This window comes from Pomacea canaliculata, linkage group LG4 (assembly GCF_003073045.1).
Source record: "Pomacea canaliculata isolate SZHN2017 linkage group LG4, ASM307304v1, whole genome shotgun sequence".
Lineage (NCBI taxonomy): Eukaryota > Metazoa > Mollusca > Gastropoda > Architaenioglossa > Ampullariidae > Pomacea > Pomacea canaliculata.
Window position 1 is genome coordinate 27,185,877 of NC_037593.1, and position 220,028 is coordinate 27,405,904.

The 220,028-nt window shown below is 39.8% G+C and overlaps 22 protein-coding genes across 39 annotated transcripts in view; 12 read left to right on the forward strand and 10 right to left on the reverse strand.

The window, feature by feature from the left end:
• The window catches only part of LOC112562495 (rab5 GDP/GTP exchange factor-like), a 5,070-nt gene extending 268 nt beyond the window's left edge, over positions 1–4,802 (forward strand). Inside the window, exons 2-3 of the mRNA XM_025235775.1 lie at positions 615–829; positions 1,364–4,802. Coding sequence (XP_025091560.1) covers positions 615–829; positions 1,364–1,807 — 659 coding nt within the window. The 3' untranslated portion in view covers positions 1,808–4,802. The remainder of the gene's footprint in view (positions 1–614; positions 830–1,363) is intronic.
• A 266-nt stretch (positions 4,803–5,068) lies between these two features.
• Positions 5,069–9,960, reverse strand: LOC112561178. Its single transcript, XM_025233491.1, has 4 exons — positions 9,787–9,960; positions 9,082–9,139; positions 8,803–8,908; positions 5,069–6,649 (listed from the first exon to the last, which is right to left on the reverse strand). The coding sequence occupies exons 1-4, from the start codon at positions 9,837–9,839 to the stop codon at positions 6,378–6,380; spliced, it is 489 nt and encodes a 162-aa protein (XP_025089276.1). The 5' UTR covers positions 9,840–9,960; the 3' UTR covers positions 5,069–6,377.
• Positions 9,961–10,142: 182 nt separating this feature from the next.
• On the forward strand, positions 10,143–13,409 carry LOC112561176. Of its 2 annotated transcripts, XR_003098656.1 has the most exons (5): positions 10,143–10,528; positions 10,658–10,709; positions 11,145–11,288; positions 12,217–12,564; positions 13,240–13,409. XR_003098656.1 is itself a non-coding variant. In XM_025233488.1 (4 exons), the coding sequence occupies exons 1-4, from the start codon at positions 10,425–10,427 to the stop codon at positions 12,463–12,465; spliced, it is 549 nt and encodes a 182-aa protein (XP_025089273.1). In that variant the 5' UTR covers positions 10,143–10,424; the 3' UTR covers positions 12,466–13,409. The 2 variants fall into 2 exon arrangements, 1 of the variants encoding a protein (XP_025089273.1); XM_025233488.1 differs by having other exon boundaries at positions 12,217–13,409.
• A 561-nt stretch (positions 13,410–13,970) lies between these two features.
• Positions 13,971–17,517, reverse strand: LOC112561163 (ATP-sensitive inward rectifier potassium channel 11-like). Its single transcript, XM_025233463.1, has 7 exons — positions 17,325–17,517; positions 16,538–16,718; positions 15,912–16,274; positions 15,663–15,803; positions 15,275–15,388; positions 14,881–15,054; positions 13,971–14,481 (listed from the first exon to the last, which is right to left on the reverse strand). Exons 2-7 carry the CDS (start codon positions 16,709–16,711, stop codon positions 14,137–14,139), a joined length of 1,311 nt encoding a protein of 436 aa, XP_025089248.1. The 5' UTR covers positions 16,712–16,718; positions 17,325–17,517; the 3' UTR covers positions 13,971–14,136.
• A 605-nt stretch (positions 17,518–18,122) lies between these two features.
• LOC112561168 (G protein-activated inward rectifier potassium channel 2-like) lies at positions 18,123–22,788 on the forward strand. Of its 2 annotated transcripts, XM_025233474.1 has the most exons (6): positions 18,123–18,933; positions 19,733–19,904; positions 20,298–20,642; positions 21,098–21,284; positions 21,512–21,797; positions 22,067–22,788. In XM_025233474.1, exons 2-6 carry the CDS (start codon positions 19,743–19,745, stop codon positions 22,107–22,109), a joined length of 1,023 nt encoding a protein of 340 aa, XP_025089259.1. In that variant the 5' UTR covers positions 18,123–18,933; positions 19,733–19,742; the 3' UTR covers positions 22,110–22,788. The 2 variants fall into 2 exon arrangements, with proteins under 2 accessions (XP_025089259.1, XP_025089260.1); XM_025233475.1 differs by lacking the exon at positions 22,067–22,788 and having other exon boundaries at positions 21,051–21,284; positions 21,512–21,745.
• Positions 22,789–26,860: 4,072 nt separating this feature from the next.
• On the reverse strand, positions 26,861–30,861 carry LOC112561162 (G protein-activated inward rectifier potassium channel 4-like). Its single transcript, XM_025233462.1, has 9 exons — positions 30,262–30,861; positions 29,931–30,135; positions 29,581–29,751; positions 29,083–29,285; positions 28,688–28,888; positions 28,184–28,315; positions 27,551–27,715; positions 27,245–27,425; positions 26,861–27,072 (listed from the first exon to the last, which is right to left on the reverse strand). Exons 2-9 carry the CDS (start codon positions 30,127–30,129, stop codon positions 27,005–27,007), a joined length of 1,320 nt encoding a protein of 439 aa, XP_025089247.1. The 5' UTR covers positions 30,130–30,135; positions 30,262–30,861; the 3' UTR covers positions 26,861–27,004.
• Positions 30,862–31,002: 141 nt separating this feature from the next.
• Positions 31,003–44,980, reverse strand: LOC112561148 (E3 ubiquitin-protein ligase Bre1-like). The gene is given in 20 exon segments (XM_025233441.1): positions 31,003–33,011; positions 33,343–33,444; positions 33,857–34,034; positions 34,525–34,697; positions 35,181–35,309; positions 36,153–36,211; positions 36,214–36,334; positions 36,525–36,609; positions 36,974–37,299; positions 37,477–37,598; positions 37,790–37,925; positions 38,354–38,527; positions 40,327–40,452; positions 40,721–40,945; positions 41,879–42,181; positions 42,802–42,992; positions 43,203–43,272; positions 43,652–43,819; positions 44,149–44,341; positions 44,945–44,980. Coding segments are annotated over 19 exon segments (2,976 nt in total). The 5' UTR covers positions 44,260–44,341; positions 44,945–44,980; the 3' UTR covers positions 31,003–32,834.
• Positions 44,981–45,149: 169 nt separating this feature from the next.
• Positions 45,150–57,187, forward strand: LOC112561183 (ankyrin repeat domain-containing protein 27-like). Its single transcript, XM_025233496.1, is given in 20 exon segments — positions 45,150–45,249; positions 45,516–45,621; positions 45,994–46,030; positions 46,473–46,552; positions 46,737–46,755; positions 46,758–46,791; positions 47,362–47,418; positions 47,670–47,734; positions 48,180–48,219; positions 48,810–48,926; positions 49,246–49,322; positions 49,715–49,877; positions 50,152–50,223; positions 50,751–50,820; positions 51,255–51,295; positions 52,591–52,712; positions 53,867–53,945; positions 54,143–54,413; positions 54,587–54,653; positions 54,744–57,187. Coding segments are annotated over 20 exon segments (1,632 nt in total). The 5' UTR covers positions 45,150–45,195; the 3' UTR covers positions 54,805–57,187.
• Positions 57,188–58,882: 1,695 nt separating this feature from the next.
• Positions 58,883–62,762, forward strand: LOC112561180 (macrophage migration inhibitory factor homolog). Its single transcript, XM_025233493.1, has 3 exons — positions 58,883–59,078; positions 60,468–60,640; positions 61,652–62,762. Exons 1-3 carry the CDS (start codon positions 58,971–58,973, stop codon positions 61,713–61,715), a joined length of 345 nt encoding a protein of 114 aa, XP_025089278.1. The 5' UTR covers positions 58,883–58,970; the 3' UTR covers positions 61,716–62,762.
• A 157-nt stretch (positions 62,763–62,919) lies between these two features.
• On the reverse strand, positions 62,920–71,264 carry LOC112561159 (integumentary mucin C.1-like). Of its 3 annotated transcripts, XM_025233458.1 has the most exons (8): positions 67,695–67,948; positions 67,032–67,171; positions 66,720–66,798; positions 66,024–66,218; positions 65,317–65,777; positions 64,232–64,343; positions 63,529–63,769; positions 62,920–63,192 (listed from the first exon to the last, which is right to left on the reverse strand). In XM_025233458.1, exons 1-7 carry the CDS (start codon positions 67,811–67,813, stop codon positions 63,592–63,594), a joined length of 1,284 nt encoding a protein of 427 aa, XP_025089243.1. In that variant the 5' UTR covers positions 67,814–67,948; the 3' UTR covers positions 62,920–63,192; positions 63,529–63,591. The 3 variants fall into 3 exon arrangements, with proteins under 3 accessions (XP_025089243.1, XP_025089244.1, XP_025089242.1); XM_025233459.1 differs by lacking the exon at positions 62,920–63,192 and having other exon boundaries at positions 63,633–63,929; XM_025233457.1 differs by lacking the exons at positions 62,920–63,192; positions 63,529–63,769; positions 64,232–64,343; ... (1 more) ...; positions 66,024–66,218; positions 66,720–66,798 and adding exons at positions 69,059–69,192; positions 69,650–69,725; positions 69,977–70,089; positions 70,284–70,422; positions 70,763–71,264 and having other exon boundaries at positions 67,035–67,171; positions 67,695–68,842.
• Positions 71,265–72,525: 1,261 nt separating this feature from the next.
• On the reverse strand, positions 72,526–82,507 carry LOC112561154 (putative GPI-anchored protein pfl2). Its single transcript, XM_025233451.1, has 13 exons — positions 82,151–82,507; positions 80,900–81,038; positions 80,237–80,349; positions 79,212–79,308; positions 78,735–78,868; positions 78,295–78,493; positions 77,610–77,749; positions 77,306–77,384; positions 76,827–77,024; positions 76,181–76,611; positions 75,768–75,921; positions 74,946–75,190; positions 72,526–74,150 (listed from the first exon to the last, which is right to left on the reverse strand). The coding sequence occupies exons 1-13, from the start codon at positions 82,185–82,187 to the stop codon at positions 74,068–74,070; spliced, it is 2,049 nt and encodes a 682-aa protein (XP_025089236.1). The 5' UTR covers positions 82,188–82,507; the 3' UTR covers positions 72,526–74,067.
• A 1,901-nt stretch (positions 82,508–84,408) lies between these two features.
• Positions 84,409–112,225, forward strand: LOC112561166 (E3 ubiquitin-protein ligase RGLG4-like). 6 transcript variants are annotated; one of them, XM_025233472.1, is made up of 3 exons: positions 84,410–84,552; positions 92,310–92,415; positions 108,222–112,225. In XM_025233472.1, the coding sequence occupies exon 3, from the start codon at positions 108,249–108,251 to the stop codon at positions 109,290–109,292; it is 1,044 nt and encodes a 347-aa protein (XP_025089257.1). In that variant the 5' UTR covers positions 84,410–84,552; positions 92,310–92,415; positions 108,222–108,248; the 3' UTR covers positions 109,293–112,225. The 6 variants fall into 6 exon arrangements, with proteins under 6 accessions (XP_025089253.1, XP_025089257.1, XP_025089254.1 ...); XM_025233468.1 differs by lacking the exon at positions 92,310–92,415 and having other exon boundaries at positions 84,409–84,552; XM_025233469.1 differs by lacking the exons at positions 84,410–84,552; positions 92,310–92,415 and adding an exon at positions 89,920–90,284.
• A 1,294-nt stretch (positions 112,226–113,519) lies between these two features.
• LOC112562496 (tricarboxylate transport protein, mitochondrial-like) lies at positions 113,520–131,981 on the reverse strand. Its single transcript, XM_025235776.1, has 9 exons — positions 131,964–131,981; positions 131,628–131,835; positions 125,642–125,852; positions 124,826–124,911; positions 119,792–119,929; positions 119,241–119,461; positions 118,848–118,921; positions 118,294–118,401; positions 113,520–116,282 (listed from the first exon to the last, which is right to left on the reverse strand). The coding sequence occupies exons 1-9, from the start codon at positions 131,979–131,981 to the stop codon at positions 116,267–116,269; spliced, it is 1,080 nt and encodes a 359-aa protein (XP_025091561.1). The 3' UTR covers positions 113,520–116,266.
• On the forward strand, positions 131,835–137,139 carry LOC112561164 (tektin-1-like). Of its 2 annotated transcripts, none has more exons than XM_025233466.1 (8): positions 131,835–132,075; positions 132,400–132,591; positions 133,451–133,616; positions 134,280–134,408; positions 135,158–135,301; positions 135,745–135,967; positions 136,127–136,294; positions 136,450–137,139. In XM_025233466.1, exons 2-8 carry the CDS (start codon positions 132,402–132,404, stop codon positions 136,636–136,638), a joined length of 1,209 nt encoding a protein of 402 aa, XP_025089251.1. In that variant the 5' UTR covers positions 131,835–132,075; positions 132,400–132,401; the 3' UTR covers positions 136,639–137,139. The 2 variants fall into 2 exon arrangements, with proteins under 2 accessions (XP_025089251.1, XP_025089250.1); XM_025233465.1 differs by having other exon boundaries at positions 131,835–132,055.
• Positions 137,140–137,593: 454 nt separating this feature from the next.
• On the reverse strand, positions 137,594–142,295 carry LOC112561171 (sulfotransferase 1C2-like). The gene is made up of 5 exons (XM_025233484.1): positions 141,370–142,295; positions 140,504–141,045; positions 139,503–139,826; positions 138,738–139,025; positions 137,594–138,010 (listed from the first exon to the last, which is right to left on the reverse strand). The coding sequence occupies exons 2-5, from the start codon at positions 140,670–140,672 to the stop codon at positions 137,895–137,897; spliced, it is 897 nt and encodes a 298-aa protein (XP_025089269.1). The 5' UTR covers positions 140,673–141,045; positions 141,370–142,295; the 3' UTR covers positions 137,594–137,894.
• Positions 142,296–146,520: 4,225 nt separating this feature from the next.
• On the forward strand, positions 146,521–152,423 carry LOC112561160. Of its 2 annotated transcripts, XM_025233461.1 has the most exons (6): positions 146,521–146,832; positions 147,069–147,159; positions 147,997–148,407; positions 149,435–149,650; positions 150,037–150,285; positions 151,567–152,423. In XM_025233461.1, exons 2-6 carry the CDS (start codon positions 147,088–147,090, stop codon positions 151,915–151,917), a joined length of 1,299 nt encoding a protein of 432 aa, XP_025089246.1. In that variant the 5' UTR covers positions 146,521–146,832; positions 147,069–147,087; the 3' UTR covers positions 151,918–152,423. The 2 variants fall into 2 exon arrangements, with proteins under 2 accessions (XP_025089246.1, XP_025089245.1); XM_025233460.1 differs by having other exon boundaries at positions 146,526–146,832; positions 150,037–151,708.
• A 7,493-nt stretch (positions 152,424–159,916) lies between these two features.
• On the forward strand, positions 159,917–165,007 carry LOC112561179 (cofilin-like). The gene is made up of 3 exons (XM_025233492.1): positions 159,917–160,342; positions 161,057–161,195; positions 162,238–165,007. Exons 1-3 carry the CDS (start codon positions 160,047–160,049, stop codon positions 162,250–162,252), a joined length of 450 nt encoding a protein of 149 aa, XP_025089277.1. The 5' UTR covers positions 159,917–160,046; the 3' UTR covers positions 162,253–165,007.
• A 935-nt stretch (positions 165,008–165,942) lies between these two features.
• On the reverse strand, positions 165,943–182,971 carry LOC112561155 (NADPH--cytochrome P450 reductase-like). Its single transcript, XM_025233453.1, has 15 exons — positions 182,820–182,971; positions 174,941–175,120; positions 174,633–174,690; positions 174,356–174,484; positions 173,734–173,883; positions 173,255–173,379; positions 172,743–172,832; positions 172,362–172,460; positions 171,824–171,940; positions 171,326–171,444; positions 170,828–171,009; positions 169,969–170,118; positions 169,376–169,640; positions 168,522–168,750; positions 165,943–168,122 (listed from the first exon to the last, which is right to left on the reverse strand). The coding sequence occupies exons 2-15, from the start codon at positions 175,087–175,089 to the stop codon at positions 167,978–167,980; spliced, it is 2,007 nt and encodes a 668-aa protein (XP_025089238.1). The 5' UTR covers positions 175,090–175,120; positions 182,820–182,971; the 3' UTR covers positions 165,943–167,977.
• Positions 182,972–183,720: 749 nt separating this feature from the next.
• On the forward strand, positions 183,721–190,675 carry LOC112561170 (RPA-interacting protein B-like). 4 transcript variants are annotated; one of them, XM_025233482.1, is made up of 8 exons: positions 183,726–184,184; positions 184,885–185,055; positions 185,973–186,057; positions 187,181–187,301; positions 187,482–187,545; positions 188,177–188,308; positions 188,819–188,877; positions 190,083–190,167. In XM_025233482.1, the coding sequence occupies exons 1-7, from the start codon at positions 184,086–184,088 to the stop codon at positions 188,846–188,848; spliced, it is 702 nt and encodes a 233-aa protein (XP_025089267.1). In that variant the 5' UTR covers positions 183,726–184,085; the 3' UTR covers positions 188,849–188,877; positions 190,083–190,167. The 4 variants fall into 4 exon arrangements, with proteins under 4 accessions (XP_025089265.1, XP_025089268.1, XP_025089267.1 ...); XM_025233480.1 differs by lacking the exon at positions 188,819–188,877 and having other exon boundaries at positions 183,721–184,184; positions 188,177–188,303; positions 190,083–190,675; XM_025233483.1 differs by having other exon boundaries at positions 183,724–184,184; positions 188,177–188,303; positions 188,819–190,225.
• A 2,298-nt stretch (positions 190,676–192,973) lies between these two features.
• LOC112561156 (solute carrier family 15 member 4-like) lies at positions 192,974–203,503 on the forward strand. The gene is made up of 8 exons (XM_025233454.1): positions 192,974–193,869; positions 194,279–194,459; positions 194,931–195,060; positions 196,369–196,543; positions 197,585–197,701; positions 198,292–198,544; positions 198,964–199,059; positions 199,987–203,503. The coding sequence occupies exons 1-8, from the start codon at positions 193,240–193,242 to the stop codon at positions 200,397–200,399; spliced, it is 1,995 nt and encodes a 664-aa protein (XP_025089239.1). The 5' UTR covers positions 192,974–193,239; the 3' UTR covers positions 200,400–203,503.
• Positions 203,504–205,392: 1,889 nt separating this feature from the next.
• Positions 205,393–212,571, forward strand: LOC112561165 (glycoprotein-N-acetylgalactosamine 3-beta-galactosyltransferase 1-like). The gene is made up of 7 exons (XM_025233467.1): positions 205,393–206,495; positions 208,876–208,938; positions 210,431–210,657; positions 210,932–211,087; positions 211,303–211,392; positions 211,536–211,727; positions 212,073–212,571. Exons 1-7 carry the CDS (start codon positions 206,291–206,293, stop codon positions 212,298–212,300), a joined length of 1,161 nt encoding a protein of 386 aa, XP_025089252.1. The 5' UTR covers positions 205,393–206,290; the 3' UTR covers positions 212,301–212,571.
• Positions 212,572–212,765: 194 nt separating this feature from the next.
• Positions 212,766–219,577, reverse strand: LOC112561150. 4 transcript variants are annotated; one of them, XM_025233444.1, is made up of 6 exons: positions 218,866–219,577; positions 217,708–217,902; positions 217,354–217,533; positions 216,903–217,102; positions 214,394–216,058; positions 212,768–213,578 (listed from the first exon to the last, which is right to left on the reverse strand). In XM_025233444.1, the coding sequence occupies exons 3-6, from the start codon at positions 217,514–217,516 to the stop codon at positions 213,261–213,263; spliced, it is 2,346 nt and encodes a 781-aa protein (XP_025089229.1). In that variant the 5' UTR covers positions 217,517–217,533; positions 217,708–217,902; positions 218,866–219,577; the 3' UTR covers positions 212,768–213,260. The 4 variants fall into 4 exon arrangements, with proteins under 4 accessions (XP_025089232.1, XP_025089229.1, XP_025089231.1 ...); XM_025233446.1 differs by having other exon boundaries at positions 217,708–217,950; XM_025233447.1 differs by lacking the exon at positions 217,708–217,902 and having other exon boundaries at positions 212,766–213,578.
• Positions 219,578–220,028: the final 451 nt, after the last annotated feature.

The window sequence follows — 220,028 nt, forward strand, 5'->3', positions numbered from 1 at the left end:
CATGACTTTCTGACACATTCAAAGGAACTTAGCCTATATGCAAGCTTAGTCTGCCATATTGCAAAAGTGCACTTAATGGCCACAAATGTTATGTCTCTAAAATCTGTCAGGAAGACATTCTCAAAAAGTTGAGCTACACCTTCCCTAAATCCCACCTTTCATTCAGGACGATACAAAGTCTCTTCAGGAAACATTGCCATGCCGCACCAAAGATCAAATGTCATTATGTAAAGGCTATGTTATTGATAATGCCATATAAGTACAAGGCTCGTAGACCAGCCTAGAGGAGGACCCTAGTTCTATACCACATATAAAAGAATTTAATCCAGATAACCAGCTGACAGCAAGAATTCTACACTATTTACTTTCGCTTGTTGCTGTCTGTGGATTTTTGTTTGTTATGCTGAACTCCATTGCTAAGCTTAGCAAGTACTGTGTATAGCGTTTCTAAATGCTTGTAATATACATGACAAGCCGACATACTGAATACTATGTCGAGTCCACTGGACATCACCCCTTGTCACCGATCTTTTTTAACTACACATAAAATTGTCACTTGTTTCCTCCATAAATAATTGGGGTGAATGGGTCTTCCATTACTATGCTTTATTGAGTAACTTACTGGTTTATTTGTTTTTTGTTTCAGTGTTGTGCTGTGGCTTTCATTGAGAACATCAGTGCAGAATCTCTTAGTTTGTCTGTAGCGGAATATGAACGATACATGTCAGGAGAGGCCACTCCGCCAGGTAGTGGAGGAGAACGTATTTGTGAAGGGCTGCGTTTGATGCAGCATAATCTCAAGATGCTGTCTCAGCTGAAGCAGCGACAGGTGAGGGAACATGACATGAACATTAAGCGCACTGATGTAAAGTGATTGCCATGCTGGTAGAGACAAGGAACACTGCAGGAATAACAATAACTTAGTTTGGTTTTTTTTTTTTGTTTTTTTTTTTTTTTTTGGGAGCTGTCCATTCATTTTCTGCATATTTAAAGCGAAGAAATGATTAATTATACTTTTTCAACCATGCTTAAAGCCTATCCAAAACTATTTTCTGTTGAGTGTGCTTAACGCATTATAGTAACTCCCCAAAACTGAGTTTAAAAAAGCTCTTTTGGACTGATAGGTTAAGAAGAATGAATGCAGTGTTGGGGTAGCCAAAATGTGATGCATAGAGTATTGCTGGTATGCACAAACATATTCTGCCTTTATGCTGCAAGCTGAAAGTAGCTGTACATTTTCTGCAAGTTTATTGCAAAACAACAACAAACAATAGAAGGTTTTTTTTTAAATCTTCCTTTCATATAGCAAAGATATTTCAACATATAGCACATTTGCATTAATTTGCAAACAAATGTATTACAGGAGCGAGTTATGGCTGAAGCGCTTCAGCTACAACAAGACATGCTTGACTTCAGAAACAGCTTTAATCAAGAAATTGCCCGTATCCTTGAGCAAGCACCTCTGAAAATCAGACCTCGTAAAGTCAAGGTTGATCTCGATGCTATGGAAACAGATGCCACTGCTGCAAATCTTCCTTCCCCTCTGCAGCCGCAGCCTGCACAGGCAAACGTTGTGGAAGCAACACTAGCATCAGTGGCTTCTCATTCCTCAGAGCTGCTGAGTGCAGGCTGTGAGAATGTTGAGAACTTAGCAGCAGAACCACCACCAGCAGACGCACAACTAGCAAGCTTTCCTTTGCCACAAACCCCTCAACATGTAGATGTTGTTGCATTAGACAGTGGCACAAGCAAAAGAGAACAGCAACCACAGTGGAACTGGCATTTGTCCCATCTGCAGGCACCATAGTACCCAGCAGAGTTGGGAAGGAAAACTTGCAAACAGAAAGACTGGAAGGAGAAATAGAAGTCATGGAACAGGTCCAACTACCTCCACCAGAGAGAAGGGAGCCCTGATAAAAAAAAAAAAATTTCTAAGAACAGCTTGGCTACTGTTATAGTTTGTATAAAAATGAGGAGATGGCTGTGGGTGGAGTCTTCATGCTTGATGCTTGTAGATGCAATCTTCATGCTGATGCTGAAAGGCTGTTTTGTGATGAAACACTCAGCCACTCGTGAATGTCTTTCAGACTGGTCAGGCTTTAAAGCTAACCTGTCAAAGCCAGCATCTACAATTTTACATCGTTATGAACATCCTGTCTCAATAGAAGCGTGGGTCTTAGAGTATAATTAACTCTTCCTATACAGTTTGAACCCACAAATGTGAACATCTTCATAGCTACACCACAGTTGTGTCGATATATCCATATTGAATGAGAGTAAACTGCAAGGCTGTACACAGATCTGCTAGCTGACTCTGTCAACAGCATTGTATTTTGCTTGATCTTTAAGGAAACCAAGATAGAGTTGGCACTGAAGTATGAGGCAAGGAGGCCTGACAGATTACAGTTTACATTTCTTGTTGGAGATAAACTTGCATAAGTGGTGTGGAGTTTAATGTGAACAGAAGACTCAGCATTTGTTTTATTTGACTGTGGAATAAATGGAAGTGAATACCTGAAAAGTATAATAGAAGTATTTAAAGAATGACTTGACTTAGTTCATGATTGTAGAATTGGCTTAGAGTTGATCTTGGTATTTAGCATTTTGTAAAGACTGGTTTTGGGCACAGATTTTTCAAGATGTCTTTATTTCTGTTTCATTATAGAACATGTTCACATGCAATAAAGTGACATTTAGATTTATATGGAGACAGAAATAGTCAAATATAAAAAAAATTCAGTAACTGATACAGTTAATAAATTGATCTTTGCAAGAACTTATTCTGTTTAGGGTGGTGAGAGAAAGAAAGATTGAAAAAGGGAGATGTGTACATGCTTATGGAGGAGCTAATATGTATGATTGTATGCCTGCATGATGTTGTATAAGATCTGTTTTGGTTGCTTCTTGCTAAATATAGATGTGTTCTTCTGATGGTACTTATTTCTGCATAACAGACTTTCCTGCTTCCAAGCAAAAGAACAAAGTTTGAAAATTATGCTCATAAATTTATTGAATTTTAGGCTGTTGAAAAAAAGATGGCTGTTACCAATTTGTTGGGACTGTACTAACATTTGTGAAAACAAGAGAAACGTAAAAGTAAAGATTTAAATAAAACTTGTGGGCTGTTAATTACTGAGCCTGGTATTTGTGGAATTCACAAAGAAAATTTTCACGGAAATATTACTTGTTGAGAATATGTAAAAATATGTTCAAGGATATAGCAAGGAATTTTTTTTGTAGAGTATGCAATTAAATGTGTAAAAACGGTGTTTAATACTTTTATAGATATTTGCATGTTTTTGACAAATAAAATTTTTGATTGGCAGTGCAAGATACAGCTAGGTCACAAAGCTGTAAAAAAAATTGTTCACAAAGGTGCCATGGTTTTTTGTTTTTGTATCTTGCCAGTTTTTCAAAACTAAATATTAACAATTTTGTATTTCAAAAGCTTTGGCTTGAAACACCACTTTTTGAGGTTTGTTATGTGTATTGCTGTCCATCAGAAGTACAAGGGCAGATAATTCAAATGTGATCAGTTTGTGGCTGTAGTGGTCTGCTTTCTTGCAGCTGGAATATAAGAGCAAGTGAGTGTTCAAAATATTTATTAGAATGCTGATGACTTGGAAGATGTTTTATTATAGTGTAAGTGTTGGTTGAAAGTGAGCCAGCAACTATTGAGTCTACCTTGTAACATTACTGAAGTCAGCAAATGTGTATTACAACAGATATTTGTTCTTATTAATTTTAACAAAATAATTGTGACAAATCTCACAATAATAAAAAAATGTGGTCTTTACTGAAAGGTAAATAGAGCTTGTGATAGACTGCTTTGACCTAATGCCTATTAACTTAAACACCAGCTATAAGACATTCTCTTTTCTCAAGATGTCCTGTACATGTTTAATTTTTTTCAATCTAAAGAGGTTTCCCTTTTTTTTCTTCTTCATAGGTTGTAGCTGATAAACTGCCTCCTGTGATTGACTCTCCTCCACCCCCTCACCCCCCACTTTTTATGTTTTCATATAAAAGAGAAGATGGATTTATTTGTGTGTTGTCTGATATTTTGTTTTATTATTTATTTTTGTTGGTAGCGATTTTTTTGGCTGCAATAATTAACTGATGGACCATTAGTGGCTTTTTGTGGTAACGTGCATGTGAGAGTTGGTGAGTAATAAATAATCATTTAGGTACTGCAACTTTATCAGATTTGAGTTTCAGGATGGGGTTGTTCATTGTTTTTAGAGAGCGTAAATTTTAAGCCTTTGCATATATGTGTGTGTGTCTGTAAATGTGTTTGTGTGAATACGCTTAGAGTTGTGCTTGTGTAAATATGCTTAAGCAAGCATAAAGGTTAAGATTAAGTGCAAAAAAAAAAAATGAAGAAAAATTGAATAATGCATTTTAAGTAGACTTTGTAAAATCTGTCATATAGCAGATGCACAGAACTGATGGAATTAAGCCAAAATTCAGTGTCGTGACATCAATCGTTGCATTTTACATGCATGTAGGGATCTGTATTATGGAGACAGATTTCAAAGTGTGGAAAAGATATCTTCATGAAATATCCAGGGAAAGCCAGCTTGTGTTTCTACTTTGAAATATGTGTTTGTGTTTTAGAATCTAGGAGTCATGGAATGTTTCATAAAAAGCACTGTCATCTGGTGCTTCCTTATTTATATGAGCGTTAATGTTTCTGACTGATCAGAACTTGGGTTACCTGATATTTGGTAATTTTGCTGGTTTGGGTTTGTTTCTTCATAACAATTGTCATTTGGGAAATAAACATTTACAAAAATACCAAATACCATCTTAATTTGATTTTGTCAAGCAATTGAGTAATACTTATTCAGGTGGAGATTTGCTATATATATATCTCTTAATTTACTTTTGTTTTATGGTTCTTTTAATATATTTGGTCTACAACTGTGCAGTGATAGATAAATTATGCAACTTTGCACTCGAATGCACTAGATGTGTATCTTGAATAGTTATTATCATCATTATTATTTCTAGCAACACATTCACTACAAACAAGCAAAATTCTCATCAATAACAGAAATGAAGGATATTCTAGACGGAAAGACAATGTAACTTTTATTGATCTGTACAGTAAAAGAATTAAGATAAAAATGATGCTATACATATTTGAGCTCTAATTGAGTTGAAGGTAGTGTGGGCAACACAAGACAAGACAAAATTCAGTTATACCAGAATGGGCAGCAAATACAGCAATAGCCAGTACCCAATATCCAGTGCAGTATCAATAAACTAATGAAGCTTTAGTATGTATGCTAAACATAGAAAAATAGGTCAGTCCTGAAAGGGCAGGTAACATGTTTAGTCTGCATGTTTTTACCACATAACCCTATAAATGTACAAAACAGACAATATAACTCTTTATCTAATTATTGCTCTTTGCAAAAGAAATCTGTTTTCAAAGGCTAAGTCATTTAACTTAAAAGAATCAATCACATAGATAGGCCTCTTGTGTGTATGTGCCTAAGGGAGAAAGAAAGCAAAAACTAAACATTCTCCAAAACTGGAGGGGTAGGTAAGCTTAACTGAAACTTTTTCCAAAAATTAGGTACAGAGGATGTTTGACATAACTGTTAGAAGATCATGATGATAAAGCATTTTGGAATTCAGCTAAGAAATCAATGGTTGTGTGTCAATCAGAGGTATGCACTGTACAGCCACCACTGAGGCATGAATACATAAAGTAACCATATTGTTAATTTTTCATGTGAACTGGGAAAAGCATATTTGCAAAAACTGAGACAGAGGGAACTCAATATTTTTTCAAGCTGCTCTTGTTTTTTTTCAATGCAAGTACATAACTTTTGACATTACAGATACAAATTTTCCACTAGATCTTAATGCCACCATCCTTCAACCAGAAAACCAAACAGATCATCTGTGTTCACACAAACACTTTTTAAAATCATGATGCACAGACTTCACAAAATCACTATCATCTACACATAATAAACTGCCAAGGATGAATTGCAAATAACTTTTCATAATCTATTAAAAAAAAGTTTGGCACCTGCTTTCATTCAAAAATTCATTCAGTCACAGTTTTCAGATCATATATTCTGTGTATGTACAGTTTTTTGTTGAAAAAAATATCTGTCTACTGTTGATGTTTATTTTTAGTGCTGCATATGCACTAAAGACGAAGTTGCAAAGTACTATATAAGCTGTTACAGAATGTGCTGCTGTGAACACTAAGCTTTTTTAGAGCAACTAAGCTAAAAAATTTAAAACTTTTCATCCAGAAAAGTATTCACTTAAGGACTTACTTCAGACACCACTTTTATGGTTAGGTGTTCTTTGAACTGTTGTTTCTCATGTTCGTAAGTTTGCCAGGACAAGCCTTAGTACCCGTTGTACTTAAAAGGAGGGTAACTGTTAAAACGGGCTGGTTCCTGGTAATGTGGAGGGTTGTACAGTCCCCACTTAGGTTTGGGAACCTCTTGAGGAAAAGGCTTTTGATAGCTAAAGCTTTCTTTGTAGGAGCGATTATGAGGCATTTGTGGTAGTGTTTCCTTCATGATGACATCATTTTCATAAGGCACAAAACCATCGTGTGTCCGACTTGTGGGCTTGGAGGGCCGTTCATAATGCCAGTTGACATTTTTGTAGTCCACTGGAAACGAAAAAGTCACTTTGGTTTTAGAATGTGTTCAGCATGTTTACCTAGATGTTTATTAGATGATTTTATTTTTAAAGTACTTTATTTTAAAATTTGAAAACAATACATAACAGTCAGATAGAGAGAGTAAAATAATACAAAAATAAATTTTTTATAGGCACAGGTGAAGTGTTTCAAATAGCTGGTCAGGCCATTGGCAAAGCCAGCTCCTCGCCACCCTTGCAGTGCACCATGCACTTTTTTTTTTTTTTGGCAAAAGTCAACACCATCAGGGTGAGCCTTGGCTAGTTCAGTCAAACATCAGTCTTGTCTATGCTCGATTTGTCTGCTGCTTTTGACGCTTTAGACCACTTCTCCTTCAGTAAATTCACGCTACTTTAGGCCTCTGGCATGGTCCTAGGTTGGTTCCACTCGTACCTGTCTGATTGCAACCGGTCTATTAGTGTCCATGGCTCTGCATCAGAACCTGTTGCTGTGCTTTATGGACTGCCTCAGGATTCAGTCCTTGGGCCTCTATTGTTTACTGCTGATGTCAACCCACTTGGTCCTGTGATCCCCCACTTTGCCTTGCAATATCACATGTACACCAACAATACTCAGCTCCTGGCATATGGCCCAGCTTGCAAACTTCACAGTCTGTTCACCAGTACTCAGCAAACCCATGACTCTGTCAAACACTGGATGTTGGCAAACAAATTAAAGCTCAATGGGGAGAAAACTGAAGTAATCCAGATAGACTCACACATGCTTAAACTGCCTCCCTCTACATCACTCACTTTCTCTGAATTCACCATCACTTTCTCCCAGTTTGTCAGAAATCTCAGAATTCTTTTCCCCACATCATTGTCCTTCAAGAATCATGTCAACTTCGGTTTGCAAATCCATCTTTCTTGAACTATTTGGAATGGCCTGCCTCTACACAATGGAGTTGGTACATGCTTTCCAATCTGGACTGAAAACATATCTCTTTTGGAAATACCTACTACAACAATTCCATTCTGTTGTCCTTTCTTCCCCACACTCCTATCTCTGCGGTCCTATAAAATACTGATGGGTAAACTATCGCCAAGACTCTCTCTCCTATTTTCCTCCAATAACTCTAGAACCTTCCCAAAACTGAATATCCCCTTTCCAAGACTAGACCTCTTCAAATCAAGTCTGCAATTTTCAGGGAGTGCGCTATGAACAGCTCCCTCTCCATCTCAAACAATTGCACTCCTGGCCTGCTTTCGACGCCATCTATCTCAATACGTTCAAGATATATAATAAGCCCTCTAATTCCTACCAACTCCAGGTGACCTTGTGAATATATGCTAATCTCTTCTTTAACCATCACTTTGTACATATCCACCCTTCTCTATGCTTATTATCTTTTTATATTTAATGCTTAATTAATTCATTTCTATAGTTAATTTTTATGCTTATTATCTTTTTATATCAATGCTTAATTAATTCATTTCTATAGTTAATTTTTTCCCTGAAAAGGGCGAGGGCTAAGTGGAAAAAAGCGCTCAGTTGCTTATTTTACCCCTCGTTAATAAAGAATTGTCATTGTCATTGTCATTGTCATTGTCCTTCGTGTTCTTATATTGCCAACTGTTTGCTTTATGCATGTTGAGCTTGTTTTTACTTGATTATGATGACTACATCACACAGCCTCTTTCCCCATTACCCCTGATAGTGCATCGTGCTTGCCTCTGTGTGGGGAAATGCGCTATACAAATCTTATTATTATTATAAGAATAATGTAATAGCATCACATACAATATATAAAAATTCATGTAGAAGAATTAACAGCCATCTCACGTGTATTCACAGCCCATTACAGGGTACAGTACATACAATGCAGCTGTATATACCATATAAACCATGTAGACAAGGGAATTAAGCAAAGAAAAGAAAGATGTGTGTGGGTGTGTGTTTGTGTGTAAGTTTAAAAAAAATGAAAGAACAAAGTGAGTTGTTTTCATTCGTTCATGTATAGACACACCTTTTTAATTACTTATGCTAGTATTTATACCAGAATTGAGTAGAATCTGTTAAACTTCATTTTCATTCCCTTTTATGTTTTATATTTTTTGCCTTCCACAAACATTTTTCATCTTACATTCATACTAGTTAAATGTTTATGGCAGCTGCATTCTTACCGCGACGAATGGTGTTGATGTTACGATTGTACCAGTCAGGATGTCTTGATGTTCCACGCCAGGCATACCAATCTGGGTGTTCACCGCTCCACTTACGCCATCCTTCCTATGAAAAGATTACTGTAAAGCTCAGAATTTAAATTAAACATGCAAATGCATGTGTTCTCCCTCTCTCTCCTCTCTCTCTCACACACACACATATATATTTTAGACAATCCCAATAGATGCTTGTAAAGTCACATACATTTCCTATGATTACACAGACTGAACACAACTCACTCGAGCTACATCAGGGTGACTGCAATGGTAAGTTGGCCATTCATGCAGCTTTGGATCCCTAAATATGGTATGAGAAAAATCATCAGTCATATGCGTTCTGTTTCAGTTTAAGTTCCAACTTCATTTTTCATAAACACTCTTTGATTTTTTATATAGAATCTATTTTAGACATCACTCTACCCATGAACATCATTATATCTGTGCTCAGGGAGGGAATATGCGTGCTTTAAGCATTACTGATTAAGTTCTTCTAGAGTAACCAATCCAGTGTTGTTTTTTTTTAAATTGTCTCCACTTTGGGATAATAATTAATTGACTTTCTCACACTACCACCAACATTTATAGTAAGATAGCTACAATTATAAGAAACAACAGCCTAGTATCATATTCTTATGTGAGTCACATTGAATGAATCTCAATAAACAATTGTGTCACGTAGTAAAACTGATATTAAAGAACTGTTAAAACATGACAAGTCCTGTCCTAAAAACTATTGATCGAGAGTTGTCTACGTTCTTAAGTTCACATTATAATTCCTCATTCCGTTCTCAAAAATATAATTTAAAATCGAGAACCAAAAGTCAATGAATATGAGCCTATGTAATGGGATGAGTTCCTCCTTCACCCACTCCACCCCTCTCATGTAACTCGATCCCGCGTTCACATCGTCGCGCGCGATAATGTCTTACATGTATTAAAACTCACCAAACTTTCGGCAGCTTAGCAGGAATAGAAAGGAACTGGTATGCAGATGCCATTTTACGAACAGAGAGAATATCTCTGCTCAACGCAAAAATAATGCCTTTAACACCAAATAAGTTTCTCCTGCCTTAGCTGTTCGGATGACGGTACTTCGAGCGTTATACACTTGCTATAGTACTGCACAAATAAAACAAATTTGCTTAATACAAAAGTAAATACATAAGATGATTTAATAAAAACATCTGATAAAATAAAATTAATGAAACTGATTTCTAGATAAAATTTTCGTTGTCCTTAAAATGTAGCAATACCATTTTAATTCATTTTTACTGATAGCATAAGCGGTCCACCCATGTTTACATCACCATGACAACCGTCGTTAGCGACTCTTTCCTGTTAGCAAGTGTTAAATAAACGCAGATTGAGTGTCCGGTATCTAATGTAACTGTGATAATTTGGGGATAAAGACCGGGTTGGTGATCGGATTACAGGTTGTAACTGAACATTTAGGAATCAACAATGAAATTGTTATCATAAGGGACATAACTCCGCAGTGTCGTGAGCTTGCTCGATCTAACATCAGACGTAAGCTGGTGGTAAAGATTTTCAAATTATTGTTATCTCCAGCAACAACACTAACGATGGCTGACACAATTGTTTTTAAGCGATCCCAGACTATGTACCCTTACTGGGTGAATTATCCTCCTACCGTCCCTCAGTATCCTGCTTCACAGACGATGTTCAGGTGAGATCTATATGTTGGATAGGTAAGATTTTATGCTTTATTGTTCTTCGTAAAATATCTTATATGTTCGCCATTTATTTTTGTTAATTAGTGTTTGTACACGTGCGTTTTTCTTTGTTTGTTATTCAGGCGTGAAGTTCCAGAGAAATTCACAAAACCCAAAGGTCGAGCATCATATCAAGTAAGTAGATAGAGCTTTTAAAATAAGCCCTGTCTGTGTGTGTTAATTAAATATTCTAACATTTGAATAAATTATAAGAGTTCTACAACAAAAGATGGAATAGTTAAAAATAATGGACAGAAATAGTAATTATTTCCTTCTCTTTCTCTATCTGTTCTCTCTCTCTCACTCACACACACACCACCACACATATACACACATACAGAGAGAACAAGAAGGAGAGTGAAAAAACGAACAGTACTGCGCTGCTTAGTCAACATTATTAAATGTTTTTTCTGCTACATGGCATTGTTGGCTGGATCAAATAGAATCAATCTAGACTCTAAAAAGGCTGAATGTTGTTGGACTTAGGTCTGGGTAAGCAGAATGGGGAGAACCCAATATTTCTGTAGAAAAGACACTGTCTAACCACATCATACTTTGTCTGATGTGCAGAACTGGACAGACAAGTGGTATGACTGGGACCCTCCCATCAGGAGGGAGGAAGAGCTGCCCAAGGTTGCAGACAGACGAGAACCTTGCTCCAGACCTTGGATGTACAGACCGGGCACTTCGGCCATTCCTACCTGGACCAAAGAGGTGTGGTGTGGTGTAATGTGATGCGTTTGGTATGACCTGGTATGAATGGGTGTGGTGTCTATGGTATGGTATGGATATGTGTGATATGCCATGTGCCATGACATGACCTATTGAGGGTGTGGCAAGCATGTATGGTGTTGTGTAAAGTGTGATATGTTATGCCATGTGGTGTTGCATGACATGACCTATTGAAGTGTGGCATAATATGTGGTGCTGTATGTATGATGCATGTGTATGTGGTACAGTGTGGTGTGTGCAGTGGGGTATGGCATGTTATGGTGTAGTGTAGCATGACACAGTTTGCCATTGTGCAGTGGTGCAGTGTGGCATGGGATTACATTTTGTACTGTAGTATTGTATGGCATGGCATTACATTTTATGCTGCAGTATTGTGTTGCATGATGTACAGTGCTGCATGGTGCAGTGGTTTGTTGTATTGTGGTTGTGTTATATGGTTGGGCGGTGAGGCCTTTTTTTGGTAAAGACCTTTCCTTAGGGCCAAGACATGGCACTATATATTTAACTTTATTATTTATCATGATATATGGTTAGAGTTATGGTGTTAGTTGGAATGTTATGATTCAGAGTTTATCATTTGAAAACCTGGTGATGCACCATCACAAACACTTATATTCATTTACATTATCAAGGAATGGAATAGTTGTATTCAATGTCAGTAACTTTTAATCGACTTCTGTGTGAAAGTAGTGAAGGGGGAAAGATAGTAGTTTGGCAGGCATTGATGCATTCTCAGACATTGCCAAAATAAGAATAAAATGTGTACCTTCAACCCACATTAAATCGCTGGGGTGTTTATTTTTTGCACAAATAGTCCAGTGGAAGAGGGAAGGTTTCGAAAAGATGTGAGCCGCTGTTGTGTTGGCAGGGAACATAATCCACATAAATAATTTCCTTTTCTGTCGGCAAGGGCAAGGACTGGCCGTCAAACTATGACCTCTTCCTGCGCACTGGCTCCACCAATGCTGAGACCAAACGAGCACGTGCACTTCAGCGTCTTGGCTACCGTGACCAAAACCTGTACGCCTTCTCCAACAACATGACATCATACCGCCGCCCCGTCTTTGCTGCTCTAGGACCCATGCTTCGCCCCCCTGTGTATGGTCTGAATCACCAGCACAATCGCCATGGAAACATGCCTTTTGAAGATTACTATTAATGCAAGAAGAGTTTCAATTTACAGTGTCTTTTTTATTACTTCTCAGTGTGTAACATAGAGCAATAGATTGGTGCATTATATCCATAAAAAAACTGAGATTGGCGTGCGCAATAAGATTTATAAAAAAAGGCCTTTGAAAGTCGAAGTTTTTATATGTCAGTCTTGTCATTCTTTTACAGTCACCATTGTTGATGAGGGATATTGTCATCATGGATTCTCAAACAATTGTTGATGACTGATTGTCTTCATGCTGGAATCAATTGTCAATTACCGATCATTATGTGTTCTCAATTTTTATTTTCGATCATCATGAGTCCCCCACCTTTGCCACCGCCCAACAATTGTTGATCACTGATAACCATCATAATCCCCCTTCTCCCCTAAAAAAAAAAAAAAACCTTGTCTATTACCGATAGTCTTGACTGTGTGCCTTTAAACAGGATTTGTGGACCCTTAATCAGGATTTCATTGTGGGCCTTCAGTCAGGATTTGATTGTTGGTCTTCAATATGTTTTTTGTTACTGATCATTATGGACCCCTCCCCCAAACAATCTCCAATGATAATTTTTATAGGACCTTCAACAGCTAGGTTTTCTTTCTTCTTCCATACTATTAAAAAAGAAGCAACTGGCCATGCATTGTATAGTAGCTGTCCCCACTCTAACTTTGTATTCATACGTCACAAACCAGCTACTGTGGTGTGTTTTTTATGTCACACCCATAGAGACAGTGACCGTTGCAATGACACTGTGTCAAAGATCATCTTCAGAACCCTGCAGCTGATCCTTACAGGAATATACTGGATGGGAAAACTAGCCCACCCCAGTCTGGCTGCTGTGGCAACTGATGTTTATAATGATATAGAATATCACCTTTCGCGGTTTCGATCCATCGTACGGCATGCCCGTTGGTGTCATTGCACATTAAAGAGAATAGAAAGACTTTCTCAAGTTCTAGTTGTACTTGACTGAATGAATAGACTTTGCAGTGTTTTGTGGAAGCTAGAGGCACACGATTCCCGCATGAACACTCACAAGACTTTGGCAGCCAGGTGAACCCGCATTCGTAATGTAACGTGGAGACGACTGTAGAAGCAAGACTCGAATATGACTGTGAATCTAATCGGATTAATTTTATTACGTTGTTCACATTACTGTTCTCAACATCTTAAGGTCCAACTATATCGAAGGACAAGTTTAAAATTTTTTTTTCAAAATTGTTTTGAAAAGCTCATGAGTGGGTTTAACTCGGTAATAATTCACGAAACATAAGCGTTAAACTCCACGGCATCTAAATTTTTCTGGGTTTTGGAAAGCGGCCATGATCACTTTCCCGTGACATAACAAAAAGAAGGCTGCACCTGATTGGACAACTACTATCTGGCCTATGCTACAAGCTTTCTTACTGGCTGCGACCTTTCGGACCTCGAAAGGGTGACGCAGTAATGCAAGGATGTCTCGCTCACATTAAAAAAAACAAAAAAAAACCAAAACAAAACGGCAATATTCTGTTCAGGTGTGTTTATTTGCATGTAATTCCAGTCAAAACAACTGCATTATTTTCTCGAGTGAGGGGGATTGGCATCCCTAACTCAGAAAGCCAGAGATCTCTCGAAGTCTCACACACATACGATCTGGACCTGAGCTTGACTGTCGGGTGGGTGACACCCGTTCAGTTGCGCTCGTGTCGAAACAGCCGCAAGGCTCTTTGATAACTTTCGCTCACGGCTATATCACGTGACACCGGAAGGGCCTTTAGTTTTTCTCTGGCTCCTTTGCTTCCCTTCGTCGCCTCCGCTTCTTCCTCTTCCGGTTTGGCCGTTATTTCCGGTCGCGCGGCTTTCAGCTCCGCCAGTTCGCGCGCGCTGTGACGTAGGTTCTGGCAGTACACGACGTCATCGAAGCTGGCAAAGTCCACGTGCCACCGCGCGTGTGTCATGTCGTACTCCTCCATGCGCTCGAAGCGGTGACCCCACATGACCTCTTGTGGAGTGTAGGACGTCCTGGCCTGGCAGATCTGTGGGCAAAGGACGAGACACCGTATAAGGCAATAGACTGATGGTCAGCTAATGGCCATCTTTTCCTTTCTAGTAAAAAGCTGAAAGATAAAGTGTTCTACAGAACAGTGACCCCAGTCCCGATGTAAGTGGTTCACGAGGATAGGTCACACCATTTACCCCTCTTCGTCAGCCCCGGATAAGTCAAGTATACCCATTCCTTTTTGACGGCTGCTGTGTGAGCAGGATAGGAGGAGTTGCTTGGTTTTGAACCAACGACCTCTAAGGTGAAGGTACAAAAGAAAGAAAAGCAAAGAGGACTCAGTCCCGATTTTTTTAAAAGGTCTAATGAAATGTAGTTGTTTTTCGACTGATTGGGTAAAGTTCAAGGAAATATACTGTTACTCTCCGCCCCTTACTTCTCCCGTGGCTTCAACGGTTCCCGTCAGAAACAGGACCAGCTCCATCCTTTCTGACATCAGATCCGCTGGCCTCATGTCGTAGAGAGGCGAGTCAGGCGTCAGGCGGTGTGTCAAAATGATGGGCCACATCAACACGATGCGACTACCCATTCCATGGGCTTCAAACTCCACCTGTAATTCGTTAACAGTTTCACTTTACTGTCAAACACTTTTTTTTACTACACTAATACGAGACATTTCTTACATTTGTTGTCTTAAGAAAAAACACTTTCTACTTTTAGTGTAATTGATATGACTGTCCGTCAATCTAGAAGGGCTGCTGTCACCTCTAGTCACCACTACAATAACCTATTATCATTAAGTGCTTCAGTCAACCAACCAAACAACCAACCTTGTGCTGGTAGAGAGGATAGAACGCTCCCTCTGGTGCGGAGTGCCTGCGGATCACCATGGCGGTCATGGAGGCGTCCAGTAAGTGAGATTTTCGCAGGTCACCCACTCGAACCTAACGATATCGCAAAGGGAAACGAGTCTCGTGATACTCCTTGAAAAATAAAGATTAAGATAGAGCAACACGAACACAGAACAAGATTTGACTGTCATGTCAAACTTTTGGACCTCGCTCATCTTCTGACACCAAGCTTCTTCGACGCTATATATTACAGATTCTCTGTCTCACACACACTATACATTATACATAAAGTACTGTAATTATAAAGTTGTCAACCACATCAACAATAATAATGCATAAATGTCCTTACCATTCAGGTGAGATTTACCTGTAAACACGGCACACCGTTCTCCAGGCACACCACGGCGCGTTTGGAGAAGAGAATGGTCTGTGCCCGATACTTGGGTCTCGCCACTTTGACGAAGATGAAGCCGAGCATCAGCGTCTCCAACATGAACCCAATCACAACCTGCCATCAGCAACACCAACAAACACATCATCATCATCGTCGTCGTCGTCACGTACTCAAAGACCAACCTCCGTGTGAGAACGTGGTTTTACTAGGAAAGATACGCACCTGAATGTAAAGCAGTGGAAGGGTGCCCGCACATTCTGCTCGAGGATAAGCGAACCCGTACCCGATGGTGGTCTGGGTTTCAATAGAGAACAGCAGAGATCCTGCAAACCCCTGGACGCCCTTCAAGCAAGCCGTGTGGTTTGGGTTGCCAAAGTTCTCAAAGTCACCATTGGAGTGACCTATCAGCCACCAGAGGATGGCGAAGATAAGAAATGAGAACAGGAATGCGTTGAAGAGAATGGCGATGGCGTAGCGCCAAGGGAGATCAATCATGGTGATGTAGATGTCGGCCAGGAAACGACGTCTATGTTCCGACAAGCCTGAGTTGTGGATGCGGTAGTTGCCGTTCTTGGCGACTGCAGCCTGCAAAAGTGACAGAAAGGTGGGTAACACGATACCACCCATTACCACCCATTACTATACATTCTTATTCATTACTATACATTCTTACGGGAGACCACCGAGTTCTAATATTTGGATTGAAAAGGGAGAGATGATTCATCACTGTGATTGTCTGCATGATTGGATGAATACGCGACTAAATTACGATACGTTGAAGTGTGATGCCATTTCCAAATACACAGATTGGTAGAGAGAACAGAAGAGATAGAAAATTCGAATATGACCTTTCGCTTCACTTCCGGATCATCTTTTTGACACCGTCTTCTAACATGCTCGCGCAGATTCACCCACAGGCGTCGCCACTGGCTTCTCTTGGGGGTGGAAACAGGTTCCGCGAACAAGAAGAGAGTCTGCCCCAGCTCCTCCTGTCTCTCTGCCGTGGTCACTTGGCTTTCCATCCTGTTCCTGAGAGAGACAATTTTTTTACTTTAAGATGTGGACTGTCCTAGTGAATATCTTTTATCAGTTTTGTTAAAGAAACAGATAATATGTTTTTATTCAAATAAACACATTCAGCGGGGGAAAAGAAACAGTTGTAGAGCCAGCTGGAATTAAGAACTGGGCATCTTACTATTGCTAGGAAGCCTCAAGCCAAGCCTTGTCGAAAGTCTTTTGTGCTATTAATTAAACGTTAGTGACGTAGTTTCTTGTCATACCGATTGCTTGATCTTTTGCCTGCCGTTAAAAGAATAAGTTACATAAGATTTAAGTGCAATGGGCACATTCATGAGCAGCACCATTTGCAAAGATGATCTTGAAGCTAACATTACAAGTAGGCAGAAAAAACAGACAATGGAAGAAATGGGCAGACGACATCTAAGAAGCCTACGAGATGGAAGAAACGGAGAAAGGTGGCGACAGTTGGTGGTGATATCGTCTGCTGCCCCTAGGGCGAAGAGGCTAAGGATAACGATAATGAAGATATTAAAGATGTTTATGTAGATACAGATATTTTAAAAAAGACTCATATTCCGCTTGAAAAAAAGATAAATAGAAATGATCGTTACTTACGTGTTATCTGGCGCGACTGCGTTGTGCTAGAATAACGACACCTGAAGTCAGGAGAAAGGGAAGTCAGTTCTAAGTCTAGGCTAACCAATGCTTCGATGTCAGCAGGGACATCCCCCACCCCCAACTGCCCACCTAACAAACAGAAACATACCTCCTCACCATCACCCATCCCAGTTGGGAGACATGCTCACCTTGTTCCCACTTGTGGCACCTGTACCCAGCTGTCATCCGTCATTTCAAAAGCCCTTTCCATCATCTCTTTCAGTCAGACAGACGAAGACACATCATCTCCAATGATGAGTTCCGCTCACTCCTTTGTTCGTGCATGCTGGGCGCACCCGTCAATCCTTTGATTGAGGCACTTTCTCCAGAGCAGGGCATTAATCTCTGTTCTCGAGCTCAACAGATTGCTGGGATTGGCTGATGTCCGACTTGGCCATCATAATTCAGGCTGTTCAGGAAGAAAATATGTCTGCTGTCCATCAGCATCCTTCTGTGAAGAGATGCATGGCACGTGTAAAGGTTGAAGTGCTTGATATGGGAATGTCGGGGTCAACCTACAGAGAAAGAGACAAAAACTCGCGATGCTGTGTCATTGTGTTGTTCTGGCTGAATGGAAGGCACGAGGGAGGAAAAGAAGGGAGGGTATAGTCAGCATGTGTGTTTCTGTGTACATGTGTGATTGTGGATATGCGTTTATATGTCACCTATGTGGTACATCTGTGTGTATTTGGATATGTGGGAAAATGGTAAAGTTAGTCCCGTATTTTTCGGTTAATTGGGAGAGAAGTTTTTTAGGTATTTAAATTTTTTTCCGGGGGTATGACGGGGGACGGTGGTGGTACCTATCTCTTCTTCCTCTCTGTCTTTCTTTCCCCAGCCTTCCAAGGGGGTCAGGTACCTATTTAGTAGTGCGTGTAGGTGTCTTTGCTCAAGAGTGCACGACTATCTGTCAAATCGCAGGTTCCCTTCCCCGACCACTGGGTCTTGGACTGTTAGCAACACGCACCGACATCAGCAGTCATCACGCCGTCTGCCTCACCCGCTATCAGGAAACATGGCTGCCACCAATCATCTTCAAGAAGGTTTTGTTTACAGCAAGAAAAACACATCTATCCTACCCTGCAAGCACGATTGTCTATGTCACATCATATTTTTTTGTCAGCACGTGAATTATGCCAAACTCTTCATCTGGTCTGGACCTTGAGGCATGTGATACCGTCCTCCTGGACCTGCTCAAGATCAACCCACGTGACACCGACAAATGAGAACAAAGCAGGAAAAAATGAGAAGAAGAAAGCAGGAAAAAAAAATGAGAAGAACCTGCACAGGTAACAGCGTCTTACAGATGCACGTGCGTCACGAGATGACAGGTGTCAAGCGAAACAGACAGACCATCACCAGGTGACAAATGATGTCCTACTCGCCACGCTCAGCTATTTCGTCTCACATGATCGGGTTTCTTCTTTGCACCGAAAGGCAGTTAATCTTCTCAGACCCACTCTTTGTCTGTCCATGGCATGCTGACATCAAAGTGCGGGTTACCGCCTCCTCCTCTGAGTCCTTTCCTCCTGATGTCTGCTGCGGGATTCAGGTAGCGTCTTGAGAGGTAGGTCGTGACTTGGATTCCTTGCATTGGTCTTTAACAAGTACACAAGAAAGTTTAATTGTCTACGTTGTTGATAAAGCAAGGTGTCATTTCATATTTTTTGCTACTTTGTCTAGGTTTTATTAGCAAAGACAAGCATTCATGCTCTCACATTTGGGGTCTAGTATTGACAGAAAAAAAAAAACTGTCGGAACTTAGAAAAATAAGAATTAAAGGATAAATTTTGGAATTAAATGTGTAGTCAAAGACTCAGATTCTGGGGGTCCATGGTTTCTTTTGTTCACCTCGCTGCGATCTTGTAACTGGTGTGTTGGTGTATGTTCCCCACTCCTTCCGATATCAAGCCCCAATTTTTCATGACTTAATTTTTATTCTTTTTCCTATTCGTGTATTCATTATCACATACCTATATATTGTAATGAGCTTGGGGCTTTTATTATGAAGGACAGGTGTTTTACTTTTATTATAACGAGCCTAGGGTACCCGATCTCGCGAGAGTAATTGTCCCACGAACTCTTCCACTTGTGATGCTATGGTCATTTCGATCTGCCACTATATTTGAGTTTTATTTGTAATTGATAAAGAAATGATAAAAAAATAAGAATTCACTTCCTTCATTTCTGATGTCCCTTTCCAAAGTTATTACGGTTGACAGCTCATTTTTTTGAGAGGGAACGTAGAAGAGAAGGAAGGGGCCCGACGTTTTGAGTCAGAGGGGAGATACTCGAGAAGCAAAACTCCAAATAAATAGTGAAGATTTGTTTGATAATTTTTGTTTATTCAGCTTAGTTATTTACAGTTATTTACTGATGGCAAACAAGGACAATCCCGGCTACAAAGTGGAGGAGTTAACTCCCCAGAACTCTGCCTTCACGTCACGCGGGCAACCGAGACGCTCCTTGCTCGAGAAGGAAGGCAACAGCAACCTCAGCTTCCGAGGAATCGAACGAAAGCCTTTAATGTACCTGAAGGTGATCAACTTTAATCATTAGCATGAAAATCTAGCTTTTCTCCACAACAAGAATTTAATAAATAAAAAGATAAATAAAACTTCATACAAAAAACTTTGATGGAAAAGGTAGCCAAAGGTTGTCCAAAAATGTCGCCGTCGATATAAAAAGTTTGTTGTCCATAATTGTCTGAGAGAATGAAAACTATATGTAAGTGGGATTATCTTTGCTTCTTGTTGTGTCGGTATTTTTTTTTTCAATAAAAATAAACTATGTGTAATACGATCGATTGGGATAATCCTTTCTTATTTTTTTGTGTCGGAATTTTCTTTAAATACATAAGTGCAAGAGGATTTATCCCTTTGTCGGATATACTTGATTCTGTGTCGGCATAAATAATACTTCTTGCCTCAGGACCTGTACGTCACATTAGTGGACTTGAAGTGGCGCTATGTGCTGGTGATTCTGCTGACCGTCTACCTGCTCAGTTACCTGGTCTTCGCCGTCTTTTACTGGCTGCTCAGCTACATGAACGGCCAGTTCGGTAGCCGCGCCAGCGAACCTGGATACGAACCCTGCATCAAGAATCTGGACAGCTTTGCAGGTGCTTTCCTCTTCTCCATGGAGACGCAGTCCACCATCGGGTTCGGACACCTGAACCCCAACGCCGCCTGCCCGGGTGTGGTACCCGTCATTTACTTCCAGATCACGGTGGGCTTCATGGTCGAGACCTTCATCCTCGGCTTCCTGTTCGTGAAGGTGAAGGACCATTGCACGTCACTCACACGCTCAGCTATCTCACAATGGAATAGTTTATGCTTCTTCTTTTTATTTTTCTTTCTTTTTTTTTAACATTGGGATTGGAGAGGAAGAATTTAGTTATTTATTTGTTCCTTTCGTCTCATTTTTTTTATTTGCTTGTTCTTTCGTTCATTCCTCCTTTCGTCAGCTCGTTTGCTCATTAATTTAATTTTCATGCTTTTATTTACTTATATATTCCTTCCTTCGTTCTTCCGCTTGTCCGTTTATCCATTCGTTCATGCAGGTCGGCGTTTACTAATTTACTTATTAATTCGTTCGTTTGTTCGATATTTGAAATCTGCTCGTGTATGGCTCTCACCATGTGACTGTGTGTACAATGACATGACGTCGAAGCACGTGCTGCAGGTGGCGCGTCCCAAGCACCGACGTCACACGCTGGTCTTCTCGCGCAGCGCCTGCCTGTGTCTGGAGGACGGCGACTTCTGCTTGCAACTCCGCGTGGGAGACTTGCGCCGCACGCACCTGGTGGACGCAACGGTGCACGGCTTGCTTGTGCGCAGGCGCGTGGTGTCCGAGCAGCACGTGTACCCGCTTTTCCAGCACCGCATGACGTTCACGGCCCACGGGATGGAGGACAAGGTGAGGGTGGCCCTCGTCAACACACCTCATCTGATAATAACTACAACAACAAAAAATGTCCCTGTGCTATTTGCTGCGGTTTTCAGATAATGAATAATGTATTACATGACCTTTTCAAAAATAGCATTTTCTACGGATTTTTTCGTGATCTCTCTCTCTCTCACACACAAAACCTTCCTCTTTGTAGCAGTGTGATCAGTGTCATATTCCACCTCTCTCTCTCTCAGGTGTTTCTAATATGGCCGCTGATCCTCTCTCACCGCATCACCGCGGACTCTCCTTGTGGACTCTGCGTCCGGAGGACGTGTACCGGGAGAAGGTGGACATCATAGTCATCTTGGAGGGCATCATCGAGTCGACGGGGGAGCTGTGTCAGGCTCGCACGTGCTACTCGGCGCGAGACATCCTATGGGGCCACCGCTTTGTGCGCGTGGAGGAGTTCGACGAGATCGAGCACGTGTGGTGCGTGGACTTCACGCGCTTCAACAACGTGCTGCCCAGCCCCACCCCCAGGTGCCTCACCTTTTTTTCTTTAAGCAGGCACGCACGCATACACAAAAATCTCCTATCCACACACACACGCATAAAATAAAACACAACAACGTCCGGATAAGAGACATTTATTCAACACTCTCTTACATGTGAGTGTGAGTGTGGATGTGTGTGAGTGTGACTGGATGTGTGTGAGTGTGGATGTGTGTGACTGTGTGTGAATGTAGCTGCGTTGCTGCTGAGTGTGAGTGTAGCTGTGTGATTAATATTATCTCTGCAACATTGTGTAGGAAAAGCGCTCGCGCCTATCACGACCAAAGGCAGATAAGATAGAAGACGAGAAAGACAACGAAGATGACGCCATCTACGACAACGCCTCCTGCACCAGCTCCAACGCCAGCCAGCTTGAATAACCTCTTTGTTCACAAGCTGTTGGATGAGCCTCGGCCCTTTTCTTAAACACCTGTTCAAGCCGACTAAGAACTTGCAATTCTGGTGTACAGCCATTCATTCCTTCATTCCTGCTCATCCCAGCGCCTCCTCCTCATCCTCCTCCTGACCTCCGTCAACTGCAGCCCGTCTTTGGGTCAAGGTTCTGCCGATGATGATGATGAATTTGATCTACCGAAAATGTGAAGAATACGGCTTCCAGTCTACAAGCATATCATGTGTTGTTGTGATTGTAGAGAAGAATGTCGGCTGAACACTTGGGACCTTAAGAGTTTATTTTGAGATGCACAAGAGAACGAGATTCCTTGCTTGTAGAAACCCGCCATTTCTCCACTCGGTCGGAGGAGTAAGTCAGTCCTTAGTCTTGTGACTGGTGGCCTCCATTTGGATCATTGATGATAATACGACTGTTGCGCAGACGATTTATGTGAGAAAAACACATCATCAAACATATCAGTTTGTTCCTCTTTTCTTACTGTGTACTGGTTGTAACTGTTGCCTGCCACGATGTGATCAATTAAAGGGATACTAAAGGGTAGTGATAAGGCTGTGGCGACGGTCAAACGTTTCAAAACTATATTTAGTTACTATTACAGAGCACGAGAGCAATACAGGAGAAATAAAGGATTCGTTTCTCACTTAATTACCACTTATTAGCACTATGTCGGTTGCCGATGTTCATAAAAATCGAAAAAATCCAGTGAAATCGACCCTTGTGTCCTTCCGCCGAGTAGCTACGATATCTTCCCGAGATGAGTCAAGCAGACGAGTCTTTTGTGACGTCACAAACGACAGGAAGTGTCTGTGGTCATTGCTAGGATAGTGATCGGTGGTGTCTCTTAGTTGGATTTGTGATCTCCAAAGTCATTAACTATCGAGATGGCCATCAATAATGTTCAATTTTACCAATTTGAACCACTTGCATCAGCTCACAATCGACTGCACATCCTCGGAGGACGAGGAAAATGTTGCAGCAGTCGAAGCACAAAGCAGGTACGTAGGACCAGAGATCTGTAGGGACAGATCTCTGGTAGGACTATAGAAGTAAGTCATACTGTGTGCACGGGAACAGAAAGTGAACGCATGCTTTACCTTCAAGCACTTTAAATAAACATAATGCACTCAAACTCTTTACACTGGGCATTGTTGTTGACGAATTCACTTCGTAGTGTATTTAAAAATAAAATTACATTTGGTATGCTAATTATTTCCTCACACACACCAGAATATTCACATTGTATATGATAATTTGGGTTTTAAGTGAACTTTCCTAAGGATAGTTTAAAAAATTAATAGTTTGAAATATCGGTATTTAAATATTTTAAACAGACTTTAATATAATACTATTTGCAGCCTTTTTTGGGGGATATAGTTTGAATAATTACACTAATGACTTACTTTATAACAACGATGGATAGAATTCAAGCAGAGACGTTTGCTTTATATGTTATTATGCCTGTGCTTTTAACTTATATGTTTGTTGTTTAAATGTGTATTTACATAGATTCATTTATCACAGTTTCAGACTGGTGCATTTGTGAGCATTGTGAGGAATGGCCACAACAAATGTTGAAGCATAAAAAAATGTAGAGTAAAAGCTTAAAGTGAATTGTCGAGAAAATGTTCCCTATACATCATGAAAATTGTTACATTTATCCAAATCCAGTTATTGGACACACTTCATATCAGATGCATAAAATACTTTCATGTATCTGACATGAATTGTAAAATAAAATCTTCCTTTGTTAACATTAATTTCTTTTATTTGTTCAAACTCAGGTATGGGACACACTTTATCTTTATGTCCAAAACAAATCTTGCATGCATCTGGCATTTTTATTTACAAACATCATTTCTGAAATACTTGGTGCTGAATTTACTTTCATTCTTTATTTTCTTAAAACTAATAATAATGCAAGGAAAACTGTGTGAGAACTGATTTCTTTCTTTCACATAATATACAGACATGTGGCTTAATCTTTTTATTTCCTCAAGTTCCACTGCATGTGAATTTTTCATTTGATTGCTCTGTAAGCATTTAAAACAGTTTCAACAATGTATTTTGTCATAATTTTCTTAATTCTTGCACAGTTATGGATTCCAATAAACCAAGTGGACAATTTGAGACACATGTGTGTTTGTGTACTTGTCAAAGGTTGAACATTTAGGAAGCCTAAAAGAGTGTGGCTGTGATGTCCAGGAGTAATGATGGCCACAGGAGCCATCTTGCATATGGTTATAAATTTGACTTCTATGTGACACTCATCTATAGTTGTGATAGAGGGGTTGCTACACTGCCTGCAGACACTCAGCAGCTCCTCCAACTTCTTTTCGTGAATGATAAATTTTCTTTCCAGGAAGGGATTTGTGCCCAGTTCATCTTTCTGAGAATTCCTAGAGACAAATATCGAGACTAAAATCATAGTTAAAACCATAAATCATTTTTATAGCTAAATATCAGCTTAAATTCTTGTGCTAGCATGTTTCTGATATAAACTATCAAGTACTGGCTGTGTGTTAGTAACTGCAATAAATTTTGTTTACTGGTGCTCCTCGACTGCTGAATTATTCCACTCTGAGGTGTCATTTTCATTTTCTGACTCCCATATCAATATCAGGATCACACCTAGCAGACATTTATAGACACAATTTCCTTCTTTTTAATTTCATTATGAAAAAAATTTATCCTCATAAAAATTTTACAAAGCCATATAAAATTATTTTTTTATCTAAGTGTTTAAAACTGCACATATTTTTGGCCTTGAATATCCTTATAAGAAGAAAATATCTGGCACAGTTTGTGGAATTCATGCCAATTTTAGATAAAAGAGATGTGTAATAGAGAAAAGAACTAAAAGTGCCATTACCTTTCAGGATTGGAGCTGAGATCTGGGTCTGGACCTCTTTATTTAAGCACAGTTGAACTGTTTGTTGTGACTGACTTGTTATAGGTAGTCTGAACATTAAAGTTTTATAAGTAATCATTCCACAAAACATTAAAACAATAATAAAACATGTATGATTATACCATGTGATCAAGCTATTATTATTTTTAATTCTTTACAGTATCCAACATAAAACACAATCATTTATATTACTCTAATTTTCAAATGTTGAAATATCAAGTCTAACTTCCGCAGTGTACTGCACATAGATTTCACTACTATTGTTGATAAGCTCATTATGTAGAATACCTTTCACATGAATTTTATTGTTTTTAGATTCATAAACAAATAGGCTGTCTTTTCAAAAATATGAATTTAAAAATATTTCATTTTATAAAAGCAAACAATGATTTTTAAAAAAATAATGTAACAAGTGACAGGATTTCAACAATCATTTCTTTTACACTTTCAGTTTGATGCTGACATTTTTCATTTATTATGCATGTACTATGAATTTTTACCTGTTGAAACCCGCTTATTATAAGTACCACATAACACGTTTATTGTTTTATAGATATGTACAGTCTTTGATATATGTATATTGTAATGTTATCTACCAATAATGAAAAGTGCATTTTGTAAACACAGTAACAGTACATAGCACTGACACTGACCTGTTTATGCTGTAGTCGTTTGGCAAGTGAAACTCGTCTGTCAGATAGATCCTTCATTCTTTTTCGAGAAATTTCATTGTGTTGAAAAATGGTCGGAATTGCATCTGGCAGAAGCTGTGCCTTGAAGGCCAAATCTAACTGTTCGACATTTCGGGTCCGGCTAGTAAAGCACTGATCGTCAACAAAATGCTTGCACAACACCTCCCACTCTCTGGGCTCCCAAACGTGTGGCATCGAGCCTTGTTATTGTATGACACACTCTTTTGTAAGGCTCGATCTGTCTTTCGGAAAATGATGACAATGTCGAATCTTTTCCCATTTTTTCGTGGCAATCGGGTGCAGCATGGTTCGGTCTCACATGTAAACAATCCTACTGAAACGTCATAAGGTCACGTGACGAGAACGAGAGTTCGTCGAAGCAGACGAAAGAGTCCGTGTAATTTCTCTTCTTAAACGCAACATTCTACTACAAACCTTCAACTTTTTTCACATGAACAGACATGAAAATAGACGAGATTCAAATTGATCCTACTATTTACGAGTTTCTAAGCAGTTTAATTTTCCCTTTAGTATCCCTAATAATCATGTGTTCTCTATTTCTTCTTTGTCCTACTTACATTAATATCATTAATAATAAGTTCTAGAAACAGTTCAGTAACATTCTGCGGAGTTTTCTTTCAAGTTTTATAGCAGTTGTCCCAATTCAACGGTATCAAGTTCTTACAAAAAAAAAAAAAAATGTGCATTTTATTTCGGTTCATGTTTCGTCGTTGTAAGCTTATTATGCAAAAAAATCACGAATAGTCCAAGTTTGGTATTTAAAAAAAAAAAAAAGAAAAAAAGAAAAAAAAAAGAGAGAGATTTGAAGATCTGAACCCATAACCCCGGTCCTCACAAACGCTTTTATGATTCTTTACATTGGCTAAAGCCTCGAAGGTCTCAAGATTGTCCTTTATCAATATCATCAATAACATAAATAAACAGTCAGAAATTATTTTTTTTCAACTTGTTACAATTAACTTGTGGGCAGCGGTATGAGATGTGGCAAAGTGTTTGCAAGCCAGAACCCCGCTGAATAAATTAAATCACACACACATATGGCGATTAACAAAGAAAATGTTTCAAAATTTAATCATCAGCTGTATCAGGCAAAATGTTTAAACCACAATCAATCCCCTCCGTCCTCTCTCACAAAAAGACGCGCGCACACACACACAGTCTACTCTCCCACGCCTTCCTCTGGGCTGGCCATAGGCATCGGTGTAAAAGGGATTCTGATCGGATCACCTGCACAGGAAGAAGACAGCAACCCTTAGAGAATTCCATCTTTTGATATGAAGCTATAACTACTTAATAACAAAATAAAGGAGTACAGTACAACTCTATAAACGACTTAAAAAAAAAAAAAAGTTCTGACCCATGAGTCCATTTGAAAAAATAAAGACTAGAGGGTGCATACCCACAACATGCTCGTCATCACTGAAGGGCGACTCAGAGGCCGTATCGAAGTCGTCATCAACAGAGATGTAGCTCTGACGGATGCCAGGCTGCGACGATGACCGCTGCACAGGTAGAACAGTCGTCTCGCTCTGCTGCATCAGCTGCGCGGCGCTGCATGCCGGGGTGTCGCTGGGTACCACCTGCACAGCATACAGAACAGGTGGGGCGGGGATGACGACGAATGAATAAAAACAACAGTAGGGGGATGTCAATGAAAAAAAAACACCCACCAAACATACATATTTATCGTCTTTCTTGTCTATACCTTGTTAAATTTGACGAAGTCCATGATCCAAAGGTCGTTTTTGGGGTCATACTCCTCCAGTCGCGTGAAGCGGTGACCCCAGATGATTTCACGGGTAGTGTAGGAGGTGCGTGCCTGACACATCTCACCCGTCGACTCGATGTAGCCCTCCAGGAACACTACGATCTGAGGCCAAACACACGCACAGAGTGCAGCGATTCTGATACTTAACTTATGTCAAACACATACACAAAACATATCTGACCTGGCGACAAACACATAGACCCAACGTATGTGATCTGGGGTGGACTTGATTTAACGAATATCACGAGCCGACGATAAACACGTACGCATGTTCTGACGTCCAACACATACCAAGAATGCCACTATTCACAATATCAGTCTAAAGATTTCAAATACATTCAACTAGTCACAATTTCCTGTCTGATAAAAAAGCTCGTCGAGTTTTAATAAAAACACTTCCAAAAGAGACAAAGATAATCAGTGAGTAAAATGCGGGTGAGCAGACAGGCAGAGACAGTCTCTTGAAGATCAGTGAGGCAGCAGACAACATGTCACTATAGCAGCAAATGGAAGGAGTCAACAGAATCAAGAGCAAGTAAGGGTCTTCACTACTCAAAAGCAGGCTGCTACCTCAAACTTATCGAAGATGAGGTCACCTGGGGTCAGCGTCCAAAGAGGAGAGTCTTCCGTGATGTGATGTGTGAGGACGAGAGGCCACATCAGAAACAAGCGGTCTCCCATTTCATGAGCGTTGAACTCTAGCTAAGAACAAAATACATTTCAAATATATCACTTGTGGTGGTTTGAGCAGCCTTCCGTGAAATTTTACGCAAGCGCGCGCACAGACACCCATCCACACTGATGCATAAAAGTTAGGACTTTCTTTTTTGTCATCAAGAAGTGAGGCGTGATTTTTTTAAAATTTATGACATCTTAAGCAGTTAATAAGATCACGCACGCGCGTGCACAGCGTTCAAGATTAATTCAATGGACACTGGACACTGGCGATCTGTGTACCCTGACCGCTCTAGCGTTGATGCAAGGTGACCAATGGTCACGTGACGACTATAGTCGCACCTTACAAGGTGTTTTACCAACGATACAAAGCACTCTGCGCCTCAAAGGTGAACGCACCTGGTGCTGGTAAAGCGGGTAGACATACTTCTCCTGTATGACGTGGCGTTTGATCAGCAACCCATGCACCCGAGCGTCCACCAGGTTGGAACGTCGCATGTCTCCTACCCGTATTTGGAGGACCAGGCGTTCGGCCTCTTGGGAGATGCACGCGTTGCGGGAAAATACTATCGTGTGACGTCGGTGTTTTGGACGTGCCAACTGAAACACGAAGTACGTCATGTTTACGTGACAACTGAAACACAAAGTACATACTCATGTACTCGAGCGTGTGTCAGGAAAAGGAAAAAAAAAAAAAGACGTTAAAATCATTCCATACAGGTAGCGCCTCCGAAGAGGTAAATTCATTTGTATACAGTCTAGTAAAGATAAACCTACTAAAAGAAACACTATACCTTAGCAAATACAAATCCAAACACCAATGTCTCGAAAAGGAACCCTGTAACTATTTGCAGGTAGATGACCGGTAGAGTAGAGCCACATTCCGGGTGGGCATAGACAATGCCGTACCCAATGGTGGACTGCGTTTCTATGGACAGCAGGAAGGCGTCCCACGCGTTCTTCATGTTTTGGATGCAGGGGACGAAGTCGGGGTTGCCTGTCCACAGAGAGTTTGCTCTTGTAAAATGGTGGGTACAAGACTAGTTACCTAGGATAACGGAAATTGCAGGGCCTAATTTATGAAGCGGAAAATGGAAAAAAAATCCGAGACTGCGAAAAGCGCTGGTTCACTGAGGGAAAACTGTCCAGCATGAAGCGAGTAGCATAAATTTTCTTGGACATCAACAATAGGTAAAACCCCGCAGTCCTCCGTTCTATATCTTAAGGTTTTTCGTCAGTGATGCAGACATATTTCGTCTCGTCTCGGACTTGACCACAGTCTTGCTTCATACCCAGGTTGGCGAAGTCCCCATGCAACCAGGCCAGGAAATAGTAGCAGGTTGCGAAGATCCCGTAGAAGGCCAAGAAGGAGGCGAAAAAGATGAGAACGACCCATCTCCACCTCATTTCCAGCAGCGTGACATACAAGTCCTGAACATAGCGACGGGCTTTCTTCTTTACACCTGCCGAGAAAGAAAAAAATTAAAACAAACACCTACAGTTGTAAACGTGTTGAGCTAGTTTATCTCTCTGACCAGCAAGTAAGAAATATACCAAGGAGAGCCTCTAGCACGGTCCTCAATTCTCATTTCATAATTATTGTGCACATTACTTTTATTCAGTCATTTGAAGCTGAACTGACCTCTGAACTCCACGTTGCTGTGACCCTCTTTACGAACTAGAGAGCGGCGAGGCTTGGGTCCTTTGTCTGCACGTGTTGGTCTGGCACGGTGCCGGTCGGCGACCTCATCAAGAGAAGGGTGTCTCAGACATTCAAATTTATATTCCTCCCATCTCGGGTGGTCCTCTTCGAAATTCACGCTTCCTGTTCTCGTTGCCATGGTGACCTTTATGAATAGCACGGGGGGAAAAAGCCCAAAGAATGGTCGAGTAAATCAGTTGTGCATGTGGTACAGGAGGTGAAGAGGAAAACGCGTCTAGCTCATCGACATCAAAGAATTTTACGGGCTTACTTGCTCGAGAAAATTTCGTTGTCCTCTTCACAGCAAGGCAAGCAGTGTGTGGCCAGCTTCGCTCTCTTCAGTTCCGCCAAGCAGATGACTGACAAACCGAGGCTGGCCACGGCTGTAAAGTGGTGGGGATGGGTGCAAGACGGTGGAAGGGAGGAGAAAATGAGACAGAGAGAGTAGTAATGTGTCAGGTTCTTGTCATGCGCTGTCAAAGAGAGAGCACGGAGACAAGTGATCCATTGCACTAAGACGCTAAAGGGCGCTGATCGCATGGATGAGTATGTAAGTGTCGGAGGGGGAGAGATGAGGTGGAGGGCAGGGTGAGTGCGCAAATGAGCGTTGAATGGGACGCTGGGTGATGAAGCATCTCGAATGACGGACGCAAAGGTAATAGTTGAGAGTAAGGGAGTGACACACACACGCGCGCGCGCGCGTCACAAGACAAAAAAAATTCTGGAAATATTGACTCCTCCCACAATCGCCACTCCTACAATTATTAATGACTACACTCAAAGGCGTGTTAGTTCCTTTAACATGTCATAGGTATTAATGCTCTTGGGACACGTTCAGAATCTGGTGATATAAAATAAATTTGAGTTTTGAGAAATTCGACAGGGCGAAAGTGAGAGCACTCCCAGACGACATGCCCTCAATCGAAGCTTTGGCGATTTAAAAAAATAATAAAAAAATCTGTGTTTAAAAGTAATAAGATATCCATCCAACACAGTAGTCAATCCATGGCAGTCAGCATGTCTTTCTTTTGTTTTAATTTCATCTTCAGACAGACAGTTTACTGTGTGGAAGTTTCTCCCACTAAGTTTCAGTATACCATGCATAACAAACCTCATTCACCTGTCACTTCCTCTTCAAGACACTGATAACACCTGCCATCACACATAAGTGCCCATAACACAATTCATTTAAATAACATTATTATACTGTATACCTACAATAAAGTTTCATACTTTATACTTTCATACTTCATATGACAATGTGCTAAAACTTTTTCCTGACAATATAGACAAACCTTAACAGGCAGCTTGTACAATATTGATGCTCATCATGCCGTATTCATAACACACAACTACAAAGGAATTCCAGTCTGAATCTCCTGTGATCAGCACATGACTCAAGCACAGATATCTGTAATGCAAGTACTATCTTCTCTTTCAGACTCAAAAGAACATTTCTTAAACCATCAAATGGAAAAAAAAAAAGAATACTAAGCATTTCTTAACTTTTCATCAACAATTATAGGTATAAACCAAGTTCCAACAGAGGAAAGTAACACCAAACATCTGTAAATTTCATCATTCAAATAAGAATCTCAGTTTAAAAGGCAATCTGCCGCTTTTACCTCTACATGTTGTTAGCTCCTTCCATGTTTAGTACATGAAAATAACTTGCATACTACAGCCTGAAAAAAAATTGTTAAAACAGAAATTACCATTTCAAACCCAAAGAACACCTGAAATTAATGGCGGCCTTTACCCCTCCCAAGGTCCAGTTTATGTTTAACAAAACTTACTTCTCATCAATCCAGGGTATAATGCAATGAATGTAACTGATGGTACAACCACATATATAACAAAGCCAAGAAAAAAAGAAATGCTTTATAGCATGCCTATCTTAGTAAATAAAGAGATGTTTACCTACAGGGGAAGACAGAAAGAAGAGTTTCATTCAAACAAAGAATACATCTAAACCTTTCTAAAAGCCAGTATCTATTCAGATACAAACCACACCCATCCATATGACTATAACAATAATAGTCAATCGTGGAATAATTTAAAGATGGTCCAAAGGTGACAAATCCTGACCAACCCTGCCCTAATATTCAGATACAGCATTAATGTTCATCAAACATCTGTATCCAGATATGTTTCACAATTTCTTTTTTAAGGTCTGCTGCACATAACAGTGAAAAACGAGAAAAAGGCATTCTTAGGAAATGAGAAAATGGAACAAGAAATGGGAAAGACAGAAATTCTTGCATTTAAATTAAAATCTGAACAAGAAGCTAACTGGTCAAATCTCCAATATCCTTCAGGAAGGACTAACCTGCTGAAAAAAAATATCACTTCAAGTGAGCAATACCTCAACATAAGTAACAATATTCCAGATAATTTTAAGATGTTTGTCATCTTCAATAAACATGCTTTCAGTTCAAAACGTGTCCACAACAAAAATTACTTCCCTTTCCATCTTCCAAAGTCCTTTATGTCATCAAAGGAACTATAATTGTGTGAGTCCTCTCCACATTGAAAAACATCAGCTTGATAACTGTGGGTCCTTCGGGCCAAACAACCCCATGAGGGTTCTGGGTTCTGAAACTATTGTTTTCAGTCTGGCAGCATAAAGCAGCAACACTGTTATGCACTCCATGAAGACTGCTCTCACCAGACCAAAATGATAAGCTTAATCAAGCCTCTCTCCTGGTCACATAAGTATGAGTTCCAACTGAATTTTGTCTGATTTACTCCTGCATACAGCAGTTGCAAAACTAACAGAACCTTCGCCATGCTAACCAGGATTGCAGAAGGTCCTGGGGTTGATACAGTTTTTGGCACAGGAGTTCATGTTAAGTACAGGCGGTGGAAATCGTTAGCACCAAAACCAGCATTGCACTTGGGGCACTTGCGCTGGCGTGTGTCGTAGCGGGTCCGCAGGCATTCCAGACAAAAGACATGGAAACATTTGACAAGTACAGCATCTTTTCTGTTAACCTTGCATGATGGACACGTTAACTGTTCCTGCAAAAAAAAAAAAAAAAAAAATTTTAATATTACAGATCAGTGAATTGAAACTTCTATTTTTCAAAGACTATTTAATGGGAAATACAATCTGTTCAATAGGCTACAAGAATTTGGCACAACTGTGTTTCCTGTATCTGATGGTGCCATAAAAAAAGCCAGCTTAGAGTGAACAACTTGGTGGTTCATAAAACTCATTACACTTACAGCTAAGGTGAACAACATGGTGGTTCATAAAACTTATTATATGTACAGCTAAGGTGAGCAAGATGGTGGTTCATAAAACACTACAGGTACAGTGTCTCCTTAACATCATATGGCCGCTACTCACCTTGTACTCTTTGATCTCCTCCAGTAGGACCTCATCAGCAGCACCTGCTGCCTCAATTTTTTTGCTGCGTTCAAGCTTTCTCTGCAACTTGGCCACCTCCTCCTGCAAAAGTAAGACAGCAGAAAATAAATATAACTTGACACTGACAATGCAATTCAAAGTGTACAATATTCGCTCATTTGAGAAAAACAATTATAGATCTAAATATGCAAAAACCAACCTTCTTTATACAAATTCCTCTTAACACACCCCTTTATTGCAAATTGCAAGGAAATAGAAGGATGCAACAGACTGTCCAAAACTTTATCCTTCATGAGCCATTTGTAAATAAACTTATAAATGTGAAGCTCAAGGTCTGTAGAGTTACACATCATTATGGATTGATCATTTTTATTTTAGTGTACAAATTATGGATTTTAGCAAGTGTAAAACATAGTCAGAGACAGGTCAAATAGGCGCAAGAATGGTTACACCACACAGCAAATGTGTGTGTTGATAAAAACATCTTGCTGACCTGAACACGCTTGTACTTGAACACCTCTTGGTCCAAGGCCCCTGTCTTCTCTGCTACGGCAATCTGCGCCTCTTTCAGCTGTGCCTGGTACTTGTCCAGGTGCAACTTCAAGTCAGCTGCTGTCTGTGAGCTCTCCACTGCTTTACGCTTGTGAAGCTCCAGGGCTTGCTGAGTGAGGCTGTGTCACAATGCCAAGATTGCTGAATGTAGTAATATTTTTCAACATACACTTAGCATGGAATCTGTGATTCACTTAAAGAAAACAAAGTTAACTGTGCAACATGTCTTGCCCACAATATTGCAGCATGTTAAGATGAGTTGGTCTAAGCTGTTATATGCTGTGACTTATGCTATGTCATGGTCCTGTTTCAGTCTCTCTTCTGTTTTGCTGATTATCAAAACACAATTTCTGATGTCTGTAACTGCAGTTTCAGAAACCATACATTTATATACCATCATATAGTCAAGATTCAAGTGTGTACTTGATTATATTCTACGACATTAATGGACTTTTCACTGGATTGTCCTTCTGTAGTTATCACAGATCAATATTGAACAAAAGCATCTCCTTTGTTTTCTTCAGTGTAATCAGCATCTGCTAAACTAGCCAGTAAACATTAAAAGGTTTCCCCTCGCCCACAACCCAACACAAAAATGAGACCTGTCACCTCTGCTCCTTCTCTATGATGGCCAGACTGTTCTGTAGGATTCTTTCTTTATCCTCCAAACTGCGCACCACCTGGTTTTGTGCCTTCACTTGTGACTGCAGGGTGAGACCTTGTTCGTCTAGAACCTCCTTCTCCTCTTTAAGCAGCTTTTGAATTTGATTGGACTTGATCCGCTGTCGGTAAAAGAGAAAAAGACAATGGGCTGGATCCATTATGGATAACAGCAGAACACAGGAGGACCCGCTGCAGGTCATGCAGTAAAATAAAAAGACAAGCTTGCACATGGAACCCATAAATCAAATTTCATGTACCTCTTTATCTTACCCTTCCACATTTCCCTATTTCTTATTCTCAATAGTCAATAATTTATGAGGAGTATTTTATGTCTATAAAAAAGCTCACAGTTAAATGAAAAAAAGAATAGTCAAATGTCAGGGAGTTTTTGAAGTTTGTCTGATGTGATGAATGTGTCAAAATTGATAAATTAGGAAAAAATAGTGCTTTTAGAATCTCATTAAAATTCTTGTTATGCCCAAAATTGTTACATCCACCTTTATAAAGTTGTGAAAGATGTCTAAACCAAAGACTTGAGGACAGTGAAACAAGTGTACCAGTGCAGCAGATGATAAATGTTTGACTGATAAGAGACTATTTACCTCGGACATAAGTTTGAAGTTGGCATCATCCTTTTCTCGTAGCTGCTGCAGCAGTCGCAAGTTCTGCTCCTGCATGTCTTCAAATGCCTGGCCCGTCACCTCAAGGTCATTCAGCAAGGCTTCCTCCCGCTGCCAGCCATAGTTGTCACACAACAAATCAGTCACAAAATTCAGAAAGTCAACATTAGTTGCAAAGGAGTCTGTCTCAACTCAAAAGGGAGCTGGTGAGAACTGAAAGTTTCTAAAGATAAAATAGTGATGATGCAAAATCCTTATCAACCATTTCCACTTAAATATAATGACATTGTGCAAGCTCTCAAACATGTGAAATTTATTGTGTTTCATTTAGTTAGCAGGCTTACAAAAACCTCCATTATTTAGACCTTCCCTATCACAAATCTCCTATAGATGTGACCCAACAAATTTTCACCATGTATTTCACCTACAAATGTCATCTATTTTATTGTTCCTTGTTTCCTCTTTGTGTCTCTATTACAACTTCCTTTTGCAGAAGTCAGGTGTTAAAATGCTGCCTGACTGCTGTTGGCAGACCATTTACCCTATATTACGACTTTCTGCAGAAATACACAAAAATTAAGTATTCTTTAAATTTTAAAAATCCAAATTTTGGCCTGATTTTGAAAATTGATAATTTTCAGACAACTCACTTTCTAGTGATATAGGTCTTATCTCAGTGTGAAATGTCAAAATCACTGGTTCATGCTACTCTTTATTTACCAGCACACATCAGTTGATTGCACTTTTGTAGAAAATTCTTGCACACATTTGTGCTCTATTGTGAGTTTTGCAGAAATCACATTTAAAAAATACATATAGTGCATTTTAAGAGAGCATCTTTGTCTACCACAGTACGCTTGATCAAAGACATGATCAACTAGTACTAGGAAACAGGATATCTCTAAGACAAGTAACTAGCAACATGGAAGAAGAAATACTTTAGTGACAGCTCACCTGCTTCTGTGCTGTCAGATTCTTTTGAAGCTCTGTTATTGACTCCTCCATTTTCTTGATTTTTTCAACGCCTCATCTTCAGCAAGTTTCCGCCTATCTCGTCGTTCAGCCTCCTGCATTTTCTTTAATTGTTGTTTAACTTCTTCCAGCTCAAGACGTGCCTTCTTTTCACATGTCATCAGCTGCAGACAAACAGAACAAACATCTAGAACAAAACAACATAGTTTATAATTTTCATCTTTGCACCAAAAGTGTTTAACCCGAAATCAAGCTGAACTGCTCTTCCACAAAACTACATAGCACAAAAGACAAAATTATAATGATGGCAAAAAGAATTTTTTGAGTTTTTGCTAAATGCAGTTAAGTTCTCACCTGAACCTTGTCTCGCTGTTCCTTTGGGGCACTTTTATACATGTCTAACAGTAGCTTCAGTTCCCTGGCCCCATCCTGAGATTTTCTGGAAAAGAAGAAAAATGAAATAATATTCCATGTACAGAATCCCCCTTTTCAGTCTAAGCCAGCAAATCGTGTCTCTTTTTCAATCCTGCTTCTCTCCTTCAGACCAAGAGGGGTGGAAAAAAAAGGGCACCCCCCCCAAATAAACAAACCCCCAAAGCCAAAACATCAGCAACATCATGTTTGATGAATAAAACTGTGAAGCTTTTCATGTACTTACAACAAGTTTGCTAGCCAGCATGAAAAACACAAAACCTTTGAAATATTCAGGGCCTGCTACTGAGTACAGATTTTTCCAACACCTTACAAAACACTGGATTGGGAGTGGGAGGGAAGCCTAAGCCAACGAATGCCTGAATACTCACTTGAGTTGTGCACGCAGCTCTTTGATCGCCTCTGATTCTCCGCCTGTGCTACGCGATTGTCCCCCTTTGCCTTCTCCATCATCTTCCTCCTCTTTTTTGATTGTTGGCACACCATCTGGGTCCTCTTTCTTCACTCCTTGTGGCGACAAGACTAGGCCAGAAGTAGATGGGTCGTGAGGCTCCTCCTTAATAGTGGTAAGGCTGTCCTTGGTGTCGGGACTGTTGCCATTGTCACCCGACACTCCTGTGCTACCCCCAGTCGAAGCACCGAGGGTGCCTGGCATGCCAGGTAGGACCGAGCCAGAGGCACCACACTCCTGACGTAGCTATTATCAGAAAGAAATTAACTTGAACATTCAAGGCACAAGTAGAAATAGCTAAAAAAAGATGAAGCTAAAAAAAACTCTATCCTATCTTTTTTGACAGGGTGCTAAATAACAGCAATTCGTGAACATGTCCCCATCCAAAACTACCTTCAGATGCTCATACACAGTCAGTCTTACTTTAGCCATTTCTGCTTGTGTCTCTCGTAGTCTTCGCTTGTATCTCTGCGACTCCACTCGTAATTGTTGGTTGTGGTTTTGAAGACTTTGAATAAGGTTCCTCATTTCACGGTTAATAGTAACTGGTGAAGACAAACAGTTAATGTCATCATAAATGCTTGACTCAGTAGGAAAGGGCTAACCCCAGACAATTTCATTTCCAAATATCATTTCAGAAAACAGAGATTGTGTCAATGTCAAGAAAACAAAATCCAACAAAATCTGCTTCTCTCCAGCAACAAATTAAAATCTCTCAATTATGGCACCGACTTACCATTCTGGTCATTGGCGGCCATGGCTTGTTCAAAATCAATGCGTAGCATTTCATATTCCTTGCGCATTTGGGCCAGATTGTCTTCAGCCTGAATCATCTCAGTACGCAAACGTTTCTGTCCTTCCAACTCATCAATCTGTTCACAAGATAAAAAAGATTGTTTCATTCCCCCAAATTTGTGATCGTTTCATTTCCCTAAATTTGTAACACCTAGGTCACCATGTGAGATGAGATGAAACTGGTGGTCCTTATTATTTTACAAAAAAAAAAAAACCTACCAAAAACAAACAAAAAACCCCAGCAACTGATAGGCCATATTTTCTAGATAACCAAATGAAGTATCATTTTGAACCTGTGGTGATACCAATTTTTAAACTGGAATTTAATGCTGAGTTACAGCAAAGCTGCTGGCCCTGTAAATATCTGCCATATGCAGAGAAAGGACTGACAAGATGTGAACCCAAACTACATGTTACACTGCAGTTTTAAAAAAATCTGAATTTAAAATGGAGTTAAGCACAGTTGTAAATTCAAGCACACTGAAAGGAAAATAAGAGTTCAAACCTCCATTTGTTCGATCTGTCGAAGGTGTGTGTTCTTGTTCAGCTGCAGTTGATTTCGGGCCTCCTCCAGTTGGTTGCGTATAAGCATGCTCTCATTGTACAGCACAGAGAATTGGGACTGTAGGCACTTGTACTCTGTTGTCTCCAGAATAACACTTTCAGGTAAATGTTGAAGCTGTGTACAGACGGTTGCCATTTTCTCAATGTGACATGAATGTGTACTCCAACAACCATATATGACAATATAATAGTAATATTTGAAGTTTAATTTACATTTTAATAAATTATTTCATTGCCTATTTTTGTTTGTACATAGTGTAATTTTTTTTTTTTTAAATTGTCTCATGACCCATGTTCATGACACAAGCTCTCCATTCCATACAGTTACCATCTTTCATTTGAATTAAGTATAAGGAAACAAAAAACTATATTTCTTAAAAATCACATCACTTCAATGTTTAAAAATACTCTTTAAAACGGTGAGTCACCAATGGTTGACTTTATTGTAGGTTGAGAGGTGTAAATCTTGGAACACATTGTACTTCATAACACCATTTCTATTCTTGCAAGACATGTGGCATCAAGACACGTTTGTGTAACAAAGTTTAGGAACATTTGTAGCAACTGTACCTTATGTATGGTTCCCAGTCACTTAATCCCCAGACACTTCATCCCCGACACTTCATCCCCGACACTTCATCCCCGAGACATTTAATCCCTAAGCACTTCATCCCCAGACACTTCATCCTAAACTAAATTCTTAACTATAAAAATTATGAAGTCAGCGAAAAATTTATTGAAATTTATTAATAATCATACTTAATTGAAATTCAAATAATTCAAATTCAAATCATGCTATTAACTTCAACGTCATTTGAACATCTACAACATTAGTTAAAATTCATATAAGCAAGTAAATGTAACTTCAACAATATGATATGAAAATTGTTCTTGAGTGTTCGCGAGGTAATTGCTGTTAATCAATATGAAAGGTAAGCTAATGATCGGAGTACAGAAGACGATCCATTGACTCATATCTCTCAACAATGTTGCTAATTCTCCTGGCTAACTCAGCGTATTTCTTCTTTGGACGTTTCTCTGTGCCGGCGCATGATTGTAGAACAGACGCCTTTGTAGCTGACAATCCTTACGTAGACCATCAAGGAATTCGAAGGAATCGACGATGTCTTCCTCACGTACATAGGCCAGTGCTGGGAGACATCTGACCATTCCACGTAACTCGTCGTCTTCGTCATAGTCACTTCTCATCCCAGTTCAGAGACTTGCGTAATACCGCTTGACTTAAGTGAAAGTAACAGCCCGTTACTTTAACATGACTGAAACTTCGCTCTAAAAGCGGTCATCGCAGCTTTCTCAAAGTCACTATAGTCTCTGGAGCTGCATTAGGCACTGTCTAACTGCACCCAACATCTATTATAGGTTTGCTCTTGATTTGTCCTGAAGAGGAAGTGTCGGGGATTAATGTCTCGGGGATGAAGTCGGGGATGAGTGTCGGGATGAAGTGTCTGGGATAGTGTCTGGGGATTAAATGTTCTCGGGGATGAAGTGTCGGGGTGAAGTGTCGGGGATGAAGTGTCTGGGGATTAAGTGACCGGACACCTTATGTATATGTTTTTTGAAAAGTTGTCCACAATAGCTGTAAATTCACAAAACCATAAGACTGTCCAAAAGTTCTCTCAAAGCATGAGCCTAAGCATGACAAGATGTCTATGTAATAAAGTGACCACCACATCCTGAGAGCACAATATTATAAGAACGCAGGGGGGAGGGGCAAGAGCATTTCAACAGCTGCAAATGTCACAATAATGCAGATTAAAGCCAAAAAGTTCTCTACATGTTCATCTCCTTAGAAATGGATGTATTACATACCACCTTGTTACAGATACAGCATAAAAAGGCCAGGAATGGGTCGTCTATGGGCAAAAATGCAACTTGTTTGTTACATAGACTTACGTCCATCTTCAGCTTCTCAATCTCCTTCAGTGCCTCCTGGTGTTCTGCTGTGAGTTTCTCAAGTTCCATGAGGCGGTTGGACGACAGCTCCTTGTGCTCCTCCAGATCGGACAGGATTTCATCTAGCTGCAATGCATGACAGTCCTCAAAACACACTTGTCAGTAACCCAGTAACATATCAATATTTCTTCAACAAGCTAATTCATGAACATGTTGACATATCTTCCATACTTTTTTCACCTTCAACAAGCCCTTAAATATACCAAATAAGATAAGACCACAGAGCTTTAGATGGGTTTGCTAAAAATACTAATGTCTTTTTTTCTTGAAATGTTAGCTTATTACTTTGTTAAACAAATCACTTTTTTCTCCTTCAGCTAAGGTAACTACTTACTCTGGCCCGTGACAGTCCTCCAACAGTCTTGCCCCCTTCTAAAGTGATTGTTGCACCAGTGTCTGTGTAATATTGCAGTTTGTTGTTGGTCTCTGTCAAAGTCCGCTCTAAACGGTCAATCTTTTGTTCAGCCTTTTCTGCTTCATATTCCATGTCCTCCACTTTGTTCTTCAGCTCTGCACTCTCCGTCTCTGCTACAGTCACCTTGTCCTGCAGCTCAGAGATCTACAGAAAGGAAAAGATCGACGGAGCAATGTGAGAGCAAGCTATAACCCTGTAAAAATCTTTTTTTTTCTTTTTTTAAGTTTATACTCTAATCTTCCATGATATAAAATGTCTACGTCATCTTATTTCATGCGCACTGCTTGTAACCACATGGGATATAAGTCAGGGCTTCCCATAGAAATGTGTGTAAAACACTTAAGACAGCGTCTAATCATGCAAAAAAAAAAAAAAAAAAAAAAAAGCCTCGGGGGGGGGGGGGGGGTGGGTGTGTCTAAAATGTAAATGATTTTGTGTAGGAGTCAGAGAGATCTCAATGCGAAAGACATTTTGTAATAAGCCAGACATGAAAGGTGATATCTTTACATTACTTGTTATCAAGCTTTAATGACTTTTTTATATGCATAAAACATTAGGGATAAAAGTAATGAAAATATTAATTCATGTATATTGGTTTTTTTTTTTGGTCATCCGGTTAGTAAGACCAACAAATATTTTTATTAGCAGAAGAGGAAGGAGGGGTTAAAACCCAAACGGTCTAAAAACCCCTACACTTTTAACTAAAGGCTTGGAAACCCCTTGCATATTATTGATGGGAAAGCCTGTATAAATGTGTTTCATCTATTAATGTCTGGACCCATTTCAATCAATTTGGATACAAAGATTTGGATATCCACATGCTTTGACACAATGAACCTGAAGACTCTGTTGTACAATGTGGATGATTGTTGTGCCAGTGTGTAATTAATATAAGGTGGCATGTCAATTTTGGTCATGATAGCGACAGCAAATTCAGCACAAATTTATATCTGAAACAAACTCTTCTTAATGGAGTGGAGTGCACAATACCACATTCTTTATCAATTCCCACCCTCCACTATTTTCATGACCTGGATACAAGCTTGCAGCATAAAACTAGAAGGTTGCTGCCCATACCATGAGAGTGTGTTCATGGTGGCGCCGATGCAGCTGAGTGACGAGGTTGTGCATCCGGCGATTTTCCTGCCGCAGGTCACTCATCTCCCCTTTCACAAGCTCTGCTAAATTCTCTTTGGTTTCCTCCCCATCACTTTCCTTCTCTTTCTTTTTTTCGCTGTCGTCCTCCTCTTTCTCCCTTTCTTCCTTTGTTTCTGCTTCTGTTTCTCCTTCCTGTTTTTTAGTTGTCTCTCCCTCTCCTTCACCATTGGTAGCAGATTCCCCATCAGCTGGTTTGACTGATGCATCCAGTAGTTCCTGAGCCTAAGAAAAAGTAAATTGTACTCACCACCATTTCTGGTTGTTTCTCTCTTTTTCACATGCCTATGACAAGGACATACCCAGCTAAAAACAAGTTTTTTCCAAGTTTCTCTCAATCTGCACGCCAACTCCATCATAGCTTACATATTATTGCTCACTTATACGGAAATAATCACTGCCAACTTTAATACATTATGCTAGTACTCTTAATTACAGATTAGGTGAATTTTCTAAGGCTACAAGTTTAGTAATAACCATACAAATTTTAGTATGTTCGAGCTATCATGTTATGTAAATCACTGAGAATAGTAAAAACAGCACATAAATATTCCTGGTTCTGAAATAAATTCTAAGCCCATAAAGCTATGCTTGAAACTGTATTTGAAACAGCAGAAATTGGGGGGGGGGGGGGAAAGAGAATGTTCATAAGAAGCCTTTTTTTTGGACACCAAACAATTTATTGCTCACTGTTTAAGTGTTTGCTACATCCCTTGTTTTCTTGTTATTCAGGCCTGAGCAGCTATTTTACAGCTGTCACTATGCCCTATGCAACACTTGTTCATCACACTACCCATGCCAAACATTTCATAGTTTTCAGCTTCTAGCTCAGACGCTCATCTTACCTCTCGTGTCGCCTTGTCAGTGACTGCTTGATGCATTTTCTCATTGCGCTGCAGAAGGCGATCAAATGCTTGTAGCAGCTTGCCAATAGCACGTTTAGAAAATTCCACCCGCTGTCCCAAACGCTGCTCAAGTTCCTGCTTGTCCCATGTTGACAGCATCGTTAAAAATGATGTTGTCTCGTTGCTTTCATCTTCATATAAGTAACACAAATTCTGTTTAGTATATATCATCCCACTGCCAAATCAGGTCTGACAAAAATTCATAAACACCTCATGGCAGTACTTCTGAACAAAAACTTCCTATGAATTATTCTCTTCTTCTTCTTTTTTTTCATTAAGGATGGTTGCACAGGCATTTGCAACAAGGGGAAAACTATCATGGACAACCAATATCAACTTACTCTTATTTTCATTTTCATCTGCTGTTTCGGCATCGAAACGCTGAAGCAAAACTCGAACGTCCTCATCCAGCTACAGAATACCAGATGCAGAAAATGTGAAAAATAAACTTCTTAGATTTAACAAGATAACAGCAAAACATTTATGATTACAATCACATTCATATTTTTGATGACCAATGCCAATCCCTTAAAAAATCTTATGCAGATATGTTAAAGGTGAGCACCATATGTGTACCCATAGCAAGCATGCATGTGTGTCTGGGTGACTGCAAGTGTGCACTACTATATATATATATGCATATACATTTGAAGTATTCATAACATTTAATGTATGTCTACTTAAAGATGCTTTCAGACCCATGAGAGAATCTGTAAATGTGAAAGAATCTGTGTGTGTGCATGCATGAGCTCTTATGTACATGAAAGTGCATGCAATAATTCCTACATACCTGATTCCAGTATCTGTTGACAATCATAAGAACAGCATCATCCGTACGCTGCCGGTTCTCTAGCTGTTCAATGCGTTTACGAAGTTCATTCTCAACCTTCTTCCGCTGTTCAATCCGTTCACTAAACTTCTTATTTTGGAACACCAAGACCTTCATATCAAGCTCCTCCTGCAAGGTCGTGTTTTTCGTTATAGTCTCACTGATTCTGTCTTAGCCAATAACAGCTTTACTGATTTTACACCACCTAATCACAGCAAAGATTGATACTCAGCAAAACTAGCTTTCTGCTTTTTTTTTGCTTTTTTTGGCAGACGTCATACAAAATTTCTTCAGTAGCAATGTTAAATGGCATAGTTACAGGTTATCAGAGGCCAACATTCTCACTGGGATCCAACAGATGTTACTCTGATTTGATCTTTATGATCTATCACGATGTTTCTTTCTACCATTGAAAGCATAAGATATGTTTTTTTAAGTTACTCTTTTTAGACACTTACCAAAGAATAGATAGAACCTAGTTTAAAATGTTCAAAATGTGTCATGGGCTTCTTTGCAGGAGGTTGACTAGAGGAAGCAGGAGATTCATCTGCTGGTCGCTTTGTTGCCATGGTGATGCAAGGACGTGTGCATGCAGTCAGGCACAAAAGCACACTATTCTTCTATCATAAAGATGTTCAGCTCCGCTAGGTTCTGTAAAACAAATACGTTTTAAGGAGGTTGAGGGGCTGATAAGAATAAATGGCAACTGGAGGCAGTTTTATACACAAGTGCCAGAAAACAGATGACACCATGGCAAACATGAACTAAGTGAAGGATGACGATGAGGAACTAAGCAGAGAGCAGAGCAGGAAGTGTGATTATGTTACTACTGCAGAAACTATTTTTACAAATCCTTTAAGACACGAAACATACGATATCACAGTTGTCAACAGTACAAACATATATGGCACTTCTTTGTTTCATCAAGCATGCTCTTTGATATTTTAATTATTTATATCCTTAGGTAAGTATTTTTCATAGGTAGCTATTTGCAGATTAGTTTGCAATTACAAAAGAAATGTTCGTCATTTGACTTGATATCAACTTAAAACGATATATTATCTCAAATATTATTATTCCTTGACACTATGGTCTATAATTTTGCAAATTATCTTTGTTTCTTGCATTGCATTTTTCAGTTAAGGTATGTCATAGGTTGAATCATGACCAGATACAAAACTACTGGGTCATAAAATAAAAAAGTAGAAAAAAAGAAAAGGATAATGGCCAAATTTTAGGAAGCAGTTTGCAGACCTCCCGCAATAATCCGCCATCTTTCATACTCTCTCGAAACTGTTTTCATCTTAACCTAGGACCATCCGGTAGCCACTAATACAAATTAAAAGTCAAATTATATAGTTCAATCATTTATTTGTGTAATTTGTTTATTTATTCATTCATATTTTACCTTAATATCTTTATTATTTATTACTTTTCATGTTTTAAAGTATTTCTTTGTGAGATTATAGTACTTCCGGGGGTATGTCAACAAGAAATTTTTGACCATGGCATGTGATGTCGATGAGCTAGACATAAATCCTTTTTTTCGAGCTTTACAGGTACTGTTTTAACTTGAATTAAACTTCGTTAGATAACAAATATTTTATGCTTTTGTTAAGTTTAAACTTCACGATAAAGAAGTAAGAGTCCTGTCATTTAAGTCTATTGTCATATTGAAAGTAGGATTTGCGATGCCTTGCATGGCGTAAACAATATTTAAATTTTAAAGGCCGTTTTAACCGTTCTAAACGTTAAATATATAGCCACAGGTTTTTCAAGATTTTCATTCCCTTGATTCACTTTTTTGTCTGTTTACTTTTAAAAGACATACTTCTTAAGCCTGTATGAAAAAGCGCAAGCAAAGTGCTACACTATCTGCATCCCCCAGGCATCAACAATACAGGATTCAGACATAAACCTTGATTTTGCAAGTAAGATATGTGTCACTACAGATTATATCTATATGTGTGTCTGAGGGGTGGAGAGAGACACTAAGCAATTAAGTGTGCTTGTTAAACTATAAAAAAAAGCCTAAACCTTTACACTCAAGAAAAAAGTAAGTCTCAATGCTCTCACCTGAAGCTTTTTGGGGTACATTAACTTGCCTTTGATGGCAAATGTAGGCTTATTATTATTATTACAAATGTTCAAGCAACAAGTATCATTAACTTTCAGTGTGATTCTTAAAAGAACGGTAATAGATCAAGTTTAATGTTTAAAATAATTTGTAATACAAAATTTAAAATCACTCTGTTATGTCAGTTGTGTGTTCTCTCAGTTCATAAGTCTGCTTATATTTGCAGAAACTCATATTCTACAGCCTTCACCATATTTTAAAGGGTGAGTTGATTGCTGTTATACATTTTCCCACTTTTTTTTTTTTTTCATCAAAGTGGAGCAGACTGTTTATCACTTCTTTAAGAGGTTAATTTTTTTTCAAAAGACAAAGCGAAACAAAAAAGAGCCATCCTCCAAAACAGTAAAGTTGTTAATAGTTGGAGTACTTGTGTTTATCGTTTGGATTAATGCATGATGACAGTATGAACATGTTGTGTTACTGTTAGCAGTCTCGGAAATAAACTTTTAAAAACTTTCTTGTTTAGTCACAGATTGAGATGCATCATATATTGAAGGCAAAATGAACCTATTGTCCTATAAACTCTTGATGCTAAGCTTGTTTTCTGGTTTGTAAATCTACCCGTTCTGAAATCTGTTGTCATATGCTTATGCATAACAAACAGGAGAAAAAGTGTGAAGTATTAAATTTCACTGTGTCTTATAGCCAGCTTCTGACAAGTCACTCTTCTCACAAAAGGTTGGTGATAGTGGATGACAGCGGACAATATCTCATCACTTCCAAAGGTATGTTGAGATCGAAAATCTGTCTGCATAAATAAGTACTCTGCTGCCTGAATTAATCACTTGATATCAAATCACAATAGTGTGATCAACTCTTGAACGTGGTCTTTGTTCTTTTTCTTTCGGCTGTGAGAAACTATTTGCTTATGATTCAAGTGGGTTTTTTTTTTTGCGTTTTGAAATACAGGTTTTAATACTCAACAGAGGTAAAGATTATCAGTGAGGAGCTGGCTTACAACAAAGTAAGTATCCTATAAAGATCGTATCTCTTTGAAGAAATTCAAGCGTTTACCTTTATATTTTGCCTTACAATGTACTATAATGAAAGCAACTAAACAAGAAATGTTGTAGAATAAATTTCCAAACAAATTAATCAGTTTTCTTTTAATAGAAAATTCTTGTTGTAAAATATAGTGACAATACCCCAGAAAAGAACTATGACCTATTTCTATACAAGCCTCAACACATAATTATATTTAAGCATGGCCAAAAGTTAATGCATTGAAGATCCAGAAAAAATACACTTTTTGATGTCAAAACAAAAGAAAGGAAGGCATAAAAGGTAAATGAATGTGGTCTGTATTTACTATCAAATTTTTTGCAAGTTCATGTTCTGCTATTGAACCCATGAAGGGCTGGGTAGAGATCAGTTGATATGGAGTTGTCAGGAACAGAATGCTGTTCTCTCCTGAGCAGCCCTTCCCAAGCCTCAAAACTAAAAATACTAGAAGTTTTTTCAATTGAATCTTAGAAAATTGTCTGGCTTTTCTGACATGATATCTTTCTTGCAAATTCTTTGTTGCTATTTCTAGGAGTATAAACAGCACAAGATTTTTATTCTAGAGCAGCCACTGGACCCAAAGTTTAAGGTAAGAAATAAAGTAAACAGATGGAATTTCTTGCATATTTTATTGTTGGTTTGGTGACCTGGTGACCACTCCCTTTGCATATAACCGAGATGCTTGTACCCATAGGTTACTCAGGATTTACGTGTTGAATTACTGATGTAAAGGAGAAAAATTCTATGGTAACAGAATCAAACAGCAATAAAATTCTATATATTATATTTTATATGTTAATATATGATCTTATGTTTTACGTGGTTTGTATATCCTAACAGAAGCAATGTAGCCAGGAAGGGAAAGATTATCATAAACTTCTCCCCTCACATGCCTCGCTGACAGAGTAAGTTAACATTGTCCCTTGATATGTGTGTATGATGGTCAGTTTTGAAAATCCACTTATAGCAGTATTGGATTAAAAGTACTACAGATTATGACAGTTAAAAGAGTACATGTGTCTGACTTCATGTTGTATGTATAGTGCAAGTCCATACTACAAGCTTTTATGCTTATTTTACAATGGTTAGCAGCTGTCGCCGATAGTGAGCATTGGCTGTCCTGAGTTAAGCTCTGGTCCAGCATGCTGTTGTTTCTCTGTTTACCGGGCTGGCTGCCTTGCCATGATATAGCCTTAGCTGCTTATGGTGTAAAATACCAATTTCTCCCTTTCTCCCTCATTTGACGTAGGCATATTTCCTTGCTTAGACCTGAGTGCGTTTTTGTATGTTTTGACACTGTCATTGAATTAAGCTATTTTCCAAGATAAAAATTTCTACCTTCTTTTCCAGATTTAAAGAATTCCTTCAATCTCTTCCACAATGCACAAAGGTATACTTAATCTGATAATTTATAATAAAACTAGCATAGAATATTTCGTTGATTCCATTTGACTGACAGTAGGTTTAAGAAACCCTTGTGTATAGTTTTTTAGCAGCTATTCTTCGAAGATACTTGTCCTGCCTATTTTTCTAAACTTCTTTTCCTTATATCCTACCCAATTGCTCTTTGACTGACCAGTGCATGCATTCTGCTCCTGTCACCCAAACAATAACAAAGCATCACCATTTTGTTGGCTTTGGTGTAGTAGAACTCCATTCCCTTTTATATCCGCTGCTTACCCACCATTGAGTCTTTTAATATAAACACATCTTTTCTGAAACATTTCTTTTAAACACAATCTGCTACTAACTTTCACTCTCACTCCCAATCCCTCCTTTTCTATCTCTTGATAACCTATCCTACTGATATCGCTTTGTTGTAGCTAAGGCTCATACATTTTATTCATTAAAAATGAAATCATTATGAATTAAGCTTAAGCTTGTCTTTAGCCACTATGTTTGCAGTTTGAATAAAATTTAGTTTACAACATTTACTTTTATTTACATGTAGCATTCAGACAGCTGAATTTTTTGTATCAGGTTTTGGAAAAGCTAGATCAAGGTATACAGCTGTTCAACAGTAACTATATGATATTAACTGACTACCTGAATGATGCTGTGACACGGTTAACAAATCTTTGTGAGGAAGGCATTAAGGTATGCAACTTTGAATTGATATTTTAAAAAAAGAGAACAACATATTTGAACCAAGGATAGTCCAATGTTATACTGATCGTACTATTCTCAAACTGTTGGTGAGAAATTATTTTTCTGCTATTAAGACCATTCCTACAGGAAAACATCTGTTATCTATTTTTAAAAATACAAATGTGTTGCCTGTTTGTATGCCTCACATCATCTGATTCACTTCAAAATATAATTGAATGCTGAGGTTATGGTTGTTTGTTAATGATGTTTCAAAAACATCTTCAGCAATTCAACATTTTTGAAGTTCTCTTTATTATCTATCTTACAGGACTGTCTGCATAAATTAGATCATAAACTTACATCTGACATAAAATTCAAGGATATATTGACAGCAGCAGTAGAAAGGTATGGAAAGTACTTTTAAAGCAGCTCATGTGCACATATTGCTTTTGAGGCAGTACTCTTCTTTTCTGTTTAAAACCAGATCAGCACATTTCTTATTTTAAATCTCTGTCAGCCTTTGCAGCATTCTTTTGTGAATCTTACCTGTCTAGTAATGGTTACAGCTAAAGAAAGTCATTTGTCCCTAACTGTTGTCTTACAAATCCCTATCCCTAAACATGCATGTTCCACTTGTTTCCCAGCTGTCAGATTTAATTATGTATATGTGTTTTCTTCAGAGCCAGTTTTTAGGCACTATTTAGGATTCTAAATGTAACACATTTAGGATTAGAGTACAGCACAGCTGTCTGGTGCATGGTGTCAGTCAAAACCTGTAAGAATAATTTCTGACACAGCTATGTGATGGGAGGTGTCCATCAAAAGGTTTTTCGAGTTCTTTGCCAGCACCATTTAGAAGAAGATAAGCATCTGTCAGCCAAGATCTGCCAGCAGGTGTGTGATGTTACACCTCAGGATCTGAAAGTGTCTCCTGATTTTATCTGCCCATTACCAAATGCTGTGAGTATTTTTGAAGTGGGACTAGCAGTGAATATGTATGAATCAGCATACACTAAACTGCTTCACAAGAACACACATTTGAATTTTTAAAACTTAAGACATAAACCCTTATGGAATGATTGATCAAAACAGTAAAACATTGCAAAACACCCATGTGCGTGTACATGTGTGTCCTTAATTTGCATTAGTCTCTTAGTTTGGTGGTTCTCCATGTTTTGTATCTTAGCCTATTTATCATTGTGTAATCTTTATATCGGATGAATCCGGTCTGAAGGTGAGAGCCATGCTGGAACTTGAGAACCTCACCACTCCTCTCGAGAAACTGACTTGTCTCAAGTCAGTGATAGTGAGTTTTGTTTCTCTCCTCTTACATAAGCAGAAATATTATTTCAAACACAGATCAAGACTTAGAGAAAACAAGCCATTTTATTAACCCTTAAGATAATCTGTTGAAATGCAGACCAACAAAAGAAAAAGAAAAGAAATCAGTTGAAAAGTCATTTGCAAATAATTGTGAAAAAATTTAACTTAATAAAGGAAAGTTAGTGGGGATCTTTAACTATGCCCAAGGGCAGGGCTTGGTGATTTTAGCAGTAACAGTGAACATAATGATAAACAGCATATAATAAAAAACCTTCTGTCATCACAAACTCTCACTAAATTACAATAACAATAGGTTTCAGGAAATCCAAAGAAAATCAGGCCATTATTCTTTATAAACAAATACAAAATCTTTTGATAATTTTCCAGTAGTAGCTTCCAGTCATCCAAATTTATATTGTTTCTGGAAAGACCACAGTTTATCAAATTCTGGACACATGCAAGACTTTACAGGTAGTGCATGAGAGTATTGTTTGCAATATATTCTTCCAGGACAATATCACTGCTGGCATCACTAACCATGTTGCCCAGAAAAAAACACTTCATCTGGCTATTTCAACAGGTAAGAGTCATACCTCTGAGCTGATACTTTGTTGCACATTTCAGTCTGCATCCTGTATTCAGCTTTATCTTACTAACATGCAAGAACTCCTTTGCATACATTTTGAATTTAAAACTTTATTTGCTGGAGAGTCTTGAACTAATAATTTAACCTAACTTCACAGGTGGGATTTATTTGGAGATTATATGTGCATGCTTGTGATTGTACTCCCTTGAAAACTAACAGAGTGCTGTAACTCTAATATATAATATATATTGTCACTTCTGCCAATGTACACAGCATCTCATGCTAACACTGATGATGGGGGTTTTCAGAGGGAACTGTTGTCTGATGAATGTATGATTTCATACTTAAACGAGAGAGCGAAAAATGCTTCAGTGGTGGGTAGGGGTGCACGAGGTAAGTTTTCAGGAAGATGAATGTTTCTTTTGCAGAAGAACCTTGCTTGACATCTGATGATCTGATTCCCCTGCTGGTGAGTGAATCAAAGCTGTTTAGTTCACAGCCATTATCAAATGTCACAAGACAAAATAATTCTTACTCAGGTGGTGTTTAAGTTTTGCCTGTAGGACAACCGCCAAATGAGAATCAGTAAGCCTGCAGATGCCAGTCCTGTTGGAAGAGCTGTATGTGGAATGAAGGGAGGGTGTTAGAGTGTTAGAAACATCCCAATGCACTTAACACAAATTACACATTGTAATACAATTATATGCATGCCACTCGCAGTTGAGAGAAATAACAATAATAAAATACTCTGAATGATAAGAACACATACACAGATGCACACAACATACCATGCAGACATTATGTCTATAGAATGAGGAATTGTATGATGAAACATATGAAGGCAGTAGTTACTCCCAGCTTGCTCAGTCCAATTGAAAAACTGTAAGCAAGGCTGGAAATCCTCCTACCCATACCATAGTTTTGGTCATATGACGGACCAAATAGGCATGAGTCATTTTTGTTTTGCCTGCTCATAGAGTAGTTTGCAAAATGTTTCTTGGAAAACCATAATATCCAAAGAGCAGATCTGCCAAAATAATATTTACAAAATATGTTCAAATTGTTATCATCCAGAATGAGTCACTAATCTACGAATGATTCATACATTTTTTTTTATCGGTGCTCTGTGAATTGTTGAACACTGCTAGATGCTTCTGCAGAAAAGAATATCACAGAAGATAGATTGCTAGTGTGTTTTAGCATTTTTTTTTTCACAAGAGCACCCAATCAACAATAGTCACAAGTGGTAAATGGAGTGCTGTAGCATCTGTTCATATATGTCACATAGATTTGTCCTTTTGGCAATGGACAATGAAAAAATAGTTTTAGTTATGTGGTTATGTGCTATGTTTTAATGCAGTTTGTTGGCAAGTTTTCACATTTCTGAGCTGTCGAATATGTCATTGCAAATTTGTTTTATTTTATCTGAGTTTCCTTCAGCATTGTCTTCAGCACCTACCATGGTCTGATGAGAAGTATGCACAGTAAAGATTGCTGTAGGTCATGTGAGGGAGCAGTTTTTATGAGCTACAGATTTTACAATTTTCTAAAGATGGATGAAGATGTATTTTCCTGTCTCAACCAAGACAACATATCTGGAAATGGTGGGGAGGTTTTTAAACGTGCAGGGCATGTAGCATCTTTATGTTTTTATTTTGAGTGGATATAGGGGTGGGTTTCATAACTGATTATTACTTTTTTAAGTATCAGAGGAGGTTCTGACTGCTTTATTTTTGAAACTTTGTGAGTGTTTTTGCTTTTCAGGTGAGTGTAATTGCACAAGCAAGCATGGAATCACCATCCTCTTGTCAACACCTTCACAGTAACATCAGTTACATGGAGAACTTCACGCTGGCTTCCACTACCAAGGACCGTGATGAACTCAGGTATGTTACCGATACTCTATGTGTGTGTGCGCGTGCGTGTAGATATTCATGAGATATTCATGCTCTTTCGTTCAACAAATATAGAAATGAGATTTTGTCTCAGGCAACCCACTGTCACACACACTTTCTTATTTATATATAATATATATTGGGTACATTAACAACAAATAATTACTGGCTGCTACTCCTTATTTCATCTTCTCAAAACAACAACCAATATGGGAAACGAACAACAGGACCATTCTTTACCTCTTACTAACTCCTGACACTTTAGCAAAGCATCACAAAAGAATTCAATAAACACTAAATATATACAAGTGTCACAGCTGAATTATGCTTTGTCAGTGCTTGAATGCTAAATATGCTAAAATTGTCTCAACATTAAACTTCAAGATTACACCATAAAACCATTAAACATTGAGCATTCACAAGCATAAAGGTTCATGTTCAGTGCATCAGTGCATGAATATCCATGAAACTATTTTACGAGTGCAGTTAGAGTCTTTGTTTCTTAGAGCAGTTTTGACCTCACCTCACCTGGAAACTCACAGGCGCATTCATTTGTTGATGTGTCAGTCATCTGATGATGTGCTCTTGTGGTCTAACATACATCACTGTCAGCAGTCGTATGTTTTTCCCTACTCTTGCCTCAGTAAAGAGCTTCAGCAGGTTGCTGAGTTCTGTGAAGACTGTTGGATAGACAGGACACAGTCCTATGCCATTCGTGTCTGAAAATGTTCAAAGCAGAAGTGAGCATATGGAGACTAATTGACTTTGAAAAGTTTCAGAAATAATCAGTATAAACATAATTTTTCCGTAAAATGCCCTCACCTTTGTCTTGGCAAAACCAGGGATTTTGTCTTGGCATAACCAGGGATTGGGAGATAATTTGTTGCCTGCATGCATTTGGAGAGCTGACGCTCTAAATATGCCCCTGTTAGCTGTCACAAGAGTGAACTTTTCAGCCCAGAGCACACATAGTGCACAAGCTCCTTGGAAAACACTAGTCAAACCAACATGGGTTGTTCTCACAGTGAGGAGCAAATGAGCAAACAGTATAGGATCAGACTAGTGTAATATAGTAATGCCATAACAGTGTGCTTCACTTTTATTGATTGTATATAACACTTCATCCTCACCTGCTTATTTTACAGTTATTGCCTGGTAACATTCAGAGCAGCAGTGCAGTTCATTGCTTCGTCTGACTTTTCTGAGAATTCTCGCAAGAAGCAGGTAAGAAGCAGGTGATTTAGTAGACTGGTGCTGTATTTTTGTAACAGGTGGGCAGTGTGCACACATATAAGTGTGTTATTTTAATGTATGTATTTCACATTCTATTTTTGTTTATTACTGCAATAAAAGTATTTTAGCAATGATACATTTCTTTGAGAAGTGTTGCTGTTTATTTATGCAAAAATAAATGGTTGCAGAATGGAGTAAAAAAACTGACAATGGCCAAGCAAAGCATGTCAGTGTCAGATGGAGATGCTAGCAGTAAGAATGGCATTTCTAGCCCAGGCCACGTCTTATCTAGCAAAAGAGACTCTCCTGTTACCATCTCTCATTCAACTACACCACCACCTACAATACCAAGCGGTAGACAAGATCGTCAGAGATCTCGTGTATCTAAAGTTTTGCAGGAATCATCAGCAATTTCATCACCAGAACAAGAGGGATCAGAGATGAAGAGTATATTTGGAGGTGAACTTTTTTCTTTTAAATTTAAAATAATTAGCTTACTTTTACATTTTACAGTTGTTTTCCTCTGTTGAGAAAACACCATTATTACTTTGTTAAAATGTGTGTATATATATATAGAATAAGGGAAATGACGATCACGAAGGGTTAATGCAGTTAATGTTGATTTCTCACAGGAAAACACAGTGTACCAATCCTTGTTAATGAGGGCAGACCACAGACACAGACACCAGTGCAGTTAGGGTGAGTGGATTTTGTTATACTTTCTTGGAAACTGTGTAATGTTGTTGCTTCATTCAGTCATAAATTCTGTTGTTTTTTTTTTCTCCCCAGGGACTTCTTATCAGCCCTTCAGGATGATCTGTGTGACCAGACATTTGGCAAACAAGCATAAATGAAACAGTTGCTGCTTTTCATAGATTATTGTAGCCCTATTTTCTCAAACTACCCCCTGAAATTTAGGGTTTAAGAGGGTGAGGAACAAAAATGACAAAAGGTTGAATTGTACAGTGTTATTTAATACTTTTGTTGTAACTCTTTCCTTTTTTTGAGGTGTGACAAGAAAAGGGTAGAATAGATCACCGGTGTTTTCTCACCAATTCCTTTTTTTTAAAAAAAACCAACAAAATTATATGTTCGCTTGCATTTGTATGAGAGAGCAATACGTTTTTATTAGATAACCATTTGACAGGAATTTTTGTATGTCAGAAGAACACAAATTAAAAAGTAAAAGAAGGATTACTTTTGCTATTTCCTTTAAGTTTCTTTATTCTAAAATTCTCAAGTTTCACTATCTGCATAGAATAAATGTGTGTGGGAGAGAGAATGGGTGAAGGGAAGGAGGGATAAAAAGCCTGTAATTGTGATTAGCTAAATGTATAAATGACAGAAATGTATGATGGTCCTCACAGTACACTAAGCTCAGAATTCCTACATGTTAATCTATATTGTATCACTTGTTTTGTTGGAGAGAAAAGTTGTGTGGCTCTTCTTACATGTTTTTGTGCAAATGTGTGCGTGCTTAAGTGCATTTCAGTAGTTGATAATTTAAAGCCATTGCAGTAGGTGCCAGTAACTGGTAGAAGTTGGTAAATGATACTGTTTTGTTGTAAATGGCTTACTTATTGAAACATTGTAATTTTGATTTAGTTTGAAAGTGGGCTTATTTTACCAAGAATGAGAAGAAGCAAAATGAAAAACTTTTTTTCATTTTATACTACATAATTTGTTAAGAAATGATGTATTTAATGTTGAAGACAATCAAGAGATATTTGATGAAATACTTCCTGTCGACACCAGTTGCCGCCCACTCGTGGTGCTCATCGTGGAGTTCTTTTTCCAGTCCCACCTTATATTTTGGGTGTTCTTATTTATTTATTGCAGTTGGAAGTTTAAACTAGTAAATCTTTAAAATAAGAGCACTTATCGAAACACAAGATGTAATTTTGACTGTCATACAGCAAAAGCCTTGACACATAGATACATGCACCACCTTCACCTACTGGTGGAACTGTCATGAAAGATGTCTTTGTGGCTGCTGGATGTAAAATTTTATAGTGTGTGTCCAAGGTGTGTTTAAATCTGGAAATCTCTTGTATGAATGTGTGATCTAATAGTTCATGTTAAGAAATTTTTTTTAGAAATGGAATGTATAGTAATTTATTATAAATAACAAACTTATTGAGCATGTGGTGAAAGGAACAAAAAGTTTTGGCACAATAGTACAGCTAAATATTCAGCTGGTTCAAACTTTTTTCTGATGAGACTGTGAGCCAAGGTTGATGACTTTTTTGAGAAATTGTATAAGTTTACACAATATTTTTTGTGCTAGTGTTTATTTGCACAAAGAAACAAACCTTTTTTAAAATTTTATTTTATTCTTCATTAGAAGCTGCTTGTGATGTTTCAAATCACAAAATAATCTACATATATGTTGAACTTGATTTAGAGAAATGTAAGATGTCCTATTAAATGACAGAAAGTAAAGGATTTAGATGCCCACTACGCCAGTGGTTGAGAATGCAGTATGAGCCACATACTTGCTGAATGTATCAGTATGGACAGATTGCCTGTTAGTGACTAAATCCAAAGAGATCAAGGGCAATTTATATCTGCATCAAAAAAATATTCAAGATCACTGGAGTATGGTTTGGACAGAAATTTGTAGATGTTTTCTGTTATTGAAGACTGGTTGTTTAACCATAAATTCCTTTTCAGGTGAAGGTAAAAAGTCTTGGAGTCAAATGTTTCTCATCTGCGCCCTGTAGTGGAACTTTTGCTGGACCATGCATTACATGAATTCTTTACAAAATTTAATATTTTCCATGTATGCAATGTATGCTTCATAGGAGTGTCATCAGGATTATGAAATAAAATTTGCAGACAGTAAGCTTCCAAGAGGTATATTTTCTGGCAAAATTCTGACAGTTTTAGCAGTCGGTTTTTGGGCAGAGGGAGGGGCCTTAGGTCTACAGAGCTTCAACAGAGAGCATATCGTTTGGTTTCTTCACTCTGCTTAATATTTTAGTCAGAAGCAGGTGACATCACCCATGTATCACACATCTATGCCAGTAGTGTGTGCAAGGTTCACTTTAAGACATGATTTTTATTGAAGTTTAGCAAGATATTTTGTATTAGCCTCGGAGCTCAAAGATTTTTGGCAGTTGTTACTGTGTAAGCTGTCAAGGTAAAATGGCTGCCTATATATAAACGTAAATTTGATAACTGTTAATCAAAAACTTAACCTGTCTACTAATAAATTATGGCCATGAAACTGTGGTGTTTTTCTGATTTACCCTATTTTTGCTCACCAGCAAGTACAGTGTGTGATATAATATTTGCATATATTCAGGTTGCAGTCTCTCGAAAAAGAACATTTTAGCTCAAGAAAGCAAACTAGCCATAAAAATAAAATCTGGATTTATAATTACAGCAACATAGTATGAAAGAGAAAAAAAATCCAGATTCTGTATGCACTACAATTTTCTTCTGGTATTTCACACAGCTCAAGAGGCTGACTATCAATTTAAGTACCTTCTTTGTTTTTTAATGATCAGATTTAATTCAATACAAGATGCTAATTGCCAAAGTGCCTACCTCTTGACAACTTCAAATATCTTAACATGCACAAAGAAAAAGAGGCATTATGTCACAGTGTTGCATGTGTAATTTTAAATGCATGTGTGGAAATTACCCTCACAGTTAACGATTAACTGGAAACTTTCTAATGTGTGTTGGAGGAATTGTGAGCAGGTAACTAAGCAGATTTACTGCTTTCTCGTTTGTGCAACTTGAGGAGGTGCAGTCTTTTCCACAGATGGTAGCTGTGTGGTGAACATACATTTCAAGATTACAGTGGCAATGCCCAGACTAAACAAAATTAGGGACAGCAGTAACGGCTTCCACACCAAATTCTGGCTCTAAAAGTCTATTGTGCCGTGCTACGAGATGCGGACCTTGCTCATAGAATCAGACTGATGGATCCAAGTAATCAAAATAAAGTGTTTCAGAAGACTCCTACAGGGAGCAAAAGATGAAAGACTTTGTACGCAACTTATAGTAGGTCCCCAGAAGTCTGCTTGCTACCATCAAGCAACAGAAGCTGAAGAGGTTCAGTCATATCCAACATGACACCTTGCCGAGAACGGTTCTTCATGGTTACGTTGAAGGCGGTTGACCCCATGGAAAATATAAGAAAAGCTGGGTGTCTAAGCTGTTCACTGGGGGGCCTTCTCGCGCAGTTCCTGCTGGCGTGAATTCACTTCTGCTGCCCTCCATCATGACTCACATATGACTGGCACCTCCGATATCAGTTACGTAATGAAATGAACTCAGTAGATTTAATAAATCCTAGGACACAAACGTGTTCTGGGTGGCAAGGAAAAAAAAAGACTAAAGTTTTGTTGCTATTTAGCTGGAGAGGGTATTGATTACTTATCAGTATGCCGGTGTTGGCAATGAACGGACTGCCCTTCAGCTTTTCAATAGCATTAATCTATGTCAGGTAATAATAAACGTGCGATTTATGTGTTTAATATCAAAACGCTCACGAAGGAGCATGCTCTCGTGGACAGAATACAAAGGAAAAAGAAACAACTACATGTATGTAGACAAGTAATAAAAGACAAACACAGAAGACGCAAGGAATAAGAATGGAATGTACCGCATATTGCAAGTAAAAGTGAGGTTGAATCGCTAAATCGCAACACTGCAGTCACTGTCACAATCTCCTAGCAGGTTCTACCTACAAATCCAATAATTTTCATGTCTATAATGCATGCCGCGACTGAGCCAAAGAAAAACCCAAACCGATGATAACCATGAACAATGTCTTAGAAGTAAAGACCCAAACCTATTAATATTCATTTATTAAAATAAAAGATAAATCATCTTTAGTAGCATAAAATATATAATCCCATTCAGTTTTTCCAACCAGTAAATAATTTTTATTTGTTTTAAGGGAAGTAGAAAGGAGGATAACTCCTAATAATTTTTAGCCGGACCATTTGAACATACGTATTTATTTGTTGGTAAATTCACAAAGGCGTTGATATAAATAAAATGCCAGTGTTTGTACTTAACACGAACCTGCCAGCAGGAAAAATTCCAAAATCTTTTTTGGCAGATACGTCAAGTCTTGTTGCAAAGGAATTAGGAAAACCTGAAGAGGTAGGAAAAACCTTAGACTGTTTCAGTCCATTGTCCTTGACATGCATTTAATTTATATGTATGAAATGGCATGACAGATCAGATGAAGAGTTGATTTTATGCATTTTAATATTTATCTTAAGAACTTAGGTATTAGACTATAATAAGACATGAACATTTAAAGAAAAGAAAAACAACAAACGAATTTAGGTGATAAACTGCCTCAATCAGAAAAATGTCATTCCTTCTATCGCCAGTGATAATAGTGTTCTGTTCTTTACACAATTTTTAGATATGAAGGATTCTGAAATTTTGTTTGTTCATTTTCTGCTGCGGAAACGTTGACAAGTATGTAAGCTTAGGTTGAGCACAAGTGTCGTAAACCACAAACCTGTACACGTCCGTGTGTAAAGGAAGCCACTGCCAAATAAATAAGACAAAAATTAAAATGATCACGATCTATAGAAAAAATCAAAACCTTTGATCATGAACTGTATTTTATATTATAAAAGGAAAAAAAAAAATGCTTTAAACGTGGAAAGAAAGAATTAATATGTCAGCTCCGGTTTCTCTTTTTGATGCACGGGTGGTTACAATGGGGGAAGGGGATGAAGGGGGAGTTGGTGTTTTACACCAAGCCAGCAACTAAAACTATACAACAGCAAGGCAGCCAGCCCCGTAAATGGATGCCTCATGCAGAGGAAGAATAGCGTGGCAGAGATGAGAGCTGAACCCAGGACAGCCAACCCTCACTGTATTGGTGACAGGCGCTAACCGTTGGGCGACCAGACCGCCCCATCTGAACGGGGTGGCGCCTGGTTCGATAACTTTGATTGCATCAAACTTCCCCCAGTGGATTCAGCTGGGTGGAATGGCTACCTAACTTTTTAGACAGTTGGGGATATTAAAGCAGCCGGTTAAAGGAGAGGGGCACTGCTCATACATAAAGCTAGCCCCGAGAAAAGTGAGGTATTAAACACTGTGTAATAACATAGAATTCTCATCGCGTCAAGTGCGCAGTGCACAGGAGATAAATAATTATTTAAAAAAACATTACTTCATAAAGCTTTATAAAATTCATGATTAGATTATTGAGTTAAAACCACTGAGTTACAGAAAAATAAGTATTTTACAGTTTACAAATATGCCATATTTTAAAGATCTAATGATTTTTAGTTTTAGCTGTTGCACTACCTGGTACCAGTATACTATAAAATCATCATAATGAGCAATACTATGTCACATCTTTAGTGTGAACTGTGAAGGGATGTCAAACACTTCTAAAGTGGAAAGTATGTAAAAGCATAAACCTTTGTTGACCTTGACATAGCAATGAACACAATTAACTTGACTTTCATGCTGTCATATTTCTTGGATTTAACAAGTATGTAAATGTTTTTATTGTTGCAGTATGTATCTGTGCGTGTCAGCCCAGGCCAGATGATGATTTTTGGTGGGACCGATGATCCATGTGGCATGGTAGAGCTGGAAAGTCTGGGGTCAGTCGGAGGTGCAAAAAACAAGCGTCTGATTGCAGCCATTGGGCATCACATACAGGAGGCTCTTGGCATCCCTCAGGACAGGTCTGAATTCTCCCCTCTTACTCTCCACCCACACCCCCCATCATGCTTTACAAAATTTTGAATTTTACTTTTTAACGTTGACATTTTAAAGTTTATGCAGCATGATAAAAGTGCAAGAAGTGAGCTTTACTGGCTAGGCCCACTTCTTTGCTAGACATTTTGGGGACAAAAGCAATAATTGCCTTAATTTTCCGTCAGAATATATTTGAATGGATGCAATAAGTGCATCTGTACATGCTGTCTTTATGTGCGTGTCTGCATGTGTGTGCACATTCATGCATACTTGTCCAGACATATACATGTGTATATACATGTTAAAGTGTGGACAGGAACGAATTAAGTAATTCTGTCATTGAAAGATAAAACATCTTGTGAAAAAGAAAATGCCACAAACAGGACAAGATGGCCATGATAAGCAAACATTTTAATTATTGTTTTGTGTAATCGCAACATTTCCATCACAGATTAAAATATAACAGTACTTTACACTTACAGTATTCAAGGAAAGAAGGATTCATAGGGGACTTCCCACAGTCACAATAAATACGCTTCTCTGTTACTACAAAAAAGTTTCTTTTTCTTCATCATTGTCATTATAGCCTACACAAACATGCATACTCTACACTCAAAAACACATGCAGAAGAGGCAAAAATATTGCAATTTTATAAACAGTTAAAAAGTATTTTTGTACAATAAATTGTAATAATAAATTACAAATCATACAAATCCATTGTCACCTGGTGACAAATATTTTTCTGAATGTGCAGATAGTTTGTAAATAAAGACATTTTCAGTAGCAATTTGGGTTTTTATGTAAAGAGAACCCAAACTATTCGGCACATAATGTTTTTCATTTTGGCAAGAAATGATAATCATTTATGACATAAATGTCTGCGTATGACCAATTTTAGATGGGTATGGCATTTATAAAACAAACTTCTTATAGTAAGCATTTAATTGCTTGACAGCATGCTGTTGATAATTATTGATATAAAGCTACACTGTTTCAGGTTTTACATCAAGATCACAGATGTACCTCGTGAGAATCTTGGATTCAATGGAAAGACTTTTTGAATTCATTCCAGAAATCCTGAATCTTTGTAATGTCTTTCTGCTATTAAGACAGAGTAGTCACAGCAGTTTGAGCTGAGACAAATTTTACTGTTACATAAATTGTTATATATATTAGTTGTAAGTTGAACCAAGTCATTGATTAAGTTTCTGATTTGCTGTAATTCCTTAAATCCTACTCAAAACTGTAATTGGCTTAGAGTACTTTGGGTCTTTTTTATTTAATTTTTAAGATGCTTAGGTGTTGATTTAGAATATAGATGTGTAGATGTTACTTACCAAACATTCACAAGACCTTTTGTTAAAAAAGCATCTGATCATTTTTTGAAAAAAAGTTAGTTTTAACTACAAAATCATGTTTATATGATTAGAGGAATTAGAAAGCATTTGGTTTGAATGTCATCTAATAGTACAAAGATTTTCAGTCGTCTTATGTCTGACCTCTCATAACTGCCTCATGACAAGAGTTCTCTTAATGATAGTAAAAATGTTCAAAAACTAGATGCTTTTAAAACTCACAGTGAGACATTAGTGTATCAATGTCTGACAGAAAATAAAATGTACTAAATTGTGCTATTAAAATTATTACCATCATGATCTTGCAAATGATTGACTTTGTATGTGAGACCATTTGTCACTAGTCTTATTTGACACATGAGCACAATTGTTGTGACTAATTTTAATTTATTTACTGTTCCATTGGAAAGGAATAAGAGCGCTAAATTTTATTAAGAAGAAAGATGGCACATGCCAGGATTTTATATATATATAGAAAATTATTAATTTTTGTGTGTACACGAAGCATAGAAGTATTTTGATAAATTTAATGTTATGAGAGAAGAAAAGCAATAATAGAGATAGGTGACTAAAATTCACTGTTTTTTTAAGGCACAACCTTTCAGATTCATAATGATTCAGGTTTGTATGTTAGTTCATGTTTTTGATGCTTTTTCATTGACTGTCAGTTCGTTTGTAGTCTTTGATGTGCAGTTCATGGGAAATGTGTTTTACAAATTCAATTATTATAATTAAATATTTGCATGTTAGAAACTTTTCGTGCAAGAGTTTTGGTTTCAATGTGTTCATCTATCACTACTTCTCAAAAGGTATAGACTGGAGAAAGGAATATGCATACAGCTCGCAGATGTAAACATGGCATTATATTCTAGACATGGGTCAAGTCAAAAATGTCAAATAAATTTTGCATTTATTGCAAAAAGTTTTACATGAACCTTCATTAGCAAAGAAGGAACAAGAAAAAATAAGGTGCAGATTGTAATTGACACACTGTTGTTTATGCTGATGTTAGTGGCTAGTCTAATGTCAGTTAATTCATGATCTGTACTCAGGTAGTCTCCCTGTAGAGATTCTTGGGGCCTTTATAGTAACAACAGTTACCATGGTGATCCTGACGTGATGTAGGTTAACAGCATCACCATTAGCACTAAATAGGCATCTCCTTTTCTCCAAACAGCTGCACCTGAAAGGATGGGAAAAACTGAATAATTTCTTGTGTTCTCCTTTTTTTCTTGCTGTCTTGACACCACCCAAATTCTCTCTCTCCTTTTTTCTCAGCTTTGTGTACAAGTTCCAAGGCCATTATAGTCACTGAAGAAAACATGGATGAGGCAAAGCATCACACTATTGTCAGAATCTGATTTTTAGTTTCCACCATGCACTACCCACAATAACAAGGGCAGAAAACAATAGTAATCCATTATGAAAGTTTTATGTAATAACTGCACTATGGAGGGAATTGCGAAGCATTAGCTTTCCAGCTTGTAAGAGTTTGAATGGGAGGAGGAAGAAGAAATACCTTTGCAGCTTAAGCTTGAAAAGCTTTTGTGCCCATTGCTGTGCTTTCCAGCTTTTGTATAATTCACGGATTTGATGAGCTCATGTCGGCTGCTGCCCTGTAGATCAATAACAAACACCACTCTCGGTTCCTTCCTTGCTTCTGCAGGTGCTCAGGTAGGCTGGTGTAACAGTCACTGCGCTGACTACTGCTCATGCAGGCCGGCACATTTGAGAGGCACTCCTCGAACTGCAGCAAGTGACTATAACACAAAGTACCCCTCAGTGCTGTCATAACAATGTTGTAGAATCAGTTTTACACAACTTTGTTTCAGTCTCTCATCTGCTCACCCATGCCAGTGCTGAACATATGCTGCTCAAATTGGACCTACAGGATGTGTGTGGTGGAATGTTGCCTGCAACCTTAATACATGTGCACATTCAAAAGAAAATATTATCTACTTTAACTTTATATACGTCTTTAAATATATGCATTGAATCAGATATATCATTGGTTCCTTGTATGAACAAGTCAATAAACTGTATAAAATGATGTAGAGTACAGTATAACAAAAGTTCAGTTTATTTAGAAAGCAACACTTACAACAAAACTATCTCCCAAACTTGCAATGTGTGACATTACAATGGGCAACTCAGATTATGCATAAAGACAGCAGCCTAAAATGTAAACACGACATGGAGAAGGGTTTAAAAAATACACTCACATGCATGATGAAATATTCATTGTGGCGGAATGATAACTTGTGTTTGGCTGGTTTGTGGTCAGCTTTGCAGGCAGACATGTTTGTAACAGAGATTTCTGTAGCAGCAAGAGATCTGTAACATATGTATAATGCTGTAACAGCCATGGAACAATTACATAAGTGTAACAGATCTGTAACATGTAATGCTATAACAAAGAGAACAATTATGTGAGACATGTAACTAAGAGATCTCTAACATATAATGATGTAACAGCTGTAGAGTACTGTAAATTTCGGTCCATTAAGTGCACCTGTTGATAAACCGCACCCATTAAATTAAAAGAAAAAAAATCTTCCTCTTTCGCAAATAAGCTGAAAATATATGCAACTTAAAAGTTGCATCGTATATGTTGTGTCTCATTATCGGCATGATGAGGGTGTGTGCTTCCGCAACTGATCTGGATGCTTCAATTGTATGTAGTTTAAATTTAAAAATACGAACAGTTAATTAACAGTATTATTACTGTAACAATGTTAACAGTTAACACTTTAACATGGAACTCATCAAAAATTTAATCTGAAAAATTCACAAACAAGCCACATCACTGTTTAAGCTGCAGGGTTTAAAGCTGGAAAATCTGTAAGATCTGCATTGTAATAGCAAAATGTAACATCTGCAGTAATCACTAATACTTCCTTATTTCCATTAACTGACAGCTACAGGCCTCTAGCAGTTACTATTATGTATGCACACTGTCTTTGTAAAGCACTTAAATCCACTTTATGGTAGGATAAGGCATTATATAAATCAACATATTAGTCCTTAATGTAGATGGTTTTCCAGCTGTCTATGACTGCAGAGTTCATTAAATAAGGGGAACAAATCTGACTGAAAGGTCAGATTTGCCTTAGCATTACTTGTGACTGATAAAAAATGTTATATTAGTCCAAAGAGAAGTATTACCTCGTGTGCTGCTTCTACAGATTATTTACAATGTCTAAACTGCACAAGTTTCATCATCAATGTCGTTGATTCATGATTTCATGGCTCTCTAAAGTGTGACAGAAAGCGGAGATAAAGAGCATGTAGTGTCCTCCACACTTACCCACTGTTGTATGGATGGTTGTAGTGGTAACAGTAGTAGTAGTAGCAGATGTGGTTGTTGGTGTAGTGGTAGTGGTGGTTGAAGGAGTAGTCATGGGGTTGCTTGTGGTTGATGGAGTGGTTGTTGTTGTAGTTGTTGACATTGTGGTGGTGGGAGGTGTTGTGGTGGCGGAAGGTGTTGTTGAGGTGGGAGATGTTGTAGTGGTGGAAGGTATTGTGGTGGTGGTGGGAGATTTTGTGGTGTTGGAAGGTGTTGTGGGGGTGAGAGGTGTTGAGGTAGCTGGCATCATTGTGGTGGTGGTAGTAGGAGTTGTGATCATTGTAGTGGTAGCTGTTGTCGTGGCACACTGATTCTGTGCTGATGTAAGACCAGGGATGAGCCTGTCTGCCAATTGACCGATGTCATCACATTGAAGACCTTCCACCTTACTTTCCAGACAGGAAGTGACGTCCCACACTTGCCTGCAGCAAAGTAGGGAACAGGGTTATATCCCACATCTATAACTACTATGACCATCAGATAAACTGAAAGATTTGAAAAGAAACATAAGCAACCTATTAACCCTACTTGGTCAAGATGGCTCTTGATATTACGACCAGCTAATCATGTCATCTCATTGTTTTCTGCAATTCTCTGAGTATTGCTGAATGAAACAACAACAATAATAATAATAAGGAAATACTGAAAACGTTGTAAGATCAACTGACATGCAAGTGTAGTTTGTGGGAGTCCAGCTGTACTTTTGTGCGCAGTATTCCAGTGAAAGCAAGACTAGATGGAGCTCCTGGCATTTCCACTCACAGACATTCTGTCCGTCCGGCGACAGGTTTTGTTTCAGGAGCTGGACCAGCATGTCGCGGGCCAGTGGGCACGTGACGCATTGCAGTGCAGCTTCATGGTACCTGCAGGTAATCAAGACAGGTACTTAACACAGGTGCACGCCACAAACGGGTGCAATCATCATCACACCCCCTGACACAATGCATGATATCCATTTATGAAACAATGTGCCTGTGTGGTTGCGAGCTCGCTCGTTGTTATAAATTTCATTTCATGTACAGCAGTGGTACACCTTCCTCCTCACCCTAAAAATGGCTTTATATTTGTCATAAATAGGTAAAAAAAAAAAAAATGACAGGAGAAATTCAACAGCTCAAAGCCCACACACACATACACACCTTTATGAGAGTTCTCAAATAAATCGTGAGGCTGGGTTAGTATTTATATGCAACTTAAATTAGTGAGGGTCAGATTAAAGATTAATTAGTAATGCAAAGATGCGTTCTACACGTGTCAGTATATATATAAATCAATGTCATCTCCATTTCAATTTCACAGCTTCAAACTTGCGCCACAGACATTTGACTGCAGCCTCGCTGACCCTCCAGCACCTGGAGACTCACCTGCACAACTGAGAAAGAGGCCGCGAGGTGTTGGCCAGTATGCCAGCGCACCAAAAAGCGTGTTGGTAGCTTGGACACGCTGTCAACAGATCAACATGTAAACAAGTCAACAGAAAGTAAGATTTCTGAGCTGTACTCACTATGGCGTGTGAAAATTAATAAAGTTTATACATGTGAACCATTTCATTCTTTCGTTCCTTCCTTTTTTGTTTCAGTAAAGAAATATTATTTTGGTGGTTAACATTTACTTACGAAAGAAGTAAGAATGAAATACAAATATACTTATTTGTACATACATACATAGTTACCTACCATTTTCACAGGTAATTCTGGCGTCGTTGTTGACTTTGTCCAACATTTCCCTCGCAACCACCAGCTCTCGGTTGTTGACACCGCAGCCTGCAGTTTGGTTGTTAAAACACTCCAATAGCAGGTCGCCTTTCACGCTGGCACTGAGACGAACACATGCATACACAAACAGTAAATAAGAATACTCACACACCCAATCATGAAATACACTTGGACGCTCACTCCCATGCACAGTTGATTAAACAAAGGTAAATGTTGTAGTGGGGTAAGGTGTTTGGGCCTTAATTTATCCGGAATCCATTTTTGGCAAGGATGGTGACCATCTTCTCTCCCTCACTGATGACCTGAAGGAGTCAGGTATATGTACTATATACTATACTATGGCTGGGTAAATAAAGGTAGACTGCATCACACGAGAATCGAATCGGACAAGGTTCTGATGATTTGGGTGCTAAGAGGGGAGAAAGGTTTTTATCTTGACAGTAAATAAATCAGGAAAGACTTTTTTGTAAGGGGTGGGGATGGGAGGAAGGAGATGAGCTAAAGTCATCTTGTGATCTGTTGTGAGACTTCTTAAGAGGGTTAACACATGCACACACAGACATACACACCTACAGACACGCTGGCACTCACACACACACGCGTGCACTGCCCACGTGAACTCACATGCAGACTGACACGAGTGTGTCCTGGTCCCTGGAGGCCAAGTCCACTGTCTCCTGTAACTGTCCCACACAGCTCCTTGCTCTGGCCAGGTTACACAGGCCGGGGTCAGCAGAAGACATGGCCGTGCTGAATGGACCAATGGACGTATCTGACGGGGCCGTGCTGAATGGACCAGTGGACGTATCTGACGGGGCCGTGCTGAATGGACCAGTGGACGTATCTGACGGGGCCGTGCTGAATGGACCAATGGACGTATCTGACGGGGCCGTGCTGAATGGACCAGTGGACGTATCTGACGGGGCCGTGCTGAATGGACCAGTGGACGTATCTGACGGGCCGTGCTGAATGGACCAATGGACGTATCTGACGGGGCCGTGCTGAATGGACCAGTGGACGTATCTGACGGGGCCGTGCTGGATGGACCAGTGGACGTATCTGACGGGGCCGTGCTGAATGGACCAGTGGACGTATCTGACAGGGCCGTGCTGGGTGGACCAGTGGACGTATCTGACAGGGCCGTGCTGAATGGACCAGTGGACGTATCTGACGGGGCCGTGCTGAATGGACCAGTGGACGTATCTGACAGGGCCGTGCTGGGTGGACCAGTGGACGTATCTGACGGGGCCGTGCTAAATGGACCAATGGACGTATCTGACGGGGCCGTGCTGAATGGACCAGTGGACGTATCTGACGGGCCGTGCTGAATGGACCAGTGGACGTATCTGACGGGGCCGTGCTGGGTGGACCAGTGGACGCATCTGACAGAACCGTGCTGGATGGACCAGTGGACGTATCTGACGTGGCCGTGCTGGATGGACCAGTGGACGTATCTGACGTGGCCGTGCTGGATGGACCAGTGGACGTATCTGACGTGGCCGTGCTGGATGGACCAGTGGACGTATCTGACGTGGCCGTGCTGGATGGACCAGTGGACGTATCTGACAGAACCGTGCTGGGTGGACCAGTGGACGTATCTGACGGGGCCGTGATGGGTGGACCAGAAGATGAACTGGACGGTGCAGTCAACGGACTTGCTGTGGCCCATTCTATTGTAGCACCGTTTTGTGACGTCACGCCGGGCACAGCCGGCAGGTCAAAGGTTGTCGACCCGCTGGTGGCACCAGAGACTACTTCGGTGGTGACTGCAACTGATCGGTCAGTCAACCAGCTACGTTAATGTAAATAATAGTGTTTTAATTTTAATGAGACAATATAATTATATTTCATTATGTTATCATGTTTAAAGAAAATAGACACAAACAGCTCTCAGTCAATCTCGCCATCAGGAACCCCCATACTAAGCTCATTATTAGTAGATTATCACCCTTAATTAACTGGCCGAGACAGAGAGCAGCTAATGTCACCTGGACGAGGCACGCAGCCCTCCTCGTACAACTTCTCCTTGAAGGAGCTTGGCAAGATGGCTAGAAACAGGGACTCTCTCAACTCCTCGCACCTTACTTTGGCCACGCAGTCCTTGAGTATCTGTGAATAATGACTACAACAATCCCACAACATTAATTCTAAATTTACAATAACAGGATTTGTTGTTTAGACGACAAATTTATCAAACTTTAAAGAAGCTGCCACGGAAGACATTTTCTTCTTCTGGAGTTGTTTTGTTTAATTCTGTTATTTTTTTTTATTTTATTCTTCCCAGTTGCCATAATTTTTTATTTTTAAAGTATATTTTTTTCTCATCACTCGTACCTTTTATTTTAATTTTCCTTATTTATTTACTTTCCTTACATTTTTTTTCGCTATCTGACACTGTCACTAAACTATATCCTCACCCACTAGGTTTGTTGGACCCTGTTTTCTTTTGAACAGCTACTATCCTTTATACATCGACTCTGCGACATTTAATTCCTGAATTTCTTTATATTTCTCAGTTTACTAAATTAACAATAAAACTGCTAATTTCCTGTCAGAATTTAAAAAAATACAATTCTCACCTACAGTATTTTGCTGTGCTGTCCTTTGAGTGGACTCTACTGATGCAATCCTTTAAGTTTAGAAACTCCTCGCATTCTGGAGACAGAGAAATGGTTAACACAGAATAAGTTATTGTAATGGTTAAGGTTGTCTATGGTGACAAACTGTTCCTTGTTCGACAATAGACCAAGGGGAAGAGAAAGTTTATAACTGAGCTTTTTCTTCTTTAATTACTTTTTCTTCTTCAACGAAATATTTTCCATCCATTATTCTCTTCGGTCATCACCATCTCCATAATCCGAGTTGTTGCTGTCTTTGCCATCACTTCTGGTTTTAAATGAACTTACCTTTATGACAGAGATCTGTCAGCTTTTTCTTCACATCTTTGGCTTCTGGGATGTTTTTCTGTCTGTCGGCCCTACATTTGCCGGTGAATAGACCTTCTGCACTCATTAATTCTCTGTCAGACATAAGCACACTGAATTTTGATTGTCACTGCAGGTTCCTGTCAACAATGGTTAAAGTGCACAAAGCGCTTTCAAGACAATAATTTGCAGAAGTAATAAATAGAATTAAAAAATTGGGATTAGGAATGTCTTTCAGATTGATATAGCTGGCTTCTATCTCACACACACACCAAGCCCAACGACGAACCTGCAAAGATTGATGAGCTCATCAGGCGAGGGTCTGTCTCCACTGATGGTCATGAACTCCATCCGGGTCTTCATAGCCTTGACTGCGTCTCGTTGCTGGTCAACATCGCAGGAGGTGACTCCAACGGCAACAAGCCAACCTGAGAACAGAACACAACATTTATATCACTGTTTGGTAAAAGAGCATTAACTTCAAGAAGACATCAAATGCACTTTCAACATATATCATCGTCAGCCATTATCATTAAACACCCACGTACGCATTCAGTGTAGGAAACTGGAGAAAACCCCAAGAAAACCACCGATTGTCTGCTTTGCGAACAAATGTGATAGCCAGTGAGATAAAAATCGGAGCCGAGATCCGAACCCACGACATTTATCATCGTGGTGATAATGCTTTAGCCACTGCTACACCAACCCCTACACACCCAACTACATCCTAAGCCATGCAGTCAAAGATTAGTCGAGTGAAGAACTCACCAAGCTGGACTATCACCAAACATTGCATCATTCTTCTTCCTCGTCGTTTTATCACCTCCTAGCTTGATGTGGAGATCTTCGTGAGCACTCAGAATCAACAAGATGCGAGGGAGGGGTGCTCTATATTTATCATAAACTCTTATCCCCACCACCGCTAACAGCAACGATGACAAGACCAACAGCAAGAAGACGAACAACAAAAGTCCGAGCGTTGTGGTCGATGCCGACGAGGCTATCATGTGAGCGAAACGGTTTTATGATGAGGAAGCTTTAGGACTGTTTGAGTTCCGGTCGCAGTGAAGAAGTCGACATTTTGTGTTCTATATTTGGCAGTGCTTAACGGCTTTTGTGATGATGTCATTCAACGAGTGGTTTAGAACCAGGCGTAGATAGTGAAAGATTCTGAAGTATGGGTGTGTGCTGTAGTCTCCATGCACACATAAGTCTGTGGTCAAATTTTAGTAGGCTGATTACAGAAGAAAAATGCACCAACGAATGAATGAAAGTAGGAACAAATAGAATATTGATCAATCAATCAATCAATCAATCAATCAATCAATCAATCAATCAATCAATCAATCAATCAATCAATCAATGTACTTTCTTTCAAAACTAGTACATTTGCACCTGATCATGAGACATGAATTCATTGAATTAATCCTAAAGCTTTGTTGCCTCTCCCACTCGAGGTAAAGTCTTTTTATACTCATATAACTGCTTTATAACTATTATGGGGATGTATTAATGTGTTAATATGTGTGATCCCCATGTATGACCAATTATGGCGAAGTTAGGAATGAGGATCACATGCATTTTGAGCAACAGAAGAAAAATAAGTAATTAAAAGTAGCGCACAAGTTTCGGATTTCGGATTGCACCGACTCCTGCTTCTTCTGTGTGGGACCTAAATTTTCTGCTTTATCTTGACATCTTGTGTTTCTCTTGAACTGGGGTAGGTTGTGCTAGAGGTCAATGGGTCCGGAATACTGCACATATTGTAAACTACTGTATTTGCTATAGGGGCAAGTAAACAGGAGTAAATGACTAATAAAACCCAACATAAGAAAATAGTCTACTGTCAGAAAACCCCATTATTCCGGGGGCTCCATAAAACATGGCACATACCTTGGTCGAACGTTTGACCAGGTCTGGCAAAGTTTGTCTATAATCATCACGTAAAAACTTGGTCAATAAAACTATTTGTCCTTCTTGTCCGACTAAGAACGGGCTTCAACTGTTATTTGTTTCCACAATTTTGTTTATTCAGTGTCCCTCAAGGGGCAGTGACCCGTAAATGCACTGAAATGTACTAGTATGCATTTCGAAGAATTTTTCTCTCGAGGTCTGGTCGTTGTTATCAACAGTGAGCAAATCAGGAAACACTTGTTTATGTTTGTCCGCAGCTGTATTCTGAGATAAGAAGCTCTAAACCTTGTAGAGATAAATGCTTTGGGAACGAACGCTGGAAGATAATGACTGACAGCAGCGCCATGTTGATGCTGATGCTGGCGATAAATAGTCAGAGTTGTTTAGTACAAAAGCATTGCTTACAATCCTGCCTGAAATGATGAACTCTTCAAGGCAATGTTTTGTGAGTTGGAAAAAAAAGAACAGTTCCGCGTGAGCAAACAGTCACCCACACGCACACACCTGCACAAACACACATACACACGCACGCTTACACACATACACGAAGGCATGTACACCTCTGTCAAATACCCACCACACACATACACCTGCGTAAAAACACAAGAAAACTCGGATATGGAATTGCTTATTCTGTACATTAATACATAGAACATATAAAATTCACATAAAATAATACAATTTGAAGCAGCAGGCACAGGTAGTACATACAGGTAAGTTGTACTTTGCTGCAGAAATAGAAAGCATAAGAAAGAAGGGAAGGAAAAAATGTTCTTTATAAAACAAGCACTCACTCATCTTATTTATGAGTTAAGCCAAAGATTCATAGTCTTGTCGGACAGAAATTAAAAAAATAACCACAGAATGTATCTTATTAGTACACACGTACACGCTCTCATTCACACTCACACATCCACTTTCGTGTGCGCACCGATCCACACACTCACTCCTTCCAACACACCCATACACACTTTTTCTAACACACACACACACACACAGACAGACAGACAGACAGACAGACAGACAGACAGACAGACAGACAGACAGACAGACAGACAGACAGACAGTGGGTACACAGAAATACAAACGGTCAGTATGTACATGGAGTCATTGTAGTCAGTCACAACATGAAGACCGACAAATTGTTTCAGCATACAAGGAATATGAAATGTGTGTGAATATCAGTAAAACAAAAATTTTATAAAATTCAGAGAGTTCCAGATTAAATAATGACAGCTGTACATGCATGAAAAGGTTGTGCGTCTAACAATGAAGCTAATATAAGATAATATCAATGATTTATTAATTTCTGGAAAAACAAACTTTTTTCCTCAATATTTTATCTCCTACCGACTCATCCTGTTGTTGATAGTCTGTGCACGTGACAAAAATGTTCAACTAATTGAAAAGCAGCTCTTTACAACTCAAAAGTTTCCATGATGATTGAAAAATTATTTTGATTAATTAAGTTAATTAAAGGATTAATCGGGAAAAACCACTTCTTTCAGAGAACGGCAATAAGTGCAGAAAGGTCAGTTAACGGATGAGGATAGGATGAGGGAAAGAATCCGACTACAGTATAATACATTTCAAAACATTCTATTTTAATTATTCGCAGTGATGTTCAACTTTTCCTTTGGTTAGACCACTAAACCGCAGTACCCAAAATTTAAATAATGGACATGAAAAATACTGATCATGAAAGCAACATAATCGACTGTTAAAGGCTTAATTAATTATACAATAAATAAATAAATTAACTAACATTTACTTTCGTGTGTGTATTGTCTGGAAAGTGAACATGGTGTGTGAAAGCTGGTCCTCGGGGCCACATCATTGACTGCTCACCTTCATTAACACATCTTTGAGCTCGCACGGGGGTGTTGAGGGAGGAGAGAGGGGCAGTGGTGGAAGTTACATGAGAGATGATCAGTGAAGTGGAGAAAGAGCCGGAATGGAGGCACTGGACGAGTGGATACAGAACTCCTTCACTCTGCTTTAACAATCAGTCAGCTACGAGTACCACCGGCATGCATCATGTTTTCCAACTCATCTCCATTCATCACAAAAATCGAGATAAATCAATGAGAAAGAAAGAAAAAAAAAAACCCCGAATGAATAAAGTTTAATAGGGTTGTTACTGTTTGTAATGTGCAGCATCAGCCAAACATTCGAAGACTAGTACTCATCACCATTAGCAGAAGTACCAGGTAACCGTGACTTTGTCTCCGAGCAGAGGAACCTGAAAGAAAAAAAAATTACTGTGACCGTCTGTGTAGTCTTTTCTTGTAACAGTATTTGCCATGCAAGATTATTATTTTCCTTAACTAGTTTGAAAGAAAGTTAGCAAAAATGGTAAAGTACATACTGTAAAAATCTTCACCATGTTAATAATGAACACACCAAGAAATATAATCAATCATGTTTTGTTTCCATGCTCATGTTTCCTTTCAATTTAGTGTTTTGTGAGGTATGGCAACGTTCATCTGACTGTCATCTCAAACTGGAGCAGTGTGTCTTAAAAAGTTTTTATTTTAATAATTTCAATGAATAAAATCATATTACAGCCACCAAAAAGTGGATGGGCATGGGTAAAAGGTGAACACTGAAAACAGTCGTTACGAGACCAGACACAGAAAACTTCTTTTTGCTTAACCATTTCTCAGAATCAGTGAGAATGTTCCAAGATTATTTTACGAGATCATTAAATAGCTGAGGACTTCTTCCTTTATTTGCCTTTTATTACTTTTATTATGCCTTTTATTAGTATTCCAAATGACAATTTTATGGTGTGCATTAAACGCTCGAAGTCACAAAATTTGGATGAACAGATGTCAGTCTATTGGACATGCACTTAACAACTAAAGGGAGAAAAAAACTGTTGATAATATACATTAACAAATGAACAAAAAATAAAAAAAGAAGAAAAATAGAAACCAAAAAATAAAAAAAAATAAAATAAAATAAAGAAGAACAAAAAAATAGAAAAAATAAAAAGCAAAGAAATAAAAGAAATAAATAAATAAGAAAGAAAGACCTTTCCCGCAGGTGAAATTAGCAAAGGCTTTGTATCCCTCGCTTTGATCCCCAGCACCAGCATAGTCCCCCGACTTGATGAGCTCCATGTCGGCTGCTGCCCTGTAGATGATCAGCAAGCACTTGTCTCGGTTCCTTGCTAGAGTCTGCAGGTGCTCGGGTAGGCTGGTGTAGCACTCACTGCGCTGACTACTGCTCACGCAGGCCGCCATCTTGGAGAGGCACTCCTCGAACAGCAGCAACTGACTGAAACACAAACAACCTCCATTACAACAACAAGTATTTGATGCTGTAGTCGGGGAAAAAACCCCATCAATAAACTGTGATTAAAAAGATCATCATGGAATTCCCAAATAGGGAGGCTGTATTCTGTTTTCTTATGTCATTCGTCAGGTTTGAACCTGTAGCCTTCAGGTTGGTAGAATGTTTCCTTCTGAATACTTACTACAGACTCAACAAAACTTGCTTTTTTAGAATTTAGAGTAGGATAGTATGGCTAGATGTCATCTAGACAAATCAGTATGTAACAGAAGTATTTGTAAGACGTCTTGATAGGTGACAGTGTTAAGGTGTTTACTAAATAACATGGCAAACTAAGAAATAAATAGTTTCCTTTCAAAACTATTGGAAAATTATTATTATTATTATTATTATTATTATTATATTATTATTATTATTATTATTATTATTATTATTACCAACAATGACAAGCATTATTTACATAACAAGTGTAATTTAAATGAGCAAACAAAATCATGAATGAAACAAATAGAAATCCATGAAATGATGAAAAAGGAGAAGTGTTTGGGGAGAAGAGCCTCACATGCAGGATGATATGTTCATTGGCGTGGAATGGTGACTGGTGTTGGCATGCTGCTGGTACCCGGGTGTTGAGACAGCATCATAAGCTTCATATTGCACGATCGGACGATCAGGAGGACATGTTTGTAACACCATGTTGCGTAGCAGCATGAGATCTGTAACATTCATGAGTAACAGCATGAGATATGTAACATCCATGGAGTAACATGGGCGGGCAGACGTCCGGCTCACTAGCGGAAAGATTGAACAAAAATTTATTTCCAACCAACGAGAAACTAAGGAGAATGGGAAGAAAAGATATATATATATACATATTTTTAGTCCTCCAGATTCATCCGTCATCATGGAGGCAAGTCAAAACTTTAACTTTGAAACACAGATTGCGTGAATGACTAGCTAAGTCTTTATCCTCACCGACTGTTGTAGGAATTGTTGTGGTGGTAGCAGTAGTAGTGGTAGATGTGGTTGTTGGTGTAGTCGTCCGGCTAGTTGTCGTTGATGGAGAAGTCGTTGTCGTTGGGGTAGTTGTTGTTGTTGTTGTTGGGGTAGTTGTTGTCGTCGTTGGGGTAGTTGTTGTTGTCGTTGGAGTAGTCGTAGTTGTGGTCGTTGTTGGCGTTGTTGTGGTGGTAGAAGTTGTTGATGTGGTTGAAGTCGTTGTGGTGCTGGTGGTCGTGGAAGGGGTTGTGGTGGTGGTTGTGGTGGTAGTTGTTGTCGTTGTTGTGGCGCACTGAAGCTGTTGTGAGGTGAGACCAGGTATGACCCTGTCTACCAGCCGACTAACGTTTTCACATCTAAGCCCTTCGACCTCGTGACCTTCCAGACAGGAAGTGACGTTCCACACCTGCCTGCAACAACACCAGAAGACAATATTTAGGCGATCATTTTAGTCTGAAGCTAGGCTGAAATCACTTCAAGAACTTGAACTAAGGCTAAATAAAACATGATATCAGAACATTATCTCAATGTTTGAATAAAAAAATAAAAAAAGATGTTGAGATAATCTGATCGCAAGTGAAAGGCCGACAAGCGATCTTGTAAAGAGATATTTAGTTTGACTGACGGGCAAGTGGAGTCTGAGGCGGAAGTCCAGTTGTATTTCTCTGCGCATGATTCCAAGGAAAGAAGGACTAGATGAAGATCTGGACATGCTGACTCGCAGACATTCAGCCAGTCTGGATCCGGACTTTGTTTCAGGAGCTGGAGTAGCATGGCATGGGCCAGTGGACACGTGACGCATTGTAGGGCTGCTTCGTGGTACCTGCAAGACATAAACATCATATAAACACATGACAACACAAACACACACACACAAACATACACATACACATGAGCCAACACACATACATGCCTACCGTTCCCATCCCCTCTCTCTCTCACACACACAGGCATGGCACAAAATCAAATGCATAAAGGTCAGTGTCTAACATACCAAATGTTTTCATAACAAAGACCTAAAGAACAATAATTGAATGTCATGTCTCTTAGCATTACAAGCAGCTGCTGTCCCCTCGCTGACCCTCCAGCAGGAGGGAGACTCACCTGCACAACTGAGAAAGAGGCCGCGAGGTGTTGGCCAGTATGCCAGCGCACCAAAAAGCGTGTTGGTAGCTTGGACACGCTGTCAACAGATCAACAGGTAAACAAGTCAACAGAAAGTAAGATTTCTGAGCTGTACACACTGTGGAGTGTGAAAATTAATAAGGTTTATACATGTGAACCATTTCTTTCTTTCCTTCCTTTTTTGTTTCAGTAAAGAAATATTATTTTGGTGGTTAACATTTACTTAAGAAGTAAGAATGAAATACAAATGTACATATTTGTACATACATACATAGTTACCTACCATTTTCACAGGTAATTCTGGCATCGTTGTTGACTTTGTCCAACATTTCCCTCACAACCACCAGCTCTCGGTTGTTGACATCGCAGCCTGCAGTTTGGTTGTTAAAACACTCCAACAGTCGGTCGCCTTTCACGCTGGCACTAAGACCCACACAGACACACGCATACACATACACAAACAGTAAATAACAATACTCACACACCCAATCATGAAATACACTTGGACGCTCACTCACGTGCACAGTTGATTAAACAAAGGTAAGTATTGTAGTTGGATAAGGTGTTTGAGCCTTAATTTATCCGAAGCCATTTTTGACAAGGATGGTGACCATCTTCTCTCCCTCACCGATGACCTGAAGGATTCATGTACATGTCATCACTGCACGGTTGGATAAAATTTAAGTAAGCTGCATCATATGGGAATCGAACCGGACGCGCTTGACACTACTCGATATCCGTGTGGCGCAGTTCAGTTCCCTGTGGGTGGCAGCAGCTGTTGAACGGGTACCTGACTCCCTAGAGGCAACAAGAGGAGGGTAGATGGGTGCCGCCAAATGAACTAAGGTCGTCTTGTGGTCTGTTGTGAGGCTTCTCGAGAGTATTCATATGCCTACTTACATCCACACACCTACAGACACGCTGGCACACGCGCGCGCACACACACACACACAAGCGCGTGAACTCACATGCAGACTGACACGAGTGTGTCCTGATCCCAGGAGGCCAAGTCCACTGTCTCCTGTAACTGTCCCACACAGCTCCTTGCTCTGGCCAGGTTACACAGGCCAGGTGGGGAAGAAGACGTGGCCACGCTGGACGGACCAACAGTCGTTGGGTGATAGGTTGGCAGGTTGGTGGTAGATTCAACGGACACTGAAGCGGTAACTGCAAGTGACCAGTCGGTAATTAACTAGGAAATTAACTCAGCTCACCAATATTCAAAGCAATTTATGTTATACTGTAAAAGAGAATACAATACCTACTTGCCAAAAGAAAAAGATGCTACTTTGTATCTCTATCGAAGACGACAATAAGGTGGATGATGATGATGAAGGTGTGGCAGAAAATTGACTCATTTGTCACCGGGTACCTGCTGTGGGTTGGCCAGGTGAGTGAGTAAAGTTACCTGGGCGGGGCACGCAGCCCTCCTCGTACAGATGCTCCCTGAAGGCGCTGGTCAGGATGGCCAGGAACAGCGGCTCTCGAATCTTGCAATCCTGCGAGTCGTCGACACAATCTCTGACCACCTCCTGGTACAGTCTGAAACAAAGCCCATACAGTCCTATAAAGTTTATAATTATGATTAGACAATCTTCTCAGCCGACAGGTGTATCTTGTTTTTTCTTTTGTTACAAATAGACGATTGTACTTCTTTCTTTCTTCTTCTTTCGTTCTTTCTTTCTTTTGCTGGCTGTTCGAATATGACGAATATGACCGTTTTGTATGCTGGGTTTTCTTTGTATCTTAAGAATACAATATGGTTATGTACCCAGATTTGGGGGAAAAGGTAAGATGCTCTGATCTTTATCCGGCCTCATCTAAAAAAATCCACCGCACTAAACCTTTAACTATGACAAAAATGTTGTATAATAAATATACTCACTTGCAGTGTTTAGTGCTGCTGTCGTATGGTGGACTGGTGAGGTTTGTATTGTAGATCGTACCGAGACAGTCGTTAAAGGTGATAAACCCGATGCATTCTGGGACAGAATTATGGTTCACTTCTTAGCATTGTCATCTTAAAAATACTGGATGCTCTCTAGCACGACCTCAGACATACTTGACCGCAGGGACAATGAGGAGGCTGATCACGATCCAGAGATTGATCCTCGTCGGTGGATCCCTATTTTCCACTCGCTTTTTTTTATTATATCGGAAACAATTTTAAAGGCTATTGCTTGAGCTTCTGCGACCTCCTTGTATCAGAACAGACAGGGTTCAGACAGTTCAGAGGCACCGAAGACCAAGCCATCTGTTTGTCCCCAAACCGGAACTTGCTTCATGTACTCTGATACTACAAACCATCATCAGGATGTTTCATACTCCAGTTTCACAGACGGATTGTTTACAGTGGACTGGACATCAGCAGACTGATTGTTTACTGTCACTAACCCACACTGGACATCAGCAGACTGACCAGTCATGTGTGTCGGAAGACGATCCTGGCGCCATCGCCATCCTGTTGCCCTAAGATGACCACACCAGGGTACACATACCCTAAACACCTGCCCTTAAGGTACTACTGAGGGCAGCAATACGGGCAACCAGTCCTCCTCCTCCACCTCTCCTTCGGTCATTGGGAAGTGAGGTGTTCAAGATCTTACTTATCTACGAACTTTTTCGTTCAGGAACCCATTCAACAACTTTATCAAAGAGAGACTACTCTTCCACATCAAACAACAAATTTGTTAATATTTTTTTCAGCGTTTTGGTTATCCTTTCTTAGTCCAAAATATTTACTTATAGCAAGGTAACTGAAATTGAAATCCTCAACAAATTTTAAACATTTCAGTTTTTGTTATCTGGTATTGGGATCCGGTATGTTAGTCTCCCCTTGATGCGATGTGCGCCATGCTATTGCACCAAGTGGTTGACACGGGGCTGACAACCTGTCTCACCTGGACTTACCTTTCTCACAAAAACTTTGCAGCTTATTCTTGACATCTCTGGCAAATTTTGCGATGCTTTTTATTCTGTGTGGACGACAACTCGCGAATATACCCTCCCTGCTCCAGTACTCTCTGTCAATCAGAAACAAGTTGCTTTTATTTCACTTTCAGTTTGATGTCACATCCATTTTAATATCAGTAATCATTTAAAATCACAAAAAGGTTTCTCTAAGACACGTTTAACAGTTGTGGGCAACAAAGTGAGATCAAATTTATATTATACTGCCATCCACCGTATATTTCATGCACAGTGAATCGGTCTCAGTTTGCATGCGAAGAATCAGCTTTTAACATCCAGAAATCTTTGAGTAAAATGGCCTACCATAACATTGTAGATTGAATTTAATTACATAAAAATGCTACTAATTTCCTTGGGGCATGAAAGACGAATGCTGAAAAAACTTGTGTAAAATAAACACTAGTTTAGACTAATTTTTTTCTCACTTTTATATGCAATAAACATGTCGGTTCCAGGTTCAAAATATTTTAATGTTTTTTTTTCTCTGTTTCTTACTCCCTCTTTCATTTTTATCTTTCGATTTGTGTCTGTGTTTGTTCGTATCACTCCCAATCACTTGAGGGCGAGTGTGTCCTCGTACTGAAGATGAATGAACGAACTAACCGGCAAAGTTTGATGATATCATCAGAGGAGTGTCTGTATCCGGTGGCAGCCGCCAGGGTCAGGTTGGTGTTCATGGTGTCCAGGCTCAGCTTCACCTCGTCCTCGCTGCACTGGCCTGCCCCCACAGCGACAAGCGAGCCTGGGCAGTACGAAACCAAGCTTAATTATGTTAATTATGAAGCGAGAGGAAGTCGTTGCTGCGAAATTAAGGAAAAACTAACCCCGTGTAAAGTGAAGGGCAAGCACCATGCATCCGGGTGTCTAGACCTCCGCAGATATTGCCACTTCTTGCCCAAGGAATAAAACATGGATACAACTTTATTCCTTTGTAGACAAGAAGCTTGATCTTCATTGACTTATGTTGCATAATTTTTGCAAAAAAGGAAATAGAATGAACAAATCCTAATGAAGTATTTCCGCAATTGAAAGTTAATCCTACGAAAGCGAGAAAGGATCGCTGTCATCACGAAGTGCGCAGTCTCTCGCGAAATTTTATGTCTCCGCGTTCAAGGAGAACTTCTTCCATTTTTTTATTTATTTATTTTATTTATTTATTTATTTTTAATCGCTTGCTTTGCATCGGTCAGTTAGTCTCTCATCTCACAGCTTCCTTTACCACAATCTATCGCAAACACAGAGCCAGTCTCGTGGAGCGATGATGTCTTAAAGACTGGAATTCCCAGCTCTTGCGAGGGTGAGATGGGGAGAAGAGAGAGAATTGGGGGGAGGGAGAGATGAGAACTGAGAACCAGAACTTTATCTTGAGGCATGGAGATTTTAACATTCTTTTTTGAGTGTAGGCCGTGGCCCATAACTTGCATTCCAGCTCCAAATAGTATTGTAAGCTAATGCTCTGATTCATTTAAACTGTTATAAATATACAGAGACAGGGGGAGAGAGAGCTGTCAGAACTGAGAACTAGAACTCACAAAAGTTAATGTGAAACCACAAGATGGAGAGAGAGAAGACATGAAGAGTTGAGAATGATCAGGAGGGAAGAAAAAAAACCGCACGATATAGTATTATATATTAAACGCACTATTTAATATTATATATATAAAGAACAGAGTACAAAGCAAGCTAGAAATGTGTTGAACATTCGTTACACATAAAAAAATGTAATGAAGCGCAAGTACAGCCATGAATTTACCAACGCAGTGTATTAATCTGTTCTGCAAATCACGAATTATACTTATATATTAGCATAATATCAAAAATATATCAAAATATCAAAAAGTTATTACAACTTACCCAGGTGGGCTAACACTAAGAACAATTTCATCTTCATCCAAGATTCATCGACTGGAGAAAGTCGTTACGTGCCGGCTTTCAATTCACAGCAGCAGACGATGTCAAAGTGCAGACAACCCAGACCAGCTCTCTTCGAGGATACATTCTTCGCATTTACTTCAACTGCCAGACGGGGCTCCCCCTCTACAGAGCTCAGCACCGAAAGATTAGAACACAGCAGCAACAGTAGCGATTTAAAAAAAAAAAAGAAAAATACAAGATAATACTTCGCGGGTCTGGACCCGATGCAGACGATGCTGATGTTATGGAAACGGCTTGGCGATGGGATGCTGCGGGGCTTGTGAGTCACACAAGAAGTGAAAAGCACTTTTGTTCCCAAGTCCGGTCTGCTTCGCAGAAGTTTTACTTCGTGCACACGACACACGCACGCACGCACGCGCTGTCGAGAAAGTTTAGTGAAGTCGACTTCATGCAAACATGCATGTTCTTTACGTAACTGTCAAACGGAGGGAAGTGAACTTACTAGACAGACAGAAAAAGTAAATGAATGAGGTAGGAGGAGTCTGCACGAGAGGAAGAAAGGAGAAAGATATTTATTAATGTGTCGGACGGGACTGATCATGATGGCAGTGTTCAAAATACCAGCATGTGGTCCATCATTGGTGCTAGGCTTGAAAGTCTACATTTCATATTTTTAAAAAGTTTTTAACGCCTACTATTTTAAAAAAAAATTCCAAGATTGCACAAATGGAGTTCAATGCTTGAGTGTGACTGCGTGCGTTGAAGGTGTTAGTGCGTGTGCGCGTGCGTGTACAGGTTCTGATCTTATGGACAGGAACAAAACAGCTACAGAAGAAAACTAAGAATCCTTATTTTCAACAATCATCCATCGGCAGAAGCTTTTTTTTTTTCAAAAGGCTCAAGAGGGCAAAAGGTTCTGCTCAGAGTACACCCGAGAGTCAGACTATCGGTACTCTTGTACAGGATGAACAGGGCGTGACCGTGCCACTCACAAGTTCATACACTTCACAACTTTCTCGATTTTCCAGCTTTCGTCTGTCGTTGTCAGCTGGCACTGTGAGGAAATCAGGAAACGCCCACTTGCCAACGAGCTTCCGGAACTGTGTCCTGCGATAATAAGCATTACATGCGTGGTGTGTGGTCACAGCCGCAGGGCAGATCCTGCACCTCACTAGCCACGAAAATGTTTATTCTATTCCTACGAACAATCCCGAAACGGTATCAGTCACAAACAGTCACGTTTACGGAGTGTCACGTGGTTTTAATCCCGCGTTTTCTGTGTAGCCAATCGCAGCACGAGTAATGTTCGCACGTCACGATACGTGCGGATGAAAGCATGAAAAGCGGATGTCACGTGCGTGGTAAATAAACAGTTTTCGGCGAAATTATGGTATTCTGGTTCCTGATACACAGCAGGTCGCTAAGTGACAATGACAATGACATTTTTTTTTTTCTTTTAATCAACGACAGGTAAAATAAACAAGAAAATGTTGTTTTCCATTTAGCCCTCGCACATTCCTGTGTATGGTGATGCTTACCACAGTGGAAAAACATTTTTTAAGGCTGGTTGTATGTAATTACAAATCTTCAAAACTTTGAAAGGACACGCACTCACCAAGCATGCAGCTTTTACTAACAAGTTCAACAAATATCAAATTGTTATTAAATTAAAGGAACATTTATCCTGTGAGCGGCAACCGGAGACTAAACATCAAACAGATAAAGGTCACAGAGTGCAGACGATTACAAGAGTGGTTTGATGAGTGAGAGGCTTCTCCTGACTTGTCTCCGTGCAGACATGAGAGAGAAACGACTGCAGTGAATATTTCGTCCCTTCCGAGTAGAATACAAAATAAATAAATAAATAAAAATAAAAAAAAAACAGAGAAAAGATGCAGATGAGATTGTTGTACCTGTTATCGTCTTCATGGTGCAGATTGGCCAACTTTTATCTATTGAGGGTTTCTCGTGCTGATAAAATTTAACAAAACACTGACTGATAGAAATGTATCAAATAGAAAGTGCTCATTACTTTCTAACCTGCTTGAACAAAGGTATTAATAACCTTCTTTACATATATATCTGCAGTATGTAAACAGGTGAACGCATGGGGTGGAGATGACGAGAAGATGAAGAAAGAATGATGATGCGATAAAAGAGAATATCGTTCAGCAGGCTTTACTTTCTCAAAGAAGGGAGATAACGCTTGTGAGCCCAAGCAGTTGTCCAGGCGGCTAGTTCCGGTCGTGTCACGTGATCATTAGTTGCCCTGACACGCGGGAACGATAACAGAATGGAAGCGAGCAGACGACACAGGTTGCTGCAGGATGCTGCTGGGTCTACACTTAGACAAGGCGGTAGACTGGAAGGAACAGCTAACGGTAGGTGTTTTGTCAATAAGAAAACAATCTGCTTGTTGGAATTGCGTGTTGTTGTTGATGTAAACAACAGGTTGAGGGATGGCCTTGAGCGATCGCTACACTGTCGAGCCCTCCACCATATCGATTGCCTCTGTGCTACTACTACCCGGCACTCGGCAGATGTTCTCGTCTTTCCCAAGTGTGTCCTGTTCGATTTATGTTGTTTTGATCGGAAAACTTCATGTGGCATACAATTTTACCTCCACATTTTGGTTTCATTGGAGTGGTATGCCGGACGGGTTGACAAACTAAAAACATTTCGAATCAGTTAAATATGCAATGCGCATTCCTTTGCATGACATACCGGGTGGACTGTAATGTTGATAAGGTATTTTTCTGTAAACATGATTTATTTGTGACATATTTAAAAATATTTTTTGTTTCTTGTTCATAGCTAAATGGCTAATAAGATTAAGTTGTAGTGGCTTGCATTATTTGATAAACATCAAACATGTGTGGACCAGCGGAACATCCTGTAACATACTGTATTCAGGACAACAGACACTTTTATGGTCAATCTGTTGCATGGAGTCACAATTTTAAGTTTGTAGAGGCAGACTAACCAGGTAGACCATCTCTTGCTCATGGTCTTTTTGACTGCTTTTATTCTGTTTTTGTCTTCCCATTGTCTTGTTAGCTGGATAAATTACCCACTGTCCCCAGTAGTAACCCTGAATTCCTAAACTATAAACATGAGATATTTGTCCGTTTATGCAACTTATGAAATACTTCAACTCATAAAGAACTGATAAAGAAAATCTTCAAGTTTATTTTTGTAGTATTCGAATAGTCGAACTTGTTTATTCCTGTGTTTGCAAACAAAAGTAAAGATATGATCGTTAAAGCATATAACTTAAAATAAACACCGAAATTATTGTGCCAAGAACATGTACTTTGTACATAATTTGTAACAAACAGATTATTTATGTTTATTTAAGGATGCATACCAAATATTGTTGCTCCTGATGTTGGTGTGTGTGTGGGCGGGGGCGATGAATGGGTACATGGGTGGAAGGATGTTGTATTTGCATGTGTAAACTAACTGCACAGATATTTATCAACAATTTATACAACAAATATTTGTAAAAATGTAATAATAACAAAATGGGCATTAACATCTTGGGAACTAACTGATTCCTCTGTGATGTCTCATAAAAATCGAACTTTGGAAATGAGGAATCTCTTTCTTTGCCTTTTCGCAGTCGTCTCTCCGCTGCTTTGCTCTCATCCTTCGTGGAAACAGAATTTCAGCTCAGCCTGTTGCAAAGGAAGCGAAAGCCGAGACATAATCTTGTATACTTATCCAGGGCTCAGGTTGATTGGCTGGCTGGTCTTGAATAAGCAACCCCAGATGTTGCTTTAATCTCAGGAAGCCTGTTTCACCTCAACATGCGGACAGATCACTATATTTTATAGGTTTTCTTATATTGTAGTTTTTCCTTCATATTTTTTCGTGAACATGTAGATAGATCGCTTCTTTGAAGGTCTTGTTTGATGGTAGTTCTTTTTGTTATTTAAAAGAATTTTTTTCGTCTTTATTGTTAAATGGTTAAGCATTTCTCTTTGAACTCTTTACCTCGTTGGGCAATGTCGAAATCCTTAAGTGGCTTGAACTTTTCAACTCTCTCTATCTGGCTGGCTGGCTGGCTGTCTGTCTGTCTGTGATTGATTTAAGGCGTCTAGCTACATAAGCGAGGTATGTTTTAAAAAAACATTGAACCTGGAAAGTTAAAATGAAGGATTCTTTCTTCACAACAGTTTGGGTGTACTCAATAATGTGTCAAAAAACCCATCTAATCGCTAAATAAAATCTGTGCACTCTCTTGGGAAGAATGCTTGAAGTAGTGATGCTCACTTAGATAAAGAAAAAGGAAGTGTGATGGACAGTTTCATGTAAAAAGTAAATGATAAATACATGCGGAATCGTTTCCGTTCAAAATTTCGCTCAACAGCGAAATGCAAGACATTATTAACACACTGACTGACAGTGTTTATGGAATGGAGACTAGGGTTGACAAGACCAAAGTCATGGTTAACATCAGCGGCGACAACAAAGCAGAGACCTACATAAATATATCACATCTTGATGAGGTGCACAGCTTCAAATACTTGCGAGCCACCCTCTCCAAAGAAGGAAGCTGCCCTTTGCACGACCACATCGGGACTGCATCAGACTCGAGAGGGATTTCTTGAAAAGAGTAACCATGTAGTTTCTTGTTTGGAAATTCAAATAAATTGTCTGTGACACTAGACCCGTTACTTTTCAGACTGATGTCCGCCTTTAGCCCAGTAACACCATCGGATATGAGAGGTGGACTTCTTGCTGACTTTGGGAAAAAAAACGACTTAAGACACTGGAGGTGCCTGAAAAATTTCTTTTGTCTGTCTACTAAAATCAACGAATATGTGGGAATTGTCTCCATCTTTGTGGGCCATCGGGAATCCCTCATGGCACCGTCGAATCCTCCCAATCTGGATTGGTTTTTCCTTGTGACACTCCATGTAAGACCGTCCTTCCGGAATGAGATTTACACCAAGGCGGTCTTACACGAAATGATTAGCTAGCACACAGAATGAACTAGCAGTACCATGCTGGGTCTGTACTTATGAAGCAAGAGTAAGTCACTTCCCTAGGGAAAGATGGTGAACTCAAGGAAAATCGTCTTGTTTCCAAAGTTTCAAAGCAATGTCAGACCCTGTGGGCGCTTCTTCGTGTTTCTTTACCGTAGAGCACACTTGCCACCGGTTTATAACTTAGGATCCAGGGTAAAACCACAACTACTGGATCTGGGTACTGCTTTAAAATTCTGGAAACAAGGCGCTAGACCTTGAGTTTAACCAGTTTGGTTAAGGGTCTTCGATACAGTCCCATAGTTTCCTGTCATAAAAATATTATTGGAGATGCCCGTCACGCCTTTCAAGAATAATAATTACAATTGATATGTCCTGGATTTATGGCGATATTAATTTTCACATGATCTCATACGGTACAATATTTATCTTTCTTCGCTTCAGTGCCAGTTATACAGCATGAAGCTAAGTTTAAAAACTGATAACATCAGCCCAGGCAATACAATATTTTTCATTTGCTCTCTCTCTCTTTCTCTTTTCCGTCGCCCGGTCGTGCCTTCCCAATTTCCCTGGTCTGAGCCCAAGCGACTGTTTAGTTCGCCCAAACCTGATACCCTGAACAGCAACCTCATTAATGAATGTGTTATCAGGGGTTGTTTGGAAGGGGTTAGTGGGTGGGAACGCAGCAGTTGTCCATCGGAGGCAAAATAGCCAGGTCTGGCCCTCGTTCACTTAATAATTCTTTAATGCCGCCATATTTTATTCACAGGAATTCAAACCTAAGCGATGGCAAACCCAGACGAACTACACAGCCGTTGGCATTTGAAATAATTAATACGCGTAACACGATTTAATTTCGACCAGGATAATATGTCTGTATTCCAGGGTGTTTCCGAACACACCGCCAAACATTAAAGCAACAGCCTGCTCATTAGTCTCATTGCAGATGGCTGCGGCATGGAGTCTGTGGATGAAAGGTCATCGTGCAAACAAACACCAGGACCGACAAAGTTCAGGCTGCAAGCGAGGCTTGATGATCAGATCGACGACTTAGCTAGCTTGTCAGACTACCACAGCTGCTGACCTTTTCATTTGCATTATTGGAATGGCAGACTGGCTTATCTGGATTTGTCATTGATGATCCAACATAGATAACAGGACTAATCCTAATTTCCGCGGTTAATAGCTATCAGCGTTGACACATACATCAAACAGTCAGCAGGCCTTTGCAGAGTTTAAGGTATTTATATATATAATTTAATAGTGTGTCATTTGTTCGTTGAACTTTCCTGGACAACAGGTAATATTTCGGCAAGACCACCATTTTAGTATTTAAAAAAAAATCGAATAAGCAGGACATAAGCTATTTTGTGGCAAAGGACACTTTATCTGATAAGAGGTTTTGTTCTTTCTAAAGCATTTGTGTGGTCAGCTTAGGTTTGGTAAGCAGAACTGGTGTGGACCAATCAATAAAGCCCGCTCCCCCGAATGCGCACAAGGGCAAATAATTCGGCCGACAAAGGGAGACAAAAACTGGTTGAGGATAAAAGAATTTTCCATTACGCTCGCCTGCGCTCTTTGGAAATTCTTCCAGTTAGCAGCTTGGTCCAAGTTTCCCTTTTCATAAGTATGGCCTTATAAGCTGCTTTGTTGTCTTTTGTGTTGTCCAGAGTGACACGTGCTCACCTGTACCTGACGTCAGCATTGTGTTCAAAGACAATAAACGTGTTTCTTCTCTGTCTTAATACAGGTTTCGGCAGGTGCGATTTATTGATTTTGAAAAGGAGGTGGAGAAGTAAGATGTAGACATACTGACGAACTTGTCGGATGTGTGAAATAAGCAGTTTTTAGCATCCTGACCGTGTAAAGATTTGTTAGCAGGTCTGTAGCAATATCAGTGCTGATTCGGAACCATTCTGATCTTGTATAATAGCAGACCCAATGGTCATCATTAACACAGATCGACTGGGTTTTTTTCTCTCGTTAATAATTGTCCTCGTCCGCCTGTCAGCGTCTGTATGATTGTATGAATGAGTGTGAGTTACATGTCTGCGTGTCTGTCTCTTAGAAGGGTATACTCATATTATACACCAGACAGGTTATCATGTAACAAGAGACTACAATTTTCCTAATTGGATAAAACTTTAAATAAAAATTTTGACAAATGAGAATGGATATGTTGAATAAAATATTGGGATTGGTAGTGTCTTTTTCTCTCACCCTTTATCTCTCTTGTTCAGCTGTACTGTTTCTCTCTCTCACACACACACACACGTATCAGCATGACATGACTAGTTGGAAAGACCATAATGTTCTGTGGAGCTTGCATGAAATAAAAAAATGTAAGAATGAGTAATGTTCGGCCCACCTGGCGTTTTCGCTGAGCATGAAAAGGTTTCATGTCAATGATTTTGTTTATTGTCGAAGAGTTTGCATGTGAACACAACCTGTTGGGATATCAAGTTATTTCACTCAACAAACAGTGAAAGGAATTTGAGATGTGGTTGTTGGGAGGGGAGAGAGAGAAGGGGGGAGCAGCTATCTGTGTCCAGAATTTTTAGTTTGGTGTTAGTGTAAAAAGGAACTTTCTTATCGTATCTGCAGAATTGCTGTCATCCTGTACTTTGTCTTTCGTGTTTTTCTGTCTTCGGGTGTTGACATAGGCTCGTGCAAAGTGTCTTGCGGAACAGAGGAAGAGGAAGTTGTTTGGCCCCTGACATCATCGCCAGACTGCAAGCCCTGTTCATCCTCACTTCTGCTGCTTGCATCAGTCTATCTCGGTGCTGGAGCTGAGCTGTGTGCAGTAGCTGTTGTTGCTGGCAAGAAGCATTCATTTTGTCCAACAGACTTCGGGAATATAGCAATACAAACAGCACCAAGCTTATTGGTTGCCTGGTAACCACGGGCTTTACTGACATCACAGTGATTAGAATCCCACTGCAGCAGCTTTAGTTATTCCACTGGCGGTAAATTTGCTGCCTCGTGCGGTGGTCGAGGTCGTTTCCGAAATGGCGACTGCATCAGACGTCAGGGCCAGCGAAAGCGACTTTTTCGAGAATACATCTGACTAGTGAACTGCGGGGCTCTCCATCTATTCCGTGGCCATTGCTGTTAGAGTCTAGGCAAGTGTTACATGTCTGTCAAACGGATAATTGAGAGAGAGAGAAAGAAAAAAAGAAGAATGAGGGAGAGTGCACGTGGGCGTTAGAAAAAACGTTGGTGTTTGGCGACACCTTACCCGATAAATAATAATCACTTTTAAAGCTGCTATATAATTAAACTGTTTAGTGTTTGCCCCTTTAATCAACTTAGAAAAACAGTGTTTTCTACTGTTGAGCTGAATGGGGGGATGTGCACGTGCGTGTAAGTGTGTACGCACGCACCGCAGGCTATATTTATATATATTCTGTAGCTAATAATTTTTTTATTTGTTTCGCTTGTACAATATCTTTTACAAACATAATTATCACTGGTACTTGTTTATATTTTTTTATTCTGAACTGTCCCTACTGGCTTTTCTTTGTTTATTGGCAGCTTTGTTACAAACAGCGGTCTAAATTCTAAAAAGTTGGACTAATTGTGCTCACAGCTCAGATTGCGATTAGTCAAGCATGCTCTAACCATAATGTCTCAGGTCACCGTCTGGGTTACAGTGTCAGAGAGGTCTGCCATCCGGGCATCATGGTCGACCTGTGGCGTGTCACAGTGCAGGTGTGATGTTACTAGTGCCGCCAAAAGCTCGTTAGGCGAGAGACCGGAAGTCTCGGCTTGCCGTGATAGCGTGGTTGTACAAGACTCTTGACTGTCCTATCTCTTGTCTGGTCCTTGGTTTGAAAACGAAGCTGTGTCGGCTTTAATTGGAGGGTCTGTTTGCCGTAACTATGCTTCAAGCTACACTGCAAATGAGTCTTATCAAGAAGAATGAGGACAGGTTTCATTTGTTGACGAAACGACAAACGGTTTGTGGACACGCGAGTGCGTGCGGGAGAGACAGAAAGAGGAAAATGTGTCACAATGTAGGGGCGTTTGATATTTCTGCATTTTTTAAATATTTGAGACATCTCTTTATGGCCTATTTTCGAACCGAGCCATCTCGTGACCTTTGACACAAGCCAGCGTCCAAGCAAGGTCCAACATGGAGCCCGACAGTGTCGGCCCTGTAGAAACATATACTGCACAAACTCCGGGCTGTCAACAGGTAACCGAGGGTCTTATGTCATTTCCTTGAAATCATCTACATACACCCGGATCGATTACGACCTGCTTAAGAGACTTTTTTTTATCTTTCTTGGCCAGGCCAAATCCTTGAGGGCCTGATGTAGAAATCAAGGCGAGTTCATTAATTAAGGAATAGTTCTCGGCGCAGCTCGGCGTTACCACAATGGTGTCTCCTACTGCCTCGTTTACCCCATTCCCTTAAATGGGCAATGAGATATTATGCGAACTCAAGCCTTTTCTGAAACGGAGACGTTAGAAGGAAGGAAGGAAAACGCAAGTGATTATCTTAAAAGAAAAACCCCGCTGTTGTTATAAGACCAAGAAACGAGGGGATGACCTGGCGTGCGTGGCGAAGGTCGAGACGAGCCGCTGTCTCAGAGCACGAGAGGCGGATATAGATTAACGATTATCTCACCGCCGATTGTCGAGGGCCGCGCGGCAGGACGAGCCTCTGGCTGGCATATCGTCAACAAATGACCTTTTAACTCTGTCTGTCAAGATGCTGGCTTAGTCGCTGAGTGCTGGCAGTCAAAGATTTTTATCCAGCACTTAAGTAATCTGCAGACTAGGATGAGGAGTTGAGCTTTAATGGCTATTATTTAAATATGGAACGGGTATCTTTGGACTGATGAGCAATTTTCTTCCTAAAACTGAGGCTCAGATACCATTGGTTCTTTTTAGCCAAAAACTTCATGTGTAAGATGTGTTTTCCTCCGACAACTTCTCCACGTGAGCTACCTTGAAAAAATAATGAACTGTGTCAGCTGAGACTGTGGGTGAGACAAACGTTTACAGTAGCCGAGGAAAAATTTCAAGAGACGATAATTTATCATATTTGTTGTAACAGATGTTGTATAATATTACAGTTCTGATTAAAGCGAAACGTCTGTCCATGCTCAAGAATGCTTTAGCTTTCCTCTGATCCACAGACGCCCGACAGAATACAGCACAAAAAGGGAAGGGGAAGAACACACCACTGAGGTCAAGGCTCACCGTTGTTCTTTGGTGACGTCAGAGACTATTTCTGGCCACAAGGTCAGATGTCATCTATTTCTTGATGCTAGCTTTACTTGCACACCTCTAGCCTCTACAAACGGTCTTTTTTCGGTGCACAAGACTTGGAGAGAAATATTTAATCCGGTCTAATCGGCTTCTTGGCCTGTAAGCTACTTCCGGTTTTAACAGTAATCAGACTGCAGCTCAGGTCTTTTCTGCGTAATTGGTTTTGGAGATGTATAAGCATAATATTCTCGGATTAAGAAGGGTCAGGGGTCAGAGATCGTGAAAGCGTAGCTTAGAACTAGAAGACAATTCATCGTTTAGTGAGCGATGCAATAAGCGAACGGGAATAGTTATCGCAATTCTTTCCCTTCCGGAAACAACGGGCTTGTAGATTTATTTTCAACCGACGAGCGAAGAAGTTTTACAAAATGCGACTCTTTAATAAAGACAACCAGAAATAATTTTCTGCAGGTTTAAAAATCGACATATTGCCCATAGGTTGCGGTGGGAATGGGAAAGGACATAAAGCGAAAGAAAATGGGACAAACAGGAATTGTGATCGATGTTGATGGTGAAATTGAGTTGTGTGCTGTGCAACAAGTACTACTCCTGATTATTTTTAAGAATTGGATATCATTAAAGGTTTTAGTGGAATTACTAATTAGCTCGTACTTAGGAATCATTATTTTTTTATATAATGCAATCGAGAACCGATACTTGGAGAAAGGTTAATTAGTTCTAAGCGCAAACAGAATTTTTTTCTCCGTATACTCCAGTTTCTCTATCCTGTGAGTATGTTGTACATTGTGTTGAATCTTCGTGTATGTAAAAGCGCACTGAGCCAGGTTTCGGGGATACAGTGCTGTGTAAATATTAACTGTTGTGTTGATGTTACATGGACAGATTCACGTTTGACACGACAGACAGGACACTGAAAGAATGTTGTCCAAACAGGAAGCTTGTGATATTGAGTCTTCAGCCCGCCAAGAACCTACCTCTACCTCAACCAGCAACAGAACACCCAACACAGATTACCGAAAGACTAGAAGCATCATCACGAACTACCAAGACACAAGCAGGCTCAACACAGACTACAAAGGACAAGTAGAATCAACACCGTCTGCCAAGAAATACGTTGAGCCAACGGTGACTGTCCACACACAAGCCGAATCAACAGACTGCCAATGAGCAAAGAGAACCAACATAGGCTGCTACATTGCTTATACAACAGATTTAGGACATTCTGGCAACTTCCTCACAAAAGTCTGCTCCTACCCTCCCCAGACAGCCAAGAAAACCAGCGCAAACATCCATCACTGGCTTAAAGCAAAATAACAGGGCTAAAAATGGTATGTTCGGAACATAAAGTGTTTTATTACAATATTGCGAAACAATTTTCTTCACGGAATAAAGGCATTTTATGAATGGTGAGAGATGATGTCATGTGTGTGATGTTCTTTGATGACATATGGTTGTCGGAAAGTCTTTCAGTTCCAAGAAAATTTATGATAATTCATGTTTTCGAGTATTCCTCGCGCATGCAAGAACGACGCCTAGGGAACGCGCAAAGAATAAATGGAAAGGATATTTATTTTTTGGGAAAAGCATACTTTTTTTTATCAAGAATAAATGTCTGGAAAACATTAGCCAGCTAAAAACTGATTTAAAAGTTAGGTAATTACGAACTGGATGTATTATTTTCTATCATTATTTCTGTGTATTATTTCAAGCTTATAAAACTGCCATTTCTGTACTTATCTTTTATTGTCACATTGGTTTTCCATGATTCTTGCCACCAACCAGTCTTACTGCGCTGTGGCATCTCATACAAAGCGGAAGTGCTAATAAGAGCCAATCAGAGCGCACAACACATTTCTCAATACACTCATGCAAGAGTGAAGGTGGATACAATTGTTCTGGATATAAATATGCAATCTAAGAGGTTTTTTTGGCGCCCATGGGAATTGTGGCCACTACCAAACTGGAGACCGCCCCTGGAGCGATGTCTGCCTTTGTCTGTGGCCAGAGAGGAAGTGGACCGACAGGACGGGACGGCCCTTGAATCGTGAGAACTGGCAGTCCTGTGGCCCGCCATGTATCGAACAGCGGCCGTCTGCACGCGGGTTGAGATCACTGGCGCCGATGTAATCCGGGTCACTCACCCTCCCCTCCACTCCCGAGGGCAGCGCCCACACCTTCCTCAAAAGTTCACCTCCATCTTGCTCTGTATCCTCCCCCAAGGTTTAGCTGCTGCAAGAAATATTGAGGTTTGAACGATCTCTCTTCTCACTCCTGCTCTATTCCTCCCCCCTCTCTCTCACACACACACCATCCATAAATACAAACACATACAATAACACTCTCTCTTTCTCTCTCTCACACTGCTGTTTCCGCTGTACTACCCCAGTGATAGTTGGCTGTGACAAGACATTCCTTCATCAAACTGTTTTCTCGTGTTAGATGCGCCTTCCTGCGGCGCCATGCATTCGTCACGCAGTGGAAGTCAGCCATGCACGTCACGTGATGTAACATTATTATCTTGGTTACATAAAGATAATAAAAGTGATACTCTGTAGTACATAGGTCCCCGAGGTGCAATTAATGAAACTTTATTCGGGGATTTTTCGCTGAAAACAACGAGGACCTCATGTAGGTATTGTCAAAGTGGATGAGGGTAGTTGAGTTTGCGAGAAGAAGCTTTGAAGAGGGAACATATAGCTGAGTAGTCAGAGTACCCCGTCCCAAGTTTGATTGATTGATTGATTGATTGATTGATTGATTGATTGATTGATTGATTGATTTTTACCTCTTTGTCAGGTACAACAGCTACAACACGGTGGGATCAAAGTCATCATAAACGGCGAGTAACAGACCTGCTCACCTCCCTCAGAAGCAGGTTGTAGCCTAAAACTGAGCAAAGTACAAAATCAGGATTTATCTTCTCCCTCATCTCTTCGTCTCGTTAAGCTTCTGTGATGGTCTCAGTTTCACCGATGGTCTGAAGAACACAGTCCAATACAATCTCTCTTTCTCCTTTCTGTTTTAATGCTTCCCAACAGGTAACATTTTTTCTTAATTATTTGTTATGTAAATTTTCGCTTGGTTTTATTTTTACTTCTCTTGTGATGGATCGGTGGTTTGCACAATAATGTTCAGATTTCCCCCTTTTTGTCCCCCCCCCCTCTTACTTGTTGCCCTTCCCACTGTTGTCTCACTCACCTCCACCCATCTCTCCCTACAGTCAGCCTCAACAACACTCTCCTTCAGTGGCTCTTTCTCTCTCTTTCGCTGCCTAAAAGAAGACTTGCTTAAAGCGAATATGATAATGTATGAAAATATATTCAGGTCACAGTCATATCACATCTTTTTGTAATCGAGACTGCGTGAAGCTTGTGGACGAGGCTGTGACAGGAGGGTAGGAAAGATGCTTGCTTGAACAGTACTCTTTCTTTCTTTTCTCTCTTTTCTCTCTTTTTCTCTATGTTTCTCATTTTTTCTCTCTTTTTCTCATTTTTTCCCTCTCTTTCATTCTGCGTGATGCGGTGGCGCAAGGGTTAGTTCCTGTCCCCAGTACAGTGATGATTGGCATCCGTGGGTTCAAATCTCGTCTCGGATACTTTGTTCTTTCTCAGCATGTGACATCTGTTTACAGTGATATAACCTTAGTTGCTGACTTGGCGTAAAACACCTATTCCCACTCACCCACCCTCTTTCTTTTCTCTTTCATTAAGCGTGTGTTGAGTAAATGTAATCACATGAAAGGAGAAGGAAAGAAAAAGAGTTAGTTGTCTCATGCCATGAGGGGAACTGTGCGTGTCCCCTTACATTACCCACTAAAGGCTAGGGGTAGATGTCCGTCTCTCATTTTCGTAATAGTGGTATTATACAAGTGATTGCTTTCTGTTGGTTGGGGGTCCCATTGGTTCCAACAGCTAGCAGCAGAAAGCACGCTCCAGTTTCAATCTGCGGAACTGTACATGTACTTGGGTGCATGTTGTATGGGGGAGGGTGTGAAGGGTAGTGAGCTGACTGGGTAGTGTGTGTATGTTCCAGTCCGACCTTTCAATTCTTGACCCATCTTTTGGTCAACTCATTGGTTATTACGAAGTTTTAAGCACAGGGGATGTTTCTCAATTTTATACTGGAAACCCCAGTACAGAAGGTCAAAGTTCGAGGTTCTGCACATCCAGCAATAACGGCTACCTAATTTATTGTCAAGTAATTGAAAAGGAGGCGAATGGACGGGTTAGGCCTGTTTCTTGCTTGCAGTGTTCTATAGGAAACGATTCATCTTGACTGATACAAGCTGATTAGCGACGATTGAACAACCACCGCCATTCAGGTTGGTCTTTGCTCTGCTTTATAGCCAGGGCTCCAGGGGAAAATGCCACATCAGCATTCTTATGTGGTCCGGTCACTGCTTTATAACTAAGGGATCAAATGCTTGCCTTGGTTTATCCGGGTTACCTCAGGACACCGACTTGTTCTCACTTCTTGACTGTAGCCCTCGCGGTGAGCTGCTCCCCCCACTTGTCGGCTTCGTGTGCTGGATGGCTGGCGGGCCGCCAAACAGCACCTGCTGGTGTTTGAGCCTCGTCACCTCGTTCCTAGACAGCTGGGCACGCCTGGCCTTGGTTTCCCGTCACTCTCTTCTGCACCCGGAAGGCTATCGATCCCAGGGAAAAACGCCCCCTCCCCCACCTTATCGCCAGGCCGCTGTTTGCAAAACAGTCGGGTGCAACCGTTACTTCAGGCCCCCTTCATCTAAACGTTATCGACCAGCTGCCAATGAGCAGAGCAGCAACAGACAATCTCAATTTCAAGCTTGCCTGGGTTGTTGTTTTTTTTTGGGGGGGAGGGGGGCTATGGGGGGTCCCACTTTCCCCCCTCATTATTATTTTCAAATCGTGCTGGTGTGATTAGGATTGTCGGAAATGTGTGTGGCTCAGATACTAGTGCTGATTGTGTTTTGGGAAAAAGTTTGTAGAAAGAACATTAACTGGATTATTGACCAGCAAAGAATAAAGCCGGTTAACAGTGGTGGGAGCGGTGCAAGGCAGCTGGCCGGGACCCAGGTTTCGTTAGTATCCCCCTGGCAGGGACGCAGCTGTGTTAAAAGGGTCAGTAAATCCTGTTTTAGCAATGCAGCTGTATTGAACTCTTTCAGAAAGTCCTGCCTGTTAGATGCAGCTGGGTTAAAAGGGTCAGTAAATCCTGTTTTAGAAATGCAGCTGTATTGAACAATTTCGTAAACTCCTGCCTGGTAGATGCAGCTGGGTTAAAAGGATGAGTAAAGCTCGGTGGGAGACGCTGATATGTCGAAAGGGTTATTACAATCCACTCTGGATAATGCAACTGTGTACAAAGGGTTCTGAAAGTCTTGTGGTGAAATGAAATTTGTGATGAAATGGTTTCGTGTAGTCGTTGTCGGGGTCTGTAAGCACAGCAAGCCGCCATTTTCCGACTCTAGCCTCTCAGCTGCAGTTCTCATGTATGTAAACTAGAAACATTACGGTCACGCTTTGCCAGTCCAGCGAATACCTAAGCGGCTTCTGTGCACCCCGTATGCATGTAAAACGAGACCTCTTATCTTCCGAGCGAGTTCTGCGCTCGACGCAGGAAGTATCGCTAGGGGGCAGCACGTTACCGCAGGCTGTTACATCATATCGCAGGCTGTAACGCCATATCGTGACGCGATAGTAGTGCAATGCTCTTGCTCCAATGTGTTGATACTGCTTTCGTCTCAGGAACAACGAGAAAGTCTGCGAGAATAGAAGGATATCTCAAGAGTGGGGACAGGGAGTACAGTTGGCAAGTCATGGCGGCGCGCAGGAGGGAGGACTATGGTTAGGTTGCCAGGGGCGATGAACGTGTACGGAGTAGGATGAAGATGGTACCCAGGGGAGGGGGAGATGTGGATGGGATTGATCTTGGTGGTAAAATCTTTCGTTTGTGGCCCTTGCCACTGGACAATCACAATACCCGGCCTTAACATCACATCTCGGAAAATATCCACATCAATCTGGACGGGGGGAAAGTCTCAGGCCTGGTCATCGGGAGGAGGGGTTTCTTAGCTAAGGTACTCAGGATTTATTTCCCATCATTACTTTTCCCTTTCTCTCCATCAAAATCACCTCAAGGAAGCAACAATTTCCTGGTTAAAAAAAAAACATCCAAACGGGTGTAGAAGTCACGTTCTTACACATGACTGAGCGGGATTTGAGGTGGCGACTATGGGAAGCTGTGATGTCACACACGTAACAGTCGACTATGAGGTGTAATACCTAGCTCATGGCCTGCAATCCGCTTGACATCCGACACCACACGCAGTCTTTGCTTGCGAGCCGCTGTAACCGGCAGCCTCGATCCAGTCCATCACGACCTTTTTTCTGATCGATGCACATCGTGAAGACTCCGCGAGCCTAAGGAGACCACAGTGTGTACATACACCGGACAGGGGCCGGTCACATGGAAGAGCCACACCGTCAGTTCCGCAGACGATCCCATAGTCTTGCCTGAGCGAGTGCCGGTCTGAGCCCCTGATTCAGACGAATTGGCGGTTTATCATCGATCTTGTTTGTCCTTTGGTGACGTTTTGTGGATTCAGTTAATGTTAGCATGAGGAGTTCGCATGGTCATACTCATACAAAACTCTGATTTTTTTTCAGGGGGAAAAAAAGGACTGATCACATTTATTGTTGTAGCTAACTGATGACCAGAGGGTGATGATGGAATTAATACGATGACAGTGTCCCGCGGCGAGGAATATGAGCAAAGCATTGCTTCCACTTGGATTCTCGTCAGTTCTTGTGGGCTGATAATGGACGATGTGGTTGGGTGTCTGTTAATAGAATCCATGAACGAATTTTATGGAGGTGAACTTCATGTTGAACTCTGCAACGAGAGATGAACCTCAAATTTCTTTGTTAAAAGTGAATGTTGAAAGGGACTGGTGGCTGACCGGCCGTGGAGTCACGTGGAAGACCTCTTGCAGTCCGCTGTCAGGGAGGAGACCAGAACGCCGGTCCGTGAAAAGCCAGCATTCCTAATAAAATGTGACACAGACAAGAAGCTGGCTTTATCATATTTGTGAGACAAATGGCCGCCAGCTGGGTAATGGGAATGTCACCACTTCAAGCGTTTTCGGAGGAAGGAGCAGCGCCACCTAACGGGCTCTCGTGTTTTTAAAAGTACTGATCTGATTTGATTGATTGGAGGCGCGTGACTTGCAGCCCAAAATATACGAATCACCGACATTCAGACACCAGTGGGTGTGGCTCAGACACTATCCCGAGTGCTTAAGACAAGAGATGGAACGATTCGTAGCAAGCCCATGATTTTTGAAATACAGTGTACGAAATGGTTATACTAATGCTGTTAACCCTTGCTATCCAACAAGATGAGGAAGGGAGTTTTTCTTCTTTTTTTTGGTGGGGGGGGGGTAGAGAGAAATAGAGAGAGGATGCGTGAGATAGAACCGAACAGTCTACAGGTCAAGAACACCCTATATGTTGTCAGCTGCCATGGATAATAAAGTTCAACACCCATGACACATACAAAATAAAATAAAATCATTTAAAGGAGTAGGCAGCATTATCACAACCAGTCAAGGAAAAGTGTCCGTACGGACAGTCATCGTCTTTCTTCCTATGGAAAGCCCCAACCTAAACGAGAGAGAGAGGAAAAGAGCATAATGGTAGCAATAAATAAAAATGCAAAATGTCTCCGCCCAGTCCCCCGCAAGGAACATGGCAAGGAAGTGGAGCAGTATATTGAACATTACGCCGATCCCACAGTAAACAGCAACGGTCACAAAGACCAGCCATAATCAGTGCTCTGTGCTCCAGTCCTCACCCGGGGCACCCCCACACTTTTCGAAAACACGCCACTCGGCAAAGCAAATCACAAACCATAACCCAGCGGTTCTCAACCTTTTACATGTGGCGACCCCCCTGACGAACACCGGTACGTCCGCGACCCCCCTTAGCCAGCTAGGTCGGTGGAAGAGGTGGGGAGCCTTAGCTAACCTCGAACGCCGCGTCGAGGAAATCAACAACGGAAGAACAAAGTTCGTATCTGCAAGAAGTATAACTGTTAATGAAATTTTACTAAAGCAAATTCTGCGGTGCCAATAAATATTATTTTATTGGACACTCACTTTGATTAATGAGAAGGTTGAGCCTGCTTGCTGTTGCATAGAGAAGCGAACCTGTGTGCGATGTTCGTACCCACTGCTATTCGCAGCTCAGCCTCTGCGTCCACACGATTTCTGTATTTCGACTTCAGTGCTGCCAATGCTGAAAATCCTTGCTCACACATATACGAAGTTGAAAATGGCAGAAGAACTTTCATTGCTTTCTCAGAAAGGAGAGGATATTCACCGTTGATGCTAATCCAGAATGTTGGCACTGGTGTTGTTTGGAAGACCATTTTCAGGGATTGGTCACTCGAAAGGTCGATGAGCTGCTCTTCTTCTTGCGTGGACAACCCGCTTGTGCTAGGATCAGCCAGAAATGGATTACGAATCCACTCGTATTTAGTCACATCAATTTCAGCGAAGTAATGCTGAAACCTTTCTTGCAGTCCGTTTAGATGGGCAATAATTACATTCTTCACCTGATCAAGATTCAAGTTGTCAGCCTTGCACTTACACAAGCACGGAAACATATCAAAAATATTTTCTTGGCGTATCTTTTGCGTCCACAACGAAATTTTTCGGACGAAAGCATTCATCTTGTCAGTTGTTTGTAATATGGTGGTGTCCTTCCCTTGTAGAGAAGTATTCACAACGTTCAGCTTCTCAAATATGTCCGATAAATATGTCATTAGCAGCAGCCATCGGTTGTTCTTCAGCCCCCACCCCGCACTGTCTGGTCATGGCCTTCTGTCAGGGACCTAGAGTACTGGACTGAGCACGTGCGAGGGCGAAAGGGTGTGAATGATGGACGTTTCCTGAATGCCTGCCTTTTAGATGTTAAAAAAAAAAGAGAGAGGTGACTGGAGAGGGAGAGGGGAGTCGGCGATGAGAGAATGGGGGAGAGAGAGGTCAAAAGGCGAGAGGAGGGAGATTGGAGGCTTAATTGTTGAGAGGGGGATTGTGTTTTGAGTTTTGGAAGTGAGAAGTCACTGCATGCCGAAACAGTGTACTTGAATAGGGAGAAGAGATTTGGAGTTTGATCGCCCTCACCACTCGGTTACACAATCTAAGCTAATTTCACTAATACCGGTATCAGAAACTTTTAAAAAAAGGACCACCTTCGCGACCCCCTTGTAGGCACGTCGCGACCCCCCAGGGGGTCGCGCCCCACAGGTTGAGAACCGCTGCCATAACCCCAGTCTCAATCGCAAGTTTGACACCGCGGTGACGACCGCACATATACATGGAAGGAGGAGGAGGACCCAGCAATATCGAGAGCACGCAAGCAGGCACGTGACACCGCTCCCAACATGTCCCACTGAGAAGACACCAAGCACAGTCCACCATCCCCAAACATTGCAGTGTAGAAGACCCCAGCAGTGTCCCACCCAACTACACACTTTCCCAAATCGTGTTCTTCACACAAAGCCGAGGCTGGCACGGGGCGAACTGCTGTTAGTTCCTTGTACTTTCTTGCCCTCCTCCGTGCATGCTTTTTTTATATTATTATTAGCAGTCGCCAGATCCTGCGGGTATATATAGAACTCAGCCTTCTATCGTATGAAGCCAGCGAGACTTGATAAAGCAATTATTGTGAAGATCGTGACTACCGTCCATCGGTTCACATCTCGCCTCTGCCCCGCTCAATCTCTCTGTCCGATTAATCCTGTATCAAGTCTGTAGGTACATCAACTTTCATAAATATGCACTATTGTTGTCATTACTACTTGTATAGTCCACTGTATATTGTCGTTTTCTTCGTGCTTATGCATGTTATTATTGTATTATTTTGTTCTTACTTCCTCTGTCTACAAATTTTAAAAAGTCAAGAAAAGGATTAGAGCTCAATTCAAAATATAGCCTTCTTAGCACGAGTGACAAGAAAGATAAAACCCTCGTTCTTGTTATGTAATAAGCGGGTAGACATCAGCGAAGAACCTGAGCAGTGAACCCGAGTACTTAGGTTATCGTGCGACACAGTGCTCAAGTCAACAAGGCCACTCCATTGCTCTGCGCGTGCACGTATCAAACAGTACAGCTCATCGGGTATCGTCTTGCTGTCACATCATTGACACAGCCTTCGCCATCTTTATCGGTGCATGGTCACGCTTCTGTCTGCCCTAAGTAGAGTTGTGTGCTTAGATTCATTGATTATGTCATCCCTTACGAACTGCGAAGACGAGGCGGACAACACTCATCGTCCTAGTTCAGCTGCAGCACGCGCTACATCCTTTTTGCTACCCAATGTCCCCCACGAGCGTTCCCCAGCATCGCGGTGACACAATCATTTTATCAATTCGACGCTGCGGGAGGAACTGGAAAAAAAACCAAAAACAAAATAATGATAAAGCAAAAGGCTTCGTCGTCAACACTACCCCTCGCTGTTTGATGTTCAGCGCGCCGAGCGACGCAGTGGTGTTGGGTTTCGACAACAGGACTGGCGAGAGAAAAGGTCTCGAGAACTCGGAGGGTAGACTGCGTATTTGAACCTCGGAGGGTAGACTGCGTATTTGAACCTCGGAGGGTAGACTGCGTATTTGAACCTCGCATTCTGGACTGGATGGGTTAGCCATCAGGGTCAGCTACCAACGGGCTCAGAAGTTGGTGCTGACGAAGTAAGTTGGAGTTAGGTCAGAAGTGGGGAACCTTTATTTCCTCCAATGGCCATTTGGATATTTTATTCATTCGCAGGCAATTCAAAATTATAGACTGAAAAGTATATTTGGTCAAGGGTTAGTTTCACCTCAGTTTGATAACACTGCTGCAACATGTACACTCGCAACCTGTGTGGCACTGACTGTTCTCTGAGTCACCACAATGCAGGCCGCGGTCAGCCGACCGGAAGCATACTTGTCTATCCCGTAATGAACGTTTCTTGCTTGTCCCTAAAAAATTTACCTTGTTATCATAATGATGCACGTAATATAAATTTATTGCTATGAAAACAGCTCCTTGATTTACTGAGTTCCTGAGGCCGAGCCAGGCCAAATGATTTCGCATCTGAGTAACTGAACTGGGGCAGAATATTTATATTCATGAGTGTGAATTTCAGAAGCACTGATCCTAAATCGAATTGGAATGTCTTGTAAATGTTTATTATTAATAAAGGTTCAAGCGAAATATCAAATTTAAAAATTCTATGCATAGGAAATCTGTCACTGCTAGAGAGAGAGAAAAAAAATGACAAATCATTATTGACGAGGGTAACAGAATAAGCAAAAATTCTTCTTCTTTACATCTAGCCCTCGATCTAAAGAAAGGAAACCGAAAAAAACCTTTACTACAATCAAAGACATTAATCAAAGAAGATCGACGCAGAGTTCTTTTATTATTATTATTTTTGTCACACTGACTTCAAACCTCGAGTGTGATTAATGTGATTATCTTCTGGTCTATCTTTTATTTCTCTTGTGGTTTTCTGTCAAGAGATTTCGGCTTCCTTGAATGTCAGAATGAAGATGGTCGAAACTGTAGAGGATGTTGCTGTTGATCGCAGCAAAGATCATAGGCAGGGTGGACCGTTAGACTGGTACCTGAATTAAATGGCCCTCAGCATGTCATGAGCTTTTGGCACCTGTACCCGAATACATTAATAACTTTCCAGTCAGTGTCACAGGTGGATCGTGTCACCCGTGGTGTAAATTGGATTTCTGTACAGGAGCTAGAGTTCCTTAACGCCTGACGACATTTGTATGTCGAGGGTAACACGAGGGTAGCGTGGGTCACGTTTTTAACTGCACTGTGTCACAGGAGAACATGCAAACGTTTTTCTCCCTCCATGTCGCTCAGCTTGTGTGAGAGCAGACCTGACGGGGTGTGGGGTGGGGGGCAGGAGGTCTGGTGTACCCGTGCCCGTCACTGAGAAGGGGCCTGGCCTCGGTCAGTAGATTTTTTTCCTCCTTCTTTTCCTTTTAAAGAAATGTTGACTTAACATTCCTCACCCTGGGGATTTTTTCTGTGGAGCGCAGTACTGCAAGTTTTCCCCCTTTAATATCATTTTTCCTCATTTACTAGGCCCTCACGTGTAAACAAGTCTATGTTCAAGTAGTGATGTAATTATAGTGCAGTTGTTCTAATGTTTGCAGTTTATATTGCGTTACTGACTGAAATGTAGATAGTGACTATTGAATTGTAAGCATATTATTATATGATGGGAAAATAATTTACGATTACAATGACAATGAGCCCGGAAAGGTCGTCTGCCCCTGGGTCCGTGCTGGCTCTCGGTGGTCCTGTGTGTGATCACAAAAAAACAAACAACCCTTGTCTCCTTGACTTCTTCCATGTCGGCCTCTGTGTGAGAGATGCCGGTCGCAACAATAATTTGCCTAATGCAACATTGATATAACTGTTCTTGCCAAATAGTTTAATTTGTTCGTGCACGGCTGGAATTTTGTACAAGTGCTTCTCGTTGATGCAACAATTTATCATTAAATCTTCCTTCTGAAATGTGTTTGATATTTTATAATAGCATATAACTCATTCAAACAGTAACACGATTTAAGCATGTTTGTACATTTATTGAATGGTTCGCACCCTAAACATGTTTTCAATACATCCAATGTGGAAGAGGTTCCATAACTCATCTCGAGCATGTACTTAAATCGGGTCTCTGTGGAGGAGTCACATTGAGATGAAGTTGAAGCAGCGATGCTTCAACGTTGGATGGGGGTGAGAAGAGTCGTGAGTTCACTTGTGTCAAAGTTGATGGCTTATCTGCTGCCATCTTTGGTTAGATTCCATGCACAGCCAGGACAGAACTCGGTGGTTGTCGTCTACTGCTGATGAGATTGTCAGTCATTCGTCACTTGACTGGTACCTGCCATTGTGGGGGAGCACATGGACATGGTAGCTGTCAACGCCCGCCTCACACATTTGTTTTGAGATTGACAGGCTTTCCTGCGCGTGGTCATACCCGGGCTGTGGTCCTGGGTAATTTCTACCCTCGCTGGTCACCTCGGCCCGATCATTCGTCACGCTTTGTTCAATAACACCTCTGCTTCGCGGATCCGAGAGCTCGGCGAGGACAAATGACTTCTTTCACATGCACCTCTGCCGATAAATAAGTTACTGAATGTAGTCGTGTCGATCTTTGCCAGCTGTGGCTTTGCACTAAATGAGTCTCATTACAGTGGGGGCTCTTCTAATACAGCGGGTGTGTTTTCCCGCTGAGAAATCGTTTTTCTCGGTTGTGTTCGCGGAGTACTTTTAGCTGGCTGTGCTTACATGTTTACATACTTTATTCTCAACTTCTCTCTGCCGCGCTGCATTGGCTGCTGGCTGACTTTAAAAACTGAACCACAACGAATTTTTAAAGATAGGTAGATGAGACTCGTTAAAAAAAACCCAGCTAAAACGGAAATAGAATTCTCAAATGTAAAAAAAAAATATATATATAAAATTTCAACAACAGAAAGGAATTCTGAAATGATGGACTCTGAGGAATCTGTGTTCAAGTTTACACACGTGCAAGTTTGTGGCAAGGAGGAGGGTGTCTGCTTTCTTCCCGCATAGGTAATCCGGATATTTCTGAACTTATCCTTTGAACTTATCTTTGCCTTGTTTCTTGTCGTTTCTTTTCGATTTGACATGATGTTGTCTGGTAAGCTTAAGAGGTCCACCGGCTGTTAGGTGCAGACTGGGTGCTGAGTCATTTTTCCATCTGTAGGACAGCGTGCTTCTTGCATGAAGTATTGATCAGAGCGAGTTTTTAATAACAGTTTAATCTTGCTGTCGGAACATTTGACACGCACAGCAGGTACTACCACACCCGCCGTTTCATATCTGATTGCTTGATGATAGGTGGACGGAATGCATTGAGAGACTGCAGTAATGTCGCCATGTGTCCGTCATGCACGTGGGCGCACGCGCGAGATGGAGATCGCTTCACAAAGTGACCGATACAGACCGAAGAGAAAAACTTGCTCTGATCGTCAGAGAGAGGCTGTTGATTTAATGTTAGACGAAATCATATCAAAACTTTTCAGGTACAGGAAAAGGGTGTCATAAAGGTAATATTAATAACTGAGTTGTATAGAGCATCTACCCGCGTGTAGGCGAGCTCCACCCCGGTGCACACGAACGACTCCAAACAAACCGACAGTCAACGATACACGAAACATAATCGTCAGCAGATGGATGACATTGTGACAGACATAAACCAAGTGCGGGGGACGAAGATGAATAACTGATAAAGTGAAAAAGATTTATTAAAGGGGTGGGTTATGAACCCGGACTTGCAAGCTTCAAGTAGACTCAGCTGGAAGAGAAATGGTACATTCAAGTAGAAATAGTGCAGTGTCCATGGTACAGCGCGTGGGAAAGAGAACTAACCCTTTCCTGTGTGGAGGTGAAGATATTCTCCACAGCACACCCCTCCCACCTCGGTTACTTAGACCAGAGAAGGAGGAAAACCTGTCAAAAGTGGGAAGCATGACACGTTCAGTGTAGATAGCAAAAACTAGTCCTCAAAGTCTGTTTCGTGCGATAAGGCAGATAGTGTGATTGGTAACTTTCTGTGCCTCTCTATGGGTGGCATTCGGCAGTCGGGTATGCATGTATGCAACAGTGCTCCACGGCTGCACAGATCCGCGAGTATCACGTACAGGTGATAACGTGGTTGCTACGTTACGTGACACTCACGGCCACGTGAGGACAAACAAGAAAGAAGGTTAGTGTTACGGTTGACAGTGGGGGGCCATCGTCAGGATGTTTGTGGTTGGGATACCCTTAAATGTTGGTGGCCCAAGTAGTCCTAATAAACACCTGAAGTTAACATATAGACCGGCGTCATCAGATGATATATCTTCCTGTTTCACCTGTCAGTTACCTGCTAACAGCTTTTTTTTTTTAATTTCTCTCCCTTTGCGTAGTGCGTGCATGCTCCAGAGAAAGAGCGGCTGAAACACCGAGTGAGTGGATTCAGCCAGCCAGTCCATCGTGGCTGAGTAGACAGTCGATCATGGATGAGCGATCTAGTTGTGATGCGTGTTCCAGTAAATAAATATTCAAATGAGTGAGCGCACGAGTGATCGACTCACTGAGCGATGGTTGATCGAGGGAATGGATGAGCGACTGGACGAGAGACCGGACAGGACAAAACTTGATGTAGCACTCGGTAACACAGTTGATGCCGAGTGCATTGGACACTCGCCTGGCGCGCGTTTCACCTGCCTTCCATTTGGCTTTTCCTCTCAGAAAGTCGATTCGTGTCACGCGGAACCTGCTGGTGTGATTGAGCATTCTATATCATGGCTCGTGGACAAACAGACTCCGACCCTGATTGGTGATTTGGTTTTTCAATAGCAGCATCAGCAATGCAATTAAAACGGTCGTCAGGTCTTTTGTCAGCCGGACGCTAGAAGGACAATCACAACAGCTTGCCTGGAAGATAAGAGCGGAGAATGTTTCACAGGCGGTCGATGTGCCTGCACCTTCACCAATCCAGTCACACACATCAAATATACAAAAACACTACACTCTGATCTTCTCTGCTGTATCCGGAATATATATTGTGTTATCTGTACTCGCACACAGCAGGAAAAACAAATTGTGAGTCTGCATGAAGACTAAATACAGAAAATGTTTTACATTTAAAGTAGTGGCTAACCCTTAGATGGTGATTGTGACGCCTGTTGTCAGCATGATGATGATGATGATGATGATGGATGATTAATGATGGATGATGATGATCTTGTTGCAGTGCGGATGGTTGCAGTGAGGGCGGCCCATGTCTTTAGTGCCTTGCCTCCTGTACATCTGCGCTAACGTGGTGTTCATGGTGCTGGTGTGGCTCTACAACCGTCGGCCCCAGCGCCCGACGACCACGCGGCACGGCCCTACCCCCGGTCACCTGGCCAACGGCTTCAGCACCTCCGTCAGCAGCAGCAGTAGCCGCTGGTCGTCTAGCCGACAAAGCAGCTTTATGTCCATCCTTGGCCTGGGCGACTACCAGAACTTCTGCGCTTTTGAGGACCACTTCTCCTCCTTTGGGGAAGTGGCCGAGGCTTGCAAGAGGGCAGGACTGAGCCGCTGCCAGCTGATCCTGGGGGTCGACTTCAGCGCCAGCAACGAGTGGCAGGGCCGCAAGACCTTCAGCGGCAACTGCCTGCACCGCGTGATCCCTGGCAAGATTTTGAATCCCTACCAGAAGGTCATCTCCATCATTGGTCGCACCTTGGAATCGTTTGACAACGACAACTTCATCCCAGCCTTCGGCTTTGGTGACAAGACCACAGGCGGTGATGCGGCTTTTTCTTTCACGACGCATCCCAGCGGTTGCCATGGTTTCGCCGAGGTGCTGGCACGCTACGAGCGGCTGGTGCCGCGCCTGACGCTAGGGGGCCCTACTAGCTTCGCCCCAGTCATCCGACAAGCCATCGAGATCGTCAAGGCCCGCGCCTGCTACCACATTCTCATCATCATCGCCGACGGCCAGGTCAACGAGTACGGGCCCACGGTGGACGCCATCATCGAGGCCTCCTTCTATCCGCTTAGCATTGTCGTCGTCGGCGTGGGTGATGGACCCTGGGACGCAATGGAAAAGTTCGACGACCGCATTCCCGAGCGGCAGTTCGACAACTTCCAGTTCGTGAACTACCATAAGGTGACAGCAAAGCGGCGCAACCCGGACGCTTGCTTGGCCTTGCACGTGATGATGGAAATACCAGACCAGTACAAGACCATCCGGGCACTTGGTTACCTGGACAATGAGGCAGAGCCGGAACAAGACATTAGAAAACTGTCGACAAAAGCGACTTTAAAAGTTCCATAGGAATAGTACGACAGAAAACAATTTTTTACAAGCTTTATTTTTTACTCGTACAGGCTTTTATCTTAATACCTACCCTTCCCCTTACCCAACCATCTCCCAAAACGTTTTAATTTATTTTGCAAGACTTCCGCAATCAGCATTCCCGTGTGTTCTGTGTTTACAAAGGAGTGTTTTGTTGGGGTTTTTTAAATTTGTTTTGTGTGGTGATAGGAGGAGGTGTTCAAGTTTACATGTCTTTGCGAGTTATCATTATCATCCATCCCAGAACTGGAGTCCCGCGGGGTTAACGATCGCGCTTCCTGCAAAATCGTTGGCCTGTGTGTTCCATGTAGCACATTCCCAGGAGTTTTCTCACATGCCTGGAATCGTCTTTCCGTTTCAGCAGAGACACTTCTCGCTCCCCTACTGCAGGATAGGGAGTATGAGGGACTTTACAGTCTGTGCTTGGTACAGTCTTTACACCTGATGCTGCTGCTGCGCCAAATCCTGTTCAGCCTGGTCCATTGCTGCCCTCGCTATTGAGTGTATACTGCTCTGAACCAAGCTAGAATAATTATATTTGCGTAGAAGCCGGATGTCATTTGGGAAGTTCCTTGTTCAAATGACATAAGGTGTGACGTCAAAATAAGGTGACGACAAAAAGATGACGACAAACGGAGGACGTAAAAGAAATTGGAAGAGGGCAGACGACAGCGTGTCAGAGAAGGAGCACGGACGTTGTTGAGCACGGTTGCTATCGTCAGTCCGAAATCCCACCATTCGGCTACATTTCACATAATGAAAAAAAAAAAAAAAGAAAGGCGATGGCTGTTTCCTTCAAAGCAGTTGTATATAAAAATCGAGGCTGGTAAGAATGTGGTCGAGATAATGACTCCCCCTGGGCACTTGAGGAGTCTCCATTGATTTAACTCATTTACATCGCAGTATACGAGAAAATTGAAGAAACGGGGTGTAGTCTACAGAAAAGATGGAGCCAAGCCTGACGAGATGGGGGGTCAGTACCTCGGCCCAGGGCTGTGGAGCGGGTCCCGGCATTGGCAGAAATTTTTTTTCCCTTATAAACAAATGTCTGGAGTGGGGGGGGGAATACCAAATCATTACACACGGAGAAATAAAATTTTACGTTTGTACTATATTATTCGCAGGCCTAGTGTAGTAGCGAGGTGGTTAGAGGGGCTGGGAAGAGAGATTGAGGTCACTAGTCGGGGTTATCATGTTTGTGACACGCTGGATGTGCTTGGTGTCGGAAGGTCGCTGGACATCGATGATAAACGATTACAATTAATGATTAATGCAAGGAGCCGTGCTGGTTTTCGGCGGCCATGGAAAAGGCTACCGTGGTGGCCTTGCAGATTGGGAATGACTATCAGCTTTGGCTTTTACCGACAGACCGGCCATCTTGTCAAACCGTTACACCTGTAGTAATGATCCTTCATCTGGAACAGCCAGAACCTCGTTGCTTCTGTTATTCGATCCACCAACGTACAAAACCAGAGTGAGGAACCAGGTGCAGGAAATGGTGATGTGAACAAAAAAAAGTTTTTAAGCTGTTGACCCTTTGAACAATTTTTAACTGTAAACATAAAATTTGTTCTAATTTGGACAATTCTCCATCATTAGCTCTGCATTTTCGTTAGTTTCTTTCCGCATTCTTCTTTAGCAGTAAGTTATAGATCAACTGCAGCTTTGAGGTACACAACAATAACGAATAACCACCATTTCATGATCTGTGAGAAATGTTCTGTCTAGAGATAGTCTTCCTGCTAAATACCCGTTATTGATTTGCTGCTGTACAGAGACTAACTTGGTTGCTGGACGTTAACATGTCCTGTCTGTGATGAATGACCAACTTATCCACCCTGCCCCAAAATTTTCATGCAGTAAACTGCAAATTTTTTTTTTAATTTCATCTATGCAGATGTAATGACAGTGGTCATTTGTAACCTACTGAACAAGTCAGATTACTGGAAGAAAAAAGTTTGTAATACCGTTTGTAATCTTCAAAAGATACTACACATGCTTTAAGAAAGGTTGATATACTTATCTTGAAATCACCTGTGAAAAGTTACACATTCTTTGATCTTCAGTATGTCCAGCCTGTACTTTTTAAATGGTCTGCATACATAAAATGTCTTACAATAACTCCTGTGAATACTTATACAAAACAGTGCTACAGTTGCCAAATTTCTGTTTAGCAATTATTTTCAAATATTTGTTACTGATTTGGTCAGTGCCACAAAGCTTTGTGAGGTATATTACTATTGATATCTACTGTGATGATGCAAAGCTGCTGCTGCATCTGTCCTCAGCTTCACATCCATAATAATTTATCATTTTGTGCATAACCTTCAAACATTTTTCTGTGACAATATTACATGAGCATTAGTTATTGTTGAATACTTTGTATCAGGAATTTTGTATACATGTATTGCTTTGCAACAGTTGGGAAAAACCTACCAACACTGATTACACTAAATGAGCTGCATTTCATAATCTGTAATAGCTTTTTCTGTAGACAGCTATGCATTTGCATTTTGATGCAACAGTATGGATTGTCAGCACTTCACGCCTTACTTTTGTTTTTGAGTTAGCTGTGAAGGGCAGAACTCAATACCCTTTGGGTAGTTGTCACTATTTAAAGTGCTGTATAATGAAGACTGTAAGTACTCCATCCATGCATAATTTATAATTGAAATTATTGGTGATAACTTAGTACGATTTATGTACTTCAAAAATGGTTGCCATTTTTATGAGTTCTTAAATGAATCAAACAGCAGATGCTGAATATAAACCTGCTGACAATATACTGTAAGCAAGAAACATTTATGAGAATCCATTTATCCTGAGAATGGGAGGACACCACGTGATTGTACTCCAGCAATTATCACCTGAGGCTGGGATGACAGCAGTAAGTTTAATTACTTATACTAGCACAGGGGTGGGCAATTAATTTTCCCAAGGGGCCAGATGAGAAACTGGAATGGTTCTAGAGGGCCGGATGAGAAACTGGGATGGTTCTAGAGGGCCGGACTAATATAGTTAACTCAGTTTTACCCAATACTGTATATATATATAGTATATTTACTGGTGGGCGGCCAGCGGGCGGGCCGGTCAGAGACAGGAGGCGGGCCGGCGTTTGCCCAGGTCTGTACTAGCATATTAGCTAACTGCTGTATCTTAGCCATCTAGTTAGCACCTAGCAATGTAGTGCACCGGGCCCCATCCTCCCGAAGACTTTTTCAATTTTTTAGCATTATGTACTCATCAGCAAAGAGTTTGTCAACTTTTACAAGATTTTACTTTCTGAAGGTTCTCAATTTACTAGAAAGTAGAATGAATAACTATAATGGCGATGTTTGAATAATACCTCATTCAGACAGATGCCTGCCCTCTGTTAACAGGATCTGTCCACTGCGCATTCTTACATTGACTTTGTATTTCAGTCTTCCTCCCTAGCTCTGGGCAACTTCCATAAATGTGGTCTTAAAAATATAGTAATGTAGCAGTAATTATATCTAACTTTTTTAATTAATCTTTTTTGAAACAGGTTTAACTTCTCAAGCACCAGCTTGTAATATTTCTGAGTACCTTTATCAGTCAGGCAGTCAAATCAACATGTGCAGAATTTTATTTACAGCTATACCAGTCAGGTTTAAAAAAGTATGCATGACTAGAGTAGGATCAGTCATTTAAGATTCTGTGATTTTTCCACCTTCATGGCAGCTGGCACCATGTTTGCCGACCAACTGTTGGATGGTGTATGGTACCATGAATTATAGCATCAAATAAGCAGAATGTGTTCAAGTTGTTCACACAGCGTGCAAAGAGTGTCTGCAAAAGTCAGCTTTTTTTCTCAGTTTTTCTTGTCTTCTGTAACACCCAACAGAAACTTCTAGTCCATCATAGAATGTTGCAATTTATGTTGTGAATTTTAGGGTTCAAGATCTACCTGTGGTCTGAGCTGTCACATTCATATGTACAGGATGTTTAGGCTTTCTCTCTCACACACGCAGCTATTTCCCCATATTTTTTCTGGAATCTCCTATATTATTACTTTGAGTGACGTGGCAAAAGGTTGTCCACCATTTAGCGCACTACATACCTGTGCTACAAAAGCGTCCATTCCTCCTACTAGGATGTCTACTCATTCATAACTGGGAGAGTAATCAAAAATGTCATTTCACAACTTGCTTAGGTGAACCTCGTAAAAACTTCAAGACATCATCATACCAGCTGTGTATCAATTTACCACTCATTTATTAAAACAAATCCCTTGCAAGGAAAAAGAGACATCTTTCTGTCAATCCATATGGTCATAAAGCCACACTGAGCAAAACTCAGTCCATAGCAGCACTGTACAATTAGCTTATGGATCAGAAATGGTCAATAAATGAATCAATACATACAACATAAGAAAGCTAAAGCCATTATATTATCAATACCTAGTTAATGTTTTCAGAATCCAATAAGGATATTTTTTTAACTAGTTCAAAATACAAAGACAATAACCCTGGAATGCACTAAATTACCAATTTTCAAAAATTCTAAAAAAAAAGAGAGCTATGAGAGACGGATGGACAAAACACACTTAAATTTTGAAATGTGCAAAAATACATCAATCTTACCAATCCTTCCTGAAAATGCACATTTTTGTAAATCCAAAAGGAATGAGGTATGTTCCATGGAATTTTAATATTTCTGACATGCAGGGTCACACAAACCGAGTCTATTTCTGCAGTCAGTAGACTTAAATGGTCACACATCGAGTCATATTGAATGAACACTACTCAGTGATGAAAACTAATTATTGCATCAAATAAGTATCATCGGCCTCTGCAGTTTGGCGCGTCAGCTTTGAACTGCTAGCCATTGTTATACTTATGAAGAAAGTTGTGATAGGAAACTTCCTGTCAAAGTCACTTTTAAATGGAGATAGCTGTGTTTGGAAATGCGTCAGTAGCTTAACTGTTTTTCCCTGTTTCATATCCCATAATATTTGTGTTAAAGAACAAACCCACATGTATGTACTATGTGTCTAAGGTGCAGTCACAGTCTAGGTCATATATGCAAAAAGAGTTTAAGCAAGTTAAAAAAAATCATTTTCATGATGGACAAAAAGGAACTGAATAAAAAAAGCAATGCATATGGTATAAGCATACATAAAACACAGCCATGACCCTTCCATGGAATAATGCTTCTACAAAAACTATAAATTATGTCTTGTAACCTTTACTTAGACGAATAGAAATAAAAAAACAAAACACTTGTGGTAAACACATTTGCACTTTAAATTGACAAAGCACAGCACATTTTAAAATTCGTTCTGCATTTTTTCTTGATATTTATATTTTCAATTCTGCACAAATGAAACATGATCAAATATTTGTAAATATGCCAAGGCATAGTTTATGGCCTGATAATACTGTGTTTTGTGTTATTTGGGTATGCTCTGGATAAGAGCACAATGATAAGAAAATGATAGCTCCCTCTTGGTCCAGTTACAGTAACATCCAGTAATAACAAAAATAAAAAATATCTCTTGTTTCTCAGCACATAAATCCAGACCCAGTATTCCCAACTTTTGTCAAGTTTCAATGAGCATTTTTTTTTTGAGGTATGAGCTCTCAGCTGCTTGTTGTCTGATCAAGGGTTCATGTTCATGACAACTGGAATGCATTCTGGGACACAAGCTGCTGGTCATCTGCATGGCATTAAATTCAGGTTTTCACTTTTTTTCTTTCTAAACCATTATTTTAAATGAAGCGCATGCATATTAACCTACAAATAATTTCACTATCTGGACTACGACTATCTGAAAATGACTAAACATAACAAAAAAGAGAAGATAACCTTTTGGAGGACTTTAAAAGCTGCAAATTTATAAGGAACTATGTGTACAGCTTTCGCATTAAGAGTACAAACGGGGATAACAGAAATATTTAAAATAATTCTACTTTTGTTGCTCCATGTACTGGCATCAAGAGTACAACCAACAGCCTGTGCTGTCTACGAACAATTTGAATAATCATTTATATTGCGAGATTCAAAGAAAAGTGCAAACAACCATGAATGAAAATGAGTTATAGTTGTTTAAAACTGACATAAAGACACAAAAACTATTGAACCAATAAAAAAAACAGATTTTGCTTCTCACTGAACCCTTCCCTCTTTAACACCACAACCATACCCTAGGAGCAACACTAACATCCAATGAACTACAACCTAGTATTTGCAAATAATCTTGTTTTTTAATATAACAGATATTTACTGAAAACACCATGTTAGTTATTTCTGCCAAGATCACACCAACTCAAAAGTGCTGTGAGACAAACTCATCTACATGTCACACCATTTCTACTAGCTCTAAATGCTCTTCCTTGAAAAATACCCAAGCTCATGCTCTTCGCTAAGCACCCTTTTTAAAACATTTAATTAGACTATGTGTGAATATTAATGCAAAACATGTTTTTCTACACAACTCATACTTAACACATCATATTACCTAAGGTAACAGGCCCTAAAGTCTACAAAAATAATAATTCTCAGTTTGCATGCATTCATATTGTTATCCTACAGTATCACAGCACTTGTTATATTTTTGTCAAAACTCAAAAGGAAAGGAACTGACTCAACAAAACACAATTAGGAACTTGTTTCTGACATGCTTGAGGACATGCAATAGGCTGGTTGCATGCAGCAAGTGACTGCTACTCTTACTTCACACTCATGAACATGTCTGCTGCCACACACATCTCACACATTTTTTAACCCAAATGTTGTATGTGCATGCTGCAAAGCAACAGATATGTTTCATCATAGAGTATGATGCAGTGTGTGCTTCTAGTGGAGCACACACACACACACTGCAAAGAAAGAGTCATTGTTAGTCAAACTGGTGAGAACAACTGAAGGCTAATGAATAAAGTCAACGAGGAAGTTTTACCAACATCTCTCAATGAAGTAGAAGTCCCATTTTATAACGTCTCTCTCCTGATGAACAAAAGAGAATGTGTTGGATTGTTAAGCTATTTAAACAAAAAAGTTAACAAAATGAAACAGTCATCAACTTTCATCACATTTTGGTTCAGAAATATTTGTTTAATCAGAACCTTCTCTTTATTCTCATGCAACTTATAATCCGATTAAAAATGTGTGTAATGATATATTAAGTACTTTTTTGGCAATGTAATAAAATTTGGATAGGGGAAAGACGAGATGTGATTAGACTGCACAAATACAAAAGGCTGAGCCTTGCAGCACACGAATACAGATGCTAATGTAACTGCCACTATCAAAATGAACAACAGGATTTTTAAACACCATATATGAGTGGCCCACACAAACTATTTTGTCTCTGTTTGGGAGTTGCCCTACATTAAAGTTTTATATACGAAAAAAAAACATCAAACTATTAACAACTCTTAATAGTTCACTGTTACCCATTAAAAGTTTCAAGTTTTCTCAGTTCTTCAGCCTTGAAGTGTGATAAATAAGAATGCACAAATTTAAGGTTACAGATTGTAAAGGTTTATGTCAGAAATCTATTTTTAATTTTGTTTCTAAGATATTTTGTTGATTAAAATAAAAATTTACAATTTTTTAATTCAGTAATGGCAGAAGGTTAATTTTTAAAAAGGCTAACTTTCACAACCATATCATGCTATAAAAATTATGTAGCTATTGCACCTATAAAAAATGTAATCTGATACAAGAATATCAACATATATATATATTTTTATATTAAACAGCCATGTAAAATTTGTGATTTGCCTTAATCATCAACTTCACCCATTCAATTCTTATCTGAACACTTTTCTGTTTTCCTTTTCATCCAAGTCAAAAATCAGACAGTTGTAGCTCTTTGTTGAAGGAGTAAGAAAGTGGAAGAAAGAATACTAATCAACATGATTCACAAGAACTTAAAAAAAAATGTTGTCACCCATCAGAAAAGCTTACTGGCCAAGTGTCACCAACAAATACAAACACCTTTATATTATTGCGCTTATGGCCAACACCTTCTGTCTATTAATCAATATCATTTGCAGTCAAGCAAGCAGCCATTACTGACAAAAATGTTATGGCAAGAAGTAAAATATAAAAAACTTGAAGCAATAAAATTTGTAAAGGCTAGTCCAAAATATCCAAAAAGATCATATTTGTGATCAAATCATCAGCTGATTTACTAGCAGCTGAAAATAGCGATTGGGTTTTTTCCATAAACATACACATCTATGAATCCCACATTAATAAGACCTTTCAAAAAAATGTTTGTACCTAAAAACACTATTAAGATCTTGACATCTATCTCCATCTTAATGATTTGTGGAATAGAGGATAGTGAAAAATGTTCTGTAACTCAATCCTGACATGCTCCTATTTCAGTAGGAACTGGGTATTTACTGCTGAACACTCGCTGGATCTAGCTACTTTGAGAAAATTTTGCTCGAAAACTATTGTTCCAGGGAAAGTATATATTCAAATTGGAATAATTTCTCTACACACTTATATACCTTGAAATGCATTTTTTAATTATGTCATTCAGTCAATAACAACTGTTAATACTCAAACTTTATACATATCTAGGACGTTACTTTTTCTCTAAAAAGGTGATCAATTATTGGAGTAATTTGTAAGGTTACAGCATTTGACATTGAACACATCAAGTGTAAAAATTAACATGTTCTTCTCTCACAAAATTTGACATGGCTTCCTGCCTTTCCTTAAAATTATCAAGGGTTTGACCCAGTCAATGACCCCAAATACATATAATGCATATAATATACAAAATTAAGCATAATAAAGATAAAAATGTGTAATGTAAAGTGCATCTCCCAATTTTCCAAATATAAAGAGTTAACTAGCCTTTCACTTCTCTCTTAGTCACTCCACACAGACCCCCGATAATTGTATCAAGAAATAATCAATATGGCTGTTAAATGCAAGTCAAGGGAAAACAAATAGGTGAGATTTTGGGGGTAGGGGTGGGAGGGGGGAATATTACGTTTTCCAGATCTTGTTGAAGACGTGCATAAAGTTGTCGTAGATCATGAATGTAATTGCAACATCCAATGTCACTCGACTCAACCTTGGAATAGTTCCTTTGTAAAACCTGTATGCAGACAAAATATATATATATTGGCTTCCATGCATAAATGTGTGTAAAGCATGCATACAATCTCTCTTCCACGTCTTCACAAGTTTGTAAGTCTGCACTCGCCACAAAGCCTGACATAGTGACAAAACTGCATGTGCACAAGATTAACACATTAGAAATTTTATACATTATCTAAACTCTAGCTTCATGACTTGGTTGCATTGTTGTGAACATTTTTATCTTAAGCACATCAAAATTCTCAACTTTAGCTAACCTTTATTCACTTCCTCTGATATACCTATAAACAAAATTCACAATCATCTACAATATTTTGCACTCAGCTCCCAGTGGATACGCAACGTTTCTTTAAAAAATCTTTTATCAATTTTAGGTATTTTACAATTACAATTTACAAGCTGGGAATAAGGATTGACACAAGCAAAGCAGGGGAGACCACTTACGCTCGCAGTCCTTCATGGCGAAAAATTTTTATGGCACAGTCTAAAGTGTTCTTGTACTTGTGAGCATCCAAACCCTGGAATGAGGTTAAGATAAATCCATTTTTACCGATTCTGGAAATAATGTACTTCTAAAACATCTAATAAAGTTGTCATACAGATCAGTGTTTTCTTAAATCTCTTTTCTCATAACATCTCCATTCATTGCAGTTATTTCCCCTCAGTCTTTTTGTAAGAAACGCTAATGATCCCTGTTGGCAAATATAACTGAATAAAAACTCTTGCATCCATTTGGTGAAAACAAAAAGGGGGCGGGGAGGAAATAGAATGAATTCTTGTTAGCAGTAAATAGCTAACTTTCTAAAGCACACACGCACACAAACAAAGCTATTTCACCTGTAATCTTGTTTTGATGACATCAACTGGTGTATTACCAAACACAGATGCTGCCCCAGCCACAGCACCAAATAACCCTGTGATCAATGTCGGGACTCTCATATTTTTGTCATCACCTCTGTACCAGTCCTTCATGGTCTCCATGACAAAAAAGCGAATGGCTTGGTTACTTCCCTGCTTAATAATGGTAGGTGTCAGACCCTGGTAAACACCACGAATCCCTGTGCACATATGCAGCATTTCCATGTTTACATATGCTTATGGTTATTCATGACAAATCGGCGAAAGATCATAAAGCGTAGAGTATCACAATATTCTTTTAAAAGGCTATTTTGCAAGCAGCCACGATAATTTTTAAAAATCATGGCAATTGGTTCAAATATTATCTTTAAATTATGTCTAGGTATGTCTGAGTTAAACACCTGGACAGGCGAGAGTTGTCGTGGAGAAAGGGCTAATATTTAAAATACTATCAACAGACATATTATTTCCTAGTAATATGTAAACGAGACTTGTTGGGACTGTTTATACACATGAATGATTTGTATTACCATGCTCTTTAACTATTTGTGAGACGCCATGAAAGAAGCCACGGTAATGTGGACGTGCTGATGTCTGGTCATTGATAAACTTGACTTTGATTGTCTCCATTGGTGTCACAGCTAAAATGGCCTCACAAACTCCAGCACCTATGGCACACAAATCATCAGTACTTTACACTAAAAAAAAAAAAAAATCTTTGCATCAAAACAAAGAGCATGTAAATAACTAAAATGTAAAGACACACATGCACGCCATGTGTACATATTTCCTTTTTGGTACATACTGGCTCTGAGACACACACTATTGTTGACTCTGAAGCACAGAGGATTACATTATTGCAAAAGTTTGCATGCCCATTCTCAGATGTTAGTGCCTAACCATGTTGTTACTGTGACATAAGGCAAGTGTTGGCCTTATTCCCAAAATGAACAATACGTAAAAGGTTTAGTTCCGGTTAAGAGATTCAAATATACTTGGGCGGGAGCCGACATGAAGCTGTCTCTTGTGTGTTTTCTAACTGGACAGTTTAATGAGTGCCACCTCTAATACCCACAAACCAATAACACAACATGGTGTCAGAAGTGAGCAGCAAAGTGCTAGCTGTGTGATTTCTCCAGAAAACTTTCAGGTGGCACGTTTTTCTCATTTTGAAATATTGCGTCGTACGTTCGCAAAGTGACATTTCGCGCAAGATGGCGGAGACACATCAGAGACAACACTTCACTGCAAACGTTCCGATTCCCTCAAAGCTGATTTGTCTTCTAACATTGAAGTAAATTGGAAAAAATTTATTCGTCAGTGCAGAACTATGAGGTAGCTACGCGCCTTGATAAAGAAGATTCAGCTTATCGTTGTGCAGTTCTATTAGCTTGCATTGGTGAGGACGCACAAGAAATCTATGAAGGATTATCCTTTGCAGAAGGGGAGAACGACAAAGATATTGAGGACTGTCATCGACAAGTTCAACGACTTTTGTTTGGGTAGCACACATGAAGTGTATGAGAGCTACAAGTTTCATAGCCGAAACCAAAACAAGGATGAGTCAGTTGATACTACGTCGCAGCTTTACGCAAGTTAGCAAAATCATGTGATTTCAAAGATGTTGACCGCATGATTCGTGACAGACTTGTGATCGGTGTTCAAGATGACACTATGCGTGAAAAATTGTTGCAGAAGAAAACACTCAAGCTTCCAGAAGCAATAGAAATTTGCAGAGCTCATGAGACGTCCAAGACTCAAGCACACTCGATGTTGGCAAGCAACAGCGAGAGTACAGTTGAGAAAACCATCAACAAGATTCAGAAAGGTCAGCGAAAAATTCGTTGCGGTACGAAGCCAGGCCTTCGGGAAAAACCAGAGACTAAGCCATGCTCTCGATGCGGAAAAGGTTCCCACAACAGAGATGGTTGTCCTGCAAAGAACGCTAAATGCAGAAAATGTTCCAAGATTGGTCACTACGCTGCAGTCTGTCGCTCTTCAGGTTCTCCTACGATTCACACAGTGGAAGAGGAAGAAGAAGACGAAGAAGCTTACATGGGTATGATTGTGGGCAGTGTGACAACAGATCCTTGGAAAGTCAGTCTCCTGATGGAAGACACAGAGAATGTATTTAAGCTTGACACCGGAGCTGATGTTACCGTCGTACCTCAGACCGCAGTTCCAGCAGCCAAGCGACCACTGCAGAAAGTGCGCAAGAAACTGTATGGTCCAGGTCGTGTTGAGATAGCTGTGGAAGGCATGTTCAAGGCAAAACTGACATACAAGAATGTCTCTACACTGCAAGATGTGTATGTCGTAAAAACACTGAAGAACCATTGCTAGGTCGACCAGCCATTACAGCGTTGAAGTTGATTGAGAGAATCAACACAGTTATAGAGGACCACGAAAAACAGTACAAGGAAGAATTCCCAAAACTCTTCAGAGGACTAGGAAGTCTACAAGATCCTTACAAGATTCGTCTGAAAGAACAAGCTGTTCCATATGCAGTAGCAGCTCCAAGACGCTTACCTTTGCCCTTGAAACAGAAAGTCAAGGCAGAATTGGATCAACTTGAAGAACAGGGAGTGATTCGCACAGTCACCAAGCCCAGTGATTGGTGCGCCCCAATAGTAGTGGTGCCCAAGAGCGACGAGAGAGTCAGAATCTGCGTCGATCTGAGCAAACTAAATGAAGCAGTTCGCAGAGAGAACTACCCGTTACCGTCAACAGATGAACTGTTAGCCCAGCTGTCAGGAGCAAAAATGTTCACAAAGCTTGATTGCAAAAAGGGTTTCCATCAACTTCCACTGGATGAAGGAAGTCAGGAGTTAACAACCTTCATTACACCTTTTGGAAGGTACTGTTATACACGCTTACCCTTCGGGATAAGTTCAGGGCCAGAAGTATTTCAACGACGAATGTCTCAACTTCTGGCGAACCATGAAAATGTGATTTGTGACATTGACGACCTGCTCATTTTCGGTAAGAACAAGCAAGAACATGATCGTTACTTGAAGAAAGTGATGTCGACGCTTCAAGAAGCGGGCATTACCCTGAACGATGAGAAGTGCCAGTTTGCCAAAGAGAAGATATCCTTTCTCGGGCACATCATCTCGAAAGATGGGATCGCCATCGACCCAGAGAAACTGTCTGCTGTGAAGAATTTTCCCAAGCCAGAGAACATTTCTGATCTCAGAAGATTGTTAGGAATGGTTAACCACGTTGCGAAGTTTGCAGGCCCTAACCTCGCAAACGACAGCAAACCGCTACGTGACCTGCTCAAGAAAAACATAGAGTGGTGTTGGGACACTGCTCAAGAAACCTCGTTTGAGAAGATTAAGAAACAGCTGACTGAAGCTCCAGTGTTGGCACACTATGGTACTGACAAAACGACCGTCGTCTCAAACAGATGCTTCATCTTTCGGTCTCGGTGCAGTATTACTTCAGAAACAGTCAGATGGTCACCTCAAGCCAGTTTTCTACGCATCAAGAAGTATGACGGAAACTGAGCGCAGGTACGCACAAGTTGAGCGTGAAGCACTCGCAGTGACTTGGGCGTGTGAAAAGTTCTGTGACTACATCACAGGACTTCGTGATCTGACAATCGAAACTGACCACAAGCCATTATTGCTCTACTGAAAACAAAGAACCTTGAAGATCTACCTCCGAGAATTCAGAGATTCCGGATGCGCCTGATGAGGTTCAAGTACAACATTGTCTACACAAAAGGCAAGAATCTCGTGACTGCTGACACACTCTCACGAGCCCCAGCAAGAAACACTCCGACAGATGAGAGAAGTGAAGAAGAAGAGATCTTCATCAAGCAAGTGATTCAGAGCTTGCCAGCCAGTGAAAAACGCATCGAAGAAATCAAGAACGAGACTGCAAGAGATACTGTTTGTAAGACAGTGCTGTATTATCTCCACAATGGATGGCACGTTCTAGTCCAGAACATGAAGAACTGAAAGCGTTTTGGACAGTACGTTCAGAAGTCACAGAACATGATGGACTTCTTCTCTACAGATCAAGACTGATCATCCCTGAAGTACTGAGAACAGACATTCTCCACAGACTTCAATTGGACATCAAGGCATCGTAAAATGTCGTGCCTTGGCCAGAGAGAGCGTTTGGTGGCCAAAGCTTTCTCAGCAGATAGAGTCCATGGTACAGAAGTGCACAATTTGCATCAAGGAGAGGCCAATTCCCCTGAGCCACTCATTCCCTCTGTCACACCAGCATTCCTTGGCAGAAAGTTGGCATGGACATCTTTGAACTGAAAAAAGAACAGTACTTACTGGTGGTGGACTATTATTCACGTTATATTGAGTTGGCACACTTGAAGAATACTTCGGCGGAAACAGTCCATCAACCATGTTAAGAGCATATTTTCCCGCCATGGAATTCCACAAATCGTCATCTCAGACAACGGCCCGCAGTTCTCCAGCAAGCAGTTTCCAAACGTTCGCTCAACAGTACGAGTTCACTCACACAACAAGCAGCCCGTACTATCCACAAGCGAATGGCGAAGCCGAACGCGCCGTTCAAACAGTGAAATCAATCCTGAAGAAGGCAGATGATCCTTATTTAGCGATTCTCACATATCGCGCTACGCCACTTCAGCAAGGTCTCAGTCCAGCAGAACTGTTGTTCGGGAGAAGACTACGCACCATGGTCCCCACAATACCATCTCAGTTTTCCGAGAAAAGGAAAAAGAAAGGAAGGACTTTCATAAGAAGGACGAGATGCAGAAGTTGAAACATAAACAGAACTTCGACAGAGCACACCGTGCCAGACAAGCCGCTGAGTTGGAACCAGGTCAGCCAGTTTGGGTGAAGCCAACCCAGACACCAGGGACAATCATCAAGTCTCTGCCCAACAGGTCATATGAGGTAGAGACTCCCTACGGTCGCCAACGACGCAACCGCCGTCTCTTGATTCCCAGAGATTCCAATCCCGAGAATCCCAGACCTATCCCAAAGACTCTGTCGTCCCTTATTCCAACAAACCCAAAGTCCGAAGAGGATCCCGACCCCTTGTCTGGTCTACACTCAGATGATCCAGACGTTACTGTTGACAATCCAGAGCCATGTCCAGGAGCCGCAGCCAGGAAGGTGCCAGCGTCCAAAGTCATCGCTCCTCCAGATCAGCCTGTCAAGACTACAAGAGTGGTCGCATCATCAAGATCCCACAGAGACTTGACTTGTAAATGATTGACTCGAATCAAACGCACATAGACTTGAATAGGAAATTCAAGAATATTAAAATTAATGTTAATTAAGTTATATTGAAACAATGTCCATTTTAAAGAAAGGGAGATGTGACATAAGGCAAGTGTTGGCCTTATTCCCAAAATGAACAATACGTAAAAGGTTTAGTTCCGGTTAAGAGATTCAAATATACTTGGGCGGGAGCCGACATGAAGCTGTCTCTTGTGTGTTTTCTAACTGGACAGTTTAATGAGTGCCACCTCTAATACCCACAAACCAATAACACAACAGTTACTAAACATTGCTCAGTGTCTCATGCTTCTCAGAAAATGTCAAAGGTGTGCAATGTCTTTTTACCCAGACCACATAGGAGACGTTTGTGTGGATCTAGTACACCATCAGGTCCAACAGATCGCTTCTTCAGCTCTTCAAAGGCTCCAAACCTTTAGTGGAAAAAAAACTTCTTTTAAGTATTTGATGTTCACACACATTCACAAACAGAAAAGTGCATGAATGGACATACACACACACTCTCTTAAGCTTACATCACAGAATACACCAGGCACAACAATTTTATGGCAATGTATAACACTTAGCATAAACTTGTCTTCAACTTTGAATAAGTAGCTGACTGAAAATGTTTAAGTATGCAGGTGTTTCCAACTCAGCAGTTTACTCTCTGATCCCTTCTCTTTTTCTCTTGAAGTGTCTGGCTAGGATTCTGTGTCATCACATGCTAACCTACCTAAAGAAAACCTCATAAAATTCCTTATCTGTAACGGTCGCTCACAGCATTTTCATCTTATATTGCTGCACTGAAAGTAGACTATACCCGGATCTTACAAAAAGGTGCAGGCAGTAAAATGATATTTCTACTCAACCTACTCTTAAACTACTTCATGTGAAGAATATGTCAAAGGAACAGATAAGCATGATGGCACATTAACATGAAACTAAACCTAAAGGTGATGCAATATTTAGAAAAATCTTTAAGATGCAGGTGCTAGCAGTTGCAATGATCATAATATTTGCTACTTGTTTTATTAAAACTAAGTCATGCAAAGAAATGGCTGTTACAGTATTAGTTCATGGGAACTGAGTTATCTAAGCATTTTTACTTTACTATTTCTTGACACAATCTAACAAACAGGAAATATAAAGGGTCCTTCTTACCTGACAGCCGATTTGGGTATTGAGCCATACAGCAGAACACTGAGCCCACGATATAAGCCTCTGACACCATGTTCATGTACTGTGACTTTGACACAGTCAATAGGTCCCTTGTAACGTTTCTGAGCACCTGATCGTTCGTCTAGCTGAAGCTGTGTTTTGACATACTCTGTAGGGAAAGTGATGCAGATCTCCAAGCCTCCAGTTATGCCACCTGCATGCAAACATGTGCACATACTTAAATTTGTTATACTCTTTATGTGTATAATATACATTTTTAAGTACCTGGTGTCCATTTATTTAAACACACAAACTCCAGATATTTTATAGTTTATCTTTATCACCAGGAAAACAGACTTTGTAACAAATTTGTTTACAAGTACAAATTATGTACAGCATATATGACAAACATTGTGTCTAAATTGTAAATGTGCAAAGTTTATGAAAAGTCATTTCAAAAACATTGATCTGTTTCTACTTCGGGCGATAAGGTGGCACAACAGATAGTGCCCATCACCAATACAGTGAAGGTTGGCTGTCCTGGGTTCAGCTGTCGTCTTAGGCACACTGTCCTTTTTCTACAAGTGACATCTGTTTACAGGGCTGGCTTGCCTTAGTTGCTGACTTGGCTTGAAACACCAATACCCCCCACACACACACACCCATTTCTACCTCATAAATGTGTCTTCGTCCAATCAATGTAGCATGATTAAATTCAAATTTTTTTCAAAGAAATTCCACCTGTGATGTTCCCAAGAAACCTTAAGACAAAATATTATAACCATTATAACCCATCCCCAGATTCTGTTCAGCTTTCTGAAATGGAAAAGACCTTCTAAAAGCTTTTGTCGTCACTTACACAGATCTTTATTCTGTGATAGGAAATGTTTAAAATTAAGCTCACACACTATCTTCATCCCATAGCCTGATCGTTAAAGCAGTAATTGGTGGGTGTGAAACTTATTACACATGGCCAACTCAATATGTGGCTGATGTAAATATATCTATTGAAAGGTGACATAGTTTGAAGTAACAAATTGAGGAAAAGTTAATGTACATAGCCTTGCTGTGAGCTTTTATCAGGGCTTCTGCTTACGCAAAAAATTGCGTACAGTACGCATTAAAATTTCGGAGGACCCCTTCAATTTTCGTTAATGGGGTCCCATTCAAATTTGGGTGAAGAACAGGGATCCCTTAAAAATCTGAAATCAGCGATGTAATTAAAGAATTTAGCCTTAGCAGAAGCCCTGTTTTATGTTAGTTAGGACAGCACTTTGGTTTGGAAGTGGTCTAATGTGGCACCGATATTTCTTAAGGGGTTAACTAAAGGGATATAATGTGTTAAGGGTATGCATCAGAAATTGTATTTATTGAAATTTTTAATAAAAGGTATAACATTTTCCTGCATGTCGAAAAACAACCAACGTAATATAATTTTTTTTTCTCCAGTGGATGGCAATTTGATGTTTAACGCCCTTGGGACAACTTGCCACACCATTAGATGAACTGAACTTCACACACACACATCAGCACGCTAGCCACACCGTCTGTGGACATCACCCAAACCCGGTGTGGGACGTCAGCTAAAGCTCATCAATGTTGGTTCAGCACCCTGAGAGACGGGACTGTGTGGTAGCAAGACTTAAATAATTAGCCGGCTAACCGACATAACACGACCACGGTTTCTTTCGTGTAAACAAGCAGTCCTGGTCATAACCGTGTAAATCTGTTTCAGTGTTTGGAAAAATAAAAGAAGGTACAGAGCATTATATTGCGTCGCAGAAATTGGTAAAACAATAATAACCTGAATCACCAACTCACGAAAATATGATAACGCTACCACTAGGCATGAGTGTACAAGTGTTTGTGTGTGAGAGAGAGAAAGCAAATTCTGATTCAGTTAGCCCGACTCTTTTTTCATTTTTTATCCAAATACCTGATTGTGAGTGATCAAGAAAAAATATATCCTGTTCAAGTCTTATTCACCTCCGCAAAGTTGCTGATACTATGGGTGAAGACCTACTGGACCAAGGCGACCAGCTACATCTGTTAATCTGAAGATTCTGCCGGTCTTCGTGCAACTGCGATATCAATTGTTTTTTTAACGGGTTGCTGACGTCTGTGCAAAAATGTTGGACGTTTCTTCGATTCAAACGACTCTCAGTAGGCTGCAGCTAGCGCCAGCAGCCGGGAGTGAAGTCCACCTGGCAAACATCTTAAAGGCGGTCGCTGACCTAGATACACTAAGCAAACAGCTGATGCACCGGCCTCCTGCAATTTTTAAAACTGAAAAAAAAAAAATTCTGCGTGGCTATTTTTTTAAATTGAGAGACGAGAAACGTATTCTTACGAGGTCATTTATATTATCTAGATTTTTTTTTTCTTTTTAATCCCAACTAAAGCAACTTTTAAAAAAAATTGCTATAGGCTTATTTTGGGCTTTGTAAACAGTTCATGAGGATCGTCAGCTGAGACAAGACAGCAGCGCCGGCAACCCTACGTAACTTTATTGTATTCTTGTGACGTCTTGCACCATCCTCTCCTCGGGTGCCATGTAACGAGGACGTGGGTGGCGGAAGTCCGTCTACACGCTGTAGGGTATCAACGCTAGGGAGGTCGCAACGATGACTTTAAAAAGAAACAAAAAAAAAAAAAAAACGTTTACTTGGTTCGCCAACCCTAGAATGGAAACTAAGCACAGAGGGTTTTGTAAAGGTAAGAACGTTAGCAAAAGATCATGTTACAAAAGCACAATTAAGGTGAGCCACGAGTGAAGATGCCAATCGTTGCAAAGAAAAAGGAACAGAAATGTCCTCCTGCATCACAACACACCCCAGCGATGTAATTAAAGAAAACGTACGGCTGAGGGGGAGAGGAGGCAGGGGTGTGGAAGACCCACTGCCGAAAGGTCAGAGTACACTAGCTGCGCTCTGTCGCACAATACCAGCCCCCAAAAATATTGTCTAGACACAAAGCAAAGGTCACAAAGTTGCGCTCTTGACGGACTATTTCACGACGATGGTGATGTTCGGACCAACTGAGCTCAAACATGTGATGTCCGCGCTTCTTTATACGACGGTCTTTCAGTCACAAACAGACGAAACCCTGGACGACTAGCAAAAGTCAGACATCGAGACTCACGGGAGGTTTAGAAAATAAGTTTTAAATCGACGGTCTCGTGCAAGTCAACTTGGATAAGTGTAGTCTGCACAGTCCACTTGCCTTTTCAAGACCTCACTCACCCAAACCAACGAACTTTGTCAACTCGACTAGGGCTGGCGGTGGAGCCACTCTGCTGATGTAAATCAACTGTTGCTAAGGATGTAATCATCTACATGTGTCGAGGTTGTCAACAATCATGCCCTCAATGCTCAGATTTGAGGAAGTCGGGTACTACGTACACCACCGGTTGGCAGGTCAGTGACCTGTAGAGTGTTCCGCTCCCATTATTTATGTGCAATCTGACCTTGATATTCCGACACCCTGATGAAGGAGCCGTGTTCAGTCCACGTTATGCTGAGCCACTTAATGGTTTCAGGGCATGAATGTTGCCGAGAACCAAAAGCCCCAGGAAATGCATGGAGACCATGTTTAATTTTCTGGGGTACCAAGACTTTGTGAAAAATAGATAATATCATCCGCTTCTGGGCACTTAAAACTTAATTGCCTTGGCTAAGTGACACAAATGGTGGGCAAACGTTTTAATAAAGTATTTGATGATGGGGAAAAATATTATGGGGTAATATTTTTGTTAATGAAAACAATGCATAGACAACTGTATTGATCTGTTGCCTCCTGTAAAGTCATACACTAATATGGTCTCCAAGCCAAAATGTAGCCCCAAGCATGCTGAATTAACATGTTCATACCTGCAGCAAACCCAGGGACCTTGAAACTGATTTAGCAAAACAAATTTCTGCAACACAGCCATCAGACTTTGGCCACCTAAACATCCACATTTAATTTAATTCTGGGCATTTAACATCATGTGCCAATGTCCTAGCACAGACAACCAATTTGTGTTGGTTAAGGTAATACTGAATGGTAAAGGGTATCTAGGATCACAACTGCTAACATCTTTAACTCAATCTTGACTTTATCTAAGAAATAAATTTCAAAGGAATGTGATGCAATAGAAAATGTATTCTGCTTTTGAATACAGCTGCTGGTACTTTAGAACAGTAACTCATTAGTAGAAAATGTCTAAAAATGGCTTATAAGCTGGTTAGCAATAAACAATAACAACCTTCTGAAATGGGCATTATAGTATGTCAGGACAGATACAAACATGCAATGTATAAAAAGAAAAGTACCAGGCGACATTTCAATGACCTAAAAATTAAGACCTGTTTATTAGGTAACAAAACCAGTTATGATAGACCTTTGCAACATAAAGACTACAACAGTGCTCTGTCCGGAATAACTCCTGACAATGCTAATACTCATCAAAGCTATACTTACACAAATGCCTTTCTCATAAAAGGCAAACAAAAAGGCTGCATTCATGATGTAACTCTCTCCAAACGTCAATAACACTATCAGTTCCACTCCTTGATAGCCGATATCTGCCTGACAGCAAAACTTTGCCCCATGACCAGGTCATCACCCTCTTCTCATAGGTATTGTAAGACACAGTTATGAAACATGAGATGTATCTGAGAGACTGAGACTTAATATATCAAGGTCTCTGCAGCATTATCACAGCATATCCATTGTACAGATTTACTGAATGCCAGTTGATTTTGATATTCATTTTATCCAACAAATGTAGAATGACAAAAAGAGCTTTCAGTTTTTGAAGTACATCAAAAAAAAAAAAATTCTGTAATTGAAATCACTTGCACCACACTCATCCTATCTAGACTCTGCTGTGTTTATCTCAGATACCACTCTCCTGCATGGAATTTTTACCACATAAGTAAACTCTCTTGTCATGGTGAAAAACTGGGAGCGTTTCTGTGTGACACATTCGCTTCACACTTTCTGACATCTGCCTATCCTACCTGCGACACTAATGACAAGTGTATTTATACATAATATTATGTCAATGCGTCATTCGCTTGACACAGACAACATGAGACGTCTGCAGCAACATGATCGTGCAGTCGGTTAAAACGAGAACTTGGGCACTACTCCAACTGATCCGCCAAAGTATGTGTATGTGTGAGAAAGAGAACCAGTAAACGTGCAATTATTTTGTTAATAATAATATTGTTTCCTCTACCTTCTATGAGACAAGAAAAACATTACGCTTTACACCGTCTGAATGCGAGCACACGTGCAACACCTACGCTGTTTACCACTGGCATTGGAAAATATCAGGGGTTGACATTTAATTCAAATAAAGCCAGCCACCCCTTTTCTTTTCCATGAACGATTTTTACAGATTCGGATCGGTTTTTTAAAAAGTGGAGCGAGAGTTATATAGCTGTGACAACAACAGACAGGCCCCCATCGAAACAAAGCACGCGCATCGCACGACGAACATCACCCCACCCGTCCCTGCCCTCGCCACTCTCGTACCACACAGAAGCAGACGATGCAAGTGCCCCAGCTTTACAAGCGAACCGGAAACACGCCATAAACAAACAGAAAGCTAACATTGTGATATTACTAGGATATACACGCGACCAAACATATTCAAACACAAAAATGTTCAGGGCAAAAAAGAATGCAGTGATTGTTATCGACTGCTCGCATGTTGATCTGTAATAATTTGTCGCTGCGCTGATAGTGTTCCTCCGCTATATATCTCCCTGTTAATAATAAACGTTAATAATTATCCTGAAAGTAACTATCACATCCCTGTTTAAACTTATGTAATCTATTACACGCTTCTTACCCTGGCTGTCTATTAATTTAATATTTATCACTGGGGCTGAAAAGTGAGTAAACATTGGCTGCGGAAGGTCATATGCCAAGTGAGTGATACGTCACTGCGCGGTCTAAAAATAAAATGTCGTCTGCTTCTACAACCACAGCGACTTACCGGCAAGGATTCCTTTCAGCGTCTTCGAGCTTGGCAATGTCCTGGCGTGGAAGCGGCCATGCTGTGTGCACCAGGTCGCAAAAAGGGGGAAGAAAACGATTCTCTGCCACGATCCATGGCTGTGGAAAAAAACAAGACACGTTTGGCGTCTGTAGCACAGAACTTTCACCCGTCGACAGCCGAATCGATTATACAGTGATGCCGCCTTCTACACGTGGTAAGTAGACTGAACCACTCCGTGTCGAAGTTCAACCGGACGCCTCGGGTTCTACCAATCAAAGCAACGGAGACTGTCGACCAATAGAAAATGCTATTTTAAATTGCATCCACAACTACCGTTGCCAGGTGTTCCATTGTAAACAACGTGGAGTTGACAGTCTTCAATCATTATTTCCAACAAGAACTGTGAGAGTAAACCAGAAAATAAGGTGTGTACCGCAAATTGTACGTATGTAAAAATGCTTTTCAATGGTTTCTGTCTTTCTTCGCTTGATTCATTCCTTGAGCTGAAGTTTTATCGCCGCCCTATATAACTGATCAACATCTGTTGGTCATTCAGACACCAGTTGACTACTGGACCAGCTTGTTAAGTTATCTCACGATTTTCAACTGCTAAATGAGTAATTGATGTCCTCAGTTTGCAGGTTTATAAACCTACCCTTCATTTCATTAAAACCTTCACTGTTTATTGGGTATATTTTCCTTTCACTAAAGTGTTTCTTTCCCAAGGTACTAAAGGTTTTACAACATTAATAATAATTTATATTTTCAGTCATGGCTAAGCTGGTTCGTCCCCCTCCTCGTTTTAACCACGAAGAGTGGACTCGATCAAACCTCACTAAATATGCAAACGCCGATGTTGAGCGACAGTCAGCAGAACGACTGGTGGAGGAATCCAAGCGCCTTTCAGATGAAACTCAAAAGCGTTCAGAGAGGTCACAAGCTGATGTGCACAAAAAGCTGCGTATGTTGTCAACATTTTGATGGGAACTTAAGAAAATATTTTCCGTTCCCGAAATCACATTAATAATCATAATCAAGCATACTGTTCTAGGCATTCCTCAGTTTTTCATTTTCGTTCGTGTTTGCCTTGGTGCTGTCCATTTGCTGCTACATAGGTTGTTTTGTTTTTTTTTTGTTTTTTTTTTTTTTAGTGCAAAACTGTTGGTTTTTATATTCTTTCAAGTACAGTGTATTGAGCTTAGCTCCACATAGGAAATCCGTAAAAACTTGAGATACATGCATGCAAACATCTCAATGCACAAACAGAGGTCAACAACAGGTTCGTACATGGAAAGCTTTGAGTTGTAAAGGCTTCCGCCAATTAGAGAGCTGGAACCATATGTTATTAGGCATATCTGTATTAAAATGTAATATAAGACATACGAAATTTACCTATTTCTGCTGGATGATATTTTAGAGTATTTTTCTTAATTTGAAATTGATGGCAAGAATGGGAAAGGTTTGTCCAGACTTTGGAAATTAGTATTTCCCACTGTATTAGTCATTATAAAAAAATTACTCTATTAGACCTATAACTCCAACTCTTGACAGATTTTGTGCAGAATGCATTCATTGAAAGATCAAGATTTGCTTACTTGCTTTTTTTAATAAAACACTACAAGCATGGTTTGGAACATACATTAGAAGATAAAGTATTTTGTAATAGTCCTACAATACACACTGAGAATAAGTTAGAATGAGTATTAATTGTAGCCTCAGTGTGCTGTGAAGATTTTTAATAGGGTAGTAGATTAAGGTACTCCAAAAAGAGTTTAGTAGAAAAGATAAGAGTATAACACACTTGCATTTTTTAATCACAGAGCAACGTCTAGATGACATCAGATATTGGAAGAAAGAACTGGACGACAAATTAGATAGGCTTGTAACAGAGATTGATAGTCTGATTGCATATAAAACACGTGTTGAGAAAGCTCTTCAAGCAAGTGAAGAACCACTGCACATTGCAAAACAGTGTTTAGCCAACAGGTAAGAAACTTAATGAATATTTTGGATAGTTTGAAAGTATTACTATAGACAATTGCTAAGAATTAAAAAAAAACTATTAAATCAATTCTACATGGTATTAGTTAAATGTATACTTTTACTCTTAATTTCATTCTTTTAATTTTCATTCCTGTTTATTCTTTAACCTGTGGCTTAGTGGCTAAATGTGTTTTTTTATCAAAGCATGTTATCATTAGCCAGTGTTTTTAACACTATTTTTTTAATTATTGTTGGGCAGCACAGTGTGGCTTTCTTTGTTGTGAAGCTTCAAAGTAAAAACACTGTATTATTGTTATTTTTTATTATTATTAAATCTAATGCAGCTTTGAGTCCACAAGTTCATGGAAATGTTTCCATTATATTGTTGGTTGGTAGAGTCTTTGGGCTATTATCATGTGGATGTGTGAATGGGGGATAAAGGTAGTGGGTAGTGAGATACAAAAGAAAGAGACTGCATATTATAAAACTTATAAACTCATGCAAACAACTGAAAGAAAAATATGTGCTTGCCTGGAAATGGTTTCTTATAGAATGTTTTCATCAGAAAATAAAAAAAACACCAGCCTAAATACTCATTCATTATATGACTAAAATTCTAAAAACTATCATGTTATCATAGACTGAAATAGCTTTACTTATCAACAGGGAAAGGAGAACATCCATAGACCTAGTGCATGATGATGTGCAGAAGGAGTTGTTGAAAGAAGTGGAGACCCTTGAAGGTGTGCAGGCTCTTCTGCAGCGTACCTTGGATGAAGCCACAGAGCAACTTAGGTATTCAAGTACTGACACTGACAGGCTTATTTCAGAACTTATTTCATAGTCTCTGGGTTATGCATGAAAAGGCCTACCTTGTACAGCTTTTTAACTTTATTGTTGTATTTGAGTAGAAAATCTAGATTTTACTGCTTGCACTAAAACATTTTTGCAGAAAAATTATTCAGATACTGAAAATGATGAGCGAAAAGAAGGGTATTTCACAAGGAAAATCACAACAAAAGAGAAAAAAGAAGAAAAAAAAAGGAAAAAGCTAAAAAGAAGCAGTTAACACTCTCTTAGGTTACTGAGAGGGTTTTGAAAACTTATTTTAACACACATCTTTGGAAGTCATAGTTTATCTGAATTTCTAGATAACTTTTTTCCCACTAGAGAAACATAAAATGACATCAGAGTCAGCAAGAGGACAAAGTTTATTTCCAAATCTGTATGTTGTGTTTACATTTTTATATTTCTATGTATTAATAGTTTTGGTGGAAAGAAAATGGCTGCCATGTTTGAAAATTATTCCTGAGGTGATCACATCAAGAAGAATATTAACCCTCTTTAGCCCTCTGGAACATTAACTCTCTGCAGCTCAAGGGACAACTTTGTTTGGTTACATGTGCAGTGTTGTTTCGTTTTACATGAGTGACATTGTACATGTATGCATTTCACTAATTCACTAAAGTGTCCCTTCCCTAAATGACCCTGTCTCAAAACTTTCTCACTGTTTAAAACTAAGTGCTTGTGTTTTTGTGATGCAGATTAAACAGGAAGGCCAAGTATCTGATTGAAAAAGACCTCAAAGACAAGTTTCATGCTCAAGATATTGATGAATACTGTGAGCATCTTCGCAATAACTCAGCTGAAATTCATTACAAGGATGGAGCTGTTAAGATTGAAACCAAGTTAGTTTCAGTTTATGACACTTTCTAACAAACTGATAAAAAAAGGTAGAAATAGAGTTAAGATTAGTTCCTGGGTTAGGCTTAGGTTTTGGAATGGGTTAGGTTTTCGGAAGGGTGGACACATGAGTGTACGTCATTGTGTCCATAATCTAATGCGTCAATGCCTCATAAGCCATTCCAAAACTTCAGTGTTCAGACTAACCTTTCTCCACCTCACCTTGCATTAATCTTCTCCTTTTGGTGCTGAATTATTGTAGCTTTGCATAATTCTTTGTTTAATGTCTTTGAGTCAATATTTTTAAATTGGGTATTTGCTTTCATGTCTGTTTTCAATTGATTAAGCCTATTTTAAACCGAAGAATCGCGCTGTTAAAAAATTTATTTTTATTATTGTTTTCTCCAACTAAAACATAATTATCTAAACTAAACATTGCACTCGACAGTTCCACGTCGCCAGAGGAATGGAAGGATTTCTCCAATGCCAATATCGAGAATGCCGAGCGTGAACGTATGAACTCCACTAACCTACGCTCCGCCATTGATGGAATTCTGCAGCAGACGACCAACGACATACGTAAACAGACGGACGCCACCAACTTGGCTTTTGCCAAGCGAATCGCTGAGACCAAGGACACCAAAGGAAAGCTGGAAGACCATCTGAACAAGGTAGGTGCTGTTGATTGCCAGCGCCATCTCCATATGAAGTATAGCTTCCCTTGGACATGAACGATTGTGAGGGAGAAAAATGTTTCTGAGTTTAGAAGAGAGGAGGAGAAAATTTTACAATTAGAATTTAATGACACTCGCTTTTGTTCTTTTATACAGGTGCTTGCACAAATAATAGAAAACGAGGAGAATGTAGCCCGGTTACGGAAGGCCATCGCTGACAAGCAGCCTCCACTGATGCTGGCCGAGACTCGCCTGGACACGCGCAAAAACCGTCCCAACGTCGAGCTGTGTCGCGACCCGGTGCAATATCGTCTTATTGAGGAGGTGAGCTCACAGTCTGCGGAGACCGCTCCAAAACTGGTCGGGTGCCTGGCAGAGTGGGTAGAGGAGGAAGGCTGACAGTTTACAACGTGCATATGCTTCTTGCAAACTGGCTGCGTATTCTTATGAAGTGCTTTTTCCTGTTTGTTTTTTCTCAGGTGACAGAGCTAGAGTGTTCGATCGCTCAACTAAAGCAACGGTTGGCGGACACACTGGACTCACTGAAGGGCCTGGCCCGCAACCAGCTGAGTCTAGAAGACGACATCAAGGTGAAGACCAACACGCTCTTCATCGACGACGTGGAGTGTATGGGGATGCGCAAGAGCTTGAACATCCAGTACTTCTGAACAGCGCTGACAGAAGATACAAAATATAGAGCCGAACCAGGGTTAACATTATTATGGCCTGTCTAATAGAACTGCGTAAAAACAAAGAATGCTTCTTCATTAACTCTCAAATTAATTTGTGGGGAAAAACGCTACAAAAGCTGGAAATGGGATTTTGATACTCACAGTGACGGACATGAACAAAAGCTTTTTTTGTGTGAGCAGGTGTAAGATCCGAACTATTTGAGAGTGGTATTCAAGCAATTTAATCAGTTTTGTTTTCGTTACATACCTCTACTTTTATATCTGTTTATATCTATCAGAACTTGCAGTCATCGTCATTTGAGAAAGTGGGTACCTTTTTTTTTAATACGATTAAAAATTCTCACCCTCTTTTAGGACGCATTTTTACAATACCTTGGGGTAACGGATAATAGCGAAGTTGATGTGAAATTGCTTTTACTGCAAAATATTGTTCACTCATACTTTCAAAAGAATTAAAAGCTGCGGTGAACAACACGCCTAAACCTGTTCTTGTTGATTTTCTGCCTGCCTCCCTCCTTCTCCTACTCGACCTCAGCTTGCCGACATAATGACAACGGGACTTCGTTTCACCTGTCCTTGGTCGTTGCAGGTCTTTCAGTTTACATCTGTTGTAGTTCTCTTTAGATGATATCAGCCTACTGCTTGTTGACTTGCAGCAGGCGTTCGAACAAATGCACGTGTGTTATTAACTCGGTTTTTTTGTGCTCGTCTTCAATAACTTCTTGCCTAGCTATTACCTCTTCAAAAGAAAGAAGAAAAAGGTGCAGCTTAAAGTGTAGGATGCAAGGCGAGACATTCAGAAATTACTAAAAAAAATAAAATGTCTTCTTCTACCCTTTTTATCTATTAAAAAATTTATAGGATTTTATTATTCTAATTAGTAATAATGATTAGTTCTAATGGGGACCACCGTGCATCAAGTATGGAGATGGGTTTTCATGTTTATGTTTTTGGTTATCACAGAAGAAATTGCGGCCAATCACCAGCAATTCTGAAAACATGAGAACTTCAGAAAACCAATTTAATAAACACAATATTATTTCTGTATGCATGCATGCATCTACACATACTTGCGTATTCTAAAGATATCCCTAGTTATGGATCATACGACTAGTGCTATATGTACATCATTCATGTGGAGTCCAGTCAAACAAAGGACAAGAAAGGTATATGTAAATAAAATTATAAGTATATTTCCAGGTTGTGAAAATCACACGAAATACAAAAATACTTCAGAGCTCGAAAGTGAAGTGAAGATGGGTTAAGTCGGCTAATTTTTGGTTAAATTCCTGGTCAAACGCTTCACTCAGCTCTTGTGTCATCCAGTTTTTCCAGTCCCCAACCTGTCCTGTTAAAATAGAAATATATGTTCAGAATGTCTGTTGAATAGATTCGTTCAAGGTATACAAAGCAGACAATGACATTAACTCATTTGAAGCGTACGTTCCCTTGAGTTTTCGCAGAATGATCACTGACCATCTCACTTCAATCCCTCCGCACACACGCAAACACAGACTCACTTTCCCTGATCAAAGGGGAAACAAAAGACAATTTTTCACAGTAGAATTATTTCATCTTGTGTAACGCTTTACTGCAGCTATTCTCAGACTGATGGAAATCCCTAAATGATAGGGTATGGATGAAAAATGAAATTTAAGGTGATTGCATGGAATAAAAACATGCACACGTCCATTCGCCTTAGGAATAAAATAAATGACAATTTATTATAGCACTTTCCAAAAATATTTGCTCAGAGCTTTACATTACATATAGCCTAGGTTACATAACCATAAGTTCATCCACAGCAGATAACCCAAACTCCCACACAGACCTTGTAATGCTAGTACATAGACTAATAATGAGTATATATATAGGCAGACATGTATGCATACGTGGTCCCTTTCCCTCGCCTTCTCTTGGTAGACTAACGAGAGAAATACATACGATGGTCAAGGGTCTTCGCTCACGATGCTGACATTAGTTACAAGCATGAAAGGACCGTCGAGTGCCATTGTTTTCTAATGACTGATTATAGATAAGTCACACAACTGAAGCTCGTTGAAGCTCTGGATTACCTTTCCTGAAAATGCCCGTGGCATTCGGCTTCCAGAAATCCCGAGATTCCTTCGCGCCACGTTTTTTTTCGGCAGCTATCTTCATCCTCTGGAAGCTGCAGGCCGATGCTATGTCTCGACACAAGTCTTGGCTGGCTCCTACCTCAAGGAACTCAGCGAGTCGGCTGACCTCCCCAACCGGATCTCGGTGCATGTCTTCGTAGCAACCCACGTATATCCGGTGACTGGGCAGGCGCATGCGCACGTCCTCCCACGCTCGCACATAATCGAACCAGGATCCGTAAGGAACTACAACAGCCAAAGGTGTGTTTTTTTGTTTTGTTTTGGTTTGGTTGTTGTTGTTGTTGTCCCACGTCACACCCGAGTGACCAGACGGTATGTCAAGCGAAACCAGAGGATTTAAGGAAGGGTAATTCTTTAGTTTTAAATCCAAATTTAAATTTAGATCCAAACTGCCATGATAATGTATCTTTACTCCTAACTGTGTGTTAAATGTCTGTATGTATGCCTGCCCTTGTGAGCAAAAGAAAAATTTCTGTCTTGGGTCTCCTTGGCAGACAATAAAGTCTGATTTGATTTGATAATAAACACGTTAAATGTGAGCTACCTTTAATACCATGATCCACTGTCCTTTTATATATTTTTTAAAATAATCCTGCTATTATTTTGAATCAGCTTAACTCAGACCTTTTTTAAATTTTTTACAAATTATCTGTAACCCATGTAACCTTTCGACTGATTTCAACAAATATTTGATAAGCATACCTGTTCCTTTTAAGAACAACTCAGCATAGCCATCAAAGGAGCCCTCAAAGGCCGACTTGAAGGTGACTTGGCGTGCCATGCTGTACAGAGAGACCACGCTGTCTTTGGGGTTGCGATGGAAGACAACCAGACGAGCCTGGCTGGTCCACGTTGTCTCAGGAAGAGTCGGGGGCAGCAGGTGGGTGTTGAGCACGCGTGGTGAAGGCTGGGAGTTCACGTTGGCGAGGTCAGCGTTTTCAAGCATAAAACTCTTCTTCATTTCTTGGCAGTACAGACTGGTGCCGCTTGTTAGCATGGACAGTATTTCCCATATCCAGTGAGTGCCTGTATCAGGATAAAGCGAGAGGCATTCAAGTATGATGATGCTGCTGATGATAATTATTATATGCTATAATTAAGTTTTCTTTCGAGAAGCACATACAGTGGTTTACATCTGTATCAGCGGGTTGTACTTTCTACAGCACAAGCAGGGTTCTGTCTGTTTATCCAGATACGGGTGGCCTTTCTCGGATTGTGTTTAATAAACGTAAAAATCCCCCTCCCCAGCTACCCTCTACGAACTTCGCCAATGTTTACTGCAGAAATCGTTAAATTCCAATTATCACTGTGCAGAATTTTTGTTTCCTATTTGGACAGTCTGAGTGTTATTTCATTCGCCTTCGAACTGCGTGAAGGATAGGACTACTGTCGAATCCACCCTTCTTGGCAGTTCAGATCTTCCGGAAACTTTAGGGCATCATTATCAGACTGCCAATTGATAATATTTATCTGAGGTCTACTGAACTCAGTCAGACAGCTTTTCATTACAGCATCTTCCCCAAAAATCACGAGAAACAAGCGTTCAGCTCACGTGAGCAAAAAAAAAAAAAAAAAACAATATGCAAAACGATCTGACGACCGGAAATGAAGCACGAATTGATAGAAATTAGTGGATGCAGGGCTCTGAAGTGTCGATGAGATCTCAAATTGAAAGGAGAGAAAAATAAAGGCGGCGCACTGACCAGCCTTCGGGTACGTGCAGAGGATGACGTCATCATCACGCACGTCCATGCGCCGGACTTGCTTGAGCTGCTGCTCCACGTGGTCGTTGGAAAACAGGATACAGCAGCCCTCGATTTCCTCCAGTTCCAGGCTGGCGCCCCTCCCGTCTGTGAACAGTCGAGCTGGCATCTCGTGTCTGGGCTGCAAAAATGTTGCTGGTTCGGAAGTTAACTGACTGCACTACCAGCAGCAGCAGCACCATCGATATTGGGGTGGATGAAAAGATTTGTTTTTCTTAATCACAAGGTTTTTTTTTTCTGAAGAGTTCTCCTAGGCTTTCTCCCTGGGCAGATCCGGTCCAACGGAGATCCTTTCAGAAAACGTTCACGTCAGACGATGCACGTCACGTAAAAATGGTTAGGGTCACAAATGTCAGAGGCGACTACAGGGGGTCACGTACACCCTTGCCAATGTACGCTTTTCTCTCGATGAACGTAGAGAAGACGACTTAGAAGAGAGATTAATGATGGTGATGCCATTGTGGCTGACTTCGTGTCGAATTCTGAACGACAAAAGAAGAAAAAAAATTAAAAGAAAAGCTCCGTGGATTTCATCAAGAAAAATGAAATATGAAAACGATTAGGCTGGAAAATCCTTAGCAACAAAGAAAGAATTTTTGAGATTTTGGTAGCGAACTTCTTCTATTACTCAAATATTTTGTATTATCGAGGAACGGTTGGAAAATGATCATTCAAGATATTATTAAACTTCGCTTGCTCATTAATTTAAGCTTTTTTTTTCCTCCAGCCTCTACATTTTTTTTAAGATAACAGATATGTTCAGCATAAAGACACTAGAGTTATAATAACTCAGAAAAAGTTCTCACTGCAAATGGCGGAATGGAGACACAAGCAGACGACAGCAACACTTCGTCGTCGTAATACGGGACGTACACCCAGCACGTAGATGTCAACTGTTCTTATTATTTTCAGCACGTAGTTGTTCAGTACCCACTGAGAGAGCCAAAGTGAGCTTACTGTAACCGCACAGTCTTTGATAATGTTATCGCTGTCTGCCTCTCCCTATGTATATATAGTGCTCACCAGCCCGCGAGGAGTCGTGTGTAAAACTTCCAGTGCAGGTGTCGAGGCCACCCATGAAGACACCCATGGGACGCCGTGATGTAAGTGATCAAATATATATTTTTTAATATTTGCCGGCATTCTTGTGTGCCTTTCTAAATTTTCTTTTTCCCCGCTTATCTGGCATGTCTGTGTTCTCCATTTTCTATAATTGATCACTACCCTTCGGCGTGGTCATCAGCTAAGCACGTGAACTTTAAATGTGTCAGTGCCACTTTGCATTTTAATTAGCATAAACATTGACCGACTTCTCTCTTTCATCACTGGATTTATTGCACTCAGTTTTAACAATTTTGCGATTTTAACGTGGATGTACTCATGTGGGTGTGCTCTATAAATAAATTGTGTTCTGACCGCTCAGCAAGCGAAGCCCCATATTACTACAATAGGCCAATCCTGGCTTGAATTCCTTTGGAAATTACACTTTCTTATCAAACATAGATTATGTGTCTATAATTTTATATAGGTAGCAGACCTTCTGTGCACTTATGGACGAAGAGGAGGGAACAGTACCTGTGCGTCCCATCTCTCTACCATGGAACCCTAGCTGATGCACATATTTCTTATGTTGTTGTTTATTTTCGGTAGGTAGGAAAGCAAAACATAGAGCTAATTATAGCTTCGTTACCTATCAACTTTGTTAGTGGAAAGTACATACTGTATTTTAGTTCCAGGGTTTTTACGAGGGACTTATTCGACGGTCCGGTTCCTTTCTACTTCCCAGAAATATTCAGCAAAAGGTAAAGAGAAAGAGAGAGGAAGTACCTGGTGAGCTTGAGCCAGTCGATTATTTCAATTAATTTTAACCTCTGGAAAGACGGTCTAACAAACCAATGAATGATGCCAAGTGTACTTTGTATGTACTCTTTCCGGTTCCTGCTGGGCAGGTAGTCTGCACTTAACCTGTCATAGCTTATCTCAAAAATGGTAGTAGCAAGACACGATAAAGTAAAAATTAATAAGATTCTCCGATTAAGGTCCCCCCCCCCACCTCAAGCAACGGAGACTACGTGAGGTGAAAAAACTTTGCCCTTCTTGCACTGATAAGTCTCTTCTTCACATCGGGGAGGGGGGAACACGTTTGACCAAGTTTACAGAAGCAAGTGTGAAGGTCGGAGGAAGCCAATATTTTTTATGGGACGAGTGTTCAGGACATGTTCACTTTGGATAACATTCTGAGCTTAGTGCAAGCGTGTTTGTCAATACAGTGTCCAAACAATGAGACTTGTTGGGACACTTGGGAGGTCTGATGGCGGCACTTTGAGCAGCTAATAACGTTCTTTAGAGTCATCTTCATTAGGTAATCGTTATCAAAGTCTTTCATTGTTGGTGTGAAAAATTTGCGAAAGGTTTGTGAACAAGTCTTGCAGTCAAACAAATGAACTCCATGTGCATGTAACTTATGTTAAGTGCACAGATGGGGAATTGGACAGGGAAAGGGGAAAACCTCACAAAGTGTAACTCGGAGGAACAGAATATATCCCCTTTCCCGCTCCTGGGTGAAAGCCAAATCTCATCGCTTACAAATGAGATCAAGTCATTATTTAAAACAGTTTTAAAAATAGGATATTTTGTTCTTCAGAAAATAATTGGAAAAATCTTTACTTTCCTAAGAGCGTGCAGTGCACGTGAATTCCACGTGCTGGTCACAAAGTCATCAGGTCAAGAGGTAGATCATCGGCAATAAAGGTTACAATGTTGTAGATATCAAAGAAAAAAACTTTAAATGAGAATTGTCCTCGCTTTAAACAAGAGCATATAAGAAAAGAAGAGAAAGTTAAAATAAATGCATATCTTGAACGACAAATGGAGGCAGATAAATGTTGGGTCATTGTGACACATCTTTATAACCTTTCTGCACCCTTTTTATTCCAGCCAGCAATCAACGCTGTAAATTAAAAAATACATTTCAAGATTTTAGACTAGGCTATGAAACCATTGTACACTGAAGATCCCGAGACATTAGTTTAAAATACTTCGCTAACAGAACCAGCTTTCAGAAAATTATTCTAAAATCGCCCTCCTTCAGGGTCCAGAGAAAGAAGGTTATTTTTTTAAAAAGAAGAAAGACATTTTCATCCTCCATAATTTGTCTCAGTTTAGTGAGATAACGTCCAAGGTAAGTGGAGTTAAAGACATTTTTAAAGTGTCCTTGATGAGGTCTGGCGAAAACTAAAATAACTTGTCTAAAGATGGAATTGGCCTACTTCACCGGTCTGCTGGTCTTCAGAAGGAGGAGGCACCATTTTTATCTTCACGTGCAACACACAAATAGACATTTATGCAGTTTGCGACCGATATATCTTTCTTTCTTTGTGATGCTGGATGTCCTGTCAGACACTGATAACGACAACAGAATAAAAAGAGGTTAGGAGGGGGGAAAGGGACACACAAATAAATAAAGCAGGAAGTAAAGAAAAAGGAATAATGAAAAGAAGAATCCTTTTGTTCTTCTTTTTTAATCATCATCATTTCCTTCTTCTTCGTTTCACTTTCTCTCTCTTCGTTCTAACTTCTTTTTCTTATTCATCCAGCGATGACTGTTGTCAACCAAGTTTCCTACAATACGACAATACCGGGCGAATCAGAAACGGGTACGTGCAAGAGAACACTAAAAGAGCTTAATTTGACACCCTGCCTTGATGTCAGTGTGACAATTTTTGACTTACATTGACACGGCACATTTCTCTGAACACTTTCCGAGACCGTCCAGGCGCCCTACGAGAGATAACGCTTCTACGTGTGGAGGTGGGGGAGGGGAAGAGTCACTGTCTCCAACTGTTTTTGTTAATGAACTTTCGAAGGAGGACGAACTCAGGGTCAAAACTTTCGTTACAGAAAAGTGGTCAGGTTCAAATGACCTCGTCTCCTGCGCAGCTTCATCTCGTCAAACCTCGTCAAAATCGAGGACAGAGAGGTCAGCGGTGAAAAGTTAACCACTGTGTTTCCAGTATTTGAACCAGAGCTTAGGCTAGGCAAACTCGTCTCGATCCCCAACATTCCAGGTCAAAAAGTGTGGTCCGCCATATTTGTCTAGTTGCTGAGAAAACTCGTGTGATCTTCGATGCTAGTGATGCTGGCCTCCTTAAAAGTTGGGGACAAGGTGAGGGGAGAGGGTCGAAAGTGAAACATCGAAGATGTGAGTGGAGGAAAGAAAGGTTGGGTGGGTGGGGTGAACATAAATGCTGTAGAAATTATTCTGAACTTGATTTTGATATTTCATTTCTGGGTTCAAACTCACGAACCATCATCCAAAGAATAAATGAACGCTGATTAATCTCTTCACATCAAGATGTCATCGTGATGTACACAAATGTTAAAGAGAAATGTTAGATGCATTGCTCGTGTTTTTTTCTTTCTGTCCACTGTGTATAACCTTTTGTGATAAACTCTTTTCTCGTTTAAGACATAAGAGCAGAGAAGCTGACAAAGACACTGGAACATTATATTCTTGCATTTGCTTAGTGGGGAATGCGCTATAGAAATGTTATCAGTGGTAGTAGTAGTAGTAGCAACAACAATAACAGCAGTAGCAGTAGTGATATATACGTAATTGCAAGAGATTTGCTTCCTCAAGTCAACATGACATTATCGGCAAGTAAGTAAATATATTCCTATCCATTATCTTTCAGCATCAGCTTGTTTTGCTCATGTAAAGTGATTAATTCTGGAGTCATCACATGATGGAGTCCATGTAGCTGAACACATTACTTGTTTCGTTTGTCTTTGTAAGATCAGTTCTAGTGGTAACAAGAGAATATTCAAAAAGATCAGAAGCGGGTGTGATGTGAATAAAATATTGAACTTTAAACTTTGGTTTTTGGTCTTCTCTTGTTGTTACATTGTTTTTGGCTAATTGTTTTGATCACTTGTTTTATAAGTTCAATTGTTTATATTGTTCAAGTACTTGATTAGGATGGCACTAATGTTGTGGTAGAGCACTGTAAAATATACATTTATTGTTAGTAGTAGATGTACTAGTATGTATTAGTAATCATGTAAATAAAAATATTGTTTCGCATTTGTTACTCTTAATCTTGTCTTAAATGAAGACACTGCATTGACTATCAGTAATAAAAAAAACTTTGAGAAAGTTTTGCTTGGTTTTTTTTCATCATTGTTTAATTGTCAATGTGTCCTTTATTGTGACAATTTTTATTGGGGCTCCGAAACAGCCGCCCCTGCATGATTTACATTTTGGAAAAGTTTTTTCTTGCACTGGTGATAACCAACTCATCCAGTTGAGTCTTACATTTCTACAAAGTTGCATGCATGGTGTGAGTGTGGACACACACACGCGCAGAAGTACATCAAGATGTACATATTACATACCGACATATGTGCACAGCTTACAAACAATGTAAACAAGTTTTGGGGGTTGTCAGGTCTCTTTGAGCAGAACTTTTATCAAATATCTTTCGAGAAAGAATTTTTGATGTGCTAGGTTTTTAACCTCTGTCATTAAAACAAAAATAATTAACGTGAAAATCACATTGTCCAGGTGCTAAAAGAACATATTTTCAGACGAAATTGAACCCCCGAACTTTTAATGCGTACTGTACGCAATTTTTTGCGTAAGCAGAAGCCCTGTAATCTCATGCAGTGGTGTATATTCTCCTTGTGTGCACCTTTCCTGTCGTCTGCTGTCTGTATCATGTTACTAAACGAAATGTAAAAGGTAATGTCTTAATGATTGATGCAAAGGGTGTCGGCAGGGTCGTTTGTCCTGGGGCCGAGCTGTTTTTCGGTGGCTCTGATTACATTCAATGCGAGTTAAGTATACGACAGAGAGAGAGAGAAAAAAAAAGAAAGGCAAAGAGAAGATGTACAGTAAGTGGCCATGCATAAAGTGAGGGTTTCGGTGATTTCCCACAATCTAAAAATAGTTTTGTTTTTCTGGAGAAATCTGTTCGCAGTGCTGCAGTGTCCGGGTTGAGAGCTGCACGAGAGCTGAATCGTATCAAGATCCGACCGCTACCATCACCACCACAATAAGCACAACCACCATAGTTGCAGTCGGTTTTGGTGTTCAGATTACAATTGCGCAGAAGTCCACTCATGTGGGGAAACCTGCTGCTATTTTCTGCTGAGGAGTGATGACTAACTCCAACACCAGCCTCCTTTGAATTTCGCTGCGGTGACGGCGACCAGTCCTCCTCGCTCAGACAAAACAGTTTCGAGGAGCGAGACCTTCGCATCGGCTACAGGTACCATCTCAAACTTCTTTAATTTTGATCACCTGTGTGGTTGGCCATTGCAAGAAGACCTTCTACCCTCTGCTTTCACTGAAAGCATCCCCCTCCGCTTTTTAAAAACATGACAAAATCACTGTCCCTTTCAGACAATACATCAGATGCGTTTCCACTACAGCTGTATGATTGTCATTGCTAAATTTTTTCCAACCTCATGGATAATCTATTTTTTCCCTCTCTCTCTCTTTCAGTTGCCAGCAGCAGCACAGTATGGTATCAGATGCTAACTCAGGATACTCTACGTGGAGAAGGTGGTTGCAAGATGTTTTTCCTGCCAGCGAGGTAGGCGTTCTATTATTTGCTCTTGACCACTTCTTTGTGCCATTGGAAGAAAAGTTGTAACCTTGAGGGTAGACCGAGAATTTAGACAAGCATCTCTTCTACTGTGACCGTGAAAGAGGAGGAGGAGATGTGTTTCTGCGTGGATGTCTGTGTTTCAAGAGCACAGCAACAGGTGTCACTATGGAAACTCTCGCCATCCTCTGAGCATAAGCGACGCCATGAGTAGAAACGCTGCTATAAATAGCTTAGAGATTCAAATTAGCACTTGTCCTTACTTATTACAACTCATTGTGTTTCAATGACTAATCCGTTAAATAAAAACTATGCCCAAGCAAAAAAATATCATTTTTAAAGAGTAACATTCCTCTGAAATTAGGAGAATGGTATCTACATATAATTTTCTTGTTCACTTTCTATTAACTTATTTTGGTAGTTAATATTTTTTATTTAAATAAACTGTTTAACCTTTATGTTCAGAATTTTAGTTTTGAATTATTTCCTTCTTTTGAATAAGTAAAACAAAATGAAATCAAAGGCTCCATATACATATTGTTTTAATTTCATTTATGCTACTTTTATGCTATAATATTTTCTTACTTCAAATTAATTAATTTTCGGGAGTCTATTATTTAATTATTTTACTCTTTGTAAACTCTAAGTTATTTTTAATTTGCTTTTGATGTGGTGGACCCCGTGGCACATTTGGTTAGCACGCCATACTATGGGTTTAAACTTGATTCTTCTCCTTCTTCCTCAATATTCTTTAGAGTCGATGAAGGCATCATTTCTTCTTCATTTTTTAATTGCTTATTCATTCTTTCCTTCTTCTGTTAACAGAGTCCCAAACCTAAACTGATACCAGAGATCGAACCAACTTTTCTATCTGAAGGGGACAGCTGGGCCCGGTCCTGCTTCAAATCAGAGGAGAACCATCCCAGATATATTCCCATTACTGACCTGCAGCTCCACCAGCTGCCCGACGGGTGGCGCCACCAGCAAGTGCTGTCTGACGTTCAGGCTGTGGGTCGGCGCGTCGTTAAACTGACGGTCAAAAAGCGGAGTAGCGCGCGTGCAGGTGCGCCACGTCCTGGCGGCCATGTTGGCACAGGCTTCGTGACCTTTCACCCGCGCTGGGGCGCCGTGGTGCACACGTGCAAGCACGTGGTCTTCGACTGCTTCGAGGCGGACAACACGATGGTCACTTTTTTCTATGACAAAGAGGTCAGCGGCGGCACGTCTGTACTCAAGGTGCGGTAAATCTGAACGGGACTTTCTTGTTTATTGTTTGTTGGAGCGTGAGCACGATGTTGGAGAGTTAAGTGCAGAAGAAGGGTTTTAAAGTAAGGGAGATTGACGACTGAAGAGTGACTATGGAGACTGACGATTGAAAGAGGTTTGAAGATTGATGATGGTTGACGATTGAAGACTGACAAACAATGACGATTGACAATGAAAGCGATTTGACGATGAACGATTGACGATGATTTGAAAACAATCTGAGCCTTAAAAAAAGTACAATATAGTACAAAGCCCCCCGACCATGAGCCAGAACATATCTGCACACTGGCCAGATACAGGAACCACATGAGAGAATACTGGCTGCTGGGAGCTGTCCAGGGACCGCACGAAGCTAAATCCTCAGAGCACCACTATCTTACAGAACCAAAGCTCCTCTAATTTTCTCCAACGAATTCTCACAATATATACTTAGCCAGTCGATCGTTCGAGAAAGAGCTTTCAACCTTCCCATACTCTAGATCCCACCTCCCTATTACTCGGCATGACCGGCAATTATTGACCCTGCCAGGTGTGCGTCCATCCAAGCTACCAATGCCCTTTACCTGTTACCTGCCACATGGTCTCCTCCGAAAGATGCGCGACGTGCCAGCCCTCTACCTCAAACAGAAGGGAATCCATTTGTGTGTGTTTCTTGTTCATGCATGTGTGTGCGTGTTTGCATATATGAGAGAGAGAGAGAGAAATTATAGAATCCGTTTCTGTACATTCTGTAAAGTTACAATTTGCCATGATCCACGCATCATTTAGATTACCGTTAAGTTATGGCTCGCCATCAGCTGTTCACACAGGCTGCTGAAAACTGACAACTCGCTTTACCTCATCCACCCTTTTCAAGTTTACCTACCGGTCTTTTTTTTTTTTTTAGTGAAAAAGATATTCGAACGCTGTTGCATTCCATGCTAATCTTTCCTGGGCCTATCCCTTTTAATAATAATAAAAACTTCTTGAGATCCGTGTGACTTGTGTACTTGTGCAGTGCCCTGGTAGCTCTCGTCACTTCCGCTCGGTGTGGTCGATGGACTACTCATCTTTCGCGCTGGCGCTGCCCATGCAGGAGTTCTTCCCCCTCACCGACGATCGCGTGGACGACAGGTTTGCGTGGCGGAACTTCTCTCTGTCTCGCCTCCTGTATCGTCAGAAGAACACAGTCGATGTTCTTATCATCTCTCACCCCCACGGGCGGCCGAAACAGGTAGCGAGTGTCTGGCTACTTCAGCCGCCATTGATTGTCAGTTGAGATAAATATTCAATTTGTGTGATGCAGTTTGATTTGGAAAGAGGGATGGTGGTAGGGGCTGGGGTACAGGAAGGTTTGCAAGCCTCGAAGGGATCAAGGAAATGTTGCTTTATGTGTAAAGCGTTTCTGTCAAATAAAATAATAGTTCTAAGGGTTTGAGTTTTAAAAAAATACACAGTTCTGTTAACAGAGAAGACTTTTAAAACTGAAACTGAAGTTGCTTCACTCTGTACGAGATTATTTTGTCCGTGAAAGCACGCTGACCAGCTGCATGTCGTTTGGCAAATTGACCACAATTTTTATTTCTCTCACTATTTCTTTCTCTTTTCTCTCTCTCTCAGGTGTCATTTGGCAAGCTGACTAGACGACATAGCATGGTGCCGGTGATGTACGACGCTCCCACGTGCCCGGGCTCCAGTGGCGCCCCCGTAGTGCGTCTCAGCGCAGACCACGCCATCTACCTGACCGCCGGCCAGTTTCTACACCATGGCCACTACCACTCGAGGGTCAGCCTGGGAATGGGACAACTACGGCCACCGCTCACCTTGCCCTACTGGCGCCCGCTGGACAGCCCGAGGTTACGGCGCGTGGTAAGTACGCTGTACGAGCCCGTCAGCTACTGGGCACTCATGCTCGTGAACATGCTGGAGGTGGAGAGCGTCCTTTTCAACGGTATCGACAACCTCTGCTACTTCCTGACGCTGTATGGCTACTTCTTCGGCTGGCGTGATGCCTGGGTGTGGTGCGTCCTGGCAGTCTTGCTGACCATGCTGGCCTTCCAGATGTGCCGCTACGCTTACTCGGGTGGACACTGGCGATACGCCGTCACGCACCTGGCCCTCGTGGCATACAGCTTGAGCATGCACTGGGTCACCTGGCTCGTAATCAACGTTGTGCCTGAGGACTACCTTGCCCTCTGGTGGGTGGCTCCTTTCTGGTTGTCAGTTCTGATGGTCTCTCGCCACGTCCATCTCCCGCCTCATTTCTTTGACACCCATCTGGAATGCAGACTTTGACGCTCGTCTGCAAAGCATAATTTGAGGCTCATCTAGAATGTAGGCTTTGATGCCCACCCAGAATGTAGGTTTTGATGCTCACCCAGAATGCAGACTTTGATGCTCACCCAGAATGCAGACTTCGACGACCGTCAAGAATAAAAACTTTTTGAGTTTCTGGACTGCAAGCTTTGACAGCTGACATCTCTAACTTCGTCAGACAATAAAAGACATTAAACTGTTGTCAGCTAATAAAATAAAATGACTTTATAAAAGTTCAGGATGGTAAGCGGGATGAGATGGTAAAATACTTATAGGATGAATCTCTCCATTGATTTGGAAACAACTACAGCCAACAACAAAATTCGAACGTGAAAGGAGCGATGTTCGAACTTTTTATGTGCACTTATTGTAATCTCAAGCATGGCGTCTTATAGAAATAGAAAAACAGCAACAAAGGCGAGTTCAACATCCACTGAAATCTCGGAGGATTCAGAAATAATGTGTGTGCCCTATAAGACTTGTTAGTAGTTCCAGACTTATTCATGTAACAGGAAAGATGTTCTAGAGTGAATTCGAGTTATAAAGGGTAAATGTTCTGATGTGTGTGTGCAGTTAGTGCAATTGGCAGTTTATTGGCAGTTCATTGGCAAAAATGTATAATTTTTGTGTCATAAATGCGAACTGCTCTCAAATTTTTAAGAAAAAAAGTACGTTATGGATTCTGCAAACTGTCTGTGATTAATTTGAAAATGAATGTAATTTTAGTGAAACGTTTATTTCAAATAACTCATAATAATTTAATAGAGTAATAATTTAACATTCTAACATAAACAGCCTGCTGAAACTGTCTCATTGCTCATCCTCATTGCACAGCGATACAAGGGAGAGAACTTCCCCCTCCCTCGTCCGCAAGAGTTGGCGGAGTTCACTTCTCATGGCACACGCCGGTCTCGGCTGGCACGGAGCTCATCGCCTGGCTGTCGACAGCAAACAAATTCGCAAAACCAAAGAAAACGGAGCGCCAGAGACTCTAAAGCCGTTTGTGCTCAGCGCACCTCTGGCCTGAAGTTTAAGGGGGAAAACATTTCCTTGGCTCGTGGCTCAGGATCCGGTGACTCAAATAGCCTGGAGAGTGCAGCTCTCCCTCTCATTCAGTTTCCTGTGTGTATGTCTGCGCGCTCTTTGTTTGTGCATGCACACTCGTGCGCTTTCGTCGTATTTTAGTTAACAATAAAAGAAAATAAGTGCACAAAAAATTTACAAAAAAAAAAAAGCTTCTGCAACTCATATTTGTCTCGGCCATCGACAGTCGCAAATCGGTTCGGATGACGAGGATGTCAGTCTCGAGTAATCGGACAGGAGGTCAAGGACGCGCAGCTGTGTGCAGCCCGAGGTCAGACACTGACCTGGCGTTGTTGTTCATCGGTTCTATTACCAGTGGCACTGCACACCCTTTCAAAAGTTCCCAGCGATTTTATTACTTGAGCTGTATGTGCTCTTGAAATAGTGATTGTCCGACACTTAATTGTGATCATTTTTTTTAAAATCCATTTTCATTGTTACATGGCTTTGTTAAGAAATATGTGTTCTATCTTTAATTTTTTTATTATAGTACTCCGCAACTTTAAGTGAAAGAAAAATGAGAAGAATATCAGCCAAGAACTGTTCAACACATTTTGTTTGACTCGTTTTTCACATCACGCATGAAAATAAATTATTTTATGATTTAATGCACTCTCGCTCTCGAAAATGTTAAGACGACATGTCGATCGACCTTTATGTGGAAACACAAAACCTCTTTCTGGGTCACGCAGTTGAGCTAATTTATTTGTCAACTCCACTGCTAGACACCCAGGATGTCACACAGACCCGTGCGGAAGCCGTCAAGGAAGGATAAACACCAGCTTATATTTAGGCCTTAATCATGTATGTACAGTACGTGTGTTATCATTCATCTGACAATGGTGACGAACTGAAGCAATGAACTGTGCAGTACACAGACACCAAAGCAAAGTACCACGACAAAATTCATTACTAAGCGGTTCTAAACGTGAGCTGTAAGGACCAAAAATTCAGATTTCTTTCAGAAAAAATTAAGGTCATATAAAAACAGTTTCGAATCATAAACGTTTCTTATAGTGTGTTTATGATGTGTAGCCATTAAAGATGCACAGAGACGAAGCAGCCAACACAGGCAAACAGGAAATGTAACGGAGAACTCTCGGCTCTAAGCCCGAGCATTTGCTATGGATATACACTTATAAAAAATTTTAAAAAGCTGCTTCCAAAAATAGGTGGTGAAGTGAAACCAGTCATACAAGCATTGCTTATTCATTCCCTAAATTCTCCTTCCAATACATCTAGACACACGCATTCATACATTCTTTCTTCATGTGTATGCAAGAGTATATTATATTTACCGTTTTAGACGTGCACGTGCACGCATTCACACCTGCATACACACAGACGCATTAATATACTATTATACACAGACAACACTTACTTTTACCGCTGTTTACATGCACACACACACACGAAGTATTATTAACCTCGAGTATTTTACAGGGAATTTCTATTTCTGCATGACAAGATTTTATTGTAATGAAACCCCGAACATTTCATCAACTTGAGTTACATGTGATATTTCTTCAAAGTGCGCACGACACGTCCACGTGGAGCTAAAGGTGAAGAATTTAAGACACCATGCATGCACTCTCTCTCACACGAGAAGTCAAAACAACAGGAAGTGTTCACATACACGAACATGACGGCCGCGTGATGTTCTTGCTCAGATAATCTCCATATCGCTGGTAAGTCTTGACAATAGTGACACCGACTGTATAGCAGCCATGTACGGTTGTGTGACAACCAGTCAAACCCCTTCCAAACTTTACCAACACACACACCCCCCTCTCCTGTTTCGCACACTTTACTACAAAAAATGCGGCTTGCACAAAATCCATCAAAAAGAAATATAATGCGTGCCTATGGTGTATGGATGGATGAGCAGACACGATGGTAGACTGACAGACTGGTAGCACAGAAGGACTGACAATCGTGGAAAGAAAGAGAGATGTGAACCATGCATGCAGCTCGGTCTCCTTGGGTCGTAGTCACGAAGCACAGATACCTTACCTCGTGGTTAGTTATAGAAGGGTTGCAATATTCTCTGAGTGTAATCAAGGAGGAAATTTAGAAGGTCAGTAGATGAAGTCCCCAGCTTTCGTACAATTCAGTTATGGGTAGAAGGATTGCTAGGGCTTAAGGTATGAGAGAAGGATTAATTAAGTCTATGGAATGAAGCAGTAAGAAAGGAAAACTTGCTTCACTACCTGACGTATGCCTTGCCAACGAGAGCAACAGACATTCCAATGACCCAGCTTATCGTTGAGCCTTTTTTTCATATTGTCTACAATAAATAATAAACAATCTTATAAATAAAGCTGTGTGGGATGTTAATCTGTCTTTCTGATTTAGAATTGCTAAAAAATCCACCGTTTTCTCAACCCTCAATAGCTAATATACTTTTCGTCTACATGAAGGAAGCAGAGTTTTAATTTTGATTCGTGTACGTTCTTTCGGAGCAGTTTTAATTTTCTCAGCTGGAAGATGCTACCATTGGCCTAAAACGAAAAAATACTACGCAAAACAAATTTGGACAATGATCTTATCCTACCTTCGGAAGGCTAGGAGTGGGGATATGTCGCGATCTCCTGGGGAAGAGCCCGTGTAGATGGTAGAGGTTGTGATTCCGTCCCTCGGTCTATCACACTCTCGATACCTCTACCAAATCACGTCGACATTTACCGCGTGCTCTCACACTAAATTGCTATCAATTAACACTTTCAATTAGCTCGAGCCCCCAGCACGCATACCCCAATGAACAACTCAAGGCAATTTAGTGTATAAAAGAAAGTTATTAATCATCGAGAGGATTATCCAAATTACATCAAATGATACAGTTTCAAATATAATCATACGGTCGTTATCTAAGGTGTCCCGTTATCCTAATCCCTAGTCTAGGTAACATGAGCCACGATTCACTAATCTTAATCAACTACACACTGCACACACCACACGCCACTTATCTTTACACACAAGTCTCTAGTCACTTGGGGGGCCCCTCCGATGTTGACGTCCGAGAATCCGTTGATGATGCTCCGTCGATCGTAGCTGACTCCCTCGCAAGCGCTGAGACTCTGGCACCACCGCGTGCCACCACGTGTCTGTCTCACGTCCCTTAGGCCGGACTGCTGTCTCAAGCTTAACAGCGCCTAACAGGACCGACACTTATCTACCAGCCTCCCTCTACTGTTTGCGACCAAACAGTTACTGGAGATGAAGTGTCGTACACTCTGCGACAGAGCGGGTCTTCCACACCTCTGAGTCGGTTGTGCTGGAGTTGTCACGATTCCCAGACGAACTCGCAGCAGAGAATCTGAACAGCCCTGAACAGATTTCGGCTACAACCTTCCTCCTCGAGTACCAGTGCGAAAGACCACGAGTCTTGACCGATCACCCTACTAAATCCTCGTCTGCGAGGATCATCCTCTCTCGCGATTGGTCAGACATACTTCAGTCTTACCTTCAACCATCCTGCTACCTAGCTACAACCAATCATACATAGCCAACACATGATAGACAGGTGGTCACTGGGGCTTATTCCAGCCCAAACTACACCCCCTCTTTACCCCCTCCCACACTAGCGACGCAATCTGTGACTACGGCGCCGTCCAGTCTGGCTTCCTATTCACTACCTGTGTCCAGCGGGTGACACTACAGGTACCGCTATTGTCCTGCTTCAGGTGTACCGCGGACTTCTATAATTAACGGGCATAGGCTGACAATGCTCTCTGAGAGATCCCCCGTACCGACACTACCATCCCGCATTCCAATCTGACCTTGGTCTATGTCCGTCATGATGTAAGCGGTCCGCGGTCACGGCCTACTGATCCCAGGGGAGAGTGGTGACTTCCTGGCCCTTTGTCCACCGACGGTCCAGTGCCGCCAAAGGCCGGCTACCCGTCTCGCAAACACCACTTACAGTTACCCACTCAACCTCCTGACAGTCTGCTTACCAGCGCGACTGCCTGTTTCATGGAGGGGACAGAAGTGAGACACCAACACTATAGCCCTATACTAGTTATCACATGACAAAATATAGGGGAGAGAGAGAACGTGAACAAGTGACTGAGCTGTGAATCTGTCAACCTTACAGTACAGGTGTTTTACTGCTTCACTACAATGACACCGCGTATCAATTGGTTTGAATCAAATGAAGTCAGCAATGGAATTACAGCTGGAAAAGGTAGAAATTAATTTGGGTACCTTGACTGAAATAAATACTAGTAATAAGTCACACCCGTGACACGTCTTCCTGATCCAGTGGCAGTTTTGTGCAGCAAGTTGTATTTTTAACGATGAGTATTGTGAAATTAGATACAGGCAGGGCCGTGCTTAGGGGCAGGCGGACGAGGCATCTGCCTAGGGCCCCGCGCTTTTGATTGATATAGTAACTAGGCATATGGAAAACCGTGTGATCGTGGCGTGAGGGCCCCGCACATGCCCTCTTGCCTCGGGCCCCGCGGGGGCTAAGAACAGGCCTGGATACAGGATGTACGTTGATATACGGACAACCTCTACGCATGTTCTACACAAACGTGTAATTTATTTTTTTTATTTTTTTTAAAATAGTTATAAAGAGAGAGAGAGACGATCGTATCTGGTCGTTACAACTCAGTGACGTTCGCCGCGGCGTGCACTGCCAACTGTCAAAAACTACTTGACTATGTAAACAACTTTTACGTCTCGTGACTTAAAGGTCTAGTGGGTTGTAATTTTTTTTAATGATCGGGTAAATCTCAGAGCTTCCCAAAAATTATTACATGAATACCTTTCCCCCCTTTCTGTTTTTGAGATGCACGCCTACAGACATCATGCACAGAAAGAGCTCAACAACATGTCCGGATAATTGTGCCTGGATACATTCACATTGCCAATGCCTCAGCCACCGGAAGAACTGGGATCATATTATAATCAACAGCGTGTCTTCATGAGTTTCAGCTCTTTCTAAGCTTGGTAATGTCTGTAGACGTGTATTTAGAATTCAAATAGGGGTTTCACGTCTTCACCCAGATTTTGCGCAACAGTCTCTTGTACTGAGCTTTACCAGCATTAGAAAAAAAAAACCCATCCCAGTACACCTTTAAGACTTTTATTTTTTTCTTTGGGGGGGATGCTTTACTTCCTTATTTGGTCCCAGTAAGAATTTTTAACTCTTTGTCTTAGTTATTAAGGTTACTATATAAGCTGATATCTTCTTATGGTCCCTAATGTGGGCAATTGGTCTATTAATGTCGATCACTCTTGAATTAAAACTGTAGTTGTTCAACGAATGAAATTTAAAAAGAAACTGTTGTTGTTTTGTTTTTTTTTTTACAACGAGGATGTGCAGACATATATGTATTTGTATGCCTGCCATATCTAATACACGTACTGTATAAGTACAGTCGGTCATGCGTTCTCCCAACCTCGGATTTCGCAAGACTGTCACATAACATTTGCCAAACATGTTCAGATTTTCAACATTGCGTATCTCAGTTAAGACGATCCTTTGAAGGATGTATAGTCGATCACTCTGTTGCCATATTAAGTATGTTTGGTAGCAACCTTTGTCCATATAAGGCCAGCACTAAAGCCGTTTATACGTGAATGGCGTTTTCATCGTGGCTCGATCAGCACCCTCGAAGACTTGGTTCTGACATGGCGAACGCGTTAGAGCTTGCCAGAAGCGTATCTTCTGCCAGCTATCTTCTTCACCTGATAAGCCATTCGCCGTCTGCCGCAGTATCTTGTGTGTCGGCGTTCACACTACACACCTTCCGTATCTTGCTCGCCCGTCTGTGCCTTGCACGTTCTACCACTTCAGATTCTTGGGCTTGCCCTCCGAGGCCCTGCACGGGCTGTAAATCGATAAAAAAAAAATATGACCAAAAATCGAAATAGATGCCGTTTGTGCATACTTTTTCCTCTGCTTTTTGCTTCAATATTGCTGACATCGGTTAAGAACTGCATCTGGAAAACAGCTTCAGCACCATGTAGATGCTTTATGTTCTATTGTTAGGGAGGAGGCGGATCTAGGTCATCCCCAAAATCTGGGTCGCCTTTAAGTTGTGGTTTCAGGAGACATTGAACTTTGCACATTGCTGAACATTTGCACTGCAATTCAGTAATGATTTATCTTCATTATTTAGTTTGCGAAAATGATGTTATTAATGAGGTACATGCACGATTCCTTACTTTATCCCTGAAAGTGCCTCAATGGTTTTTGACATGTCATCGCGGTTTATTATTCATCGAGGATTGGCTGCGTCCATCGACTCGCATCACGGACGTGCATATATTATATATACATTACAAGTTCGTGCTCGTATTGAGTACAGTCAGTAGCCAGTTTATGCTAGTAAACTGTGCACAATAATTATAATAATCAATGGTACATTGCAATGACAATGTAGCCTCCCCGTCCCTTTTTTGGCAAATGGATGCCGTGAAAAGTCACCCGGCCTAAAAGTACATTGTTTATTAACATAGCACAATTTAAGTTTGGTACATATTAATTGAAGCTGAACAGATTTAGTAAAAGCTAAATTATTACACACCACTGTCATTTTTTTACACCATTTTATGCATCTTCACCATAGATACTGCTTGTCAATTATAACCTCTGTGTGTGTTTGTTTTTGAAAGAGAAAAAAACCCCAAGATAAATAGAATTTAAGAGACACTATATAGGATTAGGAAAGAGATCTAGATAAAAATATTGAATACACGTACATAGTAAAGTAAACTAATCTACAATACCTATGACATCATCATAAAAAGAAGGCTAGAACTAGGATTAGGGGTTATAAGTTTGGATGTGATCAAGTTAAACGGTTACAGTTTCATGGAGTATAATATTATAATAGCATCCATAGCAATCTATGTCAATGCATCATGTGTCCAGCTAACATAAATTTGTTCTGAAACTGACCTGAAAATCAATTAAGTAATTTTATAATTAAATTAAATATACAAATGAAATTGCAATGACTCTACTATGGATCTTATTCACGCACCAAAAACTATTTCTTACATAAATTTTTTAGAGCTACTTTATACCATATTTTTACTACATATTTTAGGATGTATATTTTGAACCTTCTGAGCACAAACTATTACAAAGACTGGCTAATAACTGAAGACTGTAAAGACAACATGCAGTGGGTGAAGTTTGTTTTTTATTGTTGCTGCTCTCAAGTAAACATTAGACCAAGATCTATACAAATAACCTATATCTTTTTGGAAAGGAGAAAGCTTGAGCTTTAATTGCAATAAGTAATGAAAATTGCTTTCTTGTGTTTCCCTGGCTCATTGTGCTCTAAGGGTTAATGTTTCGATCTCCTTGAATTCATCCTTTCTACAAATGCTTCAAAATGAATGTGTGTGTCATGAGATATACCTAAATGTTTTCTTTTTAAAATCAAGCTGTAAAACACCCTGATACACCATATAATCAGTTTGATGTGTTTGTTAGCAAACAATGACTACAAATGTTTGGTAGTAATTAAATGTTAAATGTATTAAATAATAATATATAACATATAATCTATATCAATTGAATTGAATTGAAACAATTACAATATTCTAAAAATAGAATGATAGTTTTATAGCAACAAACAATATATAACGTTGATGTTATTGATGCTGCTGTTGTGACGTACATTTAATTCTATCATTTTATAATTATAAGCATAACTCGACAAAACAGAGGTCATAAAGTTTCCACGTTTTATTTACGAAATTGTGTCAGCCGTAATCTGTGATTGGTAATCTCTGACCATTTTTACCTGCTTGCTCAGAGTATCTTTTTTGACCATGTAAAGCTCTTCTCTGCTACTTAAAATGTAAACAGGAGTAAAATTCAGGTCCTTTATTTTGTTCTTAGTCAATGCAGAATGTGCCTTTGACCATAAAAGGACATCGTCATAGTTTGCCAACCTAAGGTCTCGGCGTATCGCAATAAAAGCGAAGTTGATAGCCATTAGAGTTTAGTTGCTTTTTGCAGTCATATAGATTCATGCCTATGCACCATACTTTGAATTGTAAGACACAGCCTGAAAAATATTCTGTTTTCAAATTAGAAGGATCACTCCCTGCATTGGCGCAAGGAACCTCCCCCTGTCACGTGACGCCGCAGACAGCCTCGGTCTTCGCAGCACGCAGCCATTTTCTGACAGAGAAGCGACGATTTTCGGTGTATACTTTCGGTGTTTATTTCATTTGTAGTTCGCTATATTTAAAATTCCATCATGTCTTCTGGTGTGGCTGTCAGTGATGAAGTTAAAAATTGTTTTCAACAAGTCAAGATGAACACAAAATCTGGATCTAAATTGCGCTATGGGGTTTTTAAAATCAATGATAGCTTGAAGGATATCGTCGTAGACAAAAGTCTGATGTCAACCGCTTCCGAATCGACTAGGGAAGAACCAAGCCATTTCATGGAAGTCATTTCTGGCTTACCTCAGGATGATGGGCGCTACGTTGTGTATGACTACCCATACACGGAGTCATATGGCGACACATCAAAACTAATATTCATTTTATGGTAAGTAGATAAGTGTGTGAGTGCGAATCTTGACTCGTGTAGAGTACCGGTTTTTCTCATGAATACTTGCAAACGATTTTTTTTTTTTTTTGCGCTATTAACAGCTTTGGTTTCTTTATTTGGACAGGTTTGCTTGATATGTTGTGTTAACATTTTCTTTTTTCAAAGAAGTCAGGGTTCCGTACTTTTGGGGTTAATGTAATTACAAGGGAAGAATTGGGGTGGGGCCTTCCCATGACTTCTAGCTAATGTAGATACATATGTGTGAGATGCACTTTTTGAGCCTTGCAAAATACTAAAGAATTTAAATAAGATTTGTAGCTGATGAATCACTGCGTGTAGTATCATGAATTGTGATCTGTAAGTTGTTTGGCCCCCTGATATCAAATTTGAACCCATTAAACAGGGAAGTGGAGCTGAGCAGATTGAGCAGAGGGGATTGGGGCACAGAGTTATTTGCCTTTATTGATGGGTAATAGGGATATTTTAGTTTGGCTTTTGTTGTTTTTTGCTTCAATTAAAATTATGCCCTACAGGTAAGGCTCACGGTGTCACATGCCACTAAAGTACAAATATTTGTTCCAAGTGTTCTCCACTTGGCGATATTTATCCTCTTTTAAGTAAGAAAATTTTGTGCCCTACTTAATGTACATGCTATTTGTATGCTTCATTACTTAACAGTATGTGTACATTTGCACATGTATTTTTTTGTAGGTGTCCAAATGCGATTTCCATCAAACGGAAGATGCTTTACGCTTCCTCAAAAGATGCCCTTAAGAAGGTGATGAGTGAAGTGACAGAGTTTCAGGCAGACTGTGCAGATGATCTACAGCATAAAGACATTACGTCCAAGGTAATCTATTTATTCACAGTTTTTGTTTATGGAAAAGAATTTGCAATGATGACATTGACAGTCTATTGCCATCAATATAAGAAGGTGAAAAGATGTGCAAGTATAAATGGAAGCTATGATTTTGTGCTTCTCTTACATTCCTGCTATCTTTGCCAGAAAAACTACAAATTTAGTATTTGGTAAAATAGCCTTTTTCTTTCCATCAGCTATAAACAAGTAGAAATGCAGTCCATAGTAAACTAGCTACCTTATTTCCGTCAGTTGATCAAGAGCAGTAAGACAAAACAGCTAGTAAAAGCAATAACATCTGGACAGATTATTAAACTATGAGCATATATAGATCTTTATGATTATTCAGGACCGATAACAATTTTCTATAGCACACTGAAAAAAACACTGCAAAGGCCTTATGACTAAACATTAGACTACTTTAGTTTTCACATAGTAAAGTAAGACAAAAGAGTTATGCAGTCAAGACAAAGTAAGCTTAACCTGTTCAAAGTTGTACCATAGTTTAAGAGAATAAGCTTGTATCAGTATGCATACACGAAAAGATCTTGAACTGCAGAATTTGATAATCACGCATAATTAGCCCTCCACCCCACCCCCCAACGCACAAATAATAATGAAGTGAATTTATATAGCATTTAACCCCACCAAAGGCTAGCACAAAGCACTTTTAAAAAACTATAAACATACAGACATAATGATAGTCTCAAAACAAAGAGTTCACTATGTTCTCATGTTGAGAAGGTGAATGCCATCAACATAGATGCAGTCACTACAATTCGGTTCTATTACCAAAATATCCGCATGTATGCAGACACAACACAGAGCATAGTTCTCAAGTGCTGCACAGTTGCCAAATTAAAATTACAAAGGCTCTAAAGATGTGATGACCTTCCTTTCTGAAGATGCTTTTTAAGTGGTTTTTTTTCCCCAGTGTGCTATAGAACATTGAAAAAAGATTTAAGGGTCATGGTATTTTGGTAGTGTCTGACGTAAGAATTTTTTTGAAAAAAGCACTTTGTTATTGTTGCAGTTGCGCAGAGTTTAGACATGAGAGCTGAACACAAAGACGTATGGAGCTTGGAGAACGAGGAGAGTGGTTTGAATAATTTCATGCTTGGTGACATTGCAGCTTAATGGAGCTGGCAACAACAGCGATAGCAAACAAGAAGGCCAAACTTGAACTTTTTGCACAGGCAGAGTAATGCAGCAGTACAATTACTAGCAAGAGTTCAAACTAATGTGTAGAAATGTTGCTCTTTTTTTTTTTTTTTTTTTTTTCAAACAAAAAGGAAAAAATGATTGGTGATCAATGGGACCTTGTGATGTCCTAATGGCCCACCCACGCCCCTCCCCCCTTCTAGACATAGTGGTCACCCTACACACCATCTTTTTTGTGCATTTACAGGCTTTCGTAGAAGGGTTGTCTTTTCTGTTTTCATTTTTACAGTATTAAATATAGGAGAGCTGACATTAGCACAAAATCAGCATTGACATGTTTGTGCTGAAATGGGAAGGGTAGCAACAATCCTTAGCATTTTACTTTATATTTTTCTGCAGGTGCATTCATTGATGTATTTAGAAGATAATAAGTTGACGCTTAAAAGATCAAACCACTTTCTTGAAGCTTAATCAACCTGAATCTTAAATGGCTGAAAAAATGTTATTCTATGCAAGTGCCTTTTGAATATCACCATGTTAATGAGATGTCCATCTACAGCCAAGTTGTGCACTGCAAATTCTCTTATTGTGGAAAAACATTAATTGCACAAAAAATCTCCAAAACTGAAGGCCCAGGGTTCCTTGCTACTTTTATTGTAAAATGTTTCAGCGCATGCAGGAGAAATTTAATGTCTTGAAAAAGGGGTCTTGTTTAAATCAACTGTTTTTTGTGACTGGTTGAGACTTTTCCTACTATTTCATTGTGCTAGTTCACGATAATGTGACATCTTTAAAAACGAAATTAACGCATATATTGATGTGACAGCATTGTGCATGTTAATGATGGACAGAGGGCATTGTGCATGAATAAAATAGCTTTCAAATTGTTATTCTTGACATTGAGAGAAAATAAAGCATGGAACTGATTGCCCATATCCTGTGGCCTTTTTTTTTTCTCTCTAATTATAGGCAGTTATAGTTAAAAATTTAGAATGTACAAGAAAAAGCTAATGATTGAGGAATTATTATTGTGTGAATAGGTAAGTTGTACACATTAGCGCCAAATATCTAGAAATCAACCAGCCTGCTTCTGAACATTGATAAGTAATAAGTGGTCATGAAAGAGAATTTTGTAGAATGAGCTAATGCAGGCTCTAAGCCTTGAGAAGGTATAAGCTGTCAGTGAAAATTAAGACCGAGTGGGGGTTATTTTTTTGACTATGTTTAACTTTAGCATGTCCTGTAACTTGTTATAAGGGTTCTTTCTTGGCATTTGGTGTTTATCTTCACGATATCAAAAGTGTAAATTTTGGTTGTTTAGGATTTTTAAACATGATTGTCCATGACTTTATTACATGAAAATCAGCAGACAAGCTGTTAAGTAGTCTGTGCATGTGATGTTCAAAAGTTTTTTTTTTAACAAGCTTTAGTTTTCAGTGTCAGAGACTTTTAGGTTTTGAGGTAAAGTGTGAATACTGTTCCATGATCCTGGAAAAACATTCAAGATTTTGATAATGCCTTAGTTAATAAAGCAAGCTAAAGTCCAGTAGATGGGCTATTGGTTATATCTTGTAGCTTTCTGCCTCCCACTGTCAACCACACTACTCTTAGGGCAGCTCCTTGTGTAAAGTTTCTCAGCTGCTGATATGGTGGAGCTGGCACTGCAGTTGCATCTACTGCTGTGGAAATTAAATACTAAAAATGTAATTTTTAATGACACGAGAACCAAGAATTTGAAATGTACAAAAGATTTTAAGGAAAATTTGTTTTGCGAACACAAATTCAAATTGTCACTGCTAAAGTAAACAATTACACTTCAACTATGTAATACTTGTGTGCTAGACAAAGATAAAAATGTGCTTCATATGTAAACCTTTCATGCTAACATCCATCAGATTCATGTTAAAACCAGATAATGGGATTCTGCCTTCGATGAATCAACTTTCTCGTTAAGTTTGCTGCCTGAATGTGAGGCACTGGATCAGAACATTTTTTATCTGTTGCCCTTTCTCCATGGGTTCCCCATCTCTCCATTTGTTTAGTGCTAGAATAAATGAAAGACCTAATAGAGTTGACTTGGTTTTTTTTTAATAATCTCAAAACATGGTACTGAGATGCACGTTCGGGCATTGGAGCAATGGAAGTCATTGCCACCAAATACTGTTAATAGATTTTCCTTGAGCTTTTTCAAGCATTTCTTTAAATCTTGTCCGATAAATTATACTTATTAGTCATCATTTTGCCTTCAGAATTCTAAATTCATTTTGACTAATAGGAGTTAAACAGGTGAGTGAAGACTTAAACTTTGCAACAGCAGCAGGTCCTTGTATGTTGTATATTCTTGATGCTTATATATAACTTTTACGTACATGGGTGGGTGGGGTAAAATGAATGAAGGACAACTTTTTTGGTACAGTTTTTTACTTGAGGGCATAAACTAAATATAAAGCTTGTCAACAGATTAAACTTGGTGTATATCAAATTTCCAAAGTTCTTTGGTAACTATGTCATGCAAATAATTCAGGTTGGTCATGATTCTTTGGCTTTGTGATGATTTGATTCACTGCATTTGTATTTCACTGTAGTTTGTACATTATTTTTTTTGTGTATTTAGCTGGGAAGAAGTAAAGTTGCTTAATTTATCCTAGGCCTTCATGCCACTTTCCTCCCTTTTTTTTTTGTGAAAGAGTGCGTAATGTATTGAAACTAATGCAGATTTTGGACTGGAATTTTTGTTGTGAACTTCAAATTGTTACAGTATATCTGCACTCCAGTTGGATGAGATCCTAGGAGGCTGTAGAATATTTGCTGGTAATCCTCTGAAAGTTTTACACAAGCTGGGGTCGGTCACTCATTCATAGAGGCTTGAAAAAGCCAAATGAGGAAACCAGATTTTTTTCTAAAAACTAAATTGTCAAGATTTTCCTGACACTAATCTGGCCATTTCAAGGGCTATATTAACACCTCACTGGCCGTGTGCTGGGATTCCAACTATAAAAGCATCCTGATGATTATTATTACTCTGCTTGTCAGTAAGGAGAGGAGAATATGGGCATATGAGGCCAAGTGCCTGAAGAGAGGCTGCTCCAAATCGCATACAGGGAATGCAAAACCAATGACTTTGTACAAAGCACAGTCGCCACCATCGTGGCACACCAGGAACCTCTTCTCACAACTGGGAAATGCTCCAAAGTCCATTCCGTAGTAGGGAGTTGACATCAAGGTGAACAGAGGAAGAACAGGTTGGCCAGTGTGAAGGAATGCACGTCATTTCATGCAGAACCTGATCACAGCTATTCCCTTTGACAACCAGCACCATCGCAGCATAACTAGGTACAAGGGATGTAGGGTATGCTCAAGGCAAGGGAGTTTTGTTTCTTGTAAGGGCTGCCAGAATGGATAAGCAGCGATCAGAAAAGCATTTTGTAGTAGTACTCTAGTGGCATATGTGTGCTGCTTGCTCCCATCTGGGTACTGGATGTGTACAGCTGGTTCTCTGTTGGCTATGGAATTTATTGCTGACCCATCAGTGAACACAGGCTTCTTCACACATACTTTCACAGTAGGTATGCAAAAATACAGCTGAAAAGAACTTTATAAAAAGATTCCAAATAAGAATGTGCAGTGAAAATACTAATATTCTTTAAAAAAATAACGTTCTCAAATTGATTCTTCTACAAAATATCCAACCCTATAAACTGAAAGACTGAACAAAGCATTTAAAAAGATATTTTGCACAGCATCATTGCCAAACAGGTCACTCTCGCTAACTTTTAAAGGAGTCATAATTACTTTCACTAAAACATTAAACTTCATTACATCAACTGGTACACATTTTGCATCATGTTTTCATTATTGCTTTCTCGCTATATCTTTTTCCAATCCACTGGCTAGTTTTTTGTTTTTTTCCTTTTGCTGTTCCCCTATAGCTTTTCACACAACGCCCTTTCTACCCCTAGTCTTTTCAACAGCCTTTGATCTCAGAGAAGTAAAGGATCTTCCCTCAGTGGGCAGAAGCCCTGTAGAAACTCCCTTAGGACTGAGCATTTCCCATAATTATTTCAGTTAATCTGTAAGGGTGAAAAGGTCTGAACTACTTAACAAAGTGTCAGCTTTAGTTTTGAATTGCCTGCAGAAACCTACAGCACTCCTAGTTACCTTACAAAAATACATTAAATAATATTTGTCATCATTTTTCAAATTCTTATGCTGGAAAAGTCGTTAAAAATCATAATGGTGATTCTACAGCGAAACCAAATATCCAAACTTAACATGAGCAAGTCCCGCAAAAGATTTAAATGATAAAAAAATCCAGGGACTAAAGTCAACATAGACATGCAAAGCTACTGAGTTTCACATTTACAATAAAGGTATCTTTTACACTTGTACATATACAGCTGCAAAAAAAAAAAAAAAATGGATGACAATGAGAGACTTCATGTACCTGTGAAATAAAATCATTATCATTCCCACTCAACATGCCCTCATACAATGATGGACTTTGAGCATTCCTCCTGTAAACAGGAAAATATCTAGGCACAAAAGTTCTTGGTCATGAAGTAACCATACTGTTTTTTTTATTAAAATCAGGTGGTTAAAAAAAAAGCCTTATTTCTACAGGGCAAGCAATCAAAATGTACACTCATATAAAATACACATAAAATTATACATATAGGGCACATTCATGACCAGTTGTTTGACATCCAGTCTCAATTGCAATCTAAACAAAATTCCCTCTCATGCAATGTGCATTTTTAAAAATGAAACTAACATCTTTGTCCTCAACTTGCATATGCCATCTATCATGCATATCACTAACATGGCAAATCAGGTCTCTACTATATATATATATGTGTTCAAAATGAGGATGTCATATCATTTGTAAATATGCATATTTAGAAGATCAACCTTTTAATCTTAAAATATGATCATTGGAAAAATATAAGCAATAAGGTAACTTCAGCAATACACAATCTCATTATGCACATCGAGCCACCTTTTCATATTTGGTCTCACATAACAGCCATAATTAAAGGACCTGCAAACATAATTTTGCATCAGTGGAAAACAATCACTTGGAAGTAACATGAGGGGAATGGGGCATAAAAATAGGATTGTTCTGATCTTTAAAACTATTGGTTGAGATGGAGATTAAAGGTTAACCTGATACACTGAACCTTTCCTGGTTTTGGTAGGAGGAAAGAGAAAACAGAAAAAAAAACAACTGGAGTTGGGGTTAGCACCAGTTTTCTCAGAAGGACGACAATGCTATTTCTATCTTTGGTCTTCCATAACAGCCATAATCAAAGGACCTAAAGATACAATCTTGTATTGGTGGAAAAAAATCGCTTAGAAGCAACATGGAGGATGGGCACCATAAAAATGGGATTGTCCTGATCTTCAAAACTATTGGTTGAGATGGAAATTAAAAGTGAATTTGATACTGAGCCTTTCCTGGTGTTGAGAAAATTTTTTTAAAAAGAGGTTTATTTATAACACCAGTCTTCTAAAAGGACAACAATGCTATTTCTATCTTTGTGTACAAAACAACTATCAAAATCTATGGAATCTAAAATGTTAACAAAGGTAAAAGAATCAAACAGCAACCATCCTCAACTCCATACATCAGATGAGTATCGTCCCTTGTTTTGTAACTTCTTGATGTAGTCTTCTGCTTGCGCTTTGTCCATGTTACCCTTCTGCATGATAATCTGCTCAAGCACGCTATGTACATCCTTAGCCATGTTGCGGGCATCACTGTAAAACAGAAAAGAAAGCATGCATTTGATTTCCAGCTACAGAAAATGACCAGATCTATCTCACATGACTACTATTCTACTAATTTCCACTTACATTGTCAAGAGTTTTTTTTTTTCTTTTGTGGGGTGACAGCATGAAAAAAGAACCATTTTCTAATTTAAAGATACTAGAACTTTCTTCACTGCTTTGTTCGGGGTTAGAAACACAAAAAAACTGAGCATATTCTTAAAAAAATGCTGACCTTATTTATTTAACTCTCTCTATACAGTTCACACTCTTCATACTACAGTTCATACTGAATAAGTTAAAAATATGATCACATTCTTCAAAGCAATCACTTTTAAAGAAGTACACTTTAATAAACATTCAAAAATTTTTATTCACAAAGCCACTCACCCGCAGATGTAAATGTGGCCATTATTTTCTAGGACTTTCCATGTTTCATCTGCATTTTGCTGTAGGAGGTGCTGCACGTACACCTTTTGGGGCTGATCTCGAGAAAAGGCAGTGTACAGCTTTGTCAGTGTTCCTTTCTTAACATAATCAGTGAGCTCCTCTTCATAAATGAAGTCAGTGGCCTTGTTGCGACATCCAAAGTACAAAATGGTACTGCCCACTTGCTTGCCTAGAACAAAAGGTCCAGACATCAAAAATAAAACCATCCAGTAGCCTTCGCAGGGGTTAGAAATCCTAATAGGTTCTGCTGTCAAAATGTTCTGCACCTTTTTATGCCTGAAAACCTTTTCCATCTGTCCTGTTTATATCCAATAAAATAAGTAGTCCTAGCATAGTGGTCACAGGGGGTGTAATCTTTAAAGCAGGTCATTGTGTTTATAGTATGGCACATGGCAATGGAGCATGTCTCCTTTCATTGGCTTTCCTGATAAATCAGGTACCCATCTGGTTGGCAGGGGAATCGTTCCTCTCATTCTCATATGAACTGTGAACCAGTGACTCATTCCAAACCAAGCACACTAACCAACAGTCTATGATACCTTCCCACTAACTTATCCTTTTAAACTATTTTAGCAAGTTGAAATACAAGCAGCTATAGCAACAACAGAAGACTTTTAATGACTCCCATCCATCCAATCCCTACAAACCTTTTCCCATGACACAATCACACACACAAAATCTACATTAAAACTTTTGTGGCAATGTCAAATGCCCACCACAACCTGCTGTTCATGCAAGCATTCTTGTTAGTTATCGTTCCTTTGCCCCCCAAGCGAACTGCGCCGTATACTAACCCTCTTGTCGCTGAGAGTCTCGCTCCTGAATAAAGCCACGGAAGGGTGCTAGCCCAGTGCCTGGTCCAATCATGATAATGGGTGTGCTAGGTTTGAAAGGCAGACTGAACTGTGACTTCCGTACATATATCGGTACACGTGGTTTGATGCCGTCAGTAGGTATCTTCTGCTTCAGCCAAGAAGTGGCAACACCCTTTGTTAATTTGCCAATGCGTGTTGTGTACTCCAGTAGAACTGCTGTGATACAGATGCCATCTGGCATGACCTGTGCATAAAAATTCACGTTTCTTATCACACACCATTCACAGTTCACATATGTGAACTTATTCCAGTTTTTTTTCCCCAAAAATCCCCTTTCATGCTCTCCAGACCAGTCTTTTGTGGAGTAATTTTGACATGTGAAGAATGGCAGCATTGCATTAAACTGTTTGGGTTAGACACTTGCTCACAACCTTATGAGGTTAAAAAAAAAACCTAAGCAAACACAGTCTTAAATAATAAGAGCTTCTGTTACAATTTCTATGAAATTTGATCCAAAGTTTGATCTACAATAGCAAGATTCCAATAAGCAACACAGCAGTCTGAAATCATACCTTGGGGGAAGATGATATGGAATAAAGGCGAGCCTGTAAGCGTGGAAGAAGCTCTAACACATGATCAAGAGGAGGATTCAGAGATGGCAGATCTTCCAGAATTTTCAAAATGTTGCGATGGTCTTTCACAACCCACTCCAGATATTTGGTCTGAAAAATTGTTTTTAATACTTAAACAATAATAAATACAATTTAACGCAGAACCACATCTTCAAATAAATGAGAATAGCATCAAACTGCCATTTTTGGCAGCATTAGGTAATATGAGATCACTCCACTAGCTACCTTTCAGTTACAGCTGTCCACTTCTGATTGGCCAGAAGTGACCAATAAACAGACAGAATACAAAATCAGCCAATTCATTACCCTCCCATTCCTTCCTCTCAGCTAGTGAGTTCACTTCTCCAGTTTTCTGCTGCAACTGAGAAAGAGACCCACAGCTGGGAAGCGGGAGAGAACTAGCTGTCATCTTGCAGCTGTGCAAAATGAAAGTTTCAGTGTCTGTTAATTGAGGGGAACTCCTGTCATGAGCTATTTACTTAGCCCCAAATCTGCAGGTGTTTTCAGACAGCTGCTGAAATAAAAATCAAGTCATCCAGCAAGCAAGGAGCAGGGAACCAAAGCAAGGCCATCTGGAGGGACACATGCACAGCCTCCCCAAGGACAACAAATCTGTTGTTGCTCACCAGATGCAACCAATCTCAAGCAGAGCAAATATAAGAGTCAAAAAATTGAATCATAACCTCTAGGAAAGGGCATGCATAAAACAAAGCGTAATATGCATCCAAAGAAAAAAAAAAAAAAAGAAATTAAAGTCATACATGCTATTCAGAATTATCAATGCTATCATAGATCGTACTTTGCCCTCCTCAGATGCCTGTGTCATGGTAAGAAGCAAGTCTTTTTCCGCTGGGTCTGAAGCGTAGTCTGCCAGCTCCCGTAAAACATGCGTGCGAGGTGGGGTCTGGATGTCAACATAGTGGGACAGAGCAGTGCGGTAGGAACAAGGACAAGGGAAAGGATGCTTCTTGCTGGCTTCCTCTGGAATCAGATCAAACTTTGATATAATCATCTAATACTGAATACCAAGATTTCCAAAACTGAATTTATAGCTTCTTTCAAACTGATTTAACCTTTCCCAACTACTACTTTCACTGCAAATCTTATCTAGATTAACATTTATTTTTATGCTCCATTTTCATACAATTTGTTACAGTATCAAGTGTTCAAGACTTCTGATCTATATTTATGTTCCTGCTCATTTCATCAACCATATGCCCCAAGTCAAAATAAGTCAAAATAATTAACATCAACAGATATCACTTAGTAATTCGTGAATTTCATATCTTTCAATTACCATCAATGTTGTCCAGTGTGAAAATGGTGTCCAGATCTATCCCCAAGCGTTTCCCAATTTTCTCCACGGTTTCTGCATCATTGATAGGGTAGACACCCACATGGTCACCTGCTTCATATCTGTGAAAATGTTCCTCGTAATTATTTTGTCAATATTTTTTTTGCAAAAAATATAGATTATCTTAAAGACACTGAGCATGCTGAACACAAATAACAGTAAATATACATCTGTCCATGGTTTATTTTTCAACAATGAAAATTCAGGAGAGCAAATATGACTGACTACACACAAAGAGTTCAGAATTCTGCACTTGTTCTCTAGAAAATGACCAATTCTGTTACAAGGTGAAATTGCTTGTGAATGGTGGTGTATCAGCATAAAGCCACACAGCATATAACTTCTATATTTGTTTTACATCCTCAAGACATCACCATAAAGAGACATTTTACACCTCTGAAGCTGAAGTACCCTATCCACCATAAAGGAAAGAGTTTTAACCTGATTTTTGATCCAGAGATGTCCAATTCAATGTGCATGCATGATCGGTCACCTCCCTTGTGCAGCTCACGATTGACCAAGATAGGTGACAGATATGGGTTCTTGGCATCATATGGTCTGCACAGGTATTAGTTATATTCACATACACACGTGTTTATATATATACACACACATATATATGTATAAACACACACATATTCTCAAAACTCTTTTTCTATATAAAAAAAAAAATTGTGCTTGAACAATTCACAAGATAAGTCCACACTATATTTTCATATAAAACTACAAAGCATCCATACAACATACCCCTTTCCACCATCACACAAAGAGTGTAAACATACAAGTATGCATATATGTATTTATTAACTGAAACAACACTTTCCCCCAATACCCATGCTGAAAATAATCAAACCTATATGCATCCAACACTTTTCCCCAATACCCACAATGAAATTAATCTAACCCATATGCATCCAATATATCCATACACCAGAGATTCACACATAAATAGAACAAGATCAACAAAACTAAAACTGACGGTTTCTGGTTTGCAAAGGAACCAAGTCGTGAAATCTCTCCTGTGAAGACTTTTTCAGGTGCAATATCTTCCAGCTTACTAAACCTGTACTGTCGCACACTGCCACAAACAATGTACATGTTCAGTTTTTTAAACATAAATGACAAAGGAAAATGAGGAAGGCTGGGGATGGGGGAGGGAAATACTGAGCAACAAGAATAAATCGTTAACAGCTTCTCAGATGATTCTATGGTCTTTATCCTTATGCTATCATTAAGGAACTTTCATTAAATGCTTAAAATGTTGCTGCCTGCAGATTAAATGGCCTGCAGAAGTCAAGGAGATTTTTAAAACAAATTTAAGGAGACTGTTAATGGTTCTTTTAATGATGTGGAAGCTTACCTGATGTCCTCTCCAGTTGCCTGGACACCAAATTTTGCACAGACTGCTGGCCAGAACCGCTCTCTCCATGTCACAAAATCTTCTTCAATGCTGTAATTAGCATTAAATAAATATCATGCACAAATGTCTACTGATCTGATGCAATAACATGAAGGAGATGTATCTGTAGTATGTATTATAGTAACCATCTTAAAGACCCAGCCTTAGCCTGCACCATATTTACAAAATAGCTACAGCTTTTGAGCAAGCATATCTAAATGACTAAACATCCAAACATAGCTCCTCCGGAAGTTTCCCATTTCGTTCAGATATCAAATTGTGCCAAATTACCATATAAAGAAACACTCTGCATTCTTACAACCAGCTCATGAACATCTAATGATCATTTTCCTTTAAGCGGTAGACAAATGATGTATTTAAGACTTCTGCAATATATGTATAAATAAACACACATACACACACATACATTTTCTGCATATACCAGACATCATTTGCCACCTTAAAAGACTTACTTAGCATCATCATCACCAAGTCCTAGCTCAAATACTCGCGTAGCCCCCAGCTCCTCAAGTCGCTTATCAACATATTTGCCTGTGGCATTGAAATGCTCATATGTTTTATTCCCTAGGCCAAACACCTGTCAAACATGATCAACAATCCACACTATACACATTCCAGTTTTCCAGTAATGAAGCCGTTTAGGAGGATATGATAAAATATCAACAAGTATGCTTTTTATTTCAAATACCAACACAAATTCCCAAAATGTATATGTTTAAGTATTTGCATAACATTATGATAAAATCATGCCAGGAAAATAACCAGATTTATTAAATTTACTTTATATCAAGACATTTGTACAAAGCTACTGTCTTATTATAAATCATTTCCATGGGAACAAGAATTACAAGCTTTATGTAAACAACCACTAATCCATTTTTGTCCCCTTTTCTTTTAGCCAAGAAAATAAATCTACAGCATACAAACTTACAGCAAAATTTATCCCATCTAACTCTGCACTCCCACCCTGCAGCCATTCATAAAACTCCTGTGCATTGTCCGTGGGGTCCCCTTCACCATAGGTTGCCATGCAGAATATGACCAAGTTGTTTGAAATTTCCTTCAGCTGGGGTAGTTCGTCCTTAACAAAAACATGATACACTACTTTAGGGCCATCATGAAACAATTTTCCTATTTTCAAAAGAGAAGAACATGCAACAATTTAAAAACTATGACTTGCAAAGAAGGAACTCTCTTTTTTGATGCGAAACGGACCTCTCAGATTTTTTGTTCATCATCAACATGAAGCAGACATAATATTGTGATCAATCTATCCACCATTCTGACATCATCTTTGCATCGGTTTGTCATAATTCTCTATGCACTGATCTGTCTCAGTGAAATGGTATTTCATCACCTGACAGCCAAAAGAAGCAGAAGTTATGAGAAAATGCTGAAGAGACAGCAGCATTTTACTATAGCAGGCCTACCATAACAGATTAAAAAGTATATTAAACATGCTAAAATGTCAGTGTAAATAGTAGGAGAGAAAATATATTAAACATTTTAAGATGTTAGTGTAAATAAAAGGAGAAAAAAGAAGAGACAACTACCATCTCGCATTCTTCTGGGTCAGCCACCATGCCTTTCATGCCATAGCGAGCAGCATCCTTAGACAGACGCATGGCAAACTCTTCTGCTGTGCCTGTCTGTGATCCATAGAAGACAACTACATTGCGTTCCTGCAACCACACACACATATACCAACTTGAAGCAGCCAGCTATCTAAAACTTAATAAGTGGTATTTTATACACAAATGTACAGCCAGCTATACTAACACCCAATTCCATTGTCAAAAGTACAAAAAAAAGTATAAAAGGTCAGCTTACATGATTTTTCATTTTACTGATGAAACCTCCCATACTTTCTTGTCTTTCAAGTACTGGCCTGAAAAAAAAGGTTCCAGACATTGCAAAAGACATTAGAACCTGTTCCTCCCTTCTCCCACAAACACTGCCCCCTCTCCCCCACCAGAAATCAAGGTAGATAAAGGAAGGGGGCACCTGCTAAGCACAGAATATGACAAACTAATAATTTTTAGAGCCATTTTGGATAACTAGATATTATGATTATGATAATTTTGTAAAGAAATATAAAATAATTTTTACAAGAAAACAGGCAGCTGGCGTGAACTTACGTGACAGTGAGTTTCTTGAATGTTGGCTGTTCCTGCCTTCTATTTCTGAAGTAAAACCAATAAATGGCAAAACCTCCTGCTGCTGACAAAACAAACAAATCCATCATGGAGAAGAAGCCAGATTCTGGTGCCATCTCCTCTGATGCCATACTGTGTGCCGACACAAAGGCACCTGTGTCTCTGCAAATAAAATGAAATCCAACATTAACACACTGATGGCCCTGTGAATTAACAATTTTAGAACTGCATCTTGAAAATTGTATGACTAGCATTTTCACACAGATGCATATCCTTTAAAAGTGAGCATCACACTTGAATGGCTCAATTTCATTGTGTTATCTGACATATACATACTTTAATAGTCAAGTTGTCAAGATAGATTTAGGAGACAACTGCAGTGGGAGCACTTTGCTCCACAACCATACTCCCCTCATGTACCAGCCAGCAAGCATCTCAGCAAGCGGCTATGCAAGCATCTCATAAAGCAGCTATCCAAGCATCTCAGCATGCAGCTAGGCAAGCGGCAAATGACAGCCCCTTGCCCCCTCCCAACAGAGGCGGCATAAGGAATATGTGGGGCCTGGGGCCGACCATCCGCGCGGGGCCTGGGTAATGGAGTACATGTATCAATATCCCTATTGCTATGATGCCGGAAGCACTGATTTATAGACAGTTAGATAGGCTGGATCAATTTCGCGGAATAACGCACGAATTTAGTGTTTTAATTGTTTGTAACCTTTCCCACCGTTTGTGACAGTAGCGGATTTTTCTTAAAGCGCAATAATATGGTGACGGTAACTTAAGGTGCAGAGGGCTGATGTGTTCAGGTACCTCTTGGTACAGTGATCGATGGGAGGCTCTCCTTTAGTGATCACGTGAACCAAGTGTACAAAAAAGGCCCAGCAACGGCTGTACCTTCTGAGGAGACTCTGCAGCTTCAATGTCAGCTCTGGGGTGCTGGAGACTGTGTACAGGTCTCTTGTTGAGAGCATCCTCTCATTTAACATCGCTGCCTGCTATGGTCACCTCCTCGTCAACGACAAGGCAAGGCTGGCCAGTCATCCACCAGGCAAATAAAATTATTGGTATATCACAGCTGCCACTTTCTGACTTGTACCTTCATTTCTGTCTTGGGGTCTCCTCGACAGACAATAAAGTCTGATTTGATTTGATTTGATTTGATAAACTGCTTATTATTATTGCCGAGTTTAAAGTTAAGACTTGGATTCAATAATTTGCTTAATTAGAACTTAGAAGTGTTCTCTGAACGTCAATTTTTTGGTCACAACTTGTTTAACACAGCTGGCAATAAGTCATAAAGATGACCTCGCGGCTGAAGTGTGGGGCCCCTTCGAGAGCGGGGCCTGGGGCGGCCGCCCCATTTGCCACCCCCTAACGCCGCCTCTGCCTCCCAAGCACGGTAAGTCCTCATTTAACTCTGTTTATAGGGTCTTGGAAAATGCAATATTAAGTGAAATGATGCATGATGAAACCAATTTTACCACAGGTTGATTTACTTATAAACAAGAGTTATATTTTGGGTCATACAAACATCATCAGACATCTGAATGGACCTTATTCTTGTAGTCTCTTGCATTTGAGTAACTGGGGAATGAGGAGAGTATGGTTGGTAGAAAGAAATTAAGTTTTTTACACTAAACCAGCAGATCTGAACCCAGGACAGCCAGTCCTGTAACTAATAATAATAATAATGAGTTTTTATATAGCATTTTCCCAATGATTTGCTCAGAGCGATTTATATAAATAATATACAGACTGAATCCCCCCCAACCATGCACACAAAGTACATTGCAGACACAAGTTATGCGCGCTCATGGTCAGGACAGGGTCTCAGTGGAGTTACTGTCCTGATAAAATGCGTCTTAAGTTTAGACTTAGAGGTGATAATCCTCACCGTATTACTATTAGTGACAGGAAACTAACCGTTGCACCACGTGATCATCCTGTTTATTCTGTATGATCTGATTTACCTCAGGCAAATTGTATTGATCAATGTGCATATTTATGTTTCTGTATATTTTTGGATTCACTTACATTACATATTATTACAGATTGCATATTTTTCCCTATCCTGAAATTGAGAAATTATGTATGACTTCACAGTTGTGCTTTTGATGTCTGAAGCCATTTAAACAGAACACACTAGTAAAAAAAACGTTGCAGATGTAGATGTTTTTTGGATTAAATTCTAGCCATAAGAAATTTCACCAGAACACTTACTAAACACTAAAACTCTAAGAAAGAACTATGTAATGATTTTTGAAAAGCCAATGGCAAACATAGAAGAGTAGGAACTTCTACAGTTAATTAACCAGCATTACTTTTATTTGACTATTACACTTTTACAGTGACACTATCTTTGAATGGTTATGGCAAAATTTACCGTACGCAAATGTAGATAAGGAGCATCTACACCTTGAATTCATATATCCTTACTGAAGCTATGCAGAAAGGCAAAAAAAATATTACCATTATTTGCCAGTACCTGGGACATATGTACTTATCAGATAAACTTTGAATGGCAGCATATTTTGTAAGAGGCATATTTGTAAACTCTGAACAATTAATGTGAACGTAAGTTGAAGGTTGGAGTGGGCTAGTGTGTAAATTCATGTAAAACAGATGAACAACAAGTGTACTTTTCATATTCTGTTTACCTTGTTGTACAGTAAGATCAATTATAAAAATTTTTTTAAAAAAAACAACTCAACGATCAAATAAGGCCACGGTTTTCTGCAATGACCCCCACCAGTTCCCAAAGGTCACCAGCAAAAATAAAATTACAGATACTGTAGTCTGATGATCAGATACATGGTTGTAAATTCCTTATCTGCTACAACTTTATTCCAAGGATCAGGTTAAAGAGAAGCAGTAAATACGATAAAACCACAGGAGTTATTCTTCTGTATAAGATGGGGAAACATAGCTTAGTGATTAGAGCACTGAATGACCTTTACCTTTACTTTTTCTTTTTTGATGGGGGAGGTATGTGGTGGCATTTTTGTTGTGCAAATTAAGTCATGCTGTTCAAAACTTTTAAACTAGGAGTTGGCACTTTGATCTGCAAATTTTTTTTTTTTAATGAAAATGTGTTTCTCAAAGTAGTTCTCAGAAAGAAACACAAATCCTTAGTCCTCTCTTCAAGCCTACCATCATGTGCAAATAAATTTTAACAAACGCTGACCGATATACACCTACATTTCAGTATGAAACAAGCATGGATTTATTAAACAATTTTTTTAACCTGCTCTAAACTTTAAATCCTGAAGAGTTGGTCAACTATATTTGTATGTATTGGTTTTAAGCTTTCTTAAACGGAATCAGTTTTCAAAAACAAAACAGGCCTGCCATATACTCTGCCATACCTTGAAATCTTATGCTTTTGTCTCCCCAATTTTTCCAAAGTCTCTTATCCCTTGTAAATAAAAGAAATGATAGTTTGGCTGCTATATTGCATCTGTCATCATTTGTACATCATGACACACACCAATGTCTCTGTGATTTAACTTTCTTTGCAAAACTCTCAGCCATTCTTCTCTGTAACAACGATAGCCCCATGAGGCTTCATTATGGAAAGCCGGAAGAGTGGTGCATCAAAAATGTCCATAAGGGCCAAAAAACATGGGGGCTGAAATCCAGGTATATTATCAGGGAGAAAGCACAAACTCCACACAGACTGGTCCTGGCAGGGAATTAACTTTTTTCATCAGTGCCATAACAAAACACCTAAGAATGAAATGACAATAAGTGAAGACACTGTACTATAAACAGTGGGCAGAAACTGTTATCTTCACACTGCTTTTGAAAGGAAGCAGGTCCTCCCTAGTGCAGGCCCAAAAGCCTACTCAGACCATGTACATAAGAGTCAGCTTTCTTAAACAACTTCTTGTTCTGTTGGTTAGCAACTCTCACATATCAAACACACATATACCTATGCCTACCTGCACACACTCTATGCATACAAGAGACAGCAAGTTCTGCTGGAGGCCAGGTTTCACAAAAAGTCACAAATTAAATACCAATCCTTCCCCCTCTTTAACGTCTGTAAATATGATGTATTTTATAAGCAAGCTCACAGATCACATTTTTGCTGAAAAGTTTGTGCTCGTATTTATGTTTAAACAATTATGTTGTGATTAAAGCTAGATCCGACAGGGTTACAGCTATAGTACACAAGTTTTGTGGTAGGTGTTATTAAGTATCATTGTCATTCTGTAAGTACTGTCAATAAATCTATTTTGGACTTGCATACATCTTTTTTGTGAGACAAAAAGATTGTGATTGTATGTCTTCATTTAAGTAATGTCCTATTATTCCTTATTATTCCAGAATGAAACCTGTAACATTTAGTGCACATAAAATTCAAGCAGAGGTAGTTGTTATACATAATTTGACAGTGAAGACATCCTATCATCTACTCTGGCTATGGTAAGTTTCAACACATGTGAATTGAATCCATCTATTTACATGCGTATTCTTGTATACCTGATTGCTTAAGGACATGAGTTCCTGTCACTCATCAGTATTCTAAGCTAAAAGCAAACTTCTATCTCAATCAAATGTTTGAAAATAATGATGAAAAACAAGAAAATAAAAATAAATGAAAGGTGTTCAACAAAAAAATAAGGGTGAAAGGTGAAAATAACATTACTAATGAGAATAAAACATAAAGCAGGGAAAAGAAACCAACCTTACATCCAATGACCTACAGTTTTTATGCATGAATCCTACCCGCTATGACTGACATAGACCAAGCCTATTGGAACAGATAACATACATTAAGTACTTATGCACTCCTAAACTCCAAAATTAACTGGACTGTCTGCTCCAAAAGCACTGATAGGGAGAACAGCATCAAGACAAGCTATCCCAAACTAACATCACTTGACAATCTGCGCATTCATTTCCACCTGTTATTGACAGTAAATGTGACACATTATACATGCAACTCTCCTGTCTCTGTTCATGTGTAAATATATGCGTGATAAGAGATAAGCACTGGAGGTGAATATATATATATGTGTGTGTGGAGGGTGCGGGTGGAGGAGGGGGTAACTGCTGAAACTGTACAGGTATATTTTATAGTCACCTATTACTACTTATTAGAACATTGGTTATAATTAGATTATAATTAGCAACATCTTGGGTAAAGTAAAAACTGTAAAAATAATTATAATTAAACTATATAATAGTAAGATTTTGATAGTTCTGATTTACCTGAAATTTAAATAGTGCTCTCTTGATGCTACTGAGCAAGTAAATTCACCAAGTTTGTGGAGGACTTACACAGGGGTAAAAAAACATCTGCGAGGTCTGGACAAAGCTTTACAACTTCAAAAACAAGACATTTTTCCGTAAGTTCTCCATGTTGCCCCAGAGCAATACCTTACCCTCACTTCCTAACTACTATCCCAGGATGTCGCATTTAAAATAAAAACTATATTTTAGAATCCTACCAACTTCAACTTCTTGCACATTCAACACAGAAATCTTCTTTTACCTTAGTATTCTAACACAATAATATTCTTTCTGTTAGGCATACAGCCCTGATTTAGCTGCCAAACTCAAACCCAAAATCAGAAGCATTTGACAGAGACATTTGGTACTTCAAGTTCTTTTAGTGCTTACATCTCCAGCAACCTATTGAACAGCAGGAAAGTGTGACAGTCAAAAAAAAAGAGCAAGAAAGGTTTTGAAGGGTGAATCCCTAAGTATAACGTGTCCTCCTTTTTTTTCCCAAGAATGTAGGTTACAGGCTCAGGTCTGTGTCCTGCACCAAACAACCATATACCCAGCAGGCAAATGATTAGCTCACATGATCTACAGCAAGCACATCGCTCCACGTGGCAATACAAATGTACTCAACGTACAATTCTAATGTACTCAATGTACTTAGAGTTCTAATAAACGGGTGATAAAAAAGCTTGAAAGGCCAGATATGTGAGGAAGGTCAGAAACATTTAACATAATTAAGAGCTCTCCATGTCTCATGACCTCCACTCCCAAGAAGACATACAACCTTTTTTCTTTTTCCTTAACAAATATTGATATCCCTGGAACAGCATATCTCACCACAAATTTGTTAATGCAGATTATTACATCTAAATATGTCAGTACTCTATTATACCTACCAACTTAAACGACATCAGTTTTTAAACAAAATTAGAAATAAGACCATACAGTAAGAGGTAAGGGGGCAATGAGCTGTTTGGAATTCAACATATCTTAGATTGGTTAGAGAACTAATCTTCTGTTTTTACAGCCTTTTCACCTCCGCTAAAAAGTGAGGTTTCCATTCATTCCTGGACATAGAAGTTTTCCACTTACTCCTACTGGAGTAAGCATTAAATTTTATATATTCTCCAACTATAGCTTTATTCAAGAATAATCTTAATCATGTTAAACGAACTTTACAAAAGAATACAGTTAGTCTCCAACTTACGGACATTCACGTTACGAACTTCAGTGCATACAAACAAAGTTGTCATCAAGCTCAAAAGTAGTTCTTAAGGATTATCTTCACGGTTAAAATTAGAGCATAAGGATAGTTCATATGTCTGCCAAGTGGCGGCAGCAGCAGGGAACGTGGGATATCGGTAATCACAACACACGTTCATCCTAGTACATGTACTGACTTACGAACAAACGTACAAAAAACACCTTTCTGGAATGGAAATTGTTCACTTGAGAACATACTGTAAAGGGAAATGCAAGAATTATATCAATAGTTCCAGAAGCCTCAGATCTAATGGGCTAATATTTATCATCTTGAAGAGAACAGTTATAAAAAAGAGACCAAAATATGGTAGTGTGAGATGAGTGTACATAGGCAGACATGAGCTGCTAAGTGCCAGACTTATGTAATACACTATTTTTGCATAAAATAATTCTGACAATATTTGTAAATAATGGCAACAATTAATTCCAAATGCTAAAGCCGCATAAGAAAGAATAAAAAAATGGTGAACAATACAAAAGTGTATAATTTAAAATAAAGGTTTAGTTTTAGTCTGAAAAAGTTCTGAAGGCATGCTATAAACTGCAACATGATTAAGGCAAAGCTTAAGATCTGAAGATTACTGTACTACTTTAGCACATAGTCTGATCAGTTGAGCCTCTCTATATTTTGTACTTGCAACATCTGATTGTTGCTGAGGATGGAGATTTGGGAAAAAAACTTTTGAACAACTTACAAGGCTTAGAACCTGCAAACACCGCTTTATAATGCATGTTTAGTCCTTTTTCTTTCATCAGTGGACACAAACTGAAAATCATTGACCTCTCAAGTGCACCTACTGCTCACAGTGTCCCTGATATAAGTCTAACGAAATAATCCACTAGTCTTACATGACACGCCTTCGCCAACAAAAACCATTCCACTGTCAAAATAGTTTTTTTCATGACACTATGTCTTTTTAGGGGATGTCTGCGTTCGTGAGATAACTAGCATCATTTTTTGTCATATAATCTGCAAGAAATGTCGTCAGAATCATCAAATGGCTTATCCGAACACAGATTTATTGAGTACGATCGATCGACATTCCGCTATGTAGAGTTGGCACGTACGTAGCCGACCCGGACTCAAGTTCGAAAAGGCAAAGTAAATCTTTCTAAGCAACATCTTTGAAATGAATGAATGGCATAACCACGAAAATAATGACATAAAGTCGTACATATGAGTATTTCCCCACAGTCACTATGAAATAGTCCCTGTGAAATTTTGTTATTCCATTAATTGCCAAACGTACGGCGTTACCCTGTAGTATAAGTCATATTTACACTTATGCCTGCAGTTTAAAGAAAGCACTCTTCTTTGGCGCATATTAATGAGATGTGTAAAACAGATCTTTCCTCATACCTTATGATCTAGTGGCTTCTTGAATCTGCCGGATGGCAGTAATCTTGACAACGTTCGAACTACCACAGTACTTCCAGCTCCCCGAAGACGACAGGTCACGTGACTTTCAGGTCTGGGAACGCTGACGTGAAGTGGATATGCTCGATCTTTAGAGCAACGAAATCTTTCACTGTTTAGATTTTATATTGGACGGATACTCCATTTATAACTTAAACTTGCTATTATCCACTTAACTTCATTTTATTTAAGTTATGCGGACCTATTTGCTCGGTTGAAGGACAATTAAAGTTTATTCGTACCAAAGATCCTTCTTGGTACACAAGCACCAAAATGTACTACATGTAGTAATCTTTAAGTACGCATATTGTTCTAATTATTTTGCGTATAAGACTATAAGTCATCGTTCTGAAGTTTCCACCACTAAATCATTTGGAAGGCAAAAAACAATTGAGACGAATTTAGTGGAAGACTAATTTCGGATGGACATGCTGTGACATATATTTGCACTATAGATTTTTTAGGTTGTGTGAAAACTATATATAGGATTGCTATGTCTACGGTAATTCACGTCTTTTGAATAGTTTATCCACGGACGTATATAGGGATATTAGTTCGTGGTTTAACTCCGCCTTGCCATGAACCCCCAACACTACTTTTTTGATACAATGTTGTTGTAGCATGCTTACGTGCAGTCCTCTCTTTTTTGCCATACGTGTTGCTATAGTATGTCTATCAATTGTTTGTGGATGTGCACTGTCTGTCTTTGAAGATGTGCTTTTTATTTTTTCATTGTATTTTTTAGCTCATAGTCTACCATGTAGTTGAGAAATGTGCCATATAAACCGACTTTCCTTCTTCTTCTTGTTACTACAAAAATTCTTAAAGGTATCAATCTGCAAAATGACTGGTTTTTGAGTAGAGGCTTACTTTAGTATGTAGTTTTCTTAACGTAAATAAACTCGGGTGAAGGCACAGGTTTTATGTTTTTAGTGGATGATACCGCACTAGTTCTTTATTGTGACTTTAAATCTACCATGTTTGAATACAGTCTCAGTGTGAGATTCATTCACTTTCTTCTACGAGCTTACTATATGAGATTACCTAACTGGCGTGCGTACATCTGCAAGTGAGCGATCGAGTTGCCTTTGAAAGAGATTAAGTCGTCTAATTCGTCTTTTAAAGTCTTTCATTTAAAGTAAATCACCCTGAAATATTAGGCTATCGTTACATTGTGATTAACTGAGTTTATAGCTGTTTTTCTCTGGAATGATGTCGGACAATAAATGTCCTGAAAGCAGCGTCGTAGCTCATCGGAAAGCCATGTACAAAGTAACCTCAGCACCCTGGAGGGATGCATATCGAGAGGTGAGAAATGGGTGTTTGGTAGGAATACTCCAGCTCCGTTTATGATTTGATTGAATTTTTGTTAAGATTAACTCATGGGTAGAATATTTTTGACATCCCATTTCTTCCTCCCTCCATATTTGTCACCACTCTTGAGAGTTTCAGCTTTTTTTGGTTTTTGTTTTTGGTCAGTCAGACTTGCACACTGCAAACAGCAAACACATGTTGCTGTTATTTTCAAAGCATTTGGCAAAGGAGTCATTTCAAAGACTTAAAAAATGTATATACCTAAGGTTAATTTGATATGCAATAAATCCTTAATGTTATAGGAATCAGATTATCGTTTCATGCATGATATTTTGTTAGAGTGTATAATGCCAGTCAATAAAATATGAGAAAATTACACCCGTATAGTTGTTTACCAACAAAGAATGTTGCGACATTTAGTATGACAGTTTAAGGTAAAATATAAACATTTAGGTTTTTTAATTTGTGTAAAACATTTTGACATTTATTTAAATGTACAAAAGAAAGATATTTTTCTTAATCTTAGCACGTGGCCAATCAATAAATGAAAAATATAAACCATATTTGATTTACAGGTAGTTATAATTTTGTTATTCATTTAAGTAAGGATCGTGTTAAATGCATTAAAATGTAGCCAGCCAACTGAAGATTTCAGAAATATCGTGGCATAGTTCAGATGTTATGTTATTTTCAGAGGTGTTTAAAGCGTCTTCATGAAAGCAGAGATGTGCTGATTTCCAAGAGACGAGGTCTGGACTCGGACATACTTGAAAAAGATCAGGATACCAAGAATAGCCAATTCATCAAGACTCTTATGTCGGATGAATTAAAGATGTTTCGAGACGAAAAAAAGGAAGATGCTGAGGTAGATTTTTTTTAAAGAGGTGTATAACTTGCAAATCGCTTTTTTCAGACAAACCAAGCATAGGATAAAATTTCCAAAACTCATACACCTTTGCTTACATTATTAAATCAAATCAAAACTTTATTGTCTGTCTGAGTAAGTCCAAAATTTTTCTTTTGCTCATAAGCTCCACCATATATACAAACATAATTTGAGTATATATATACATACACAACATTATGGTGAGACATACATACCCATACAAGAATTTCAACACATGCACACCTACATCTTCTCTCACATACATGTGAACTACGAGTCATTGTGCCTTTTTACAAGCTACAAATTACCATCCTTGGAAAAAAGAGCTTAGTTATAATGTCATAAATATCCAAGGATACTGCATGGATATGAAATTATGATCCCAAACATCGCATTGACCGTATCCTTGATCTCATAAGTGTATTCATGTAGCATTCCTATTGTCAGAGTTTGTGAACTCTTTTTTTTTTTTTTTTTTTTAATGGGGTGATGTTTGTAAGCATTTATTTTTAGAACTAGGAGTGTGCTTTGGGGGATAAGAGTATCTACTGAAATTGTTGGAGTATTTATTCTTTGTACTGGACTTAGGCCCATTTCTTGGAAAATAAAATATTACAGTCTGACTGGGAGCTGAAAGGAATAATAAGAGGAAGATGTTTAAGTATAGAAGGAGGGGGGAACCTTGAATAATAAATTGTAACATTTACCTAAAGGTACTATGCACATTTCAGTAACAAAATAATGTTTTTTCTTTGCATGAAGCTGACGTAGTCTGACAAAATATATTGAAGATAATTAGTTTGGTGATACAGGAAGGTATATTTGCTATAAATAAATGGTACATAATTTCCTACTATTATTATATTGGTTACTGACCAGAGGAAGGCTTCTTTCAGATGGAGATGTGGGATCCAGACTGTGGAGAGATTGATGTGATGCTGTCAGTATTTGAAGATATTCAGCAAGAGCTGAGGATGGAAGGTGAGCATGTTTCAAATAAACATGTTACAGCAAAGAAATTACACAGTGTGAATAGATACATTCCTGTATTAATTCTCTGTAAAATGTATGGAAGAAGGAAAGGGATGCAGAGAATAACTTCAGTTACAGCAGGACAGTCACTTATCTTCCTGCCAATTGGCAAAAGGCACTTCTCTGCTGCAGCATGTACCCAGTATCTCTTGACAGTGCCAGTCAAATAACTGAGCCAGTCATTTTTTTTTTAAAGAGAATATTTAACTATTATGTGTCAAAAACCACTTTAAGTGAGAATGTTTTACTTTTGTCCAATATTGTTATATTTTAAATATGTATTTGAGCCAAATAAATCCAATGTATATGTAGCTACTTTTGAGAACAGAATTTGTCTGTGGTTCCAGGGCACCTCAATTAAAACCTAAAATATTTTTTTAAGTATCACTTTTCCAATCTCCCAAAGAAAATGCCATTTTAAAAAAAATGACATGGTCCCTGGTTGCTGTGGTTATAAACCCCTTCCCCACTCCTTCAACTCACTTCTGAAACCTAAAACTAACCTGATCCCCAGCCCTGCCACTATTCTACCCCTAAAGTCACAACCAAAGCACTAAAATTGACCAATGGCCTACAGGGCTTCTGCTAAGGCTAAATTCTTTGGGGTCCCAGGGACCCCTTCTTCAGATTTTTAAGGGGTCCCTGTTGTTAGCCCAAATTTGAAGGGGACCCCATTGACGAAAATTGAAGGGGTCCTCCGAACTTTTAGTGCGTACTGTACGCAATTTTTTGCATAAGCAGAAGCCCTGGGCCTAGTGTATCTTCAGCTTTATAGCATACACAAATCCACAAGTGCAGTGCATATGCATGCACACACCTAATGGTCTGTTCAGTCTTATGTCTTAAACACTAAAATTGACCAGCAAGCAGATGACTGCAGCATATGCATGTACTTGAAAGATGGCGAATGGGAGACTATTAAGTCTGTAATTCAATGCAGTACTTTGTGAGAAACAGGAGGGAGACTAGCCACTCATGGTGCTTGCATCAAATGAGTGATAATCATGTTTAACTTCTTCTCTGCTTTCCCTTCATCCACTCACCCACCTCATTGTATAACCCTTGCTTGCAGAAGTCCGACTGCTGAAGGAGTATGAAGTCTATGCTGAGAGTCTTCGTGCAGAAGAAGCTGCCCTATGCAGCGCCATTGAACAACTCGGTAGAGGGGAGATAATCTGTCCCTTGTGTGAAAAGTAGGTAAAATTTAAACACTTTATTATTTATAAGCTCTTATGGATTCTACTTATATTTAACATTTTTGTAAAGAAGATAATGAGCAAATGTTTAAATGTAAGACTATATTCACATGCAAATGTTTGCCTACATTGTTATGTCAGGATTTTTAACAACCTCTGCCATGATATGTCTTCCAGGCATTCCCTTTTAGAGAACAAAGGTGTCATTTTCTGCAAATGTGGCTTACGGATTGATACAGAGGTATCTGCTTTTCTAAAGGGTGTCAAATAATTCATTTCTTTAATGTCTAAACCACTCAGTAGCAATCGTTGATTGTAGTAAAGCAATTTTTTTTATCATATTAACTGTTTTTATATCTGCATGTGTGTGTGTGCACATCTCTCTTCTATCTGCGCAGAAGCTGACATACTCTGTGAAATATGCTTACAATGTATACTTTAGAAATGATTTATCACACTAGTAAGTGTAATTAATCTTAATTTTATCAAATCTGTCTACATTTTTTCTTTATCAAAGCTGATATTAAATGCAAAATAAAAAAAATATTTGTATCAAATGTTTCATCATTGTAACTGCAACGACCTAAAATCAGTTGGATTTGTATTTTTGGTTGTTTTTTTTTACTTATTCTATTAAGTCATGGAATGTGTACAGAGTTTGAGTTTTCCCACACCAAGTTTGAAAAGAGAATATAGATTGAAGCAGTAACCAAATAAACCTCACTCAAAGTTCTATCTTCTTAACTTGATATATGAAGGGATGGGAGGTAAACACTGGGGAAGTGTGAAAAACACTAGCTTATGGCATTGCAAAGATTTTCATCTCGTGTGTGAATGCTCAGAATGAAGGACATGTTTTGTTCTGTTAACAGCAAGACAGCATAGGCCTGGAGTTTGTGCGCCAGCAGCTACAGTCAGCAGGTGATCTCCACCACTGTGAGACTCACCCTCAGTTTTCTGTAGTTGAGGACTATGGCTGCTCGAACTTAGTCATGACATGTAAGGTAAATCACTTCATGCACACTACAGTGGATTTATATAGTTAAGTTTCTTCCTTATTTGCAATTACTGCATGTATTAAAAAATGATAACTATCATAGTAAATTTCTTATGAAAACCAATTTTTGCACAGAAAGGCTGTTCTTTCCTTAAATCTGTGATTTATTTCATTTTTAGTTAACATGATCAACTGCAAAAAGAAGTTGCACTGACAGGGAATAAAATATTCCAAAATATAATTGTGTTTACCATACCATGCTTCAAAGTGTACAAATCATTAACATTTACAGCATCTGTCTAGAGCTAATTATTTTTTAGATGAAAAATACTCATTATTGTGGCATTTTAGAGTGTATTGATTGTGTTAAACAGTTTTGTTTCATAATTTATGATGCAATAGCGTTGACGACATGATGATTTATGATAAGTATTGTTGGTGATGTACTTGTTTTTGGGGGTTTTCTTTCAGTACTCATGTTCATTCATACAAATGAACTTGCCTTATGCTGTTTCAGGACTGTGACTTCATGTACATTATCGTGTAGCAAATCTGTATGGTGGAACAGTAAAAGACGTAAGCAGGATTTCAAAAGGACTCATTGGATCAGTTGCTAGGACACATCAGTCAAAGCAGATGTTGAGTTACATCAACTATTTTTAATTCCTAATATAGAACGAAATATTTACTTTGTATGTGTGCACGCATGCACTTGTGTCTTCCCTCATGTCATGCATTTATACGATTGGTTTGGGAGAGAATGAGTTTGTAAAAGTTTTGCATTTATATACTCAGCAAGAACGAAATAGTTATTGCTCTGGTGCATGATGAGCAATATCACAAGTTTTGGGAAGGAGACTTAGTAGTGATATAACTGGGAAGACACCCAAGCTGACAAAGTTGTCACCATGAAGATATAGAGTGGGAGGTGATTTTCATTGTGCACAGCAGTCTTGTGAAAATGTGTGACACTATGTAAGGAGCAAAGGGTAGTTTGATGTTCTGGCTGTGCAGGATTGTCTCCATGCCCTTCAAAATGTATTATTTTCTTTACTTAGAAGATATGGTTACATTTTATTACATTTTGACTTGATCTGTCTGCTGTATCTCCTGTCTGGTTGCCTACCAGACTGGAATGGATAGTGCTTGTGATCTTTGAAGATTTGGATGGCAAGACTTAACAGATTCTGGAAAACATGTGTGAATCGTAGAATGGTGTTGCATGGTGGCTCAAGGAATTGCTTGTGCAGGATTGTTTTGGAGCCCGCACAAAGCAGCATATTATGCCAGTTCTGGACAAGGTTAAACCTCGTTAGAGATAAATAACAAATTCAAAGAAACATTTCCTCAAGATTCCTGGCTTGGAAGAACTGATGTGCCGTTGTCTTATGTCAGGATGGAACCCGGTGCTCATATTATTACCCATCAGACAATAATAATATTTGAATCTGCAGAGTGCATTTCTCTGTGTGTAGGCGATCTATGCACAAAAAGACTACAAACAGGGAACAGACATTTAACTTTGCAACAAAGAAACAAAATCAACAAGTGGATGAGACCATGGAAAATATAAAGATGATCAAGAATATATGTACTTTTTTCAGAAGAATATGTAAATGCAGGTTTACATGGATTGTATACATTTGTGACGTGTGCAGACTCTTGAGAGTTGATCACGTTGGACTTATTTTTTGATAAGGGAAACAACCAATAAAACCCACACAGCTCTAGAGTGGGGAGCAGATGGTGGATATAATCATTCCTAATGCCGATTGTTGCAGCCCGCTTCCCAGGGAAGTGGATGGCCAAGTGGATAGGGCAGCAGCATCTGAGGATGGACATGTGTGCACACCGATTTGATACAGGTGGCCCAGCTGTTGAATGGATACCTGACCCCTTAGAAAGGATACTGTTAAATCAGGAAGCTAGATGCAACCATTTTACTGTGGATATCAATCTCAGCCATGTTTCAGGTGTACTCGTAATTTGTACAATTTTATTAAGAAAAGAAAGAAAATAGCTAATTTACTGTGATGTGTACAGAGAATTACATGTTCACTATAAACAAAGTTATAAACTTTTCTTGGGTCTTGTTTTTACACTCCTATGACACTATCTTGTTGTCTTTTGTGTTTCTTATCCTTTGTATCTTACCCCTCCCACACACTGTTCATAGTATTTGGGATCTGCTTGAAACTGCATGTTATTATAAACAGATGGAAGTCTTGTAAAGTTTTTAACAAATAAGCATATCTGTGATGTGGAGTTCATAGTGATCTTTCCCATCCATAAAAAAATGGCAGATAAAAGAATGGTTGATAAACAAAACTGTCCTCAGCCCACTTTGCAATAAAATGATGGATTTCTTCAAATTTGTTTTTTTATTTTCCATATTGTTCATCATACTGGCATATTAAACACATTAGATATATCCCAGAAACTGTTCACTAGCACGCTGCATTGCATTAAATGAGAATAAATGTGAGGTGATTTGATTAATAATAATAACCAGGAGATCATTGCTTCCTTGTGGCACATGATATTAACATAATAACATCCAGTCACATATAGTTGAGTGCAGACCTATAATGGTTGACTTTTAAATGTAATGGTTGCTCAGCTGCTTGTCATTTGGTCAGTCTAAGTTTTTCCAATCTTTCATTAGGCTTCAATAATTGAAGACAAGGTGTTCACATTTGAGTAGCAAAGTAAAAAGTTTGCAACAACAAATGCAGGTCTGTATTATTAACAATTACATACGTGACATCAAACTAAATGATACTAGGTCTTCCACAGTACAGATGTCTTCTTCAAAATACTTGTATGCATGCTGACTACATATTAAAGCATTACAGAGATACTTTGTCTCGTGGCATAGCCATAGTTTGTAGTGCCTTGGGGAAAAAGAACAGCATGAAAAACAGCACAGTTTAAAAAAAAAATTTTTTTGCTTAAACACATTTTTATTTAAAATGTACTAAATAGGATAAACAATTTTTTTCCTCTAGGTCTTGGGATTTTCTTTAATACATACAAATAGTATATAAGTATAAAAGTGAGGGGCACTCTTGCAACTAGGAACACTAAAGGGCCCCACACTCTTATATTTAAAGTTGCATGCATTAAAGAAACTCCTGAGACCTAAGGGGAAAATATTTTACCCTTTTTGGTACATTTAAGATAAGAGTGGGTTATAAACAAAAAATTCACTTTTTTAAAACTTTTTAGTTGTTGATTTTTTTTTTCCTGTTGATCATCATGGCGTTCTTCCAATTGCAAATGCTTCTCGAATTCAGTCTCCAAAGGTACTTCTTCCTTTTGCTTTTGCCTCTTCGTGTCTTTTTTCTTTGGGTTGTGATTTCACCCATCTGCGTTCACTCTCTTTCGCCAGAGTGTGTCATCACAATGTGACATTGCTAATCTAACATCTAGCAATGTGACTGAGGAGCCACACTATTTCTACACCCTTTCTGCATGCCATGGCTTTTTTTTTTCACTTAGTGACTTTATTCCTTTTTTAATAGGGCGAATTAGAGGAGACAACCTATAGTTTACTAGCTCTAGAACAGCAGGTACCTATCTTCCCTAATACAGCTTACAAAAATAAAATTAAAATTATTTTACTATATGTGGACTGCTGGAAATGATTTAATGTTGCACCTCCCGATAAATAGTGACATGCAAGGCATCAGCAATTCAGTTAGCCACATCATAAAAGCAGTGGAAGCATGTTGTACCCACTTAGTAGTTAAAGCCCCAACTGGCAGTTTAGTTTGTGTATGGGTTGTAAAATATCACTTTTGCACTTACAGAAGATAGTATGAGCAGTTTGAGAATGATCAAATACTAAAGAAATGCTTTAATAATTAATAACCTCCCAATGCAGACTCAAGCACTACGATCGAAATGCAACAGATTTACAAGTACCCTTCCCTTGTGGCACCAGGGATAGTCATGCTTGTAGTTAACAGTTTTGGCAAAATATGAAAATAGCTGTCTTGAAAAGATGGATGTATTCATCATACATATTTTGATCATCAAGTTTAGAAGAAGCAGAATATGTTGCCTTGATACTGCATGTTAACATGGTAATTTCAGTTGTAATATTAAGTTGTACTTCATTTAAAAATGCTTATGTATTTTTTTTTAATCAGTTTGTAAACTTGATAGTCATTTGAAGTTAAAAGACCCTTTGGAGATAAAAGATATATCAAGCAACATTTGTTAAATCTTGTTCTTAATTGTTTGTGAACGGGGGAAAGAGAGGAAGCAGTGGTTTTTCATCACTATTTGCTTGAATTATAAGAAATGGCTTACGCTATACGATTTTATTAAAATATTTTAGGAAAATTTAATGACTAAAAATTAATTTTGATAAAACTGTATTGTGAGGCAGGTCTATGAATAACCTGCAAGGTAAAGCTTTTAATAGGAGTACGTCGGTGGAGGCTTGAATACGGGTATGTGTTAGTCACGAGTATTTGTGTCACGTAACCAAAGCACAATACCGTCCCCTTTTAATGGCAGGTGGATCTCCCGCATTCCTAATAATAGACTTGATTAAACAATTTATGTAAGATATACATTTAAATTAGAAGTACTCGACAGGTAGATTTTTATAAAAGTTTCCCCCTCCCATCTACTGTCGTCTTCTCCGCACAAGAGCGAACGGAAGTAAATCACATGACTAATCACATGACATCAAGATGCCTGTGCATTTCAACAACAGGGAACTTAATGTTGTTTTTTTTCGTTTAGACTATTTAAAGTGAATCGTTTCGGTTTCATTCATTATGCCTATAGTTAATGATACAAGAGTAAGGAAACCAGTCTCACGAACATAGCAGATGAGATATACGTACCTTCAAATGATCGCAGCAACAATTAAAGCAGAATCTTCAACTCCATAAAGTCTGAATTTGGATCACGCTTGAAAACATGGATGACCTATCAGAAAGACGTCCGCTGCTGTATCGCAGCAGGGATAGTGTGAAGTCTGCAGATTCAGTCTCATCCTCCATTACTTCATCCTCGCTCCTCCTTGCAGGTCGTCGAAATAGGTGTAAAACCTGGACAGCCAGTACAACAATTCTGTTGTCAGTAGCTTTTGAAAGAATGGCGTTTTATGCACTAGCCAGCAATCTGGTTCTGTTTTTGAACGGAAATCCATTCCTTTGGGCATCGTATCATGCAATAGGCGCCTCGCTATACTTCTTCGGCCTATCATTTATCATGTCTTTGGTAGGAGGATGGATTGCGGACTCATTCTTTGGACGTTTTAAGACCATGCTTTTGGCCTTTTTTGTGTACATAATTGGATATTCTTTTATGCCAACAATTACCTGGACTGATACTTTGTCAAATAAAACAGAAGGAACACCACCACAACTGCCATATATTTGCACACTGGTGAATAACCAAGACGATGGTATCAATGGCACGGACACTAGTAAAAACAACGATCCATTCCACGATAAATGTGCATGGCTCATTTACATTTCTCTAACTCTCATAGCCATAGGAACAGGCTTTGTGAAGGCAAATATAGCACCATTTGGCAGTGATCAGGTGAGATCTGTTAAACGTATGGAAATAATATTAACAATATTATGACGTTTGGTTTAATTTGAACATCATATACATAATGCATGATATCTGTAGCATTCTTGATGCATTTACCTCTTGTCACTTAACTGGGACTACAAATACATTTTTAAATCAATACAGAGCATATTTTTGATGATATAACAAGTTTGTTAGAAGATTAAAAGAGAAGATTAAATGGATTAACAATATGAGTCTAAATGTGAGAATTGATGCTGTAAAAAGGATAATTGTTCAAAAAGAATGCAGCAATATATTTATAAGATTGCCATTTCTGCTCAGCTGAAATGCCAAGATAGCTTCTTTTCACTTCTCTTTTTCATTTGCATTGTTTCAAAAAGTTATCACTTCTCATCCTCTTCAATATGTCTAGGTTTCAGGAGAAGGACAGCAGGCTCATATGAGTTTCTTCAACTGGTTCTACTGGGCAGTGAACTTAGGAGCATTTGTTTCATTGGGTGGCATTACCTATGTCCAACAGCAACATTCATTTTTTTATGGCTATGTGGCTGCAGCTGCTTGCCTGGGATTGGCAGCACTTTCTTTTATCGTTGGTGTGTAATCTGATTCACAAATTGTTGAAAAGTTAAGGCATTTTTAAAGATGTGTCATTTTTATAAGAACCTTGGATTTACAAGCATTAAGTCTGTTAGAAGAATGACTAAATAAAGAAATTTTCCATTCCTTTATGACAGCAAACTAAATTTTTTATGTGTCTGTAGTTTTGGTATCAATAAGCATCAAGGGTCATATTCACAAAATCAAGCTAACTTTAATAAGGAAAAATATTATTGGATTGTTAGATTAATGAAATGGCTATTGTTTGAGAATCTACCTTCTCTTTATAAATTTTGGCTGGTTTGCTGGTTTGGTCATTCTAGTTTTGATGTAGTTTCAGGATTGAATCTTCTCCACATTTGATGTAGTAAGGTTGTTTCCTAAAATATATGTAGCCTGTGTGGACAGGATCAGACTTCACTTGATTTAAATGAATCATTGTTTGTCGGCATTGTCATATCTTTCAGGCCGATTGTGGTATGTGTGCCGAGCACCTGATGGCAGTGTACTGGCAAATATCTTCTGCATCATTACTGAAGCTTGCCGCAGAAAAAGACAGAAACATGTGAAGTCAACATACAAGAGCATACTGGAAAGGTTTGAATGATTTGGGGAGAATGAAGGGATTGGGGGCTGAGGGAAGTTTTCAGAATTTTTGTTTGGAGATTAAGATGGGGGAGGGGTAGTTGGGAGGGGAGGTAGAGAAGGGAGTGTGTGTCAAGGACACTCTTTCCTTTGTTCTTATTCTTTCCTGATTTAAGTTATCAGAAACTCATGAAACCTAAGCAAAATGCAGTCATACTAGGTCAGCATGAAAAGTCATCTCTTAACACAAGTAAGCTTGCTCGAATTTCTTTGGACTGTTTTCATACCACACACTCTTTTATTTCTACAGTCTAAGACTTGATATGCAGACAGAAAACAATTGTCTAAGTATTGATTTACCAAACCAAGTTCCCAAACAGCATTAATAGGCCAGTCGCACAGTCATCCACAACCATCCAGTCAAATAACTATTCACTGTACCTGTATGGATGTCAGACACATCTATACCAAAGCCAGTTCAAGATTAGGTATCCAGTTATTGTTTCAGTCTCAAGAGATTGTTACTATCACAGGTCTAGGTCCATCTTAAAGCCTGGACTTTCACCAACAGGAAAGAATGGATAAGATATGGTGAAGGGAGGTTAGGATGCTTGTCAGGCTAGATGAAAGCAAGTAGCAAAGAGTGACCACTATGTGTGCTCCTCACCTCCCTGCCTCTGGTCGAACCATTCTTTCCTGCCCTAAGCTGAAAGTTTGGCCTTTAAAGTTATTGTGAAAACTGGCCAAGACTTGCATTATGTTGAATCCACAATATACAATCTATCTGAATTATTACAACTCTATAAGTATCTCAAATTTTAGAATCTGGTAGCTACTTTCCCTTACCACACATGGCAGAAGAGTTGGGGGACCTTTACTGGGGGTAGTTTTGACATGGGCAGAAAAACTTCAAACAATATGCATCTGCAGGGAAAGGAGCTGGTGAGCTCACATAAACATTGTAGTCACCTGCACAAGTTTCATGCATATATACTGCTAAGCCCTCATACAACACAGTCTACATCTACTCTATGTGTGTGTGTGATTGTATTCATGCTCACTTAATGATACTCATGTGCCAGGAAACTTTATATAGACATGCTGAACTGAAAATTGTTAACTGTTTGAAAGAATTCTGAAAGATCTTGTACATGATTTAAAGGCTATTTAATTAGCAACACGTCAGATGCATGAATATTTTTCATCCTTCTCAGATTTCCTTACACATTAGCAGTATGCAGAGTTTCATTCTTGTCTGTAGCCACTTTATAAGGTTACTGTTGTTAATTAGCTATTATTTTTTTAACATTTGTCCTCTAGAAATCATATAATTGATGAGGCAGATTCCATGAGAGAAAAGCTGACCTTTCTGGACTATGCAAAGCATCGCTATGGTGGCATTTTTCATGACACATTGGTGGACGATGTGAAACAGTTGAATAAAATTGTCTGCACATTTGCTGTTCTGATACCCTACTGGCTGGTGTACTTTCAGGTACAAATTCTAATCATTATTATCACTATTTGTTTTGTGCAAGAGATGAACTGCATGACTGTCTCCTGAACTGTATTTTCAAGACATCTTGTTAGTCTTTTAGCATTTGGGGTTTTATTGTGTTTTACTCTGAGAATAGCAGTGTCTTTGTTTTGTGTACACTTCAAGCTCGTCGAGCTTAGGAGAGAAGTACACTCATGTTATCACAGTTCTTGTTGCATCAAAAGCTTCTTTCAGTCTTCTTACCTAATAGAATCGAGTATTGTTAGCTTGATTTGTTCACTATTGTTTTTCAAGCCTTGTTTACCACTTGAGAAGAGCTGTAATGAGTTCCTGATGGTTCATAAGTTACATCCTTCAAACCAGTTATGTTAACACAGTGATAGCTATTTCATTCACCGATCCATTCAACCATGACCTTTAGTAATTTTTTCTACAACCCAAAGTCAGTTTCACTACTGACCTCATTCGATCTGACCACAGAGTGCACGAGTTACTATTCAGTGTAATTTATGCACATAGACCAGTCACCATTGTTATTATATTACAAAATTTAATGCTGTTCAAAGTACTGTGGCCTAAAATTGCTTATATATGCAGGAGGAAAACAAATACATTCCTTGTTTAGTTGAATTTATGCAATAGCAGAGGTCACATTTGTAGGACTTGTCAATAACAGTGACAGCAATACAACTTAATCCATTCAGAATTAATAGACCAGGAGATGCCTGAAAAAACTTACACATTTATCCATATAGCAATATACCATTGTGAATAAAACATCATGGACAGTGCACTTTATTCATTTATTTGCAACCTAACTCTAACACTTGACAAGCATAAAAGTGGCATAGCAAAATCATGTCATACTACTAAGAAGTTTCTGGGAAGGACACAAATATGTTGCTCTAAAACATTAAATTAAAATATTAAAACACTTTTGTAAATGACTGCTGTTTATGTTGCTTTCTTATTCATAATGGCTAATACTATATTTCACAACAGCTATGCAAAGTTTCAAAATGATTCTTTTTTCAATAGATGGAGACAACTTTCTTAATTCAAGGCCTTCACATGAGGCTGACGTTTAATCAGATGGACAGTATAAATTGTGAAAAAGAAAACACTTCCGTGACAATTGCTGAAAGTCATCCAGAGGTATGTAGTTCACTGGAGATTCGTTGCCTTGTTACTTAGGAAAATGTCAAACAGCACTTTGGGCTTATCAGGAACTAGACATAATAATAATAATCATATGATTTATACAGTGCATAATCATTCTCACAAAGGAGCTTGCTTTCAGCACTTAAGACGAGTAGGAGAAGTAGACAGAATACGAAGAACTAATGTAGAAATAACTATGCGGAGAAGCATATTGACAAACAAAGACAAATATAGAAGACACAAAGAGGAATCAGGGAACAAGCATTAAGGAAAAGAGAGTGTCATAAGTCTGACAAGGAGGGGAATCAGTCAATTGACTATAATCATAACTGTTGACAACTGCGTTGATTGGTGTAGGGAGTAATAGTCAAGTGATTTGAACAGTAAATCCTCACTTAACATCATCAGACATCAGACTCTTAATCTTGATACCCTTTGGCAAGATATTTTTAGGCATATATATATATGAATATTTTGCAGAATATTTTGAGAATAAAAGCATAATGTCCTGAAATAACTTATTATTACAAGTATATTGTTATCAATAATAATTCATCATGTTTGTTTAATCTTAATCTGTGCAGATAGTAGCTGCTTGGCTGTCTCTTTTTGACGTTGTCGTGCTTATCATTTCGTTGCCTCTGTTTGACCGAATCATCTATCCTTGGATTGAAAAACGCCGAGGTCCTTTAGGCATCACTGTTCGAATTTCCATTGGGATGCTCTTGGCAACAGTTGCCATGTGCACTGCTGGAGTAGTGGAGTACTTTCGTCTTCAACGTTTCTGGCCATGCCCAGGGAAAGAGGATTTTAATGTGACAATAAACCAGACAATTGGTATGTTTAGTGTATGAGCTGTGAGTTTGCATGAGAGAGAGAGAGGGTGTGTGCGTATTAGCATGTATTTAGGTATGTAAGGATGTGTTTCCAAGCATCTTGGTGTGCACATGAACTTGGGGAAGGAATGCACTGTACAGGTACATAGAGTTAATGTATGAATGATAGCTATTCATGGCTGTGTGAGAGCAGTTGTGTTCATCAGAGACCGCTCATAAATCAAAGAGATAATAATGACTGCTAATTTATTGTGTGCAGTATCATATCACTGAAAATGTAGCCACCATATGCATGCATAAATATCATTATCCTGTACAAAATATATAACTTCTGTTACTTAAAACATGAAATATAAAGATAATAAATAAAAGTTAAATGTGTACCTCTGTATTTAAGAAAAACGTGATGCATTACTGCAGGTTCAACAGTGTATCGTGCGGCAGACATGAGTGTCTTTTGGCAGATCCCACAGTACACACTTATTGGCATCAGTGAAGTTTTTACCAGCGTTGCAGGTAGGTTTCTGTTCCAAAACCCAGATCTGAAGCATTTCATATCTGTTGCTTAGAATACAAAAATAAATAGCATTATTTATTGAACTCTCTGCAGGGTGAGTTGAGACAGTCTTGCAACAGTTTCCGTTCATCAGGAATAGGTTGGATTACATGTCAGCATCAAGTTTTCAAAGATTTTGTTAACCAGTTTTGTTTACCAAAAAGACTAGTCATATTTCCAGTGAAGTTTGTTTCTATCAATTCCATAAATTCGGGTTGCTTGACTGCCTTTAAATCCAAATATAATCAGTATTCCAGGTAATATGTTCGGCCCACGAGTCAATGTGCCTTTTAGTTAGGATAGTGACACAAAGGACCTCTGGTAGGCAGTTTTTCGCATGTGGCACTTAGTAGTACCCAAGGGCAACAGCTGAAAGTTGGGATGGACAGGAAGTCTTTGATCTGAAGTGATATTATATGCTATCTTTCTGAAGAATGACTTTTTTTCAAAATCAGTCACTTCACTCCACTATGTCCAGACCATGTGCTTTCATCATTTGTGTCTGAATTTAATTTGTGGGTGTGTCTGTTGTATGTGTGTATGCTTGAGTGTAAATTTATTTAGGATTAGGTCTGTAAGTTGGTTCTCTCATTTGTGAAGTGCTCTGAGAGTATCTTTTTGTCAGTGTATAAATATTCATTAAAATTATTATAATGGTGAGTATGTTTCCTGCAAAATAAGAAGCAAATGAAAGAATCTTTTCACTTATCATTTATACGTTAAACTAACTTTGAATGTATGATTATGCTTTAATCTATTAATCTAATCTAGAATGTGAAATAATCTATGAAAAAACATAAAATACTTTTAAGAACTTTAATAATTCTATTTTTCCTGTTAGCCTGGAGGCTTTACACTATTGTTATTTGTGTCTTTACTCTATGCAGGGCTTCAGTTTGCGGTGACTGTTGCACCAAAATCCATGAAGGGCATCATCATGGGCCTTTTCTACTTTTTTTCTGGTATTGGCAGCTTCCTGGGCACAGCCATTGTCAACATCCTTAGTTCTGAAGATATTTGGTTTCTTTCTAATGACAGAGATTATGGTGACATCAACTGCCGAGTGGCAGGCAAATACTGTCACCTTGATTACTTTTTCTTCCTTCTTGCTGGAATAGAACTTGTTGGTGTTGTACTGTTTGTGTTTGTGGCAAAAAAGTTTCATCTGGACGAGCATCTTCGGCAAAGCATCCTAAAGCAAAACTCTGATTATATGGGAAGTCTTCAACAAAAAGCCCCAAGAAAGGAAGACAGTGTTTCCACTTCAATACAGCGAAACTTGTTGCGAGTAACCAGTTGAGTCTTGAACAGGTCTGATGTAATCTTTGTAACTTTTGTTGTTATTTAATTCAAGCTTTTGTACAGAATTATTTTAATTGCTTGCAATAGTTTTGAAAAGGTTGTTGTGCAGATCCATGTTTATAAACATCTGTCAATTTTGCTAGTGCTCATTTATTATTGGCTAATTTCAGATGCAAGTTCATTTTTTCCCCAATTAATTATTGCTACGTTTTTTAGTGTCTCTCACAAAAGCAGATTTTATTTGTTTAAAAGTTAGGAGGAGTCTATTGCTTATAGCATGCAGCAGTTGAGAGATTACTATACACCAACATAATCACAGACTGGAAACATTCTGGCAGCAAAGATGGTGCATATACAAGTGCCATATCTATGATGTTTAATTGTGAGTATAGGTGACCAAACATCTGTAGTCATGACGAGTGTCCGGTGACAAGTGCGAAAAACTCAGATATGGACAAAAAGCATCACACATGCTTGACTATAACTTGGTTGCAGTATAATTTCTTCTTGCTAATCTTGATGTTTATGTTTAGAGTTTGTTTTTATTCATCTGCTGTCCATTCTCCTACTGAAGGCAACATTAAAAGGTGCATGACCTTTAGCCTTTGGATGATTTCCAAAATATTTGGATTTTTATATACAACACTAGTGAAAAATATTGCAAAGGGCTCTTTTTTTTCATTTTTCATTTTACAGCCATGGAAATTTTAACACTTTTAAAAAAATATTGTACACAGTACTTGGTTCATAGTTTTCTTGTATTTGCATTCTGTTTTCAGAATCCTGAAAATCTTGTACATTGGAGTGTTTTTAAGTTTTAGAACATTAAATTTCCTTGGACCTTCTGTACTGATGCTGAAAAGGTTATAATTTTTATCTAATGTGATGGAAACTAAGCATTTTAAAAAATTTTGCCAGACATTGGCTTCAGTATTGTAAGATTTGTGATCATGCAACATTTAGTATATTACTGTTTTCCTCTTGATCAAATATTTGAGGTACAAGTACATTTTTCTACAATGTTGAGTAAAAGCATGTTCTAAAAAGCTTTTGGTATTTTTTTCCAGAGATTGAATTCATTATAGGATGCATAGTGGATGCATTTTTTTTTTTTTTTAAAAACATTTTAAATAGGTTTGTCTGTCATCTGTAGTGCTGACAAGGAAAGTATTCATTGTGATAGGTATGTATGTTTATCACTGGATTATTATCCTGAATGATACAGATACAGAATGAGACTGAGTGTTGATGAATGCTCTGTGTGTATGATTGCATGCCTTTGTGTGTGTGTGTGAGAGAGAGAATATATACATATGCATATAAATACGATTGCCAGTACATATTTCCCTGTTAATGCGAAATCATTCAAATCTATCCTTTCATGCTTGTTGCCACATTTTTTCCCGACGTCTTTTAATTTCACAGTATTTTATTTGAGATCTTTTCGACGGTGAATATGATGCCTGCACTAAAAGAATGTGCTTTCACAATGTTATGTATATAAAGTGCTTTGAATCCAGCTTATGCTGGAAAATTGTTATTATCTCTCTACAGTGTGTGTTGTTTAATTCAAACTATGTTTATTTTACTTTTGTGTCTATTGTATCATTTGTAATTATAAATTATTTCACTACTGCTGCTTTAATTAAGGAACATCATAGGTTATCATCACAAAATTGTCATGGTAAGTCATCAACCTCAGAAAAACTTGCATCACAACGAGTGAAAACTGTCATCACAAGTGACTGGTACTATATAAGTTAAATTACTATGCGAATGATGGAAAGGCCTTTGACTGATTGTTTTTAAATTATGGAGCAATATGCTTCCTTGATTTTTTAATTTGGTAGGAAAGTGCTTCCATTTAATGGTGACTTCGCATAATGGGAAGTATGTTGACAGGATAAGAAAAGTAGAGGAAAACCAGAATAGATGTGTGAAGAACCTCCCTCTCCACCAGTGAACAGGAGTTGCAATAAGAAAGAAGCGCGTGTGTGCGTTCGTGCCTCAGGACGAGATCTGAACCTAGGACCTTCACGAGACGCTTTCATCACGACGTGACCGGACCGCCGTCGTGACCTCAGAATTTCTGGGGAGTTGCTGACGTCACGGTTGTCCTGACTGAAATGGTCACGTCACCATACCGCTTTGACCGCGTGACCCGGCATAAAGCAACCAGTACCTGGGTTACGAGGGAGTGTGCGCAGGATATACCACAAAGACTGTTTTCCTACATTCGTGGTAAATCAAACGTTCGCACTCGTACACAGTCTATTGAGATGTAAACGTCCTAACATTTACTGTCCCTAAGTGTTAGTTGTTTGGCTCGCCTGTCGTGTCAGGTGTCCGGCAAATGCCAGAGTGGATCTCTGCACGCATGGTTTTACTGCGTTGTCATGGTGCTTAGGAACCGAACTCAGTCACGCACTACGCCTTGTCAGCCAGTGGTATTTGCGGTTGCCATAGCGAACCCATGTCCAGTGCACGGTCTGTTTGCTTTGCACTTAATTGCCAAAGTTTCTTTCTATTCCAGTATTGCTATGTACACTCAACCGCCAGCTAACCTTTTCGGTTGTAAACGTTTCTTCAATATCCGAGATGTAAAAGCTGTTTGTTTAAGATTAATTTTTGCTGCATGGCTTTTATCTGTTTTCTTTAACGTAGATTTTAAAATATATCTTTAATCTTTTTTCTCTCATGCTGTTGATTCAAATCAGTTAGGTAAAACGGGTGCAGATATGCTCTACAAGATTTTTTCTTTTTCTTCTTTCTTTTATGCTGATTTAAGGCTGTTGACTTCCAATCTTGACTTCTTTGTGATTTGTAATGCTCGCGTGTGTGTCACTGAGTTCTTTTACACAGGGTCTTCTTTTTAGATTCGCTTGTTCTTTGGGTTTTTTAATAGCAGCTGTTTGTAAATGTTTTAAAAGATTGTAAATATTGCTGCTCACCACTTGAGTAAAATCAAACTTTGTGAATATCTCTGTTTAGGTGATTTTTGTACTTGAAGTATTTTTATATAATGAACTGTACAGATGTCACTTTCTAACACAGCTGCGTTGATTTTATCATAATTGTAATTAAAGAACTGCTGCATATTTCTATATGTGTTTGTGTGTGTGCACGAGTATGTGTACGTGTGATCGCGTGGGTGTTTTAATGTGTGTTTGTGTACGCGCGCACTAGTGCTGTAGCCGGAATACCTTTAGTCTTTCTGTAGATAACAAAGATATCCGGTTTTTTAATTTTGTTTTGTTTTGGGTTGCTCGGATTTTGTGTCTCGTGAAAAGATGTGCAGGGGTGGAGGAGTAGCTATATGCTCGGATTTTCAGGTCGGCGCTGTAATACACCTGCAACCTGCTGTGTCTTCTCGGACCCTTGACCTGTGAGGCAGGTGGAGGATGTGAGATAAATGAGGTAGCTGAGGCGTTTCGCCGCAGAGGCCTGTAACAAGCAGGGGTCGAATGGACAGAGAAGCTTAATTGAAGCTGAAGGTTAAACATTGCAGTCAGCTAACATCTTATAAAATATTTAGCAACCTGTGCACCCGGTCGCGACTAAATCCCCATCCCCTCCACGAAGTTCTGCCACGAGTGCACATACCGCCTTGTAGTCTGTCCTTTCTTCCAGCAGTCAGAATGCTGCTTCATTTATTGCTGACTGATTTGGCAGAAGTGGATAAAATAAACATTTCTGTATGCGAACGCTGTAGGTTTGATTTCTATGATATGTCTTCGATATGCATTTCTGAATTTTAATTTTTTAAAAATATTTATAGCATGTGTGTGTGTGGTTTAGCGTTAGGGTTTAGCTAAGGGTGTGCATTAGAGTTTGACTTGCAAGTACAGGTTCCTGGTGTCCTACGAGTGTGGCGACCGTGCTTTGTGTCATCAGCTTCATGTTCTCTGTACAAAGTCGGTTCATGCTCTGAGCAAATTACGGGGTCGGAGGTCACAGTCGTTGGTTTTGCAGAAACCACATTTACATCCTCCAACTAGACGAGTGTGTATGACCCTTATCAGTTGCTGTCACCCCACTTCCTCACCTTCCCACCTGTATTGTTGTAGCTAATGATCGAGGTGATCGAGTTGTTTCCATTTGCCGCACTGTTGTAATGTGCAGACGTTTCATGTTCTTTTCTAATTAGCCACCCAAGAAAACTAATCCAGAATCGCATCAAAACAACTGGTAACCGAAAAACAGCTTTGTTTCAGACCAGACAGGAGCACAGTTGAACAGATCTTCAACCATTCAACTGTTGCATCCTGACAGAAAAACACCGACAACATCAGTGCGAAATTTTCCACAAGTTCATTGACTTCTGCAAGGCATTTGACAGAGTCTGGTACAAGAAACTTTGGCATGTGATTTTAAAAAAATCTCAACTTAGAGGGATTTGATCACATCACTGAAGCGTTATACAAAAGTTCAATAAGCAAAGAACTACTCATAACCAACTGGGAGACTTCTTTCACACGACAGTGGGTGTTCATCAAGGAAGAAACCTGTCGCCTGTACTGTTCTCATGGTGTACGGATGCGATACATGAACTTTGCTCTGTGATACAGACAGAAGAGTCTAGAACTGAGCAGGACTACGTGACCAGAGAGTTATTTCCCTGTTTATGACGTCACGTTTGGGCAGTATTCATCCTTTCAGCGCTCGGCCCATTTTTGTCCAGAGCGTTTCTTAAGGTTAAGCTACTACCACTTGCAGTTTCACTCTCGACACGATGGTTGTAGACAATGGCAAGTTTCAGTTTTTGAAGCCCTTGACTTCGTGATTAATATCCGTAATTTAATGCTAGGAGGAAATTTTTTTTGTAACAAACATATTAAGACCAATGGTGTAAAGTAGGAAGCAACTGTCTCATTAATACGTGAGTCATCTGACATGTACATGCGCACTTTTGGAGACCCTGACAACCATACTCAAGCACGCACACACACAATTGGAACGAGAGCAAGGACGTATGTAACTACATTTGCAACCCGAGGACCTCCGAAGTTGGCTGACTGATCAACCAAATCACTCACTCACAGAAGCACTCGCTTACTCACGCACTCTCTCACTCCGACACTCACGCAGTCATGGTGGACACAGTGCGCGCGCACATTCACACACACACAGCCTGCTTATATACACGCAGTAATAACTGTGCGGCTGAAAGTTTCTTTTTAACCTGAAGATGAAAACCCTGTGACCAGTCCACAGGTCCAGGCCAGCCCAGGGAGATATAGTTATCTGTTTCCCCGATTAGCCAGCAACTTGAATATTTGCGACTGGCAGATGCCGATCACAACTTCCAACAGTTAGTGCTACTTGGTGGAAATACACTTGTTTGACCAGCCATGAATCCTCAGAAAAAATAAAAGCTGATGAGTGTAGCAAGTCCGAAGTTGACAAATATGCTCTGACTTTTCTTATCCACGAACGTTATAGCTTCGTTGCGAAGAAAGTTTCCTGAACTAGATAATGTAATTTCTCATAAAAAGGTTAATGATAGTCCTCGTGCTTTTTATTCAGGATGGTGATTGCTGTTGGCACGAAGGACCTCTGATAGGCAGAGAGAGAAAAAAGTGTGACCGAGATCAAATACGAACCCACGGACAGCGATCCTGATTACTGCCTTCAGTTGTGAAAACACTTGGCACTGAACACGTGGCACATATCGATAAGGGGATGTAGTCTACCCCAATCCACCCACCCCACCACTCCAAAACACACACACACACAGATTTTTCCGCTGTCCCATCACCGACACTCGCCACTTGCTGACTGCACACTGCAGTGGGGTTGTCTGACATCGACTGGCCGTGCTCATCTCCCGGGTACAGTCACACCCGATTAAACAAGAAAGCGCGACATATATAGAGCCCAGCATGCGCCATGATTCATGGACGGCGGGAGAGTTCGTGTGGAGTCGATCACTCACTCCCCATCTCTTTCTGGGCAAAGATGGCGTCGGCCTGCAGAATCCGTCGCCGCTGCCTCACGAGCGCCAGGTCCCTCGCTCGCACGACGGTCATCATGATCCTATCCATCATGCTGTTCTCGCTCGTGTTCTACTGTCTACTTCGTGATAAATCAGCAGGTGAGTTGCTTTTTTTTTTAGACATAATTGTTGTGTGTGAGCTTTTTGCGCGTTCGGAATCCATCTGACACTGATGCTATTATAAAAGGACTGCTTAGTGTGTGGGAAGGGATGCGTGGAAGCAAACAATCAAAATATCAAGCAGCCATCATTAGGTCATGGTCCTGAAGATTATTCCCCTCCTCCTTTCTCTCTCTCTCTCTCACACACACGATGTGGGATGTGGGTCGTCATGCTTCAGCCATCACTGAGAACCGGGCTGATGTCTGCGGTTTGAACGGAGTCAGTCACAAACAGCAGCTTGCGAAAAAGATTGAGGAATCCATGTACGACAAATCCATTTACACCGATGTATGTTTTCCCTGAGATGTCAGCATGCGACACAAATTACAAGCTGTGTTATTGATATTATATTATTGATGGATAATGAAATGTGAAGTTACAAAAAAAAAAAAAAAAAAAAAATCTGCGAATTGTCTTCTTTGCTCAAAATTTCTGCTTGCAAAATAATTGTTTATGGACAACAATGTCTAAAAATCAGGTCTGGGGCAGTACAGTACCAGTAGATCGCCATGTGTGTTTGTCGAAGATGACTCACGTATTAATGAGACAGTTGCCTCCTAGTATACAATGCGTTTGTCTGCGTTTGTCGAATCCTCATTGGCAAAAGAGTTCATCTTCCGTCTCGTTATTTCAAACCCAAACACAACGAGGAAAGACTGAGGAAAGAGGAAATACTGGGGTGACAGAGGATTGAGTTACGACTTGGTAATCGATGATTCAGTTGTTGAGTGTTGAATTATGACAGTCATCTGAATTATCTGTTGCTTGGTACCCTCCACACTTGTACAAGTACGTGGGATCGCGAACTTGTATTACTGGACTGGCAGACGATTTTTTTTCCAGTTAACTACTAAAACGAGGTAGTTTTGTACAAAGCTTCCGGTTGAGTCACATTCTTTGTTTAGGCTCGCCAAGACTAACAGCGGAGAACAGCAATCCACCTATACACATCCATGATGGGATTAACCCTGACGCTTTCATCTAATGAAATTTTTTTCATCGTTTTTGATGGATGATATTCGCTCCGACCTTCTAGTTTTGTTTGGTGCAAACCAGCAATCACCAAGTCTCCCTGTATCATTGTAGTGGAGCTATGATTATAAGTTAATTTAATCGTGAGACTTTTTGCGTGTGTCCTCGAAAATCTTGAGAGGGAATGGTTTTCTTGAGAGGGAAGGGCTATCTCTCGCACAATCACATGGAAACCAGTCTGGTTTACGTGTTTTATTGTAACCGCAGGTATTGAGGCTATGTCGTCATTCCCGTATATTTGTGCCACAAAGGTGTTGAATTTCTCGCCTACCCACCTGCGGCTGGTCCTTCCTTGAATGAAGACAGTGCACGTCGTATAGTACACGTGGATTTTTAAAACTAATTTTGTAGAGTTTTTATTCAAGCGCACACTCATGTCCACCTTCGCTGTCATAATTCCGATAGAAGAAGAATCAGTACAGTTCACAACTGTAGAATTGGGTAGCAGGAGATGTGGAGATGACCATTTTAGTAGGGAGAGTGTGTGTGTGGGGGGGAGAGGAGGACTACAATTTGCGTATGGAAGTGAATGATTACTCTTAGATAGGTTCCTGCTCGTAAGTTTGGCTGATACATAAGTAATGACCTGTTCTGGTGTCCATTTTTTGGAGGATACATTGTGTATGCAGTTGTAGGTTGAGACATTGATACCTAGTATTGACAAATAAAACCTAATATATACAGGTGAGACATGTATACCTGGTACACACAAGCATTTTTCACAGAGAAGGCGGCACCAAGCCTTGAAATGTAAAAATATTGTGTGTACATACTTCGCTACCCCAGCACAAGCTGTAGTTGAGGTACGGTGGGGCATCGAGACAGACACAGGTGTGGGGTGAGATTAAGTAAGTCAGGGGAAACAGGTGGGCCAGAGATTTGCGAAAAAAAGATCGTAAAAAATTCCGTTTTCAAAGCAAATCAACGCTAGCATAAAGGAAAGAAACTTTTGTACCAATTTTTTGTCAGACAGTAAGAGGAGAAGCAGTACATTGTTTACAGGTAAATTTTTTTAAGGATCTCATAATCAGAAATATTTTCAGTTTTAAGTTTCAGCTGGGTCAGAGCTATCCCGTTCATTAGAAGTAGGCACCATGCAGCACACCTAGCATTTTTATGACTATTTATCAAACAAATTAGAAATAATGCTTTTTTGGAAAGCTCCAGTCTTCAGTTTTAGATGCTACATGTATAAGAAAAACATTTTCATTCATCTGTCATATGCAGACGCTTGCATCTGACTGAATTAACTGTTGTGCATCATTTTGTGTTTCTCTTTAAAAAGATGACGCGATGTTGGTGAAGAGTTTGCAAGAGATTGGGCCGTGGCCATTGGACGACAGAACACGTAAGTTTGTTTATTTCTATTATCTTATGTGTATATTATGTTGTTTGTGTATCTGTATGTTGCGCACAATTATACCATATAAATTTGTAATCTTGCTGCAACATACTTAAGAAGAGGTTGTTTGAGGCTTGCTCGCACCGAAAATACCCACAGCCCACATACGCCCTGGTGTTTTATATACAACATGCTATCTCCCTTGTGGATTAAACAAATATTTTTAAAAGAATGAATGTTGGTCCTGCAGAAATTTTTTAAAGTGATGATGTATGTTGGGGTATTGTTGTGAAACCGGTAGTGGAGAGTCATAACGAGTTCGAGATAGTAATGTGGGCTTTTAGGTGGAACGGGAGGCCAGGTGCTCGGATTTGGTTTCCATGTTAAATTTTTGTGTTGAAAGGAGTGTGTTAGTTCACGTTTGCTGAACATACTTTATAGCTGTTGTGCTTTTCCAGGGTTGTCCATGGGACATATTTTTCTATCCCATCCCATCCCGTCCCATGGCAATTTATGCCTGTCCCATCCCGTCCCATCCCACGGGACGTTTCCCATGGGATTCCCATGGTATTAACAATTCTATGGACAACACTGAAAACCAGTTTTCGGCTTTTGTTCTATAATTCCTGCTACTTCACATACAATAGATGATTCAGAGGAAAGATTTAAATCCTTGATGAATGAAATAACAGTAAATTTATTTTGCAATATCAAGTATCGACTACCATGGGAAATACAAGTGTGTGCTGTCCCGTCCCATCCCATCCCATGGGACGTTTCCCATGGGATTCCCATGGGATTCCCATTCCTATGGACAACACTGTGCTTTTCAACAGGGTTTGAAAGGAGTGTTTTGTGGCATTCATGAGAGGATGAAGTGAGTGCACATTGTGTTTGATGGCTTTTTTTGTTTTTGTTTTTGTTTTTTTTGCTAGTGAATGTACTCTTAGGTGACTGTGTTGTCTTGTGTATGTGTGGTGTTAAATATTGCATTTTTCGTGTATATTTTGTAAGTTTGTGTTTATCTAGGCATTACGGGATGAAATGAAAAAAATTATTCCCCCCAACCTTGTCTGTGTCTACACTCTACAGATTTGCTACAAACATTTAATAGAGGCTTCACATGAATTAGACACATTTTCTTTCTTATGTACTTGTCAAACACACAGTATTTCAAACAAGTGAAACATATTTATTTAATGTAAAATGCCATTTGATGGTGACACCGGAATTACAACAAGTACGCGCGGGCACACGCACACAAAACGGTATCTCACCGAGGAGAGACATCTGACGATTGATATAAAAAAAAGGCAGAATAAGCGAATGTTGTTTACAAACAGCTCTTACTCTACAAAAATAATTTTTTAATAACCATAATTTTGGTGGATATAGATAAAGTGTTCAGGCGGTGGGAAGGTGTGGAAAACTACTTTTTGTGATATGAAAACTATAGCTATATGTATTTATAGCGCGTATTGTTGTTGTTGTTTTGCAGTTTTTATCAACGACTCCATCGCCAAGAATGTTCGACGTCAAGCTCGCATCTTCTGCTGGATGACGTCACGACAGACGTCACTCCCCAAGCTTTTGGCCGTCAACAGCACGTGGGCTCAGCGCTGTGACGCGCACGTGTTCGTCATGACGTCAGCGGGCCGCCCCCTTCCTCCAGGTAGCCTTGACCTTGGAGTACCCGACGGCAGAAATAACCTAGTCGCTAAGACGGTAAATTAAGCTCCGAAAAAAGAAATTGTAGGAACGATAGTAAATGCGTTAGAGGATTAAAATAATCTCGATGAAATAGGAAAATATATTTATCTGCTGTTTGTTTGTTGTGTTTTTTCACCAGACCTTGATTTATGTTAATCTCGGAAAAAGTAGAGTTAGGGTTAATATATCTGCTCGTTTTTGTTTGTTTGTTTGTTTGTTTGTTTTTGTGAAAGTCAACAACAAATTGAGACTGTTATTAATTGCCTCTCTCTCTCTCTCGCTCTGGCAGAAGCGGATGATGACGTGGATATACAAGAATGTCGTGGACAAATACGATTGGTTCTTGAAGGCTGATGATGACACATACGTTGTGATGGAGAACCTTCGATTCTTGTTAATGCACTTTGACCCCAAGGCAACTGTTTACATTGGCCATCCCTTCAAGGTAAGGCAGCCTTTCTGGCGGTTATTTTACACAACTAGGTTAAAGTTTCTAAGCTTCAAGCAAACAATTAAATCTCAGCTGCAAAAACAGAAAGAGAAATTAGTCTGACAAAATTTATTAAAATAAATGTCTATCTAAGAAAATTCAAAGATAGAAGAAGCACAACTAAACAACTTTTTAAGCATCGAAAATCTGTGTTTGTGTGTGTGTGACAGTACGGGCCTGGCTACAACAGCGGTGGTGCAGGTTATGTGCTCAGCAAATCCGCCATCAAACGGCTTGTCTTAGAGGGCTTCCAAGGACAGGTGAGTGTGGATTAAGGAGCAGGTGATAGAGAATTCACTTTGCAACAAACAAGATTTACACGAAAGCAAAAATAAATAATAAAAACATTTTTTTTTAAATATTGTAATGACACTGCAATGACTGTCGCCATATATTTGTGCAGAAAGTGTGTAATTCCAGCCTGACAGACGAAGACATGTTCGTTGGTCAGTGTATGCGTGCTCTGAATGTGTCCATGTATGAATCACGTGACCGCTTCCGTCGCGACACCTTCCTGCCCATGAGTCCACAAAAGAGCTTCATGGGACCACGGATTACCGATATCACTGAATACGAGTGGGTCCGGATCCCTTTGGTGAGTGTTGCAGTGATTAGTTAATAAGAAAGCCGCTTCTTAATTTGTCTGTCGACTCCTCCATTGCTGTCGTTAATTTTTGTTAGTTTACCAGATTGACAATTTTTTGTGATGAAACTTTTGCTTTGCTTTAGATATGTATTGTATCAGATATGCAAAAGAACTTTGGATCAATATGTATTAGAAATTTGAGAAAAATATTTTACTTCTCAGTGTAATAAGTAGTTAGGCAACCCGTAAGAAGCGTAACATTTGGAATATATATTTTGCTTTAGAATTTCTTGTGTAGCCAGTAAAGTTGTGAAATTTGCTGTAAAAAGTAGAACCTGCTCATTTCTTTCACAGGGGCCGGCATGCTGCAGTCAACTGCTCATCTCCATGCACTACGTTACCCCTGAGATGATGTACCTCCTGGAGTTCGCGCTTTACCGCATGGCGGTGTACGGCCGAATCTCTCCACCAGAACTATTTCGCCGCTTTTTCACCAACGATACTCTAGACACACGACGGCCCTACATCAACAGACACCAGCAAGGTCCAAACCAAGTGCAGAACCAAGCTCAAAACTCTTGACAGTCTGATGAGTGTATTGTGCGAGTGGCGGGTGGGGAGGGTATGAAGCATGTGTGGATGTTGTTTTCTATGATTAAACCCACCTGAGTCAAAATCTGTTGGTGATGGGGTTTTTTTTCCCCCCATCCTAGATTAGCTGGCCGTTTTTGGTGTTGCAAACCGTCCTGCAAGCTTCCAACTGTGATTTTAATTGAAACATGCTGCGATTTAATCTGAGTAAAGCTTATTCTATTCAGTCATTGATATTAAATTAGCGAAATTCTTGTGAAACGCTTTTATTGTTGCACGTGCTGTGTTCTCTTGATGTCCCTTTTGTACCTTGTTAAGGTTTACATTTCGACGATTGGAGTGGGTCGGGTGACATATCACAATTTAGAACGGAGCGACGGATTTTTTAAAGAAATTTATTTTTGTGTCAAGCTCTATAATTTGAGTGTGTTGGGAGGGGTGTGGTGGTTGGTGGCTAAATTGATGGATTTTGTGCGACTTGTTTTGCGCACAAAAGAATTTATTTTTTTTTAATTATATTACTTTATTTTAAGGTTCAAATATGCACCAAAGGAAACAACTGCAACTAATCTGAATGTGAAAATTCTCAGCAGGCGACAGGCGCCTCAATCTTCAGCAAAACATGATGCTTCGTCTTCATCAACATTGCATTTCACTTTCAGACATACTTATTCTACAAAATGTCAACACTCATTCTGCTATTGAATATTCAGATGATTTAAACTGGGTTAGTTCGCATTCTTGAAGATCAGCGTGTAAAAATCTTCAAAGTCTTGAAATGAATATCGTACGAGTGCGTTGAATGAATTACTGAGCAGTAATGTTTCATAGGAAGATTGTTGCAAGTATTTCAATTATTTCTGTCAATCAAGGAAGTATAGTTTCTTTATCAGTCCCCTTCTCCCATTATTTTCCTGTCACAGGGTTTGTTCATTAGTTTCTATATCAGTGCTACAAAGGTGTAATGCCTCTCGTTGCTTGACATGCCGCTGCGCCGAACCTGCGCCAGCACTCTGCCATCACCGTCTGTGAACGGTCCTCCTCTCCCAGCTTCCTGTAGCAGACGACCAGAGGACCGTAGAGGCTGACACGATCAGGCTGCACGAGCATCGCCGCCTTAAAGCGTTCGGCTGCACGTGCCCAAGCACCATGGTGCACCAGCACGTCACCTTCATGCTCGAGGACCGTGGCGTTGTGGACAGGTGTGATGGTTGCCGCTACCTGCGACAGGTAGGCGTTGGTTGCCGGGTCGTCGCCGCGTTTAAACACCTGGAACAGAATACACTCAGTCGAAAGTGCAGTGTTGAAAGAGTCAGAAAAGTGCAAGAGAAACCGAAAAAAAAAAAAGGAAATGGAAACAAAAAAGTTGAAAAGAGTGAGACAGCAAGAGGGAAAGGAAAAACAAAATCAGGAATGGTAGAAGGAAAATTAGAATGACAGTGTAGGTACTTTGTACGAACACGTATCTGTATGAATAAACAAAGTTTGCATGGTACGAAGACGCTTACTGGTTGCCCATCTACATGTCAGGAGCAGTCGTCATGAAGCGAGGATAATTCGTTGCCCTAGGGCAACATGGAGAATTTAAAGACAAGTGCGTCTTGTTTCCGAAGTTACAAAGTGGTTCCAGACCCCGCAGATGTTTTACCTTTGAATCTACAGTTATAAAATGGTGGCAAAGGTACCCTGTTGTCAAGAAACATGAAGTGGTGTCTGTGGGGTCTGCATACCACTTTATAACTTAAGAAACAAAAATACTTTTCTTTGAGTTCCCCATTTTGCCATGTAACTTCATAACAGCCACTTCTGAAGATTAGATGTGGTCAAGTGACGGAGTGGAATGAAGTATGAGGCTTCTTGAATTTATCATTTCTCTCTTAACGAAGACAAGGTTGAGCTGACACAGAAACAAGGGCTGATTTAGTTCTAGGTGAGACATGGATCATCTGTGTGTTGTTAGTTCAGTGCATTTTTTTTTTTTTGGTACCCTCACTAACTTCACCAGAACCTGTACCCAGCATGTTTTACAACCTCCTCCACCCCTTCAATCCCAAAACCCGCACCCATGCCACGAATATTGCTACCTCGTACGATCCATACTGAAAGACTGCTGGTCCAAAATATTGGATGCCGTGGTTCTTCTGGACCACGATGTAGTTGTATCTTCTGTCTTCTAAAACGAACTTCATCACGTAGTGAGAATTGGGCACGGAGACGTAGTTGGACACGTCTCCAAAATAAGCCACAGACACGTGACGCTGAGCACCAAGCCAAAGACGGGACGGCAACGTACGGCGAGACGCCATGGAAAACTCGAGAAAGTTTTTGTTGCAGAAGCCGAAGATGGAGACGTTCTTTCGGAGAAGGGTGTATCCACCCGTAACGTACAGATCCTTGTCGATGAATAAACCTCTGACGTCAGGCCTTCTCGCGACGTAGCGCAGGCAAATGTTGACATCTTGAATGTCCGGGAATTTGAGAAAGGCCATTTTGTTGCCACTGGGATTGGACGATGACGTCAGCCCAACCACGTCCCGCCATTGGCTGTAGACGAAAAGCGCCAGCGTGACGTTGAGGAGAAGCTCGCTCTTAGTGCGAGAGAGCCGCAGAGTCAGTAAGATGGAGTGGACTGCAGACGCGCATGAGATGAGCATCAGAACGATGACGTTGTGCACAAACCGCAGCTCCTTGTGACCTTTGCACGAGTACATCAGAAGCAGCGTCACCCAGGCTGTCGTCGTGCGCAGAAATGGCCCAAACGAGCGTTTGTCTGGTCCGCGGGTTCCAGTATTCGGAGCTATGTTGTTAAAAGAAGAAAGCAAGGTGCCAACTACAGATACGACACAAAGACTGGCCATGCCGGCATTTTGAAAAAATATCCCCTCGACGTACCTTCGGGGTGAGTTCTCTCCGAAGATGACAGCGGACAAGTCTTTTTGCACGTTGAACGTGAACCAGTTTAAAGGAGAGGCAATGCCCCAGCCATAGCACCTGAAGTCGTCCAGGAGTCCTACCCCAGCTCCGCACAAGGCGCCAAACATTCCTGAAACGACGTATTGATATCGGGTGCTGAAGGGTCTCCAGTGAGGCAGCAGGACCGCTAGACCCAGTGCGACCACGTCGGTACGAACGTAGCAGCACAGCCCCAGTACGGCGCCTGCTGTAAAGCTACTCCGATAACTCAGGTGATGAGTCGCCGGAAATGCCTGCAGCGACCCACTGTCATGCGCAGAATTACTTCCGATCGTCTGTCTGTCGACAACAGTGCCGCTGGAAGGTGAGGTGTCTTTGTTGGGATCAAGAACATCTCGAAGAATAGGTCTCACCCTCCGGTCGTGACGTTGACGGCTGTTTCGCTGTGACGGAATCTTCGAGAAAGCAGCAGTGGTGGTTGCTGCAGCTCGCTCCTTAGATTTACTCGTTTGCTGCACTCGGCTGCTCGGGCGTCCCACATCGTAAGTGTCGTCTGCTTCACGCCTGCTGCGCGCGCAGTTACTCCCCGCGGTCACGCCTGACGTGTTGGACGACGGGGCCACGATCGCGTGCAGATGGGTCAAGGCTGCAAAGACTGGAGGAGCCAGGAGGCTGTTCAGCAGGGTGTGCGTGCCGAAAACGTGCAGCATCATGCAAGACGCCACGAAGATGGCGGCCAGAGACGCGGTGTCGTGAGACCGGAAGACGGCAGTGACGTAACGATAGACCACCAGCGGCAGAGTGGACGCAACCACGGCATGGGCAGTCTTCCACACCTACAACAGAATGAGGGGCATGGGATCAAGGGAAGAGGGCTGCATGGCATTATCTTGATTTAAAAAAAAAAAACATAAACAAAAGAAGATAATGGCTTTTTGTTGATGCGGAGAGAGGAGAGACAAGAGCAGACGGGCGGTGGGATTTGTCATGGTGGTTGTTTTCCGTGACACATAATCGTTTAGGTCGCGAATTAATTATACAAAATGCGACTAAAAGATAAATTAGCTGCTGAAACTTGAGGTCCTATTATACATGTTACCTCCCTTGTTCTCCTATCCAGACGCCGCCATCACAAACTTGGTGTCAGAAGAGGGATCAAAGAGATGGCAAGTTAGAACTGCTACAGAAATTTATTTTCACCGCAGCAGAATGGGAAGACAGGTTAGATGAGTTGAAAAAGTTTATAGAGAAGTGATTAAACTAGTCTTAAACGAGGCATTCATATATTATACATAACAATGTTGCTTGTCTTTCTGCCAACATGTTTCCCTGTGTCGTTTTCATATGCTCTTTATTTACTGCTTTCTTTCATTTATTCTTTCTCTCTACTGTCTTTCTTACTTCCTCTCCTTCCTTAGTTTCTCATTTTTATCATAGTTACTTTGGTGTCATCAGGTTAATTGTTGCTGCTTTCGTTTGTTGTTGTCGTTCTGTTAATTAACTCAGCTCGTTTAGTCTTTCGTGCACATCGCATTATAGAGCTCGCCTCAACGCAAGAAAATGGTCTCTACGAATTGTTGTTGTTGTTGTTGTTGTTGTTGTTGTTGTTGTTGTTGTTGTTGTTGTTGTTGTTGTAATTATAAAACCATTGGTTTTATTTAAGTAGTATAGCTGTCTCACCACAAAAGGTGGGAAGTTGAAGCCCAGCACGTGCAGGAACCACGTGACTGTGACGTAAGCTTGCGGCACGAGAAAGGAGCGGAGGGCGTACAGTCCGTGGTGCAGTTCCACCTGCCGGGCGAGGGTAGCGTTGGCACCGTCCTCTGGTGCCATGAACTCGAACGGGCGGAATCCATAGCCATACTGCTCGCTGTGGGCAACTGATCGTAAAGACCACGTGATCAGATGTGGAAAATATCACTGTAGATAGATGCGCGCACACACACGCGCACACACACGCACACACATTTACTTTATCTTTTTTTCTCAGGCATACAGAGAAATGGAGAGAACAGAAAAAATGGCAAATAGACAATCTAACAGTAAACGGCTAACCGAATGTATGCAAGACTTAAAAAAAAAAGTCAATCCTTGTCAACGATGTGTCATCGACAAACATCTCTAAACACACCTTCTAACGACTGGAAAATTTCGTCGGGGTGCACGACCCACCAGTTGTGCGGTTGGTTGACGTAATGCACCCGTATGGCCAACGTTAGGACGAAAACTACCCAGGGGAAAAGACAGGGGAAGTAATCTTCCTCGCGCCTTCTCAGCAGCCAGGCGAAGATCATGCTTCTTGATGCCAGTGCTGTAAACATGAGAAGGAATTCCTGAGCCCAGTACATAAATACCGACCCCTTCCACCACCACCCCACCAATATATATATTTTAAAAAAAAAGTATTATTGGATCTGATTTATGAGACGAACACACAGACATAAACTTTTGTACAGAGATTTTCTAAGTTCTCTCAGATTCTTACAGTCAGCTGGTTGTGGGTTTTTCTCCCGGTGATCAGAATTTCATTCCTCGACGTCTGTCCTAGACTTCCTGCTGTCCACAAAATCGTCACGAAGTTTCGAAATATGCAAGTGAAGTATCCCCGGTATCGCATATCAGCCAGGAAACACTCGGCGGAAAAAGCAATGGCCTCTAAGTTTGCAAAGTGTAGTGGCTCCTGCAACATGGAGGGGAATAGTTGTGTTGCTGGGCTGACGCCTGTCACCTGAGAGGGCAGATATATCGCCGGTAAAATAAGTGTTACTGTCACCTGTTGTTTCTGTCCCTCCCTTTTTCCTCAGTGGAGGTTTCGCGGCGTGTCCCAGATAGCTAATAAATAGATTATCAGATTCCCTACGTTGTACATATGAGCGTGTACACGTATGTGAGTGAGCAAATAACCACACGCATGCACGCATCTCTCAATGCATTGCAGGCAATGCACAATACCGACGAAATTCAAAGCAAAATGGGAAAGGTTTCTACAACCTATAGTACCATTTGGACAACGAACTGTAGGTCGTCTAATATGTGTAGCGCATGATTCTTGTGATTAAATGAGGAAAGGGAAGCCGCATCCTTGCCAGCTGCTGCCTGCTCCCTTCCCTGATTCATCGATCAGGTTGCCTATGGAGACGCGGGAATACGATTCCGGAATTAATGAGTCGGGATTCATGCGCGGCATCAGTAAAATGTTGTAGTTAAAACACGGGCACTCTCTAAAGTGATGAGGTGAGATCGGCAACAATGTTTCGAGTGAAGGGAAGATAACATATTTGTGGTGCTGGACTCTTTGGCTCCTCCAATCTCAGCTCTCACAGCAACAGACACACACAAATAGTCCTTGAACGAGTTTCGAGGTGGCCATCTTGTTCATGCTTACTAAAAGTCAGTTCCTATGTACACCAAATCGACCGAGTTTCGATCGAGAACGTTTTTGTGCGACATGCAAGGCTTTTATCACATATACACACACGCATGCATATACAGATGGTCTACCTCGTATTCAGTAAAGAAGAAAAAAACACACATACACATGAACAGTGAGACAGAGAACTATCGCCAGATGTTTTCTCAAAGCTTTAAATTCATTTAAACAATCATTCCAGCTATGTATATGGCTCTACACAGCTTTCCGTACCTGTCAAGATCGTCTGAGATTCATCTGCTGGAACGTTGGAGGGATCGTTTCACACTGCAAGCTGACTGACAGCTACAGTTGTGGCTGAACTACCTTTGGTGTGAATGCTATGTGCTCAAGAAAGCAGCGTATTAACAAGAATTTGAAAGTTAACCCTCTTACTTGAAAAGTTTGGTTTTTTTTTTTTCCTTTTTCGTCTGATTAAAATACCCACGCAGTATGGCTTCTTCAGATATCGTTTCAATTATATAGTCTCCTCGCTGCATACACAGGTGGCGAATACCTTAATGTGAAAGCAGATTATTTCTGACATATAATACACCCGTAAGCTTTTTTTTTTCAGGTAAACTGGCTAGTCGAGTTTTAAAAAGCAAAAACCACCGCCATTCAAAAGCTGAACAAAGACGACGGGAGGGGAGGGAAGAAGACTTGCTGCTACCTCTAGAACATTCAAGCATAACATCAGGGACAAATCACAAAGCCACACATGCATTCGTACCTTTCTAGGACAGAATTTTGAAGAAGCTGGGGTGGGTGACGAGAGCTTCATAAATGTTTGTCCCCACTACCATTCCCTACTTCCGTGCACCCCATCGAGAATTCCGTAGCTGAAATCAGGGGAACAATTAGATGGCCAGACAAAAACTATAATTAACACATCGCAGACGAAATGTAATTATATTCTTCCCATGAAGCGAAAAGGAAATAAGTTGTCGTTTTCCCTCCTCTACCCCCCCCCCAAAAAAAAGGGTGCCAATCTCGATGTACCCCAATAACTTTTTAATGTCCTTCCGTGCTTTCATGGCTTTCCCAGCAGTTTTTTTTTTTTTTTTTTTTCTGAACAAGGAAGACTTAAAATAGCAGGGTTGGCATTTACTAAACCTCACACTCGACTGGGAGTAATTTTTATTAGAGCTCGGTATCGAGGTTATCAGTCGATCGATCGTTTGTGTAACTAAAGCAATGACTATTTTCCCCTATATCCTATATTCTCTTGTCTGTTATTTATAGAGCACGTGCCTGTCCTTATCTGAGATATGAGAGAAAAAAAAAACCAAGCATGCACTGCGTGACTCAACCAACACAGGGGTGCTTACAGGGAAGCTTCCACAATGACCTTAATTATTATTGCCTTTGCAGGACAGACTCTCTACATTGCGTTG

Bases quoted from the DNA above. Each gene is read 5' to 3' on its own strand.
- LOC112561178 (XM_025233491.1), bottom strand. From the start codon at position 9,839: ATGGCATCTGCATACCAGTTCCTTTCTATTCCTGCTAAGCTGCCGAAA. The intron at 8,909-9,081 runs GTGAGTTGTGTT...ATCTTTTCATAG, and splicing joins GTCACCCTGATGTAGCTCGA to GAAGGATGGCGTAAGTGGAG. The intron at 6,650-8,802 runs GTAAGAATGCAG...TTTCGTTTCCAG, and splicing joins CATCAACACCATTCGTCGCG to TGGACTACAAAAATGTCAAC.
- LOC112561176 (XM_025233488.1), top strand. From the start codon at position 10,425: ATGGCTGACACAATTGTTTTTAAGCGATCCCAGACTATGTACCCTTAC. The intron at 10,710-11,144 runs GTAAGTAGATAG...TCTGATGTGCAG, and splicing joins AAGGTCGAGCATCATATCAA to AACTGGACAGACAAGTGGTA. The intron at 11,289-12,216 runs GTGTGGTGTGGT...TCTGTCGGCAAG, and splicing joins TTCCTACCTGGACCAAAGAG to GGCAAGGACTGGCCGTCAAA.
- LOC112561163 (XM_025233463.1), bottom strand. From the start codon at position 16,711: ATGGAAAGCCAAGTGACCACGGCAGAGAGACAGGAGGAGCTGGGGCAG. The intron at 16,275-16,537 runs GTCATATTCGAA...TCACTTTTGCAG, and splicing joins ATCCGGAAGTGAAGCGAAAG to GCTGCAGTCGCCAAGAACGG. The intron at 15,055-15,274 runs GTTGGTTGTTTG...AACGAATTACAG, and splicing joins ATCCTCTCTACCAGCACAAG to GTGGAGTTTGAAGCCCATGG.
- LOC112561168 (XM_025233474.1), top strand. From the start codon at position 19,743: ATGGCAAACAAGGACAATCCCGGCTACAAAGTGGAGGAGTTAACTCCC. The intron at 21,285-21,511 runs GTGAGGGTGGCC...TCTCTCTCTCAG, and splicing joins CCCACGGGATGGAGGACAAG to GTGTTTCTAATATGGCCGCT. The intron at 21,798-22,066 runs GTGCCTCACCTT...AACATTGTGTAG, and splicing joins CTGCCCAGCCCCACCCCCAG to GAAAAGCGCTCGCGCCTATC.
- LOC112561162 (XM_025233462.1), bottom strand. From the start codon at position 30,129: ATGGCAACGAGAACAGGAAGCGTGAATTTCGAAGAGGACCACCCGAGA. The intron at 29,752-29,930 runs GTCAGTTCAGCT...CTTTCTCGGCAG, and splicing joins CAGCAACGTGGAGTTCAGAG to GTGTAAAGAAGAAAGCCCGT. The intron at 27,073-27,244 runs GTATGCACCCTC...CTTCCTGTGCAG, and splicing joins TGATGACGAGCATGTTGTGG to GTGATCCGATCAGAATCCCT.
- LOC112561180 (XM_025233493.1), top strand. From the start codon at position 58,971: ATGCCAGTGTTTGTACTTAACACGAACCTGCCAGCAGGAAAAATTCCA. The intron at 59,079-60,467 runs GTAGGAAAAACC...TTATTGTTGCAG, and splicing joins AATTAGGAAAACCTGAAGAG to TATGTATCTGTGCGTGTCAG. The intron at 60,641-61,651 runs GTCTGAATTCTC...ACACTGTTTCAG, and splicing joins CTTGGCATCCCTCAGGACAG to GTTTTACATCAAGATCACAG.
- LOC112561159 (XM_025233457.1), bottom strand. From the start codon at position 70,793: ATGATGCAATGTTTGGTGATAGTCCAGCTTG. The intron at 69,726-69,976 runs GTAAGTTCATTT...CTCTGTCTCCAG, and splicing joins GACAGATCTCTGTCATAAAG to AATGCGAGGAGTTTCTAAAC. The intron at 69,193-69,649 runs GTGAGAATTGTA...GGATTGTTGTAG, and splicing joins AGCACAGCAAAATACTGTAG to TCATTATTCACAGATACTCA.
- LOC112561154 (XM_025233451.1), bottom strand. From the start codon at position 82,187: ATGAAGATGAAATTGTTCTTAGTGTTAGCCCACCTGG. The intron at 80,350-80,899 runs GTTAGTTCGTTC...TCTGATTGACAG, and splicing joins GATATCATCAAACTTTGCCG to AGAGTACTGGAGCAGGGAGG. The intron at 77,025-77,305 runs GTGAGTCTCCCT...TATGTCTTGCAG, and splicing joins CCTCTTTCTCAGTTGTGCAG to GTACCACGAAGCAGCCCTAC.
- LOC112561166 (XM_025233468.1), top strand. From the start codon at position 108,249: ATGTCTTTAGTGCCTTGCCTCCTGTACATCTGCGCTAACGTGGTGTTC.
- LOC112562496 (XM_025235776.1), bottom strand. The intron at 125,853-131,627 runs GTAAGTCGCTGT...GTTTGCATGCAG, and splicing joins GCTGAAAGGAATCCTTGCCG to GTGGCATAACTGGAGGCTTG. The intron at 119,930-124,825 runs GTAAAAAGACAT...TGTGTGCCATAG, and splicing joins ACGTCTCCTATGTGGTCTGG to GTGCTGGAGTTTGTGAGGCC.
- LOC112561164 (XM_025233466.1), top strand. From the start codon at position 132,402: ATGGCTAAGCTGGTTCGTCCCCCTCCTCGTTTTAACCACGAAGAGTGG. The intron at 133,617-134,279 runs GTAAGAAACTTA...ACTTATCAACAG, and splicing joins AAACAGTGTTTAGCCAACAG to GGAAAGGAGAACATCCATAG. The intron at 135,302-135,744 runs GTTAGTTTCAGT...TGCACTCGACAG, and splicing joins GCTGTTAAGATTGAAACCAA to TTCCACGTCGCCAGAGGAAT.
- LOC112561171 (XM_025233484.1), bottom strand. From the start codon at position 140,672: ATGCCAGCTCGACTGTTCACAGACGGGAGGGGCGCCAGCCTGGAACTG. The intron at 139,827-140,503 runs GTCAGTGCGCCG...ATCCTGATACAG, and splicing joins CTGCACGTACCCGAAGGCTG to GCACTCACTGGATATGGGAA. The intron at 138,011-138,737 runs GTAATCCAGAGC...CTATTTTAACAG, and splicing joins CACGGGCATTTTCAGGAAAG to GACAGGTTGGGGACTGGAAA.
- LOC112561160 (XM_025233460.1), top strand. From the start codon at position 147,088: ATGGTATCAGATGCTAACTCAGGATACTCTACGTGGAGAAGGTGGTTG. The intron at 147,160-147,996 runs GTAGGCGTTCTA...TTCTGTTAACAG, and splicing joins ATGTTTTTCCTGCCAGCGAG to AGTCCCAAACCTAAACTGAT. The intron at 149,651-150,036 runs GTAGCGAGTGTC...TCTCTCTCTCAG, and splicing joins CCCACGGGCGGCCGAAACAG to GTGTCATTTGGCAAGCTGAC.
- LOC112561179 (XM_025233492.1), top strand. From the start codon at position 160,047: ATGTCTTCTGGTGTGGCTGTCAGTGATGAAGTTAAAAATTGTTTTCAA. The intron at 160,343-161,056 runs GTAAGTAGATAA...ATTTTTTTGTAG, and splicing joins AAACTAATATTCATTTTATG to GTGTCCAAATGCGATTTCCA.
- LOC112561155 (XM_025233453.1), bottom strand. From the start codon at position 175,089: ATGGCATCAGAGGAGATGGCACCAGAATCTGGCTTCTTCTCCATGATG. The intron at 174,485-174,632 runs GTAAGCTGACCT...GTGTGGTTGCAG, and splicing joins TCAGTAAAATGAAAAATCAT to GAACGCAATGTAGTTGTCTT. The intron at 171,010-171,325 runs GTAATTGAAAGA...ATCTGATTCCAG, and splicing joins CACACTGGACAACATTGATG to AGGAAGCCAGCAAGAAGCAT.
- LOC112561170 (XM_025233480.1), top strand. From the start codon at position 184,086: ATGATGTCGGACAATAAATGTCCTGAAAGCAGCGTCGTAGCTCATCGG. The intron at 185,056-185,972 runs GTAGATTTTTTT...GGCTTCTTTCAG, and splicing joins AAAAAAAGGAAGATGCTGAG to ATGGAGATGTGGGATCCAGA. The intron at 187,546-188,176 runs GTATCTGCTTTT...TTCTGTTAACAG, and splicing joins GCTTACGGATTGATACAGAG to CAAGACAGCATAGGCCTGGA.
- LOC112561156 (XM_025233454.1), top strand. From the start codon at position 193,240: ATGGATGACCTATCAGAAAGACGTCCGCTGCTGTATCGCAGCAGGGAT. The intron at 193,870-194,278 runs GTGAGATCTGTT...CAATATGTCTAG, and splicing joins CACCATTTGGCAGTGATCAG to GTTTCAGGAGAAGGACAGCA. The intron at 199,060-199,986 runs GTAGGTTTCTGT...TACTCTATGCAG, and splicing joins AGTTTTTACCAGCGTTGCAG to GGCTTCAGTTTGCGGTGACT.
- LOC112561165 (XM_025233467.1), top strand. From the start codon at position 206,291: ATGATTCATGGACGGCGGGAGAGTTCGTGTGGAGTCGATCACTCACTC. The intron at 210,658-210,931 runs GTAAATTAAGCT...TCGCTCTGGCAG, and splicing joins ATAACCTAGTCGCTAAGACG to AAGCGGATGATGACGTGGAT. The intron at 211,393-211,535 runs GTGAGTGTGGAT...ATATTTGTGCAG, and splicing joins TAGAGGGCTTCCAAGGACAG to AAAGTGTGTAATTCCAGCCT.
- LOC112561150 (XM_025233447.1), bottom strand. From the start codon at position 217,516: ATGATCTTCGCCTGGCTGCTGAGAAGGCGCGAGGAAGATTACTTCCCC. The intron at 217,103-217,353 runs GTGTGTTTAGAG...CTTTACGATCAG, and splicing joins AATTTTCCAGTCGTTAGAAG to TTGCCCACAGCGAGCAGTAT. The intron at 216,059-216,902 runs GTGAGACAGCTA...ATTCTGTTGTAG, and splicing joins TCAACTTCCCACCTTTTGTG to GTGTGGAAGACTGCCCATGC.